At 44.2% G+C, this 288,358-nt stretch overlaps 1 protein-coding gene across 2 annotated transcripts; it reads right to left on the bottom strand.

Annotated features, from left to right (window-relative positions):
- Nucleotides 1-91,520: 91,520 nt before the first annotated feature.
- On the bottom strand, nucleotides 91,521-223,197 carry GLRX3 (glutaredoxin 3). Of its 2 annotated transcripts, none has more exons than XM_069239737.1 (11): nucleotides 223,063-223,197; nucleotides 195,427-195,535; nucleotides 180,895-180,969; nucleotides 159,625-159,826; nucleotides 142,089-142,261; nucleotides 141,922-141,983; nucleotides 123,288-123,345; nucleotides 115,236-115,288; nucleotides 109,601-109,640; nucleotides 109,420-109,512; nucleotides 91,521-91,870 (listed from the first exon to the last, which is right to left on the bottom strand). In XM_069239737.1, exons 1-11 carry the CDS (start codon nucleotides 223,125-223,127, stop codon nucleotides 91,820-91,822), a joined length of 981 nt encoding a protein of 326 aa, XP_069095838.1. In that variant the 5' UTR covers nucleotides 223,128-223,197; the 3' UTR covers nucleotides 91,521-91,819. The 2 variants fall into 2 exon arrangements, with proteins under 2 accessions (XP_069095838.1, XP_069095837.1); XM_069239736.1 differs by having other exon boundaries at nucleotides 195,427-195,538; nucleotides 223,063-223,179.
- Between the last annotated feature and the right edge of the window lie 65,161 nt (nucleotides 223,198-288,358).

Here is a 288,358-nt window from a genome sequence, read left to right as displayed (position 1 = left end):
GAGGGGAAGCCAGGGATGTACAAATGTCATACACATGAAGCATAATACATCACTTACATCTCCAAAGGTACCCCAGCCAATGTCAGTGGAGAGGTGGTACCACGACTATCCAGTCCCCCAACAGAAGATGCCCCCAGTGTTGACAGTAACTCTGGATCTGGATGAACTACCTGGCCATCAGGGACCACTGGACAGCCTGTCACCCAAGCCCACTCACAGACCACCACAGAGCTTCCCCCTTCAGTATCCCACACCACAGCACCCACCCAGCATACCCACACCTCTGTCCCCAGGACACGTCAATCAGCAGTGTGCTCACCTGTACAGGGACCCCAGTCCACACCTCATACCCAAGGCAATCAGGGACCTGGGGTCAGTGGCAGTGGGCACACCATTCAGGGGACAGGGGCACAGGCCAACAAGGACACTGGGAGGACTGCTGTGCACCAGGGGGAGGACAGGACCAGGGAACCGACTCTCCAGGAGGCACTCTCAGAGATCCTGGGAGCCTACCAACATTCCCAGGACACGATGGGCCAGATCTTTGACAACGTGCAGGAGAACAGGTGGCTGCAGGAGGAACAGTATCAGGCGATCAGGAAGGACTTGCAGACCATTAACACAACCCTGATCTCCATAGCATGGGTGCTGGAAGACATGGCCAACATCATGAGGGAGGCAACAGCATACCAGCGGGCCCCTACCACTAGCCACTCCATTGACCAGCTCTCCACTTCTGCTGCTGATAGTGGGCAGGAGGCCCACAGGCCATCAGCATCCCTCCCCCTGCAGAAGGTGAACCACCCTGCAAACGTTCCCTGCGAACCAGACAGAAGCCAGACACACTTGCCAAGACCACCGCCAGGAAATTAGACTCTCCTGATTGTCCCCCTTGTGTCCCACTCAGTTACCTTGTCCATTTTGAACTGCCTTTGCTCCCCTTCCAATGGCCCCATGAACACTGTACCTGTGCTACAAGCAGACTGGAACAATACCCTGGGCTTTCCTCCATCATCACCCCATTCCATTGCACTTTTCCGTCAATTTCTTAGCACTTAAAGAAATACTATTGAACACAACTCGACTACTAGTATTTTATTTGTTGAAAATGTGGATTTATGGAAACAGTCACATCCATTGCAAATGAACTGTACAGTGTGAGAGCATGTAGTCAGCACATCAGTACACAGTTGTTATATCACTAACATCTGTAAAATGACAAAACATAGGTGACAGTAAGTAGGGATAAAAGGAAGTTAATGCCATCATGCTACAGCCACACAGAATACACCAATAGTCATAGAAATGTGCAATAACCTGCGTGTCATTGGAAGTACTGACGGATAACTGATGTTCTGTTGTCCTCATCCTCACTGTCATCAGGGTCTACTGCTGCCACAGGGGCATCTCCAGTCTCCTCCTCCTGCAAAAATTGTACAAGGTGTCTGGGGCCAAGTTGTGCAACATGCAGCATGCTACTACTATGTGGCAGACATTCTCGGGTGAGTAGCACAGAGATCCACCTGTTAGATGGAGGCACCTGAACCTGGCCTTCAGGAGGCTTAAGGTCCTTTTGATGATCCATCTGGTTTGCCCATGTGCCTCATTATAACGTTCCTCTGCCCCTGTCCTGGCATTCCTCACAGGAGTTAGCAGCCACGATAAGTTTGGGTAGCCAGAGTCACCTGCAAGTATTGAGGAGGCACATTTAGCCACACACAATCCTATGGGGTAAACACCAGAGGCATACACTAAGATACAGTGGGTGGGGACCAAGGCTCACCTACTAGCCATACCCTGTACCTCTGTAGTTGGGCCATCACATTTGGGATTCTGCTATCCCTCAGAACAAAGGCATTGTGCACCAACCCAGAATACTTATCATTGACGTGGGAGATGTACTGGTCTGCCAGGCACACCATCTGCACATTCAGTGAGTGGAAACTCTTACGATTCCTGAACACCTGTTCATTCTGCCTGGTGGGGGGGGTGCAAACGCTATATGTGTACCGTCAATTGACCCAATAATATTGGGGCTATGTCCCATTGCATAGAATCCGGCCTTCATAGTGGCCTAATCTTCCACCTGGGGGAAAACAATGTAGCTACACATGTGTTTTACAAGGGCGGACAACACTCTTGCCGGCACGACTGAGAACATTTGCTGTGAAATTCCTGCCGCCAAGCCCCTGTCACTTGGAAAGAACCTGTTGTCAGGAAATGGAGCACTGATAGCACTTGTACAAGAGGGGGGATCCCAGTTGGATGACGGATAGATGAGATCAGGTCAGGCTCCAATTAGGCACACAGCTCTGTGATTGTGGCCCTGTCCAGTGAGGATAATGTGCCTGTCCTCAAGTGTAGCCAAGTCCACCAGGGGTATGTACACGGAGGTACGTCTCCACCTCCTATTCATCTGCAGCGGTAGGTATTGTAGGGACACAAGAGCGAGTAGGCTGTCACAAATGGAACAATGAAACCACAACTCCAGTCCACATAGTGCACTTATGTATTGGGACAGTGTTAATGGCGAAGTATGTGCCAGTGTAATCTGTGACACAGTAACTGTCAATATGACTTTAACCCCCACCCCCACCGAAAGGGTGACCTACTGTCCTGTATGTAGGGACAGGTGGAAGTGAGGTAATTCCGCTGACTTTGGACGTCGTGGCAGAAGGTGGTATTGCACCGCTGTGCAATTACTCATTGGATAATATGGGGCTCTATGGACTACAGTGGCTAATTGGGATTTACGCCAGTGGTGACGGTGTGCACCGCGTGGACGTGACCGGCATTTTCTATCTGATGTCTCACTTGTTTCCTGACCAAAAGAAGGGAATATGGCGTGCGGACCATGGGGGTCTATGGCAGGTGGAGCACCCACTGTCAGAAAAAGTGGGAGGGCCTGAGATGCTGGGCACCGAAGACCACTAAGGCCCAGCTGGGGATGGCCTCCCAATGAGGAGGGGGTGCCTGTCAGACCCTGGCCCCCCTGATGGCCCGCATACTGCCAGTGGCCTACCCTGAGCTGGATGGGTGCTTGAGAGAATCACAGCAGCCACAAGGGGGTGAGTACAGTGGGTATCATTACGTATTTTGGCTGGTGGGGTGGTATCCGGGTGGTGGATGTGTGTTGGTGGATGCCCTTAAGTCCAGGCCAGACATTACAGCTTAGGTCCTCTAAAGGATAATGGGTGTATGACAAGTACAGGTATCCTAGCTTCTTAGCAGTCCATTTCAGCTAGGGCATTGTGGATCCCGGGAGTGCTGCCATTGGCGGTGTGTGGTCCTCATCTTGCCTTAGTGACTAGCCATATCACTGACAGTGCAATGCATAGTGCTTAAACCTGTTCCCTGTGTGTGACGGTGACGGTGATGGTTATGCCAACTGTGGTGTTGGTGCAGTCACTGACCCAGTCTATCCTTTGTGTCTCTCTCCCCCTTTCTTGTTTTGTCATCCTGTCCTTTTATGCATTAGCATCATCTGGCAGAGGAGCAGGTGCACCAGTGACCGAGGGAGCTGCATCCCACAGAACCAAGGAGGCAGAGTCCACTGACACTGAGGGAACTAGTGGGACGGAGGTTGAGGGGAACACCACAGTGGAGGTTGGAGGAGAAAACACAGACTCAGATACCTCCTCCGATGGTAGGTCCCTGGTAGTGGCGGACACCTCATTGAACAACCCAGCTGCAGGTACAACCACCACCCCCCATACCAGCACCGCCCTCCCAGCAGCCCCTCAGTGAGTTGCCCGTGCCTGCTTACCCAGGAGGGTGGGCATCTCCTTTGCCCCAGGCATCTCAGGCCCTGCCCCAGTGAGCCCTGCTGCCCTCAGTGAGGAGGCTATTGACCTCCTGAGATTCATCTCTGTAGGGCAGTCAACCATTGTAAATGACATTCAGGGGCTGGCATCCCCGATGCAGCAATGCAATGCATTCCTAGAGGTCATTGGTGCATTGGCTGCCCAACAGAGATCGATTCAGGCTCTGGCCTCCTCTCTGATGGCAGCCATTGTCTCTGTTTCTACTGTCCCCCCTACAACTACCATTTCCCAGCCCCATTCTCCTCAACTCCAACCCATCCCAGGCACACATACAGACAAGCATACACACAAGACAACACCCAAGAGTGGCACAAGCAAACACAAGCACCACACTTCCTCACACAAGCAAATATCATACAGTTACAGACACAACATTCACTTCTTCCACTGTCTCCCCTTCTTCCTCCTCCTCCACCTCCCTCCCAGTCATGTCCACACTCACACCGGCATGCACTACATCAATATCCATCATCAGCATCACCACAAGCACACACACCTCACTAGCAGACACCTTCACAACAGCCATGCATGCCTTTCTGTCTTCTCCCACCCTGTCTGTCCCCCCTCCTAAAGGACACAAACACAAACACTCACACACCCAACAGCCATCCACCTCACATCAGCATAATGCCCATGCACCTGCAACCAAATCAAACATACACCTCCTACAACCACTCTCTCTACCTCCACTCCTATCACTCCTACCTCCTCCCGCCCCACTATCCCTAAAAAGCTTTTCCTTGCCCAACTTGACCTCTTCCCTCCCCCTCCTATCCCCTGTTCTACCCGTATGAGCAGGGAACCAAAGACCCAGGCCAGCACCTCAGCCAAACAGTCCACAGGGACAGTGGTGGCACCACCTACTCATGGTGGTAAGGATACCACACCTTCAGGCAAGAAGGGGAAGGAGCCCGCACCTCCATCGAAGAAGAGGAAGGAGTCTGCACCTACTTCGAAGAAGGGGAAGGAGTCTGCACCTACTTCGAAGAAGGGGAAGGAGTCTGCACGTCCAAGCAAGAAGAGGAAGGAGCCTTCACCTCCATCCCTGAAGGGGAAGAAGCCATCCATCCCCTACCACGAAGGGTAAGGAATCCACGCCCCATGTAATGGAGGAGGCAAAGCCCACTACTCCAGCGGAGGCTGTCAGGGTGACACCTCCACCACCACCAGCTGTCACAGGGCCCACACCGCCAGCTGAGGATATGCAGCAATCATCAACTTCAGGGACTGCCCAGGAGGTACCTCATCCACCACCACACTACAGCCATCAGCAACTGCAGAGGCTGCCCAGGACGCACCTCCATCCACCTCCACACTGCAGCCATTAGCAACTGCAGAGGCTGCACAGGAGGCATCTCCATCCGCCAACACACTGCGGCCGTCACCGCCAGAGGACGCCATGAAGGCCACCCTCCAGGAGCGGCTGTACGAGGGGCCTCCTCCAGGATCAGTGGGCAAGTCACCCACCTGAGAGACTGTGGCCTTGCACTCCCCAGCACAGAGTAATGGGCATGTGGCACCCTCCAGAACCAGTGGGCAAGTCACCCACCTGAGAGACTGTGGCCTTGCACTCCCCAAAATAGAGAAACGCGCATGTTGCCCCTCCAGAACCAGTTGGAAATTCACCCACCTGTTAGGCTGTAGCCTTGCACTTCCCAGGACAGAGCAATGGGCATGGAGCCCCCTCCAAAACCAGTTGGCATGTTCCTGCATCCGGCTGAGGTGCCCCCCTCCCCCTGAGGTGCCTGCCCATTTGCAAACTGATGCCCCTGCAGTGTTCTATGCAGATGAAGTCAGGATTTGAGCTGGGCCTTAGACTATGCCCTGTGGCCATGTGGGCCCTTTAAATATTGGACTGGGCAGTGTCCCTTTGTGTACATGTGTACATCTCTGTTTCATTGACATATCGATAAATATTTAAAATGTTGATTTGAATATAATCACTTTCATCCATTCCTGTTATCCTTGCATTATTCTGCTGTGTCTCGGGAGAAAATTGTTTTTCATGTGCAGCTGGACGTGTGTATGATGTGTGTTGTACATTTGTATGTCACTCTAATTTTCTTCCCTCCCTCACTCGTATGCTATGCGACTATACTCACCGTAGTCGTCTTCATGGGCGTTGGTGTTCCAGGTGGAGCATAACGTAGAAGATCATCAGGAAAACTTGCAGTTAGGGTTCCATGGCGGCGTTGTTCTTCCCTGTGTCTCCGATGGGGAGTCCTTTCTCTTCTGTAATGTGTTGCCGCTGGGCTTTTGATGGCGTTGGTACCGCCCCGGAAAAAGTGGCAGTTTGCAGTGTCTTATTATGGTGGGCGGTACTTTGTCTTCCGTCTGCCTGCTACCACTGCGGTGAGTGTTGTTTCTGCCCTGGCAGTTAGTGTGGTACATTGGATGTCTATGGGAGTTCTCACCGCCATGGTCATAATTTGGCGGTAATTACCGCCAGCCTGTTGGAATTATTACTGACACTTTATCACTCACCGCCAGGGTCCTAAAGAGGGCCATATTGTCCTTGAGGTGAGTTCTGGGCTATAATAGGTTCGGGGAGTAGGGCCATGCAGCCCCCCTCCTCTTAAAAGAAAAACCCCTGGGGTTAAGGCCCCAAAGGGGCCACTTACTATGGCCATCTCCCTGCAGCATGCAGCATGCAGCTGAAGGCTGTGTGATGTTGGCTGCGTGCAGCTGGATTTATTCTTGGTAATTAAATAAACACTAGAAATTCACTGAAAAAACAAAGGCTAAAGTAAAGTTATAATTAGGTGAAATGGTCAGTAATAACAATGTTTTAAACTCTAAAAATCTCTGAAATTTATCAGGTGTTGTAATTTTTTATAGAAAAACAATGCTGTCACAACATGTGCCTCATGTACTGTCAGGGCACCACACCTAACAGATAGGGGGTGATTCTGATGCTGGCGGGCGGCGGAGGCCGCCCGCCAGAATTCCGCCCCCAAAATACCGCGCCGCGGTCAAAAGACCGCGGCGGGTATTTCAAGTTTTCCCCTGGGCTGGCGGGCGGCCGCCAAAAGGCCGCCCGCCAGCCCAGCGGAAAACGACCTTCCCACGAGGATGCCGGCTCGTAATCGAGCCGGTGGAGTGGGAAGGTGCGACGGGTGCATTTGCACCCGTCGCGTATTTCACTGTCTGCCAAGCAGACAGTGAAATACTTGTAGGGGCCCTCTTACGGGGGCCCCTGCCGTGCCCATGCCACTGGCATGGGCACGGCAGGGGCCCCCAGGGGCCCCGCGGCACCCCCTACCGCCATCCTGTTCATGGCGGGTTTCCCGCCATGAACAGGATGGCGGTAGGGGCTGTCAGTATCCTCATGGCGGCGGAGCGCGCTCCGCCGCCATGAAGGATTCCCCCGAGCAGCGGTAAGTCGGCGGGAGCCCGCCGACTTGCCGCTTCTGACCGCGGCTGAACCGCCGCGGTCAGAATGCTCGTGGGAGCACCGCCAGCCTGTTGGCGGTGCTCCCGTGGTCGGTGGCCCTGGCGGCCACCGGCCGCCAGGGTCAGAATGACCCCCATAGTCTTTAATCACAGTTTCAATGACTTTCTAGGTACTCCCGCCCTTCCACCATCTTGATCACCAGTAACGATCATACTGCATTTTGTGTGGCTCAATTGTTATGTTATATATATTGTGTAACATGTGTAGTGCTTAATCACATGTATACTATCGGGTCAACAGCAACGAAGAAGTGAAGCCACCACCCCCCTTGTTCCTCCAGGCATCCTTTCTTACACTGATGCAAGCTCTTTGCCCTGCTCGTATAAAGCGGCCATCTTCAGGTGCTATAGGAGGCTGGCCTGGTTTGTAGTGGGTACCAAAGGTACTTACACCTTATACCAGGTCCAGTTATCCCTTATTAGAGAAATGTAGTTAGTGTCTAGAAGCCAGGCTGCCTAGAGGTAGCTGTAGGCAAAGCAGCCAACGCTTAACTAGGAGACATGCAAAGCTCTTACAAAACCACTGTAGTCACACAGTACTTACACACAAGAAATAAATTAATCAGTACTAAGAAAAGAAAGGTACTTTATTTCAGTTACACAATGCCAAAATATTTTAGAGACTATACTCCCCTAGGAGGTAAGCATTATACATATAATATACACTAGTAAACAAAATCAGGTAAGGGAACAGTCATAAAATAGTGCAAATAGTGAAAATCACCATAGGTTATAATGGATAGGCCTAGGGAGAACACAAACCATTTACTAAAATAGTGGAATGCGAATGTCGGTTTCCCACCTAGGCAAGAGTAAAGTACAGCAAGTTTCCTCAGAACACACTACACGTTGTGGTAAAGAATTATGCAAACACCAAGCAAGACTGCAAGACACCAACAATGGATTCCTGGACCTGAAGACCGGCGGACAGAGGAGACCAAGTCCAAGAACAGCTTTAGAGTCCAGGAGTAACAGGAGCCCCTGCTAACCCAGATAAAGGTGCAAAAGTGGATTCTCCAGTTTGAAGAAAAAGTCAGAAATGCACCAAAAAAGACAGCTGCGGGTTCCTGCTTGGTGCAAGAGATGTCCCACATCGAGTAGATGGATGCAAGCTGGTTTTCGTCATTGGATTCCACCAACAAGCCTTGGTTCATGCAAGAGACACATTTGGCAGGAAAAGGCGCTGCCTGGGCTCAGGAGGAACCTGGAAGTCTCAACTCAGACTGAGGAGACAGAGGGGGCTCTCAGCACTTCAGAAAGTCCTCAGAAGACCAGTCAGCACCCACAGGAGTCCCAGGACATGGGAACAAAGGAGTTGCAAATCGTGGGCATCGCACCACTACACAAAGGGATCCCATGCCACTGGAGAACAACTCAGGGAGCTGAGTATCAAAGGATAGAGTGCTGGGGACCTGGGCTATGTTGAGCACAAAGGATTCCTTAGAGAAGTGCATAGAAGCCCTAAGAGCTGCAAAATGTGTGGTGCACAGGGGTATTGTCTGGCACAAGAAGGCAAGCTCTTACCTCCACCAAATTTGGACAGTTCGACCTTTGGACAGTCAGGGTGACTTTAGGGTACCACCTGTGTTCCAGGATACACGCTTGTTGTTAGGAGAGGGGACCCACAGTATCAGTCGTCGCTGCAAAGAGGTGCCTGCTGAGGCAGGGAAGTGACTCCGTCACTCCACAGGAGATTCCTTTGGTCCTTCTGGTGCAGGAGCGTGCACAACCTGAAACTGTTGCCGTTGCTGGCAGGAGTTGAAATTGCAGAGTTTCAGTAGCCTTCTTGGATACTTTGTTGCAGTTGTAGAGTTCCTGGAGCAGTTCTGCAGTTGATCCAAAGGTAGAAGGTGAAGCAGAGGTTGCAGAGGTGTCCTGCTGGAGTCTTGCAATCTGAATCCGAGGAAACACCCAGAGGAGAGACCCTAAATAGCCCTGAGAGGGGGATTTGTCACTGTAAGGAAATGCCTCCTTGGCATGGTTACCCCCTTACTTTTTGCCTTTGCTAATGCCAAGTTATGATTTGAAAGTGTGCTGATGCCTGCTAACCAGGCTCCAGCACCAGTGTTCTTTCCCTAAAACTGTACCTTTGTTTCCACAATTGGCACATCCTGGCTTCCAGGTAAGTCCCTGTAACTAGTACCCCTGGTACCAAGGGCCCTGATGCCAGGGAAGGTCTCTAAGGTCTGCAGCATGTCTTATGCCACCCTGGGGACCCCTCACTCAGCACAGACACACTGCTTGCCAGCTTGTGTGTGCTGGTGGGGAGAAAATGACTAAGTCGACATGGCACTCCCCTCAGGGTGCCATGCCAACCTCACACTGCCTATGGCATAGATAAGTCACCCCTCTAGCAGGCCTTACAGCCCTAAGGCAGGGTGCACTATACCATAGGTGAGGGCATAGGTGCATGAGCACTATGCCCCTACAGTGTCTAAGCAAAACCTTAGACATTGTAAGTGCAGGGTAGCCATAAGCATATATGGTCTGGGAGTCTGTCAAACACGAACTCCACAGCACCATAATGGCTACACTGAAAACTGGGAAGTTTGGTATCAAACTTCTCAGCACAATAAATGTACCCTGATGCCAGTGTACATTTTATTGTGAAATACACCCCAGAGGGCATCTTAGAGATGCCCCCTGAAAAGATACCCGACTTCCAGTGTGGGCTAACTAGTTTTGCCAGCCTGCCACACACCAGACATGTTGCTGGCCACATGGGGAGAGTGCCTTTGTCACTCTGTGGCTAGTAACAAATCCTGTACTGGGTGGAGGTGGTTCTCACCTCCCCCTGCAGGAACTGTAACACCTGGCGGTGAGCCTCAAAGGCTCACCCCCTTTGTTACAGCGCTCCAGGGCATTCCAGCTAGTGGAGATGCCCGCCCCCTCTGGCCATGGCCCCACTTTTGGCGGCAAGGCCGGAGGAGATAATGAGAAAAACAAGGAGGAGCCACGGGCCAGTCAGGACAACCCCTAAGGTGTCCTGAGCTGAGGTGACTCTGACTTTTAGAAATCCTCCATCTTGCAGATGGAGGATTCCCCCAATAGGATTAGGGATGTGCCCCCCTCCCCTCAGGGAGGAGGCACAAAGAGGGGGTAGCCACCCTCAGGGCTAGTAGCCATTGGCTACTAACCCCCCAGATCTAAACACACCCCTAAATCGAGTATTTAGGGGCTCCCAGAACCTAGAAAGATAGATTCCTGCAACCTGAAGATGAAGAAGGACAGCTGACCTGAAAGCCCTGCAGAGAAGACGGAGACACCAACTGCTTTGGCCCCAGCCCTACAGGCCTGTCTCCCCACTTCAAGAAAAACTGCAACAGCGACGCGTTCCACAGGGTCCAGAGACCTCTGAAGCCTCGGAGGACTACCCTGCATCTAAAAGGACCAAGAACTCCTGAGGACAGTGGCTCTGCTCCAAAGAAGAAACAACTTTGCAACAAAGAAACAAACTTTAAAGGACTGCACGTTTCCTGCCGGAAGCGTGAGACTTTCCACTCTGTACCCGACGCCCCCGGCTCGACCTGCGAAGAAACAACACTACAGGGAGGACTCCCCGGTGACTGTGACCCTGTGAGTAGTCAGAGTTGACTCCCCTGAGACCCCCCAGCGACGCCTGCAGAGGGAATCCAGAGGCTCCCCCTGACCGCAACTGCCTGCTTCTAAGAACCCGACGCCTGGTAAAGACACTGCACCTGCAGGCCCCAGGACCTGAAGGATCCGACCTCCAGTGCAGAAGTGACCCCCAGGTGGCCCTCTCTCTTGCCCAGGTGGTGGCTACCCCAAGGAGCCCCCCCCCCCCCCCCTTGCCTGCCTGCTTCGCTGAAGAGACCCCTGGGTCTCCCATTGAAACCAATTGCAAACCCGACGCCTGTTTGCACTCTGCACCTGGCCGCCCCCGTGCCGCTGAGGGTGTACTTTTTGTGCTGACTTGTGTCCCCGCCAGTGCCCTACAAACCCCCCCTGGTCTGCCCTTCGAAGACACGGGTACTTACCTGCTGGCAGACTGGAACCGGGGCACCTCCTTCTCCATTGAAGCCTATGCGTTTTGGGCACCATTTTGACCTCTGCACCTGACCGTCCCTGAGCTGCTGGTGTGGTAACTTTGGGGTTGCCCTGAACCCCCAGCGGTGGGCTACTTTGGACCCAACTTTGAACCCTGTAGGTGGTTTACTTACCTACAAAACTAACAAATACTTACCTCCCCCAGGAACTGTTGAAAATTGCAGTGTCTAGTTTTAAAATAGCTATTTGCCATTTGTGCTAAAACTGTACATGATATTGTGTTGATTCAAAGTTCCTATGATACCTAAGTGAAGTACCTTTCATTTGAAGTATTGATTGTAAATCTTGAACCTGTGGTTCTTTACATAAACTAAGAAAATATATTTTTCTATATAAAAACCTATTGGCCTGGAGTAAAGTCTTTGAGTGTGTGTTCCTCATTTATTGCCTGTGAGTACAACAAATGCTTAACACTACCCTCTGATAAGCCTACTGCTCGACCACACTACCACAAAATAGAGCATTAGAATTATCTCTTTTTGCCACTATCTTACCTCTAAGGGGAACCCTTGGACTCTGTGCATGCTATTTCTTACTTTGGAATAGTACATACAGAGCCAACTTCCTACAGTCGCCTAACCAGGTAAGCACCTATCAGGAGGGGTCTCTGATGTCACCTGCTGGCACCGGCCACTCAGATGCTCCAAGAGTTCCCTGACCATCCTAAAACCAAGATGGCAGACCCCAGGGACACTCTGGAGGAGCTCTGCGCACCACCCCTTGGGTGGTGATAGACAGGGGAGCGGTCACTTCCCTTTCCTTCATCCAGTTTTGCACCAGAGCAGGGACTAGGGATTTAGACTGGATTATGCAATGAGAGCACCATCTGTGCCCTTCAAAGCATTTCCAGAGGCTCTGGGAGGATACCCTTCCCATGCCTGTAACACCTATTTCCAAAGTGAGAGGGTGTAACATCCCTCTCCTAAAGGAAATGCATTGTTCTGCCTTCCTGGGATTGAGCTGCTCAAGCCCCAGGAGGGCAGAAGTATGTCTGTGAGGTGGCAGCAGCTGGGGCTGCAGTGGAAACCTTTGAGAGCTGGTTTGGCAGTACTGGGGTCCAGAATCAGTCTGGGGGTACAATTTTCAGTTCTTAGACACCCTACATGGCCATATTCAGGGTTACCATTGTGAAGCTACGTATATGTATTGACCTATATGTAGTACACACTTATAATGGCATCCCTGCACTCACGAAGTCTGGGAAAATGAGCCTGGATGACATATGGGTACCTCTGCTAGTGCAGGGGTGCCCTCACACAGGTACTATAGACTTAGCCTTCAAGGTCTGAAGGTTAAATATATATGTGACTTATAAGTGACCCGGTGCAGGGAAAATGGATGTGAAATAGTGCTTACACTATTTCACTCAGGATGCAATGGCAGTCCTGAAGACGTGTTTGTATGAGTTCCTTATGCGTGGTAAAAGAAATGCTGCAGCCCATAAGGATCTCCTGGAACCGCAATGCCCTGGCCAACTAGGGACTTATAAGGGGGGTCCAGTATACCAATTTGGAGGGGAATACTGGGCTACCATTATGTAAGTACAAATTTGGAACCAGAGAGAGCATAAGCACTGGAGGTCAGATTAGCAGGACTCCAGTGACACAGTCAAGCATACTGACAACAAATTAAAACATACTGAATACAACAGTGTGTAGGAAAGCACCATCTTGCCTGGCATGTTACCCCCATTTTTACATGTATGTCAGTTTGTTTTTGCCTGTCTCACTGGGATCCTGCTAGCCAGGACCCCAGTGCTCATAGTTGTGGCCTGAATGTGTATACCTGTGTAGTGACTAACTGTGTCACTGAGGCTCTGCTAATCAGAACCTCAGTGCTTATGCTCTCTGCCTTTAAATTTGTCACTATAGGCTAGTGACCACTTTTACCAATTTCAATTGGCACACTGAAACAAGCTATAATTTCCTAGTATATGGTACCTAGGTACCCAGGGTATTGGGGTTCCTGGGGATCCCTATGGGCTGCAGCATTTCTTTTGCCACCCATAGGGAGCTCAGACAAACCTTTACACCGGACTGCCACTGCAGCCTGAGTGAAATAACGCACCCGTTATTTCACAGCCATTTTCACTGCAGTTAAGTAACTCAAAAGTCACCTACATGTCTAACCTTCACTTGCTCAAGGTTAGGTGCAAAGTTACTAAGTGTGAGGGCACCTTGTACTAGCAAAGGTGCCCCCACATAGTTCAGGGCCATTTCCCGGGCTTTGTAAGTGCAGGAACACCATTACATGCGTGCACTACATATAGGTAAATACCAATATGTAGCTTCACAATGGTAACTCCGAATATGGCCATGTAACATTTCTAAGATCATGGAATTGTCCCCCCCCATGTCAAATCTGGTATTGGGGAGCCAATTCCATACATCCCTGAGCTCCACCTTGGAACCCAGGTACAGCCAAACCAGCTCTCTGGGGTTTTCTCTGCAGCTACAGCTGCGCCACCCCACAGAGAGGGTTCTGCCCTCCTGGGCAGTGGCGTAGCGTGGGTTGTCAGCACCCGGGGCAAGGCAAGTCATTTGCGCCCCCTAACCCGTGGATTTTAGCACTCGAGTCTATTCCACTAGATTAGTTAAAGAAACCCTTACCCCCTAAGCACATGTATTGTTTGTTATGAAAATACTGATGTAATTAAAGTAAAATGCATCTAAATACAAGTTTATTTTCAAACACTTTATTGAGTGCGAACATGCATTACACATTCTCCACATTTTCAGCAGGTCTATGAATACAAATCTACAAATGTAGTAACCTAGCATGGGCCATGCTATTATATGTCGTCTCACAACCATCGTAAACGACAAAAAATATCAAGAACAAAAACTAAACATCAAAATGGAACCATACCCTGGAGATGATCCAAGACTGGGCTAGATGGAGCCAACTTCCTCAATCCTGTACCTCTAATTGTAATTCTTTAATAGAAGTGCAAGATATCAATCTGTATATACAGATTAATTTAAATTCGCCTGCTTTTAATTAGCGCAAATTTTTCAACAACGGAATTTAAATCTACATTAAAGTCTCTCTCAATGGACAGTATTGCTAGATTACTCAGTCTTTCTTGGCTCATTGTAGATCTCTGATATGTTTTAATTAGTTTAAGTTTTGAGAAACTTCTTTCACAACTCGCTGTAGAAACAGTGATAGTAAGAAAGATTCTTAATGTGACAACAAAGTTAGTTAAACTTTCTTGCAGCTTCCACTTATACACCCAGCGAAGCAAATCTAAAGCTGACCAGTTTGCAACCTGCTCATCAGGATTGACCTCCTTATACAAGATAATGTGGTGCCGAAGTCGAGTTATTTCAGTGAGCATAGATGGAGCATTCAATTCTGTGTACTGAGCACACGTGTGCTGAATTTGTTTCTTAATAAAATCATCTTTTCCAGTATCCAACAATGTTTGGATTTGCAAAAAAGCAAATCGCTGGTGAAGCGTATTTATCTGCGTAGTACGTTTTTTTATTTCTGCCTGAAGCTGATCAATTGCATCCAGTTGTTCTCTGCTTGTTTCCTGTATTAAGGTCAAGCCAGCATCGCAACTGTTCTCACCATCCATCTTCTTGCGTCTTCCAACTCTTCTCTCTGTAGGTATGCAATAGGTTTTGCATACTTGCAGAGCTTTCTCAGTTGCCTTTGACACTAGACTATCACGTTTTTCATGACAAAATAAAGCCAATGCTTTTAACTTTTGCACGCATTGATCAAGCGCAAGTCCTTCTTGCTGCAGGTAGATCTGAGTATCATTTACTTCGGTTAGTACTGGGTTCCAAAAATGCAAGAAAGAGAAAAAAACATATGTCATTATGCAAACTAAAAGACTTCCTGCATCACCCCTGGTTTCAGAGGTTTCTTCCGGCCCATCTCTCAACGCTTCCAAAGCGTCTATTATTTTCTCAGTGTGTTCAGCAAGTACGCATACAGCTTCATGCTTTGAACTCCATCTTGTGTTACACGATCGCTTTACACGAATTGGTACATGTTTCTTAAGGATATCCCACCTGTGGGTGGAGCTTGAGAAAAATGCATACACCTTTTCCACAGTGCCAAAGAAAGTAACAGACTTTGTCCCAACACCAACTGCATGCATCCCAGCAAGATTGAGCGAGTGATTGTTACATGGCACAAACATTGCTTTGGGATTCATATCCAAAATACGTTTTTGTACACCACTAATGTGTCCAGCCATAGTCGCAGCATTGTCGTATCCCTGGCCGTAGCAATGCTCTAGTTTAAGGCCATCAGCTTGCAACTTGTCACAAATTTGTTTTGTAATGACATCAGCTTATTTCCCATATAACTGAATAAAGTCAATGAAAGACTCTGTCACATGGACTCCTGAATCTTCAATATGCCCATATCGAATCACTTGGGACATTTGGTCAGTGTGTGAAATATCAGGAGTGCTATCAAACATTATAGCAAAATACTTGGCCTTTATGATATTTTGAAAGATGACTGTTCGAATGTGATCGCCGAGCAGGCTAACAAACTCATTCTGGCTCTGTGGAGAGAGATAGGACACAATGTAACCATCTGTGTGTTGTACTCTGTGAAGATGTTGTTTGGCAACTGGGTCATATTTGGCGAGTAACTTGAAAGTTTCTAAGAAATTTCCACAGTTACCATCTGTATTTAAATCTTCAGAGTGACCACGTAAGGGTAAGGTTTGCCTGGCTAGATACAGAACACAATCAAGTATTCTGACTAAGATTGCCTTCCATTTTTCAAATGACCTCTGTTGTGCAAGCTGGGCAGCAGCATCAATAGTCTCCTGTTTATGCAGCCGCATTTCTAATTCTTTCCACATTGTAAATGCACTCAAGTGATATGAACTGCGCTCATGCTCTAGTAATCTAGGGCTTAACTTTCTCCATGCATTAAATCCACTTGACTTTCCAAATTAACTTTTCCCTTTAGCCTTCTGAAAAAGCATGCAAGGAAAGCAATATGCAGCATTGTTTACAGGAGAAAACACCAACCATGTCCTTAACATAGTCTCACCATTCTCCAAATGTATGTAGAACCAATCCTTGGAAAATGACCTGCCATTACTGTCTCTTGGAAACCATGCATCCTTATTCTGCAGTTCCTCTGTCCCTCGCCTGACAAGTTCAGTTTTCAAGGTTTCATCCATGGTTTCAGGCCAATAGCCAATATCAGTATAAACATTTTGGTAAATATTTTCTGGCAGATTTGGCTGAGTATAAACATCCTTAGATGAAACTGTCTCTGCTTCTAATGCAGGAACAGGAATGTCCACCGACACAGGATCAGGATTATGAGTCTCCTGTGGTGCTGCTGATGGTCCTGCTGTAATTTCAGCAGTACTCACCAAAAACCGGTGAAGGCTTCCAGCTAACTTAGCTTGTTGCTCCGTCTCTATCTTTCTCCTTTTCCTGCCTTGTGCACCAGATTCTTTTTTGTATGGCATGATATAGGTGTAGTATTCTGCTAAAATTCTAAAAAAAGAAAAAAAAGAAAATCACTTTCTTGCCTTGCTGCACTTTTAGCACCCCTTCATTGTATAACCATTTCTTTACTTTTAACATAATGTTTATTCACCTTCATGCCTATTGCCTTACTCTTTCAGCAAAAAATAAAAATAAATTAAAGGTTGCTAGACCCACTGGCTTACATCAACTTATGTTGAGCTGGAGCAGCTACATATGGATCGAAATCTGTCTCGTAACTGTTGAACCAACCAAACTTCAATCCATCTGGTCAGCTCACTGCCCCCTTTCATTGCAGAATGACCAGTGTGCCCCCTTTCAATGCAGAGAGAAAAACGTGCCCCCTTTCAATGCAGAGAGACTTACCTGCAGCGGCGGCTTCTACTCAGTTCCCCGCGTCTCCTCGAGTCCTCCCGCCTCTTGCTCGGCAGCTCAGCCAATTGCATGCATTCGCCTTTCGGCAAATGAGGAAGTGGATCCCACTTCCTGATTGGCTAGGAGGAGGATCCGTGTGACAATAGCGACATTTTTTGCGAAATCTGTGACAGCGCCAGACTGCTGACTCTGCTCACTCGCTGTTAAACTGACTGAGCGAACTGTTATGTCAGAGTCAGACAGAGTGCATAGGCGTGCGCAGCCTATGGCCTTAGGGTGTGCACCTCAAACACATGTGCGTGTGTACATATATATATATATATATATATATATATATATATATATATATATATGAATATATACACACACACTTTTTAAAAATAAATGTAAACAAACATTTAAGCAGTATTAAAACATTTTTAATTAAATAAACAATTATCAATGTATACCATAGATCCCATTTAGAGCAGGGTCCCCATAGATCCCCCTTTAGAGCAGGCCGATCCTCCTTTACAGCAGGGTCCCCCATAGATCCCCCTATAGAGCAGGCCAGGGTCCCCATAGATCCCCCTTAGAGCAGGCCAGGGCAGGTCCCCCATATAGATCTCCCCCTTACAGCAGGCCAGGTTCCCCATAAAATAGATCCCCTCTCTGAGGATCCTCTATGAGTAGCGCTACATAATCATATGGCTCCATTTAAATACATTCTTCTGTGCCTTTTATGTCCACTCTCCACATATAGTTGCATACTATTCAGTGTTCTTCTTCTCACACATTCAGTCAGTCAGTCTAGTCACTACTACTAGCACTACACAGCCAGCCCACTGAGCCCAGTACTACTCCAGTCAGTCCTGACTCCTGTCACTCGTGACTCCTACCTTTTTTTTCACCGGCTGTCCCGGACCCGATCACAGCAGTCAGCAGGCTAGGTTTTCTCCTCCAGGTCCTCCTAGGTTTTCCTCCTGCAGCGTCTTTCACCACTGGCTCTCTCCTCTCTGGCCTGTGTCACCTGCCGCCGCTGGCAGCTTCTTCTTGCTGCTGCCTGGGCTGGTCTGGTGTGGTTCTCTCCCGCGCTCAGCGCTGCGCTGGGCGGCCGCTGCACTGTCTCTCCCCCAGATAGTCCCTCGCTCTCTCACCACACCGCACCGCACGCCTGGCACCCCCCCCCTCCACAGTGGGCGGCGACCCGGCGGCTCGGATCGGATTCGCACAGCCAGCACTGCAGTGAGAGAGAGTGAGTGAGCCAGGCAGGGGCAGAGAGCTGCGAGTGCGAGCGCGTCCCCCCCCCAGATGTTGCGCCCGGTGCGGCCGGCCCCACCTGCACCCCCCACGCTACGCCACTGCTCCTGGGGTCTGGGCAGCCCAGTCCCAGGAAGGCAGAACAATGAATTTCCTCTGAGAAAGGGTCTTACACCCTCTCCCTTTCGAAATAGGTGTTAAAGGCTCCGAGCCTCTGGAAATGCTTTGAAGGGCACAGATGGTGCCCTCCTTGCATAAGCCAGTCTACACCGGTTTAGGGAACCCCCAGTCCCTGCTCTGGCACGAAACTGGACAAAGGAAAGGGGAGTGACCATTCCCCTGTCCATCACCACCCGAGGGGTGGTGCCCAGAGCTCCTCCAGTGTGTCCCAGACCTCTGCCATCTTGTTTCCAGAGGTGTGAGGGCACTCTGGAGGCCTCGGAGTGGCCAGTACCCGCAGGTGACATCAGAGACCCCTCCTGATAGGTGCTTACCTGACTATGTGGCCAATCCTCCTCTGAGGGCTATTTAGGGTCTCTCCAGTGGGCTTTTCCTCAGATAACGACTTGCAAGAATTCACCAGAGTTCCTCTGCACCTCTCTCTTCGACTTCTGCCAAGTATCCACCGCTGACTGCTCCAGGACGCCTGCAAAACTGCAACAAAGTAGCAAGAAGACTACCAGCGACATTGTAGTGCCTAATCCTGCCAGCTTTCTCAACTGTTTCCTGGTGGTGCATGCTCTCGGGGCTGCCTGCCTTCACCTTTCACTTGAAGCCACGAAGAAATCTCCTGTGGGCCGACTGAATCTTTCCCCTGCTTCAGCAGGCCCCAAACTTCAGCTACTCTGGGACCCCGCTCATCCTGACAAGCGTGGCCCCTGGAACACAGGTGGTGGACCCAAGTGATCCAGACTGTCCTGTAGTGCAACTGTCCAAATTTGGAGGAGGTAAGTCCTTGCCTCTCCTCTCCAGACAGTAATCCTGTGCACTGTGTAAAATGCAGCTACTCGGGCTTCTGTGCACATTTCCCTGAAATCCTGCATGGACAGCTGAGCCTTGGTCCCCAGCACTCTGTCCTGTGATGCTCAGCTCCCTGAGTTGATCTCTGGTGTCGTGGGACCTCCTTTTGCAGTGTTGAGACAACTGCCATATTCAGACTTCATGAACCCGTATTCAAGGACTTCTGAGGGTGCTTCCTGCTTGTGCATGGGCTCTCTATATTGCTGAGGGCCCTTCTGTCTCCTCTCCCAAGAGGCGACATCCTGATCCTTCCTGGCCTTGGCAGCACCCTTTTTCTCTAACCGCGACTCTTGAAACTAGCAAGGCTTGTTTGTGGTATTTTGCCAAGGAAACAACTCTGCATCCTCCAGCACACCGTGGGACATCTGCACAAAGGAGACGTTCCTAGCACCTTTTGTTGTTGCAGACTCTTCAGCTTCTTCCATCAGGAGGCAGCCATTTTGCACCTTCATCCGGAGTTTAGTGGGCTCCTGCACCCCCCCGGACACTTTCGCGACTCTTGGACTTGGTCCCCTTCTTTTGCAGGTCCTCAGGTCCAAGAATCTGTCTTCAGGGCTTTGCAGTCTGTTGTGGTCTTTGCAAAGTCCCTTATCACGACTTTAGTGTGTTTCTGGGGAAATAGTAGTACTTTACTCCTACTTTGCAGGGTCTTGGGGTGGGGTATCTTGGACACCCTTAGTGCTTTCTTACACTCTCAGTGACACTCTACACACTACACTAGCCTAGGGGTCTATTTGTGGCTCACATTCCCCTTTCTTAATATATGGTTTGTGTTGCCCCTAGGCCTATTGCATCCTATTGTATTCTACAGTGTTTGCACTACTTTCTTACTGTTTAACTTACCTGACTTTGGTTTGTGTGCATATTTTGTGTATTTTACTTACCTCCTAAGGGAGTATATCCTCTGAGATATTTTTGGCACATTGTCACTAAAATAAAGTACCTTTATTTTTAGTAACCCTGAGTATTGTCTTTCTTATGATATAGTACCTAAATGATATAAGTGGTATAGTAGGAGCTTTGCATGTCTCCTAGTTCAGCCTTGGCTGCTCTGCTATAGCTACCTCTATCAGCCTAAGCTGCTAGAACACTATTAATCTTCTAATAAGGGATAACTGGACCTGGCACAATGTGTAAGTACCATTGGTACCCACTATAAGCCAGGCCAGCCTCCTACACAGTGACAAAACAATGTGATGGAAAATGTAAACCTTGTAAGTGTATTACACTATTAGCTACATCAAAGTTCCACCATACACTGATTAATACCACCAATGTCTTGTGTCATAAGATTAGTGGCTTTAACAATGACACTGTTCCACCATACACTGGTTAGTAACACCAAATGTCTTTAATCACAAGGTTAGTGCCATTAAAAATCAAATGAAGAAAACAAAGATAAATTCACTTGCATCCAGCACAAACCGCACCAAGGAGCTTTTTTCCATTGTCGGGGAGTTTTTTCAACTGCGTAAAAAAAAATTAATCACCCCATCCGAAGAACTGTGCAACACCCTGGTGTACTTCTTCCATGGCAAGATCCCAGTCATTTATGAAAACTTCGAACCCCAACCCCGGCCATTGACAACATCAGCCTGCTCCCACCCACTGCCCCCCATCACAACCAAAGCCACAATCACCATCATGAACTTCCTGCACTCAGGAGCACCCATGGACCCCTGACCCCATCACGTCTTCAACTTCAGGAGCATGACGATTGTGAAGAGCTCAAGAAAGTCCTGAACACCTCCATCAACTCTGCCTCCTTCCCTGAGGACTGGAAACATGCTGAGGTAAAGCCCATCCTGAACAAACTATCCTATGACTCAGCAGAACCTAAGAACTACTGATCCATCTCCCTAATACCTTTTCTAGCAAAAGTTCTGGAGAAGGCAATCAACCAGCATTTCACCAAACACCTGGAACACAACAATCTCATGGACTCTTCCCATTCTGGATTCTGAGCCAACCGCAACACCAAGGCAGTCCTGATTGCAGCCACTGATGACATCAGAGCCCTCCTGGACCGCACCTAAAGGGCAGCCTTATTCATGCTGGACCTATCAGCCACCTTCAACACCTTCTCCCACCACATCTTGATCAAAAGACTCCATCATATCAAAATCCAGGGGCACATCCTCAAATGGATCTCCTTATTCCTCACCAGCAGAACCCAGACAATCCGTCTTCCACCGTTCACCTCTAAACCCAGCAAGATCATCAGCAGCGTAGCCCAAGGATCATCCCTCAGCCCTATCCTCTTCAATACTTACATGACCCCCCTGGCCAAAGTCATCAGATCACATGGACTCAATATCATTTCATATGCCAATGACACCCAGCTCAACCTCTCTTTGTCAGAAGACCCTTCACTCCACCAGAGCCCACTTCCTATGATAAAAGTTACAGACTGGATGACATGCAACTGCCTCAGGCTGAACACAGGCAAGACAGAAGTCCTCATCTTTGGGAACGACTCTCCACCATGGAATGAGAAATGGTGGCCTACAGAACTCGGGCCACCCCCTGTTACGAAAGACCATCCCCTAAGCCTCAGCATCATTGTGGACAGAAAACTATCTATGGAGCAACAGTTAAACACAATCTCATCCTCCTGCTTCCACACCCTATGCCTGCTCCGCAAGATCTTTGGGTGGCTAGTTGATACCAGAAAGACCATCACCCAGGCCTTTGTCATCAGCAGGTTGGACTATGGGAACACTCTCTATGTAGAAACCATAGCACATCTCCCAAAGAGACTACAGACAATACAAAACTCAGCAACATGACTCATCTTTGACCTCCCCAGCCAGACCCACATCACACCCCACTTTAAGAAGTTACACTGGCTCTCGATCCAGAAGAAATGCCAGTTCAAGATGCTGACCCATGCATACAAAGCACTGCACAACATAGGGCCTGCATACATCAACAAGCGCATGACCTTTATCAGCCAACCAGACACCTACATTTGACCTCCATCTTCTTCGCAGTCACCCTCCAGATCCACTGATCCAACTGCAGAGGACACTCCTTCTCTCATCTGGCAGTCAAAGCTTGGAATAGCCTCCCACTGCACATCAGGACCTCCTCATTGCTTCAGCAATTCAGAAAAGGACTCAAGACCTGGTTGCTTGAATAAACCAAACACCAAGCAGCAGCCAGCAAACTCTAGATCCTTAAGACCATCACAGGTGATTTGTCATGCTTTACAAACAACTGATTAATTGATTGATTGATTGACAAGGCTTAAAATGTATTTGGTGAGTGTCAACTGATCCCTAGTGAACAGACAACAGTTGATATGCATGTTATGAGCCATACGTATACATGGTCTAATTGTATTTCTGTTTTGCCAGTGTACCCGATCTGTACAGAGCCTTAGTTTGTCCAGCCAAGCAGCATAGCAGACCAGTGTCTTCTCTCCTTTTCCTTCCCTCTCCACTTCCCTTGGCCCCTCACCCCTAAGGACTAATCACCCACTTCTTGCATTCATCCAAGAGTGGAGGCTTAGTTCACAGGGGAGAGGGCAGTCAAGCCTGCAGAACCTGTACATTCAGGTGAGTGGTGCATGTCAGAGGCCATGTACATCCAGCAAGGGTATAATAAGTTAAAAAGAGTGAAGTGCAATGCACAGGTACGACAGTCAGTGATAGTACATGGGTTCCTAACAAAGGGACAAACCAATCCAACAGGGAGATAATGACTTGGGTTGGTGAGGAAAAAGTGCAGAAAAGAAATACGTGAGGAGGGTAGGGTGGGAACAGGAGGGTAAGGGGGCAGCAGTAGCTTATGTCTCACATAAAGACCCTACTGGAGGAGACGAAGGGGGGTGCAGAGGGGAGGGTGGCAGTGGGATGAGGAGATGGGACAAGTAGGGGCAAAGGAGAAACACAGGGGGTAGGGAAAGGGAGAGAAAGGGAGAGCGAAGGGTGGAGGCTGGGGAGGGAGAAGAGGGGCAAAAGGGGAGGGCTGTGGGGGGGGAAATAGAGAGTCCATGAGGGTGACAGATTGAAAGGTTGAGGCATGAGACAGACATGGAGCATGCAGCTTTAGTCCTACCAAAAAAAAGGAGACCAGATAAGAAGAAACACATCAGCCTTGTCCAGTATGTTGTATATTATCCTCTCATAGGAGGCAGTTTTATACATAGCCGTGAGCCATTCCTCATGTGTTGGCAGCTTCTGGGATCGCCACTGATGCTAGATGCAAATCTTTGTTGCTGTAATGGCAGTGGTAAGTAATCTACTGGAATGATGAGCCAATTGGGGGAAGTCATGGTAGGACCAGCGGCCTGGCAGCAGGATGGGAACAGTTATGGACCTCCTCAATGTGGTCCCCACCTTGGTCCAGAAGGAGCAGATGTCTTGGCATTTGTACAACAATTGAACAGTGTCACAAGAAGCATGGCCACATCTCCAGTGGGTCAAGAGACCTGTGGACTGGAGCCTCTTCGGCATCCAATGCCACCCCATAGGAGCTTGAAAAGGCTAAATTTTATCTGGGCCTCCTGTGCAACGCACCATTGGTACTTCAGAAGCTGCCTAGCCTGCCTCCTCCTACTCCACCTGAAGGCAAGCCTGCCAGGTTGCCTTCAGATTCGCTGCTTGAAGCTTGGAGTAGAAATGGCTAATCAGGAGGTTTTATACTCTAGATATCACCCGTTAAACTGCCCCCATGTGTTAAGGTAATTGAGCAATGGAGAGGGAGGGACAGGCAAGAGTTGGGGACCCAGCTTGCATCTGAGGCAATGGCACAATTGAGTGTAGCGCCACTGTTGGTTAGGAGGTAAGCTAAACACCTTTTGCAAGTTTGGTTTGCCCCTGGAGATCAGGTGGTTCAAAGTGTTAATGCCAGTGCCATTCCAGTGGCCCCAATCAAGCATAGCCTTTGCTATGTGGATACATTTATTGCACCAGATGGGTGCCTTATCATAGAAGTGAGCATACTCCAAAAAGAGCTTGTGAGCCCGCACCCAGGTTCACGCCATTGGTTGCAACATGAGGTTCGCTGGCCCTGCCCTTGTGCTGTTGGGCAAATATAGGGAGCACACTCCATGCAGGACTGTCCAGGAGTCAATTTTCTATTGTGACCCACAGTAGGGGGACCCGGACCTGGGTGTGCTTATATGCCAGTTATGCCAGGTGAAGGGCCATGCAATAACGCTCAATGGAGGAGAGACTAAGGCCTCCTGAGAACCTACAGGCAATGTGTTTCCCAATGGTCAGGTGGGGTCTCATCAGCCACCAAATGAAGGTCTTGCTGCCCTTTTCAACCTTCTTTAACACCTTAAGGTGAACTGTGGGAGAGTCATAACCTTCACTGCATGTGTCCTCTCCCAGAGTGACATGTTCTTGTGGGAGCACTTCTCGAAATCGAGCTGCATCCATTCCAAGAGCGAGTCCAGGTTGTCTGCCAACATGTGCTCCAACCCCCTGTTATCGTAGATGCCTAGGTATTTAAGATGGGAGGCTCTCCACTGCAATGGAAATCCGTTGACGGAGGCACAGGTGGTCACTCTTGAGAGCGGTAAGCCCTCGTCTCTTCCCCCAGTTAACCCTGTAGCCAGAGAAGGCCGTTTCTCCAACAATACTGTGATGGATAAGGGCAGCCCTGGAGAGTGTAAGCAGAAAATCATCTGCTTATAGGCAGAGCTTCGAGGGACCCGCAACGTGAGCATGTCCACAAACTGTTCTGACTGGTGTATTGCCACCACCAGGGGCTACATGGTAATGAGGAACAGCAAAGGGGAGAGTGGGCACCCCAGTCACGTTCCCCGGCAGACCGTGAAGGATCTGAGAAAAAGCTATCACAGTTGACCCTAGGCAAAGGGAAGTCATAAAACCAGCAAACTCTGGAGATAAAATCTGTGCTGAGGCTGAATTTCCAGAGCACAACAAAGAAGTAATCCCACTCTATCCTGTCAAAGGCCTTTCAGGCGTCCAGTGAAGGGGACAGAGCCTCTTCCAGCAGATCCGCAGCCAGCCAGATTGCGTGGGCCAGCATACTCATATGGTTGCCAGACAAGTGATCCAGGACAAACCCTACCTAAGTGTGATTCACTAGGGAGGGGATAACCTGTCGAAGGCAGGCCACAGGAATATTGGCAGAGATCTTGACATCACTGTTAAGGAGGGAGTTGGGGCGATAACTGCTAAAGAGAAGGGGGTTCTTTCCCAGCTTGGGGAGGACTGTAATAAGGGCCTTGTAGGAGAGGAGGCCCAGGGAGCTCAATAGATCGGCCTCTCTGAAGGCACTGTGGAGAAGTCTACTACCTCCGTCTTAGTTCACTTGTAAAATCCGGCCGGGAAGCTGTCTTCTCCTGGGCTTTACGGTAGGGAAGATTAGAGATGGGCTGCACAATCACCTCTTTAGTGATCTCACCCTGGATCAACTCCCTACCCTTGTCGGTGAGGCAGGCCAGTTGGATGATCTCAAGAAAGGAGGCGACATGCACCACATCGTTTCAGGGGAAGAGAGAACCTGGTAATAGGAGGCAAATTTATTCATGATTTCCTGCTGTCAGGTAATGAGGCCTCCAGAGTTGTTGGTGATGACAGGAATAGCCATCCCTGCTTCCCTTTGCCTCGGCTGCACCAACTGGTGCCTGTCTGCCTTTCCCCAGACAGGGCCCATACAGTATAAGATCACATCCCACACCAGATTCCAGTCACCTCCAATTAACAAATTTGAGACATCTATTTCCATCAGTACTCAGGTAAGCTGAAGGAGAAAGGAGAGTTTTGGCCCTGTAGATTCATAAGCAGAGCCCACGTAGAGCACCTTGCCACCAATCTTCAGTTTGGCAATTGTGTGGTGGCCCTCTGAGTTTATCCTGGATTTGAGCACTGTATGAGGAAATGTCTTGCGAATCAGGATGGCCATGACTCATTTCCAGTACACCGCCATTCCACGACCTGCCGTGGAAGACTGCAACTGTGGATCTCCTTACCCACCCAGTTCATCAGTTCTTTTTAACGTAAAGTAATATTTTATTACCATACGTAAAGCCAGCCTCTCTTACACATGGCCAAAGGGCCTGCCCTATGGCCAACCCCCCACAAGCAGGCAGCCCCATAATGTGCACAGCCTTTGCCCATGCATAGCAGGGGGTTGGCTACAGACAGACAACCCCACACTGTGCAGGGTCTATCGGTGCGCAGCGGGGTACTGGCCACAGCCCCCGTGATGTTGCTAACCCATTGCCACACACAGCTTTTAACAACGCAGCATAGGGTTGGGCTTTGGGCACTTGGACCCCATGTCCCAGGTCCAATAAAAATATATTAAGGGGAGGGGTCGTTCAGCCCCCCTCCACAAGCCTTAATGAACCCCAAGGACCCAATCCTCAGGGGTCAAATTCAACAAAAAATGGAAGGGGGGCCACCGGGCTCACCTCCGTGAGCCTTCATAGGCTCCAGGGACCCAACCCCTCAGGATGGAATTCTAAAGTGAGGGGGCAAGCAGCCTCCCTCCACAAGCCTTAGCAGGCCCCAGGGACCCCATCCCCAGGGTGAAAGACAAAAAAAGCACAGGGGAAAACAGCCTCCCTCTCCCCAAGCCTTATTTGTCTCCAGAGATCCCATTCCCCATGGCTAAATATAATAAAACAAGGGAAAGGGCATGCAGCCCCACTCCCTGAGCTCTGAGTCTTCTTGGGCCCCAGGAATTCTATCCCTGAGGCCAAATATAACAAAAAAGGCAGTAAGGCCACGCAGCCCCCTGCTCGAGCCGTACAAAATAAACCCTTTGGATCCCATTCCCTGTGGCAGCATGTTCTTGTAAAGGGGAGGGACTCCATCCTCCAGGGCATTTCTACTTTATGGGTGGGCGCACCTAGAGCACCCACCAATTACCACTCATGGTGTGGGAGCAGGCATTGCTCTGGCCCAGAGGGAGCAGCTATCTTTGCTTGTTCACTCTGGCCAGGAGCAATATGTGTTCTGTTTCCCTGTGCACACACCTATGGGCAGGGAAACCAAACACAAGTCTGGCCCAGCTGACAAGAGCATTTTTAAAGCTCCCACCAGCTAGGAGTAGACGTGTATGTTTGCTCTCATTTGGCTGGAGTTTTAAAAATGCTCCTGCCAGACGGGAGAAAACATATGATTCCCTGCCTGCTGTAGTGTGGGCAGGAAAACTACTGTGTCCTGGAGGTGGTCTCCCTGGGACATAGTCATTAAGCCAGTCCGAGGAGATGGGGTCCCTGGGGGCCTTTAAACCACCTCCCTTTTTCTAGAATGACAGCCCCGGGGGATGGGGTGTGGCCTGGCTCCCCTCCACTTTTATTTACATTTCAGCCCTGAAGAATGACATTTCCTGGGCCTTATTAGGCTCAGGGAAGAGGGCCACATGTCCCCCTCCCTTTATCAAGTACTCAGGCCTGAATTTTGAAAAGACTGAAAGGAATTCGCTGTGAGTTGCTGAATTTCGATTTTCCTAAATTAACCTGGTGGGAGTGCGCTTTCGCTGAGAGGACGCTTTTGTTTAAAATAAATCACCGGCTGGTCCAGCCGGGAAAGCAGCACCACTGTGTTCTGAGCAGGTCGGTGTGACTAAAATGGATTGTCACACTTCGAGCAGCAGGTTGGAATATATGCAGCTAATTTGAAAATTCACATCGAATTCGCCTACTAAGGAATTGTATTCTTTTCATGATTTTGTCTGGCTCCAGCAACCCACCTTGGGTGCAATTACAAATGCGCAGGACTACCGTAACCAGAATGCACTTGGGCTGGTACTTGAATATATTAATCAGGTGCTTGCAATTGAATTTGCTGAACGAGCCAGGTATGTGGTCTTTAAAAGGAATGAGAGTCTGGAACACATCCAGCAATGGCTGCACCTACAAGGGTGATATATTTTTTAGTTTCTCTGCTGATGAGGGGATCAACCCCGAAACACGTGTCCAGAGATGTTTTTTCGATATAGGCCTGAATTTTGAAAAGACTGAAAGGAATTCGCTGTGAGTTGCTGAATTTCGATTTTCCTAAATTAACCTGGTGGGAGTGCGCTTTCGCTGAGAGGACGCTTTTGTTTAAAATAAATCACCGGCTGGTCCAGCCGGGAAAGCAGCACCACTGTGTTCTGAGCAGGTCGGTGTGACTAAAATGGATTGTCACACTTCGAGCAGCAGGTTGGAATATATGCAGCTAATTTGAAAATTCACGTTGAATTCGCCTACTAAGGAATTGTATTCTTTTCATGATTTTGTCTGGCTCCAGCAACCCACCTTGGGTGCAATTACAAATGCGCAGGACTACCGTAACCAGCATGCACTTGGGCTGGTACTTGAATATATTAATCAGGTGCTTGCAATTGAATTTGCTGAACGAGCCAGGTATGTGGTCTTTAAAAGGAATGAGAGTCTGGAACACATCCAGCAATGGCTGCACCTACGAGGGTGATATATTTTTTAGTTTCTCTGCTGATGAGGGGATCAACCCCGAAACACGTGTCCAGAGATGTTTTTTCGATATAGGCCTGAATTTTGAAAAGACTGAAAGGAATTCGCTGTGAGTTGCTGAATTTCGATTTTCCTAAATTAACCTGGTGGGAGTGCGCTTTCGCTGAGAGGACGCTTTTGTTTAAAATAAATCACCGGCTGGTCCAGCCGGGAAAGCAGCACCACTGTGTTCTGAGCAGGTCGGTGTGACTAAAATGGATTGTCACACTTCGAGCAGCAGGTTGGAATATATGCAGTTAATTTGAAAATTCACGTCGAATTCGCCTACTAAGGAATTGTATTCTTTTCATGATTTTGCCTGGCTCCAGCAACCCACCTTGGGTGCAATTACAAATGTGCAGGACTACCGTAACCAGCATGCACTTGGGCTGGTACTTGAATATATTAATCAGGTGCTTGCAATTGAATTTGCTGAACGAGCCAGGTATGTGGTCTTTAAAAGGAATGAGAGTCTGGAACACATCCAGCAATGGCTGCACCTACGAGGGTGATATATTTTTTAGTTTCTCTGCTGATGAGGGGATCAACCCCGAAACACGTGTCCAGAGATGTTTTTTCGATATAGGCCTGAATTTTGAAAAGACTGAAAGGAATTCGCTGTGAGTTGCTGAATTTCGATTTTCCTAAATTAACCTGGTGGGAGTGCGCTTTCGCTGAGAGGACGCTTTTGTTTAAAATAAATCACCGGCTGGTCCAGCCGGGAAAGCAGCACCACTGTGTTCTGAGCAGGTCGGTGTGACTAAAATGGATTGTCACACTTCGAGCAGCAGGTTGGAATGTATGCAGCTAATTTGAAAATTCACGTCGAATTTGCCTACTAAGGAATTGTATTCTTTTCATGATTTTGTCTGGCTCCAGCAACCCACCTTGGGTGCAATTACAAATGCGCAGGACTACCGTAACCAGCATGCACTTGGGCTGGTACTTGAATATATTAATCAGGTGCTTGCAATTGAATTTGCTGAACTAGCCAGGTATGTGGTCTTTAAAAGGAATGAGAGTCTGGAACACATCCAGCAATGGCTGCACCTACGAGGGTGATATATTTTTTAGTTTCTCTGCTGATGAGGGGATCAACCCCGAAACACGTGTCCAGAGATGTTTTTTCGATATAGGCCTGAATTTTGAAAAGACTGAAAGGAATTCGCTGTGAGTTGCTGAATTTCGATTTTCCTAAATTAACCTGGTGGGAGTGCGCTTTCGCTGAGAGGACGCTTTTGTTTAAAATAAATCACCGGCTGGTCCAGCCGGGAAAGCAGCACCACTGTGTTCTGAGCAGGTCGGTGTGACTAAAATGGATTGTCACACTTCGAGCAGCAGGTTGGAATATATGCAGCTAATTTGAAAATTCACGTCGAATTCGCCTACTAAGGATTTGTATTCTTTTCATGATTTTGTCTGGCTCCAGCAACCCACCTTGGGTGCAATTACAAATGCGCAGGACTACCGTAACCAGCATGCACTTGGGCTGGTACTTGAATATATTAATCAGGTGCTTGCAATTGAATTTGCTGAACGAGCCAGGTATGTGGTCTTTAAAAGGAATGAGAGTCTGGAACACATCCAAACACGTGTCCAGAGATGTTTTTTCGATATAGGCCTGAATTTTGAAAAGACTGAAAGGAATTCGCTGTGAGTTGCTGAATTTCAATTTTCCTAAATTAACCTGGTGGGAGTGCGCTTTCGCTGAGAGGACGCTTTTGTTTAAAATAAATCACCGGCTAGTCCAGCCGGGAAAGCAGCACCACTGTGTTCTGAGCAGGTCGGTGTGACTAAAATGGATTGTCACACTTCGAGCAGCAGGTTGGAATATATGCAGCTAATTTGAAAATTCACGTCGAATTCGCCTACTAAGGAATTGTATTCTTTTCATGATTTTGTCTGGCTCCAGCAACCCACCTTGGGTGCAATTACAAATGAGCAGGACTACCGTAACCAGCATGCACTTGGGCTGGTACTTGAATATATTAATCAGGTGCTTGCAATTGAATTTGCTGAACGAGCCAGGTATGTGGTCTTTAAAAGGAATGAGAGTCTGGAACACATCCAGCAATGGCTGCACCTACGAGGGTGATATATTTTTTAGTTTCTCTGCTGATGAGGGGATCAACCCCGAAACACGTGTCCAGAGATGTTTTTTCGATATAGGCCTGAATTTTGAAAAGACTGAAAGGAATTCGCTGTGAGTTGCTGAATTTCGACTTTCCTAAATTAACCTGGTGAGAGTGCGCTTTCGCTGAGAGGACGCTTTTGTTTAAAATAAATCACCGGCTGGTCCAGCCGGGAAAGCAGCACCACTGTGTTCTGAGCAGGTCGGTGTGACTAAAATGGATTGTCACACTTCGAGCAGCAGGTTGGAATATATGCAGCTAATTTGAAAATTCACGTCGAATTCGCCTACTAAGGAATTGTATTCTTTTCATGATTTTGTCTGGCTCCAGCAACCCACCTTGGGTGCAATTACAAATGCGCAGGACTATCGTAACCAGCATGCACTTGGGCTGGTACTTGAATATATTAATCAGGTGCTTGCAATTGAATTTGCTGAACGAGCCAGGTATGTGGTCTTTAAAAGGAATGAGAGTCTGGAACACATCCAGCAATGGCTGCACCTACGAGGGTGATATATTTTTTAGTTTCTCTGCTGATGAGGGGATCAACCCCGAAACACGTGTCCAGAGATGTTTTTTCGATATAGGCCTGAATTTTGAAAAGACTGAAAGGAATTCGCTGTGAGTTGCTGAATTTCGATTTTCCTAAATTAACCTGGTGGGAGTGCGCTTTCGCTGAGAGGACGCTTTTGTTTAAAATAAATCACCGGCTGGTCCAGCCGGGAAAGCAGCACCACTGTGTTCTGAGCAGGTCGGTGTGACTAAAATGGATTGTCACACTTCGAGCAGCAGGTTGGAATGTATGCAGCTAATTTGAAAATTCACGTCGAATTTGCCTACTAAGGAATTGTATTCTTTTCATGATTTTGTCTGGCTCCAGCAACCCACCTTGGGTGCAATTACAAATGCGCAGGACTACCGTAACCAGCATGCACTTGGGCTGGTACTTGAATATATTAATCAGGTGCTTGCAATTGAATTTGCTGAACTAGCCAGGTATGTGGTCTTTAAAAGGAATGAGAGTCTGGAACACATCCAGCAATGGCTGCACCTACGAGGGTGATATATTTTTTAGTTTCTCTGCTGATGAGGGGATCAACCCCGAAACACGTGTCCAGAGATGTTTTTTCGATATAGGCCTGAATTTTGAAAAGACTGAAAGGAATTCGCTGTGAGTTGCTGAATTTCGATTTTCCTAAATTAACCTGGTGGGAGTGCGCTTTCGCTGAGAGGACGCTTTTGTTTAAAATAAATCACCGGCTGGTCCAGCCGGGAAAGCAGCACCACTGTGTTCTGAGCAGGTCGGTGTGACTAAAATGGATTGTCACACTTCGAGCAGCAGGTTGGAATATATGCAGCTAATTTGAAAATTCACGTCGAATTCGCCTACTAAGGATTTGTATTCTTTTCATGATTTTGTCTGGCTCCAGCAACCCACCTTGGGTGCAATTACAAATGCGCAGGACTACCGTAACCAGCATGCACTTGGGCTGGTACTTGAATATATTAATCAGGTGCTTGCAATTGAATTTGCTGAACGAGCCAGGTATGTGGTCTTTAAAAGGAATGAGAGTCTGGAACACATCCAAACACGTGTCCAGAGATGTTTTTTCGATATAGGCCTGAATTTTGAAAAGACTGAAAGGAATTCGCTGTGAGTTGCTGAATTTCAATTTTCCTAAATTAACCTGGTGGGAGTGCGCTTTCGCTGAGAGGACGCTTTTGTTTAAAATAAATCACCGGCTAGTCCAGCCGGGAAAGCAGCACCACTGTGTTCTGAGCAGGTCGGTGTGACTAAAATGGATTGTCACACTTCGAGCAGCAGGTTGGAATATATGCAGCTAATTTGAAAATTCACGTCGAATTCGCCTACTAAGGAATTGTATTCTTTTCATGATTTTGTCTGGCTCCAGCAACCCACCTTGGGTGCAATTACAAATGAGCAGGACTACCGTAACCAGCATGCACTTGGGCTGGTACTTGAATATATTAATCAGGTGCTTGCAATTGAATTTGCTGAACGAGCCAGGTATGTGGTCTTTAAAAGGAATGAGAGTCTGGAACACATCCAGCAATGGCTGCACCTACGAGGGTGATATATTTTTTAGTTTCTCTGCTGATGAGGGGATCAACCCCGAAACACGTGTCCAGAGATGTTTTTTCGATATAGGCCTGAATTTTGAAAAGACTGAAAGGAATTCGCTGTGAGTTGCTGAATTTCGATTTTCCTAAATTAACCTGGTGAGAGTGCGCTTTCGCTGAGAGGACGCTTTTGTTTAAAATAAATCACCGGCTGGTCCAGCCGGGAAAGCAGCACCACTGTGTTCTGAGCAGGTCGGTGTGACTAAAATGGATTGTCACACTTCGAGCAGCAGGTTGGAATATATGCAGCTAATTTGAAAATTCACGTCGAATTCGCCTACTAAGGAATTGTATTCTTTTCATGATTTTGTCTGGCTCCAGCAACCCACCTTGGGTGCAATTACAAATGCGCAGGACTATCGTAACCAGCATGCACTTGGGCTGGTACTTGAATATATTAATCAGGTGCTTGCAATTGAATTTGCTGAACGAGCCAGGTATGTGGTCTTTAAAAGGAATGAGAGTCTGGAACACATCCAGCAATGGCTGCACCTACGAGGGTGATATATTTTTTAGTTTCTCTGCTGATGAGGGGATCAACCCCGAAACACGTGTCCAGAGATGTTTTTTCGATATAGGCCTGAATTTTGAAAAGACTGAAAGGAATTCGCTGTGAGTTGCTGAATTTCGATTTTCCTAAATTAACCTGGTGGGAGTGCGCTTTCGCTGAGAGGACGCTTTTGTTTAAAATAAATCACCGGCTGGTCCAGCCGGGAAAGCAGCACCACTGTGTTCTGAGCAGGTCGGTGTGACTAAAATGGATTGTCACACTTCGAGCAGCAGGTTGGAATATATGCAGCTAATTTGAAAATTCACGTCGAATTCGCCTACTAAGGATTTGTATTCTTTTCATGATTTTGTCTGGCTCCAGCAACCCACCTTGGGTGCAATTACAAATGCGCAGGACTACCGTAACCAGCATGCACTTGGGCTGGTACTTGAATATATTAATCAGGTGCTTGCAATTGAATTTGCTGAACGAGCCAGGTATGTGGTCTTTAAAAGGAATGAGAGTCTGGAACACATCCAGCAATGGCTGCACCTACGAGGGTGATATATTTTTTAGTTTCTCTGCTGATGAGGGGATCAACCCCGAAACACGTGTCCAGAGATGTTTTTTCGATATAGGCCTGAATTTTGAAAAGACTTAAAGGAATTCGCTGTGAGTTGCTGAATTGCGATTTTCCTAAATTAACCTGGTGGGAGTGCGCTTTCGCTGAGAGGACGCTTTTGTTTAAAATAAATCACCGGCTAGTCCAGCCGGGAAAGCAGCACCACTGTGTTCTGAGCAGGTCGGTGTGACTAAAATGGATTGTCACACTTCGAGCAGCAGGTTGGAATATATGCAGCTAATTTGAAAATTCACGTCGAATTCGCCTACTAAGGAATTGTATTCTTTTCATGATTTTGTCTGGCTCCAGCAACCCACCTTGGGTGCAATTACAAATGCACAGGACTACCGTAACCAGCATGCACTTGGGCTGGTACTTGAATATATTAATCAGGTGCTTGCAAATGAATTTGCTGAACGAGCCAGGTATGTGGTCTTTAAAAGGAATGAGAGTCTGGAACACATCCAGCAATGGCTGCACCTACGAGGGTGATATATTTTTTAGTTTCTCTGCTGATGAGGGGATCAACCCCGAAACATGTGTCCAGAGATGTTTTTTCGATATGGCCCTGAATTTTGAAAAGACTGAAAGGAATTCGCTGTGAGTTGCTGAATTTCGATTTTCCTAAATTAACCTGGTGGGAGTGCGCTTTCGCTGAGAGGACGCTTTTGTTTAAAATAAATCACCGGCTGGTCCAGCCGGGAAAGCAGCACCACTGTGTTCTGAGCAGGTCGGTGTGACTAAAATGGATTGTCACACTTCGAGCAGCAGGTTGGAATATATGCAGCTAATTTGAAAATTCACGTTGAATTCGGCTACTAAGGAATTGTATTCTTTTCATGATTTTGTCTGGCTCCAGCAACCCACCTTGGGTGCAATTACAAATGCGCAGGACTACCGTAACCAGCATGCACTTGGGCTGGTACTTGAATATATTAATCAGGTGCTTGCAATTGAATTTGCTGAACGTGCCAGGTATGTGGTCTTTAAAAGGAATGAGAGTCTGGAACGCATCCAGCAATGGCTGCACCTACGAGGGTGATATATTGTTTAGTTTCTCTGCTGATGAGGGGATCAACCCCGAAACACGTGTCCAGAGATGTTTTTTCGATATAGGCCTGAATTTTGAAAAGACTGAAAGGAATTCGCTGTGAGTTGCTGAATTTCGATTTTCCTAAATTAACCTGGTGGGAGTGCGCTTTCGTTGAGAGGACGCTTTTGTTTAAAATAAATCACCGGCTGGTCCAGCCGGGAAAGCAGCACCACTGTGTTCTGAGCAGGTCGGTGTGACTAAAATGGATTGTCACACTTCGAGCAGCAGGTTGGAATATATGCAGCTAATTTGAAAATTCACGTCGAATTCGCCTACTAAGGAATTGTATTCTTTTCATGATTTTGTCTGGCTCCAGCAACCCACCTTGGGTGCAATTACAAATGCGCAGGACTACCGTAACCAGCATGCACTTGGGCTGGTACTTGAATATATTAATCAGGTGCTTGCAATTGAATTTGCTGAACGTGCCAGGTATGTGGTCTTTAAAAGGAATGAGAGTCTGGAACGCATCCAGCAATGGCTGCACCTACGAGGGTGATATATTGTTTAGTTTCTCTGCTGATGAGGGGATCAACCCCGAAACACGTGTCCAGAGATGTTTTTTCGATATAGGCCTGAATTTTGAAAAGACTGAAAGGAATTCGCTGTGAGTTGCTGAATTTCGATTTTCCTAAATTAACCTGGTGGGAGTGCGCTTTCGCTGAGAGGACGCTTTTGTTTAAAATATATATATATATATATATATATATATATATATATATTTATATATATATATTTTTTTTTCACATAAAACAAACGTTACAGGGAGGTTATAGTTAGGTTCAGATTGTACATGCACCAAACCATAGAAATTCAGCTGTTATAGTTAGATGTATTTCAAGTAACTATAACTCATGCCCTGAGGTAACTATAACTTGTGCTCCCGCCATGCAGTTTTGTAATGAATAATTGTACAACAAATGTTACAGTGATATTATCAATGATGCTATAAGAGATGTCACGAGTGATGTAATGTCTGGGGTAATTAGCATTGCAGGATGAGGTCGAAATTTACCTTAGGGCACGAGTTATAGTTACTTGAAATGACTAACTATAACTGTGGAATTTCTACTTATTCACGCATTAAAATCTGAAACGAACTATAACATCCCTGTAACCTTTGTTTTTTCGTAAATTTCTAGTGTTTTTTTTTATTCTAACTGTAAAGCCCTTGCAACCATTGTTTTTTTCAGTGAATATCTAGATTTTTTGTTTTTTTATGATAAGTATAATACCTTTTGAAATGCACAGTGGTAGGGGTGGGAGTTTGCTGCTCCTGCCCCCCACCTCCTTGCCATCCATTGTCCAAGTCAATGCCCCTGCTCCCTTATTACAACCCTGTGTGGCTGATGTTCGGCTACTGCCCTTCCCTCCTGCCCTGAACAGTAAGCTTGCTGCTCAATCCACCTCCTCCATTCTCTCTGTGTTCATGCACCAGCTCTCTCCCTCCTGCCCTGCATGGTACATTGTGCTGCCACTGCCCTCCACTTAGCTTGAGGTCCCTGTCCACTCCTCCTGCCCTCAGCTGCCCAATTCATTGGCCAATCAATGCCCTTCTGCTTAGTCTTTGTGCTTAGCTTGCTGACCCTACCCTCTTCCCCCTGCCCACTGTTGTCTGTGTGCTTGTCCCTGCTTTTTGTGCTTTGTCTGTCCCTCTTTTTTGTCCACCATGTTCCATGTACCTATTGCTGCTGCTCCTACCTACTCCAAGTGTTCTGTTTAGCTGCCACTGCCCCTCCTACCTGCCTAGCATGGTCAGATGACTGCTGCCTGTCCCTGCCATCTCCACCCTGCCTGTCTGAGTTCCATGTTCCCATCCCCTCCCTCCTATTCTCCATGATCCATTTTGCTGCCACTCCCTTCTGCCCTCCATGCTTTGTTGTGCTGCGACTGCTCCCCCTGACTACCCCATGTACCTCTGTTGTGAAGCCCCTTCCCCTGCCCTCTCTTGTCAGTGTCCAGTCCCTACCCATCCCTACTGTTCTCCATGGTCCCTTGTGCATGCCCCTGCCCCCTCCCTCTTGCCCACCATGGACTTTGTGCTGCCACTAACCCTTCCCCTTGCCATACATGGTCTTCTGTGCTGCTACAGTCCCTCCACCTGCCCTGTGTGGTCAGCTTGCTGCCCAGACCCACTTCCACCTTCCCCCCATCATCTGAGTGTGTGCCATTATAGTCTCACTGTTGCCCTCCATGGTGTATCGTGCTTCCAACGCCCATCTCACCTGCCCTCCATGGTCAGCTTACCCACCACCTCTGCCTCCTTCACTCCATTTTTCATGTGCAGGCCCCTATCCCCTCCCTCCTACCTTGTCTGGTCTATTGTAGTGCCCCTGCGTCTTTCCCCCTGCTCTTCATTGTCCGTTCTGCTGCAACTGCCCCTCTGACTGTCCGGTATGGTCCGCTTGCAGCCCTTCCCTCTTTCCCCTCTGCTCTGTTGTCCATGTGCACAGCCTGTCGGCTCCCTATTGGTTTCATGGTTCAGTGTACTGCACTGCCGTCCCTCTTGCCCTTTGTGGAGTATTGTGCTACTGCAAACCTTGACATCTGTTCGGTAAGGTCAATTTGGTGCCCGTACCCATCTCCCTCCTGTCCTTTGTTATCCGAGTCCATTTCCCTACCCCATTCTTCCTGCCTTCTGTGGTCCAATCTACCATATTTGCCAAGATTAGAACTTGGTAAGAGGGAGATCTTGAAGAAAACCCCCAGGGAATTGATTTTCCACATTGACTTACATTGAAAAAGAAGAGATTTTAGGCAGGAGACAGATAAAATAAAGCCCTTTTGGGCTTAAAAACACCAGGAGTCTCCTGCCTGAATCCAATCTGTTGGCATATATGGTTGTACAGCCACTGCCTCTTCCTTTTGCCCTTAATGGTCTGTTGTGCTGCCACTGCCCCGTCCGTCTGCCCAGCATGGTCAACTTGGTGTCTCTGCACCGTCCTCCCTGCCCTCAGTTATCCAAGGCTGTGCCTCTGACATCTGCTTCCACACAGCATTCTAATGAACAAGATTGCTAACATTGTAAATTTATTACAAAAGTATGTCACACCTGACGTCATCTTGATGTAGCCAAAACTGTAATACCTAAAGCATTTTCTTTAGAAATTATAAAAATGAGAGGGTCTTATTCCCTTAGAAATTATGGTTAGTGCTCTAAAAAAACTAAAATGAAGACATATTTTCTGCGTTCTCAATTGCGACAAAGCTCTTTTAAATTACTTGCTATCTTCATATTGTTTTCTCCAGTTAATCACTTGATTATATCTTACACTTAGGGGAGACAATGTGGTGTTACAGCCAGAGCTGCAGACTTTGCAACTGGGTGTTGGAAAATGGATTATTGGTAAGGGCAGGTAAGTACCTACACTTAGGAATAGGCCACTAACCTCCACTTAGGTCCAGTTAGGTCTCAATGAATTAAACCCAGCTCAACCCTTGGTAGCTTGGCAACGAGCGACAAGGCTTAACTTAGGAGACAAATGTGTAAAGCATTTAAAAATTACAAAATAGTAAATAAGTAAAAACACAAAACACAATAAAAATCCAACACCAATGTATACCAATAGATTATATTTATATCTTTAAAATGACACCAGAATTAATAAAATAGGATATGGGAAACCGGAGAAATGAATTTTCAAAGAATTATTGCTTTCTAGGCATAGAAGCAAACTAGCGCTCAAAGGGTTAAAAAAGGTCACACTGGAAAGGAACAAAGTCCAGAGTTCAGGCACCCACGAGGTAACACTGTCACACTTACTTTCAGAAGCGCTTCTTGATTCTGGAAAGTGGTCCACAGCACCAGCCAAGGGTTCAGAGGCTCTGGTTTGCCTCTTGGGGTCTGGGACTACAACTCCCACAATGCACCTCTTCAACTTATGGAGTTGCTCCAAACATCTCCAAACTTCTGGATCTTTTTCCAGAGGTCCTTTTTGGGTCCTTGAAGTGTACACAACTTGATCCAAGGGTCCAGAAGCTCTAAGTTGTTCCTTGGAAGTTGGGACTACAATTCCCAGAATGCACCTGGTCAGAATCCTCAAATGGCCACTGGACATTGGTCAGCTGGGCTCTGCTTACGGGACTTGATACAGGGGACCCTGGTTAGCAATGTTTCACCTGAGTCCGTCCTTGAACCAGCTGAAGCCAGGCAAAGTACTTCTTGTGGTGAAGCCCAAGTGTGCAGTCCTCCAGAGTGCAGTGTCCAGGTGTAGGTCAGGGGTCCAGCAGGGCAATCCTTCTTCTACTGTAGTTCTTCCTGGTAGGGATCTCAGGTGAGGGTGCAGGTCTGCCCCTTTTATCCTGTGAAAAACAGAGGAGGGGGGTTCTGGCTCTCAGGTGCAGGGTCCTTCCCCTAGTGATGACCACTTCCTGGTAATTGTGGCCAAAATCATTCCCAGGGAGCAACATTTCTCAAAAATCCATCAAGGTTGAAACTGATTTTTGGAGGTTACATATGGCTGAGCCCACCCACTGGTGTGGCTACAAATCTTAAAGGGTGCACCTAATTGTCTGGGTTGGCAGGATGTAAGGAAGGTGCTGGGTTGCTCCAAATGTCCTTCCCTGCCTTTGAAGACCAGTTTGGCAGCCCTCCCCCTTCCTGCTTCTCCATCTGCTGAGGGAAGTTCTCCTCCCAGGCACATCTCTGTGTTCAGCGTAAGCTACTTCACACCTCATCAAGGCAGCCTTGCCAGACTGTCAGAGGCTGGCCAATTAGAGCAGAGCACCACAGGGCTGAAGTCGCAACTTTTTAGGTACAGTTTAAAACTCTTCACCTGAACAAGTTATATTAAATCCAACAATTGTAAATTGTGGGATTTAGTATAACAATTAATTTGATACCAACCTTGAGGTATCTGACACTTAAGGGGACTTTGTAAAGTAAAATAAAGTCTTCCCATTTTAGCCTATGGAGGCCATTCACTACAATGAAGGAAAAACGAATTTGGCTGTTTTACCTCACCAGGACTTATAAAACAATTTTTATAAGGTCCGTGCTTATAGTTACATGCACCCAACCCTAGGGGCACATATGGCACACAATAGGGGCGACCCACATGTGAAAATAAGGTAGTTTAAGACTTTGGAAGTAATTTTATTTCCAAGGTTGAATTTGCATTCAACTTTAATTTAAAAGCAGCCAGCAAGGCAGACCTGTCTTTAAAATGACCATGGGTACCTCAGCAGTGCACCTATGCTGTGGTTCCCTAAACCTACATGCCCTACCATATACTAGGGACTTATAGGTAGGTTGACATAGCCAATTATAATCAGCCTAATTTGCATATTTATTTTACACAGTGCACAGGCCCTGGGACTGATTAGCAGTACCCAGGGCACCATCAGAGTCAGGAAAATACTGGCAAAAAAGTGAAGAATGGGGACAAAATGTTAGGGGGCCTCTGCAATCAGCCCTGTTTTCTCACACTGGGGAACCAGGTTTGTGTATCAGCGTCAACTCGATATACTAATATTATGGCAAAATCACTTAGGGGGTCATTCTGACCTCGGCCGTAAAAGTCGCTTACCGCTGGCCAGAAGGCCGCCATAACACCGCCGCGGCCACGGTAAACCGCCACGGTCATTCTGACCCGCAACTGGCAAACCGCCAAAAACCCGACATCCACAAAAATCCGCCACACCAAAGGTCAGCGGGAAACTGGCGATGACCAAACCTCCACCGTCACGCCAACAGAAATACGCCCATGCCATTCCGACCCACAAATCCCCGCAGCGGTCTTTCAACCGCGATATTCCATTGGCGGTACACACCGCCGCGGTCAAAATACACACACCTTTACAAAACATATCCACATTGGATAATTCAAAATACACACACCTGAGACACATACACACACCACTCCCACACACCCAATCCAGTATAAAACACACACCCACATCACCCACAAACCCCTACGACCACAATTGCGAGTGAAGGACAGAGAGAGAGAGCACAGCATAGAGTACACCATCACACAGAGGCAAATCACAACATCACCCACACACTTTCCACGCACAAAACACCATACACCACCACACTCACCACACTCTACAACACATACACCACCCCTCACCTCATCCACACCACCCCATGGCACCCCAAAGACACCCCAGGTTCTCTGACGCAGAACTCAGGGTCATGGTGGAGGAAATAGTTCGTGTAGAGCCCCAGCTCTTCGGGGCACAGGTGCAGCACACCACCATTGCCAGGAAGATGGAGCTATGGAGCAGAATAGTGGACAGGGTCAACGCTGTGGGACAGCATCCACGCAATCGGGACGACATCAGGAAGCGGTGGAACGACCTACGGGGGAAGGTGCGTTCCATGGTATCAAGGCACAACATTGTGGTGCAGAAGACTGGCGGCGGACCCCCACCTACTCCCCCAGAATTCACAGCATGGAAGGAGGAAGTCTTGCACATCCTGCATCCTGAGAGCCTCGCAGGAGTAGGCGGAGGAATGGACTCTGGTAAGGCAAATCTTCACTACTTCATTCCCCCACCCCACCTGCATGACAAATCATACCCCCAACCTCACCCCCACCCCCACCCCCATCACACCAACTCCTTGCTAATGGCTCACCATCACAACCCCCCCATCCCAAAACCTAGCCCTGCATGCCTCCCCAAAGCATGGACACCCATCCCCAAAGCATGCCCACTGCACACACCCATCACCCCCACAAGCCACCGTCACAAAAGCCCCCACAAGGGAATGCCAGCACTTGGGGACACGGCCACCCACCCATTACACGAAATGCCACACACAGAAGCAATAACCATACTCTTATACCCCTGCAGGACCCGAACGCCACCACACCGCCACGGAGGGTCCAGAGATGTCCATCCCACCCCCAGAAGAGGCCCCCAGTGATAACAGCCATGGACTCTGCCATGGACATTACTCCACCATCACCCATCCCCCGTTTTACAATCATGTTCCTTAAATTTAGCACTTGAATTAAATCACTTTTTGCACTTAAAAAATCTGGAGTCTGCTTGTAATTTGAACAAATGTATTAGACATAACGGTGCCAAAATGTTCAGTTACATTGTGATGACAACATACCACTGTCACACAGCTGTAGTACATGGGTAAACAAAGCAGAGGTCACACAGTGGGGCCCACAGCTCTGAAAACGGAAGGGAAAGTCACAACTCAGTTAACAGGAACTGGGGGGGAACTCAGACAGTAGAGAGGCAGGAGACTTTAAGTAAATGTAAAATGGCGTGGTTGATTCGTACCTGTGTGCTACTGAAAATACTGTTGTATCACTGTGTCCCTGTTGTCTGTGTCGTCCTCCTCCTCTTCACTCTCCACAGGCTCCACAGCTGCTACAACACCACCATCTGGACCATCCTCCTGCAGGAAAGGCACCTGACGTCGCAAAGCCAGGTTGTGAAGCATACAGCAGGCCACGATGATATGGCACACCTTCTTTGGTGAGTACATTAGGGATCCCCCTGTCATATGCAGGCACCTAAACCTGGCCTTCAGGAGGCCGAAGGTTCTTTCTATAATCCTCCTAGTTCGCCCATGGGCCTCATTGTAGCGTTCCTCTGCCCTTGTCCTGGGATTCCTCACTGGGGTAAGTAGCCACGACAGGTTGGGGTAACCAGAGTCACCTATTAGCCACACACGGTGTCTCTGTAGCTGTTCCATCACATAAGGGATGCTGCTATTTCGCATGATGTAAGCGTCATGCACTGACCCAGGGAACTTGGCATTTACATGGGAGATGTACTGGTCAGCCAAACAGACCACCTGGACATTCATAGAATGATAACTTTTTCTGTTCCTGTTCACCTGCTCACTGCCACTGGGGGAACCAAGGCCACATGTGTCCCATCAATGGCCCCAATGATGTTGGGGATATGTCCAAGGGCATGTAAATCACCCTTCACTATAGCCAAATCGGCCACCTCAGGGAAAACAATGTAGCTCCGCATGTGCTTCAGCAGGGCAGACAACACTCTGGACAAAACCTTAGAAAACATAGGCTGAGACATCCCTGATGATATGGCCATTGTTGTTTGGAATGATCCACTTGCCAAAAAATGGAGTACTGACAGAACCTGCACCAGAGGGGGAATCCCTGTGGGTTGGTGAATGGGGGACATCAGGTCTGGCTCCAGCTGGGCACACAGTTCCTGTATAGTGGCTCGGTCAAGTCTGTATGTAAGTATGACATGTCTTTCTTCCATTGTCGACAGGTCCACCAGCGGTCTGTACACGGGAGGATTCCTCCATCTCCTCGCAAGTCCCAGCGGACGGTGCCTAGGAAGGACAACATGGAGCAGAGAGTCAAGCAACCCACAGGTACGTAACCACAGCTTGCACAGTACACGATTCGCTATGCATTGAATGGCTTGTATGAGTGGCAATGCAAGGCCTAGGCCTGTGTGACGCCGTAGAAATTCAGCCATGTCGGCTCTTGAAATGGCGGCTGCCTGACCTGTGAAGTGTGACAATGGGATGTGAGGTCAATGCGCTGGCGTGGCACACCGTGGCGGTAGGCGGTCGAAGACCGCAGCGCAAAGTAGCATTGGTTAATATAGAACCCTATCGGTCTCAGGAGCCAATGACGATGTGCGCCGGCGGTCGCGGTACGCACCCCGCGTGCGTGACCGCCATTTTCTAACTGCTTAATCACTCGAGACCTGATCATCCATAGGAGAGGACCTATACTGCAAGTGCTGCTGTGAACTCGGTCTGGAAGAGACAATGGCTGCTGCGACTGGGGAAAGGGCCCCTGCCTTCACATCTGAGGAATTGGATAAACTCGTTGATGGGGTCCTCCCCCAGTATGCGCTACTCTACGGTCCTCCAGACCAACAGGTAAGTACACTGGGAGCACGTAGTATGGGCTATGCCTGTGTTGAGTGGGGTGGATGTAAGATGGTGGGGAGGGGAGCGTATGAGGATAGCAACGCACGACAGATGAGAGCATGTGCCACATGGCAAGGTTGGGGAGGGGGGGCCACTCACATCGACCATGCAGAAAAGTGATGAGATTTCTTTTTCCATCCTGTCCATGTCACATAGGTCAGCACCCATCAGAAGATCGTCATTTGGCGTGCCATCGCCAAGGACGTCCGGGCCCTGGGGGTCCACAACAGACGGGGCACCCACTGCCGCAAGAGGTGGGAGGACATCCGCCGCGGGAGCAGAAAGACCACCGAGGCTCTGCTGGGGATGGCCTCCCAACGTAGGAGGGGTGCCAGTCGTCAATTGACCCCCCTGATGTCCCGGATCCTGGCGGTGGCCTACCTCGATTTGGATGGGCGCGTGAGGACATCACAGCAGACACAAGGGGGTGAGTATCAGCACATTCTGCTATATTAGCGCACAGTGGAGGCGTCTGGGTGGGGGAGGAGGGCTGTGGCTATCTCTAGGCCAGGGCGGTTTCTGTAGGCTAGGCCCCTCCGTTAGACATGGCCCTGTGCCCCCGCCACCCACCTCTGTAGGGTGCTAAGTACAGCTATCCATGGCCCGGGCTCACCTATGTGTGCATTTGTCGTCCATAGACTTGTAGGCCAAGTCACAATAATTGAGTAGTGTACCCCGAGTGCGCGGCGTAGTGCAGGGGGCTTCTGTGTCTGTCCTCTCCGCCAACGGTGCCGCCAATGCATGCACTCAACATGTCTTTCTTTCTTCTCTCCCCCCCCTTATTTTTTGGTTTTCCTGCTCATGTGTGCATTAGCATCATCAGGCGGAGAAGAAGTGGCATCGGCGCACGAGGGAGCTGCATCTCACATGGGCCCGGAGGGCCCTGCAACCGACTCGGACTTAACCAGTGAGACGGAGGGCGAGGGGGGCTCCACAACGGGGACCCGTGGAGACGTCAGCGACACCGACACGTCCTCGGAAGGGAGCTCCCTTGTGGTGGCGGCACCATCCGTGCCCACCGCAAAAACAGGTACAGCCGCCACCCAGCGCACCAGCTCCGCCCTCCCAGCAGCCCCTCAGCTTTCGCCCCGTGCCCGCTCGGCCAGGAAGCCGGCCATCTCCTTCGCCCCTGGCACCTCAGGTCCTGCCCCAGTTACCCCTGCTGCCCTCAGTGAGGAGGTCATTGACCTCCTCCGGACGCTCATTGTTGGGCAGTCTACCCTTTGAATGCCATCCAGGGGGTGGAAAGGGAGGTGCATCGGAGCAATTTATACCTGGAGGGCATTCATTCGGGTCAGGCTGCCCATCAGCGATCGTTCAACGCTCTGGCCTCAGCACTGACGGCAGCACTTGTCCCTGTGTCTAGCCTCCCCCCTCCAACTTCCTCAACCCAGTCCCACTCCCCTGTTCCTCTGCCTATCCCAGACACACCTACAGACCAGCCTGCACACACATCAACACCCAAGGGCAGCTCATCCAGACATAAGCACCACAGATCACACAAGCATTCACACAAGCAACATCCACATGCAGACACAGCAACACCCACTGCCTCCACTGTGTCTCCCTCCTCCTCGTCTCCCTCCTCCCTCCCTGTGACGTCTCCACTCACACCTGCATGCACACCACCATCAGCCAGTACGTCCATCACCACCACACCCACCAGAACAGTCTGCACATGTGCAGTCACCACCCCCACTACCATTTACACGTCCCCTGTGTCCTCTCCCAGTGTGTCTGTCACCCCCTCTTCCAAACCACACAAACGCAGGCAGCCACCCACCCAACAGCCATCCACCTCACAACAGCCTCTGTCACAAGCACCTGCACCCAAAGACAGCACACTTGACTCTCCTACAACCACATCCTCTTCCTCCACACTCCCATACCCACTACAACTACCCGTCCCTGTCTTTCGAAATTGATTTTCCTTTCCAACCTTGACCTCTTTCCAACAACTGACCCACCCCCTCCATCTCGTAAGAGTCCAACCAGCATCTCAGCCACCACAAGCCCTGCACCTACTAGGACCATCGTTCCGTGCTATTGGAGTCCACCAGCTCCTAGGGCAGGAACATCGGCCAGCAGCAAGGGGACAGCCAGCCCACCCCCTGGGAAAAGAAGCAAAAAAGTGAAGGGCCGGCGCCACAGGCCTGAGACGGCTGCCCCCAAGGACACCAGCCTTGCACCGTCACCTGGCCCATCCACCAAGGGAGGCAAGGGCCCCAGAGATTCTTCCAAGGAGGGCAAGGGCCCCAGAGATACTTCCAAGGGAGGCAAGGGCCCCAGAGATTCGTCCAAGGAGGGCAAGGGCCCCAGAGATACTTCCAAGGGAGGCAAGGGCCCCAGAGATTCGTCCAAGGAGGGCAAGGGCAGCAGGGCGAAGAAGTCCGGCAGCAGGCGAGCTGCCCAGGAGGGCCCCACCAGCCCCATTTGGGGTGTGACGGAGGACACCCACGGGCCCAGGAGTCCAACACAGGAGGGCCCCGCAAGCGATAGGTCGGATGGCGACTGAGCGGGAATGATTGCCCAGATCTGGTTCCCTAGGAACACAAGACAAGCACAGCTGAACAGGGCCCTGCCGTGAGAAGCACCGCTCCGCTGGGCCCCGCTGTGAGAAGAACCGCTGAACAGGACCCGCCGTGAGAAGAACCGCTGAACAGGGCCCCGCCGTGAGAAGAACCGCTGAACAGGGCCCCGCCGTGAGAAGAACCGCTGAACAGGGCCCCGCCGTGAGAAGAACCGCTGAACAGGGCCCCGCCGTGAGAAGAACCGCTGAACAGGGCCCGGCCATCAGAAGAACCGCTGAACAGGGCCCGGCCATCAGAAGAACCGCTGAACAGGGCCCCGCCGTGAGAAGAACCACTGAACAGGGCCCCGCCGTGAGAAGAACCACTGAACAGGGCCCCGCCGTGAGAAGAACCACTGAACAGGGCCCCGCCGTGAGAAGAACCACTGAACAGGGCCCCGCCGTGAGAAGAACCGCTGAACAGGGCCCCGCCGTGAGAAGAACCGCTGAACAGGGCCCCGCCGTGAGAAGAACCGCTGAACAGGGCCCCGCCGTCAGAAGAACCGCTGAACAGGGCCCCGCCGTCAGAAGAACCGCTGAACAGGGCCCCGCCATGAGAAGAACCGCTGAACAGGGCCCCGCCGTGAGAAGAACCGCTGAACAGGGCCCCGCCGTCAGAAGAACCGCTGAACAGGGCCCCGCCGTGAGAAGAACCGCTGAACAGGGCCCCGCCGTCAGAAGAACCGCTGAACAGGGCCCCGCCGTCAGAAGAACCGCTGAACAGGGCCCCGCCATCAGAAGAACCGCTGAACAGGGCCCCGCCGTGAGAAGAACCGCTGAACAGGGCCCCGCCGTGAGAAGCACCGCTCCGCTGGGCCCTTCCTCTCAAGCACCGCACCGCTGGGCCCTTCCTGTCAAGCACCGCTCCGCTGGGCCCGTCCTGTCAAGCACCACTCCGCTGGGCCCTTCCTCTCAAGCACCGCTCCGCTGGGCCCTTCCTGTCAAACACCGCTGCGCTGGGCCCTTCATCTCAAGCAGCGCTCCGCTGGGCCCCGCCGTCTCTTGTCAGGCACCGCTCCACTGGGCCCTTCCTGTCAAGCACCGCTCCGCTGGGCCCTTCCTGTCAAGCACCGCTCCGCTGGGCCCTTCCTCTCAAGCACCACTCCGCTGGGCCCTTCATCTCAAGCACCGCTCCGCTGGGCCCTTCCTCTCAAGCACCGCTCCGCTGGGCCCTTCCTCTCAAGCACCGCTCCGCTGGGCCCTTCCTCTCAAGCACCGCTCCGCTGGGGCCTTCCTCTCAAGCACCGCTCCGCTGGGCCCCGCCGTCTCTGCACCGCTCCGCTGGGCCCCGCCGTCTCTGCACCGCTCCGCTGGGCCCTTCCTGTCAAGCACCGCTCCGCTGGGCCCTTCATCTCAAGCACCGCTCCGCTGGGCCCCACCGTCTCCTATCAGGACCGCTCCGCTGGGCCCTTCCTGTCAAGCACCGCTCCGCTGTGCCCCGCCGTCTCTGCACCGCTCGGCCCTTCCTGTCAAGCACCGCTCCGCTGGGCCCTTCCTCTCAAGCACCGCTCCGCTGGGCCCTTCCTGTCAAGCACAGTTCTGCTGGGGCCTTCCTCTCAAGCACCGCTCCGCTGGGCCCCGCCGTCTCTGCACCGCTCCGCTGGGCCTTCCTGTCAAGCACCGCTCCGCTGGGCCCTTCATCTCAAGCACCGCTCCGCTGGGCCCCGCTGTCTCCTGTCAGGCACCGCTCCGCTGGGCCCTTCCTGTCAAGCACCGCTCCGCTGGGCCCTTCATCTCAAGCACCGCTCCGCTGTGCCCCGCCGTCTCTGCACTGCTCCGCTGGGCCCTTCCTCCCAAGCACCGCTCCTCTGGGGCCTTCATCTCAAGCACCGCTGGCCCATTGGCAGGGCCGGATCTGTGTCGGGCAGGGCTTCACGAAGCACTCTGGGCACCATGCCTCCTCCATAACCAGTGGAGTCTGTAATCCACCAGATGGACTGTGGCTTTGCACTCCCCAGAATGGTACAGTGCGCAATCCACCCACTGTAGAGACTTGTGAGACTGTGGCTTTGCACTCCCCAGGATGGTACAGTGGGCAATCCACCCACTGTAGAGACTTGTGAGACTGTGGCTTTGCACTCCCCAGGATGGTACAGTGGGCAATCCACCCACTGTAGAGACTTGAGAGACTGTGGCTTTGCACTCCCCAGGATGGTACAGTGGGCAATCCACCCACTGTAGAGACTTGAGAGGCTGTGGCTTTGCACTCCCCAGGATGGTACAGTGGGCAATCCACCCACTGAAAAGACTTGTGAGACTGTGGCTTTGCACTCCCCAGGATGGTACAGTGGGCAATCCACCCACTGTAGAGACTTGTGAGACTGTGGCTTTGCACTCCCCAGGATGGTACAGTGGGCAATCCACCCACTGTAGAGACTTGTCAGACTGTGGCTTTGCACTCCCCAGGATGGTACAGTGGGCAATCCACCCACTGAAAAGACTTGTGAGACTGTGGCTTTGCACTCCCCAGGATGGTACAGTGGACATGGAGGCCCCTCGTGGATCTGGCGTCGTGGACTCATGTGGCTGAGGTGCCCCCCTTCCCTTCCCCCTGAGGTGCCTGTGGTTTTATTATCTGATGCCCCAGCAGTGTTCTCTCCAATGGAATCGGGTTTTGTGTGTGGGCTTTGCCCATGTGTTTATGCACATTGGCCCACGGACAATGGCATGTAGCCAATATGTGCCGGACTTTTGGACTATGTTCATATTCTTCATGTTGTGATTTATTTGTTTTAATAATCTAATATTTCACTTAAGTTCAAATATGCTTTAATATACTTCTATTTTAATGATCATTTTATTTTGTCTTTGAATTATTCCGGGGAGTTTGGGGGGTGTAAATCTGACTGTTTGCTCTGCATTGGTGTGTGGGGATTTGGGGGGGGGGTCGCGTATGTGTGTGCCCGTAATCTTTTCTCCTCCCCCCTCCCCTGTGTCGTAGGTGCAGTACTCACCGTTGTCTCCTGCGGCGGCATTCGTGCTCCTGGTAGAGGAGCAGGTAGACAATCGCTGGTAGGATGTTTAATTCGGGTTCCATGCTGTCCAGATTCCTCGTGGAGTGTATAGAGGTGAGCATTTTCCCGTTCGTGATCTGTTTCCGCCGTGTTTTTATCGGCGGGTCTCCCGCCCCGGAAAAGGTGGCGGATTGGTGGGTCGTGATAGGGTGGGCGGTACATTGTCTGCCGCCTGTCTGTTGGCAGTGACCGCCGCGCTGTTTGTTTGCCCCGCCGTGGCGGTCGGAGTGTTAAAGTGGCGGGCTGTGTTGGCGGTTCCAGCCAGGGTCAGAATTCCATTTTTTTGACCGCCTGCCTGTTGGCGGGTTGACCGCCGCTTTAACACCGACTGCCAGGGTCGGAATGACCCCCTTAATCTCCCCATGCCTAAAGCTCACAAGGAATGTGTCTCTGTGCAATGAAACATACTAGGGCTACATTTGGGTGATATGTGTGCTACACTTGGGCTCTTTTTTCCCTGGTGGCCAACCAGGGATACTTATTTGTTATGAAGCTCTGTAATCTCCTCATTCAGTGCAGTATCCTGGGTAGAAAATGGGTTCAGTTTTCCACTTCCATTCCATCAAGATGGCAGTCAGATGTGCCACACTTTTGGCATCAATTCAGAATGTTAGCAGTCTAATTGCTCATAAGAACACTGTAGTAAACTGCAAATCACCAGGGAGTTAACTGGCTGTCTGCCGCTGGTGTTCAAAGTGCATGATTCAGTCTACATGTCAGAATGTTTCAATGAAATTGAAGTGGAAGATATTTGAGAACTCACTGAAAATGTGCCCTTTTTATTTCTACAGCACTACAAATACTTTCTATGACAAAAGGAAACCCCTCATTTTATTCCTTTATAAATTAAATGCTTCACATTTTACCAGTTTGATTCAATCCAAATGGCTTCAGGTGTGCCACAGTTTTGTCATAAGTAAGGCTGTTAGCCCTCTAGTTGTTCTGTAGAACACTCTGGGAGGCTGCAGTAGAACACAAGGGAATCAACTGACAGGCTTCTCCTGTTGGAAGCACAACAGGAACATATTTGAGAAAGGACTTAAAACATGTCCTCTTTTTTCTTTGTACACCCCTAACAGTAGTGAAAATGCACAAAGCAAGTGACAGCAGCTTCACAATAATCACAGAAGTGGCAGTTTCACAGAAGCTGTTAATTCGGTCTAAGAGAGATATCTTTATAAGTAAGATGGAAATATGAATAGGCACCCGTTTATATCCCCTATTCAACATTCTCCCTCACGATCAGTGTCATTTTATAAATCAAATGAAAACCTACAATGTGATGTTGGACTAATGCACGAGCATGCCACACATGGTGTCCTGCTAGCGCACTAGGTCCATACAATTCAAATATCAACATAAACCATAATTTCTATGACAAAACAAACCCCCCATTTTGTTCCTTTCTCGATTGAATGTTTTAAGTTTGACTAATTTGATTCAATCAAGATGGCTTCAGGCATGCCACATTTTTATCATAAATAAGACTGTTAGTGCTTTAATTATTCTATAGAACACTCTAGGAGGCTGCAGTGGAACACAAGTGAATCAACGACTGGCTGAACCTGTTGAAAGTGCATGTTTTACTGAGAATGTCAGATTTCATTTTCATATGGCTGAGAAAGACAGTGTGAATTTACAGAAAATATGCACTCATTTTAGCTTCTGGAGCACCTCCCATCACCTATGTAGGAAATGATGGGAGAACACGAATCATGAAATCCCAAAAGAAGGCTTTTTCACAGGGTGAAATCACCTTAGAACACAACTCAATTCCTAAAATTAGTATGGTACCATCAACAAATGATTTATATTGTAACTAAAATCTGTTACCACTCCTTCTATGTTCTCCTTTTTGTGATCCTCAAAATCTGCAATTCACTGCACTGCATTTCAATGGGGTTGTTAGAAATGGGGTCTTTGGTTGGCAGTCCAAGCAAGGACCCTCACTCTAGTCAGGGCAAGTCACACACAATCCAAATTATCCGGCGTCCACCCTTTAGTAGCTTGGCACTTAGCAGTCATGCTTAACTTGTAAAGTATGTGTGCAACAAATCATGCAATAACACAGTAGAACACCACAAAAATACACCACACAGTGTTTAGAAGAATATATAACATTTATCTGATAAGATGCAGGTCAAAAAGATTAAGATGCCTTAAGTATATGTTGAAATATCACTGTAAAAATGATATAAAGTGTCTTTAGTCACTTAAAAGCAACACATTTCTCTTGCAAGCACAAAGTACCTGGTTTGTGTTCAAAATCTCCACAAGGAACCACAGAGGAGGACATGCGTGGAAAACAGGGAGGGATACATCGATTTCTCGGGCCGCACACGGTGATGCGCCATTTATTTTTTACGCAGGGAAGACTTTGCGTCGATTTCCGGTGCACGGGCTTGGATCCTCTTCGGGTTGCGGGGTTTTCAGACACCCCAGGGATGATGCGTTGAGATCCGGTGCTCGCAGGATGAAGTCACAGGGGCTACGTCGATCCAGTGGGTGTTGAGTGGAAATTTCTACAGCACGGCTGGCGCTGCGTCGATTCCTCTTAGGAAGTCGGGCTGCGTCATTCTGGCTCAGCTTTGCATCATTCCAGTGGGCCATGCATCGAATTTCTGGTTGCTATGCTGGTGCTGCATCGATCTTCTCCTTGCGAAGCTGGGCTGCGTCATTCCAGTTCAGCGTGCAGTGATTTTCTCACTGCGATGCAGGCTGTGCATCATTTCTTGCAGGCTGTATGTAAATTTTCGCTGCACAGGGAGTTCTCTTGCAGGAATGAAGTCTTTTTGGTCCTGAGACTTCAGGGAACAGGATGCAAGCTCTATCCAAGCCCTGGGAGAGCACTTCTCAGCACAGTCAGAGAGCAGCAAGGCAGCAGAGCAATAGCAAGGAAGCAGTCCTTCTCAGAAAAGCACTCCAGGTGAGTCCTTTGGGCAGCCAGGCAGTTCTTCTTGGCAGGTTCCAGGTTTTGGTTCAGGGTTGCTTCTCCAGTGGTATCTTGTCCAGAAGTGTCTGTGAGGTAGAAGTGTCTACCTCAGAAGTGTCTAAGTGGTAGGGTCAGAGACCATGCTTAAATACCCAAATGTCACTCTGAAGTGGGGGAGACTTCAAAGAGTGGCTTAGAAGTGCACAAGGTCCCCTTTCAGTTCCATCCTGTCTGCCAGGGTCCCAGTAGGGGGTGTGGCAGTCCTTTGTGTGAGGGAGGCTACGCTCCTTTGACATTTAAGTGTTAGGCCCTCCACCCTCCCAGTCCAGGAAGACCCATTCAATATGCAGATGTGTGCAAGTGTGACTGAGCATCCTGTGTTTGGGGTTGTCTGAGTGAATGCACAAGGGAGCTGTCAACTAAACCTAGCCAGACGTGGATTGGAAGGCACAGAAAGATTTGAGCGTAGAGAAATGCTCACTTTCTAAAAGTAGCATTTCTAAAATAGTCATGTAAAATCCAACTTCACCATTAAGCAGGATTTTGTATCACCATTCCCGCCATACTAAATATTACCTGGCTACTCCTTTCAGATGAGGATCTACCACTCAAACAGTATATGAGGGTAGCCCTAATGCTATCCAATGAAAAGAGCAGGCCTCACAGGAATGTAAAATGAATTTAGGAGTTTTACACTTCCAGGGCATATAGAATACACATGTTCATGTCCTGCCCTTCACCTACTTAGCACCTTGCCCTATGGGCTACCTATGGCCTACCTCAGGGGTGACGTATGAAAAAAAGGGGAGTTTAAGGCTTGGCAATTACTTTTAAATGCCAAGTCTAAGGGGCAGTTAAACTGCAAATACAGGCACTGCAGAGTCAGGCCTGAGACATGGTTAGGGGGCTACTTATGTGGGTGGCACAAGCAGTGTTGCAGCTCACTGGTAGCATTTAATTTACAGGCCCTGAGCACATGTAGTGCACTTGACTAGGGGCTTACAAGTAAATTAAAGAAGCCAATTTGGTATGAGCCAATGTCACCATGTTTTAAGGAGAGAGCATATGCACTTTAGCACTGATTAGCAGTGGTAAAGTGTGCAGGGTCCTAAAGCCAGCAAAAATTAGGCCAGAAAAAGAGAAGGAGAAAGGCAAAAAGTTTGGGGGTGACCCTGCAGAAAGGCCATTTCAAACAGGGGTGCTATCATGTATGTTGGTCCTAAGATGGCTGCAGCACTTCCTGGTTGATGTGCTGAAAGCCAATCAGATCTCACCATGAGATCTGTGCTTAGGCTCTACCCAGATATACAAATAGTTTTTTCTTTAAATATTTAAAAACCTACTAAACAGATTTACACAAATAACAAGAAGTGTGCTTTCTGGACTACAAGCTACCTTTCTGCCAGATTTGGTGCGATTCCATTGAGCAGTTTGGTCTGTAGTTATGTTCAAAATCCCTATGGGAATTCATACTGAAAATGCACTTTTTTTTGTTCCCTCCTTTTTCTCAGCCCCCACATCACTTGACAAAACCCACTTGGAGGTGAATCTACACACTATCCTCTGAGGGTAGAGGTCTTTGGGGCCACAGGACCTGGATTCCACAGCTGGAACTTTTGCTACCATGCCCGGCAGCTCCAGGTGCAAGGGGTGGTTTTGCAGCTGTCAATCACAGGAGAGTCGCTCCAAAGATGCTGTGCCACTTGTTCGAAGTCACCTTCAACAGGATGCAGGACTCAGCAGTGAGGTCATTGTCAATATTGGTCACTATTATTGGGAGTTGTGCTAGAGTTGGTGATGTCCGGGAAAAGGTTGATTACCGGGCTGGCGACCAACAAGCCCTGGCAGCAGCAAAAGTAATCCACTGGTACTTCGTTGGTTGGAGGTCAACAGGAGTGTGGTAGAGGATCAAAACTTAGTATGAACCTCACTATAACTCCGAGGGTGTAAGTTACTGCTTTTCATTGTGCTCACTCAAGAGAGGCCCGAGAGGTTGCCTTTCTTGTTAAGCAGCATAACGATTCTTCTGCAGGTTGCAGGTGACTGGTTCCACCAGTCAGGGGAGTCTGCTTCAGTTTCTGGCATCCACTGTAGTCCCTCTTGCTGGGAGCAATGAGCTTTTGCCAAGGGCACACAATGAACAAGTTCCAGTATATGGTCTCCTCAAGGCACTTAAGTGGCCTCTCTTTGCGTTGTGGTGGAATCCAAAATCCTGTTGTCAGTGACAGTGTTTTCTCTGTGCCTCTTCTCGGAATCAAAGTCAGACCTGAGGTTCTGCTGCCACGGGAGCTATTTAAATACTAGTTTAGAGGGTGTGAAGGGTTTGGGGGACAGTGGACAATGAGCAACTGGACCCTGAGGCTAGTCCACCTTGAGGCGATGACTTCCTGTAGGAGTACGCCACCTTTCCGCCCAGAACCCACTAATTCAGGGTTTGCCAAGATGGCAGAACCATTCCTTGAATGTACAGGCCTGCTAGCCCACCCTAAAGATGTGGCTAGCCTCTTAGGGGTGTACGCCCCCTGAATACTCAATTTTCCCGCCTGTCATCTTTGACCGAGCGGGAAGTGCTTTGTCCTCAAGTGGGGGAGAAGAGATCACATATCAAGGGTGCTGAAAAGCCTTTGAGGCTCACCGCCTTGATTACTGTAAACACTAGCCTTCCTGGGAGGGAGTAGGTGTGACCTCCTTCCTGTCCAGATCGTTTGTCTCAGTCTTGGGGACATTCTAGTACAACCAGCAGGAGAGCAGACTCTTGTCCTGGCAGCAAACACTTTGGGAAGCCCACCAAGGCAGAATAAAGCTGGCAAACTTGGTGGGCATCCTCTGAGGGTGCCACCTGGGTACATGCTAGGTAAACTTGGGCATACAAATAGTATTCAGGGTTATAAAGCACGGTGTTTGACACCAAAGACAGGGGAATTTGTTAGGGCAATCATGGAGCTGGACATCTGGGGTTTTCCCGGGTGCCAGCCCATGTTATCCTATGGGCTGCAAGTCACTTGGGGTAGCATTACATTTAAAATGCTATTACAAGGTCCATATACACTGGAGCATACATGTCCACACTCATACTACAATGCACCCTGCCTCCTGGGCTCTAGGAGGCCTGCATTAGAGGTGACTGACCTGTGCTATGGGCAGTGAAGGGACTCTGCCTTCACCTGGGGTGGGCAGAGTCGAACCTGAGCAGCTAAACTACTCATGCAGGCTGACATGGCAGCTCTGCTGGCTTTGCTTTTACTCAGGTCAAGCAGGGTGGCACAGTCAGTGCTGAAGCCCTAGTGACTCCTTCACCATCCCTCCCCTGGTTACCATTGGTACCATTTACCAGGTCCTTACAGGGGTGGTAATGTCTTTGCCAACTGTGTTTACCAAATCACAGTAGAATTTAAAGGAATGAGCACTGGCCCTGGGGTCTGATTAGCAGGCATCAGTGCACTTTCATGTCAGAAACAACAGCATCATGCAGCAAAAAGTGGGGGTGACCATCCAAAAAAGGGACTTTATAAATACATATATACAGACATATATGTATTTTTTCAATACAAAAGTAATGTAATATGAAAGGGTAAGCAGTGCATAAAGAAGGCACCAATTATAGTTAATGTACTCTGGCTAGCAAGTTGAGAACAGTGCATAGGGAGGTGTGTAAGTTATAGTAATTTGAAGGAGGTGCGTAAATTATAATTTAAAAATAATATATATTGTAACTTGCACATTACTTTATATTGAGCACAGTGGTACTCGGTGATTTTAAAAAAAAGTAAATATGTAGATAATTAACGATACACTGTGGTACACTACATTCGTGAAATTTAGTGTATTACAGTGTATTTTAAAATTTTGATCAAATGTATTTTTTTTTTTAAGTACCATAGTACTTTCTAGGTGGTATTCCTTGAAATCTTTTTAAGATATATACAATCATATACATAGATTTTCCTCTCCATTACCAATTTAATAAAGTGGTACTAGGTAGGGAAAAACATTAATCCTAGTACTTACCTTTAACTAAGGTCCTAACCTAGAGCACAGCCAAAGTATGGTAAAAACAACATGGCTGACTTTTACTTTGGTAAAGACAGCCATTGGTCATTAATATACTGCCTTGCCATCTTGCAGAACCGCATAGTTACCACAACAGCGGATTCAAATATCTATTTTTTAGTGCCTTATAAATTTGAAAAATGCTTACCCTAGTTGCCTCTACTACTAAAAAGGATTATCTAGACACTATAAACTATATATCTGCCAAAATATTTTAGTTCTAAGCTGACTGTCAATTTCCAGCTACACTAGTTTATGGAAAATGTGCTAGTGGAAAAATGAGTTTTGGGACATTTTTTCTTTGCATCCCCCTTGATGAATCACTGCAAACCTTTCATCGTCCAGCAATGTAGAATAAACAATAGGTCTGCAAAGTTTCATGCAGATTTGTCAAACAGTGACAAAGCTATTAGCAACCAAAACTCTGAGTTCCTAATTATAACTGCAGAATGGCTTGCACCTCAAACTTTAGTGATTAGTAAACAGTGCAGTATATAACTTTCAACATGCATAATTATGCTTGCATGCAGGGCTTAAACTATTTCCATGCTATTGACCCAGATGTAGACTCAGTAACTTTATGCTGCATTGGGTTATTAGTGATGTTGTCAATGATATAATTTAATATGCATCAGTGATGACATTAATGAAGCTCTTTAACCTCTTTGCTGCCAGGCCTTTTCCTCCTCCTGTGCCAGGCCTTTTTTGCCTATTTGGAATAGTTCTCGCCTAGGCCCTCATACATTTTTGTCCACATAAGCTACCCACACCAAATGTGCGTCCTTTTTTTCCAACATCCTAGGGATTCTAGAGGTACCCAGACTTTGTGGGTTCCCCAGAAGGAGGCCAATAAATTAGCCAAAATACAGTGAAAAGTTTTTTTTTTTCAAACAAATGGGAAAAAGGGGCTGCAGAAGAAGGCTTGTGGTTTTCCCCTGAAAATGGCATCAACAAAGGGTTTGAGGTGCTAAAATCACCAGCTTCCCAGCTTTCAGGAACAGGCAGACTTGAACCAGAAAACACAATTTCTCAACACAATTTTGGCATTTTACTGGGACATACCCCATTTTTATTATTTTTTGTGTGCTTTCAGCCTCCTTCCAGTCAGTGTCAGAAATGGGCATGAAACCAATGCTGGATCCCAGACACCTAAACATTTCTGAAAAGTAGACATAATTCTGAATTCAGCAAGGGGTCATTTGTGTAGATCCTACAAGGGTTTCCTACAGAAAATAACAACTGAAAAAATATTTTTTTTAAATTGAGGTAAAAAAACAGCAATTTTTCTCTACGTTTTACTCTGTAACTTTTTCCTGCAATATCAGATTTTTGAAAGCAATATACTTTTACATCTGCTGGACTCTTCTGGTTGCGGGGATATATAGGGCTTGTAGGTTCATCAAGAACCCTAGGTACCCAGAGCCAATAAATGAGCTGCACCCTGCAGTGGGTTTTCATTCTATACCGGGTATACAGCAATTCATTTGCTGAAATATAAAGAGTGAAAAATAGCTATCAAGAAAAGCTTTGTATTTCCAAAATGGGCACAAGATAAGGTGTTGAGGAGCAGTGATAATTTGCACATCTCTGAATTCCGGGGTGCCCATAATAGCATGTAAATTACAGGGCATTTCTCAAATAGACATCTTTTTTACACACTCTCTTATATTTGGAAGAAAAAAATGTAGAGAAAGACAAGGGGCAATAACACTTGTTTTGCTATTCTATGTCCCCCCAAGTCTCCCGATAAAAATGATACTTCATTTGTGTGGGTAGGCCTAGCGCCCGCAACAGGAAATGCCCCAAAACACAACGTGGACACATCCCATTTATTTGACAGAAAACAGAGGTGTTTTTTGCAAAGCGCCTACCTGGAGATTTTGGCCTCTAGCTCAGCCGGCACCTAGGGAAACCTACCAAACCTGTGCATTGTTGAAAACTATAAACCTAAGGGAATCCAAGATGGGGTGACTTGTGGGGCTCTGACCAGGTTCTGTTACCCAGAACCCTTTGCAAACCTCAATATTTGGCTAAAAAAACACGTTTTACTCACATTTCAGTGACAGAAAGTTCTGGAATCTGAGAGGAGCCACAAATTTCCTTCCCCCCAGCATTCCCCCAAGTCTCCCGATAAAAATGATACCTCACTTGTGTGGGTAGGCCTAGCGCCCGCGACAGGAAATGCCCCAAAACACAACGTGGACACATCCCATTTTTTGACAGAAAACAGATGTGTTTTTTGCAAAGTGCCTACCTGGAGATTTTGGCCTCTAGCTCAGCCGGCACCTAGGGAAACCTACCAAACCTGTGCATTTTTGAAAACTAGAAACCTAGGGGAAAAACACATTTTCCTCACATTTCGGTGACAGAAAGTTCTAGAATCTGAGAGGAGCCACAAATTTCCTTCCACCCAGCGTTCCCCCAAGTCTCCCAATAAAAATGATACCTCACTTGTGTGGGTGAGCCAGGTGCCTGCAACAGAATAAGGCGAAAAACTTGTAGAGATAGAGGGGATAGCACAGCGAGTTGATAAGGACATATTCTTTTTTTATAAATCTTTAGGCTGACTCTGCTTTGGGGACCCACACAAGTGAGGTGTCATTTTACTTGGGAGACTGAGGGGAACGCTGGGGAGTAAGAATTTTGTCCTGGAGCGGTGATCGTACAAACGAAAGTCAGGAAAATATGCTTTTTTAAGCAAATTTTGAGGTTTGCAGAGGAGTCTGGGTAAGAAAATGTTGAGGGATCCATGCAAGCCACACCTCCCTGGATTCCTTGGGGTGTCTAATTTTAACAAATGTCTGGGTTTGGTAGGTTTCCCTATATGAAGGCGACACCCAGGACCAAAAACATAGGTGCCCCCTCCCCCCCAAACACAGGTAGTTTTGTAATATATCATTTTGATGTGTCGACATATGTCTGTGATGTGCCAAACACTAAAATTGTGAAAAGAAACACACTTGGGTTATGTGAAAAAGACCCCTCACCCACCAACCAAGTTGGCGGCATGCTTCATCATCGGGGTCCCACCTGAGACACCTTGCGTATCTCAAGTGTGCTGCGACGCCTGATTACAGCGGAGCAGCTTTTGTCATTTGTACCACACATACTGGTTGGATTTGGCACAAGGGTGAGTGATGGTTCAGTAGATCAAATTTTATTAACAAGAGATTTCACACAAGTGAAACGCACTGGTAATAACTGAAAGGCCAAAAAACTGAACCAATGACTCACAGCTCGTGAGCTGTAAAGCCACGGCAAGGCACCAAGCGCTTTACAGTCCATTCACACACCTTTCATACATGACATGCACAAGACCATTCACGCCACCAGCCACGGGCCCAGCACATTACAACACTTGCATCGCCAGACAGCGCCAGTCAAGGGCCCATCACTTTCATACGCCCACATGCCTGATACAGCAATCACACCAGCTGTTGAGTGTGTGGACTGGCGTTTGGCTGGCACCGCTAGCCAAGCACCACCCCACCCATACCGCCAGCCAAGCGCCACCCCAAGCACACAGCCAGCCAAGCGCCACCCCACCCATACCGCCAGCCAAGCGCCACCCCACCCATACCGCCAGCCAGGCGCCACCCCAAGCACAGCGCGAGCCAAGCGCCACCCCACGCACACCGTCATCACTTTTTTTTTGTTTATAAACAAAAAAAAACCACTAACTAATTATAAAATAAGTACAAAACTACAAACACAAAAGCACTAACTAAATACATGACAGTTATGCCAACCATGAAACTGAACATATGAAAATATAAAACAGGCAATTTACACACACGGTATGTCCCCAAAACATTTCTTTGTGTGGTAACTTCTAAAACAGCCGGGCACACACAGCCCAGGCTTTGAAGGGCATTCGGGGCAGTACATCCGGCTCTCCCTCCGGATTGATCTCTGGGCACATACTCTACATTTCTTTGTGGGTAAGTCTTTTTTGGGAGTGGGAGGAATGTGATCTAGAAAGTGGCGATCTTTCAATCTAGCCACTTCCTCCACCACTTCTACTCTAGGAACTGTTCCACCACACTAAGGCTCTCTATCACTGACTCCTGAAATTTAACAAATGTCATCCTTGACTCAGATGAACAATCCTTGAACACAATAAAAGCATTAAAAGTTGCCAAATGAAATAAATGTAGGGCCAACTTTTTATACCACACGTAAGACTTACGAAGAGCAGTGTAAGGTTTCAACCTCTGATCTACTCTATCAACACCGCCCATGTGCCTATTGTAGTCCAAAATGCACGCAGGTTTGCGCACTTCCGCAACCTGGCCCCAAACAGTCACAGGGGAAGTACTCTCATTATGGATGGTAGATAGCATGTACACATCCCTCCTGTCTGAAAATTTTAGAGCTAACAGCTCATTATTCCGCAAGGCGCTGCACTGTCCCCTCTCAAGTTTTTTACACACAAGCTCCCTTGGATAGCCTTTCCGGTTAGAATGGATTGTGCCACAAGCAACAGTGTCCACTCTAAACAACTCCTTGAACAACTGCACTCCAGTGTAGAAATGATCTACGTACAATGGTGACCTTTGTTAAACAGTCGTCTACCAAGTTCACACACAATTTTTTCACTAACTCCAAAAGTGGCCGGACATCCAGGAGGGTCAATACTGGAATCCCTACCAGTGTAGACCCGGAAATTATACACATATCCTGTACTGCTTTCTGACAGCATATACAATTTAATCCCATACTGTGCCCTCTTACTAGGAATGTACTGCTTAAAAACTAAACGCCTCTTGAAAAGGACCAAAGACTCGTCCACACTTATCTCTTTGCCTGGAACATAGACCTCTGAAAACCGATCTACAAAATGATCAAGGACAGGCCTAATCTTAAAAAGACGGTCACAATCAGGGTGATCTCATGGCAAGGCTAAAGCATTGTCTACAAAATGCAGCATACGAAGAAGAAGCAAATAGCGATTACATGTCATAGTTGCAGGAAATATAGCTGTTGCCATCAAGGGACTAGTAGACCAATAAGAAGCCAGTGACGGCTTCCTGATCAAACCCATCAAAAAAGTCAAACTTAAAAACTTTTTCATCTCTTCCTGATATGTGGGAACCCACTGAGTAGCTCTAGACTGAGGCCTAAGTCTGGCAGCGTTGTCCCTCAAATATTGCTCTGCATACAAATTAGTCTGCTCCACAATCTCTTCCAAAAATACATCGTCCATAAACAAGTGAAAGAAATGGACAGGCGAAAAGTTTTCCGTATTGACTCTACACCCTGGGAGACCAGTAAATGCAGGTAACTGTGGCTGCTCCATGTTTGGGGCAATCCAGGTGTCAGGTCTTCTAATGGGAAACCCTTCAGCCCCAAGCTGCTGCACTCTTGGCACATCAATGTCCTCCTCTACAACAGGCCCTTCATCTGCACTGAGAGTAGCTTCTTCATCAAAAGAATACTCTAGGACAGAAAACTCACTGCCAGAATCTCTCACTTCCTCCTCTGCCTCAGATGCAGAGTCAGTCTCGTAATCATGGTCTGAAGACGACTCAAAGAGCATGCCAACAACCTGCTGAGCGGTCACTCTGCGGCTAGCTATGATCCTCACTAACAACAAATGGATTGCCAACAACAACTAGCACTAAAATAAGTAATAAACAAAGTGTAGCTTTATCACAAAGAGTTATGTACTAAAAAACTATACCACTCACTTGCCTGAAAAAGCTACTCACCAGCAACTACTCTGCACAGACACAGCAATCACCAATGATATCCAACTAAAAAGAAAAAAGAAAAAAGCAAATTAGACATATGACAACACAAATATCATTGTGCTCAAATCTAAGGACAATTTCACACATAATACTGCATTTAGTACACCATCTACAAACATGTCATTCCTGCATGTCAACAATACTCCTTTGGAGTAAATTGCTTTCACTTACCTAAAATATGCAACTATTGCCAAAATCGCAAGGATCCACAGCAAAGGAAGCAAAAGCTTTGAACTAGATCAAAAAGAAGAAATAAACTGTTGTAATCACAAATACAAATACTCCGCCAGTTGACAAACACCCCACCACCAAGAACTGAGAAATTGTCCCTGGTGCCTAAGTAGCTTCTACCCCACTAGGAGGCAGATGGGCCTATAACAATATAGGCTGATCTGCCTCCAAGGTGGGCAGAAATGGCCATCACTAACGTGCCCCCTTTGGGGGGGCGACCCTTGCCAAAGGTGCCACCACCCCCCCCACACAAAACACATACACACAGGATCCCTGGTGCCTAAGTGAATTCTGCCTCCCTTGGGGGCAGATGTGCATAAAAAAATTGGCCGATCTGCCCACAAAGAGGGCAGAAATGGCCAACAGCTCTGTGCCCACTTTAGGGGGCAACCCTTGCCAAAGGGGGCACCCCCAGCACTAAACAAAAAAAAGGGGAACAAAAAAAATAATCCCTGCCGTATTGGTGGTTTCTGCCCTCCTTGGGGGCAGAGATGGCAAATACGAAATTTCCCCCCTTTGGGGGGGGGCGACCCTTGCCCAAGGGGTGCCCCCATACACACAAAACACACACATACCTCACAATCCCTGGCACCTAGTGGGTTTCGACCCCCCCCCCCCCGGGGGCCAGATCGCCCAAAAACATGGCCTATCTAGCCCTAGGGGGGGGGCAAAAAAATATAAAAAAATTATTGCCCCCTGGGGCAGCAACCCTTACCTAAGGGGTCGCTGCCCTAAAACAAAGAAAATTATTTCCCTGGTGTCTAGTGGTTTTCGCCACCCCCCCCCCCCCACCCGGGGGCATATCGGCCAAAAAATCGGCTGAAATACTGAAAAAATTAGCCCCCAATGGGAACGAAACTTACCCAAGGGGTCGCTCCCAAAATATATACAAAAAATTATTTCCCTGGTGTTCAGTGGTTTTTCGCCCCCCCCTGGGGGCAGATTGGCTGAGAATTCGGCCGATCTGCCCCCAGGGGGACCGAAAAAGGAAAATAATGCCCCCCAATGGGAGCGACCCTTGCCCAAGGGGTCGCCCCCAAAACTAACACAAAAAGGAAATCCCTGGTGCCTAGAGGGGATTCCTGCTCCACGATCGCGGGCCCCGCCCGCGATCGTGAAGCAGGAATCTACTGAAAACAGGCATAGGGGGAAAGGAAAAACCCTTTCCTTTCCCCCCGTGTCTGTTTTCCCTCCCCCCACCCCCTAAAGAGGGAAGGACTTACCTGTAGGTCCTGTTCCCTCGACGCGCTGGAAGCAAATGGCTTCCAGCGCATCCCTCGGCAATATTTGAGGACGTCTCGGCGCAGTGAGCGCGCTGATGTCATCGGATCGCCGAGCTGGGCGTCGGGGGTGGAAGGGGAAGGGCTTTCTCTTCCATCCACGACCGGGGGGTGTGGGTGGGGGGCCCATGGGGGTAGCGCTAGCGCTCTCCCCAGTTCCCGGGTGCAGGGCGAGGTGATCCCGTCCAAGGCACTTTAACCTTTCTTTTTTTCAGTGAATTTGTTTTTTGGGGTTTTTATTTTTATTTCAAGTTACACATTATTATCATACCTAACTATAATGCCACTTTGACCTTTGTTTTTTTCAGTGAATTAGTAAAGTATTTTTAAATATGAATTAGGATTTTATTACCATACCTATCTATGTCACTTTAATTATTGTTTTTCATTGAGTCTTGTTTTTTTCTCATTCAGCAAACTTGCTCACTGAGCATACCTTTTCACTGTGCATTGTAGAGGGTTGGATGCAGGGACTGGCCTGGTCATGAGTGATGTTAGAAATGGGGTTTCTGGTTGGCTGGGGTATGCACCTCAGCCAGCCAGAACCCAACCACTCCTGTCAGGGCAAGGGAGTTACACATCCAAGATAACCCCTGCTCACCCCCTTGGTAGATTGGCACGAGCAGTCAGGTCTATCCCAGAGGCAATGTGTAAAGCGTTTGCACAACACACACACCACACGTGACGCACTATCCCCACCACAAAGGAAACACAACACCAGGTTATATGAAAATATACTGTATTGTACACAACACAATTATTAGACCAAACATCACATATCAGTAGTATCCTGCTATCTTAGCAGTTGTCAGAACGTTACACATTAGTTACACTGCAAACTAGCAGTAGTCACATATAACACACAGGTTACTCAGTATTCTGCAACATTAGCAGTAGTCAGGAAACACATTACACCAGAGCACTTGTCATAAGAATATCATAAACGACCATAGTAGGAACATTATAAAACATATGGCAAGTCATAGAAACATATTAGTATGGTATGCCCATAATAGGAACATTTGCATACATATGTAAAACATCATAAACAGGTAGGAAATACATGCATCAACAAAGTCTGTAGCAAGAACCTCTGATATATACTGTCCCAGGTTTAATGATGAAGGTACCTCCAGTGCCTGGAAGATGAAAAATGGGGTCCCTGGTGCTCCTCTGTGCTAAACGAGGGCCTCTCATATCCTTTGAGGCAGAGGGGGCGGAAAGCACCTCCTCTGTGCTATGGACGGGTCGCTCCAGGGGCCCACGATCACTGGGGGCCCCCATGGGCCTCATCCGGCCCTCACGAGGGGGGGGGCAAAGTCCTCCGATAGCGTAGGTGGGCCCACGCACCCCCTTCGAGTGGTGACAGGTCTCTCTGGGGCCTGCGATCTTTTGGGGTTCCCCCCCCGGGCCTGTACTGGCCCTCCAAGGCAGGGGGAACCAAAGAACTGGCACTGTCACTGGCCCACTAGGGGCCAACAAGGGACCGACGGCGCAGGCGAGCCTCTGGCGAGGCTGCCGCCCCACCCGCGATCCAACAAAGAGCCCTCCTGGGCTCAACAGGACAAGGAGAGGCGCCCTCCTCTCCTTCCTGCCTCTCAGAGATTTCCAGCCCGAATCAGGAACTTCTGGTGCCCCGGGGGTGCTCTACGGAGCGATCCTCGTCCCGGGGGCACCAATAGGAGCACGCCTGCCCCAGTCCAGGACAAAAGGATTTCCTTTGTGCCCCGGGGGCACTGCGAAGCGCACTCCACTCGCGCTTTAGTGATACAGCCTTCCCGGGCTGCGGCGGTGAACAGCGACGCGCTTCTGCCCAGCATCTAGGACAACATCTTAAGCCCGGGTCGCGGTCCACAGTCCAAGACAGCGCTTTCCAAGCGCTCGCAATACCACAGAAAGCAGGGCTTTCCACAGCACTCATCAGACACATGTTGAGGTACTCTCCGTGCCGGGGGTCAGGGGCCACAGCACCCTGATCCCTGGGGGGACAGGAGTCCGAGAACAAGGCCCACATGGGAAGGGGCCCAAGCAACAGGCCAGCAACGGAGATGAAAGCAGGTGGTAAGTCCTTTACAGTGACCAAGCAGGTCACAGGTCAGCACAGCAGCAGCAGTCCTTGGCGGTTCCTGGAAAGTCCTTCCAGTCCTTTGTTCCCAGATGATTCCAAGAGTCTCCAAATTGTGGGGAAAATTCCCCTGTACTTATACTCAGTCTTTACAGTGTTTTCTAATGCATTTCTAATGCAATCCTATGAGAAGGCAGCACGCACAGCAGTGAGACACCAAGTTAGGCTGTTTGTCACTACCAGGACAGCCACACAACCTGGCACTTGTCCTGCCTTCTACATACATGGGACCCTGTCCAAAGGGCTAGCTAGGGCGTACCTTAGGGGTGACATACATGTAGTAAAAGTGGAGTTCTGCGCCTGGCAAGTAACTTTAGATGCCAGGTCCCTGTGGCAGATAAATGCACACACAGGCCCTGCGCTAGGAGGCCTGAGACACGTTTGAAAGTCTATTTCAGTGGGTGGCGCAAGCAGTGCTACAGGCCCACTAGTAGTATTTAATTTCCAGGACCTGGGTATAGAGATACCGCTGTACAAGGGACTTACAAGTAAGTTAAATATGTCAATTAGGTATGAGCCAATCATACCAACTTCAGATGGGAGAGCACCTGCACTTTAGCACTGTTCAGCAGTGATGAAGTGCTCAGAGTCCTAGAGCCAACAGCGAGAGTTGAGAAAAAAAATAGGAGGCAAAAAGACCGGGGATGACCCTGCATAAGGAAAAAAGTCCAACAAGTGATATGAGGTCATAAACAGTGCATGGCGATTGAGTAAACTATAACTCCTGAATTTCAGTGCGTTTTGTTTTAAAACAACAGCTGTAAAATTATTACAAGGTCGAACTATAACATCATGTACATGTATCAAATTTAAAGACATACATAAGCAGGACTAAAGGAGGATATAGCATAGAATGAAGACATTTGTTCACTCTTTAGCCCGTGCTCCTGCAGCATCAGTTATATAGTTATGTGTTCATTTACTGTGAATTATTACTGTAAAATAGTTAAAATGTAAAAAAAATATTTTTAAAGATTTATTTTTGTTCATTAGTGGAAACTTCTAAGTTGAACAAATGCTATCTCTTATGTTAATCACTGAATGGGCTTAATATGTAAAACCAATTATTAGGAGACCTTGCAAATGCAGGGCTACTTAAAGACGTTCATTTATATGAAATAAAAACATAAAATAATCGATTGTATCGGAGCATGTTAGTGGTGTGCATTTAATAATTTGAGGTACAATTGTAATCTGAATCATAAAATAGGGATAATTTCAAATAGGAGTTTGCGCGCGGACCGTTGTATAAAACTTACATTACTGAAATGTTGGTACTGCAGTGTCACATTGAACAAACAAAACTCCTCTGCTTCCTGAACTGGATGTGAGATACACAGTTAACACCATACGAGGATCAGATCTTTTGTAGCTCTTATTGATTTGAACAATATTTTGGAGGTTTAACATATCCTTGCGTGCCATCTAGTGGAAGTAGAAGAAATTGCTTCCTTGCCCATATGTCAATATTTGAAGTGATAAAAACAAGATGTGTTAAATACTGCATGAATTATATGTTATGGTTAATATTAATAACTTGCAACGCTTCCTCCCGTACGTTTAACACTTCCAAGTGTTATAAATGACATATTTTACGAACGCCCAATGTAATGGTAGTCAACCTACTTAATTGAGAAGGATGTTCGTATTTCCCTGCGCTAGATCGCAACAGATGGGAGCAGAGAGTTAAACTCACTGAGCCTTCTCGGGTCCATTGTTTAATAACAAATGAAATGTGGATAAATTATATGTCTGTAACTATAGCAATGAAGAATAAGTTACTTACCTTTGTTAACTCCTTATCTGGTAGTGACATATTCTAGTTGCAGATTCCTTACCTGTGAAGATTCCCCCAGGCATCAGCTTGATCTGGAGAATTTTCTGAGCAGCACCCCTGCGCCCTGTTAGGTGGTGTCGATCGTCTCTGCATCTGCCATCGTCCACGCTGGAAATTACATTTTGGGTCCTATATATGTGCCACACCGAAATGCTGACGCCAGTTTCTTTTCACAGCTTTCTAAGGCAGAAGCGCAGAACCATGAAGAACACTGACTGCTGGTATATCAACACTAAGGCCCTTAGGGGGAGTGCCTGTCCCTTGAAATCAGTTTGCAGAGCTGGGAGGATGGGTGGGTCAGTAAGGAATCTGCAATTAGAATATGGCTCTACCAGATATAGCATTACCAAAGGTAAGTAATTTGTTCATCTGATAAAGACTTCTAATTGCAGATTCCTTACCTGTGAATAGATACCGAATCAATACCATCCCTGGAGGTGGGCCTGCAGGCCAAGATCACACTAGAAAGTCTAGAAGGACTGAACAAGCCTGTCCAGGCAGTAGTGTTTGGTGAGTGTGTGCAAAGATGCCCACATTCCCACCTGACAGATATCAAGGACTGGAACTCTGCATGCTAATGCAGTGGCCACAGCTGTAGCTCATGCAGAATGAGCATGCAAGCCCCAGGAGGTTGCTTTTTGGACAGTGCATAGCAGATCTTAAAGCAGAGTATGACCAATCTGGAGATAGTCCCTGTTAGAAATGGGGTTTTTGGTTGGCAGTCAGGTTACCCTCTGTCCAAGCAAGAACCCTCACTCTAGTCAGGGTAAGTCACACACAATCCAAATTATCCTGTGCCCACCCTCTGGTAGCTTGGCACGAGCAGTCTGGCTTAACTTAGAAGGCAATGTGTAAAGCATTTGTGCAATAAATCATACAATAACACAATATAGCACCAGAAAAATACACCACACAGTGTTTAGAAAAATATATAATATTTATCTGGGTATTTGCAGGTCAAAACGATCAAAGATGCAATATGAATTTCTAAAGATATCACTAAAAAGTGATAGGAAGTGTCTTAAGTCTTTAAAAAGTAAACAAAGTCTCTTTCAAGCACAAAGTACCTGGTTTGGAGTGGAACATCTCCGCAGAGGGCGGCAGAAGAGGAGATGCGTGGAAAAATGGTGTGTGTGTCGGTTACGCCTCTTCACACACAGACTTACGTCGTTATTTTTCATGCGGGGAGACGTGCGTCGTTCTAAGGGAGGAAAACTGGTGTGTGCGTCGGTTGCGCCCCTTCACACATGGACTTGTGTCGTTAATTTTTCACTCGGGGAAGACGTGTGTCATTTTCCGGCACGGGGACCGTCTCCTTCTATGGATCGCGGGATTACCAGATGTCCCAGGGTCTGTGCGTGGATTCTTCGGCTTGTTTTCCGGCTGCGCGTTGTTCCGGGAGGCTGTGTGTGGAATTTTCTTTCCCACGGCAGGCGTCGCGTCGATTTCCCCTCTGGAAGTCGGGCAGCGTTGTCCATGCGAGGTCGTGCGTCGAAGTTCTGGTCGTCCCATAGGCGTCGCGTCGAGCAGCATCGGCGTGCAGCGATTTTCTCGCCGCGGAGCAAGCTGTGCGTCGAAATGTTCACCGCACGAAGAGTCCAAATGAAAAAGAGAAGTGTTTTTGGGCCTGAGACTTCAGGGAACAGGAGGCAAGCTCTATCCAAGCCCTTGGAGAGCACTTTTACAGCCAGACAAAAGTTCAGCAAGGCAGCAGGCCAAGGGCAAGACAGCAGTCCTTTGTAGAAAGCAGACAGGTGAGTCCTTTGAGCAGCCAGGCAGTTCTTCTTGGCAGGATGTAGTTTCTGGTTTAGGTTTCTTCTCCAGCAAGTGTCTGAGGTGGTGGGGCAGAGGCCCTGTTTTATACTAAAGTGTGCCTTTGAAGTGGGGGTGACTTCAAAGAGTCGCTAAGAAATGCACCAGGTCCCCTTTCAGTTCAATCCTGTCTGCCAGGGTCTCAGTAGGGGGTGTGGCAGTCCTTTGTGTGAGGGCAGGCCCTCCATCCTCCCAGCCCAGGAAGACCCATTCAAAATGCAGATGTATGCAAGTGAGGCTGAGTACCTTTTGTTTGGGGTGTGTCTGAGTGAATGCACAAGGAGCTGTCAACTAGACCTAGCCAGACGTGGATTGAAAGGCACAGAAAGATTTAAGTGCAAAGAAATGCTCACTTTCTAAAAGTGGCATTTCTAGAATAGTAATATTAAATCCGACTTCACCAGTCAGCAGGATTTTGTATTACCATTCTGGCCATACTAAATATGACCTTCCTGCTCCTTTCAGATCAGCAGCTGCCACTTCAAAAATGTATGAGGGCAGCCCCAATGTTTGCCTATGAAGGGAGCAGGCCTCACAGCAGTGTAAACGAATCTAGGAGTTTTACACTACCAGGACATATAAACTACACAGGTACATGTCCTGCCTTTTACCCACACAGCACCCTGCTCTAGGGGTTACCTAGGGCACACATTAGGGGTGACATATGTAGAAAAAGGGGAGTTCTAGGCTTGGCAAGTACTTTTCAATTCCAAGTCGAAGTGGCAGTGAAACTGCACACACAGGCCATGCAATGGCAGTCCTGAGACAAGGTGAAGGGGCTACTTAAGTGGGTGGCACAACCAGTGCTGCAGGCCCACTAGTAGCATTTAATCTACAGGCCCTAGGAACATATAGTGCACTCTACTAGGGTCTTACAAGTTAATCAAATAGCCAATCATGGATAAACCAATCAACAGTACAATTTATACAGAGAGCATATGCACTTTAGCACTGGATAGCAGTGGTAAAGTGCCCAGAGTTCAAAAGCCAACAACAACAGGTCAGAAAAAATAGGAGGAAGAAGGCAAAAAGTTTGGGGATGACCCTGTCAAAAAAGCCAGGTCCAACAGTCCCCTTCTGCATTGCCCAACCTTTCTAAGCACCCACATAACTGACAAAGAGCTGATCTTCCAACCGGAACTCTTTTGTTCATTCAAGGTAGAATGCCATCGCTTTTTTTTGGGTCCAAGGGATGGAGTTTCTCCTCTTCCTCAGAGGAATATGGGTGTGCAAAAAAAATGTAGACAAGGCGATAGATTGCCCTACATAAAAGGGTGTTATCACGGTTCTGACAGAAAAGAGGCCCTAGTGCAAATCACCACAGATGTAATGGTCACAAGGAAGGTTGTTTCCAAAGTGAAAAGCCTGACAATTGTGGAAAGGCTCGAAAGGAGTGCATATCAGAAAGATCAAAACCAAATTCAAATCCCATTGAGGTATAATGAATGAGGAAAGAAGTGTGTAAGACCTTTTAGGAACCTACATCCAAGGGGACTTAAACAAAGGTTGATCAGGCAGTCTCAAAAAAGCAGAAATTGCTGAAAATTAATCTTTGTGAGAGCACAAAATAGAGCCCTGCTTGGCCAGAGAAAGTATAAACAACAGAACTTCAGAGAGTGGGGCACAATGCCACACATTTCTTCCAATGACAGGTGTATAATATTTTGGTCAAGGGACACCTGGCTGCCAAGATAACGTTACAGACTTCGGGCGGAAGGTCAAAAGGTATCCATTGCCACCGCTCAATCTCAATGCAAGAAGGTGTATGAGTAGACAGGTTTGGGTGCTGAACCCTCCCCTGCTGCTGCGACAGAAGATCTTCTTTAAGTGGCATTCTAAGCGGAGGTCGATGGACATGCTTAACAGCTCAGGATACCAGACTCTCCATGCCCAGTCTGGAGCCACAAGGATTACTTGGGCCAGTCGTTCTTGATCTTCTTGAGAACTCTGGGCAGAAGTGGTATGGCTGGAAAAGTGTACAGGAGGCCTGAGTTCCACTCAAGATTAAAAGTGTTCCGAGCTTCTGCCACCTTGGAAACTTCAATGCGCAAACCTGCTGACATTGCGTGTTCTCTGTGGAGGCGAACAGATCTAATCAAGGCTTTCCCTACTGCTGAAAGAGGCCTGGGGCCACCTCTGGATGGAGATGTCATTAGTGATCCTATAGACATTTTTGGCTGAGTTTGTCTGCTCTGGTGTTCAGTGATCCCGGCAGATGTAGAACCATTTGGGACATGCCTTGCTGTTTCAGCCATGTCCAGAGGCGCAGAGCCTCTTGACAAAGGCTCCACAATCCCAGCCCAACCTGCCTGTTGCCGTACGACATGGAGGTGTGTTGTCATTGAATACCTGCACTATCTTCCCCTTGACACAGGGAATAAATGCCTTCAATGCTAACCAGATCGCGTGACGTTCCAACAGGTTGGAGTCCGGACACCAGATACCTTTGATCTAACCCTCTCCCAGATGGCTGCCCCTTTCCAGGAGGACATCTGTCAAAACTGTCAGATCTGTTTAGGGAATGCAGAGGGATCTGCCTCTGATCCAATCGTGGGTCGTTAACCACCACTGGAGATCTTGCGCAGATCCTTCTGAGATCTGGACCTTGTCGGAGAGATTCCCCTGATGCTGTGCCCACAGGAATTACAGGTCCCACTGCAGAGCCCGCATTTGCCATCTGACGTGTGTCACCAGCAGGATGCAGGAGGCCTGGCAGTCTGAGAGTCATTCTCCAGAAATACAGGATAGAGGCTGAAACGTTGGTATCGTAGCCTGGATATCTTGGACTCAGCGCTCTGAAGGATAAGCCCGAAACTGCACTGTGTCCAGAACAGCTCTGATGAAAGGGAGAGTCTGAGAGGGATACAAGTGTAGATTCAGCATGTTTATAGAGAACCCCAGCGAATGAAGGAGGCCCGCCATAGTCTGGAGGTTGGAGACGACAGCCTGGGGTGAGCACGCCTTCAATAGCCAGTCGTCGAAATAGGGGAAGAATGAAACCCCTGATTCGCGCAGAAGAGCTGTGACCACCACCATCACCTTGATGAACACCTGAGGGGAGCTGGTAAGGCCAAAGGGGAGCACGGTGAAATGAAAGTGCTTGTGGCCTACCATGAACAGCAAGTAACAACTGTAGGCAAGCAGGACGGACATATGAAAATAAGCACCCTGCGAGTTCAACACTACCATCCAGTCTTCTGGGTACAGGACATATAAAACCTGAGCCAGAGTGAGCATTTTAAACTCCTTCTTGAGAAAGAACTTGAGGGATCAAAGTTCTAGAATAGGGCAGAGGCTCTTGTTTTTGGGCACCAGAAAGTAGCGGGAATAGCAACCATGACCTACTTTTGGCACTGGAACCCTCTCTATGGCTCGTTTGGCCAAGAGAGACGTAATTTTCTCCTGGAGAAGGGAGAAGTGAGCCTCCATCATCCGATCGTAGAATGGTTGCAAGGATGCAGGGGTAGTCTCAAACGGAACGAGCAGCCCCTTCTGACTATTTGCAATACCCACCTGACTAATGTGATGGATTACCAGCAGAGAAGGTGATGGCAAATCCTGGTGGGGAGTCAGACTAGGAAGGCTTAGAGGCTGCTGGGGGGGGGGGCAGTGAACTGGCAGATCACTAGCTTCACGATCCATGGGATGAGTGCATCCCACACCCTCAGCCACACAGAGGCTGGGCAACATGCAGAGCACAGTGGCTGGCCAGGAACGGACACATTTGGAGGACCCTTCCATAGCTTCGAAAGTGATGAAAGGCAGACTGGGAGGACGAGGGGCCATTACTAAGTCCAAGGACTTGGCTGTAGCTTGAGAATCCTTGAAGAGCTTGAGCACCAAGTATGCCTTGTCTCTGAAGAGACAGGTGCCATCAAAGGGCATATCCATCAAAATAGTCTGGATATCCCATAAAAAGCCAGATTTCCTCCACTCAGCATGACGCCTCGGAGTCGCTGTTGATAAAACCACTCTGCCCAGGGAGTCGGTCATGTCCAGTCCATAATGGATATTTAACTTTGCTGTCCCCATTCCATTGGCAGCTGCCTGATAAAAGTACAGCCCAGGCCTCCTCCAAGACCCGTGGCAGCACTGCGCAACCGAATCTCACAGCATGTAAGAATAACAGCCCAAAAGGCAAGCTGTGTTCAAGGACCCCAACGCTGGGCTGGAGGAAGAAAACATCTTCTTCCCAAGTGTATCCAGCCCTTTGGATTCCTTATTCAGGGGGTGAGGACAGGAACGCGCCCTTGGAAATGGAGGCTTGGATGACAAAGCTCTCTAGGGTGGGGTGTTCCATCAGAAAGCTTGGGTCCCCTGGAACGCAACATTTACGGCAGGTGTTTGTCCTGTTCAAAGGAGCCCCTGTGCTGGATTTGGACCAGGTACCCAGTAGGACATCTGTGAGGGCTTCATTAAAGTGGAGCATGGGTTCTGAGGTAGAAGCTCTAAGTTGAAGCACCTCTGTCAGGAGGTTAGTCCTGACTGCCACCAAAGGCAACTCGAGGTCCAAGACCTCAGCTGTTCTTCTCATCACCATGGAATAGGAAGTTCTCTCCTCCATAGCCACAATAGAGTGGGAAAGCGTGCCAGTATCTGGAGAAGTATCCAGTCCACTGGCCTCAATCAAGCCTGCACGCCAGTCCACAGGGTCTTCAAGCTGGTATTCTCAAGTGTCAATCAACCCCTCTCATTCCTCACCTTAACCTAACCCATAAGAAAGGGGCTCAGGATCTGACACAGGAGGCAAGGCTCCTTCTATCATTCGGCTCTGTCAGCAATCAAAATGGGAATGGTGCAGCCCATGGGTGCTGTGGATTTGGGAGTGATGCTGGTTTAGATCCAGGACTGTATCAATGGGTGCCCCTTGGTGCCAAGGCCAAAGCTGCTGAAGCAGAACCTCAAGAGTCCCCTTCCGACTCGACAGGGTGCAAAGGCACTCCAGCAGAGTTGGGCTGCATAAAAATGAGGCGTATGAGCTCATAGAACTCACGAAGTTGGGCAGGGATCGCTCTGGCTCCCAGAAACTCAGGGAGGTGTGGAGTTGGCCGAGGCCCAGGTTTCTTGGAACGAGGCCTAGAGTGCTAATGCTCCCTTGTCTCAATGGCTTATGGCGAAGGAGAAGTTGAAGAACACTTTGACTTCTTACTCTTCTTCTTGTGCCTCGACTTACCCATCGTGCTTAGGAATTGGAGTGGGATGACGATGAAGGAGGACTCTGCAACTGTTCCTAGGATCTTCCTCTCAATTGGGACCTCAACTTGCACAGAATCGAGCATTGGGCCGCATTCAGCTTCAGGGACTACTCCCTCAAAGCCTTCGGATGCATGGCCCAACAATCGGCGCACAACTTTGGGACATGGTCGCGCTCCAGGCACCAAAGAGACATGAGGTGCGGATCTGTCACAGACATCGCCCTATTGACCCAACCCACAGGGCTTAAAGCTGGCCTTCCTCGAGGACATCCTCGATGCACCAGGAGTAGAAAGCTAAAAAAAAACTTAGACAAAAGTTGAAAAAATGTCAGTCAAAAAGTGACTGAGGGGTAGCTCTCTTCAGATCAGCACTAGCTGGCGTGGAAAGAAAAGAACTGACATTAGGGTGCCGGGGTGGTGCCTACATAGGATCTGTAATGTCATATCCGGTGCAGATAATGTTGCTAAGGACACAGAGCTGATAGACGCCACCTAACGGTGAGCAGGGTCACCGCTCAGAAAATTCTCCAGATCAAGCTGATGCCTGGGGAAAATTCACATGAAAGGAATCTGCAACTAGAAGTCTCTATCAGATAAACATAAGACAAACGATCAGCAAGCAAAGATGTTCATAATTTCCATTTGTTAGGAATAAAAGAGTTTGAAGGAAATATTCTGGGAAATTAACAGACAGTAGGGCGAGCTAGACAAAAGAAGACAGGTAAACAGTTTTGTACTGTCGCATCTATGTAGTGCCACATATCCTAAATGAGGCAACAATTCACTTCTGGGTGGTTGGGTCAGAGGAAACTGTGTCGTTCATAGATGTAAAATATGGGTTTACAGAGAGGCCTACAGGGAAAGTGTAGAGTAAGGGCATGCATGGGATCCAGGTTCACTAAATTATTGGTAAGGCCCATACACGGTTGTATGAAATACACTCAACAGCATCGCTACCATTGGTGCAGCGGGGCCCAGGGTCCGGTGAGGCCCACTGAACCTTGGTAATTGCTACATATTACTACCCTAAAAGAGTCAAAGGGGCCATTTTCCTTAATCTCACCGGGGCCCATTGGATCCTTGTAACACTACTGGCTACAGTGAGACCAGAAGTATTCCGCAGGATGCCTTGACGCTTGAGCACGATTTAAAATTGAAAAGACATTACCTCCTTGAACCATGAATAAAGTACTAGTTTATTACTTTTTTGTAGCACGTACCAATTAGATTTGGGCGCAAAGACGGCAACAAGCCAAAACAAGCATTTTTAATGCAACGGGTCTTGCATTTGCTTGAGTTAGAGCTATTAGCGTTGTGAACTCCTAACCGGACTTTTCTTGCCACACAAATTAAAAGAAAAAAAAACGCAGTGCGATCGCACTATGTAAAATGCAGTGCAATAGTGCTGAAATTTAAAATCGAAAAACAGAGCGCAAGCGCGACCCCAGCGCGATCGCGCTGCGTGGAAAATAAACAGATAAAGTAGTCCGGAAACCATGCTGAAAACATCAAGCCTCGTATGTTTTTAGTAGTTTACCGGTGCTGTGTAGGTGGGCTGAACTCCGGTACTGGCATGACGTATGCATGCCTTTCACAAATGAAAGCAAGCGGATTTTAAAAGGCAAGTCCACGAACCAATGAAAGTGACTGACGTGACCTGGGCGTGGTTGGAAGCCCAAAGCTATACATGGAACAGGACCGCTTTTTATCAGAAACAAAATAACCAAATACATCCAACAAAGAAACCTCTGCTCAAGATTGGCACCCCGCCTTAGAACACCACCATACAAGAAAAAGACTATAGGTGGTACATCCTTCTCAGTTCAAGCAGCCAAACTATGGAATTCATTACCCCCAACTATAAGAGCCACAGAGAACTTTCTTATCTTCAGAAAACTACTCAACAGTTGAATCTTTCCTTCATGACCACCATATTCATACAACTATGGACTGCATATGCCTATGTTGATAAATATTTGTTCTGATTATGTGAATATTTCTAGTTATGTATAGTTCTTTAGAAAATATGTATTGCTACTATGTCATAACAATCAAATACACACACACTCTTTAAACCTGTTTGACTAAGTATATTTACCCATGGTTCTAATTATGTATTGTATGTACATATATGCGTGTGTATTCATGTGTGTGTGTGTATATATATGTGTATATATATATATATATATATATATATATATATATATATATATATATATGTGTATGTTGTTTCTGTGCTTGGCATGTTCGTGGGTCATTGCATGGCTCCTGGGTGGGTTGTTATATACTAGATATCTATGAATCCCTTCTCTCATCTTATAACACTTATCTACCCACCCTCATAGGTCATGACTCTATCAATCTATCCTCAATCCCCAGTCTGACTCATCCCAAATCCATTCTACTACTTTCATCTCCTAAATAACTTTGCCTAAGCTTTTCCCTCCGCTTCCACATCTAACTCACAAAACCTCACTCTACTACCATGACCTCCCAAACAACCCTACTAAATTCGCCCTCATTTATCTCACCCTGCTACTATGATCTCCCTAACCCTTACACAGAATCTTTCGTCCTCCATCCCCCTTTACTCATCCCAAGCCCCTGGGATGAGTAAATGAGGGATATACTCCCAATTAACTCTTCTGGATTTCTTTCCTCCTCCAACCCTCCATTACTCCTGTCAATCTAACAAACTCTCATATCCACGGCTCAAATGAACTCATAATAATACTAAAACTGTACTCATATTTCCCGATACTAATCCATCACTAATTCTTGTTGGGTTCCGGAGTAGCGTGCTACTAGCCAAAAAGCGCTTCAATGCCTCGTCAGGGGTAGTAAGCGCTATATAAATACTATTACAATACAATACAAAGAGACATTACTACAGGGGACAGGGCGCTTTGCGCTCGCCCGTAAATAGGCAGAGGACTAATTTCACCCAGGCAAAGTACAATGACGTTGCTTCCTCAACAGAAGAGATGCCGTAACCCTATCTACTATTCATCTGATTGGTATTGGTCAATTGTCTAGTAAAACAACCTTTTGTCTGTCACAGCACTAATAAAATAATGCATATATTCATAACTATTCAGTCATATGTGTCAGGCAATAAAACGGAGATATAGGAGAGCAAAGATAGGTACAACAACGTATGTACTCGTATGCTATAATTCTGTATAGGTGGAAGTTATCAAACACATGTTTGGATGATGTACCATGTGCCAAGCATGTATTTGTGCTAAAGTAAAAAGAGCGGGACATAGGGCATAAATGCAACTTCCTATCCAGGGATTTCAAACGTATTCAATCGTGTTCTGTTCTTATTAGCCCTCTGAAGCAGAATCTTGATTGTGTAAGCACTAAAAAGAGAACAACTACGCTGAATACACCTTCACTAAGAAATGTGAAAAAAATGCTTGCCTATTGTAAAGTCATATGTATCTTTCCACATGTAAGGGATAGTTCAGCTTTTAAGGAGAAACAACGTGCCAATATTTAAAAATAAAGGGGAGAGATGCCTGGATGTTACATTTAAAAGGGTCTGTTTTCAAAGAGCGAAACAATTGTCTTGGGCATATTTGTTTAAAGCACTAACGCTAACGTCCTAATAAGGGTCGAGATTTCGTCAATTGCATCTATTAATGCGTCTCCCGTGAAGCCTACTGAAAGGTGACGCCTGCAATGGTGGATCTCAGTGGTAAAGGGTTTCCTTATGGCTCCCTGGCCTGCCCACCTCTAATGACAGCTATGTAATTAGCCACCTGTTCATTTTTTCCTTGCACTATACTAAATATATGTTTTTCTTAGGCCGTATTAACTTTTTACCAAAATGTTCATCACATTTCCTAAAGGATAACTGATACTCGTCCCAATGAGCTGCTCCATCATCTATTGTCAGTTTTTCTTCCCTGTGCCTCAGGTTGTGTTAAAAAAAAAAAAAATTATGTAGCCGAGAACATTTTTATCCACCAACTGCAAAAAGCTTCACCCGGTCCTTCCACGATAGCAAAAAAAAATAAACATGAAACATCTTCAAGTGCTTCATATTTACCTACCAGCAGTGTGCTGCATCTGCATTTATAGAAAATACTTTGTCAATAGACAAAGGGCCACACAAACCAAAGTTAAAATGCAAAGTCTGTCGGCACAGCCATCCAAACACAAAGACCTCCCAGTGCCTCCACATCATCCTACAGAAGACACCTTTAAACGAAACAGTGACTACACACACTATTTCTTCTCATGGAACCAACAGAAACAATTGTTTGATGACATTCCCAGGTCAGCTTAAAATATCCCCTAGATTTAATGCGTGCTACAATGCCATAACAATAGAGGCAAACAAAAAAAATGATGGATAGAATTTCGAACCAATCAAACCTTCACCCCCAGTCACAGATCTGGGTTTAATCCATTGTTCTTTTGCTCACCATGACACCCCAATTTGGACCCATCCATATGCAAATCAGTCTTGACCCTGTTCCTCATGGGAACAGTCCAGCCCGAACTGCCAGGCCAGGTCCTCCCTGGAGCAGAAACAAGCATTCTGGGACCGGTTTCAGGGTATCACCCTTCATCAGCCAGGCTAGCTTGAATCCAGCGGCATAGTGATCCCGGGACCCACTGTTGGGCAACAAAAGAAAACAAACACAAATGATGGATGGAATGCAGAACAAATCAAACATTCACCCCAGTCACAGATCTGGGTTTAATCCATCAATTCTTTTGCTCACCATGCCAGCCCAATTTGCAACTGCCATATGCAAATCAGTCTTAACCCTGTTCCCCATGGGAACAGTCCAACCCGAACTGCCAGGCCAGGTCCTCCCTGGACCGGATATAAGCATCCTGGGACCGGTCTCAGGGTATCAGCCTTCATTAGCCTGGTTAGCTTGAATCAAGAGCCAATAAATGCTCTTGAGCGCAGTCGGCTATGATAGAATCTCAGGACCTTCTGGGACATCATCTTACCATGTGGCATATTTAGATAGTGGCTTTGTATTTCCTCCATAGCACTGGAGGGCAGACACTGGTTGTGGAGCATAGCAAGTCATGCATGTCAGACCAAGCATCAGCTGTGCCAACTGATGCAGTTGCAGGTTATTCTGAGCAAGATGAAAGAGTAGATCGCACCTCTATTGCAACGGAGTGGAATTATTTTTCAGTTTCCAGGATTCCTGCAAGGTACAGGTCTGTTTTAGGCATTGTGGAGTAGCATAGGCAAGACAACTAACAGAATCACTGATTTGAATAAATCCCAAAGCCCTCTGAGAAGTGTACCATGGAGCCACCATGCACAGCCAATACCGGAGACACGCAAACAAGAAGAAAATGCAACAGCGAAGAGAATGTAGATGAACTGAGCCCCCAGAAAGCCTGGACAGATTGCTCTCGGTTTCAGACTTGTCTTTTATGCCTTCTTATCATTTGTATTTCAGCCCTTACAGCCCAACGGTGGGTCATTTGTAAACGAAAGGAGTCACTGCCAAAGTGCAGAAAATTTTTACAAGGCATGTTACTTAGCAAAGCAAGTTCCGGGAAATCTGGGTGCCCCAGAGATACTTACTGAAGCCTGTTAACTTGACCTGTGTGGACAATCCCAAAAACAGGAGGAAACTGTAGAAAACACAAGCCGAGGGCCTTTGATGGTCCTGAGTTGACCTGGGTGGCAGTTAATGCCAGATTTACCTTTCATATTGGGTTCCAAAAATAGAACGCCTTTCAGTAGCTGGAGTTGGTCAAACTGTCAGTTTCTTTGCAAATTGAGATGGTTTTGCATTTGCGGTTTGTGTTGCAGTGTTGGCTTTTTTCACCTTAATCTCTTCAAGGACCTCATTCCAATTTTGGAACTAACGAAACTATGATGTCAAAGTTTCACCCAGCGCTTCCGAAGAGGCTGATCATTGTTTTTTTTCTTTCGAATAGACCTATATCTTGTGTTCTGCACCTTCTGTCGGCGTTTAAGGAAGGCCATATGTTGCAACCGTGGTTTCAAGAAATCACTTTCAGATTGATTCTATCATTCCTATGAATACTGCTAGTCCACAGAAAATTAATTTCAAAACAGAAATAGACAAGCTCTGCAATACGTCCACTGGTCTGGGCACGGTTAGAGTAGACCTCCTGCATTGTTTTGTCAATGCCCAGACCGTCTATTAGGAGACGGAATTTAAAGTGGGAACGAGAAGGCAAAGCCTTTGCACCCTGATTAAAACAGAAACAAGTCTCTAATTATTGGAAAGGGCGATTATCTGTGAGGCATATCAATGTTTGTGGGTTCAGTCCTTCCATAAGACATTAATTTTAAGACGGGATAATGTTATTTTCAACAGTCTGAAAGAAGTTAATAGCACAACATGAATAAAATAGTTAATTACATTCTTAACATCGGATTTCAGTCAAACAGTCTATTTGGCTTACGTAGGCTGTTTTCCAAAAAGAACGATGGGAAACATACTGGATCAGTTATCCGAGGTAGCCCTTTAGTTAATTTCTATAATCTGAATGGGTTATTTTGATGGACAACGTTTAGGCACTAACCTTCATTTCATCCCTCCTTAGCTTCTGTTCTATTACAGGCTATGACCTTTCTTCAATGCGAATGGCCAACTGCTGAGAATGTGTGCATTTGAGGTTTTACATCTGCAATTAACAATGGAGGAGTCCAAACGTAATGAATGTACTAGTAGAAAATATTAACCCCTTTGCTGCCAGGCCTTTTCCCCCTCCTGTGCCATGCCTTTTTTTGGCTACTTGGGGCAGTTCGCGCTTAGGCCCTCATAACTTTTTGTCCACATAAGCTAGCCAAGCCAAATTTGCGTCCTTTTTTTCCAACATCCTAGGGATTCTAGAGGTACCCAGACTTTGTGGGTTCCCCTGAAGGAGGCCAAGAAATTAGCCAAAATACAGTGAAAAATTAGTTTTTTTCAAACAATGGGAAAAAGGGGCTGCAGAAGAAGGCTTGTGTTTTTTTTCCCTGAAAATGGCATCAACAAAGGGTTTGCGGTGCTAAAATCACCAGCTTCCCAGCTTTCAGGAACAGGCAGACTTGAATCAGAAAACCCAATTTTTCAACACAAATTTGGCCTTTTACAGGGACATACCCCATTTTTACAATTTTTTGTGCTTTCAGCCTCCTTCCAATCAGTGACAGAAATGGGCGTGAAACCAATGCTGGATCCCAGAAACCTAAACATTTCTGAAAAGTAGACAAAATTTTGAATTCAGCAAGGGGTCATTTGTGTAGATCCTACAAGGGTTTCCTACAGAAAATAACAACAGAAAAATAAAAATATTGAAATTGAGGTGAAAAAATCAGCAATTTTTCTCTACGTTATACTCTGTAAAATTTTCCTGCAATGTCAGATTTTCGAAAGCAATATACCGTTACGTCTGCTGGATTCCTCTGGTTGCAGGGATATATAGGACTTGTAGGTTCATCAAGAACCCTAGGTACCCAGAGCCAATAAATGAGCTGCACCCGGCAGTGCGTTTTCATTCTATAATGGGTATACAGGAATTCATTTGCTGAAATATAAAGAGTGAAAAATAGCTATCAGGAAAACCTTTGTATTTCCAAAATGGGCACAAGATAAGGTGTTGAGGAGCAGTGGTTATTTGCACATCTCTGAATTCCGGGGTGACCATACTAGCATGTGAATTATAGGGCATTTCTAAAATAGACGTCTTTTTTACAACACTCTCTTATATTTGGAAGGAAATAATGTAGGGAAAGACAAGGGGCAATAACACTTGTTTTGCTATTCTATATTCCCCCAAGTCTCCCAATAAAAATGATACCTCACTTGTATGGGTAGGCCTAGCGCTCCCAACAGGAAATGCCCCAAAACACAACGTGGACACATCACAATTTTTGACAGAAAACAGAGGTGTTTTTTGCAAAGTGCCTACCTGTAGATTGTGGCCTCTAGCTCAGCCGGAACCTAGGGAAACCTACCAAACCTGTGCATTTTCGAAAACTAGAGACCTAGGGGAATCCAAGATGGGGTGACTTGTGGGGCTCTGACCAGGTTCTGTTATCCAGAATCCTTTGCAAACCTCAAAATCTGGCTAAAAAAACACGTTGTCCTCAAATTTCGGTGACAGAAAGTTCTGGAATCTGAGAGGAGCCACAAATTTCCTTCCACCCAGCGTTCCCCCAAGTCTTCCGATAAAAATGATACCTCACTTGTGTGGGTAGGCCTAGCGCCCGTGACAGGAAATGCCGCAAAACACAATGTGGACATATCACATTTTTTTAAAGAAATCAGAGGTGTTTTGTGCAAAGTGCCTACCTGTAGCCTTTGGCCTCTAGCTCAGCCGGCACCTAGGGAAACCTACCAAACCTGTGCATTTTTTAATACTAGAGACCTAGGGGAATCCAAGATGGGGTAACTTGTGGGGCTCTGACCAGGTTCTGTTACCCAGAATCCTTTGCAAACCTCAAAATTTGGCAAAAAAAAAACATTTTCCTCACATTTTTGTGACAGAAAGTTCTGGAATCTGAGAGGAGCCACAAATTTCCTTCCACCCAGCGTTCCCCCAAGTCTCCCGATAAAAATGGTACCTCACTTGTGTGGGTAGGCCTAGCGCCCACGAAAGGAAATGGCCCAAAACACAACGTGGCCACATCACATTTTTTCATAGAAAACAGTGCCTACTTGTGGATTTTGGCCTCTAGCTCAGCCGGCACCTGGGGAAACCTAGCAAACCAGCGCATTTTTGAAAACTAGAAGCCCAGGGGAATCCAGGATGGGGTGACTTGTGGGGCTCTGACCAGGTTCTGTTACCCAGAATCCTTTGCAAACATCAAAATTTGGCCAAAAAAAACACTTTTTCCTCTCATTTCGGTGACAGAAAGTTCTGGAATCTGAGAGGAGCCACAAATTTCCTTCCACCCAGCATTCCCCCAAGTCTCCCGATAAAAATGGTACCTCACTTGTGTGGGTAGGCCTAGCGCCCACGAAAGGAAATGGCCCAAAACACAACGTGGACACATCACATTTTTTCACAGAAAACAGAGGTGTTTTTTGCAAAGTGCCTACCTGTGGATTTTGGCCTCTAGCTCAGCCGGTCCTAGGGGGGGCAGAAATGGCCTAAAATAAATTTGCCCCCCCAAAACCCCCACCCCCCGCCCGCCGGGAGCGACCCTTGCCTACGGGGTCGCTCCCCCTGCGTGACATTGGCGCCCAAAAAAAATCCCTGTTGCCTAGTGGTTTCTGCCCCCAAGGAGGGCAGAAGTGGTCTAAATACAATTTGCCCCCCAGGGAAGCGACCCTTGCGTAATGGGTCACTCCCCATCTCAAAAAAAAATAAAAAAAAATTGCCCTGGCGCCTAGAGGTTTCTGCCCCGGCCTAATAATAGGCCTTCCAAAAAAAAATGCCCCCCCTGGGAGCGACCCTTGCCCAAGGGGTCGCTCCGTAATGCCACTTTAAAAAAAAAAAATCCCTGGTGTCTAGTGGGCGTTTCAAAAGCCGGATTGCAAGCAATCCGGCTTTTGAAACGCTCAGAGAGACTTCAAAGGGAAGGAAATACATTTCCTTCCCTTTGAAGCCTCTCCGGGCCTCCCCCACGTGATCGAAAGAGAAATGCAAAGCATTTCTCTTTCGATCACTATGGGGGAGGCCCTGTGACAAATCAGCGCGCTGACGTCACAGGGGGGTGGGGGGAGTGGAAGGGGAAGGGCTTCCCCTTCCATCCCTGCCTTGGGGGGGTGGACGGGGAGCACAGGGGGGGGAGCGCTAGCTCTCCCCCCAGTTCCCAGGTGTAGGACGAGGTGACCTCGTCCAAGGCACCCAGGAACCGGTATCTTGGACGAGGTCACCTCGTCCAAGGCACGGGAGAGGTTAATGTAATGATTGACCACAATATCAAAACAACTTATGCGCTCGGAAATAAAAGTCGGATGCGCAGCAGATTGACCAACACGTGGGACATCACAAGCAGAAGTGCTTTGCTCTGCAAGAAGCTGTCGTCCCATGTCGGTAAAGCATATGCAGAACAGAACCAACTGAGAGAAAGCATCTGTCACAAATCTAGCTGCTAACTTTTCTCGCTTGTTATTTTGCAATTAAAATTGTGGCACAATTTATCTTTAAAGTGTTTTTCTTTTTTTACCAGACAAAACGGCAACAGGCATTAAAGGCGGTGATAACTATCACCTATACACGACAATGTGATTGATGTGTCATTGCCACTTGCAAACAAGAAATGCGTAATTTAACACACCCACTCATTTGGAAATAAGAATTCAATTTGCAGTGTGACCTATCTACTATAAGGTCGCATCGAAAATTGAACATTTGCAGAGCGTTCCAAAACAAGCTGCCTAATGAATATTAATTATGGAGACAGCGATTTGCAACCCTCATGTGATTGGCTGCCAAGCTAGGGATGGAGGTCTTCAAAGACAGCAGACATCCATCTCTGTACTTGCTTTCCATAACGAAAAACATTTATTTTTTACAAGTAGCTTAGTTTTAAGAGACAGATACTACTTTGAGAAAAAGAAAAAATCCGCTTTGGAAGACATCTCGGGGAGCTTTTGACAGCGGTCTCCTCCCTCAAGGCTACTAACACATTCACAAAGGGGAACTGACAAACAAGTTAATTACCTTCGGTAATGCCTTATCTGGTAGAGACTTTATCTAGACACAGATAACTTACCTTAGAATACTCTCCAGGTGTAAGACTGGATCCGGAAATTTTCAAACAATACCCGTGCACGCTGGTAGGTGGCATCGTTTGGCTCTGCTTCGGTGTCGTCTGCACCAGAAGTGATGTGCACAGTGGCTATCTAGGCACCATCCCAGCGCATGGACGTAAGTTTCGCGCGAAGCCATGAAGAATACTGACACACTGGACTGCATTACTAAGGCCCTAAGAAGGGTGACCCAGGGATTGGAGCGGCGGGATAGAACTTGCAGCTACAGTTCCTACGAGATAGGGCATTACCGAAGGTAAGTAACTTGCTCACCTGACGTCTAGCCACAGATTAATTACCTTTGAATAGATAACCAGAAATACCTCCCAGGAGGTAGGTCTGTGAAACAGATTAAACCAATAAGTCCCGCAAGACTGAATCGGCAAAGTGCCTGCCACAACAGACCTGACCATCCAGACAAGGATCAGTGAACGTATGCAAGGACGCACAGGTTGCTGCCTGACAGATGTCCAGGACTAGCATTCCACGAGCTTAAGCAATGCATCCTTGGGTCTGGGAGAATAAGTTCACAGGGTTTTGCTTTTTGGCCAGTGCATAGCAGATCTTTAAGACCTTTATACAGAGAACTATCCATTGTGAGATGTCTTTTTTACTGCACTGCCTTCCCTTTCTTAGCCCTGACATACCCTGCAAGGAGTTGATCGCTCACCCGAAACTCTTTTGTGCTTTCTAGGTAGAACAACAATGCTCTTTTTGGGGTCCAGGCAATGGAGCCTTTCATCTTCTTTAGAAGGGCGAGGAGAAGCAAAGAATGTAGACAGGGTGATGTTTTGACCTGCATGAAAAGGTGTCAGAGCCTTCAGGAGAAAGGAAGCACAGGTCCGCAGAACCAGCTTGTCTGGGTAAAAGGTGGTATTCAGAAGGTGCAGAGAGAGGGCCTGCAGTTCGCTGACCCTCCTGGCTGATGTTATGGCCACTAGAAAGCCATCTTGATGGTAAGCTGGTGAAGTGGGCAGCTGTGCAGTGGCTCGAACGTTGTGCACATAAGAAAGGTCATGACCAGGTTAAGATCCCATTGGGGAATAATGAATGGTCCGGTAGAAAATATGTTGAAATCCATTGAGCAATCTAGTTACAACAGGTTACTTGAGCAAAGAATGTTGGTCCAGCAACCGCAAGAATGCCAAAATAGCAGACAAGTAACCTTAACAGCGCCCAGAGCAGCGTCCTCGTAGGTTAGAAAAAGAAAAAACAATACAACATGAGATAAGGGCACAGAAAGAGGATCAATAACTTTAGATGCAAACCATGCCACAAACTTGACCCCAACAGCTGCTGTTTACTGTCTTGGTGGAGGGATGCCTGGCTGCCAGAATAACATCACAGTCTTCAAGACTAATGTTGAAAGCTGTACTGTCACTGCTCAATCTCCAATCATGGAGGCAGAAACGTGGGCAGGATCAGATGCAGGACCCTTCCCCGTTGCTCTGACAGAAGAGCCTCCAGAAAGGGTAGCCTGAACAGAATACTGATGGTAGTGTTCAGGATACCAGACTCTCCTTGCTCAGTCGGAGCCACAAGAATGACTTCAGTCCAGTCGTTCCTGATCTTCTTGAGAACTCAGAGCAGCAGATGTATCAGTGGAAGGGTGTACAGGAGGCTTGAGCTCCACCCAAGACGAAAAGTGTCTCTGAGTGAGAGCTGCCTTGGAAACTGTGAAAAACTGATGTGCGCACATTCACAATGGTGGCAAACAGGTCTTACCAAAGCTCTCTCCACTCTTGAAAGTGAGGAGGCACCACCTCCAATGGAGACATCACTTATCATCTGCTAGGCATTAAAGGCTGATTTCGTTGGGCCTGGCATTCAGAGATCCCGCCCGGTGCTGAACCATAAGGGAAATACCCTGATGCTCTAGCCATGTTCAGAGGTGCAAAGCCTCTGGACACGGGTTTCATGACCCAAACAGTTTTTTTTGTAGTACCACCTGGCGGTGGTATTGTACGTGAACACCTGAACCAGCTTTCAAAACCAACGTCATCATTCAGAACTCCAACAGGTTGATGTGAAGCCTGGATTACACCAGAGCCCAGAGTCCTCTGATCTACACCTCTACAGGATGACCACCCCAGCCTAGGAGTGGTGCATCTGTCACTACAGTCAGCTCTGGCTGGGGAAAGGAGAGGGATCTGCCACTGACCCAACCGTGGTTTGTCACCACCACTGCATGCCTTTTGCAGTTCCCTTCGAGATCTGGACCAGGTGGGAGAGATTCCCCAGATATGCTGTGCCCACTGGAACTTCAGAGTCCACTACAGACCCATCATATGCCAAAGGCCCTGTGTCACTAAAAGGACCAGGAGGCCATGAGGCTCAACAGCCTCAGAGTCAGCCTCACCAACATTTAGGATAGAGGCTGAAACATTGGTATCATATTCTAAATATGCTAGACTTGCCGTTTGGGAGTATGGGCCCAAAACTGCACTGTGTCCAGAACAGCTCGACAAAAAAGAACGCATGAGAGTCAGAAGTGACTTGGGCACGTTGATAGTGAATCCCAGTGACTGCAGGAGGCCCGCCGTAGTCTGAAGGGGGAGACAGGCGGACAGGATGTGGGTGTGGAAATATGCATCCTGCAGGTCCAACACTACCATTCAGTCTTCAGCATCCAGGGAAGACTGGACCTTTGCTAAGGTGAGCATCTTGAACTTCTCCTTTTCAGGAAGAAGTTGAGAAGGCACAGGTCAAAGATAAGACAGAGACCCCTGTCTGTTTTGGGCACCAGAAAGTAGTGGAAATAGCAACCACACCTACTTCGGATATTACCGGCCTCTCTATGACCCCTTTGCACAAAAGGTCCTAGAACTGGTCCTCCCTCCACTAGTCCTAAGTGGGTGGCAGGAGTAGGAAAGTCTCCAGAAAGGGGATGGAGTAGCCCCTCTGGACTATTTTTAAAGCCCACTTGTCAGATGTTATCGACTGCCAGTGAGACAGCTGATGGTGGATCATGTCTCCCACTGTTTGCCTGTGCTGGTTTAAGGGCAACCTAAAGGGGTTAGGAAACTGTGGCAGCTGGGGGGTGGTGGACTGGCCCAACCGCTGGCTGGTAGTCCCAATGGTTTGTGGGAACTGTTCCACAGCCACTAATAGGCTAGGAAGCCTGTTGGCCGTGGTGGCTAAGTGGGAAGGGACGCTGTTGGTGGCCTCTAACGTAGTCACAGAAGGGGGAGAAAGGTGGACTGGGTTTGGTATGGGACATGGAGAGGCCCAAGTACCTGGCCCAGCTCTGCTGTCCTTAAACGGCCGCTCCAGTGCATTCCAAGGATGTAAGAACATCAAAGGGCAAGTCCATGAGTGAAAATTTGACATTTCCCAAAAAGCCAGGCAATGATGAATTTGCTCTGCCCAGGGAGTCAGTTATGTCAAGTCCACATCTGATTGTGACCTTTGCTGCACCTTGCCTGCCTGAAATAGCTTGGGAGAGTATAGCTTAAGAGAGTATGGCTCATGCCTCCTCTAAGACCATAGGCAGCAAATGCACAACCAAATCCCACAAAGTGTCAATGTATCGGCCCAAAAGGCTTGGGATGTTCACCGGACGCAGTGCTAGGCTGCCAGAAAAGAAAATCCTCTTACCAAAGGTATCCAGTATTTTTGGATTCCCTATCCGGTGGAGCAGTAGGTAACACACCGGGATTGATCCTGGAGGTGGAGGCTTGAACCACCAAGCTCTGCAGGTGGGGTGCTAGGTGAGGAACCTTGAGTCCCCAGGAGCAAGGCAACAGCAGAAGGTGATTATTTTGTGCACAGGAGCAGGGCTTGGACCAGGCCCCAAGGAGGACATCTGTAAAGGATTTGTTGAATGGGAGTAAGGCTTTGGAGGGGGTGACTCCTGGTTGAAGCACCTCTGTTAAGATGTTTGTCTTGAATGCAACTGCAGACAGCTGAAGGTCCAAGACCTCGTCTGCTCTCTGCAAAACAACTGCAAAAGAGGCACCCTCCTCCTTAGCCACAGTAAGGGCAGAAACCAAGTCAAAGTCTGGTAAGCCATCCAAACCAAAGGCCTTTGCCAGTTCTTGGTAAGATCCCCTTGAACTACTAGAGATCGCTAGTGACCATAGGGGTCCTCAGACCCCCTTTCAATTATCACCCTCTCCAAACATGTCAAGGGAAAAAAGCACTGGTTCGGAAGCATGGTACCGGTTAGCGCTGGAGTTTGTTTCAGACGTCACTCACCTACCTCTGTGTCCTTGAACTGAGCCGGGGTCACATTAGCACTGGGAAGCTCTGGGAGGTGCAGAGCAGATCCTAGCAGAGGCTCCACAGTGGAGCAAGGTTTAGAGAGCCGACACTGCCGGACCTTGTCCGATGACATGAACCAGCGCAGCAAAGTCAAAAAGTGCTTCGACTTCTATGGTTTCTTATGCTTCTAGGACTTACCTGACTACTTGGATAGTGATGACCATCATCAGAGCAGCTCCACGAGTGGTCTCAGGACCTTCTGTGTGACTGGGATCGAGAGTGTTGCAGTGTCACCCAGCATCAACAGGCAAGAAGCTTCAGGGACTGTTCCCTCAGCATCTTTACAGTCATACTGTGGCAGTCCTTGCATGTCTTGGAGTCGTGGTCCAAGCATTCAAATGAGGGTCCAGTAGATGAAAATCGAAAATAAATCTTTGACAAAAAGTTGAGGAAAAAAGAATCAGTCAAAAAACGTCTGGGGGTAAGTCTTTCCGGATCTGCACAGACAGAAGCAGAGAGAAAAGAAATGATATTGTTGTGCTGGAGTTGCACCTATATAGGCACTGCATATGTCAATTCTGGTGCAGATTACGCTGACACGGACCAGTGCATAGAGAAACTGCTCACAAATTTCTGGATTTAGTCTGATGCCTGGGTAATACTCTAAGGTAAGGAATCTGCAACTAGAAGGGTCCATCAGATAAACTTCACAAAGAGGAATGTGTCCCAATGTTACCCCTTTCCTGTAGCTAATTAGTTACCACTTGAATTTGGAGGTCAGGAACTCAATGTTAGGGACGACAACTGCAGTCACAACTATTGATACATTCCTTTGCAACTCAGAGGTGATAAGGGTATGCCTCCTCCTATTTGTGATTAGGAAAGGACTGTGAAAGCCCTTTTACAAATCAAAATGAGTTTTCCGATTTGTATAAGGACTGTACTTTCTTAAAAAACACTTTTGCGGATGGAAACCCTGTGATTTTGCAGCTTTGTGACATTTGGTCCAAACATCTAAATCGAATTCTTTATTCAAAAGGTAATAGTGGCAAGACTTAAGGTTTGGACTGGCCTACAGAGCAATCTGACAGTGGCCAGAGGGCTGGTCTCACAGACAAGTGAATGGGCAATTTTTTTTTTTTTTTTTTACCAGTTTGAGGACATGTGTATGGTCTGGTTTTTCCTGTTGGGATCCCTGACATTACCACAGACATTGCCTGCAGCCAGTACAAATGCATGCAGTCTCCCTATATCTTACTAAACACTTATACAGCATGTCATTGCGAGTTTAAAACTACCCACATTTCAAACTTTCAGCTATTTTATTTTAAGCTCTCTGATTTGGTAAGGGGGCCCACTTTTAATTCGGTGTCCAGGCCTATTTTCAGTCCCAGTACGACCCTGCAAGACTGCTGTTGTGAATATATGTAAACATATCATAAATTACAGAGCAACGCAAAAGAACACTGTTTCGCAAGAATGACAGATGCATTTAAAGAGTATTTTTTGAAAGTTACAGTGATTCATTCAAACAATGAGACACTTTTTTATATTTAAATTTAATTAAGTTAAATGATATGAGCAGTTTAATATCTGCAATGGATATGGGTGCACAGTGTGTACTTTACATGACCTTTCAAATAGTGAAACACAAGTCATTTATTATGACAAGCATATTTATCAGATGTACATGACAAGAACAAGTTCAACATTCTTTCGGCAGAAAATCAAAATCCTTTGTATTCCCAATTCAGTTAGAAGGATAATATTGTATTTAGAAAGCAATCATTCCTCAGAAGCGGTCACTTCAAGTTCCTCATAGGCACTCGTCAATGCAGATTAATTTTCACTTTTTAAAACTGACATCAATTCTCCACTTTCTTTCATTTCCTGTGGAGGCAAAGCAGTACATAGAGTTCGTTAAATAAATATGACATGACTCATGGCGATAAAGACGATAACATTACTAACAGTATTTTACATAATACATCGTCAATATTACTTCACTCATCAAGCATCCGTTTGCATAGCTTCACATTCAAGGGATTATTAGAGAAGAAGCATGCTTTTTCCCAAATAGAAATCATTTCTAACCATTCGAGGTGGTAACTACTGTTAGACCACCCTCTACCTTTAGATCTTTATTATTTCCATTATGGTACGTGCTGTTCTCCCGGTCTTATGATGGTGTAGATGGCTTGTAGAGAAAACCGGTATACCACCTCAGAGCAAACGAGCCCCAAAACACTGTCGGAGTTGAACTTAAGCTCTGCAGTTTTTCTACAAGAATAACATTTGTATATAATGGCAGATTTCAGCAGTGTCTCTATTTATTGTTCATTCGCATATTTCTGCAACATTTCACTGTTTTGTAATTCTCTTGCGTAGTCCAAGGTGTTATAAGAATTGCTTTCTAAGCTGTATCATACCAATAAGGTCTAAACAATTCAAGATATGCAATATTGGCATCTTTCGGTGCTTGGATTATGTTCACATTACACAATACCTGGGAAGAACTTAAATTACTTAGATATATTAAACCAAAAGGAACTACAATTATGAAATCACATTTAAAAAAGGTGCTTTAAATGGAAGGAAATACACATTTTGCATAGATCATGTAAATTTAAATGGGGGTATGATGTACCTACATGTTGTGAACAATACAGAAATTCTTAATATTTGATTTGTTTAGCAATTAGAGACAATATACCGCATTTAACTGTAGTAACCCCTAAGTAGTAACTGTAATTCATGTATAAAATAACGATTTTTAATTCTATGCTGTCTCACGTATTTGGTGCCTTACTGAGTAACAAAGATGGAAACAGAAACAATTATCTACCAGTCTATAGCTATATTTTTCGGGTAAACTTTCTTAACGTTTGAAAATATTTACTACCCTAAATGAGATTGGGAATTTGACTACTGCTTAACTGCTAAGTGGCATCACCACAATTGGCAACCCTGAGGGTACATGTGGTGCTAAGTGTCCTGTAAAAGTTAAATTGGCTGTACTCCAGTCAAGGAATACAACTGAAATAGTAAGAAAGACTGTCAATACTCTGGCATAGAATGTGGCCATAAAATATACTATTACAAACATTTGGCATCTTTGTCTTGTGAATACGGCGAAGATCCTGACGAATATAATGGTGCGTGCATTTTTAACAACGAAGTGGCTATAAATTCCACCAGTAAATAATCAGATTTCCACTCAGACATGATACTGTTTAACACGTTGAGCAGTTTTACAAGGGCAGTAGGCACACACGACAGGCTGCTAGCTCTCATTGTTAGTATGAACAAGAGCATAATCGACGACATTGGTTACGGTCAACAGTGCTTTATTTAACCCTAATCCAATGCAATTTGCATCCACTTGCTTCCTGCTGTTTCTTCTTTTGGTCTCAGCAAACAGCAGTCTCAGCCCTCAGTCCTCTACTAGAGGACTGGCATCTGCAGTGGTGTTGCTTTTCGCCAAAGCTTGGCCAGGCAACAGTGTGGATGATTTTCACATACAATCCAAAATCTTTCAATGTTGAGAGTCCTGAATCTGTTCAAAGGAACTTGCAGCTCCAAACTGTCACGTTTGCCATTGCCATTTCTGACAGCTGAGCTTACCATGACAAATGGCACCACTTGTGAGTGGATCTGGGTAACCCTTAGGTACTTGACGGGCAGGAGCCTTCTGCAGGGATAAATCGAAATACCCAGAGCTTACTGCAACACAGGCCATGACAACATTTTCCAATGCTTAGAGGTGCTGGAAAAAAAAAAGGAAGAGAGGCCTTCTACCTTCACATCCACTTTAACAAACTGGTGATTATTAGACCGGACAGCCTTAGGGTGGCCACCCCCAGCTTTTTGCCTGCCTCCCTCCACTTTTTGACAATGTTTTTGTTGGTTTTAGGGCTCTGAACATTTTACCAGTGCTAAAGTGCATGTGCCCTCTCCCTTAAAACATGGGGACATTGGCTCCTACCCAAATGACATATTTAATTTACTTTTAGGTCCCTAGTAAAGTGCACTGCATGTGCCCAGGGACTGTAAATCACATGCTACTAGTGGGCCTGCAGCACTGATTGTGCCACCCACATAAGTAGCCACTTAACCATGTCTCAGGCCTGCCAATGCAAGGTCTGTGTTTGCAGTTTCAACGCCACCTCGACTTGGCATTTTAAAAGTACTTGCCAAGCATTCAACTCTCCTTTTACTACATATGTCACCCCTAAGGTAAGCCCAAGGTAACCCATGGGGCAGGGTGCTGTGTAGATAAACGGCAGGGCATATACCTATGTGTTTTATATGTCCTGGTAGTGGAAAATCCCTAAATTCATTGACTAGACAGCTCATATTTAGTATGGCCAGAATGGTAATACAAAATGCTGCTTACTGGTGAGGTTAAATTTTATATTACTATTTTAGAAATGCCACTTTTAGAAAGTGAGCATTTCTCTGCACTTAGAAACCTTCTGTGCCTTACAGCCTGTCTTCAATCCACGTCTGGGCTGGGCTGGTTGACAACTCCCTTGTGCATTTCACCTAGAAACCACAAACAGAGGATACTCAGCCACACCTGCACACATATGCATACTGAATGGGTCTTCCTGGGCTGGAAGGTTGGAGGGCAATTTACATTTCAAAGGATAGTGGCCTGCCCTCACACAATGGATTGTCAAACCCCCTACTGGGACCCTGGCAGACAGTGTTGTACTGAAAGGGGACCTTGTGCACTTCAAAACCACTCGTTGAAGTCTCCCCCATTTCAAAGGCACTTTTGGTTATATAAACTGGGTCCCTGACCCTACCAAGTTAGACACTTCTTGGGACAGGCACTCTGCACCAGAACCTGTAACCTGCCAAGAGAAGCTGCCTGGCTGCCAAAGGACTCGCCTGGACTGCTCTGTTGTAAAGGACTGCTGATCTGCTGTTGCCCTGCTGCCTTGCTGGCCTCTGGCTTTGCTGAGAAGTGCTCTCCAAGGGCTTGGATTGAGCTTGCCTCCTGTTCCTGAAGTCTCAGGGCCAAAAAGACTTCATCTCTGCAAAGAAACTCCTTGTGCGGCGAAAATTGACGCACAGCTTGCCAGAACTGACACAAAGCCTGACCCACGGTGAGAAAATCACTGGATTGCAGAACCAGAATGATGTAGCCTGGCTCCCTGAGTAGTGATTGACCCAGCGCCAGCGTTGCGACCTGAAGTTCGACGCACAGGCCACCAGATCGACGCATCCCGAGCCGGAACGACGCAGCCCGACTTCCTGCGAGAGGAATCAACGCAGTGCCAGCTGTGTGACAGAAACTCAGCTGCATCGCCCACCGGATCAACCCAACAGCGGTGACTTTGTCCTGCGTGCCCAGGATTTCCACGCGTCATCCCTGGGCATCAAAAGACCTCGCATTGCAAAGAGGATTCAAGCCTGCGAGCCGGAATTCGATGCAAAACCCTTTCCATGTGGGAAAGAATTGACGCATCATCTGTGTGTGCCCAGAAATCTGACACACACCTACCTTTTTCCACGCATCTCCTCCTCTGATGTCTTCGTGCATGTAATTTTGATGCAAACCAGGTACTTTGTGCTTGCAAGAGACAATTGTTGCTTTTAAGAACTAAAGACTCTTCTTATCATTACAAAAGTGATATTTCAAAAAGTGATTGTGTGTCACTTACCCTGACTAGGATTGTGGTCCCTACTTGGACATGGGTGTATACCTCTGCCGACTAGAGACCCAATTTGTAACAGTGATACAATGGGGACGTGACCATTAAGGGGTGCATCACTTAGGTACATTTATGAAATATAATTCCCAATACTGGAACACACATTCATGGGCAATCTGAATGACCATTTAATCTAGGGTGGGATTGGCTTTGAGAATCTCACTGGTTAAGTCTTTTACTTCCACTGTCGAACCTGCGGTAAAGAGGAAGTGACCACATTTTGTAGTCAGCCAGTACATGGATCTCCCCTTATGGTCTGGTATATATCCTTTGTACAAGCAGAACTGAGCAGTCTAAATAACACTGCGGTTTATGACTATACTACCAGTAAACACTTATTTCAAGAACTGGTTATTTCATTAAATCTCAAAATAATGACTTTCCAACTTATTATTTGAATCTTTCACATTGCAAGCAACATCCGTGTGTGTGTAGTAGGTGTAGAAGAAATGAAGCTTCACAATGCATCACAAGTGCGATATGCTCGCTACCCACCACTTCCTGTTCAGTAGTTTACAACTACTACATGCCTACTTTGCCTAGTGACCTATTCCAGTAGCATAACGCTAGGCACATTTGCTTTACTGCTGCAGGATTGAAATTATGCTCAGTATGCTCAACTGTATTTATGACAGCGCCTCGTTTTCCATTATTTGACATGTTTCTGCTTGCCATATATTCTTTAAAGGCAGCCCAAATACATTTAGGGTTTTACTTATGCGGTGACAATCTCCTAAAGTTCTTGTTTTGGTTACTTCATGTACCGTACTACCACTCTCAACAGTCCCATTCCTCATCCATCTCATTACCCTTCCACGCTTGATTAGCAGAATAGATATGCTAGTATGTTCACTACATATGGAAATCTTTGATAGGTGGGCCCAGAGAATAGTTGTTAGATTGAAATGTGATTTCTCACATTGATCTATCCTAGAACTATATCATATGAATAAGTTACTTTTGTTAACGCCTTTTTTGATAAAGACTCTATCCAAATGCAGATTCATCACCTTATGAATTTATCCAGGCACCAGACTAAATCCAAAGATTTGACAGCAGTTCCCTTTCATGGCTCAGTTGGGATCTGTCCCATCCTGGATGTGACACTGGGACAGCTATACCTGTGCCACCTCCATGCATTGACTTTCTATCAGCCGCAGATCCTATAGGAAACAGATTGAGCCACTGTGCAACTCTCGAACTGCATCTAATTAATGGACTGTATGAGTCCATACAATAGAATGTGGGAGACGGGGGTTGGTCAGGAATATATACTGTTAGATAGAGTTTTTAATCACAAAAGGTGCTATTAAAGCTAAATAAACTGTTCTGAGACTTTTAATTGCAGATTCCTCATCTGGTGAATAGATACCAAAGCAGTGCCTCCCCAGGTAGTGGGCTGTGAACTTTATCAGATAAGGAAATCCTGCAGACAGAGTGGGCAAAATACCCATCTAAACTGCCCTCGGCCATGTAAATAGTACTTTGTGAACATTTAAAGGGATGCCCACGTAGAAGCCTGGCATGTGTTCAAGAATGGCATACAACACACCAGTGAAGTGGTAGCAGCCTTCGCGCAGGTGGATTGAGCACATAAGCCTTCTTGGGGATGCTTTTTCACCAGCCCATTGCACAACTTATTACATAGCACATTCCATGGGGAGATGGTTCTCTTTTGCACCATTTTTCCCTTTCTTGCCATCACAGAACCAATTCATCATCCAAATGATGATCTCTAGTCTGCTAAATTTAAAAAACAAAAAAAAACTCAGGGCCTTCTTAGAGTCACGCTGACATTCCACCTTCTTAGAGGGGTGATGTGGAGCACAGAAAGCCAACAAGGTGATGGCCTGCCAAATGTAGAAGGGAATAACTCACTTTAGCAGGAATGTTGCTTTAGTGTGAAGGCCCAATTTTCCCTGGAAGATGGATGTGTATGGCTGCTGGACGAACAGAGCCTGGAGTTCGCTCACTCATCTTGCCAAGGTAATGGCAATGAGGGAGACAGCTTTGATGGTCAAAAGGTGTAGACCATAGCTGTGCACCAGTTCATAAGGAGTGTGCATGAGGTAGGTGAGAACTAAATTAAGGTTCCATTGTGGCATCAAATAAGGTGTTGAGGGGTACATGTGGATTAGCCCTTTAAAAATAACTCATCGCAACAGGTGATTTGTAACCTGATGGCTGCTCTGGCAAACACAAAAAGACTGAACGATAACCCTCAACTATTGCCACAGCAAGAGTTTGCTGGGCTAAAGGCAAAACAAAATAGCAAGATATCAGGCAATTTCGCATTGAAGAGTTGAATGTCATGTGGGAAATACCAGGCAACAAACTTCTGCGAGAGTCTTGCGTAAAACATTTTAGTGACTAGACTCCTAGCTGCCTGGCTGACACTAACCACCTCAGAAGGGAGATCAAAAGCCATCAACTGCTGACAGTCAATTTCCACGCATAGATGTGTATGTTGCGCAGTGCAGGACCCTGCCCTGCGCTGCAGAAGTCGCAGCCTGATCGGAGGACTAATGCTCATGGCCAGAATTTCTGGGTATCATACTTTCCTCGCCCAGTTCGATGTCACTAGGATGTGTTGCAATCGGTCTTATTTGATGTTTTTCAGTACTCTGGGCAGGAGATATAGAGGAGGAAAGGCATACAGGAGACCTACACTCCCACAGAGAAGGAAGGTGTCTATGAGGAAGTATGGATGTTCTCTGTAGTGGCAAACAGATCCAGCCAGGGTTCTCCTCATTGCTGGAAAATACCTAAAAGTGTAACTGCCATTTGTGATCCACTATGGAAGGGACACTATGTTAGTCTGCCCTGGCATTTAAAGAACCTGGCATGTTGTGGGAGATTACAAAGAAGCTCTGAGGTTTCCCCCAATTCCAGAGACGCAGGCACAGGAGCCACAACTCCATGCTTCCCTTTCTGTGCAATACCACATGGCAGCTGAGTTGTCTGCGAGAACCTGCACCCAATTCCCTCTTGATGGCTGGGAGGAGTACTTTCAATGCCAAGTGTATTGCTTGCAACTCCTGCTGGTTGATATGGTGAGCTTCCGTCTGAGACCAGAGTCCTCTGATCTCCACATCTCCCAGCTGGATTCCCCATGGCAGCAACATCGCATCTGTCACATTCGTTAGATCTGGGTGGGGAAGGAGAGGGGTCAGCAGCTGGTCAAATTGCGGTCAAGCAGCAGTCAAGCAGCCACCACTGCAGTTCTTTTGCAATTTCCTCTGACACCTGAAATGACTCTGATAGGTCCCCTTGGTGCCAAGCCCACTGAGAGTTCAGAGCCCACTGCAGAGCCCATGGGTAAGATGCAGGAGGCAAAGAAACCTCAAAGTTGCTATCAACGAGAACCAGGTCAAGGGCTGAAATTTCAAGGTCATATCCCAAATGACCTGGACTCCTTGAGGCAGAGGGAAAGCTCAGAAAAACACTGTTTCCAGGGTGGCTCCAATGAAGGGGAGTCTTTGTGAAGGAGTCAAATGTGACTTTGGCACGTTGATGAAAAACCCAACAATGTCAACAGGTCAAATGTTGTGTGAAGGTGGCCTGAACTACTTGAGGCGAGATCACCTTCAGGAGCCAGTCACTGAGGTATGGGAAGACTGGTATTCCCTACATCTACAGATGGCTGCATCCACCACCATCACTTCTGTGAACACCCGAGGTGTACTGGTAAGGCCAAAGGGGAGTAGGGTGAAATGAAAATGTTCTTGGCCTACTTAAAACTGATCTATTTACCAGATGGTAAGATCCTGGCTTCACCGAGGTGCCAACAAGCACCTCGATAACAGACTCATTAAATGGAAGAAGAGATTCTTAGCTTACTGAGCCTGAAACTGAGCACCTCAGTCAGGACATCTGTCTTTAGCTCTGCAGTGATCACAGCCAGGTCTAAAACGTCTGCCACCCTCCTAACCAATGTGGTTAAGGAGATAGACTCATCTGTTTCCATATCCGGGTTGGGTGAATAAAGGCCAATATCTGGAAAGGTGTCAAGGCCACCGGCATTGTGAATCCAAATAGATGTTATCCTCATCATATGGTTTACCCTTCATTGTTGCCAATTCAATTTAACTTTATTTGGCCAAGTTAAAAAAAAAAAAAAAAAAAAAACATAAAAGCACAGACAACAAATTACAATAAATATACATAAGAATTAAACATGTGCTAAAACACCATAAATTACATATAAAATTTAGAATTCTAAATCTTTAAAAATCCGATACCAGCTCTGATAATATATATATTTCTCAATTTTAAACTGCATATTTTCTTCTGATGCCTACAGCAACTAGCAAATAATTTAGGAGCGCTGAAAAGATTACCTCGGACGACAATCGCTGTAGGCAGAACAACCCTTCTTTATGAGATAAAAGACATTTGTTTAAAAGAATACGGCGCACAAATCTATGGTCTAGGTGAGGAGAATAAGGGACAAAACAACATAAAATGTGTGGTTGATTGCTCTGTTACCCCATCACATGGACACGGTGGGAGAACTGTATGCCATGCCTTCGCCACCGGGAAGGCAAACAAATGAACTAGGTCCAACCTTAAACGGGTAAGATAAAACCTATGTGCAGGCTTCACTGACCATGTTAGATAGGGATCTAGGGTAGATAGATGCATATATCTTATTAACAAATACTTGTCTAACACACTTACAATCCTAAGTTCTTCACTGTATGACAAGTAAGAATCAATCACCCTTGCCTTTCAACTTGATGTAACCAATTCTGTATTTTCAAACAGATGCCCAGAACCAGTTTTGTAGAACACCTTTTTCGTGTATGTGAGCCATGGGACTAATGCCCTATTGTCCAATCTCAGGCAATCTGCCAGGACTTGTGTGGAGAAGGAAGCCTGCGAGGTCCTCCAGATTTTTACCCAAAGGAGCAAGGGGGCCAATGCAACACAATCTTCGATGTGACCTTCTCCTAGTTCCATATGGGTAATAAAGCTACAGATGGTCCAGGGAACGGCTAAAAGCCTACAAAAAAACAATTTTCGACAATCTGAAGATTCCTTACCCAGAATAACCCCATGCCCCGGCGCTGTAGGTATCCACTGCTATACATTTGCTCTTTTACAACTGGACTAAGTCCCATATCGGCTTTTCCCCTAATTTACTTGAAAATCTAACTATGGCTTCACCTGTTATCCTCAATTTTGCGCTCTCAGAACCACTAACTCGTCTCAGTTCCCCTTCAGATCAACTAAAATGCCTAATTAATTCAACATCCGAGTTTTTACAATTCATATCCCCCTCAGGGTAAAAACACTATGCTTGTGCTTCCCAGGACTATATGACATTACAAAGGACTTTTGATCATTCACCTTTAACTTAAGACCAGACATAAAATAAAATAAAACATCCAAGAGTTTTTGCAAACCAACGGCTGTGCATGCCAATAAAACTGTGTCATCCGCATATAACAATACTGGGACCAGCTGATTACCAACCCTAGGGACATTTTCTGTGCAGCCAATTAAAGCTTTATCTAGGGCATTTATATATTAAAAAAAAAATAAAAAAAAGAAAAGGTGCTAATATGCAACCTTGTCTAACGTCCCTAGCTACATTGATCGTGCTGTACAGTCACCATTGCGGGAGTAACGCACTCTAGTGGTAATGTCCTGATGGATCCAGTGGATAAGATCAAGTAATTTATTATCTATACCAGCTCGTTCCATCATGTCCCATAGGGCCTCCCTGTCAACCATATCGAATGCACAGGAAAGGTCCATAAAAGCCAGATGTAAGTCCCCACATTGGGCCGTCACATAATTTCCCAAAATAAGGGTAAGGTTAGGGGCCTGTTCCACCGTGCCCACTCCACGGCGGAAGCCATATTGCAATGGGCTAAAAAACCAATATTCCTCTGCCCAAATTTCTAATTTACTGAGTATTACTCTACCCAGGATCTGCAGTGATAGATCGATTAACGAAACTGAGAGGTAGGACGTGGGCAAGTTTTGATCCCCTTTCTTGAAGATGGGGACTGTAGGAAGCTGTATCTATATATACTATATCAAAATGAGATATAGTGTGCGCAGAGTCCTGGGGTTCCCCAAGCTGCTTGATAGAGGCAATAATAGATAATACTAATGCTCTATTTGAGGTAGTGTAGTCCAGAGTTAGGCTTATCAGAGGATAGTATTAAGCATTTGTTGCACACACACAATACTAAGTGAAAACACACACTAAATGACTTAACTCCAGAACAATAGAGGTTTATATAGAAAAATATTCTTTTGTTAATTTATTTCTAAAACCACAAGATTCATTTAGCAGGTAAGTACATTAAATGAAAGGTACTTTACACAGTAATGCTTAGAACTTTGAATGGAATCAACAATGTACACAGTTTTCTTTAAAATGGCAAAAAGCTATTTTAAAAGAGGACACTACAATTTTCAACAGTACCTGGGGGAGGTAAGTAAAGTATAGTTTTTGAGTAAGTAAGTAAGTAACAAACATACGTGTTCAGTCTCCGGGGCATTGGTAGCCTACCCAGCACCAGCAACACAGGGCTGCTTAGGTGCAGAGGTCAAACAGGAAACAAAATAATGTGGGCCCCTATGGAGACAGGGGGTACTCCGGTTCCGGTCTGCTTGCAGGTAACTACCCGTGTTGTCAGAGGTCAGACCAGGGGGGGTTTGGAGGACTACTAGAGGGGCCCCAAGTAGGCACAAAAACCACACCCTCAGCAGCACAGGGGCGGCTGGGTGCAGTGTGCAAACAGAGCGTCAGGTTCTCAACAGGACTGTATGGAGGGACCAGGGGGTCACTTAGGCGTTGCAGGCAGGACACAGGAGGCCTCTCAGGCAAGCCACCGTCTAGGCAAGGGTGAGGGCCGCCTGCTGGTCGTTGCCGCACTGGTGGTCAGTTTCTCTCGGCCTGGGGGCTGCACTGCTTCTCCAGGTGACGGATATCTTCACCCTGGGCAGTCGCGGTCAGGGGGGTCCGCGGGATCCCCTCTGCAGGCGATGTAGTGGGGGTGTAGAGAGGTCAGCCCAGGGCGGACAAGTCGTCTGGGGATCCTCTCTGGCTAGTTGGGTTTCTCTGGACACGGACCAGGGGCATCAGGTGCACAGTAGTTGGACTAACGCTTCTGGAGTGAGGTGAGAGTTCCTTTAAAGATGGTTTCTTTGTCTTCTTTTTGGACACGACTGATGTCCACGGGAGTTTCTTGGTCCTCAGTGATGCAGGCAGTCACCTGGAGGCTTTGCAGGGGTCGCTGGTCCTGCAGATCATGTTGCTTCTTTTCTTGCAGCTTTTTGAAGCAGGAGACGGGCCGGTAGGGCTGGGGCTGACTCAGTTGTTGTCTCCTCTTCTTCTGCGGGGTTTTCAGCTCAGCAGTCCTTCTTCTTTCTTGAGGTCATCAGGAATCTGAAGAGATGGGTTTAGGGTAGCCTCTAAATACTAAATTTAGGGGTGTGCTTAGGGTAAAGGGGAAGTAGCCAATGGGTACTCTCCCTGAGGGTGGGTACACTCTCCTGGTGCCCACTCCCTCTGGGGAAGGGGGCACATTCCTATCCCTATACCTATTGGTCCTAATCGTCCAAAGCAAGATGGAGGATTTCTCAAGGAGGGGGTCACTTCAGCCCTGGACACCTTAGGGGTGGTCCTGGCTGACGGGGTGACTCCTCCTTTTTCTCATTATCCCTCTGGACTTACTACCAAAAAGTGGGGGCTTGTCCAGGGGGTGGGCAGCTCCACTAGCTGGAGTGCCCTGGGGCACTGTAACACCAGGCTTGAGGCTTTGAGGCTCACCACAAGGTGTAACAGTTCCTGCAGGGGGAGGTGTGAAGCACCTCCACACAGGACAGGCTCTGTTCTGACCACAGAGTGCACAAAGGCACTCACCCCATGTGGTCCGAAAATCATTTGGAAGTGGCAGGCTGGCATAGACTGATCAGCCTTACACTATCAGTTGGGCTAACATAAAGGGGGCATCCTAAGATGCCCTCTGTGTACATTTTTCAATAAATCCCACACTGGCATCAGTGTGGGTTTATTGTGCTGAGATGTTTGATACCAAACTTCCCAGTATACAGTGTAGCCATTATGGTGCTGTGAAGTTCGTAATGACAAACTCACAGACCATATACTCAGTATGGCTACCCTGCACTTACAATGTCTAAGAATTGACTTAGACACTGTAGGGGCATAGTGCTCATGCAGCTATGTCCTCACCTGTGTGTAGGCTATAAGGCCTACTAGAGGGGTGACATCTCCGACCCGGCAGTCCACCTAAGACTGCAGGTGGTATTACGAGTCCCCTTTCCGCCAGGGTTTTTGTGGTGGTAGCACCGCCACAAAAACCCTGGTGAAAATGATACCGGCAACAGGAATTTGCATTCCTGTCACTGGTAGAGAACTTCCCCACCCCGCCCCTACATCCAAAAGTCCCCCACACCCCACTCCCTTACAACATTCTCACCCCTCCTGCTCACCATAGTAACCCCCACCCCCATACTTATACAACCGTACACAAACAAGTCCACACACTGACACACATGCACCCACAAATACACCCTGACACTCCCTCACAACACCCCCCCTATCCACCCACACACACCATTACCCCCCTCCCCTTTTGGGCGGACACCTCACCTAGTCGTCTAGGTGGTTGTCCGGGAGGAACGGGTCCTGGCGCATGCACTGCACCCAGCGCCCCACCAACACAACACTGACACGACGTTTTTCAAACTGAAATATGGCGGATGGTGTTTTGTTGGCGTGGTGGTGTCGGCAATGCAACTGCCACTAGACCACCGGATCTGCCAGCAATAACCCAACTGGAGATCACCAGATCCTTTGGCCCCAACGTGCTAAAGAAGCTACAAAAAATAGAGCATTAGTATTATTGATTATTGCCTCTGTCAAGCCTCTTGAAGGAACCCTTGGACTCTGCACACTATATCTCATTTTGATATAGTACATACAGAGCCAACTTCCTACAGTTAGTCAAAGAGCATTTTCTCAAGCAGGCCATAGAATGCAGAGAGAACTTGGCCCAGGGTAACCCAACCTTGAGACGTCTATTGCTCTTGAGAACTACAGCTGGTCCTGAAGCGTATATCTCCTTTGTTAATAAACCATGGGAGAGATCGCTTCTCACCAGATTCAGGCTGGGCATTATTAGGGTCAATCTCTGCTTCCCCCCAGGGCAATAGGATTCGTCCTCCATTAAATTTTGTTCCTGTGATGTTTGGTTGCTCCAGACTCTTGAGCATTTTGCCCTGTTCTGCAGGCATTATGAACTCCCAAGGAGAAGGATTTTATTGCCAGTCCTTAAAGCAAAGATATTTTTACAATTCAAACCCGTCTTTCTTTACCTGCAGCTGCTAAGCGATTCTACCGTGGCTTTAATAGTTTGTTCTTTTCTAAAATCTGCCCTGTTTTGAACAAAGTGATGAACTATGGTTTTTAGTACATTGATAAGCCGTCCCATTTTTTATGTTTAGACGTGAAGGGTGATATCCTTTTTAGCAGTGTTTATGATGTAATAGATTTTATGAAATGCTTTTAACTGTGTTATGAGTGCTGTCTTTTTATGCGGTCATGCTTTTATGATTATATTTATAATCGAAATAAAGAAATTCAAGGTCGTTAAAAGTTATGCCTATAAGGCATAATTATAAAGGACACATTACTATGGCCACAGCAGATTGAGGATTTGAAAACTAAATGTAATAAAATTGCTAATAAATAAGATATTGCAGTTAAACAATGTGCTTCTAGATATGGAGAGGGAACTGTAGGTTCAACCATTACTGCAAGTAAATCAAAAATGGTATCCATAGTGATGTATAGTTATATTTTCATGAACTCTCTCTCCTTAAGTAAATTAGACATTATTTTGAACAATTGTGTAAGACATTCCAAATTAGACAATCTACTCCTCAAACAAGACAGGCTGGAATTAGGACTACTATCTATTTTGTGTCAGAATAGTATTAACATGCTGAATTACATTTGTGATTGTGCGTCCACTGAACAGAATTCTGTGAAACACTTTATTTGGTTGCAATTATCCTCAAGCAATCTGTTTAAAGATCTGTTCTCAATCTCTAATGTATTCACCTTATCGACAAACTATAATCTGCCTTTGTTAACTGTTCTTGCCGATATGAAGAAGTTACCACTTAAAAGCTTACTAAGCTAGTAATTTCATTACCCCAATTTGAAGGTAATATGGTGGCTTTCTCAGAGTACTAACACAACGGCTATGTTGTTCATTCTTACAAACTTTTAACGGAGGGCTATTTGGAATTTATCAATTTACTCTTTTGCGAATAAAATATTTTTTCAGCTTTAATATTTTTCACTTAATCAATTTGAGGGGGTATAGAACAAAACTATGAACAAGTCTATGTTATGCAGTTTGTGTAATTTAAGAAAAGAAACTATTAAACACATTCTCGGATTCTGTCGTAAACTGTTAGATATTAAGAAACAATATTTACAACTGCTGGTTAGCGAGCAAGGGCATGAACAGCTAACAAAGCTACAAGGTTTTGTTTCATGGGGATTTCAGGAAAAGCAATCGGGTGTGTGATGAAATGTATTATATATGTACGTTTTAAGCATGTAATCTGAAGTTTAAAAATATATATATATAATTTTGTGTGTACTGTAAATTATCTTTTAATAGATTTATTAACATTTTATCTTGTACCCTCTTATTGTATGTGATTTTAAGCAACCAAAAAAATAAAATACTACTACTACCCGAGTTTCTACTATAACAGTAGTCAGATATGGGAATGACAAGACATTACCAATATCAAAAACATCAAATCATACTTTTATTATGATGCATTCTATTGATCATAAAGTGTATCACGCGTTGCAGTTATACAGCCAAGAAAAAGCTGTATAATTCTGCAACACAGTGTGCCCCCCCTTCTACAACTAACCAATTAAAGGCATCAAATTATTCCCTCTGCTTACACAACACCACTATCACCACCTCAAGCCTGGTCAATATGGTCATCCGTTTCATGAAAAATATTACTAAAGTATTACTTGTAAATTCAAAATTGAACAAGCTTTGGTAAAATAGCCATCATAGGCAAATTAATCTATATTGTGTGCTACAATGCCATGTACCACAGCACCGCCCTCAAGTGAACCACAAGATGGTCTATCACTAAAGACAATCATAAGGAAGTAAGTAAACACTCTAATGTGTATCCTATTATAGAATCTTTCTGCGAAGTGATGCCCTTAGTGCACATCACAGCAAACTGGTCTGCAAATATTAGGTTTTGCTGTTAAAAATAAGTCTGCTAACTAAAGTCGCCAAAGTTTCTATCTAAAGAGTCATAAAACTCAACTGCAAGCCTTTTCCTTAGCTATAGTTGCAGCCTACCCACCAAATCAGCTATTACATTGTGAAGTGTGTGCATATGATAACTAATCAACATGCATGTAATGAACTCACCCTGTTTTGGGTGCACCAAATGGTTGAAATCAGAGTATTTCAGCAGGCCACCGTGTCCACCTGTATCTTTTTAGCAATATTAATTAGTTACAAAAGGATATAAGATTTGCATTGTGTAGCATGTCAGTTTTATTTTGGCAAGGCTATTATTTTCGGTCCCCTACTGATTTTTAGTAATGTGTGTTCAATCAAAGCATTATTTACGTCAGCTAATTTAGACACAAATATGGCTACAAAAGGCTTATGAAATTCAAAGGTAAGCCTGATGGGAACGAGGAGTTTCCCTAGTTCTGGCTAAGTTGTCTTCTACATACCGTATTTATCGGCGTATAACACGCACTTTTTCTCCCTGAAAATAGGGGGCAAATGATGTGTGCGTGTTATACGCCGATAAAATGTAATGGGTTTTTTTTCTGAAATTTCCTCTTAAAATGAACTGCGTGTTATACGCCGGTGCGTGTTATACGCCGATAAATACGGTAGGTTCCTGCACCAATATCTGCTTCGCAAGATATGAAATCTCAACAAGCTCTACTTTCTTCAACTTTTGAAAGTGAGTGGCAACTTTAGCTTCACAAATTACTATTTTAAAATGCTATGTTTTTGTAGTACTGCCAGATATTCAAATGGATGCTCTCACTCTCCTAATAATGTTTTCCGATTGTATGGTCAATTTATAGGATCGCCTTATGTCCATTCTCATTTCTACTCTATCACCGCAGGGCTTTATGTACTCTTATGACTTGGGCCTGGTCACGGGACTAGTCATTGTCACGTTCTAATAAAAATACTACAGCATTTTCTACTGTACTGTTTTAAATAAGTATGCAAATATGTTGATAGATCTGAGGACAAATACACCCAAAACCTGCTATCCTAGAGGGCTCCCTCATCTTCCATCTCCACAGCCATGTTCAAGGCAGGGTTGAAGTTTCAAAACACGATTAATGTGGATCGATCTTTTACAGATTCAGATTGGACCACAGACGTTTCTAATCAACATCTTCCTCTCCTCGAACATCTCCTTTCACCAAACGATATTGACTCGTTTAAAAGCAATGTCTTCATTTTGCTGATGACGTAACATTTTAGGGGCTAGAAGAAACTAGTTGCATACATAAAGAAATGTTTTGCTGCTTGAAAGAAGTCTCTTTGGGGCAGCAGTACTGAATGTTGGCAAAAAATATAAAGTATGCTCAGTTTTGTTAGGGCCACTTTACCAATCACGGAGACCAGGAGTTGATGTCAAAACTTAATTGTGGCCTTTAGGACAGTAACAGTTCGATCATGACTGCCCCCCAACAACACGACCCTTATGTCCTGTATATCCTGACTTATAAATAACTGAAAGTGTCTATATGTAAATGGAGTTTTATGAGCAGCTTAAGCAGGAGCTCAGTAATTACTGAGGAAGTTAACTCTGAAAAGCTAAATAAGACACCCTTGTTCTGAACACAAGCAGCGCTATGGCGCTAAGAGGAGAAAGATGACTCTCACTCAAAAACATTCAAGGATGCTGGACACAATACCAGGAATACAGATGCTGAGAGGATAGAGGGGAATAAAGATGGCGCAAATGAGGCATTGGAGTGGGCACTCGGATCTCCTTTCCCCTTTAAAAAACTGCATGAAAAACGAAAAGAAGGCATGTTAAAAAAATGTGAATGCTGTGGAGTAATTCCAAGTCTTGGAGTAAAGGACTGATTTGCTAGAAACTGGCAGGAGGGAGTGAAGTAATGGCTGGAGTGATTGTGGGACACTGAGTGCACCCTGGCTTCAGATCACTGTAAAGACCTGACCTCCAATATGCAAACTTTATATCGTTTTCTCCCAATTTAAAGTATTATTCAAGAATTATTGAAGTTTTATCCAATAACTATGAAGAAGATGGAGCTAGTAAAAAACAACCACTAGGTGGCAACCACAGTACTTACTCACAGTGAACTGAAAATAAGCTCCAGATAATTGCTGAGAAAGATATGGAATAGCATTAAGTACTGTACGGTCAAATCTTTCAGTGTGCAAACTAAATGTTCCATTTTCTGGAACCAGGCAAATCAAAGGGTGGAAGCAAAACCGAGATGCTGATATACGGTCATCTATAAACAAGAATAACTAATAATTAGGAGAATATGGTCTTTGCTACAAGGCAAAATGAATCGCAAAAAAAATGCAAAATGTGCACACAAGTGTGGAAAAAATGTTGTAAACTGTTTAATGATCGTTAACATGCTTTTAGTCTTACCTTAACAATATCCAGTCCTCCAATAAGTTCACCTTTCACGTACAACTGAGGAAATGTGGGCCAATTAGAAAACGTTTTTAATCCTTGCCGTACCTAAAGAGAAAATGTTTTTAACAACAGCTTAGAATAGTGAAATATACAACTGAATGAGAAACATAGTTGATGAGAAAACCTTACTGACCTCTTCATCTTCCAATATGTCAAAGGTTTCAAAGTCAACACTACAAAAAACAAGAATGATTGGCGTTCATCATAAGGTTATTTTCAACTTTTAAAACATGCATGTCCCACCAACGGGCGAGCGCAAAACGAGAGCCTTTAAAGTGATGCTTTAAACAGTGTAAAGTAGAGGTTCCCAACCTTTTGACTTCTGTGGAACCCCACTTTATCATTACTGGAACCCGGGGACCCCCACTGAATCATTACTGGTATCCGGGGACTCCCCACTGAGTCACTACTGGAATCCAGGGATCCCGGTCTAAACATTGTGTATGATTTGAAAACACACAATACACAAAAAAATCTGTTAATAATATTTAATTTTCTAAGCAGTTGTAGATGCCCGGAGAAGGCTTGGAAGACTTCCAAGTGACCCCGGACACACGCTGGGAACCACTAGTGTAAAGAGTAATGCAACCTTCCTGCCTCATCCACCTGTTTAAACCTATTTTTAAACCATTACCAGGTGCTTCATGAGCCTGAGAAAAGGTGAAAGAGAAAAATACTTAACGCATATAGGTGGCTGAAAGTGAGACAAACTAACGAAAACAGTGGAAGAGCATTCATTACGCAAAGGATAGAGCAAAACGGTAAAGGCGGAAGAGTTATGAAAAGGCTAAGGAAATATTAGAAAAAATGGTGACAGAGAAATAAGCACTGGCAAAGCAAAAACATCTGGCTTATGCAAGAGCGATTGGTGTGCACACATCTTATTTATGTTTAGAGGATGCGACTGCTGTGTAACATGGCTAAAAGGTAAAAAAAAAAAAAAACGCGATATGATGTAGCAAGGATTGCCCGCATTATAGTGCTTTTTCTTCTTAAGGTAGGTCGGCTGGGCAACACAGGCAACGCGAGGGTGGTAGCTGCCTCGCAACACAGACAACAGAAGGGGAATAAGAAGCAGGGAGGGAGGGGAATAAGAAGCAGGGCAGGAGGGAGGGGAATAAGAAGCAAGGGAGGGAGGGAAGGGAAGAGAATAAGAAGTAAGGGCAGATGGGAGGGGGAGAAGCGGCACAGGCGGAACAGAAATAAGCTGCAGGGGCAGGAGGGACGTGAAGCAGCAGCAAGGGCCGGCGGGAGGGTGAGAAGCAGCAAGGGTGGGCGGGAGGGAAAGAAGCAGCAAGGGTGGGCGGGAGGGAAAGAAGCAGCAAGGGTGGGCGGGAGGGAAAGAAGCAGCAAGGGCGGGCGGGAGGGAAAGAAGCAGCAAGGGCGGGCGGGAGGGAGGGAAAGAAGCAGCAAGGGCGGGCGGGAGGGAGGGAAAGAAGCAGCAAGGGCGGGTGGGAGGGAAAGAAGTAGCAAGGGAAGGCGGGCGGGAGGGAAAGAAGCAGCAAGGGCAGGCGGGCGGGAGGGAAAGAAGCAGCAAGGGAAGGCGGGCGGGAGGGAAAGAAGCAGCAAGGGCAGGCGGGCGGGAGGGAAAGAAGCAGCAAGGGCGGGCGGGAGGGAAAGAAGCAGCAAGGGCGGGCGGGAGGGAAAGAAGCAGCAAGGGCGGGCGGGAGGGAAAGAAGCAGCAAGGGCGGGCGGGAGGGAAAGAAGCAGCAAGGGCGGGAGGGAAAGAAGCAGCAAGGGCGGGCGGGAGGGAAAGAAGCAGCAAGGGTGGGCGGGAGGGAAAGAAGCAGCAAGGGCGGGTGGGAGGGAAAGAAGTAGCAAGGGCGGGTGGGAGGGAAAGAAGCAGCAAGGGCGGGTGGGAGGGAAAGTGGACCCACTATGTCCACTCCCACTCTCTCAAAGGGGACCCCCACCACTGGAAGTGGAATGAGGGGGGCCTTTGGATGGCCACCTGTCTTGCCACGTGACACAGGAGCTGGAAAACTCTTTTACCTTCTGGGACATAAGTTTTTGTTTGTCCCAAATGCCCAGCAAGGGAAATGTCATGGGCTAAGGTCAGAATGAACTCCCTAAACCCCTGAGGCACTACCACTCTCCTAGTGGTACCAGGTTTGGGATCTCTTGCCTCAGTGTAAAGGAGCCCATCTTCCCAATAGACCCTGTATGTTCCACTGACATTGCCTTTTTCTTGCTCAGCTGCTTGCTGTCTTAACCTTCAAGAGGGGGACAAGTATGTTGTCCCTGACACAGCTGTTCCCTTGAGGGTCCCCCTGGGCCCAAGAGTTCTACCTGATAAGGCTCCAGCTCCATGGACACAGTTCCCTCAGGGGATAGGACATCTTCCTGAGAAGAGAGGTCCTGTTTCTTGTGCTGTGAAGAAGCTGATACCCCAGTCTTCTTTCCTTTCCTCTTGGAAGGTTGGGGCATTATTCCAGACTCCAACACTTCTTTTTCACCCTGTGCTCTGCCTTGTGCTCTAGTCTTGACACACTCCAGTTCAGGGATACCCAGCATGGCTGCATGGGTCTTGAGCTGTACCTCAGCCCATGCTGAGGACTCCAGATCATTCCCGAGCAAACACTGTACTGGGATTGCAGCGGAGACTATCACCTGTTTCAGGCCAGTGACCCCTCCCCATTCTAAAGTTACCATTGCCATGGGATGGACTTTAGATTAATTGTCAGCATTTGTGACTGGATATGTCTGTCCAGCCAGGTACTACCCTTGGGAAACCAGTCCGTCTGTCACCATGGTGACAGAGGCACCTTTATCCATCAGGGCTTCTACTTTATTCCCATGTATCAAGAGCTGCTGCCTGTATTTCTGCATGTTAAGTGGCCAGGCAGCAAGTGTGGCGAAATCCACCCCACCCTCTGAGACTACAGTAGCTTCAGTGTGGACCCTGATTTGCCCTGGGCACACTGTTGATTCCACATGGAGACTGGCTATTCCAGTGCTAACTGGAGTAGTAGTTGTGGGACTTGTCTTGGGACAGGCCTAGTGTGCCAACTTCCTACACCTTGTCTCCAGTATGGTGTCCATGCTGTCCACGGTTGTGACACCAGGCCTTTTTGGGGTCAAGGTTTTTACCCTTATACCCATTTGTGGACTGTGAAGACGATCGGGCCCACCCTTCTGAGCAGGTTTTCGGGGCCCTGTAGAAGACTCTTTGTTTTGTCTCCCTTGGGAAGCTTTGTGACCCCTTTCTTTTGGTCACCCCCTGTGGAAGTCTAGGTCACCCTTGTCTTGACCCAGTGGTCCACCTTCTTTCCCAATTCTTAGGGAAAAATAGGACCTAGGTCTACCAGATATTGATACAGTTTGTCATTGAAGCAATTACTCAACAGATGGTTCTTTCGTAAATACATTATACAGCCCATCATAATCACTTACACCACTTCCAGTTATCCAACCATCTAGTGTTTTGACTGAGAAGTCAACAAAATCAACCCAGGTCAGGGTAGCCTTCATGAGGTCAAACAATTCTGCATCCTTACCAGAGAGTGTGAGGACTCTATCCCTACACTTTCCAGTGAACGTTTCTCAAAGGAGAGCTCACCAGTGAGATCTGCTTAGTTTTCTGGTTGCACAAGCCCTCACAAAATCTGTGAACCACTTGGTGATGTCATCACCTTCTTCATATTTAGTTACAATCCCTTTGGGGATTTTTATGATGGCAGTATTCTCTCTGACCCTATTTAAGTTGCTGCCACCATTTATGGGTGTTAAACCCATTTCTCAGCTTTCCCTTTCTATAGCTAGGAGCTGTTTCTCCAAAGCTAATCTTTTGGCCATCCTTGCTAGAAGGATGTAGTAGGAAAATGCCTCTGTTGGCATGGTTACCCCCTAACGTTTTGCCTTTTGTTGATGCCATGCCCCAGCACCAGTGTTCTTTCCCTAAACTGCACCTTTGTCTCCACAATTGGAACAGCCCTGGCACACAGATAAGTCCCTTGTAAATGGTACCCCTGGTACCAAGGGTCTCTAAAGGCTGCATAATGTGTTATGCCACCCTGGGGACCCCCTCACTCAGCACATGCACACTGCCTCACAACTTGTGCTGGTGGGGAGAAAAAGACTAAGTCGACATGACACTTCCCTCAGGGTGCCATGCCCACAACCCAGTGCCTGTGGCATAGGTAAGTCACCCCTCAAGCAGGCCTTAAAGGCATAAGGCAGGGTGCACTATACCACAGGTGAGGGCACAGCTGCATAAGCACTATGGCCCTACAGTGTCTAAGCCAATTCTTAGACATTGTAAGTGCAGGGTAGCCATACTGAGTATATGGTCTGGGAGTTTGTCAAACACAGTTCCATAATGGCTACACTGAATCCTGAGAAGTTTGGTACCAAACTTCTCAGCACAATCAACCCACACTGATGCCAGTGTGGGATTTATTGAACTTAGAGATGCCACCTGCATGCCAGCCCAACTGCTAGTGCTCGGCTGACCGGTCTCTGCCAGCCTGCCACTTACAGCCCAGTTTCTGGACACCCGGGGCGAGTGCCTTTGTGCACTCTGTGGCCAGGAACAAAGCATATCCTGGGTGGAGGTGTTTTACACCTCCCCCTGCAGGAACTGTAACACCTGGCAGTGAGCCTCATAGGCTCAAGCCTGGTGTTACAGTGCCCCAGGGCACTCCAGCTAGGGGAGATGCCCGCCCCCTTGACACAGCCTCCACTTTTGGGGGCAAGTCCAGGGAGATAATGAGAAAAAACAAAGAGGAGTCACCCCCAGGGAAGGTCTTAGTGGTAAGACAGGTGTCAGTGCAAATCCAGAGGGGACCTCGGTGGCAGGAGCTGAAGCCGCCGGCACGAAACCTAAAGGCTCCTTGTCTGAACCCCTTGGGCCCAAAGGCGTCGTATCGGGGTTGGTCCGCCCAAAAATGACGCGCATGGCCTCATAAAACTCCTTTAATTGGGCAGGGGTCGCTCTGGCTCCCGGAAATTCACAGAAGAGCGGAGCCGACCCAGAAGCAGGCTCCAAAGACGGAGGCCTTGAGCGTCGATGCTCCTCCCGCGTCGCATCAGCCGAGCGACGGGGTGAAGTCAAAGGGTGACGGGACGACTTCGACTTCTTATTCTTACCTGTGCCAGAAGACTTGGAGGAAGAATTGTGGTGGCTCTGCGAACGGTCTCAAGACCTTCATCTCAAACGCCGGGCCGCCATGAGCTTGAGGGGCTGCTTCCTCAAGGCCTTCGGGTGCATGGCCCGCACTCGGAGCATGCCTTCGGGTCGTGGTCGCGCTCCACGCACCACAAACAGACCTGATGCGGATCAGTCACCGACATCATGCAGTGACACTCCTCGCATGACTTGAAACTGGTCTTCGGGAACATTTCGTGGCACCAAAAACTCACAAAAAAACTCAACAGAACGGTCAAACGCGTTCAAAAAGAGACCAGGGTAGCTCTCCTCGGATCAGCACATGGTGCGGAAAGAAAAGAACTGACGTCACTGCGCTGAGGCGGCGTCTATGTACTACTCCCAACGTCATTACGACGCCAGCGGAGTCGACCGGTGCCACCTACTGACGGGCAAGGGTATTGCTCGAAGTAAAAATCTCCGGATCCAGTCTGACGCCTGGAGGGAAATTCTAAAGTAAGGAATCGGCAACTAGAAGTCTATATCAGATACATAATATAGTTTGGATAAGTGTGCTAGAAAATTAACATATTAAACATCAATGATCGCCCCCATTAAAAAAGAAATATTATTTCACTATACAGTACACCTGTAGATACAGCCTGATATGGAAAGTACATACCCAGAATTGTTTAGTATTTCTAAAATTTGCTTGCTGAATCCACATTTTGCCATCTGAAAAGAATAAATACAGAAATTAGTCCTTTGAGCCACAGATGTGTTCATAGGTCTAAAAACGTATATTGTGATCACATCTTACTTTCTATGATCAAGCAAAGACATTCAAATTCGCAGCTTGTGTGTGCACTCAGAACAACATGGCTTAAAAAGAAGTAATCTCAAATAAAGCTGGAAGTCAGCCAAATAGTATTTAAGACAAATCAATAATTATGGGGCAGGAAATTGCAAGACAGACCCAGAGGTTCTTCGTCGGCCCTATTTTTCTCTCTGAGTGCTAAGGGAGCATGGGGTAGCAGCTGGTGGCCAGTGGTATCGCCTGTGACTCTGTGATCTCCCAGCCTCTTGATGGAACTTCTTCCAGGGGCCCTCTCCAAAGCATGAAAAAGAATTACTGCAACACTGAGTTCCACACCCGCAAAGTACCTGCTACATAGGATTTGTTTGACTGCTGTGAGTAGGACAAAGAGCCTTTCACCTTCATTGTAAGGTGGTCATGTTGGTTTGAGAGACTGATAGTACAGCTTGTTAGCTCTTACCCCTCCCTTTAATTAGAATGGTGGGAAAAGATCAAGTTTTAGTTTACTAATATGACTCATTCTTTGCACATTTCATCAGAATTCTGAGGGGTCTTCCATCTCATACACTGATGAGATCTCTAGAGGATGGACCACGTCTCAATCATCCATTCATAACCATTTGGCCATCCCTGATGCACATATTTCAAGCTGCTCGAGCACTGGGACCCAATCATCTGCTCCGTACATGAACGTGGTGGAAGACTTTTGATTGAATCTGCTTCACTGCTCTGTTTGCCATTTGCTATTGCCTACTTTCCTACAAACAAACCAATACAAACCAATACCTATCATGGTACAATTTCTGTTCTCCTCCAGGACCATCTCAAGCAGTGGGCTTCTTGTCTTAGACTTGACAGTTTTATATGTCATGTGTTGCTAGGCTCTGTAGTAGATGATACGGCGCTAACTTTAAACCTCTCTTGCCTTTTTTAATTGCTGCTGGATACACTGGCACTCTTCACTTGAATGTCTCAAACGTGAACTGCATAGGCCATTCATTAAGCTTAAAACATTCTCTCTCTCCCTTCACTCTGTGTCCTTAACGTAGCCCACTCTACTTCCCACATGGCCCTTATCCACTTGGTAGACATGTTGAACATGCTAGAAAAAACACATTAATAAAGTTAGCATACTATAGCTACCTGATTTTTCAAAATCACCCTTAAAAACATTTCTAACAGAGTAGTTTAAGAGAGTTCCCCTAAACACTCACTGTAGACCAATACCACTGCATTTGTTAGAGGAAGCTTAAAACGGGCCTTAACTTCTTCACTCATAACAAACCCCGTGGTTTGTTGCTTTCTTAAGGGAATTTAATGTTCCCTGCACCTCGAACATCCCACATGGGTGCAAACAAAAAATGTTTCTCTCACTCCTTTTAATGTATCAATCACTATTTTTATTTAAAGTAACATGAGAATCCAATAATGTTAGTCTGACATCATTCAAACATTGTTTCCAAACTCTTCTCAAAGCTGTGAAAATGTTACCCTTCATTTCACTGACACCTACACTGCAAACCTTGCATTCCTACATTTCCAGAGATAAATAGGCCCTTCCCTCGGGACAGTCACCCTCACCATACACTACCTTCTCCAGATGCTCAACTTCCACAACTGTCCCGACTTAAAGACAGCAATCTTCAAAACATTATTGTTGCTCATGACTAAATCTCTGTTCTTTAAATCATGGGCCCAAGTGACCTTCCAACGTCCTCTGCTTCTCCCGGATCTTCTTACCAAGTTTTAATCCCGTGCAAGCAAGGCCTAACCCTAATGAGTTTTTTCTGCTACTCGTTAACCAACTTACTGGGAAACTCTTTCCCCTCAATCCTCTCCAAAAGGAATTTGAACATGCTCCCCACTTGGGCCACCACCAATAACTGGGAATCTCAGTTGAAGTAACTCGCCTGCGTGGTGCAGCATTATTTGTCCTGCCGTGCCTTTATGCCTCTCACCATTTTGAAGCCACACGTGGGGAACTATCTTCCTCCTACACCCTGTCTGTCTCTGCAAACATTAATACTCTTTAGCAAACCGGATGCTATACTTACTTGCCAGCGCCCAACTGTTTCAATTTGTTATGCCTTACCTTCCATTTCTGGGATATAGCCCATAATTCAATCCACAGACATGTTTGCCAGTCTCACTCCCTCCCTCCCTGTACTACCTTCTCTCAATGACACTTTTCGGCCTCTCAGCCTCAATTTGACTCATCCCAACTCTTGACCCTTCAACTATTCTCGGACAATCCCAAATATTTTGTTGCCAGCATCTCAATCTCTCCCACTGGGAGCCACTGCTATCTTGTCCTGTCTCTCTTTCTCCCCATTTGCTCTCTTACTGCTCTCCTATTGTCTCCCCCCCCCAGCACATCATGATGTTGTGTGTTACTTGAATCCGAATCTCTTCCTAAGTAGTGAATAATCTCAGCAATAAGATTTGGCAAATAAACTTAGTTTAGAGGAAAAATTAGCTGTACCAAAAACCTCATCACAGATCTGATTCCAAAGCCACTCCTAAGCAAACCTATCTATCATGATTCTAACTTGAATGCAGAGGTTATGAAAGGTGACAGGTGACAGGGCCAACAACAGCGTCTTTGACCAAAACAAGCTGCTTAAAAGCAGAAATATCTGGACAGCCTTTCACACAGGCTTATTCGTCCCTGAGGGACATCTTGACTTGTCTCTAATGGACAACAACCCTAAGTCAAAGGAGCACAACAGAAGTTATCAGCATAGACTCTGCCTTACTTCGCTCAACCTTCTCCAGCACAAAACTGATATCTTCAACTCAAAGATCTCTCACCTGGGATAGCCAATGTCTAACTTCAGTTTTAGGTTTACTGTTCGTGTGAAATCTGTATCCCTCCACCTGCGGAAGGATTAGACATGGTACACAATATTGAAGAGTAACCATGAGCCATGTCCATAGAGGCTCTCTCCCCATCTCTCAAATGATGAAATTCACAAACTGCTTGATAACTATGTCACACATGTGACTTAAGTCCCGCCAATGTGGCCACCAAAGATAACATGTTCGCAGGCATAACACTATCTTAACACACAGAGGTAAACATCAGATTTACTCAGCAAAGAAAGTGGTGAACAGGAACCTTATTCCTATGACAACTGAGCACTGGGCATTCTGAGCATCAACATAAGTGAAATATAGGCTGGAAGATGTTGACACTGCTATCAACCACATTCTTGATTTACCCGTACTTGTGGAGACCTGGTTCAATTACACCTCTGACAATGTCATGGACCTTCTGAATTGCTCAGTCATTATATGTGAACATTAAGGAAGGACGTGGGGTGTGTGGCAATAACTTACAGGAATGCTTTTCAGTGCAAAAAGAACCCCAACAACAAGTTTTGCTCATTTCAGTGTTTGACTCTAGAACTCAACTCTTAGCAAAAACTCTAACAGAGTTAACCCATTCGGGTGCAAAGTATGGGCCCATAAAACAGTCTTTGTAGAGTGCTACCTTAGTATTATCTGTTAACAATAGGTATTTCTGTTACAGTCTTCAGGGCACATACAGGTTATTCAATCACACAGATGTTCCCACTGTGCACTGGTACTTGCATGTACAGTTCTGCTTGGGTTTTACAGTGCAGCTGTTGAGAAAAGTATAAATATATGTCTAAAGACAGTCAATTATATATATTTTAAATGCTACAGCTTTCAAAAAGTCACAATCAGATGAAACACATGTTGACGGCCATCTAGCAACACATGAAATGTCAACCAAAATTTGTGGGGCTGCTTGAAGAATATTCTCAATAAACTACTTTAATTCTGGAACAAACTATGAAAAACTGGCCAGCGTGACTACTTGGGCTATGTTTTGACGTGTGCATGGGTATCAATTTGTCACTATCGAAGGATGCTATCCGGGAGACTGTGAACTTAGAGATGTAATTCAATCTTGTTTTGCTTCTTTCCCTTCTCCCCTTATTTGGTATGATACTTTGTATAGCTCTGTACATGTTTATATTGTGTAACTCAATATAAAATGTGTGTGGTATGTCACATTCTTTTATCAAGTGCTATTTCTATGTAATACGCAGTAACGCCGTCAGGTATTGCTGCATTATATAAAACTGCAGTAGTATTGGAGTTTAACTGAACAGTCAAACCACTCATGATTTGATTTACTGGTGGCACTCTCCAGGACAGATGTCCTGCCTATTCATGATTCAGTTTCTTATGAATAGGAAAATGTGTAGAGACTCTAGTCTAAACTAAGAAACTTTTTCACTTCTGACATCCATTCTTTATCTCTGCAAGTCAAACTTTGCTCGTTCATGTGCAAGAGAAAGCCTTGCTCCGCTCAGGAAACTCAAGGAACAGGAAAGTCTGTTATTTGGAAAAGAATAGTAAACAACCAGTTCAAGTGCAACTTGCAATGAGAACCAGATTGCCATTACATGCAGTAAATGTGGTGCCATTAACACTAGAGAGGACTGGAGGAACAGAGAGTTCAAAAATACTAAGTTCACATTGTCATCAAATATTGTAAATTTATATAGTCTGTTTCACAATTTGCAGAATTTTGGTAAAGTGAACAATCTATGCAATTTGGGGACGGCAAGGTGACTTTTAGATGTTTTTGAAACAACTGCTGTGTTTCCTTTAGTAAGACTTATTCTGCTCTGATGAGATTACTTAAGTTGTTTGCCCTTATGTAACTAAATATTGCGAAGATCTTTGATAATGTCCTTTAAGGAGTTAGCACTGGCCATGCATTATTATCATTGTTCTACTATTATTAGATAAGGCAGAATACCTACTTATAAACGTAATTCCGTAAGTGTTCACTGTGCTTCTTACAAGCTTTTAGTGTTGCTGGTTGTGAGAAGCTATTTGGGTAGTCTCTTGCTAAAAACTATTTGATGAGTTTATTTTGTTGTACTTTGAATTCTTTATCTGATGTGATATATATGACTGTAAGGTAGACTTTCAATCACTTTTCTCAAATGGGAGCCTGTATTAAGTTTTCTGTTTCTGGTAGCTGCAACAAAGATTCTAGTGTAAACTGACGTTAAGGTTGAGATAATCTATGTCACGTCATCTGAGATAAAAGTGAACTGGATTCTTGGGCTGATGCCGTTTCATTCTATATAAAAGGTTTTGAGGCCTTCCTTTGTTTCTCTGCAGATGCCAACTACGTTGATAGTATTTTTTGGTGGGTTTCGCCATGGGCGAGAACACATTTTTTCATTCGCAAATTTTAGTAGCGAGAAATGTCAACCTTCCTGCAATGGAGGCGGCTTCTTAGGGTTCTGAGGTGGAAAAATTATATTTCAATGAAGTAGAGCTGTATACTATAAATGCATTGTAATGTTCCTGGGGTGCCATGTTTTGATTAAACAGAACTGGTTCAAAGACAAAATCCTATCCATTTCCCACACTTATATGGAATTGGAAATGGACCTGCTAAGTGTCATTTAGAATTATTTTTCAACGCACAGTATGGAAGTAGAAGAACTTAGAGAACGTCTAGAAAAATGTGGCAAGGGCAACTGGGAACGTAAAAGTCTACAGTATTGACAGCTGATAGATCTAGCATCTGCAATATCTAATGGTCATCTCTGCTTCTGATTAACTACCATGATAAAACATGTTTCAGAGCTGCCTCTGAAGACGAAGCTTGATTGTTACGAGTAAAGATTATTGTCGCTAAAGGGGTACTGAACTTGTAGCGCTACTGTTTTTCTTAGATTTTAACAAGGGAGTCTACATTGTACCTTGAGCTTTAATACGATGAGATGTTTACTGACATAATGGGAGTGTTAAGTTAATTTTTAGAGAGATGGGGAACGTTCCTGCTGAGAAGAAGGTGCTGATCTTGAGTAAGGACAGAAAGTGTGATTTAATGATGGAAGTGGGCAGAATGTTAACTTCCTCAGATATAGGCTCACCACCTCCCTCTTGGTCATGAAGGGCACTGTGTCAAATCCTGAACGTTTTGTCTACAAATTAAAGATTTCTAGGGTTTTAGTCTACTTAGTTCAAAGAAAGCAAAACAAGACTATAATGCTCAGGCTTCATTAGGCTATCACAGAAATCTCCAGAACTTACTACATTGTCTGTAATGACCTAGAAGGAGCCAGTCACCATACGCAAAAGAGCCACACTGAAGGCACAAGAACAACTTTGGAAAACACTTTGGAAAAAAACAACATAAAAACTATGGGATTTTATTTGCAAATTAAATCAATACTGGGTTCACTGGTGATGATTTTTTATAAGGTGGGCGGGTGCAGGGGATTTCTGGAATATGTAAATGGTGATTTGTTGAAGACAGGGCAAATACAGTGTTTTATAGCACTGAGAAGAGCTTTCCTCTCAGTGTTGCCTTGTGAGGTCATTTACAGTTCAAAATCACACATTTCCTTCTAAGAAGGCTTGTTTGAAGGCACCGTAAAGGTCTTTGATTGAATTGCTGTAGATTGTGAATTTGACCCAAAGGTTTGTAATACTGATCCTATTTTACTGGAATTTGAATTTAGCTTATGGAAGCCAGGGGTTTTGATGCTTTTAGTTCTATTAGGAGGGAATGTAAATGTCGTCAAATAGCATTACATAATGTTGAATGAATCAGAAAGTGTGCCACTGTTCGTGGTGCAATGGTTGCATTAGGATATGTGCAGTGCCTTCATTTAAACACTTTAAAGAAACAAGATAATTTGGAGGGCCTTTATATTAGCCATTTAGGGCTGCATATTTAAAACTACACATCTACCGATTTGTCATGTTCTTTTTATAAAGCTACCAAGTGAGACGTTGTGACCACAGGAAGAGAACCAGAAACAATGCCAAAGAAGCAAAATTAGGGATCATGCGCATCTCTCAAAAATGCCCCTGACGATATCAGAACCATCATAAGAAGAGGGATTAGTGGCATCTGAGCTCTAGCCAGAATCCCTAGCCTTGCATTTATTTCAATATGTGAAGCATGATGGTGAAAGAATCCAAGGCTCTTGCAATGTGGACCTTAAAATGTGGTGGGAAAGAAGAGAAAAGAACTGGGCTGGAGCCAAAAGCTTAGTGGCAGAAGTAGCCAAAGAACAGTGACAGGGGGCAGAAACAGAGTTTCCATTATCATAGCATCATAAGAGGTTGATCTGTTTGAGGTATGCTACCTGGATGGTAGAATATCTACAACAGCTTCAGAACATAATCTGAGGATAAGTAAGATATAGAGAAAGCGTTTCAATGCTGCAAACTGAAATCATACTGCTGACAAGAGAAGAACATTTTCGAGAAAGACTGTTTTCTCTTTGCCTACTTCTAGAGTTCACTTCTGCTCTCCTCTGACCTACAACTTGAAATGGGACCAAGAACACCGGCACCAATACTCGGCCCTGAAAAGTTTGTCTTCCCTTTCTCAAAGCATCTTGGAATGCGTCTGCCTCAGAAGGCATAGGTCTGGTCAAACCACATGCATCACTTGGGTCAACATTTTTTCCAGCACTTGAACACGTGTTTGAAGCTAAACCTTTGTAGTGCAAACAAACATTTTTTGAGAAAAATGAAAACTTTGAAAAAACCCTTCAAAAATAACGTAAATTAAGCTAATTAAGAGTATTATTATTAAAAATCCAGGACGTTATAGGTTGATAAGTTCTGTGTTACTTGAAATAAGGAACTGACTATATGCCATGCACCTTTTGGAGAGGATGTGATCAATTGGAATACCTCAACAGACAAGGAATGTGCTTGAAAAGTATTCAATGTCACCTGAAAATATGGTTTGTTTGCCAAACCTTTGCATTATATACTTAACATCAAAGTAGAATCTACACTTTCCCACTTGTTCCCCATTCATTCTTGTGATTTTGGTGAAACATTTTTTAAAATTCGTAAATTGAATAAGCACTATTTTAGGGATATTAAACATACCTGTTTATTTCCTTTCAAAAACAACATCACATTAGCCTTGTTTATAAGTCCTTTAAGTCTGCAATAGGTAAAAGGAGAAACAATATAAACTGTACACAAGTATTTCACATATTCATAATAACAAAGAAAGCAGGGTTTAACCACCTGAAAAACAAAAGTGACCTTTCTAATAAAAGAAAAACAGTTAAAAAACAAAACAAAACAATCTGTTATAGAATACTGTTACACACGTAGTCTGCGATTTGAACTAGGATTGCATTCCGGCTCCAGAAGCGAAGCACCAAATAAGACATTAGCCAGTTAGTAAATAGGTTTGAGTTGAGATCTGAACTGGTTTTCCTTTGCAGTGCAATGCAGTGATATAGGAAATTAATTCTATGCCTTAGCAGCAAGATAAGTGAACAATCGGCCTCCATCTGAATTTGTGATTTATTATTCCAGTGATATATCATTGGAAAAAAAAAATAGAGCCTGAAAAAGGTCAGAATATATTGTATCAGAATGTGTTTAATGACGAGATTAAGGAACAGTTTACATTTACAAATAAAAACAAAATAGAAGAGCAGGTTTTTATCTTAGAGTGTAATATCACAAGCACTCTTCGTATAACAGTTCAACTGCAACTTGAAGCCACAAATTCCTCATTCTCCTTAAGCTTCTGCACCTGCAAATGATGATGCACCACAGGACACTAAATTCAAGAGTCCAATTCTTTTAATTGAGTCCATAGAAATCTTCTTTTTATTTTATTTTTATTCTTCTTGAACACAGCCCATATTCATAGCATAGCACAGCCTAAGAGCAGTACGTTTTTCTGAGTTCATTGAAACTTTTTCATTATATCCCTGATTTCTGAACCTTTGTTTAGCACTATCCTTATGTGCAACAAATGTATCCTTAGTGCTACAATTGTGTCTTGCCCGTACCATCTCACCAAAGGGAATATTGTTAATGACCGACTTTGGATGGGCACTAGTTGCATGCAGAATACTATTGATCTGCACTTTGTTATCCTCAATATAAAACTGAATATCTAGGAAATCTATTCTTTCCTTACTATGTTGTATGCTCAATTTAACAATGTAAGGATTATCATTGAGGAAAGTGTGATATGCCAATAGTTGTTCCACTGCCCCCTTCCACAGCATAATGATGTCATCTACATCCCTTCCCCAGTAGACAACTGAATCCGTCCATGAGGCAGCATGTCTGCCCCAGGCATGTTCCCTCTCATACCAACCCATAAAAAGGCAGGCAATAGGATGGAGCAAATCTCGAACCCACTGCAGTATCCTGTATTTGACAGTACCACTGGCCATCATGAAAAAAATTGTTTTTAGAAAGTATAATATTAATCATTTCAATAATCATCTCATTATGTTCCAGATGGTCAGCAGTTCTAGTACCTAAGAAGGATTCAATTGCTCTAATACCAAATTGTTCGCGTATACAGGTATATAGGCTAGTCAAATCCATAGTAACAAACATCAGATCTTCCGACCAGGTAAAATCATCAAATTTGTTTAAGGTGTCTTTACTGTCCTGTTTAATATCTTCCCAACCAAATTCACATAGATTGTGATCTACATATGCATGATCCAAAACATTTACACATATTTTGATCAAGTAGAACGCTCTTTTAATGTGTCCATACACAGAATCTCACGTTGGTAGAAGGTCACTTAGCAGGACTGAACTCTTGAACTCAGTGTACAGAAGATCATCAAATGTTTGACAGTCAGAACTTGTTTTCCACACATGCACAAGGTGTTTTTCTACATCTTTAAAGTCACATTGTCTTCTATTTAAGCACATTGTTTCATTTTAGGAACTTCACAGGTTCAGCAGTTAAAGCTCCAAGCTTTGTTTAAATTTTGCTCATAGTGTCATCACCCATAAGAATATGCACCTTGGTAAAACACTGAGCATTTCTGGGTCAAGTTTCTTGTACATAAAATAAAGGGATTTAAGTGTCTTTTCTCGTCTGTTCCATAATGTATCCATAATTCTGACAATCCTTGACTTATGAACACTGCAACAAATCTAAGTAGCACAATAATAACATCTGTGCCATTCAACAGTACAAATCTCAATTGGAACCATTTCGAACAGCCCACTCAACATGTGGCACAACAGGAAGGTCAGGTTCCTCCAGATTGATGTTAGGTTCTTGAACAATATGACCCAGTACCTTTTGAATATATCGCTGCAGGCGCCAACTTATAATTGACACTCATTCCACTTGCAGTAATTGGAAATTCAGTGTTCAGTGAAGCATCAGCAATGTTTTGGTGAGTTAACATCTCCAAATTCATCTTATTCGATGTTGATGACCAGAATTTATCATAATGCACAGGGATAGGTGTCAACGTTTTGATGCAAGCAGGGTCAATGGTTCCACTTGAAGACATCTGCTTCTCAAACATTCTTTGACAGATAGTCGAAGATAACTGTCAAAGACAATGTGAAGTTCTTGCTAGGTGCACACTGACTTTGATATCTGAATAACAGTCTGAAAGACCTCTCTGAAATTTTGCAAGGATGAAATCTTGATCATTCGCAATTGTGACATATAATCCACAACAGCAGTTTTCAATGATGACACCTTTTCAAATTGAAATTCTTCAGGTGAAAGTTTTTTTGAAGCTCTTGTACGAGTTTGTGCTTCACTGTTTTGGTTGCAGCATCTCCATCAAATAATGCGTTTGTTGGAAGAAGATCATGCAACAGAATGTGCTTGATGAATTCACCCCTTTCTTTTGCTTCATCCATCTCCCTATGTGCCTGAGAAAGTTGTTTTTTTGTAACCGGTTTTGTAGTGGCTGGATGGACGAAACTCTTACTATGACAATTAAACTGTAGAGGTTTAGCTTTAGTGATTATGTCAAAGAGCTTTTTCTCTTTCAATACAAATCTCTCCTGCTTTAGTTCTGTGTATGGTTTTCATCCATACTCCAGGACATCTAGTAGACGTGTCCTTATATTGTTATCCACATATTGTTTGGTCACCAAGTTGTGTAGTCACACAGGCTCAGTCATTTCAAAGGGAATTCCTTGCTGCTGCATGAAATGAAGAAGGCAGTCAAAAGGTTTATTAAAACAGTCCCCTCTCTTTCCTACAAGTTCATGATGAGGAACAGTTTCACAATGTTACATTAATTTTGAATTTGTCACCTCTCTGAAAACATTGCAAATAGAAAGGACTTCATGGTAAACTAGCTACCACTGAGCAACATATTCACATTTACGTGTCTGACCAACAATTACCTAGAAGCTTTCTGTGATCTTTGGATCTTCTTTTCTAGTTTCATATCTGGAGCCACAGCATTGAACATTCTCTTTCCGTCTTTCACCACAAAACGTCTTTGGATAAACTTTTTGTAGAGACATGTTTTTTCCACCTCTAGCTTTTTCACTCTTTCCAAATTCCATGACCCATATATTGAGTAATTTATGCAATCGAATTTACAAAACACAGTAATCAGTGACTCCACAGTCTTCACGTGCAGCTCCAAATCACATTCCTAACCAACCACCAAGTTTTTCACTAGTGCCACCATGTATAAAATATTTCCCCAGTATTTGCAAAGTTCTGAATATTCTTCACATTCTTTTACCAACTCTACACACTTGGTTTTCAGTTTTCCTTAACTGAGTGTATTGAACATTGCCTGGCCTTGCATTATGTCTTTTGAATGAAGTGCACCCTATGCCGTGTTCCCTTCTGAGATAAGATATGCAAAACCTAACGTGTCAATGTGTAAGAAAGTGCCACTGTTAGTATGGTTACCTTCGCCCACTTTCTGCCTAGTGTTGATGCTACCTTTGACTGAGAGTGTTGGGATCCTGCCTACTAGGCCCCAGCATCAGTGTTATTTCCTGAAATCTGTACCTTTGTTTCCACAATTAACACAACCCTGGCCCACAGTCAAGTCCCTTGTAAAAGGTACCAGCAAAGCTCCCCAAGGGCTGCAGCATGTATGATGCCACCCTAGGTGACCCCTCACTGAGCACATGTACACTGCCTCAGCAGCCTGTGTGCTGGTGGGGAGACAAAGACAAAGTCGACATGGCGCCCCTCCCAGGGTGCCATGCCCACAAACCATTGCCTGTGGCATAGGTAAGACACCCCTCTAACAGGCCTTACAGCCCTAAAGCAGGGTGTACTATACCACAAGTGGAGGCATAGCTGCATGAGCAATATGCCTCTACAGTGTCAAAGTCCATTCTTAGACACTGTAAGTGCAGTGTAGCCATATTGAGTATATGGTCTGGGAGTCTGTCATTACAAACTCCACAGCTCCGTAATGGCTTCACTGAATACTGGGAAGTTTGCTATTAAACCTCTCAGCACAATAACCCCTCCAAAGATGCCAGTGTGGGATTTATTGAAAAATGCACACAGAGGGCATCTTAGAGATGCCCCCTGTATGTTAGCCAAACAGAGTGTAGAACTGACCAGTCTGTGGCAGCCTGTCACTTTCAGACAAGTTTCTGACCACACGGATTAAGAGTCTTTGTGCTCTTGGTGGTCAGAATCAAAGCATGTCCTGGGTGGAGGTGCTTCACACCTCCCACTGCAGGAACTGTAACACCTGGCGGTGAGCCTCAGAGGCTCAAGCCTTGGGTTACAGTGTCCCAGGGCACTCCAGCTAGTAGAATTTCCCACCTCATGGACAAAGCCCCACGTTTGGTGGTAAGTCCAGCGGGAAAGTTAGAGAAAACAGGGAGGAGTGACAACTCCAGCCAGGACCATCCCTAAGGTGTCCAGAGCTGAGGTGACCCCCCTCCGTGCAAAATCCTCCATCTTGGTTTGGAGGACAGGGACCAACAGGATTAGGTTTGTGCTCCCCTCCCCAAAGGGAGTGGACACAAAGAGGGTGCAGCCACCCAGAGCCTACTGCCCTCTGACCCCTAAAACGACCCTAAATCCAGATTTAAGGGCCTCCCTGAACCCAGCACACCAAATTCCTAGCGACCTGACAAGAAGAAGGACTGCTTAGCTGAAACCCCCAGCAGAGAAGAAGGAAGATGACAACTGATTTGGACCCAGCCCTACCGGCCTGGCTCCTGCTTCAAAGAACCTGCAAAAGAACAGCAACGCATCCAGCTGGACCAGAAATTTCTGCCAAAGCTCCAGAGGACTGCCCTGCACCTGAAAAGACCAAGAACTCCCATGGACAGCAGCCCTTTCCAAGAAGGAAACCAATGACCAAGGACTCCCACCTCACTCCAAATGTGTGAGTCATAACCACTCCGCACCTGACGCCCACGGCCCGTGTCCAGGTGGCCCAACCAGCTGGAGAGGATCCCCAGGCGGTTCTGATCAAGTGCCCACCCTGACTTGAACTCTCCACCCCTCCACCTCGAGGCCTGCAGAGGGAATCCCTAGGACCCTCCTGACCATGAAGCTCCGGACGATGATATCCGACGCCTAAAGACACACTGCACCCGCAGCCCCCAGGCCTTGGAGAACCCGACCTCCGGTGCAGCAACGTTCAGCTGGTGGCCCTCCTCCCTGTCCAGCCTGTGGTCTGCCTGAAACGACCCCCTGAACCTCGCCTGCAGCCTCTGAGTGACCCCTGGGGTCCCCTCATAGACCAGCATTGGGAGCCCAATGTCCTGTTTGCACCCTGCACCCAGCCGCTCCTGTGCCGCTGAGGGTGTGTGTTTGGTGCCTACTTGTGCCCCCCCCCCCCCCCCCCCCCCCTCCACAGTGCTCCTCTAATCCTCCCTGGTCTGCCCTCCGAGCTGTGGGTACTTACCTGCAGGCAGGCCTAATTCCGAGTACCCCATCTCCATAGGAGCCCACGTTAAGTTTGCTCAACTTTGACTTCTGCACCCGGCCGGCCCCCTGTTGCTGATGGTGGGTGTTTGGGGTTAACTTGAACCCCAACTAGTGGATTTCCTAAAACCCAAAGACTGAAACTGTAAGTTGAATACTTATCTGCAAATAGAACTAACTTTTCTTCCTGCCTGCTTCTGAAAATTGCACTGTGTCCATTTTTAAAACAGATTTTTGCCAATATTTCAAAAACTGTATGACTTCTCGATTTCAAACAAAGTACTGTTGATACATGTGTGAAATACAAATCTATTGAAGTACTTACCTGCAGCTTGACTCTTGTGGTTCTAAAAATAAATTAGGAAAATATATTTTTGCTATATAAAAACCACTGGTCTGGAGTTAAGTTATTGGGTGTGTGGTACTTCTATTTTTTATGTGTGTACAATAAATGCTTTGCATTACCCGCTAATAAGCCTAACCGCTCGACCACACTGCCACAAAAGAGAGCATTAGTATTATCAACTTTAATCTCTGTTAAGCCTCTGGGGACCCCCGGACTCTGTGCACACTATATCTCATGTTGATACAGTATATACAGAGCCAGCTTCCTACACAGTGCAAACCTTGTAACGAACAAACATAACGAGTTCCGCTCAATACTGACTGGACAGTTTTGCTTCCAAAGATTTCAGCCGAAATAAGTGCATTGACTATGCGACATCCACTGAGATAACTTCCTGCACACCGCAAAGCTACTTTTGTAATGTGGAAAACACCCATCAGTGGATACAAATCATCAAATTCTACTTGATTGCTCATAAAAATGTCAGCTACAATATGGAAAACACCTTCATCGCAGAAAATTGGCACGGTTTGCTGGTCTTCAAGCTGAGCACGCACATTTTGGGAACTTTGTAGAGCTGTGTATACTGTTGCGTAGTTTGTGAATGAAGATAGTATTACTGGTAAAACCCAACCTTCTTCAGTGAGATGGTATTCTGGGAGATCAGAGCATGAATTCCAGCTCACAGAGGAACTGGCTTTTCTTCATCCTTCAGTCCGCACCGAATATGCAATATGAAAAATTCAGTTAATCAGCTTTGCAGACCGTCACATCAGGTAGGAGAAGATCCATGTCCTCAGCCACTTTGAAACCTTCTGGCAGACTGGGACTTATTGATGGCTTGTAGTGATTTTGCACACATTGGCAAGGCAGTTGCATTATTAGTTTGCAGCTTCGTCTGTTTATGCCTAAAGCTTACACTGTTTGTTTTCCAGCAGCTACTTTATTGGTAGAGTCTTGAAAAAGCACCATGGTGGTATCATGTGTGCTGGATGTTTCAGACAAAGAAGAGCTGTCTTCAAAATCAAAATTATCAAGAGCAGCAACTGTAAATCCTTTGCAGGCAAAGTGACTTGGAAGTGGTGTGCTGTCGGATTCACAAGATTTTCCGGCATGAGCTGCTAACAGTCCTGCTCCATACTATGTCATTATACCTTGTTGATACTCCAATCTTATTAACTTAAGTGATTAGCTCTCTATTTTTACACTTGTCAGAGATTGAGTGGGCAGTCATCATGTGTAGCAGAGTTTTCTTTTTGTTGTGATGTAATTCATAAACCATGATTTGGAAACCCTGATACATTTGCACAGCATAAGCCTGTCACTTCATAGGATTGTATTCCACTTCTTTGCTTATATCTTCAAAGCAATCATCAACGTTTTCGGCTTCTGTTCCAAACCAAGAACTTTAGTTTGTGTCAGTTTTGCTTTGCTTATATTACACAATGATGTAAAAAATGTTAAGACAACATCAGGCATTCTTGTTGACTCCCATGATTTGCAGAACTCTAGGGCAACACAAAATTTGTCATTTAGTCCAAAATCTAAATCTTTCAGGACGTTTCTTAAAATAGTTCCTGCTGATTTTACTGCATCCTGTAATTTAATTTTGGCAGCAAGAACTTCAGGAGTCAAATCAGCTGAGAACACCATAAACGGCTCATTCTTTTTGTTAGACAGACAAAAACAAATTCTGTCATTGTACATTCTCACCAGAAAAGACTTAATTCTATTATTATGGATCAATAAAGTTTTATCAATGTTGACCATTATTTCTCTGAGCTCACTGAGTGTGAACCCGTAGCCAGCACTCAAGAGTGGCTTTAAAACGTAATTCGCTTTTTCAAAGAGTGCAAACTTAAATGAAGGCTAGTGGTTACGTTGCTGCTGGCAGCTCACTGTACATTCATATTTTCAAATATTTCACGCATGCAGTTTGGGTGGGCATACAAATCCGCTGCAAATAAATTCACCTCACTGCTTGGATCAGCTACACGGCTGAAAACTTAATCTTGAAAGAAACTAGCTGCAGATTAAAACATGTTTGCCCTTGAGACTCTAATACTCTGTACTTCGTTCTTTCGTCAATCCCTTTGGCCCATGTTATGGCTAAACAACATATAACACATTGAAGATTGTCTGCTTTCTGATCAGTTGTTGGAGGTGGATGAGGGGTAGACCTCGACCTTGAATTGGCATTGGGTTTGGTAGTCGTCGCTTTCTCAGAAGACTAAGATCCTTGCTGTGATTCATTGGCTTCTGCTATTTTTTGACAACTGTTTTCCAGACTTGTTTCTATTGTATATGACTTGTAGCACATGTTGATACAATGATAAAATATTTGATCCTTTTCTCCCATCAGTTTCAATCTATTGCAAACTTTGTCTTCCCGTATTTCTGCAGCATCTTGAACTCTCTTCTGTCCAGCCGCAGTTGGTGTTAGCTTTTTTCTCGGATTAGCATCACATGACACATTTTTCTTTGTCGAAGGAGTCCGCAGATTTTTAGTAAGCAACACTCTGTGAGGAGGTAAAGATCCTCTGCTACACCTGCTTCGGTCATGTTTACGAATCTGAATCAACAGAAAACTTGAAACAAAAATATAAAAATAAATTACCAATATGATGATATGATGGCTAAAACACAAACATACCCACAATGAAGGGTTACTCTGAGGAGTTATTTTCTGTCTCTATAAGATTACTTGACCCCCAAAACCTATGTTTTGACACCAAATTAGGTACATGGATCTCATGGTTCCTGAAATATTACATCATCACTGCAACACATTTGCCATTTTTAGAAATGACGTCCCAAAAAAAAAGAAGAAAAAAAAACAGCCCGTGGTTGCAATGTCTACTCAAGCTAAATTACTTCTGTAAAGATACCAAAACACAAATGAAAATCTCTGTACAACAATTCTTTTTACCGAGATATATCAAGGGGCCAGCATTATAAGCAATCACTCCAAGGCTGAGTATTGCGCACAAGCCTTTTCTTCGCATTTCAGTTCCATTCACAAGCACCTCCAAGTAGCCCTAACTAGATTTTCAACTCTGATTTGAGTGCCTAATCTAGAAAACTGCTTCAGATCACTTTTAGTAATCATGACAACACCCAACAGTGAACTCTTCGCTAAGCCTTTAAAGAGGGGAAAAACTGAGGTATACCTCCGAGAACTAGAACACAAGCAACACAAGATCAGTTTCTCCCTGATTGAGGCTCATCAATTTGGTGCAGTTTTTCCCAAGGGCACAGTAAGCATGGAGCCCAGCTGGAACATGCCAAATGCACTAAGGGTGTTGCTGTGAAGTATACAAAGAGTACAAGCTACTCATCAGCAGAAATAATCTTACGGGTGGAAACTCAATCTCAGGGGTTCACAGCCTTTTGACTTCTGTGGATCCCACTTTATCATTACTGGAGCTCAGGGAACCCCAGTGAATCGTTATTGGAATCCAAGGACCGCCCACTGAGTCATTACTGGAAGCCAAGGACCCAGGCCTGAGCATTATCGATGATTTAAACTGCAAAACAATACACAAAAAATACAAAAACAAGCATTCCACCAAACACATAAACAATTAACATATTTTATTTCATTTGCACACACACAAAATAAAAAAAATAAAAAATAAATGTTTTAATGTTACTAGGAAGGTTAAAGCTTTTCTAAACTCAACTGAAGCCACAAATCGCCCATACTATATTCTGTTTTATGCACCTGCATTGCTCCTACGAATCAATCTGAGGATACTAATTTAAATTTTAGCCTCCAGCTTCAAATTCATTGACATTTACAGTATGTTTTAAATTTTTCAACTGCACTTCATTACATACACTTTATTAATCTGTTAATATTGGTTACTTTTCTAAGCAGTGACAGACCCCCTGAGAAGGCTTTGCGGACCCCCAGTGGTCCCCGGACCACAGGTTGGGAACCACTGCTCAATCTAACCACAGATTCTTCACCTTGTGAATATTCCCCATGTGTCAGACTGGATAGGAAAACTTTAAAGAAGAAAATAAGTTACTTACCTGTAACTGTGGTTCTCCGTTATTGGTATCTTTCATAGATTCACATGCTTGACTCATTCCCAGTCGTCAAAGTGGGATACATTGAAAAGCAGTAGTTCACAATTTTACATAAAAGTTCATGCAAAATAAATTCACTTGAATAGCTTATCCGTGTTATTAGAAATGACCCAAACTCCAGCCAATCAGGCGACAGCACCCTTTAGGACCCTCACCACAGATGCTCAGATTTTCTAGCACAGTGAGAAAGAACGATAAGACATAAGGCAAGCCTCTATGGGGAGGAGGGTGGGTCGCATGTGAATCTAAGAAAAATACCAATACTGGAGAATCACAGTTACAGGGAAATAACTTATTTTCTTTTTCAGTATTGGATCTTTCATAGATTCACATGCTGGAATCAGAATAGTCAGCAGTAAACATCATAGTATAAAGAATGCCATGCAAACAAAATAGTGGTAGGTAAATAAGTGGCTTACCTTATCCAAATAGATTCTGTAAAATTGCATGTCCGACTGCTGCGTCCTTCTTTCTGCGGCATCGCAGCAGTAGAGTTGAGTGAAAGTGTGCCTGCTAGACCAAGTTGCAGCTCTACTTATCTGCTGTATAGGCACACCTGCGAAAAGAGCTGTGGAGGTGGAGACAGTTCTGATGGAGTGTGCCTTGACTTTGTTCATCAATAGTTTTCCTGCTTGTTGATCACAAAATTGTATGGCGGAAGTAATCCGCCTTCCTATCGTCTGTTTAGTTATCTAGTCTATGCAAAGATCTCTGCTGGAGTTTGAGGATTTGGTAAAAACGTTCTCAATATGACTGGTTCATTTAAGTGAAAGTCGGTGACACTGTCAGTTTTGAACTGGAGATAAGGTTGTTTGATTGTAAACGACTGGATGACACAGACTGCTTTGCTAAAGTAAGCGCTACGGAAAGCGCTGTCTTCCAGGAAACGTATTTCAGTTCCACCTTGCAGATTGGCTGAAATGGGCGTTTCATCATTTGCGATAGCACAACATTGAGGTGCCAAGGAGGAGGAGGAGGGATTTTTAATAGAGGAATTAACTTGAATAGTCCTTTGAGGAATTGGTTTATTATTCTGGAGGACCATAAGAATGGAGAATTACTGGTACAACAAAATCTAGAAATGGCTGCCAGATGCACTTTGAAGGATGAGTGCGATAGACCAGCTCTTGCTAGATGAAGAAGATATGAAAGTATGTGTCTGGTGCAGATGCGAAAGGGTGGACCTTGGAATCCCTACACCAGATACAAAATCTCTTCCATTTAAGTTTGTATGTTTTATTTGTAGTCTGGGCTCTAGCATTAGTGAGTACCTCTTGACAATTAGCAGGAATATTTAGGTCAGCGAATTCATGGAACTCAGGAGCCAGGCCGACAACTGATGAAAAGTAGGGTTCGCATGACAGACCTGGCCTTGGTCCATCGTTAACAGGCTTGGTATTGGTAGCAACTGAATGTGAGGCTGTTCTGAAAGGAGCAGAAACTCCGTAAACCAAAACTGGTGCAGCGACTTAGGAGCTATGTGTAGCAGTCAACAAGGTTCCACTCCTCTTCATCTTGTTTTTTTTTTATTATTTTTTTTAAACTTTTCGGATCAGTGGAATTGAGGGAAAAGCGTAAGCATAAATTCCTGAACTTCTGATAAAAAAGCATTCCGCCGGTTGCCAACTTGGGTATTTGTTATTCTCTTTTGCCACAAAGAGGTCTAAGCTGGGCTTGCCCCAGCGATGGAAAAGATGGGTAAGTCGTCTTGTCGAGCTCCCACTCATGGCAGGTTGTTGTGGTCCTGCTTAGTGAGTTCGCAAGTGTGTTGGAGACTCCTAGTACGTGCTCCACCCTGAGAGTTATGTGGTGTCAAAAGGCCCAGTTCCATATCTCCTGGGCTTGGAGAGACAGCGCTGGTGAGCATGTCCAGACATGTTTGTTGGGGTAGTGCATGCTTGTGGTATTGTTGGTTCGGATGAAAACTGATAAGCCCATGATTTTGGTTAGAAAGGATTTGAGCGCCAGGAAGATGGCCTTTATTCCAGTAAAGATGATACGCAGCGCTGCTTCCTGGGTGGTCCATTTTTCTCTCACTGTCAGGTCTTGGAGATGAGCACCCATGCCCTCTAGGGACGCCTGTGTGGTCATGACATATTCCGGAAAGTGAGTCAGGAAGGAAAGACCCTCGGAGATGCTGGACGTGTGCGACCACCATTTCATGGCTTGCCTATTTGTGGGCGTTATCTGGACGATATCGTCAAAAGATCCATTGAATTGGAGCCACTGACTGTCCAACTCCTCTTCAAGTGATCTAATGAGGAGAAGGCACTTTGGTATGAGGGGAATGTAAGAGGAAAGCATCCCTAGGAAGGACTTGTAGATCCAGATAGAAGTGGACCTTATTTTGGTGAGGCATAGTGCTAGTTTTTTTTTAATCTTTTCCTGTCTCTCTTGGGAGGCTAAGACTTTCGCTTGTTGTGTATCCAGCACAGCTCCCTGAAAAACGATGCTGGTTGAAGGAGTTAGGTGTCACTTTTGGTAGTTGACTGACAGTCCTAAGGTGCAGAAAACAGATCGACATGTTGATGTGTCCTTGGCCGCTTGGCGTGCTGTATTTGCTTTTATGAGCCAATCGTCCAAGTGCGGGAATACCTGAACTCCTTTTTGTCCGAGATATGCAGCTGCTAGAGCTAAGACCTTCGTGAACACTTGCGGTGCTGACCTGATACCGAAGGGTAACACTTTGAATTGGTAGTGAGTGCCAGCTACCTTGAAGAGTAAGCACTTTTTGTGGCTGTGGTGTATTGGGATATGAAAATAGGCGTCTTGGAGAACTAAGGCTGCAATAGGATCCCCTTGATTCAGCAGATGTAACACATCCTGAAGAGTGACCATACTTAATGACTGCTTTTTGAGGAACTTGTTGAGTTGGCCAAGATCCAAGATGGGGTGCCAGTCTCCTGTACTTTTTTGAATAGGGAAGAAGCAAGGCTAGAAGCCGGTTCTCCTCCGAGACTTTGGTACAATTTCTATGGCTCCGTGGTGGATCATTGTGGTAATCTGTAAGAGGAGCTCTTTCAAGTGGGTAGGTGGTGGTCCTCATGGTGGTACATTCAGAGGGGTTTGCTTAAAGTCTACGGGATGTCAACTAGAGTTAATATTGAGGACCCACTGGTGGAGGTAATTGGAAGTTCTGCCCCCTATTTAAATACTAGAGGAGGGGGTGGCAGCCAGCACTTGATGGGGGTCACTGCTTTTTGGAAGCGTCTCTACCTCTATAGAAAGACTTTCCGCTGGTGGGGTGTCTGTAGGCTGTCAATGGAAGTTGCCTATAGGACTGCTGGTGTTGTTGGGCAGTGGTCTGATAGTACTGGCTCTGGTAGGGTTGGTACTGTCTGTACTGGTGGAAACCACCTCTACAAGAGAAAAGTCCTTGACCTCTGGCTCCTCGAAAGGACTATCTTCTATACTGGAGGTTGCCCAAAGATTTGGCTGTCTCAGTGTCCATTTGGTAGACCGTAGCACTTCACTGATGTGCTTACAAAAGAGCAATTCCCCATCGTATAGCATGTCTACAATCCTCATTTAAACTTTTGGGCGGAAGGAAGTGGCTTTTAGCCCTCCTTGACGTCTTAGTGCTGTGGCTACAGCTATTTGTTCAAAGCCTGCGGATTAAACATCTATGACACAGTCTATGATATTCACTGAAATCTTTTCTCCCTCCTTTAGAATCTTCCACACTTCAGACTTCTCATCTTCAGGGAGAAGGTCAATGTACTGTGAGATGTCAGACCACATCTGGCGGTAGTATCGCCAATAAATTTGCTGCTCAGACATTTGTTGCCGCCATTTTAGAGAATGTTTTTCCTTTAGTGTCAAGATGTCCCCCTTACTTATCCAGGGGGGCGGAAAGTGGAAAAGATGGGTTTCTAGCCCTGCGTTGGGCTGCCTGTGTTATCTCTGAGTGAGGTTTTGGTTGACCAACCAGACAAGCAGAGGAGTTCGGAGGCACCTTGTACTTCTTGTCTAATCTTGGGAAGTACAGCTGGTATTGAGGATGGGGTTTGCATTACCTTCAGGCCCTCTTCCCAAATAAAGTTCACTATCGGACTGACTTTCTAGACTCCTCTTTAAAGTCATAAAGAAAACATTCTGATTGCTAAGTGACAATGAGAAGCTGAAATCTTTTGGCAGCTCGCTCCATAACACTATGTAACCTGCCGATGTCCTGCGGTGGAGAATCTACTGGCAGTGGAGTAGAAGGGGATGACGTGTGAATTTGGTAGTCGTCCCACTCGCTGGGAAGTGAGGCAGTGTCCTGAATTTCACCTTCTTCTTGGTCCACATCTAAGGATGGTGGATCTTCTCCTGGAGGTGCAGACAGTGGTGCAGGCAATGGTGTCAACGGTGTTGAGGGTATTTGGAGGTTTGGAGATTGACCTCTGGGAGAAGGCCCAAGAGGCGGTGGTCTCTGTAGCGGTGTTTGTGGCAGTGGAGTTGCAGACCCTGATGATGGGAATCTGCTATAGTAGTCCTGCAGCATATGTTGTAAATTGGTGAACAGTGACGCTTGCATTTGTACTGAAAGTTCCTACTGCTTTTGTGAAAACTATCATACCGTTGGTATCTGAACGGATCATGAACATAAGATTGTACGTGATACTGTTGATCCTCTTCATCCTACTCTTGGCATTTAATCCGCAAATCCGAAGGACTACGAGCCACTCCAAAAAGTCCACCACCTGAATATTTCTCCTCGTAGTCGTCTTCTTCCTCCTCATCATCATCGAGGAGTTTATCTAGAGGGGCAGTTGACACCTTTCTGGTTTAAGTATGGGATGGCAACAGTATATCTTGTGTTGATTTGCGCCTTAATGATATCAGCTTTAAGGTTAGAAAAGAAGGTTGGTTTGACTCCAAATCAGGTCTTGGTGAAGTCAATGATGTTGCTGTCATCGATGGTGCATCTGTAGACTGTGTTTGAGTCGTCAACGGTTCTGTCGTTGACTGTGTGGCCGTCAATGGTGCTGTCGTCGACAGTATGACCGTCGATGTTTTAACTTTCCCTGATGTTGTTGACTTCTTTGTTGGCGTTGACGGGTCTGTCGATGAGGATCGGAACTTCTTCACTGACGGGTCCATTTTAGACATTTTCGTCACCGCTTTCTTTATGAGGAGTGTTGTTGATGGTAAAGGAGGCTTAGACTTTACTTTGATAGAGGTTATCGTCGTCGATGACAACGTTATTATCAAGGGTGAAGATGGTGCAGTAAATGTCGCCGAGTGGTGACAAAGGCCGTCGTCGATGAGGCACTCGACTATGGTCTCGTCGACAAGAATAAACTCTGCTGTCGTCAGCGGTGGCACAGATCTTGACGGTTTTTTAACCTTTATAGTGCTGGCAGCTGGTGTGGAAGGTTCAGAATGCCCTTTTTCAGAGGAAATCTGTTCTTATGAGGTGGATGAACATTCCTATGTTCTTCCCTCCAATAAATGTGTTTTCTTGGCTGTCTTACTGTATTGTGGAAAGTCTCCACAGAGCTTTTTCTCTTTTATGAGAAGACAGATTTTTGTGAAGTGTTGCTGTCGTCATTACAGAGAGGCTACTCCTTGGCCTTAAGCTTTTGTAGATAGGACAGAAGTCTAGTCTCTATCTCTCAGGGATTTTTGAAGAGAAAGTTTGACAAATCTTGCAAACTTTCACCTGGTGGTCTTGGTTAAGGCAATATATGCAGTCTGTGTGGGGATTTTCATAGTGGAGTCTTAGTTTTCCATAGGTGTTGCAGGGGTGAAATAATCCTTCCTTGGCTGTAGACATGATGTTAGAAGTCACAGTCTGCTGGTCCAAGAGGCAAAACAACGGCATTCAGAAGACTTTTTGTCAGAAAATAACTTCAAACTGAGCAGAGTTCTGGGAGACTCCCATCACACGACGAGCGGTAGAAAATCTGAGAGACTGAAGTCTCTCTGGTGAGGGTTCTAATGGGTGCTGTCGCCTGATTGGCTATACTTTGAGTCATTTCTAATAACACTGATAAGCTATTCAAGTGAATTTCTTTGGCATTAACTTCTATGTAAAATGTTGAACTATTGCTTTTCTATATATCCCACTTCGACGACAGGGAATGAGTCAAGCATGTGAATCTATGAAAGATACCAATAATGGAGAACCACAGTTACAGGCAAGTAACTTATTTTTTTCTTTAAAGTGTCCCAATAAAGTCTGACAAATGGGGAATATTCACAAGGTGAAGAATCAGTGGTTAGATAGAGCAGTGCTTCCCAACCTGTGGTCCGGGGACCCCGAGTGGTCCGCAAAGGCTCCTCAAATTTTAAATTACTGCTTTTCTACGTACTGTGGAACTCCTAATTCGATGACAGGTAATGATTTAAGCATGTGATTCTATGAAAGATCCAATACTGAAGAAGTACTCCTATGCACTGGTAGATGGCATCATGTGGCTCTGAAAGTGACGAGCGGAGCTGCATGTAAGTGTCACCCATGTGTGATGACTTCAGTTGCTATGTTAGGCTGTCCGCACCCAAAGACAAAGAGACCAACAGCAGACTGGCATGGCCAGAGTGCAGATCTCTAGGTGGGGACGATTTTAGATGGAAAGATTTCAGTTCACAGAACAGGGAGGCTGGAGGATACAGTAACTCGTACTTCAAAGCACAGACTTCTCACCTTGTGAATAGATGATACAGCAGTAAACTCCCCACGCCCAATTCGTGGGTCTGTGAACTGGCTCAGATCCAAGAGTCGTGCAAGCCTCAGCAGGCAAAAAGCCCTTCTAGATGGACTTGACTGTCAAGGAGGTCGTAATTCATGAACATATGTACAGACACCCACGTAGCCTTCTGACAGATGCCCAGGACTTGTACTCTACATGCCAGTGTAATGGTAGCAGCCATCACTATGGTCTTTCGGTTTTTGCCTTCAGAAACCTTACAACAGAAATTGAAAGACAATAGTAATGGGTACATGAAGTAGTCAGACTAACTATAGTGTTCTTTCAGTTGATGCCCTACTAATGAAAGAGCAAAAATTACACTTCCTCTAAGGCAAAGGAGTTTACTGGAGTGGGCAACCGAGTTTCAATTCCCATTGATTTAAATGGGTTACCCCAGCCCCAGTAATCTTTCCTTTTTTTAGGAAGGGTGAGTTGCTGGGAGGGGGGGGTTAGAAAACTACAGATAACATCCACTTACTAGCATTTTTATGGTCTGGCTTGACAGTGCACATGTTGTTAGAGAATTATGTGAGGAACACTAGAGGTAGGCTTTGGCTCCGCTCACATGTTGGGAGCCACGAGTACATGATTTGATTTGCAGAAGTTGTATTCAAAAAGTGATTGCCCTCCACACAGCTGTGATCATTTTATTGTATCCAGCTGCCTGATCTTGAGCTTTTAGGGGCACTGACATGACACTATAAAGCTATTAAAGTGAAAGATAATTAGATAAAATATGGTGTTTTTGACACATATGGGAGTTGGGCAGTCAACCTGCGTGGATGTTTGGATCTGGCTTGAAAGTTTAACTGCCAACTGACCTTTTAACCGTAATCAATATTATTCTACAGTTTTTTTTTGCTTCCCAACAAATACATATCCATACTCATGCTATTTACTTCGACTGCTTCAAATTACCATACCACATTTTTCAAAGCCAGACCTACTGGCATTGCTAATACATGTTAGGGTTGGGTGTAGACATTTCCAGTTTAAAAAATGCTTCGCAGCTGGAGGAATTTATCACCCAAATAAGATCTGTTTTTTTTGTTATAGCTGGAATCTGCTCACTCTACCCATTATTAATGATATATATAACGCAATGCACCTATAAATTAATTGAAAGTGATTTCATAGTTTCCAGTTGTCACTAACAGACTCCTCCCTTGATACTGCTCAAAATATCTCAATAACAGAAAAAATAGGAGGGAAGAGTCAACCACACAAGTAGTTTCCTTTTGAATAATTGTAAATATGGCCTCTGTATTGTGTAATCTGTTACTGTAAGGCTTAGCAAAAAGCAGGAAGAAAACGTCCATCAAAAGAGCTGATGTGCGATTAATTTGGAGATGTAAATAAACATTGGAATGTACAGGAAGGTTACCTTGAGGTGAAACAGGCAATGCCTATGATGTATGAGGCTATGACAAAAGAACACGATTATCACTAAATTGGAGTTCAAAAACTATATGAATTGAAATGCAAAATGAAGCAAACACAACCGTCTAAAATTATGTATATGCCCCACAAAAAGCAGTTTAAAAAAAAAATGGCATGAATGTCCATGGCGCAATGCAGAAATAGTGTGAAGCAACAAAAAATTACTTCAGTCAAACAAAGCTTAAATATGCACACTAGAATAAGAATTGACTAACACGGCCAAAGCATTAGATAAATGGAGAAAAATCAAAAAGAATATGTGAAAGATTAGTACAGAAATATTCTACGTACTTATCTTCGAGTTTCTGTACTTTCGGGCACATGTCATCCAGTTCTCCAGACACTTCAAGTTCCTGAAAACATAAAGCCATGCCGATATCACTATAATCCATTGGGGATTCGAGTTTGACTAATAGGATTAACTATAAGCACTATTAAATATGTTTTGTCTAGTTTACCTTTACAATGTCCAGGCCTCCAACCAGTTCACCCTTCACATAAAACTGAGGGTAAGTGGGCCAATTTGAATACGTTTTGAGCCCTTGGCGTATTTCTTCGTCAGAAAAAATGTCAAAACTGCTAAACTGAATGTTGTGCTTGTTGAGGATATCCACTATTTGCCTGCTGAATCCTGTGTGCCAAACAAAAAGTAAACATGTAACGTCACGAATGTTGGTGTCTTAGGACAGAATATTATCAGAAAAATTACATCACAAAATTGAGGGACTATAGATCTTGATGCACAGTACAATGCACCTAACAACAAATAATGATATGCTTACATCGTACTTTGTCCGATTAATCCAATAAAGTCGACATGTAAAAAACCTACATTTTAATCACAAACAAATTCTGCTCACTAAGGCGATAAAATAAACAAAACACAAACTTTTACTAATCACAGCTAACAGGAACAAAAATATAATATTTTAAGCAATAAATGTTGATACTCCAACAGTGCCAAATACACAATAAAATCTTACAATCTGGGCAAATGAACAGTCAACGGGCACAAAAGGTATTAACTTGACAGTATCAAAATCGTTTGATGACAAAGGTGGAAACAAAGGACAACTCTATCTATAGTATGTATATGCAGAGTGTAATATGATGTTTATTACTATTACTGTGAGTGGCGAGGGGTCATAATTTACGAGACGCTAAGCCTCGAGTAAGTCATAGAACTCTGCCTCCTCTCTCAACAATAAACAGAATATTACACTTCGCACAGCTGTCTATACCTGCGTTTCTCAACCGTTTGGATGCTGCCGACCCCCCTACCTCCCCCGCTGAATCATTACTGGAATTCAGGGACCCCCACTGAGTCATTATTGGAAGCCAGGGAACACCACCCTAAGCAATTTCTATGAGTAAACCTCAAAACAATGCACAAAAACACAAAACAAGCATACACCAAACAAATGCCTAAATTACGGAATATGTGGTTTAATTCAGAAGCAAATTAGGAAAAGTGTTACCATTTTCAATTTATTTTCTTCTTTATTTGTATTATCTGCATTAATTTTAATTTATTATCTTTAATTAATACTAATACTATTTCACTTTGTTTAACAGTCTTGGACCCCCCTGACTAGACCTCAGGGACCCCCAGGGGTCCCCAGACCAGAGGTTAGGAACCATTGATCTTGTGCAGTGGTTTTATAAAAATAAATACTTAACAATAACTAGGATAGAAGGGGTTAAATGTGTGCAATAAGTTAAACACTAGTGCAAGGCCTGCGCAGCCACACAGACTTGTGGGTCCTTGTTGGTCATCCTGCAGGCTCGCAGACCATTTACTGGGTCTACAGGCCCTGCACGTGGTCCATCAAGGGTCACAAATCTGAGGAATCACACACTTTAATAGGGTATTCCACTTGGCTGCCTAGAGGCTGTGCGCAGGAGTTGGCCACTTGTGGGAGAGTGAGGGCAGTGCCTGGTTAAAGGCGTGAGCAGAGGCAGTTGGCCACGTGCCCAGGCTGGGCACCATGTCCTGAGCCCCACTATTCGATGTTGGAAACGATAAGACAAAAACTAAAAATTTAGTGAAACAACAAGGCTAAAGTAAAGTTTTGGTTAGCTTTGGTTAAAAGAACTTAACATACGTAAAAAATTCAACTACTGAAATTTGAAATCCATCTGTTACATTAGGATTAAGGTCATGCTCATTTCATTTACGGAGTTATTTTTCGCATGGCTGCTCTGCGAGTTTTGGATTGCAGAGCTAGCCATAACTGCTATAATTGTTATGGTTTGATAAGAAACAAGTATGCTAAAGCCAGAGTAGTTTGTAAATGTAACCGGAATCATGAGACGGAAATACAGGACGTACTTGCACCTGTTACCTCTTATGCATTTTTATATTATATGTTTATTTTGGGGAACCATTTGGAGACCATTGCTCATATGCATGCAAGCATTTGGAAATACCATTATGTTAGGACCACTATTTATAATTTTAGAAGAAAGCCTTTAATAAAAAAATGACTTTTGTTCAAAACAGATTGTCGACTGGAACCGATCATATTTTGTGTTGAAAGAATTGCCAGTTTTTGCACAGTACGTGTTATAAGCTCAATACTATACCATTAAGCAAGAGGGTTCATACGGGGTTTACTGAAAAGTAAAGTTACAGTATACATCATTACCTAAGGCCTTGAAGCAACATATCTTCTACAAGGTGAAACTATACTATAAAAAATGCGAAACAAAATTTGCAGTTTGTGGATGTACAGAATGAACCAGGGCGGCCCTGTTTAATATGTAAAAATGTGCTACAGAGTTCTTGTCAACTGTGGATGCAAATAGATTGAAAAAAATAAACACATAAACGAATATAACAAGAATGACCTTATTTCAACTTCCTTACATAAGATCGCTTTCGAAATCTTTGTAATATGGATTTGTAGCCACTTGCTGCAATTTTCATGAAATGCAATTTATTGAGATATTATACGCTGGTATTTATTTGTGTGGCATCCAAGCTGTGTTGCCTTCTCAACAACCGGAGTGTTAAGTTCATGTACAGCCTGGAGTAAAACACAGCTTCTGAAATTTCTCATTCATCTGGGAGTTCATTAGTAAACAGCTAAAGGCCGATTGCTGATGGTTACTCTCTTGCCAATATATTATTTCGTTTCTACAGCAGCATGCCGAAAAGAAGGATTTATTTGCGCTTTAGGCAACTACATGCAGACTAGAAAGACTGATCGATTGCATTTCATTTTTAAGAGTTAAAGTTTCAGAGTACAGGTGGCTGCTCTTTGGCATAAACCAGTAACATTCATTTTTATAACACGTTTTGGATAGTGTAGTGAGAAAGCATAATGTTTAAAATAATAGAAAAACAACTTAAGTACAATAGTCATGCAGGTGATGTGCACAGGTTAATATTCAGGGTGCCTGATGTTTCCAGTGGGTATGCCTGCACCGACTTCATACTACAGAAATGCTCTGAGCTACAAGCTGCAAACCAGGTAAAGGACCATTCGAGAGTATGTCAGATAAACAGCCAAACACTACGTAGATAAAGGTAGTTTACAATCTAATATTACGTTGTTAACAACTAAAAAAAAACAAAAGGTCTGTATGTGCTGTGGCTAATCATTCCACAATGGGCCAAACCTTAAATTAAGGCTCCACACAAATCAATCACAGGGAGTGAAGGAAAGGGACTATATCACTGAAGTCAACATACTGTGGACTAAACTGTCCGGTTAATAGTAAAATACTTTGTGAAACACTTTAAACGAGAAACTGCAGAAAAAAAGAAGACTGCATTCCCAAATAGGTAATCCGGGCCCTGGAAATATTTAGAGAGAATGAGACACAGAGAGATACTTTAATGTTCAGTAATATCAACAAACATTAACTGAGAGCACACATTACACAGGGGGTCTCCTAGCACTAGGAAACAGACAGAAACTAAGGGCCAAGGCTAATATAGGAATATTGGGTACTGCTAATTAATCACATTTCCAGGGATTTATGAAAATTAAGAGTACTGAGGATATGTCTCATCAGAATCACCAAGCGACTCACTAAAAGACTAGAAACTACCCACAACTTGGTAGCGAGATGTATTATCCACCTCCCACACAAAAAGTACATCACACCACACCTCAAGGAGCTCCAATAGCTCCCAATACAGAAATATGCACAGTTCATACTCCTCTCAAACACATTCAAGGCACTACACAATGTAGGCCCCACCTACCTGAACCGTTGTCAAATATGTAATTTTTTTGCACTACTACGGAGCCAATTTAATAAACAAAAAACAAAAAGGGAGTACTCCTGCCTTACAAAAATAGCCTTGGGGCTTCACCTGCAGCCTCCAATGGCTAGGCATGGTGTGAGTGTCTTGGCTAGGCACTGTAGCTCCCACTGTAATAAAAAAAATGCTGGCTCCAGTCGGCAACCATAATTAGTGTCACTAGGGAGCCGTCAGGGGCTGTGGAGAACTTGGGGCTCCCCTAATGGCTCCCAACTTTTGGCATCTGGTATGTGCTAAAGTTGGGCACCCATACAAATAAAATATAAAACAAAATAATAATAAATGAGCGGCAGGAGCAGCTCATTTGTAATTCACTGCTCCAAGCAAGGAGGACCCTATAATGCCCTGCAAGGGCTTTTTATTTATATTTTTGATCCTGGTGATGCCCCAAGAAGGAAGACTATTAAACATGTTGTAATGTTGAGGAGGGCTGCAGGAGTGTAGCAGCCCCAAGCAACATGAAAAAAACAGTATATCTCCCAAGTAACTGAATCCACAACCCAAGGAGAGCTTACCATTCTCTTTTTAAGCGCTCTGAGTCGCAGCAGTAGGCTCCTCAGCCTGGAAAGGAGGAAACGCTTTTGGTTGGTTACATGGCTGCAATTTGTGACCTGAAAAATGTTTTTTTTTTAAACTTTCCAAAAAATGTTTAATGTTTTTTTTCAATGCTTTACTGGAATAATTTGTGCTCATCCTTATTATAAAACATTGCAATATGTTAATTTATAAAATTAATAATATTTGATTAGTTATTGGTGACTTTTCGGCATAGCTAATAAGCTGAATTTCTATATTCTGATGTGCTGACCTCATGATAAAGCCAAGAGGCTTGCCTCTTTTTTATATTTTGGGATTCTGATCCTTTCACAAAGTCAGTAGATCTGTCTTACATAAAATAACACCCTTTACATTGGTATATTAGTACATTACTTAGTAAGCCATGCAGAGTGGCAGGGGGTTAGGCTTCTTACTTTATGTTAAAATTTCCTGAAAAAATACAACGGCTAAAAGGATTTTATAGATGGGGGAAAATGTCAGTTAAAACATGCCATTTAAATCTAACAAAACCACTGAAATTCACCAGTTTTAATTATCTCAAGCAAATATAATTAATGTCCTATAGTAACTACAACTCTCACTCTCACCATGCACTTCAAATTAACTCCCATATTTGATTACTCATGACATATTCTATGACATCATTGATATCAACACTATAACATCTGAAATGTACATATATATATATATATATATATATACACACTTACATTTATTACACAGTGGCAGTTGACACTAGTTATACTCAGAGCAGACATTTCAAAGGAGGAATGGTTTTTTGGGGGTTTGCTAATAACTTTGGTGTTGTTTGATGAATTTTCACAAAACTATCCAAAAAAAGGTTAATCCATGTCAGCTCTTTCCTGGAGCATTTTGGGTTGATCCATCAAACAGAGCTGACTAAAAAGGGGAAGGGGGGTTCCCAAAACATGATTTCCCCATGCACTTTTGCTAGGGAATTTTAGACCGCGCCACAGCTAAAACGTCTGCACAGAATTATACCACATTTGCCAGAAAGCTAGATTGTTATCCAGAAAGTGTGCTTTTTTGTCATTTGATGTACCCCTGTTCTGTAGTTTTGGCGAAGGCTCAAAATTTAAAGATATATTTATTTACATTTTCGCTGGAATTCACAAATTCATGTGTTCTGATTGGCTGAAGGGGCTTTTTGGATTGAGCGCTCAGATTGCCTGGCTGCATGCGGCATATATCGATCGGTGCAGTCACCATTATAGGACTGGGAGACTTCATCATGCTGTCCTGAAAAAGGACAAAAGGGGGTAAGGTAGGGATACACTCACTCCCCTATCCCCTACTTTGGCGAAGCCCCCAGATGGAGCTTTGTGGGCTTAAAATAGATAAAAAAACAATTCTGGTGTTGCCCACGGGAGTCCTGAAGGACTGGTGAAATGAATCACAAAAAGAAATGTGGGATGGGTGTCCTTGGGGGTTTGCCGTTTGCAGGAGGGTGAGTATGGAAACAAGACCTTACTTTAGATTTTTTTTTTTTTAAACAGTAATTCACTCAAAAAACAAAGGCCAAAATCATGCTGCAACTAAGGAAATAACATCTTACTTTACAGTAACAAAAACTTCATTAATTCGCTGAAAAAACAACTGTTAAAGTGACATTATACTTAGGTGAAAATGTCACTTACAACGCAACATTTTAAGCTCAAAAACCACGGAAATTCACTACTTGTAGTTTACTGAGCTCACTAGAACTCGTACCCCGACAATGCTCTGTTGATGACCTCACAGACTGCTCATGACAATGGTTAATGACATTACTGATGACAACAGAGGCCACTGCGTGGGCAAAGATGAAAGTTGGCTCAGCGTAGAGCCAACTCGTGCTCAAAAGAAAAATCTGTGAGAAAGGCCAAAGCTTTTGTTGACAATAGACTATCCACAAGTGGGTATCTAGGCCCATGTTAAATAGCTGCAATACAATGCAGTATACGACTTCCATGTAGCCAGGACGTTTATAAAATGTGAGTATATATATCCAGAACTCTGCTGAATATTTTGAGGCATTGCAGGTTGTTCTATGATGTAGAATGTAAGGTTGTGCCTCTTAGAGGTGATTTATGTCACAATGATGTCGTAAGCATGGCTCAAAGTATGTGTGCGATTCAGTCCTTCTAAGGAATCTGAGTAGTGTATTACACTAAACTACTGGGGGTTTCATAGAATACACAGAAGGTGTCTTTCCAGTGGCAAATGTATACCTGGCAAACTCTTGACATAAAACTGAGGGCCCTTTAAAGCCTTTACAAAGAAATCCCATGAAGCTGAATAAAACATTGGTCAAAGTTGTAGCGTGTTGAAATACTTCAACTCCACAAACCCTAGATAAGGGAGTCGCAATGATTCTGTGATGTTATCAATGATATCAGCAGTGATGTCATCAATGATGTAATACAACATGCCATCAGTGGTGTAATATTTAAGGTCACAAGCAGTGCATGGCGGGTGGCAAGTTGTAGATATCTTATAAAACAAGAACTGGTTTGTTGTTTAAACATTAGGTTTTATCTTATTTCAACACCTAACCATAACGTCACTTTAACTTTTGGTATTTTCAGTGAATCTCTAGGGATTTAAAAAAAAATGTATAGTAAGATTTTATTACCATACCTAACTATGATATCACCTTTCTTTTTTGCAGTGAATTAGTGTTTTCCCCTCTTCACGTGGTCAAAACCCCTGCTAAGCATGGCTTCTGACAGTGTGCAGTTGGGGTGTGGCCTCGGGCGCTGCAGACAGCCAACCCCCAGGCTGCATACAGCCTTTGGGAACAGAGTTTTCCATTGTTGCATTTTTAGGTCTTGTCTATTGGACAGCGCATGCGCTGCTTGCTGCAAGATGTATTGTTAGCTAACAGTGGGCTTAAAGATTGTTCACTGCTAACCATTAGTTGGCTTCATTGTCGCTCAATTTTGCTTGTTTCTTTCTTGACAGTTTGCTTGTCCTCTGCTGCAGAATGGAAGCATTACTGGGTTCTTTTACCACTCGCTTTTCCAGACACTACTTTCCTCTTTATTCTCAAGCACTACATGAGAGTGCATGTGTTTTTCAACTGTCTCCTTAGAGTGGTTCTCTTCCCCTCTCAGCTCGTCTCTCTTTCGCACATGTGGTTCTTCCCTGCCCCCAGCTGTGATACACTTGCCCTCCTGTGGTCCCCAGGACAGGGTTGTTTCTCATCCATAGGCTTCTTCTTCGTGGTGTGGGCATCTACAAAATGAAGCAATAGACTTTTTTTTAAGCCATGCTTCTCAGCCTCAGAGATGCCGTATAGCATGGCAAACAGGTACTGGCAAAGAGAATAGGCCCAAAGGCAATACCTAATGTATTGAACAATGCTTGTTTATAAAAAGCATTATGATAGACTTCACATAGGACTCTGGGATTTGTGACTAACAGAGGAATTAAAAGAGTTTGCCATTAGGCGAACACAGAGAAAGAACAATGCTACTTTTAAAACCACCCACAGGTACCCTGTTTGTAACGGATGCTTCATTCGCTGTGCTAGATATTACATCATAACTAATTTCCTAAAAAGAAAAACAAAAAATTTACAATAGATCAAAAAAGACGTGCCAATACCTATTTCATCGAAGGCACTGTATTACTTGGTAAAATGTTCAACCTGATCATTGCCAGTGATGTTAGACTCAGATGCTTGATCAACACAGACTGGAGGAATTTATTTACAATTCTCAAGCATAAGAGTGTTTCCTTTAGTACACACACTTCAATCATCTCCTTCTAAGCATGTTCCATTAATTGCCTTTTCCTGTCTATTAATTGCCCTTTTTTATTCAAACCCTCAATAAGAAATCACCCTCACATTTTGTGACAACTTCTTCAATTCATTTACAAAGATCTACCAACTCTGCCGCACAGCTCATCAATACACTTTGGGCTTGACATTTCTTTCATTACAATAGGCACACTTAAGACAGGGGTAATACAGTCTGAAGCATCAGCAAAGGAACTGTCAGGGGATCACCAACTGTGGTGATTAGAGTGGGTCATATATAATTCCTAGTAGAGTAAAACAGTAAAGTAACAACCGCTGCAGAGTTTTTATTTGACCATTTAAGTCTTCTTCCTCCCTCATTGGCACAATAAGCTCGACTCAGTGAGTAGAATTTTGAAAATACAAACTGTTAAAAGATAATGATCACTAACGGGACGAGACAAAAAAATTACATAGAAACAAAGATGTTATTGATTGTAGGGAAATACAGTCTACCCTAAAAAGTTGCTAATTGTGAAGAATACCCCCGCCATAACCAACAGCATTTCATGCTTTACTGAACAATCATTTCAAGTTAAACTTTTCCTTGACTGGTAATTCTATTATCAAAGCTTCTTACTAGAGGAACTACTGCATGAATCACTTTTCGTTTTAAGCATGTAGCAGTTTAGCCTAAGGATAGATGTTGAAATTGTCCCTTATTAAAATCATGTCACAAATCTATTTAGTTGATTTAATTCAGTAATCCCAGATATAAAGAAGGTACATGACTACAACAACCACAAGCACGACGACACATATAAGGAAGTTCCAACCATTAATGTAACTGATAATAATTCCGCATTTTATACCGATTTAGCTTTTAGAGGCACATTTGATCTAGCAATGGAAGGCTGTGCTGCTGGTTTTCTCAATAAAAAACTATGCAAGTAGAAAGAAAAACACATTGAAAATGGGAAAAAAACTAAAAACATAGTGGGACAATCAGGAGCCTGGAAACTCCAGGCAGTCCAAAGTGTCCCTGTAGCTCCCTGCTTCTTCATATTCATTGAACATACCAAGCGTGGACACCTGTAGTTATTTTATGTGGGCCTGGTCATTTTCTGAACAACTCATCTTATCTATGCTATAGTGTTCCTGATTATATATGGTTAGAAAAAGACAAACATGGCAGGCAAGCACATAGGATTCTCTTTTACACAATGCCTCAAATGAGGGAAGCTGGAAACAGCGCCAGAACTACTGGACGGAATTACACCAAATTTGGCAGAAAGGTAGCACTTGGTCCAGAAAGCAATCTTTTCTTTTTGTTATTTGGTGTAAATCTGTTCAGTAGTTTTTGAGTAATTAAAAAAATATATATATATTTAGATAGGGATGGAAAGGCTCAGCGAATCATCCCGATCTTGTGATGAGATCTGATTGGCTGCCAACACTTCAACAAGGAAAGGAAATGTTGGCAGCCATTTTGGGACTCAAATCGCAGACAAAACTGTAAAAAATAAGAAAAGGAGCCAGGGTAGGGACACCCTGACACCTTAGCTCTGGTGCTGCCCCCCACCCCCTACCCCACCCTACAAGAGCAGATTAAGATTTTTTTCTAAAAACATTTCAAGGGGAGGCACAGCAGATCCATGGCTCTGAATTCAAAATAAAAATCAAGCGTGGGTTCCCGCTCTTGTTTAAATGCAGCACCCTGGTGGGCCAGGTCTTAGGGGCATTTAAATTTTCAATGCAGGGGGGGGCTGCCCCCCCCCCACAGCTCTGGGGACCGCCACCTTCCAGGGCCGGATATGTGTGAAGAAATGCCGGGAGCCTCCTGGCCTCCCCACAGCCTCGGAGACCACCACACCCTGCCAGCTCCCCAGGCAGATTATGATGAAAGAAATGCAGGGGGGCTCTCCAGCCCCCCACAGTCCCAGGAAACGCCACCTCCCTGTGGTAGAATGTGTTTAAAGAAATGCAGGGGGCCACCCACAGCTCTGGTGACTGCCACCTCCATGTGGATATTTGAAACATTGGCGGGGGCCATGTGCCTTCCCTCATGGAGCCGATAATGATTGTGGGTACCGCCACCCCCAGAGCTGGCTCCTGCTATGTCCCGGGATGCCCAACCCCGAAAAATAGCTGTTTGCTGTGACTTGATGGGCGCTGACAGCTCCCACCAAGTCAGAGCAAACACTCCACTCACAGCTAGTGAGAGCTGCCAAACAACTCTCACTCACTGCGAGCAGAGGTTTCCTCTATTTCCCTGCCTGCAAGGATGGAGGCAGAGAAACAGAGTAAACAATTGCTGTCACAGACAGGGAGCTGCATGTTTAGCAACTCCCTGTCTGTGACAGCAATGCCAGCTCCCACAAGAAGTGGGGAGCCGGCTGGGACAGCGTGGGCATTCAGACTCCGCCTGCGATCCCCAACATTGTGACTGAGTGCCCTGAGAGACACCCAGGTGACATGGCCGGGCCCTGGGGATGGGGTCCCGGTGGCAGAGATCCACCTATAGAGTGGGCCCACGCACCCCCCCCAAATAAAATTAAATGTTTAGGCTGGGCCCTTTGGTCCCCGGGGCTGAGGTCGTCCCAGAGAGGGGTCTGCACGCCCCACCCCACCCAACAAAATATTAAAGAAAATGGTTAGGTTAGGGCCAACCCCCCCCCTCCTCCCCAGCAATAATAAACGTTGTGCCCTGGGGATGGGGGCCCTGGAGCCGATCGGCCAGGGGAGAGGGGCCGTGTGGAAAAAAAAAAAATCAGAAGGCCAGACCCTGGAGGATGGGGTCCCCAGGGTCAAAATCAGCAGGGGAGGGGGGCCACAGGGACCTGTGGCCAACTCTTGCTTCGCTTGGCCAAAGGCTGTTCGCAGTGTGGAGTTAGGGGGGTAGGGGCGTTGGCCGCAGGGATTAGCCGTGCACACCCAAAGGCAGTGCGTGGCACACATTTGGGTGGTTATAGGGGTTGGCAGCCAATCCCTGAAGCGCGTGGCTGGCTGTTTACAGGGGTTGGATGCTGGCCCTGCGGGCTACCGCTGCCGCGCATGGCTGAAGGTGGTTAGATTAACGTTTAGTAATGAAAATTACTTTACATTAAAAATACACAGAAATTCACCGAAAAAAAAAAAAAAGTTACAGAGACGTTATAGTAGGAAATAACATTGTTTTTTAAAACCACAGCAATTCACTTAAAAAAACAAAGGTTACTGGGACGTTATATTTAGCCTCACATTTTAAACACACCAAACCAAACCATAGAAATTCACCTGTTATAGTTATCTGAAGTAACTACAACTCATGCCCTCACCATGCACTGCTAATTACCCCACAAATATGGTACTCTTGACATCTTTGATAACATCTTAGATAATATCAATGTAATATTTGCAGTAGACTTTTTGATGAAAAAACTGTGCATGGCAGGGGCACAAGTTATAGTTATTTTAGGGCTCCAGTTATAGTTACCTGAGCAAACGATCTGTAACAGGTGCATTTCTATGGTCTGAGCCTGACTATAACGTCCCTGTATCTTTTGTGTATATATATATATATATATAGTACTTGTGTGTGCAAAAAGACCCCAATGGACTGTGGTTACCAATGTTCGACAACTGCTATTTTCTGGGTAAAAGAAGTGAGTGAAAAGCAGGCTGAGTAATGCGATCATTAACACAATAGGGAATGCGCGGTGTAGAGACGTTTGAAATGCAGTTTTATAATTAGTAAAAAGTCTTTCCTTTAAAGCAATTGTGAACACAAAGACGGGTGCCTAACGCAACTTACAGCATCATTTTGAAAGATCAAGAAGAAATATAATAACATATATAAAACATATGACACACAAGCACACAACTATAAGCAATGAAAAGGAACACGCTGTGCGAAATGAAATACATAATAAATCAGTACTGATAGAATAAATGTATCTTTTAATAACTGTCTGGCCAGACAATAACAAAGAAACAGGAGCAAGGGAAAGCACCACAGTCAAGCTGAAAAGCAAGATTTAAAGCAACCGAAACAGAAACATAAAAGAAAAGAAAATGTGTAATTCACAAATATACACAAACAAATGACCTTCAAACAGGCGTACGTAGGAGAAGCAGCTTATTAATAATTGGTAAAAGGCAATCAGATAATTTGGAAGAAAGTGGATTTCACTTTTTCTTTAATGTCTAAGCCTTGCTGTTATACTGAACAAATTTGCAGGCAATTTCTGGCTTGTGAAGGCAATTTTAGATTTAGATTGAGAGCAAATCAGAAATTCTGAAGATAGTGAGGGGAGAGATCAGGTGGTGAAGAGGTGCAGGGCGTTTGTCAATGGTGGGTGAGTGCATAGCAGATTAATTATTAAGTCTGTAGGGGGGTTTGTTTCCCACTGCTTTTGTAAGTGTTGCAGTTTCCTTATTTGTTCCTGAACTGGTGCTTATGGTGTGTTTAGTTACAGTATCATGCCGTTTGTAGTTTACTTCAGGCTTGCGCTTTGGTTTCTAATGTGTGCCACAGGTTTTGTTACTTTTGTTACTTGTTACTTACTAAGTGCTAAAAGGTGTTCAAGACGTGGATTTGATTCTTCAGGGTCAGTAGTACAGAACGCACATTGTTGCATTTGGTGTGGTTACAACCAAAATGACAAGACCATTGACAAGGGGATCCAGGAGAAGTTCTCGAATGAGCAAGAGTGCTACCAGCTGGTTTGGGGTTGGTTGATTCCTGTAGGTGTATGTACTGCAGCAGGTGGATTTGTGTGTAATGGTTTTAACACCACCAGACTTGAGTCTGTGGTATAGCATGAAAGGGTACTTATTTAATATTCAATTCCTTTCTAGGTGTTCCAAGCCAATTCAACCAGACGCTCCCCAATAGTTGATTACATTTTTTTTTTAAATGCGCTATGTGCACACCCCCATTTTTCACAAAATACCTCCAGCGAGCTATGTTCGGCATTTTTTAATGCGTGCCAATTAGTCCAAAATTACATTCAATATGCTTGTGTCAGACGTTTGTATTAATGCACTGCATATACTATGAGTGTTCCTTATGTCAAAAATTACCTGTAGTATGTTAGGGCCACCATTTCGTCACAATTTCCCCTTTATGAAAAGAATCACCTAAAATGTGCTATCAATATTTTGCCAGTATGCCAGTATGCCAGCACCAACACATTTTTCCACAGGTGCCCCTAATGTCAAGAAGTACCTCTAGTGTACCAGGACCAGTATTTTGCCACGGTTGTTCATTGTTCCAAAAACTACCTTCAGTATACCAGTGCCAGCAGTCTGTCACAGCAGGTACCTGGCATGTAAAGAACTGCCTCCAGTATGCTAGTGCCAACATTTGACAATGGAAGCCTATAAAAGGCAAGAACTACCCACCAGTGCTAATAGAAGACTTGCAAGCAAAGCACCACATTCTATCAGGCTCACTTACATTCGCTTACTCACTCGCACTCATCATTCACACTCTTGCAATCACACAAGCACTCACTAACTCTCGCGAATTCACACTCAGTCTTGCTGATTCTTACTCTGACTCACACATGTTTACTCTCTGGCACTTACACTTACTCTCCCTCCTACGATCTCACTCTTATTGTAGCAAAGTACTGTCTTTCTGGCATGGTTACCCCCCACTTTTTGCCTGTTGTCAGTATGTCTTGCTAACCAGGACCCCAGTGACTATGCTCTATCCCTTTAAATTTGGTTGCTTGGACCACACATATGCCACATTTGGCATACTGGTGCCCCCTTGCAAGTCCGTAGTATATGGTACCCAGGTATCTAGGGCATTGGGGCACCAGGGGTCCTTCCATGGGCTACAGCATGCATTATGCCACCCATGGGGAGCCCGTGCAAATGGTATCAGCAGGCCTGCCATTGCAGCCTGCGTGAAAGGGTGCATCCACCCTTTTCACTATAGGTCACTTCACTAGGTCACTAAAAGCCAACCCTATAGTAGGCCCTCCTAGCCCAGAGGGCAGGGTGCAGGTACCTGTGTGTGAGGGTACCCCTGCATGAGCAGATGTGCCCTCATGAACTCCAGCTCCATTTTCATGGACTTCGTGAGTGCGGGGACACCATTTTCCGCGTGTACTGGACATAGGTCACTACCTATGCCCAGCTACGTAATGGTAACTCCTAGGCATGTTTGGTATCAAAACATTTCAGAATCCTACCCCAATACTGTTGCCAGTATTGGAAGTATGATGCCATGCACTCTGGGGGCTCCTCAGAGGACCGCCAGCATTGCTCCTACCAGCGTTCTAGGGTTTTCGGGGAAGCCCAAGCTGCTGCCACCCCTCAGAGAGGTTTCTGCCCTGCTGCTGATTGATCTGCTCAAGCCCAGGAATGGAGAACAAAGGATTTCCTTTGGGTGAGGGGGTAACACCCTCTCTCTTTGGAAATAGGTGTTACATGGCTTGAGAGGGGTAGCCTCCCCAAGCCACTGGTATGCTTTGAAGGGCACATTGGGTGCCCTCCTTGCATAAACCAGTCTTCACCGGTTCATGGACCCCCAGTCCCTGAGCTGGCGTGAAACTGGACAATGGAAGGTGCAGTGACCACTCCCCTGTCCATCATCACCCCTGGGGTGGTGCCCAGAGCTCCTCCACAGGGTCCCTTGATTCTGCCATCTTGAATCGAAGGTGGGCCGAGACCTCGGGAACATCTGGGTGGCCAGGTCAGACAGGCGACGTCAGAGCCTCTTCCTGATAGGTGGTCATAAGGCTAGGTGACCAACCCCCTTCCAGGGCTATTTAGGACCTCCTTCTTGGGTGGGTCCTCAGATTTGGCTTGCAAGATTTCAGCAGGACTCCTCTGCAACCTCTACTTCGACTTCTGGCTACTGGACCCTCCAGGAACCGACAATCTGCATCCACAACGAGGACTCTGCTTGCAACATTGTTTCCACAAGTCCTTCCAGCATCTGCTACATTTCCACGGCTGTGCATCCTCTGAGGGTGCAGGGCTTCAGAGAAGGAATCTCCCTTAGAGTGAAGGAGTCACTCCCCTGCATCCGCAGCCACTAACTGCAACGATGAAAGACTGTGTGAATCTCCCCTCATTCTGAGCTGTGTGGGTCCTGCATCATGGGTGGTAGTCTAGAGTGGTCCCATTGGTTCTCTTTGCCAGCTGTCCAACTTTGGTGAAGGTAAGCCCTTGCCTTTCCACGCAAAACAGTACCCACATGCACCACATCTCTTGTAGCTCCCAAGGCTTGTTGGCATCTGCTCCAATGGACCTTCAGGCTCCGTGTAATTCCAGCCACCAGCACTCTTTCCTGCAACGCACAGCCCTCTGCTTGCTTCTCCTGCGGCGTGGGATCCATCTTCAGTTGTGCTGCGTGGGATCCTCTGAGGCTCCTGGATCCTCTTCCAGTGAGTCTCCTGTGGAGGGTCCCCTGAGACTCCTCCCCAACACCCCTATGGATTGAGTCCTCCTGGTCATTGCTGGTCCCCAGCAACTCCACTTTTCCTATACCGCATCTCTTGTCTTTGCCAAGGCTTGTTGGTGGCTTTTCCACATCACAGATAGGCTGCAATCTTCCATCCAGTGTGGGACGTTGGCTGCATCTTCCAGGAAGTCTTCTCTGTATTCAGGGTTGCACTGCTGACAGTCTCTGTCCTACCATCGACCAACTAACTCCTGCAACCACAGATGGGTGGGTAGTGGTTCCTGCCACCACCAGACACTTCTGCGACTTCTCGACTTGGTCCCCTTCTTTATCAGGTCTTCCTCTTCAGGAATCCAACACTAGTTTCTTGCAGTCTAGTCTGGGTGTTGCATTATCTTCATTTTCAGTCCTTTTGGTAGATTGGGGTAAATCCAGTAACTTACTCCTTTCTTCCTGATCACTTGGGGGGGGGGGGGGGGGGGTGAAGAGTACTGTGGTTCTAGCCTTTGGGGTTTCCTAGTTCATCCAGCTCTCCTCTACAGATTCAACTTACCTAGGTGGGGGTCCTGCATTTTCATTCCATTTTGTTTTGCAATATGGTTTGAGCTCCCCCTAGGGTCACTACTGTTTATTGCTATTGCACTGTTTTCTATTGTATTTATGCTTATTCCTAGTGTACATATTTAGTGTTTTTACTTATATCCTGTTGGGGTAACTGCATATCTAATATTTTTGGTAATTGTGTCACTAAAATAAATTACCTTTATTTATTTTTTTAAGACAGAGTATTTTCTTTCATGTGTGTGAGGCTGTGTGACTTCAGTGGTATAATATGAGCTTTGCATGTCTCCTAGATAAGCTTTGGCTGCTCATCCACAGCTACCTCTAGAGAGCCTGGCTTCTAGACATTGCCTACATTTCACTAATAGGGGAACCCTAGAGCTGGTATAAGGTGTAAGTACCATAGGTACCCACCACACACCGGCCCAGCTTCCTACACTTACTGTCACTCGCATGCAGTCACATTCACTCTTACTCACTTATACTTTCTCACTCACTCTTACTTGACTTACTCTTACTGTCTCACTGACTCACTCTTTCTCACAGTTACATTCACTCTCTCTAATACTCCCTCATGTTCATTTTTATCAATTCTCAACCACCCCATCTCGCTAACTTACAGTCACTCTTCCTCTCTTCACTCATACTCATTTATGTCCAATCCTGCTCATTCTTAATCACTATCCGTCATTGACTCTCACTCACTTTCATTCCCACATAATCACTCAAATACACATGGTCACATATATGGACACTACCACTCTCACAAACAGACACTCTGACCAACAAGCAAATACACAATATACACTTGTCAGCATGTGTACTTACTTTAACTCTGCAGGCCTTGTTCCAGATACTGATGTCATGTTTTATTATACTAAGAATTAATGATATACTAGTATTCATTCTAAGTACAGTAAAAAAAAAACATCCACAAAGGCGACCTGCCCCCATGTTCTTGGTGCTAATGTTGCCACCTCTGAAGTCAGGGGCTGCAAACAGTAAGCCAGGGATTGCAGCTAAGACCACTGGGAACCCCTAAATTACATCTATGTCCCCTCCTATTGTTGCTGTCTATTTACTTCTCTGCTCAGGTTTCCCTCCACCTTCTGCTATTTGTCCTTACCTCCTGCACTTTCTTGTACCCCCACCCATCTCTCCTCTCACTCCCTACTTTGCTCTCCCCTTCCTGTCTGACTAACCTGTACCACACCTTACATATTATTAAATACCTCTACAAATAGTCTGTACGGTTTGTTGTACTGTAAAGTGCACTGACACCTCTACAGTAGAATGGTGCTATAGAAGAATTTAAAATAAAACAATTTTGCAAAACATCGGGTTAACAAGCACACAGTTAGCCCTATGCTCCACTGATGATCAGAATTTATTTCAAATTTACAGTTTGAAGAATATCTCCCATTTATATAAGGAAAATATTAAAACCCTTACCACAGCGAGGCTCCTGTGGCGACCCTTTCATAAACAGCATGCAAGGAGCAGCACTGGTTAGTTTCTTTAATCGAACATTGAGGTCCTCTTTCTTGTTAACTATAGATCCAGCTGGAATAGAAGCACTGGATGCATGACGTTGAACTTTTTTGGTCAGTTCTGGGGCGTGGGCACCATCTAGTCGATCAACCTTTTGAGAATTCTTAAAATAACATTACAAAATTATTCAGAAGCAGAGTTCAGTGGAAAACACAGACTTCCACATTTTTGACACATTATGCCAGTTGTAATTTAAAAGGTGCTAAAGCCATTAAATTAACATCATAACAGACAAACAGACTATCAAGGGTGCAATACAGTGCAAGTTTATCCAAAGTCGCTTGAGTACATTCCTCAACCCTGTTCACTAGAAACTTTCCCTGCTTGATGGCATCTGAACGCACTAAACCATGCTTTCGCTTTGTGCAGTAAAAGTGAACAAGAAATCTTTCAATCATATAATAGCGCTTCCCGAATATAACTTAGTCAGGCAAAATGAAAATCTCAAATTTTAAAATAAGAATACCCTAGCATATGTTGGTTCGGGAATGAGGTTCAGGCTTGATATTGTACGTAAACAAAAACCTATCCCAACTTGGATGCACTCACTCGATGCGATGTAGTGTCTGCAATTCATGAAACAGACAGGCCTGAGCTCTGCTAGTATCATATCCGGGACTAGGAATTCTCCCATAGGTCAAATGTGTCAATTTGTGCGTACTGGACACCTGAGAGCTCAAAGATGAACTTCAGGTCACAAAGTTAGATTTCGTATTCGAGAGAACCTTGTGTCCTTCAGATCAATGTACCCGACTCTAGGCTTGTCAGTTCTCACTAGCCAATAAAACCAATGCCAAATGAAAAATGAATCCTTTGAAAAGATCCAGGTCTAACTGGTCTATGTGGACACATACAAAACATAGCAATGTGAATAACAATAATAGCATGCCTTTCTTAAAATGTCTAGACAAAGGTTCAACACGCCAACAAAAAGCCCTGATGCTCAGCCGCACACAGGTTACTTTAGAAAGTTGAAGAGAAAATAAGAGGAGTCCAGCCAGTTGACTTCCTTAGAATGCCGTTATTAAGAGGTAAGTGTGAGAACTCTAAACCGGAAGGCCTGGACTCTATGCCTCCCAATAGTAATAGTACTAAATTAGTTATAGGTGAGTTCCCACTTCAGAAATTACAAATAGTAAGCCCAATGCTTGAATTTAGAAAGTTAACTGATCTCTCACAGGCAAGATGCAAAATAACAAGTCACCAAAACAAGTACTGTGGAGGGCAGAGAGAAAAGTAATGTGACCAGTTAGAAGTATCCCTTCAATAGTGCAGTAGTTTCACTAGCTAGGAAGACATTTGGCTCTTTTTGAAAAGAAGTTGTTATTTTATGTAATCATTTATTTAGAAAGTATTTAAGGACAATAGCAGCGCAGAGCACAATACCTAGATATTGTGGCAAAAAAAAAAAAAAAAAATGGAGAGTTAAGTTTGAGAAAAGATGCTAATTTGCAATACAAATACAGCGAGAAAACATGGTAGTGTTACATGAAGTGCCCTGGTGAGCCATTTCTTGTTGTTTTTAGTTACAATACCAGGAGATGGCATTTCCGGTATCCCTTGTATTCACTAATTGAGGCGCGTTCTCGAAACAAATGGAGGCCTAGGATGTTAGAGATGGGCATTTGGAGACTGCACAAGGTCATATGGGCATGACGAGCTGTTGCTGTTTGGTGCAACGTAAATTTCCACTAGGTGGCTAGCAGGTAAGGCTGTTGTTAAGCAAGGCAGTTCAGGGCGACACCACGGATCATCTTCTGTGCAATTTGTAAACAGCCCAATTTTTAGCTGAGAGTCTCCCAGTTTTAAGAAGAAGTAAAGTGGTGGGGGTGTGATTGGGCATGCTAAAATAGTTTCTGGTGGTAAAGTTAGACCTTTGTACTCAGTGGAGAGGAATGGGAAAAAGTGGTGTATTTTTACATGGTTTAATACGTGATATTATGCTGCAGTGGAAGTAATAAACAATTCCATATGCACGAGTTTCTAGAAAAGAAGAAGAAATTTAGCTACTTTCCTGTAACTTTGTTCTCCAGCATTGGTATTTCTCAGATTCACTGGCTTGAATCCTTTCCTGTTGTCAAAGCGGGATCCTTCAGCAATCAATTTTAGAAACAGAGTGTGCCATTACACTCAATAACACTGCAAAAGGCCAAGGACTACACACTGTGAGTCCACCTCTGTTTGGCCAGAATTTCAGCCCCTCAGAAAGCAGCTTCTTCAGCACTTCCCATGAAAGATACTTCCAACTGCCATATTTTCTCACTTGCGATAACGCAGATAAGAACCGGAAAAGCATCAAGAAAGAAGGGGAGAAAGCACACCAGTGAACTGTTGTGCTGGTTTAAGCACGCTCTGCATGTCACGCTCCAGTAGTCTTAGAATCCTAGGACGAGTGGAGCATTCCAGGAGAAGGAGCGAAAGTGATGGTTGTTGGAAGCTGTCTTGAGCCGTCGGCTGGGGTCCACAAATACCACAACTTATCTAGGGTTGTGTCACCACTACATGAATCTATGAAAGTTGCCAATGTTTAAGAACTGAAGTTACAGCCAAGTGGCTCACTTTATTCCCCAGCATTGGACCTCTCATAGATTCACATGCTGCAATCAAAATTAACAAAGCAGTACCTGAAATACAGAAAAAGGTAGGAATGCGTCACACCTTCGTCAACAATGCATGTGTCAATCTCCACATTGTTAGCCATACCAGCGTCCTCAAGAGACGCTCTTTAAGGAGTTGTTGAGTGCATTCCAAGAGTTCCATATAGTGGTCTAAGCATGGACATGTGGACCAGTATAACACATGAAAAAATCCATCTGGTAAAGGTCCATTTTGTTATTAGTTTGCCTTTATACAAGGGTTCAAAAGCTATAACACTTTGGCTGATACAATGAAAATCCCTGGTCTTTTGTAGTAAAAATTAAAGGCATCTTTTAATGAATGTCTAGAAAGTGAATTTCTCTCTGAGCTGCCTTCGGAGCATTTAGAAACCATGTCAGCAGACATATATTGTGATTCAAATGAAATGACATGGACACCTTCCAAACGAACTTGGGATTTGTGGCTAAAAACACACTGCCCTTGGAAAATCGCAAATAAGGTTCTTTACAAGGAACGGCATGTAATCCATCTACTCTTCTGGCTAATGTTCAAGCTAACAAGAAAGTGGTCTTCCAAGAAAAATGCTGTTTTGGTGGGGGAACATGGCAGCTGGCTACATGCCTGTCCCAAGCTTGGGCTGTGGGGGCATTGAAAATACATCCCTTACCCAATGTTTTTGGTGGAACACAGGCTGTGATGGCCTGGAGGAAAGCGGCATATAGTGGGAACAAATAAGGAAAATGTTACTTACCAAGTACGCATCTGTTTGTGGCATGCAGTGCTGTGGATTAACATGCTTTGCATACCCCTGCCATCTAGTGTTGGGTCTGGAAGTGTGCAAGTTGTTTTTCTGTGAAGAAGTCTGTTGAGTTACGAGGTAGAGGGATCCTCCTCTTGGTGGACTCTATTGTTAAAGTTGTTTTCCCGCAAGTGGGTGAGAATGGAGTGTAAAGTAAGTGTAAATAATGTCCATGAAAATAATAATGTAAAGGAAACTGCAATGGCCATACGTGTCAGGAGAAGAAGGTGGGTGCATGTGAATCAACAGCACTACATGCCACTTACTGGGTAAGTAACATTTTCCGTTTGATAGCATGTGTGGCTTTAGATGCACAATATTTGCACAGACTGTGAAGCAGTGCCCTCCGAAAGCGGTGGCTAACCTGTGGGTGTTGCAGTTATTTGGAAAAGTGTGCACAGCACTGCCTGCCCTACATCACCTTATTGGTGTGCTAGAACATCAACACAATGATTAGTAAAAGTACGTGGTGCAGACCATGTAGCTGCTTTACACATAATATTGTCCAGGAAAGCCACTGAAGCCCCTATTTTGTGAGTAGAGTGTGCTCTAGGAGGCATTGTCCATTTGGCTTTAAGGTAATGTGTCTGTATACATTTATCTTGGCACCAAGCGATGCATGATTTAGAAATGAGCTTTCCTTTGTAAGGGGGAGAAAAAGCAACAAAGAATTGTTTGGTTTTACAAAATTCTTTAGTTCTGTCAATGTAGCACATACGAGCTCCTTTAACATCTAATGTATGAAGAGCCCTTTCTGAAAACTGACTCCTGATGAGGAAAGAACACAGGCAATTTCACTGCCTGATTGTGGTGAAAATGGGGAAACACCAGTGGAAGGAATATTGGGTTTGTGTGAAGTACTACCCTGCCTTTATGCAGCTAGAAGAAAGGTTCTGCTAAGGTTAATGCCTGGAGATCACGGACACATATGAGTGAAGTGATGGCAATGAGAAAAGCAACCTTCCAAATCAGAAACTGGAGGGAGCAATTGTGTAGTGATTCAAACGGTGGACCTATAAGTTTTGTTAGAACAATTATAAGATTCCATGCAGGTGTTGGTGGAACCTTAACTTGAAAAAATCTTTTAAGTCCTTCCATGAAGGCTTTAATGACTGGTATCTTAAACAAAGACAGATGTCTGTTGTGAAGGTAGGCAGCCATTGCTTCGAAACCTAAATAAATGGATGAGAAATCAAGGCCAGAAATCTGTAGCTGTAGCAGGTAGCAAACATGTTTTGTGTTGATGCTTAAAATGGGTTGATACTGTTTTTATGACAGTAATAGGTTTGCATGCTTCTTTAAGAATGGTCATACCATCTGGTGAGAGACTGAGATAGCCGAATTGTATGTCCTTAGGAACCAAAATGCTAAGGTGAGTTCCTTGGGATTTGGGTGTCTGATTTCTCCATGGTTCTAAGTGGGAAGGTCTGGATTGAAGGGAAGCTTCTCGTGAGGAACTATTGATAGTTCTAGTAGTGTTGTGAACCAGGGCTGTCAAACTCAAGTGGAATCCACTAGTATTAGTGTAAGGGATGTATGCCTGAGCTTCCAAACCACAAACAGAAGAACAGGGAGAGGTGGAAAAGCGTAGGCAAACATCCCTGACCAGTTCATCCGTAGAGCATTACACTTGGATCAGGGGTGTGGGAACCTGGAAGCGAAGAATTGGCATTTTGTGTTGTCTACAGTTGTGAAAAGATCTATTTCTGGGAACTCCCAATTGTGGAAGAAGGGGATAAGAACTTGTGGATGGAGTTCCCACTTCTGGACTTGTCACATCCTGCTGAGAAGGTTTGCAAAATTGTTATGTGTTTTGAGAAGATGCTCCGCTGGATGTAGTAATGGAGAGCTCAATGACAAATTGTCTGAGGCAGGTGTGATAACTGCAGAGGATGCCCCAACCACCCAACCCTGTTTTAGTACCTATTACATTGTTGTTATATTGTCCATCCGGACTAAGACAACCTTGCTGATCAGGCGATGTAAGAACGCTTTCAATGCTAGGTGCCGGGGAGCCTTATGTTTGTTAGGAGCCACATGTTTTTTTAGGTGGAAGGACGGTGTGAGAAAGTAGCCTCTTTTTAGCATGGTTACCTCCATTTTTGGCATGTCTGTCAGTGTTTGTCAGTGTGTTTTTACTGTCTCACTGGGATCCTGCTAGCCAGGACCCCAGTGCTCATAGTTTGTGGCCTACATGTAAGTATGTTTTACTGTTTTGTCAGTATGCTTGACTGTGCCACTGTAGTCCTGATAACCAGAATTCCAGTGCTTATGCTCTCTCTGATTCCAAATTTGTACTTACATACTGGTAACCCAGTATTCCACTGCCACCTGAGTGAGCACTATTTCACAGCCATTTTCACTGCACCAGGCAAGTTATAACTTACCTATATTTCTAACCTTTAGAATGAAGGCTAGGTGCAAAGTTACTGTGTGTGAGGGCACCCCTGCACTAGCAGAGGTGCCCCCACATCGTCCAGGACCAATTTCCCGGTCTTCGTGAGTGCATGGACACCATTATAAGTGTGCACTACATATAGGTCAATACATATGTATCTCGGAATATAGCCATGTGAGGTGTCTAGAATTGAGAAATTGTCTGGTATTGGGGCGCCAATTCCATGCACCCTGGGGGCTCCACCAGGGATCCCAGGTACTGCCATACCAGCCTTCTGAGGTTTTCACTGCAGCCCCAACTGCTGCTCCTCACAGACCGGCTTCTGTCCTCCTGGGGCTTGAGCAGCTCAATCCCAGGAAGGCAGAACAATGCTTTTCCTTTAGGAGAGGGGTGTTACACTCTCTCCCTTTGGAAATAGGTGTTCCAGGCATAGGAGAGGTTTCCTCCCAGAGCCTCTGGAAGTGCTTTGAACGGCACAGATGGTGCCCTCCTTGCATAATCCAGTCTACACCGGTTCAGAGACCCCCAGTCTCTGCTCTGGCACGAAACTGGACAAAGGAAAGGGGAGTGACCACTCCCCTGTCCATCACCACCTCAGGGGTTGTGTCCAGAGCTCCTCCAGAGTGTCCCTGGGTTATGCCATCTTGTTTTCAGGATGGTCAGGGAACTCTGGGAGCACCTGAATGGCCAGTGCCACCAGGTGATGTTAGAGACCCCTCCTGATAGGTCCATACCTGGTTAGGTGAGCAATCCCCCTCCTAGGGCTATTTAGGGTCTCTCCTGTAGGCGTTTCCTCAGATTCAAATTGCAAGACTCCAGCAGCGATGCTCTTCATCCTTTACTTCCTCTTCTATCGCCAGATCAACTGCAGAACTGCTCCAGGAACTCTATTACTGCAACAAAGTATCCAAGAAGGATACTGCAACTCTGTTACTTCAGCTCCTGCCAGCAACTGCAACAGTTTCCAGGTTGTGCACGCTCCGAGAAGTGCCTGTCTTCATCCTGCACCAGAAGAACCGAAGGAATCTCCTGTGGAGTGACGGAGTCATTTCCCTGCTTCAGCAGGCACCTCTCTGCAGTGACGACTGGTACTCTGTGTCCCCTCTCCCAACGATGAACGTGGATCCTGGATTACAGGTGGTGGACTAAAGTGACCCTGACTGTCGAAAGGTCCAGCTGTCCAAATTTGGTGGCGGTAAGGGCTTGCCTTCCTGTGCCAGACAGTACCCCCAGTACACTGAGTATTTTGCAGCTCCTAGGGTTTCTGTGCACTTCTCCAAGAAATCCTTTGTGCACAGCATAGCCCAGGTCCCCAGCAGTCTATCCTGTGACGCTCAGCTCCGTGAGTTGTTCTCCGGCGGCGTGGGATCCCTTTGTGTTGTGCTGCGATGACTGCCATTTGCAACCCTTTTGTCCCCATGCTGTGGGTCTCCTGTGCACGCTGCCTGGTCTTCTGAGGGCTCTCCATGTTGCTGAGAGTCCCCTCTGTCTCACCCTCCAGGGTAGAGTCGACCGGGTCCTTCTTGGGCCCGGGTAGCTCCATTTCTCACGGAAAGTGAGTTTTACATTTACCAAGGTTTGTTCACGGAATCCAGCGACCCAAACCAGACTGCATTCATCCATCTGGCATTTGACATCTTCTGCACCAACCAGGAACCTACATCTATCTTCTCTGGTGCAATACTGACTTTGTCTTCTCACCGGTGGTTCTCCTTTTGCACCTTCATCCGGGTTAGCAGGGGCTCCAGTTCTCCCTGGACTCTTCAGTGCTTCTTGGACTTGGTCCCCTTCTTCCACACGTCTTCAGGTCCAGGAATCCATCGCTGGTGTCTTGCAGTCTCTTTTGGTTCTTGCACTGTCTTCTACCACAACTTCTAGTGTGTTTTATGAAACTTGCTGTGTTTTACTCCTGCTTTCCTGGGCTCTGGGGTGGGGTATTTTACTTACCTTTGGTGTTTTCTTACACTCTCAGCGCCCCTCTACACACTACACTTGCCTAGGTGGGAAACCAACTTTCACATTCCACTATTTTAGTATATGGTTTGTGTTCCCTCAGGCCCATTGCAACAAATACTGATTTTCACTAATGACTCTTTTGGTTACTAGTGTATATTTTGTGTATAATACCTCCTAAGGGAGTATAGCCTCTAAGATATTTTTGGCCTTCTGTCACTAAAATAAAGTACCTTTATTTTTGGTAACAATGAGTATTGTCTTTCTTGCGTGTAAGTACTGTGTGACTACAGTGGTATTTTGCAAGAGCTTTGCATGTCTCCTAGTTCAGCCTTGGCTGCTCTGCCTACAACTACCTCTAGACAGCCTGGCTTCTAGACCCTGCCTACATTTTATTAAGAAGGGATAACTGGACCTGGTATAAGGTTTAGGTATCCACTACAAACCAGGCCAGCCTCCTACAAACAGGGATGTCAATACTCGCAGTACGCAGACCCGGTGGGAGATCCTGCATCTTGAGGTAAATTTGTAATCTGGAGTTGGAGCCCTCGACGGAAAAAGTTTCTCCTCCTCTTCTTCAACATCCTGTTGTTTGAAGGTGGTGGGTGTGTCATCAGGCCTCTCTCCGCTGCATCTCCCTGCGACGCTCCCTTCGGTCTCAAAGTGTCTTTTTGTACTGAAACGATTGTCAGGCCTCACAGTCCTCTTCTCTGTGGTCTGGAGAAAAAGAGAGGTTGCAGACCTGCTGAAGGTCGGTACACGGATACTTAGCATGGCACCTCGGGCAGAAAAAGAAAGGCGTCTGTTCCATCAGCATGGCATTCTATGGGTAGGCCGAAAGTGATAGAAAATTAGGCCCAAATGGGCAAAGCCCAAAGGGCATTTGTTTGAGCGCATCGATTCAACAGGCGATAATTTTCCAATTTCAAAACGTAAAGGTGGGAGCGTGTTCAATGGCGATACTGAGGAGGGTAAGAGTGGATCATAAACGGAAAGGAGTACAAAGCGGTCTCGACCCGGAGTGCAATGATACACATCCGAACTTGATGGCAGAAAGAAAACAATCTAACAATAGAGTCAATGCCCATGCACATTAGTACCAAGAGGAGGAGTAACTAACTCGTGACTCGAAAGACTTGGAAGAAAAACAGCTTTTACACATCCAGACCCAAAACTAGATGGCAGGAGTATGCAAAGCATTTTATCTACAGCCACACATGCCATCAAACATTCACTTACCAGTGTAGATGCAGGCAGGATGACACATGGCCCCAGGAACCCTTCCACCACGCTGGGGCTGCAGGTCACAGGAGTTGCGTCAATGTTGGAGTGCACTGTTGTCAGTAACACCCTGTGCTAGAGTTGGAAGAGGCAGCACAAGTTTCCATAGTCAGCTTGCAGGGCTGGCTGGTGCTGTTGAGGTTGTTGGATGGAAGGAGGGAGGGCGATGTGACCCTGGAATTCCACCCCACAGGAAGGATGGGGTAAAGTGACTGGACTCTGGAGAGGTCAGTTGGGCTAGACGGGTAACCACTTTTCAGGTAGGTGAGCTCCCAGAGTGGATGGATGCCATATCTGGAAATGTAGGATGGGATCATGGGGCGAGGGAGTACTTGCTAGGATCTTGCATTACTAGGGGGCTTACTCTGTCTTGTAAGCAAGGTGGCGGTAAGAGATTGCACTCAAAAGGTGCCTACCTACCAGACTAGGCTTACAAAATCAACCACATGGAAGTCAGTAGAAGGGCCTTCTCAAAGGGCACTGTTTTTTGAGGTAGCGAATCAGTGGATAAGAGAGAGTCAGAGGGGGTCTATAAGACCTCATGTTGGTAAACAGCATTGAAAACCACAACAGCAGCCTCTGGTCTTGCCCGAAGATTACCACGTCTGTTCATTCTTTAAGATAATGGCAGGAAATATGAGGGAACAAAAGAGGGCTGGTGGGAGAGCAGACAAGGGGACTAACTCAAGAGATCTCCAGTCAGGCACTGTGTCCAGTACTGATGCTCCCGGATCACACCTTCAGCACCATGGGAACATCAGCAGAGGCGCAAGGTCATGTGCATTCTATTTTCTCTCCTACCACAAACCAACTCTTCCGACCCATACTTCTCCCCTTACACTCTAAAACGTGAATGCTTGGCAGAGTTATTTGACTTTCTAAAATGCCAACATAGAAAATATAGTAAACACCTCTGCCATCTGTGCCTGGTGTGAGACTTCAATTAATCTGAGATCTATGTCTAGCAAGTACAATTGTTTTTTTTTAATAAACACACAGTCCATGTGATTTGCTATTTCTAATATGGAATCTTTGCTTCTATGCCACAGACCAGGGTTGTGTCTGTCATTCAGCAGCACAGGTGGGAAAAGTAAACTTTGAGTTTCTTTTACAAATTTGGGCCTGGGCTTCATACGAACAAATTGCCAGTTAGGTAGTAAGAGAACAAAGCTGTTTGGGCAGCATCCATTAAGTTAATGGGTGGTGGCAGTGGAAAGTGGCAAACTATGAAAGAGTCGTGGACTTACTGTATTGTAATTGTAATAGTATTTATATAGCGCTTACTACCCCTGACGAGGCGTCGAAGCGCTTTTTGGCGAGTAGTACGCTACTCCGGAACCCAACAATAATTAGTGATGGATTAGTATCGGGAAATATGAGTACAGTTTTAGTATTATTATGAGTTAATTTGAGCTGCGGATATGAGAGTTTGTTAGTTAGACTGACTATTCATAAATTGAGGACATTAGTGACGGGAGGAGAAGTGGCAATTAAAGTGATGAGGGTGTCTATGATGGTGGCGATATTGTGGCGATCTAAATGAAATGTACAGTTCAAAATCCATGCCTGACACTGAACGGTGAGTGATAAATATGTGTTGAGGGCAGTTTGAGCAATCTAGAGCTTCTGAGTGTGTGTGTAGAAGTCAACGTTTTCTTGAGTTTTGCGTTTTCTGCAATTGTGGAGGACCTTCTCCTTTGAAGAAAGTAGCCAAGGCAGGATTCAACAGCTTACTACATATCTGCCACTGCTCCAATCCTGGAGTGCCTCTTTTTGTTGTTATTTTTCTTTGTTTTACGTTTCCCAAGGCTCTGAAGCCAAGAGTCACAGGTTAGATCCGTCTGGAAGAGTTAAGGTGAATTTGTGGAGAACTCCAGAGCAGATAGAGGCCCATCATCGTAGAACACAGCAACAATATTGTAAGAGGGGGTGGGTGAGTTGAAAAAAAGAGCAGAAAAAAACCTACAATAACAGAAATAACACACACACTGCTGTATAAATTCTACAAAAGTCTCACAAATAATGAAGGCAATTATATGGGACTAGGAAGGGCCCTTAAATCAGGAAGAGGGAGTAGGCAACCATCACACAGAGGAACATGTATAAACCATGTGCTCTTGGCTTGTAAATGTGCAGCCACTCCGCAACATGTATCCTTCCTACATTATCGAACGGTACTACATCTGGGAGGATTGGCGTGAGCCCCCCCCTTCCTCCCCCTAACTGGTGTGAGGCATCCATAAGGTTACTCCAACAAGGCGGCGTACAACTTTCGTTTCCAATGTGTTGCCTGGGGCAATGGGTTTGACCACCGTTAGGTGCCCGTTGGCACCTAGTTACATGTATGTATCATTGTTTTATTTTCTTACAAAATCAATAAAAATGTCTTTATAAAAAAAAAAAAAAATGTGCTGCCACCACTACTAGTTACTGCAACATCAGAGTGGAGGAAGAAGTAGCCACTTTCTCTCAAAATGGGGGTCCTCTTTGTGTTTAGTAGAGTCCGGCTCTAATGATGAACTATATAACCAGTGAGTTCTGTTTAGGGGAAAAACAAGGCTAACGAAAAAGAAATGGCAAACGCAGAATGGCACAGCTTTTCTAAGCCATGCTAAGTAACTATGTTCCAAAAAACCCTTACACCACAGAATCAGGAAAGCATCGAAATTAAGGAATTCTGCAAGACTACAAAATCCTTGAGCGCTTACAGTATAGTTTTAGGGATGCAGCTTTGGATTCCTGTGTAGGAAACACAGCTAATGACATAGGATCCTGAAATCTTCCATAACTGATCACACTACATAGTCGGTTTCTTCAATATCGGCAAAAACTATTCTCTGTAACAAAAGACCTGCTTTTTCTATAAAGCTGCAGTTCAAGGAGGCAGCTGTTGATCTAGGTTGGCCTCTCAGTATCACGCCAAGAAAAGATGGAAGTTTCCCTCAGAGGTACGCCAAGATAGTGAGGTGTTCACTTAAGTCCTGAAAATGACTATGAGCTGGTAGTCAAAGCAAGAAAGAGGTTTGCCATCATCCCATAATCTCTATTGGGAAATCAAAGGACAGACTGGATTGTCTTGGATCTAGTCAGAAGCGATCCTTATGTCACATCCAGACATCATTTAGAGGGTATGAAAGTGGCCAAATGGGGGCTCTGACTAATGTGACGCATCTTTGCCAAACTGGACTCACTCGTAATTCCCTCCTTGTTTGATAAATAAAGGAAGAGGAAATCAAATAATCTTTCAAAACATTCCATACTACCATGGTGTTTGCAAGTCCTTTGCTGTCCACAGATAATTTTCCTGGGTAGTAAGGAACTTTCCCAAAAACACACTACTATAGAATGTAGACTGGAACAGAATCTATACTGCGGAAGAACGAGTTACTTACCTTCGGTAACGACTTTTCTGGTGGATACATTAGCTACCTGTGGATTCCTCACCTAATGAATACTCCCATGGCGCCAGCATTCGACGGAAATCTTCTTCCTAGTCTCTGCACGTCGACGAGGACGTCACTCTAGCCCACGCAACGCCGTCTGACGTCATACAGGCAATAAGAGGTCCTCGACGACGTGCCGACGTCAGTACCAACATTTTTTACGTGCATGAGAACAACCACCCAATGCAATGAAAGAGCAAGGCAACATCCCATAACCTTGTAAAATACACAATATTGCAATGAATAGCTGTAAATTTAATATAACGAACAAATATATGCAAATCATGTATGTACACAAAGATATATACATATATATATATATATATATATATATATATACAGATAAATATACACAAGTATCCATATATACAACATCTATTGCAACCTTGAAGACCAAGAGGAGCGCACTCAAGGATTACTTGGTAAGACCAGAAAGGCAACGGGGAGGCGGGTGGGACCGTGAGGAATCCACAGGTAGCTAATGTATCCACCAGAAAAGTCGTTACCGAAGGTAAGTAACTCGTTCTTCTGATGGATACAACTACCTGTGGATTCCTCACCTAATGAATAGAGTCCCAAAGCAGTACCACTCCCGGTGGAGGGTGCCTGTATGGTCAAACCAAGAAATCCTGCAGCACTGACCGTGCAAAATGGCCGTCCCTTCTGACCTCAGAGTCCAAACAGTAATGTTTCTCAAAAGTGTGAAGGGACGACCAAGTTGCGGCCTTGCAGATGTCGACCACAGGAACACCTCTGGCCAAGGCCGTAGTGGCCGACTTAGCTCTGGTGGAATGAGCTCTATTGCCATCAGGAGGATCCTTCTTTGCCAAAGAGTAACAGATTTTAATGCAAAGAACAACCCACCTGGAGAGTGTTCTCTTGTGGACTGCCTTTCCTCTCCTCTTGCCCACGTACCCGATGAACAGCTGATCCTCCAGCCTGAAATCCTTTGTTCTATCAATAAAGAAGCTCAACGCCCTCTTTGGGTCCAGACGGTGCAGTCTTTCTTCCTCTTTAGAAGGATGAGGCGGAGGATAGAACGTGGACAAAGTAATTGTCTGAGCCAAATGGAAGGGTGAAACAACCTTCGGGAGGAAAGCAGCCTTGGTCCTCAACACCACCTTATCCCCATAAAAAGTTGTATAAGGGGGCTTTACCGATAAGGCCTGCAACTCACTCACTCTCCTTGCAGATGTTATAGCCACCAGGAAAACTGTTTTTATAACCAAATAACTTAAGGGGCAAGAATGCATAGGCTCAAAAGGGGACCCCATAAGGAAAGTCAGGACCAAGGACAAATACCATTGCGGGATAACGAATGGTTTTGGAGGATATTTATTTAGAAGACCTTTCAAGAATCTGATAACAATAGGGGATTTAAATAACGATGGTTGGTCTGGAAGACAAATGAAGGCTGACAAGGCCGACAAATAACCCTTAATGGTAGCCACTGCACAACCTTTCTGCGCTAGAGACAGAGCAAAAGACAAAACGTCCGATAGATGAGCATGTAAGGGATCAATCTGCCTCTCGCCACACCACGCAACAAATTTAGACCACCTATTAGCGTAGATAGATTTAGTGGAGTGTCGCCTGGCCGCTAATATAACATCCACTACATCAGGCGGGAGAGAGAAGGAACTCAGGTTGCCCCGTTCAATCTCCAGGCATGTAGGTGCAGACTCTGGAGGTTGGGGTGTAAAACCTGCCCCTGCGACTGCAAGAGGAGGTCTGCCCTGAAAGGGAGACGGAGCGGAGGGCACATTGAGAGTTGGAGAAGGTCGGAGTACCACACCCTCCTTGGCCAATCCGGAGCTATTAAGATGACTAGCGCCCCGTCTTGGCGAATCTTCCTCAATACTCGAGGAATCAAGGGTATGGGAGGAAACGCGTAAAGCAACTGGCCGCACCAGGTTATTTGAAACGCGTCCCCCAACGCTCCCTGCATCGGATACTGAAGGCTGCAGAATAACGGACAATGCGCGTTCTCCAGAGTGGCAAACAGATCTACCCGAGGAAACCCCCACCTTTGGAAGATCAAACGGGCTTGATCTGGATGGAGACGCCACTCGTGGTCTGCCGAGAATTGGCGACTGAGACCGTCCGCACGTACATTCAAGACCCCCGACCAGATGATTTGCTACCAAGCAAATCTGATGGTCCTTTGCCCAGGACCATAGTCGAAGAGCTTCTCTGCAGAGAAGGTACGACCCTACTCCTCCCTGTTTGTTTATGTACCACATCGTGGTAGTATTGTCCGTCAGGACCTGTACCGACTGACCACGAAGGGAAGGTAGGAAGGCCTTGAGAGCCAGACGTACAGCCCATAACTCCAACAGATTGATATGAAACATCTGCTCCTCTGGAGACCAAAGGCCTTTGATCTCCAGATCCCCCAGATGAGCTCCCCACCCTAGAGTGGAAGCATCCGTTATGACCGTTGCCACTGGTGGCGACTGCGCGAACGGCTTTCCTTGTGAAAGATTGTTGCTCGCAATCCACCACTTCAAGTCCACAGCAGCATCTCTGGAGATCTTGACAGCTCCTTCTAGATCTCCTTTGTGTTGAGACCACTGCCTTCGGAGGCACCACTGAAGAGCCCTCATGTGCCAGCGAGCATGCGTGACCAACAGAATGCAGGAGGCAAACAGACCGAGCAGACGAAGGACCTTGAGGACTGGAACTACCGCTCCATTTCGAAACATTGGAACCAATTCCTGAATATCTTGAATCCGCTGAGGCGGAGGAAAGGCTCGACTCAATGTTGTATCCAGTACTGCCCCTATGAACAGGAGGCGCTGAGAGGGCTCCAGGTGAGATTTGGGCTCGTTCACCGAAAAACCCAGGTCGAACAACAACTGAGTCGTTGACTGCAGATGATGCGACACAAGCTCCGGCGACTTGGCTTTGATCAACCAGTCGTCCAAGTAAGGGAATACTGCTATCCCCTTCCTTCTGAGCTCTGCCGCAACCACCGACATCACCTTCGTGAAGACTCGAGGTGCTGAAGTAAGACCAAACGGAAGGACCGCAAACTGATAGTGCTGCGATCCCACCATAAACCGGAGATACTTCCTGTGTGACTTGAGTATCGGGATATGAAAGTAAGCATCCTGCAAGTCGACAGACACCATCCAATCTTCCTTGTTCAACGCCAAAAGCACCTGAGCTAGGGTCAGCATCTTGAACTTTTCCTGTTTGAGGAACCAATTCAAGATCCTCAGGTCCGGGATTGGTCTCAACCGACCATCCTTCTTGGGAATCAGGAAATACCTTGAGTAACAACCTCGACCCCTTTCCTGCTCTGGGACCAACTCTACCGCGCCCTTTGAAAGGAGGACTTGTACCTCCTGTTCTAGCAACAGGAGGTGTTCTTCTGAACAATAAGATGGGAGGGGCGGGATGAGGGGCGGGAACTCCCGAAAAGGAAGGGTGTAGCCTTTTCCCACAATACTGAGAACCCAAGTGTCCGTTGTAATAGTCTTCCACTTGCGGAGAAAATGCTGTAATCTTCCCCCTACAGGAGAGGAGTGAGTGGGAAATGGTGGAAGCCTAAGGCTGCTTTCCCTGCTGCACCCCTCCAGAGGACGAGGAAGAAGCAGAGTGCTGCTGAGAGGCTCCTCTGGTGCGGGCCCTCCCTCTCCCTCTGAAAGATCTATAGGGATGGGAAGAGGCAGGTTGCTGGAATCTCCCCCAAAAGGAAGAGGAGGAAGAGCCGCGCCCAAATCCCCGAAACCTCCTGAAAATCCTGGAAGAGGCAGAGGAAGAAGGAGCTTGGAGTCCTAGCGATTTGGCTGTGGCCCTGCTCTCCTTAAAACGTTCCAAGGCCGAATCTGCCTTGGCGCCAAACAGCTTGTCCCCATCAAAAAGGAGATCCAATAGGGTTGACTGCACATCTGCAGAAAACCCCGAATTACGGAGCCAGGCCTGTCTCCTTGCCACCACAATCGTGCCCATTGCTCTGGCCACCGAGTCGGTCGTGTCCAGCCCAGACTGAATAATCTGGGTCGCGGCAGCCTGGGCATCTGAAACAACATCCAAAAGACCCTGGGGAAGCTCCGTAAATGATGAGGAAATGTCATCCATAAGAGCATGAATATATCTCCCCAGGATACAAGTTGCGTTGGTGGCCTTCAACGTCAGACTGCAGGACAAAAAGATTTTCTTGGACTGCGCATCCAGTTTCTTCGAGTCCCTGTCCCCAGGCACCGTCGGGAAAGAACCAGGCGCTGATTTGGATGAACAGGAGGCCTGCACCACCAAGCTCTCTGGTGTAGGGTGCCTAGAAAGAACGCCAGGGTCAGTTGGTGCAGCTCGATACCTCCTGGCTACGGCTCTATGAACCGCTGGGGAAGATACTGGTCTCTTCCACACCTCTAGCACCGGATCCAGCAAAGCGTCATGAAACGGCAATAGAGGCTCTGCCGCAGCTGAGGCCGGATGAAGCACCTCTGTCAGAAGGTTCTGTTTTGTCTCTGCCACCGGCAAAGGCAGGTCCAGAAAACTAGCTGCCTTCCGTACCACTGCGTGAAAGGAAGCAGCCTCCTCCGTGTATTCCCCTGGAGACGAAAGATCCCACTCAGGGGAAGTGTCCAGCCCACTGGCTGTATCTAGACCATGCAGTCCATCACCCGAGTCCTCTAGTTCTCCTTCTTCCAGGACTCGTTGGTACTCCTGCTCCTCTAATAAACGGAGAGCACGTCTCCTCGAATGAAGCCTCTGCTCGATACGCGGAGTCGACAAAGCCTCCGCCGAAGCCGAAGATCGGCGCCGATCTTCAGAAGCAACCGACGCTGCGTCCGGCGCCACAGGTAGCTTCGGCGCCGATGAAAGAGCACTCGGAGCGGATGGACCCACCGGAGTCAGGACGAAATCCGGACGACGGAATGGAAATCTCCGGGACCAATCCCTCCGAAGTCACCGGAGCGGCCACCGGCGCCGACACCGGCGCCGAGGCCACGTTCCCAAGAGGGAGAAAGGGCATAAAGGGTGCCGGCCGTAGAGGCGCAGGATCACCCAATGAAAAGTCCAAAGGGCCAGCCGGAGCACCCCCTGGAGCCATCTGTTGGAAGATGGTATACATCGCATTTAGGAATGCGGTACTATCGGCTCCAGGGGTGGGAAAAGCCGGATACTGGGGTGCCTGTATCGAAGGCGACCCCGACGCCGGCCTCGACGTCTGCGACGCCGGAGACAACACCAGAGGCTGCACCACTTCAATCACCGACGCCTGTCCAGGTGAAGTCGGTGACGCCGGAGAGGGCAACAGCGTCGATGGATGCGGCGTGACCGTGGGACTGACCTCCCAAGTCCTCCGGCGCCGATCCGAAGACCTGGAACGAGTCTCCTTGCTTGAATGGCGCCGTGCTTCTCTACGGCGCCGGGAGTCTCGATGACGCCGATGCCTTGGCGAAGAAGACTTCTTATGATGTTTTTCTTTCTTCGACTTCGCCATAAACAACTTCGCCTCACGTTCCTTGAGGGCCTTTGGATTCATGTGCTGGCATGAATCACAAGTCGAGACGTCGTGGTCGGAGCTTAAACACCAAAGGCAGTCGGAGTGAGGATCCGTAACTGACATCTTGCCCCCACACTCACGACAAGGCTTAAAACCCGACTTTCTCTGCGACATTATTACTGCAGCGAAGGACTACGCAGCAAAAAATACACTGTAACCACGAAAGTAACAGTTGCTCCATCGAAGATAACCGTTTCGAATGCACGGAAAAAAGGGAACTGACGTCGGCACGTCGTCGAGGACCTCTTATTGCCTGTATGACGTCAGACGGCGTCGCGTGGGCTAGAGTGACGTCCTCGTCGACGTGCAGAGACTAGGAAGAAGATTTCCGTTGAATGCTGGCGCCATGGGAGTATTCATTAGGTGAGGAATCCACAGGTAGTTGTATCCATCAGAATGGACTCTTATCTTGGAGATGTTCAGCATTGCGCTGCAATGTGTCTCTAAAACTATTAAGCCTTCACTCCTGTGTTAAAGAGCATAAACTAAGAATGGAAAATATATTTACTGTGCAGGATCTGACAAGAGAATGTAATTTTTGATGGCTAGATTACTTTATCTAATGGTCACAAAACAATGAAGCTAAGGATTACATAGACTAATGATTTTCTATGGTTCTTGGTTAATTAAGAATAGTCCAGGTTTCTCTTCTTTCCCAATACCCTTGAAATAAGTGGTGTCTCAACTAACCTGTGAGCAGCAAAAGGTTTGTTGTACAAAACGCATCCTTAAGGAAGAAAGCCTCTAAACCTTTTAGCTATAATACAGAAAAAGCAACTAAGTGGGGATGGATAACCGCAATAAGGGATACATAAAACTGTAAGTAAAATAAGCAATGCCTCTAGATCATTGTAACAGTTTCAAAGACCAAGCAAGGTAACCTCCACAAGAAAACAAATCTCAGAACAAAATGGGTTCCCATATTCAAGGATCTGCTGAAACACTTATGAATAGCATCTCCCTATGGATCAAACTTCCATCAGCTAATGAGTCTCTAAGCTTATCCACATCCAGCTCTTGGGATAGGCCTACCCACACTTAGCAAATAAAGAAATATCCTTATGATACACTAAAAGGACCATAGAAAATACGAGCTAACACACAACTGAATCCTCTCAGGGCCTAATGAAAATTGCTGGGTTTTACACAGAAACTTCTACTTCGCATCATTACTAAACTAACTGTAATTCAGAATAAATCAGTAATGAAAGTCACCATCCCATCAAGACTGAGATTTGTGGGAACATGAAAAAGCCTCTTTGATTCACTGGGCGATTTTGACTGCTAATAGCAACTGCAAACTACGGGTGAAACTCAAAGGAGGAATGAGGAATTACAGGTTTCCCCAATAATGCCCCATTTCTAAGAGGGCAACTAAGGTCCCACTTGTAAACTCATGATATGTTCACCAGCCCGGTCATCAGTACTTCTGATGTCAGCAACTCTTGTGGGATGGGGGTTAATACTCGGAAAATTACATAGCACTCAGCATGAGATCCTTAGGAGTCTTCATCTGCGCAAGCCAGTAAGATTTCAAAAGATCATTGCAAATTAAAAGACAACCATCAAACAGTAACTTTCACACCTTGAAACTATCCACTCACTTTCTTCAGTCAATGTGTACAAGATATATTCAGCATTATTTTAACACCTTCATGCTTGACCATCTACAAAGTGTGGTAATGGCCTATGCAGAATCCCTTGGTCCTACAGGTCCTTTGGAAATTGAACCCAACCGATGTCTACAGGAGAAACATAAAGAAGCTCCTTGCATGTGGGAGACAACCCAAACTTAAACCTGAAAGCAAAACAAATGGCATTCAACAATAAACACTCACTGCTAACATGGCTGTGAGTGTGAAATTATTACAGCACGTAATAAGTGAATTGGCCCAAAAAGCTTGAAAAAGTTCTAACCAAGGGACTCCGTGGATGCTGAATTTCCAAAATATGTCTTCTGGGAGCTTTCATCTTTAACCTTATGGAAAAAACTACAGGCTAGAGACAGATTCGGTAAATCTGTATATCTACCATCTAGAGATTTAATATACAACATGGATGCATTTCTGGCAGTAGATGAGCAGTTCTGCCAATTTGCAGCATACTGAGCATTTTATTTTCATTTTAAAGTGTTACTTTAAGGGTCTGACTCAGTCATGAATATCACAAATGTTCATCTCTAACAAATAGCAAGAAATTGCAGCAAATACAACTGGAAAGTGCTGAGCTTTTAAAGGTCACACAAACAGAATCACTAAATAATTATGGGAAGATGCAGAACTAAATAAAAGTGTTTACTTCATTAGCACTGATTTCGTCAAGGGACAGCACTATCTTAAGAAGCCAGTAGGGGGGCAGGAGGGACAGGAGACTGCCAGTGGGGGTGTAAAGATCCATGCGTCTTCGGTCACTGCTCAGACATGGGACCCGTGCACAATGTGGTAATGGAACCAAGCTATATCCGACTGGTGAGTTCAGGATAAACTGTTCCTATTGGAGCAGGGTCAAGAATGACATGCAAATGACTTGGTCCAAACTGAGGTTTCATTGTGTGTAAAATAATAATGTTCTGGGATGCGGCTCAAAGTTAACCAGTGGCTGAGATTTCATTCAAGCATTCTATCTATCACCTTTTTTTGTATACTTCTTTTGTTACAGTTATTTTTTTTATCACAAATATGTGGACTGGAGTGGTTAAGGGAAACTGGAACTTCAACTGGTGGAAACTAACAACCAATTATAGTCTAATTATCAAACAGATTCAAAGACACAGAAGACATGCTGGGCATCACCGTTAATACTGTATTTTGTTTACAGAGAATGAGAGAAGAAAAAGCAGATAACGGTGCTTTGTAGATAAAAAAAATCTGAGCTGTTACCAGTTTAAAGTTTGACAAATCAAACACAAGATAAAAAAATGACGTTTCGGACCATCTCTGATTAAAATCGTATATTATGAATAAACACAAATAATGAAGAATCACAGTATAAAGCAAGGAGACAAATGTAAGGAAAAACAGGTGCAAGCACTGTAACAAATAAACAAATATCTGAGGGGCAATGTGCGACGCTGGCGTGTTTTAAACAAGGAGCTAAGAATAAAGCCAATCTATGGCCACCTGCAATGTCATTTTATATACTTCGAAATAACAGTTTTCACATAACCAGTTATGTTTCTTACCTTGAAAAACAAAAATGTTGGAACAGAACTAATGTCATATTTCTCTGATATTTCCGGAACAGCTTCAGCTTCCAGCTTAAGAAATAAACAGAATAAACATGTTATGGGGTGTCATTTGTACACATTTCTATTATACTCGTCAGTTCGGCTTATAACATTCCCAGATGACATCACTGCGGACCGTCTGTATGTTTAAATGGAGTTCAATGCAAAAGTTTGCGGGACATTTGCATTTAAATTAGACTTGCTCGGCTCGCATGTCACCCAAGGAGTCTGCACCGAGTCAAAACAGGTTCAGAGGTTTTTATTTTGTTGCACATTTCAAAAGATGCCTGCAGGCAGCGAATAAAATTTTTGGTGCACTAGTGACCTAGTAAATTTTCAATCATATGCAGCTACAACTATATTGAAATCCATAAATCACTGACCCCAGTTATGTCATGATTACAGTGCTTATTTTCTGCCCACAGCGATTCTTGCTGTTTGCTCTATTGACTAATTTCAAGAGGCAGTACATCATGAGTGACATTTGCAGCCTTCTGCAAATTATGGAGCAAAAAGGGAGTATTTCTTCAATAACCTATTGATGTCTGCTAAATGTTACTTTTAACACCTTCATGGTTACTGAAGCTCAAGCAGGTACACTAGCTTGTTACACCGTTAGACAACGAAACGATACACTAGTTAAATATACATAATATTTTAACAAAAGTGTGCTGCTCTTTTATGACTGTTATACAAATATATTGGGAAAACGCACGTAATAACAAAATTAAAAAGAACAAATAATTATTAACTTGGCACGTTTGTGCCATTTTTGTGGTACAATGATAAAAAATTATTTTGCAGTTACTGCGCTAGAACAACAGCGGTGGTTCTTAAACTTTTCACTTTTTGCAACCCATTCAAACACAACTGAGAGCCAGGGACCCCGAGACATTTACTTGCTTTAAACCTCAACAATAATTACACGCTATATGAACTCAGCAAATTTACTTTCCTTCTAACCACTTCTAGCGTTCCGAAAGTCCCTGGCTGTGGATAATCAACTGGACCCCTACAGCACCCGGATACCCTCACAGTGACAAGAAGTGCTCTACAAATGACTTATTAATTGACTGACTGCAACTGCATGTTTAAATAAGAGAGCAATTACACACCAGTATACAATCCAGGTCGTATTCATAAATCAGAAGGTAATTATGTAAAATCAGAGGACTCAGCAGAAGTCGTGGGATAGAAGTATTAACTGGAGTGACATTGGCCTCTAAAGGCACAGGACAGGAATCAAGCTTGGTATGGACAAAGCCGTAGACCATGCAGGGTCTTAGTGTCAAATGTGCCAAAGATAGTGACTATATAAAAGTGAGAAGACCAGGTGCTCATTATGTCAGAGTACATGCCGCCTACTTTGTTGGTACTCTGCCTGTGGAAGTATTTTACCTCTTCTGAAAAGGGGAAGCTTGCCACTTTTCCAATACCAACAGCATGGGTGCTTGGAGACTGTAAGTGGCTACTCATGTAAAAGAGCAAAAAGTAAAAAGTGCAGCCTGGAAGGTCCTTTGGGCAGACTATCTGTGCAAACCTGCATATACCAAATAATGGTTAGAATACTGGCTTTCTAAGTGTGCAGATGCACATAATTTTCTAGAAAATTATAAGGATTTCAAATGTCTTTAGTCAGAAGCTGATCACTAGTTCAGGTTTGAGCGTGTTTTAATGCATACAGTGACTGTATGCATTCACCCATGCCCAGTCCTGTACTAGCAATCAGCATGTGACTAAAAATATTTTTAAAATCTTATGACTATTTTAAACATAGCTTCATTTATTTCATTAACAGGTATGTAAAAAACAGTATTATTCGTACTCAATGAAACTACTATTCTCCCAGGAGAAAACACCTTTATATAGTTATTCAGCTCAAAATACGTATGATAGACAGAACACAATGGTTAAAGGTCATTTGGGCCATTGGACTCCTCAATAGGCATCACTGACTCCCTGGGGTTCACACATCACTAGCTAAGAACGGCCTATCTACAGAAAATAGGTACGTCTTGATGAAACAATCGAAACATGTGAAGTCAATTCAATAAGAAAATGTTACGCATGTAAACTATAAGTTAAGTCACATGTTAAATACTTCCTTAAACAGTTTTTTTTTTTTTTACAGTAAGGTAATGATTCCAGAAAAAGCTATTTTATCACTTAAAAAGTTTTTAGCCTCCAGTCAGCAGCACAAAAACCAAATAACCAAGGCGTTCTCTGTGTTTTTAGTTTGAAGCAGGACCATTGTGGAAGAACATGCAGTCCAGTCTCCTGTTTACAAGCCCCAGTTCTGCTTTGTCATCAGAGGTTGGAAGTACATGGGTGGTATGAAAAACTTTGAGTTTACTGATCTGATTTTGTTTAAAGCTGCTTTCTGTTTTATATGCCCTCTATAGCCAACCATTCCCACTCCCTGAAGCGCACTCGTCTGTATTCAATATCTCTATCCATACCAACTTCCTGTACCTATATAAACTATATTTTTCCAAAGGGATTCTCCTCACTGAATAATTCCTCTTGCTGTCAAATAAACATAAGACCCTGCGCATGAGTAAACCTAATGATTTACATTCATGGTTTATTTAATAATTAATGATTGTTTGTGAAACCTTGACCTTGTTAAACGTTCCAGGCAATTACTTCCACATAAACTGGTTTACATTTACCATCTTGTTTGTGGACATATCTATCTCCCATGATATTGATGTCTTTACAGTACCAATGACATTGCTAAGGGGTCCATCAATCACTGTTTACATAATAATAAAAAGAATCATAGAGACTTCAGAATCCAGATATTGGGCATTTTTCAGGAACGTAAAGGGCAGAAGTAAGCAAAGTTTGCTGTTATTCAAGAAATTAAGTTAGTTTTTCAGGAAATGTGTATAAATTACAACAGCATCCCGGGCACAAAAAACTATTCTCACATGCCTAGTATATGCCAGAGTAGCTTCAAAAATTACACTGACCCACTGATTTAAACAAATTAAAAAGTAACATCATCTCTTAGATCAAAATAAAACATGTGGCATTTCGTTTAGGAAATTGCCCCAAAAGAGATCAACTGAATTGGTAATCTACTCCTGGATGTAAATAATTGGAACATCTATATGCAGTTCTCATCTGCACAGATTGCACAGATTGTGATTCAGTGCACTTGCCAAGTCATTTTCCAACGTGGTGTGGATCTTCTCAAAAAGAGACACATGCTGCTGAATCATTTGCAGAGATACATTCTGTGAGACTTATCTGGGAAAGTGCCGAAATCGATGAATATGTGACTCCCCCTCAAAAAGGATGATGTAATACATTGGCAGGCATGGTGACTACCAAAGAATGTCTCCTTAAGCAAATTTCTGAACAATATCCAACAATGGTGATATTTTCAGAGCTTTGGCAAATTTGAATGAGAGACGCATGAAAAATCAGAGAATTATTTCACCTAGAAGAAGATCATAAAATATCCTGTGGTAGGTGTTAAGTGTGGAACAGAAACTTCACCAAGTGTTAACATATCAATCAATTTATCGGATTTGCTGCTAATCTACAGACCGTGAAAACACTTACAGTGCTACAAATATCTAGAGTTGTTCCTAATCTAGATGGTCAACATGTGAATGCATCCAAAGGTGAACAAACACCCCAGGACGATTCACAGCACCACCAACTAGAGCACTTATTTAATATTTCTAATCTTGGGGTTTATGACCAACTAAAGAAAATCATTTACTGTGAAGGCATAAACCCGATATCTGAAGTGGCACCCAAAAATAGAAAATGCTGTACTTGCGGACAGTGTGTTTTGGGTAAGTTGGTGTCAAAGCCCAAGGAATGAAGAAGCTCCACAGTCCTACAAGGAGCCTGAAGACCATTATAGTCTTGTAGTGGATCCTATTAAGTTTTAACAGGAATCAGGAGTTTAGCTTAGCCTTCTAGCTTGCAGGTCACCTGGTGACTTTTAACCTACTTAGCTTGCTCTGTCTTAGCCTATTTATTTAACTAATTCTTTAGAAATGGCTGCTATGTTTATAGTCAGTGAAATGTTTTGATTTTACATTATCAGTGCCACTTTGTAAAGGCACCACCATCAGCGTCAAAGTTAAGTAAGATACGTAGGCATTCAGATCATGTCCCTTTCCCACTTGCATGTGACAGGAACGTGATATACTTTAGGAGGGAAATGTTAATTTAATTACCGCCCCAAGCATGCCTCCTTATCTATTGTTTGAGAACATACCTGCATCAGGGGTCCTACAAGATCTATATAAATACATCTCACGCAGACAAGGTTATCAGAGGGGTTCCTACCAAATGCTACTGATGCCATCTATGCTACACGTCGCCTTGATGCAGACGCAGCCTCCGTTTACCACGAGGTCTAATCTAGAGAGCTCATTCCACTGTAACAAGGGTTGGGGGTGCTTCTCATGGCCCTGGTACTGGCAGATTAGGTTTAACACACTTAGCTCTCTTAGGTTAGAGATTAGGTTCCCCATGCTATTGTTTTATGGACATTTTACATTTCATGTTTATTGCAAGATAGTGGTGGCCTTTGTATTTACAACGCTCATCTTTACAATTTAGCACCTTGCATTGTTCATTAGCTTAAACATTGCAGCTCATGTATTTTACAGTAGATTGCAGTCTTGTTAATAAAACCTATTGAAAACTTTACTCCATCTTCTTCATTGCCTGTGTGTTACTGAGACTTATTACTCATGTGAGAAAAGGGTACTCTCCGTTTAACCACGACTTCCCTGAGATGTCGCATTCTTGAGTCCGTACAAAACGGCTGGCCGAAATCACCTTTTACTGCTTGGGTTTTTGGTGAGGTACTGCTTGTGAGCCGGGGGGGTGGTCCAAAAGCTGCAACTTGTTGTAGGATTGGCCTAGTTGCCTACAAACAAAGGTTCTCTCATCCGTAAACCAGCAGTCTTGCCTAGGAGCAAGAGTCCAACTACAACAGTCCGAGGAAGCCCTCTTGAGATGAATTTTCAGACATAAATAAACCTAAGTTCACTTCAAGCACATTACTGCAGCAAGAAGTGACTGAACAATTGGGAACTACTGTAACAGGAAGGCAATGTCTTGGTGTTCAGACACTTTCTATATTAATCTTCATTGGCAGTTCAACTGCTGCTACCACCACACAGTAGGCACACGTTTAAAATTCCCTCCAAAGATCAACTGGGCATCTGCTTGATTATCTTAAATTATTGAAGAAAGTGAAAAGGTCTCTGTATTTATAGTGATTTTGTAAGACGTGTCTACAACAGCATTATTTTACAATGCCACCAGAAGTCCTAGGACAAATGCTGAACTTCAAAATACAAATACAATGGCATATAACACATCACTTTTGCAATCCTAAATCACAGGACAAAGCTGCAGTAAGAATCATAACCAAACAATGAACAAGTATTCAAAAGAAAGAACACATTATTTTTATCTTGATATGGGGAGCTTGGCTGGCTGAAGGATTTGAACTTGGTTACCACATTCTTCATCTAAGACATAAGAAAGACATTTTTCTTTGGTTGATTTGTCTTTTTACTGGTTAAACCCTATGCACAGTGTGGCATTACTATGCTTATGCAAAGTGGCAAATCACCAATTCCATTTTATTAGCGGAAGGGATGTGTGGTATACATTTTGAGGTTTTGCATGGTACTGCTTATTGACACAGTAGGGAAAAAAAGAGATTCATGAATGGTGTGAGGGCAGATGCCCAAAAAACACAATTTCATGGGGAAAGAAAACTGGATGACTTCGGGAAAACACTGACAATACGCATAATGAGCAATGAAATGGTCCGGTGTTAATCTTGTGACAGAGAAGCCAGCATTGATACAGAGAAGGAGAAACTAGTGATCAGTTTGTTAGTGTGTTGAAGGGAATTTGCCACATCAGTCATTTGTAGATGACGGGAGAGTAACTGATACTGGATCAATTCATTGTGCAATGTCATGATAATCCAACTCTTTAATAGGGAGGTACAAGGGAGAAATACAAAGAAATTGGGGTGCAAGAAGAAAATGGCAAAGAGATATGAAAAGAATGTTGCGAGAGGGTGCATGATTAAAATATTAATAGGATTACAGAGTACTGGTGCGTTGGACAAGGAGAGGGGCGCTTTAGCTCACACATGAACAAATATTAGATTTTGGAAGTGGGGTAAACCTGTTACTGGTGTGAAGGTTGAGAGGATTTGGTTTATAGCAAGTTGTAGCATGCTATAGTTAAAGATTGTGCTGCTGTGGAGAAGTGGACAATTTGTTACAGTGTGTCGAAAGAAAAAGCAGGGGATTTTTTTGTTGAGGAGAGACCAGGTGAATGTGCTGAGATGTTCAGGTACGTGGTACTTTTTGTTGAGAGGGATATGAAGTGAGGCAAGGTTGCAAAACACAAAGTAAGGTAGGCGGGGACTGCAAATAAACCACCTGGAGATAAGTGCTCAATGTACACTAACACAATCTGGCATTTATTTTACAGAGCATAAAAATAACTTATTACAGAGAAATTGCGCATGGAACAGAATTATGCAGGAAGAGTCCAGGTCTGTAGATCTCGAATTTAGCTAATGGACGCGTTAAGTTGTATTTATCTGAGCCTGACCAGTCATTTTGGGTTGGACAGAACAGCATGGTGTACCAATGGTATTGCAAAATGGTACAGGGGAACAAGTGTTGGGTGTCAAGAAGCTAAATTACTGAGAATGAATCTGGCAAGACGATAGGGAAAAAAAACAGTGGGTGTTGCCTGCGCTTATATCGATGATATTAAATAGAAGAATATGGTACCTGCAAGGCATCGTTCTAGGACAATCTGCACTGCAGGTGACACCAGTTGTAATTACGTACTATTACAACACAACGTTTTAACTTTTGCACTGACCTCAAGACATCTGTTCAATATAGATATCGGACGGCTGAATCCATGCCAGATACTCACCAACTATATAAAGGGTTTCTGTTTAGAGTAATTGTATTTACATAGATGTTTTATGTATATCCTGAAATGGATCGGACACTTCAGGACCTAAATTGAACACCCTTGGGGTAGATATCCAATCTATTAATAATTGTCCACACTCAGACCATGGTAAGAGCCCATCGCTATCATCCCAACAGGTTGATACTAGTATTGATGAGTGTTAGAAATGGAGTCTTTGATTGGTAGGCAGGTTAACCCCTGTCTAAGCAAGGACCCTCACTCTAGTCAGGGTGAAAGAAAATCACGCTCAGTTAACCCTCGCTCACCGCCTTGGTAGCTTGGCACTAGCCGGCCGGCTTAACTTCAGAAGCAATGTGTAAAGTATTTGTACCAACATACACAGTAATACAGTGAAAACACTACAAAATGGACACCACACCAGTTTAGAAAAATAGGTGATATTTATCTAAATCAAGCAAGACCAAACAGACAAAAATCCAATATACACAAGTCAAAATATGAATTTTCAAAATAAGAGTCTTAATCAATAGAAAACAATGGAAACTATGATTTTGCTCAAAGTACCTCGTTATTGTAAAAAATAAAGCACACGGGGAGTGTGCGTCAGAAAAGGAAGCGATGCGTCGATTCCTTCCTTGTAAGGGAGGCCGTGCATCGTTTCTTCTCCGGTCAGGTCGGCGATGCGTCGTTTTTCTCCCCCGCAAGACAGCGATGTGTCGAATTTCCAGACGGGGCACCTCGGATCCGCACAGAGTCGGGTGACTGACGCACACGGATGATGCGTGGAAAATCCGGCCACACAGTGTTAGAAAACTGCACTGCGTGGGGTTTGCATCGTTATCAGCAGCCGCAAGCAGGATCACACTGTTTCTCCAGCAGCGATGCATCGATCTCCCAGCCGCGATGCAGGTGGAGCGTCTATTTTAACCACGAGGCCAGCGGCGCGTCGTTTATCAGCCGCATTGAAGTGATCTGATTTTCAGGGGTTTTAGGTCCAACACTTATACCCCTTTCTGCCTTTGAAGATGGCATACTTCAAAGGAAAGTCTCTGTTGTTCACAAGATCCTGCCTTGCCTAAGCCACCCAGGCCAGGCTCCACACACACACCAGAGGGTTGGAGACTGCACTGTGAGAGGGCAGGCACATCCCATTCAGGTGTAAGTGACCACTCCTACCTCCACTCCAGCACAGATGGCTCATAAGTATATGAAGGCTACACCCCAGCTCCCTTTGACTCACTGTCTAGAGGGGATTCACAAACGGCCCAATTGTCAAACTGACCCAGGTAGGCAATCCACAAACAGGCAGAGTCACAGAATGGTTTAAGCAAGAAAATGCGTACTTTCTACAAGTGGCATTTTCAAACTAACAATCTAAAAACCAACTTTGCTAAAGGATGTATATTTAAATTGTGAGTTCAGAGACCCCAAACTCCACATTTCTATCTGCTCTCAAAGGGAAATTATACTTTAATAATATTTAAAGGCAGCCCTGAATTCAACGTATGAGAAAGATAGGCCTTGTAACAGTGAAGACTGAATTTAGCAATATTTCACTATTAGGACATGTAACACACATCAGTACATGTCCCACCTTTAACATACACTGCTCCCTGCACATAGGACTACCTATTGCCTACTTTTGGGGTGCCTTCCATGTATAAAAAGGGAAGGTTTAAGCCTGGCAAGTGGGTACACTTGCCAAGTCGAATTGGCAGTTTAAAACTGCACACACAGACACTGTAGTGGCAGGCCTGAGCCAGTTTTACAGGGCTACTAAGGTGGGTGGCACAACCAGTGCTGCAGGCCCACTAGTAGCATTTGATTTACAAGCCCTGGGCACTTCTAGTGCACTTTACTAAGGACTTACAAGGAAATCAAATATGCCAATCATGAATAAGCCAATTACACATACATTTTACATAGATAGAAACACTTGCACTTTAGCACTGGTTAGCAGTGGTAAAGTGCCCAGAGTATCAAAAAACAGCAAATACAGGGTCCAGCACACATCAACAAACTGGGAAGCAGAGGCAAAAAATTATGGGAGACCACGCCAAGGATGCCAAGTCTAACAATCAGTCACAACATTAGACTATCTTGAGCATAGTTCTTCAAGTGATCTATTTAATCTTCAACAGAAAATAATTAAGACTAATAGCCTGGCCTCAGAATGTTCCATTGAAGTGGTATTTGCACTCCATGATTTCTTCTCTGAACATCTAAATATCTTTAGATCAAAAAAGCACCACAGTATGGTAAAAGTGATTACACCCAGTCAGATTAGTTCCTAGAACTTCAGTGCAGAGTCTATTTCCTAAAGTCATCTCTACACAGCAAATAGCCTTTAGGCATTTCAAATTCATTAAATTAATGTTACTTTTTCTTGCAAGACCAGAAGCACCTCTCCCACTAAACTGATAAAAGACAAATGGGTCACTCCCAATCTCCTCAAATACAAGTAACGTTTTCAAAGGTTCTATGGATATTGCAGCAGGTAAGTCAAGTAGGAGTATGACTGATAAAGCATGAGCATCAAAATATAGCCACACAAGAATGATTCTTGCATGTTTACCAGGGGGCCTGCTATCATCATGACTTGGTCAATATAAGTGTGGTAGAGCACTGTAGAGCACAATGCCTTGCGCAGAGAGAAAAGTTGTTGGTGGCTTCACATTTACGATTGATTAGCGCTATTAACATTTATTTATTAAACTTCTGTAAAGCAAGGTTTAGCCAGTTCTTCTACTCATGGACCTCAACAGAGTTTATGACTTGTTGGGAACATTACCCACATTCTTGTATAGTTTTATGAATGACCCTTTGTTCAGATTTCTAAATTGACACTAAATTTGCATTTGCCCAAGCCAATTTGGCATTGCATTCTTTACAGTTGTATCCCTTAGCACAAACACATTTCTAGTTATTTTTTTATATCAAGAATGTGTACTCTTGTGTGTGTTTATATATCAAAAGTTGTGCTTCTCCACACTAATCAATATACTTATATTATTATACTAATTTATCTGATGTGTACGGATGGCGGTTTCTGTGCACTATGGTCTTAATTAACAGCATTATTTCATTGAGAGTAAAGAGAGGTTTCAGAAGCAGGTAATGTGTTTTCTTGTGTCTTTTCCTCAAATTAGAAAAGCTGTGGATTTTGGAGGAAAATGTGGGCCTTGGCTGGAGCATGATAGATACATTTTAATGTATATTTACGGACGGAGGTGGTGTTTTCTGAGAGAATCTGAATGGTGATCCTCCGAGATGTTCAGACTCAGACCAAAGGTCCCACACCATCGTGCCATGCAGATGGGTACCCCCTCTCCCCCAGCCGAGTGCAATGGTGTCTGTGACCATAGAAGGATGGACTTGTGGTTGATAAACAGACTAACTTTGAGATTGGCGATGTCCACCCAACTTATGCAAGTCTAAGTCGACTAACTGGAATAATTCCACCTGAGCCAAGCGGCTCCTTTGGTGCTGTAAACATTACCCTCAAAGGCACCCCTTGGCGGCCCTCATGCACCATCTGGCACACGGAGCCAACACAATGCAAAAGACTATAAGGCCAAGCAAATGTAACACCTTTAGGATCGGAAGATGCATCCAAGTCAGAAACCCCAAAATCATCTTTTTAACATCTATGATCCTCTTATTAGAAGGAAAGGCCTTCACAGAGGATGAGTCCAGCACTGCACCTATGAAGGCCAGACTCTGCTTTGCAGTCAGTTAGGACCTTTATGCTTTGATGGCAAAGTGCAAAACACTGAGAAGAATCATCATCCATCGAAGACTGACCAGCGCAGGGGACTCATCTGCTAGTTGTCCAAGTATGAAAATATTTTGACTTTCAAACTGCTGAAGGCCTCCTGGAATTTCAAAACCAGCAAAACTTAGCTCAGAATGCCTCTGGAAGGGTGTAGACGTCAATGCTCCTCTCTTGCAGAAGTGCAAACTCCATGGCCCCTTTGATTAGTAAGGCAAAGACATGTGACTTTAGAATGAAGGTGTGTGCTGGAGATCACTCCCCGGTGGTAGAAGATCAGTACAGTGTGAGGGACAGGATGGAAGGGCAAAGCCCTTGCAGATCAGCTGGCTGGATGACCCAGCAGCCTTTTGAGGTCGTCTCTCAAATAACAGAAGAGTGAAAAAAGCCTCTTTTCACTGAAAGATGGGGAGCACAGAGAGGTTTTGATACAAGAGAGGAGAGAGGGAACTTGATCAGCTGTTGCTGGTAATGGCAATCTTTAGATCCAACCCAGCCATGAACGGAGTGGTAGATTTGCTGAGGTGTCTCAACCAGCTAAGTGGCTTATATCTGCCAGGACTGGAAGGCTCTGGAACAGTCCTTGAGTGTTCTGCACTGCCAGTGGAAATGCCACATTGGTGATTCCAGATCAAGGGAATTAGCTATAGCTATAGTATTCTTGAAGTGTTCCAGGGAATCGGCTTTTTCTCCAAGCAAGCCACTCGCCATTGAAGGCGATGTCCATCAGAGTGTCCTGGACAGCTCCTGAAATGAAAGCGGAGCATATACAGGCATGGTGCTATAGCAGTGATGAATAACCTGCTCACACTATCTGCGAAATCCAAGCCACACTTCAGGATCAACTTTGAAGCATTCAAGGCATCAGTGACAAAATCAGAAAACAGCTTCTTCATGTGTTCTGGTAGGCTTACAAGTGCTGCCCTGGCTACTCCCCCAAATGGTATGGAGAGTAAGATTGCCTGAATCAAAAATGTTCAACACATGGGGGTCAGCTATTTAGACTCCCTGTCCAGAGAGACCAATGGGTGGCAATGTGCTTCAATTCAGAGGGCGAAGTATGAGTCACCAAGCTTCTCCCTCAACTGTGTAAGGACAAGAAGTTAGGGTCACCCGGGAAGTCATATAGGGTCCAGCAATTTCTTTATTGCCAGAGAAAGGGAATATCCTTGACAGACAAACATGTTCCACAGTACCTTTCTAAATAAAAGTAATAACTCACAAATGACGAAGTAGAGTGCACAAAGTCTGTAAAAATGTTAGACTTTGATTCAGTTGACAGCAAGGTTAGGCTGATATTCTACAGCTTTATGCACCACTGTGGAAAAGGAGAATTCTCCATTTGTTGGGAATCTAGGGTGGCAAAGGTATGTGTCCTTCTGGAGAGTTATGCAGACCGCGTTTTGTAAAGCAAGATAAAGGATAGCATAAAAGTAAGAAAGAAGAAGCAAATTGTTGGAATCTGAATCATTTCTCGCAGGGTTATGGCCTTCAAATCTCATCTGAATAACTCACGCATCTAAATACATTTCTGAACCTAAGGAAGAGGCTGTTCATTCAGGCATGTACGACCTCTTCAGTCACCTGGATTATTTCAACCAACTTTGACTGCAGCAACCATGACAACTCTGAGCCCAGTGCCATGATTGACTCCAGGGCGATAGTGGAGATGGTGCCAGTCAGACAGGGGGTTGGACTGTGGTTGTGGATCACTGTGGTCACTAGCCCAGAGGACCAGCATCTATCACCAAGCTCAAAGGAGCAGCTCAGCTTTTAGGGAGTGGCCCAGATGGTAGCAGAGCCGAACTAAAGATACCGAGCATTGTCAGGCGGAAGGCCTCTACTTTCAGGGTCAACCGACTGAACAGTGAATCCAGGTCGATATTTTCCAGCTTCAGAATCAGCTAAAAGGAGGAAGAGCGCAGTGACAGGGAACTGCACTGTGCTATAAACAGGACTGTTCCTTGAAGAAGAGGATTTTTCCTTGCCAATGCACTATTTGCACTTTTGATGGGGAAGACCTGTTGTGAGGTGACACCCTGACCAAATATAACATGGCCCGCCTCTTCTTTGATGGTCTTTGGGTACATCAGGGAACAACAATTGCATGTCATAAAGTCATGATCAGATACCACATGCATGATTATAATGTGTGGATTAGCTTGCAGTATTTGCAATAGGACTTCTACTCTGAAACTCTTTGCTGTAGATATTGACCCTGATGCTGTTGAAGCTGAGCAATTTTAGTTAGTGAAGTACCGACAGACACATCAAGAACGCCTAAATGAGGCATGGGAAAATAAGAACTGACGTCAGTGTGTATGGTGGTGCCTATTATATTCACACACGGAGAAGCAAACTGGATTAAAGAGACAACGCTCTTGCCTGGAAATTGCTCTGGTATTGGGGGACCGCGTCCCTGACTGGTATAAAGTGTGTATACAGCTTTAAAAAAATGAGGAGAAAAAGTGCCACACATTATAAAAAATTTAAGGACTGGCTTCACACATCCTCGTGGGTGTAATGCTTCATCATTGGCCGTCCTTGCTCGAAAAAGAATGCTCTAATGGCAGACAGGCTTCCTGTGTTTGCATTAAGCACTGGAGGATGACAAAGGAGTAATGCGATCCACAAAAGAAAATAAGTTAAAATACTGGAAGCCTTCTCCTAGAAAAGTACCTTAATTTGGGAAGGGGACAACAAGATCATAAAAAATACGGGAGATACTGGAGAGTGACTATTGCTTCTGCATCAGACAGGTGAACATGTTCCAGCCAGAGGCCCCATCCAGACTCTGTGGCTTTCGTCAGGACCAAGAATTCCTAATAGGCTGTGCTCTAAGCATACATGCAATTTAACACACAGCAGGTACACACATAAAATAACACATCTTCGGTTTCTGCTAAACGCTCGAATGCTTCTTCCCTCCCTCGTCGAAAGGCTGCAGACGCCTTTCAGGTATTTCGTCTGGTTGAGCCCTTTGAAGAATGTGTGACTACAAGGCTTCACTCATCAGATTCCTCCATGAGGCTCCCCAGAGATGTCTCGTATCCCATTTGCTTTTCACTGTGTTAGAGTACCTTGGGAGTATGCAAACACAGATAGCCCACATATTCCTCTTGGTCCCCTTACCCCTTTACCCTAGAGGGCCATAGGTTGTGTATCAGGTGCCTAGTATATGCCAGTGTTGTCAAGTCCAGTGTGTGGAGTTGCGGCTGAAGCTGATGGAGAAATCTTTTCCTGGTCAGTCTGACACCTAAGAAGCTATTTGTAAGATGAGGAATATGCAGGAAGATGTATCAATCAAAATGCATCTTCCTAGCAGTTTCCTTCTTCAGTGATGTAAACTTTATAGAACAAACAGCGCTGTTTGAGAACTCAGTTGATCAGGACGGTAAACTGCATACTACATTTAAGGAAATATTTAAATAAAGAGCTGGCTATCTAAAGGTTATAGCAAGAATATAATTCCAACCACAGAAGATCAGTGAAATCAAGAGCATGCATACAAGAAAGAAACTACATGACAGAAACTGTTGGTGTTGACATTTTATAAAGGTTAAATAGGGTTGCAAATACAATTAAGTACTATAAAAAACAAACAACAACTCAAATGCGAATTCTACTATTCTACTAAAATTGAACAAACAGGTTTAACTATGATTCCAAAGACATGTGCCCTCAGTATGCTAATTAGGTTCATTGGCAAGGCATTTTAAATAAACAATAATATAGTAAACATAATGTAGACTTACCTTCACAAATGTAACATTTGGGTGTTCTTTGGCTAACACAGCCATTACTTCGTTCATCTGAGAGCACTGAGGAGCCCATGGTGCCCAAAAATGGACAACTACAAGTGATCTGCTAAAACAAAAAAACACGCTGCATTATCATGATCTCAACAAATAATGTGCAAGAAAAATATCACCTTCAATCTTAAAAATACAACCTACACTGAAAGTATGTAGAAAGTGCACCCAAATATACTGTTCTGTCTGTCTGCTGGGGACAGTGAGGTTGTTTTTAGATCCCTCACTCACTCTATCCCTCGTTGTTACTTGCATATACAAGATCTTCTGTTTTCCCTCAGTGGAAAAAACGTGTTTCTGACATAAACATAAAAACTACTTAAATGAGGTACTGGGCAAAACATTTCTGTTCATCTATAAGTAGTACCTAAGGGTGCACTTGCATCCTGCTTTATCCGATGGGCACCTGACTGCTTAATAATCTTTTCAGAAGAGCAAAAATAACTCTAAGAAGGGTGTAAACCATTGGCATCGTTTAGGTCACACTCTCATTGATATGCAGAAGTGTTGGTTTTCTTAGGTATGAGACAAGCTAATGACCTTGTAGGCTATGCAAGTAAAGACTTGTTAAACAGTGAGTGCGTGTTTTCCTAGCCTTTCCGCATTGTTTCCGTGCAGCATCTAATTTTCTGATTTACCAGAAAGAAAAACCATGAAAGACTCTAGAGAACACAGTTCCAGTAGTCATGATGAGGTGCATTTTGCACTCTCACGTGTTGCACCTGTCCTCCACTACACCTACCCTAATTCATTGTGATTACGTTTGCTCATATCTGAGGCTTTCTTTCAGTCATGCTGAAAACATCCATACATCTTTCATGGGTTTTGACATTCTTCCGAGAACAATATTCATTCCATACGTGTTAGATCTTGCCTGAGACAGCACTTACACGGTCTCTTGGGAGACACTTTCTTTAGATTTTGTGTACAGCCCACCCTTTACATAACACTGATTGGCTTCGTCATCAATCTCATTTCTTTGCTTCTCTTTGGTCAGTCTGTGCTTGCTTCAGCACTTCTTGTTTTTCCCTACCACTGAGCGCGGCCAAATACTACTTCATTGCTTAGTGTGTGTCCTTCCACTACTCCTCGGAGGTACTTTTTATTTTTATTTTATTGTACCAGTACATGTGCTTGCAGGCCATCTGCCCCCACCGCTCCCCCCAACACCCTTTGTCCCACTCCACTTTGTTGCTGTGCCGTCACTTGTGGCTTGCACTGCCCCCTCCCATTTTGTTGCTTACTCCCCCTCACCTTGTCTCAGTTGTTGTATGCCCCTTTCTGCCAGAAATAAAAGCATGGGCAAAGCCAAATGTTCTTGTCTACTAGAGCTACTGGCTTTGTTAATGTCTTTTTAAGCCAAGTTGTACGTCAATGCAGCTGCTTCTTAACACAGCTGAAATAAAAAATAAAAGAACGAATTTAAAAGGAACTATGCCGCGGCCAGTGCTGGCCGTGTCATAGCATTTTTTTTTTTTTTTTTTTTTTATTGTTTTTTACTTTCAGCCATACTGCAGAGCAGCCGCGTTGCTGTACAACATGGGTAGAAAACACATTAACAAAGCAAATAGCTCTGAGGTAGGCAAGACATAATGGCTTTTGCCAATGCTTGTTATGCTTTCTAAGAGGTTCTCTAAAAGCAGGCATTGTTTGACTAAACAGGGGAAGGTGCCTCCTCTGCCATACAACTCAAGCTGCACTTCTGAGATGATGCCAATTAGTACCAAATCCGATCTAGAGTTGGTTGTGGTTCCATACAGAGGGGGCTTGTGGGGTGATACAATTTGGACTGACCCTTGCGCAGTGGGAACAAAGACTAATTTACCTGTATTTGGTGCTGACCTGCAACACCATCATCCCATTGTTTCAGAACCTGAGTACTTACGAACAGTTTACGAACAGTTCTAACAATGGGACTCAATCCTGGTCTGTAGCACCATTTACCCACTGCTTCAGAGCCAAAGCCTTCATGAGCCCCTTTCAGTATGCGACTCAACGTTGTTCTGTAGCACCACCAACTTACAGTTCCAAAAACAACTCCTACAATTACCTCTTTCAATGCTGCATTCCAGTGACGACCTGTAAACCCTCCCATTGCATGTTAATATTAGACCCTTGCAAACAGCTCTGCCAAAGCACCTCAGTCCTTCCTGGGCAAAGGCCAAGCTTCCTGCTGCCCCTGGGGTCCCGGGTGTTCTCTAGGCCAAGGATTGGCGACCAGTACCCACGAAAATGCACAAAGATGAACATCCAAGGTTCCAAGGAGTTCTGTGGTAAAAGGTCAGGCATCTAAGACCCTGCAAGAGGGGTACCAAAGGATCCCAAGCTGTTTAGTTCAGAAAGCAGTGGCATCTAAGGACCCTATAGATGCCCAGAGAAAGATAACGACAACCAATGGATGTGCAAAGTGAGCATAACATATTTTATCATATCAAAAGCTCTACATCCTAACTTTACCACGCTGCACAGGTTCATTACAACAACTTCTTGCCACCTGTGTCCTAGGTACCATTCATGCCAATTTATTTAACTCAGTAACAATTCTCTTAAAAGAGAAGCAATAGAGGACAATTGACAGCTCAGGGACTACCCTTAACATAGCAGGTAGGAGAGGGGAGCTATAAAAGAATGAGGACCTTGCTTTCCTACACAGTGACACTCTAGCAGAGCTTTTAAGCTTTGCAGGACGCTGCTCGAGTCGCCCATACACTTTTTTTCTCAACTTTGCATTCTTGGATTTGACCATTCCATTCCTTACATAATCAGAACTACAAGTACCAGAATACTAAGAAAAACCTGGGTTAAATTAGATACTCGGGAACTTGAAAATCTTGATAAACCTCTGCATGGAAAGGAAATCTCCTTTATAGAGAGTAAAGGGAATTAAAGAGTCTTTTGAAGTGACCTCTCCTGTTAGGCAAAACACATAAAATGGACACTGCGCCCCAGGTTTGTGCCACAGATTATCATACCACTTTACCATAAAAACCCATAGAAGGAACAGTTTACAAGCTATCAAGCTCTGGAACTCGCAGCCAGACGAAATTCAAAGCATCCAGGTGCATATTCACTTCACAAGACAGTTGAAAACCACCCTTTCCAAGATAACTACATCATTCCACATCCCTGGCATAGCATTTGGAAAGACAATCACACCTTCAAATGTGAACTACAGTTTACAACCCATAGATATGGACCAACCCAGCCACACACTAATTTCTATATCCAGGTGAACTAAGAAGAGATGACATATAGTTACCAGTGTATTATTCAGTAAAATCAGTTCATATATGACCCTCCTGGCTCACATTAATACTAATATCATCACACTCAACTATTGGTGCTAACTGTAGCTTAATCCTCTTACACTCAATTAACACATATATGATATGGGTCTTGGGCACCACCCAGTGCTCTACCACCCAGTAAACTAGCCATCATCAACTGAACAGGCATGGAATACCTGAAGAGATCTGTCACATACTGCTGGCCGGTAGGAAGAGTCTAATCTAGTCCAACATTAAAGGCACCAGCTAGCTACACATTATGACTTTGTCGTTACATCTTTCAATGACATGTATATTTGGGATGACGGTAACAAAGCCTATCCCAGCAGATCTCTCCACCCCTTTTCTCCCTGACCTTGCCTGCTGAGGCAAGTTCTGGTTGTTAAACAAAATACAAAGTTGGACAACCCATTGCAGTAACAAGTAAAGTAGACTTTAATTATAAGAAAGACCATATAGGGACGCACACAGGTGCTCAACGCTGCCAGATTACTAAACACCATAGACTGCATGTCTCTCCTACACCCATTCATCTACCACACTAAGCACTACATTCCATAGCACAATAACCGTACCGCAGTGATCATTGTGCATGATATGAAAACTGAAGGAATGACCATCATTTGTGTGGTGTATACCCAGAGTTTTGCTCTTACTGTTTTTGTTGGCTGTAGAACTCCGTGAACTTTATGCCTGCTAACCAGTGGTAAAGTGCCTGTGCTCCTCCATTCAACATGATTAAATTGCTATACTCTTAACTGGTATAATTAACTTACATACAAGTCCCTAGCATATGGTTCAAAATGTAGCCAGGACCTTCAAGTTAAACGTCACTAGTGGTTTGCAGCACCTATTGTACCATCCACTACAATGACAATGTAAAAAATGGTTCTGGGTTTACAACTGTAGACTCACTGTGGCAGTTTAAACTATGTAATTTGACCTGTCAAAATAAACCCTTTTGATAGGTCAAAACCTCCCTCAAACACTTATCCTATAGGATAAAAAAAGACAACCACACACTATCTGGTGTAGCTTGCTGCCAAGTAGGCAAGTGCTTCAGTGCTGCACACAGCAGTACTAAGTGCTATATAAATGCTGCAATAGATGTATTGAATGATATAAACAAGCTAAATATGTGAGTGGAGTGATTACCAGAAGGTAACCCTAGGAGTAGCATTTTATCCATCAACATTTTCACTGTCTGCATCAAGTCTACTGTCATCTGTCCACTTTGAATTTCTGCTGCTTACTTCTGAAGCCATGGGTTTTACTCTGCTTACCGTAACTTCAATATCTGGCAACGGAACAACTTTCTTTCACCAACAACATGGCTATATTCTATAATTTCTCTGTTAGTTGTAGGCTATTAAGGACATCAAGCCAGACTTTGCAACTGTGTAAAGGATGCTAATGCTTGCACAAAGCAGTGAGTGAACATGTATACAGCTTTTTTTTAAATCTGTGAAACAATCAAATATTTAAGAACCTTGACCAAGAGCCCCTTTATCTATTCTAGTTTGCAGCATTTAACAGAGTTTAAACAAAATTATGCATACTCACCTGAAAGTGAATCCTACTGAGCACCATGGAAATACAAACAGTTTTCTGGCATGAAAGAGGTTAATAGCGACACAACTAGGAAATGCCAAACATATCTTGACTGTGCCAGACCCAAGAAAGGAGGAATAAGGCTTATTACCATAATAACCTAGCTTTTCAAAAAAACTAAAAAAAGCTATGCAGCAGCGAAACAAAAAAGAAATGTAGCACAACATTTCGTTTAAAATCTTCAGGTGCTGTACTAGGCTAGGTTACCATGATAGATGGGGCTAACATGACAAAGAATAATGAGGGGGGACATCACAGGGTCGTTGAGATGACATTGGGATATTGAGTTTCGCACCTCTAGGTCACTTGCTCACGTCCAAAGCAGTTTGGCAATGACAAAGTTATTACAGTTATTCTGTAACATGTCAAATGCGCTGTCAGCAAAGACCAATTAGCACCGGACAGGAGAAGGCTCGCGCAGCTCAAGCATCACAAAGGATAGATAGGCAGATAGGCCAGCACGTGGATGACCCTGGAACTAGTACTACCTTATATATGAAGGTTATCCCAATGGGGCTCAAGAATACTGATGACAATGTTCGAATACTTGCTCTGCCATAGTCTGGGCAGCTTTTAAATGAGTGGAGGAGTATGTAGTCTGCAGTGTCAATAAATCATCCCCAAACACTGCACTGTTAAAAAGAACTATCAATAAACCACTATGCTATCAAAGAAGTCCCAACAGCGCAGAGCACTACAAAATAGCAACAAGTAATAATTATTTAAACAAAGGAAAAGAAAAAAAATCACGTTTTCAGTACCAATTGTTCTGATAAAAGTAATTTCATGCCAAGGAAGGCTAGCACGCTGCATTGCTTTTGTTTCCCTACACCCTCGAAAGCAATTCCCGCAGGTGAATGGGTTCTGTCTCGCAACTTCCTCAACTTATCGTCATATTTGTAATGCATGACCTTATGCCCTATCTTAGCTATGTATTATTTTTCTCATTATGTGACCTTGTGTGAGTTAAACTGACAGCACTAATCATTAGAATAAGGGTTATATAACAAGCTCCGTTTAGAAAATGACAAGAACAATAGGATTTAAAACATGGTCATTAAAAGTGCAAAAAAAAAAATAGAACAAACCACACACTCATAGCATATCAAGATAGTTCAGGGTAGGGGGCAGCCTTAAGGCAAGCTACTGGAATGCATTGATTGATGTAGCAGAAATGTTATTGCTAACCCTGACATCACAGTGATCATCCATACGTGACAATCTATGCATTGTGTTAAAGTACTAATAGATTGGTTGTAAAGTGGTGCACTGAAAGCCTATATTAATGTGCATTTACTGTAGCTTACTAGACTAAACTTTTGCGGTAAAATATTTAAATGTTATGCAAAACAATTATATTCAGAACAATGTTTTTCTTCACAATGTTAATTAATAGACTGCACTAAAATGAGAACAGTTTTCTGGAGAAATATTTTAAATGTTACATATAAAAGTTGAAAAATGTAGTCCTGCACCATAATCAATGCAATATATTAACAGAGTTATCTAGTTTTAAATCTATCATAGCATGAACACTGATAAAGCTTATTAATGTTAAATTCATATTTCTGAATGGGATATGTACTTATTTTGCTTAACTGAATGTGCTGTTAAAAATTAATTTTGCTGAGCCTAAGTAAGGCCTTCAAGGCCTTCTTAGCTGACTGTGCAGAAAAATGTTAAGTCATTCTTGCTAATGTCAACTTTTCTTTCAGACTGTGTTCCCATGAGATGATAGCTTAGTAAATGATGTCCTATTGTTTGACACATAGTGAGCCCTGGAAGCTAACTATGAGCACAGTACATTCAGGAACTGTGGAATGGAGTATATATACAAATGTTTCAACCTGCACGGATGAGCTAAAATTGATGTTGTATACATATTAGTAATGGAACTCTTCACTGATGTTGAAGTTCCATGTCACATGACTGATGATGACTGGCCAGTTACTCCTTTCATGTCATGTGGAGTGAAGGATGGATGAATCCTCTTGCACTATAAACTTTAATATATTGTTCCCCAGTCAGACTTTGGTCACTTCTTCGTCCTCCTGCTTTCCTTCCTGTCCCACTCTATTTTTCATGGACCCTTGGACTCTGAGAGGTATAGACCTTTCTCCACCCCTGCCCTTCTTGAAAATATTATGCTGAGATTTAGCACTTTTTCCCCCAACGACTCTTGACCGAGCTTCTGAAATGCTGACGCCTTCCCTTTTTCTTACCTACTTTGTGTCAACTTTAGTTACGTACCCTTTGCCCCACATGTAATTTTTTTCACATTTTTTTGCACTCTACCTTTTTACCCACGTGTTCAGCCCAGCAAGGTAACTTTTTACTTGCTAATTTGTAGGATTTTCCATTGCACTAGTTAACTAAGCTTAGATGACTTTTGAATTGTCTTAATGCTTAAAGAATTGAGCAGTGCTTATTTTCTGTACAACAGATTATTCTTGTGATGTTCTATATTGCTTTTCTCAAATGTTAAGTCCTTTTGATGTTAGTTGGTTTGAATCTTTTTCTCCACCATGGTCAACCAATGGTGATTCTGTATCTTTATAATAAAAACCCTTAAACTTATTTCAGACTGGAGGATTCCTTGTGTGGCCACATGGGTCACACTGCCACTCTACAAGATTTGTTTGCGAAGTTTAATGCCTATGTAAAACACCCTTATGCTAGGTCAAAGGATTTTTTGACCTTGTTTAAAGCGTAATCCTGAGTGGAGAATGTTTCAGCATAGTGGATGATCTGTTGCATATATGTGCAAGATAAACTACCGCCAAGTACTTTGGCTAGTAGTGAGTACAGAATACGTAAATTTTATATATTTTTTTTTTTTATTCGGCTGCTTGGGGTATTTTGTATTAAAGCATTCTGAAGCAGATGTCCTTTGACTATTTCAGCTGTATCTCCTTTGGAGCTGAAGAACAGTAAAGGGTTCTGTATATAGTTGTCCTCCTGGGGCATGATGTAAAATTTTGCTGCTGAAATTTATTTCTTATTGTTTACTCTGGTTTACAATATCACTGAATGTGTACCTCCCCAGTGTGTTGCAGTGGAAGTAGGCATTCATACTCCTGCCTATTTTACATCAGATATGCATGCACATGCTCTCTGTCTTGCAGTCTCACTGGCCTTCTACCATGCTTGCTGGCATTTAACTAGTAATTTCTCCTCACCTACGGGGGGAAAGGAAACTGCAATGTGCATTCTGAGAATAGAGTGCAGGGGGGGTCCCAGGTGTGCCTTGTGCGCTGACATGATGTTCTTTGGATAGTGCTCAAAAGGGGTGAGAGAAGGTAAGTGTACGGCGTACAGGGGGTGATGAACGGCACTAGATAATCTAAAACAGTGCTTCCAAAACTTTGTATAACTACATCCCACTTTTTAGAAAGACAAACTGTTGCGACCCACCAAGTTTTAATGGCAAAGAGGAGGGCACATTTTTTATGTAACTAAAGCATTGTGTAGCAGCATACTGTTAGTTACAGGGAGCACATTTTCTATTTTAATTGCCACTAAATTTGCACAGACTTACAGTTTTACTGATAAAATTACATTGCAGACAAATGATAATGATCAAATTATAATGTGTGGACATTGGGTTCCACTGAATATTTATCACTTGTGCATCACCAAGTAAAGTGTCTTAATTTGTTTTGATCCTATTAAAATATCTGTTTGCATTACATTTCACAGCTACAAAAATGTGCTTAATTTTTGCTTTCTTCACTGCTGAATGTTTACAATTCATTTACAGGTATTTATATTGTGTTGTGTGTTACAAAAAATGAGGTCTTCAAGCCTTTTTGTTTACAATTTGTACATAAGCAAGTGACTTATAATTCACTTTATTTTTATTTTTCTGACTGCAAAATGAGATGAGTTTGTAAACACTGGTCTGAAACATTGCCGAGGAATCTCATATTTGCACTGTGTTTACTGAGGAAGATGTGATGGCGTAAACTGCTGGCATTAGAAGATATCGGTGCTTTGGAGTTGGTACAATCTCAGACTACACTTCTACCATACTCCCTGCCTCATGGACTCCTTAATTTCACCTCCACATATGCAGCGAGTGGTGCAGAAGCCAACAAAAGTTCGGAAAACATCTTGTATTTGAGCTTAGTTTATTTAAATTATTGGGAGTGTTAGTGCTCAGTCCTCGAAAAGTGGGTGAAAAATGATCTTCATCTATGATAAACACTGCCTTAATCACCAAGGTCCGATTTTCATAGTACTAGGAGTTGAAAGTCTATTCACATTGGATCTTGGGGCCTACAGGTTATTTTTAACATACATGAATAGAATTTCAATTGCAGTAGCAATTTTCAAGAGGTAGCTGCCATCCAAATACTTACTTTGTTTAGGTCCTGTTGAAAGCTCTCTTTTTATGCCTTGCCTGAGACAATGGATGTGCTGTCATTTGCCAGACATGTTTACCAGCAGGCAGCTTAGATTCTGCCCATCGCTTACCAATGTTTGGCTTCATCGTCACTCTGTGGTACACTTTGCTCAGCACATGCCGGATTCAGTTCCTCTTCATGTGTTTGTCCCTCCCTTGGAGCTTGGCCTAAGCACTGCTTTCTTGTCCAGTTCAGTGCCCTACCATTGCGTGCTCTTTAGCGGAGGTACATTTTTCTTTTTTCTTGCAGCACTCTACAAGAGTGCATGTGTTTGCAGGCCGTCTCTTCCCTTCCCCCATTCCTCTCCGTGTCATTGCTTGCCCTGTTATTCTTGCTTGCCCGGTCCTTCCACCCGCTGTAACTTCAAACCTTCCTCCCCTCCCTCTCTAACGTTGTTGCTCGACTCATCACACATGCACCCTTCCCCATTGTTGCTTCCCCCATCGACCCTCCCCCTGTTGCTTGCCCCAACTCTCTCCCCCTTAGTCATTGCCTTCCCAGTCCCCCCTCAATCTGTTGCGTCCCCAGTCCTCTGATCCCCAAAGCCCATTGTGGCTTGCTAACAGAAAAAAAAGCTATGATGCAGCCAGCGCTGGTTGTTTCTCAGCTCTTTTTTCTGTAACTTTTAGACATGCTGCCTAGCAGCTTTGCTGCTGGACAACATGGGAAAAACATACTGACAAAGCCAATAGCTTTTACACCTGTGAGACCTACTGGCTTTGCCAATGCTTGTTAAATCAAAGCCTTGTTGTTGTACTTGGCATGTTATAGCAACCTATTACACTAAAGTCTAATAGCTTAGAGTGGACCAATGTTAGAGAACGATTCCAGGTGAGGGAGTCTATCTCACTTGGAACTTTATTAACTTAAAGTGGTGTTGAAGTCAAAGTTTTCATATTGAAAGTGATCAATCCCTCAAGATGCTCTGCAGATCACTACTGAGTAATTCTTACCACATTACCAATATCCTTGGTTCTCACCCCATAACCTGAAACAAGGAAACTATATCATAGAGGAAGGTAGTAGCAAAGAATACAGGACAGAAGATCACCCACATTAAACTTAATGGAGAGGAAGAAATCAGTGGTTAGTACAATAGCATTGTAGCATGTAGTAGCTCCAATTCCGATGAGATTTGTGTGAGCAAAGAAACCATGTTGGAATGAGACAAGACAAGGCTCCACTCATGCTTCCCGAATTGTAAAAAAGTTAAATATAAAGTGCTAAAGTAGTCAGTGTTGGATGATTTGAAAAAAAAAAAACTGTCCAGATGGTTCTGGCTGATAGGTCCTCAATATTAAACAGCTAGATAAAATTAGATCCAGTGTATTCCCAGAAAGTCAATATATATTGAAGATTCCAACTCTGTGAAACCGTGTGTCATCAAATGGCCTATTCGAAGAACAATACATGATTTGTTTCTAAAGCAGATTGCAACTAACGGAGCTCCTGAGTCGTGTTCACAATCTGAATAAATCAATCCTCAGTATTGTGTAGTTAACTGTAAATTCACAAGCTCCATATAATGTGCTAATGATATTAATAGATCAGAGAAATAACGTTGCAATCTGAACCTTATCCCATAGCAGAAGCAGACTGATTGTGGCCAATCGGTTAACAAGAACTAGCTGTCCGTTGTACTAAAGATATAATAATGGGGAAAAACTTTCATGAAGCAATACTTACTCATACTCCACTGACCCTCAAAGACCTTTCTCACTTGAAAATACCCTTATCAGTAAATTAGAGGACTAGTTCACTAACATTGCTAATCAAGATTTACTGCTAATGCAGTGAAAGGACATTCAACCAATCAACCCAGTTTGGGCTTCTTCAATGTTGGTGGCAAATTGCATTATTATTATTAATGTTTCTTAATAAGCACAAGGGTAACTGTGGACTCCAGAGAAGAAAAAAATGGGTAGACTGTAGACTCTGCACCCTGTGTATGAAAGCTGCTTCAAGTCAAGGGTTTACAAGTTAATCAACAACAAAAATATCTGCGAAGGATGATTTGGAGTTAGGGATCATAAAGGTTAAACCTATAAATCAGACCACCATGCTTTAGCAAATGGGCAGATGCTAACTTCCTGCAAAATCCACAGAGTCCTGGGAATACAGAGATTTTTAACTGTCTAACTCAAGGTGTTGGTGTTTTTCTCCTCGTGTCCGTATTTTGTGAACAATGCCTGGCTGCACGAGGAAGCTTATAAAGAAAACAAGCATCACAGGGAAACTGTTTTTTTATTGTATTTTTTGGCAGCAGGGCGCATTATCCCTGTTGTGCTGTGCCCCATTGGTGGCAATGGTTGTAGACAGCAGCATTCAGTGACTGATACATGTGTGCCATTAACTTACATGATGAAAATTGTAATAAGTGAAAAAATGCTATCTTCTGTATGGCATATCTGGACCTTACTAGTGAGTTATATGTTGTGGACAGTGATGGACATTGGGCCAAAATGCAGGCTTGGGGTATATCGAAATAACTGCTCTCCTTTATTACTGGACTACAGAAAGATTTCTGGATTGAATTCAATTAGGAGAGAAATAACCTCTGGAAGCCAGTGCATGTCTCTAAGGGCATTTGAGGCAGGTGATCTTCATGGTCTATTGAGCGCCAACGTTGCTGCCGCCGACTGGCCTCAGGGGCTCTCAGCAGGATAGCATTACAATAATACAGCCTACTGAGTATAGTGCTTTGAACAATTAATGGTTTGGCAGATGAGGGTAGGAACGAGAACAGTTTTCTTAGGCCCCACAACAGGGCAAAGCAGACACTGGTAGCTTTTTCTTTTTACATGTTTCTTGAGAGTTAAATGAGCATCTAAAGTTACCCCAAGATTAGGAACTGTGTCAGACACACACAATTCTGCTTCAATATGGGTAGGCCAAAAATTCGCCGGTACTGAATGTTAAATCTTAAGCGGGGAGCAGCAAATACATTCTGTTTTGTCCAAATTTAATTTTAAGGAATTCTTTTTCATCTATTTTATTATATTGGTCATACAGTTCTGAAAAGCAGTGTGAGTCCTGCTGATTAAGGGACAAAATCAATTGAGTGTCATCAGCGTAGTTGATCCCAGATATTTTTATGCTTTTTTATTAGTATAATCAATGGCATCAGATACGCATTAACAAAATCGAGCTAAGGGCTGATCCCTGCGGTACCCCATTTTTGATACATCTAAACTCAGAACAAAAAGGGGGAAGGCCACTGCTTGGCAGCAATCTTGTAAATAAGACTGTATTCAATTTAGTGCCATACCACCAACACCCACTGAGGACAGCCTAGTCAAGAGGGGTGTTGTGGTTGATCGTATCAAAAGCTGCCAACAGGTCAAGAAGAATTAAGACCACAGTGGAGTCGTCATCAGGTCTCCGTTGTAGCTCGTCCAGAGTGCACACTAAGAAAGCATGCTCTTCAAGATATTGAGCCCAGATCTTACTACTGTGTTGTTCCAATATCTTTATTTGATGGTGGAGGACTGAGATAGGCCTAAAATTGCTCAACGCCGCTGGGTCAATTTATTTTATTTTTCAAAAGAGGTGTAACAATAGCCTTTTTCCAGGCTTGAGGGTCCATTCCTGAGTTCAGAGATTGATTGCAGAGAGACCTCAGATGCGGCAGAAGCTCATTCGTCCACCTTTTCCAATACCTAGCTAGAAGTGGGTCTAACAGAGATCCAGACATTGTAGTCATTGCTGCCTTGAGGAAATTCTCCTGGGAATAGTTCGAAACTGTCAATTTGACAGTTAAGTGTTACCTTATCTTTAGGGTACTGTGATCTGACCAGGTCACAATGAAAAGTCTCAGCCAGAAAGATATCAATCGCAAATAAGGGACTAAGGGGGAGTACGCAGGAGACGAGGTAGACTACTAAGGAATAAAAGCTGGTCTCAGGAGTATGTAATTCTAACTTCAGAGGGGAACCCAACTATTACCTTAGTTTCCAAGTTGGCCCCAGCAGCACAGCTGGCACTGAGCGCAGACGGGCTTGCCTTTGGAGCACCTTCAGCCTGCTTCCTTTATATCCCGCCCCTTAAAATGGCCCAAAAATGGCAGTCTTGCTCTAATCGGTGTGGAAACCTGCCAGAAACAGTGCAAATATACAATAATAAAAAGATAAAATGTTCTATAAAATTTTAAAAACTTTAAACACCCACAATTTGGTCTTAGCATGTATGTTCTTAAAAAAAAAAATGGCAGCGCTGCACGGTCCCGCCAGCCTGCTTCCATCATATCCCCTCCTCAACAACTAGAACGCTCCCCTCAAAAAGGCAGTCCCGCTCTAACCCATATAGAAACATGCCAGAAACAGTGAAAATATACGATAACAAAAAGATAAAATGTATTATACATTATACATTTTAAAAAGGTGAACTCTAACAATTCGGCCTCAGTGTATATGTTCCTATAAAAAAATGGAAGAGTTGCACGCCATCCTGCTTCCTTTATTTCCCCTCCCAACAACTAAAACGCTCCCCTCAAAATGGCCCAAAAATGCCTACCGAATATAACGGGCCTGGAAACATGCCAGAAACAGTGCAAGTATACGATAATAAAAAGATAAAATGTATTATACATTTTAAAAAGGTGAACTCTCACAATTCGGTCTTAGTCTGTATGTTACTCAAAAAAATGGCAGCACTTGTTTTTATGACAAATTTGCAGTCTGTTCAAAGAATGAGGGCAAATGTCAGTTTCCCATTTTACTAATTGTTGCTTATCCTATCCTGGAAAATGGTGTTTACTTTTCCCTTAATAGAGTTAGAGCTTTTTGTCAAATGAGTTGTCTGACAATCTTTGTGAAAAGAAATGCTACGGGATGCCAGCTTTTTTCTAACACACATTTAAACAGCTTTTAGATGAACAGTACAACTATTTTTAAATATATATAAGGAATTACAAAATAGTTGTTTTTTAATTCAGAAGTGTGAAGCAAGCAGAGCTATAAATAGGAGCAAAACAATTCAAAACACTTTACTTGGTGATGTGCAAATTACACATATTTTCAGAAACTCGATTTTCACGCAATGTACACTATAACTATATAGTTTTATCAGTAAAACCACGTCTGTGGGAAATATTGAGGAAATGTCAATGGAAAACCTGCTGACTGCAAATATGTGTGCTATCACTTTATGCTTCAGGTATATATTTATTAAAAGTAAACATGATTTGAGAAACATTCCTGTCCTCACCCGGAGGACAATGCGGTTAATGAACTAAGAGACAAGTCAGTGGTCATGTGTATTCTAAATGTGGCTAAATGTGTATTTTATATGGAGCAAAATTGAGTCTATTAAATCAAACAAAGGTGTTTGTTGTACAGCAGACATGCTGAACTTGTGTATTTGAACGTTCTCTCATAGGTGAAAAAAAATAGAAAATGGCAGCTCAGTGAACTAAAATATCACATAATTTGAAACCAGTTTATGGGTCAAGAGCTTTATAATTAGGTCGAATTAAGTCACTAGACCTCCAGGTTTAGTAACATTTTTATTATTTTTCGAGGCCTGTAGACTATGCTTCATGCTGTCCAGCTGACACTGTATTTGCTGTGGCCTCTTAAATGTTAAAATTGGCCATAAGGCCATAGTATGAGAAACCAATAAACACCCATGGCATTTAACTTTAAATGGCAACTGTGGACTTTAGTACTTATTGTGCCATGCACTAGTTGGACAGAGTAAACATGGCTTTAGGCCTAGCAGTGTATTCTGTCATCTGCAGTTTATTCTTGCATTCCAACCAATCAAAATTACCTTGTTTGAGAATGAAAAAAAGCCCTTTTAGATATTAGTAAGTAAGTGAACCCCACAAGATAAAGTGCTTGGTATCTTAAGGTGGAAAATGTAGAAGTGTACAGATGTTCTACAGTGACAAGGTCCGAAAGACATTATCACCGCGAAAGGTGCAGGTTATCCTAGATGGAAAACTAGAGTACAGATTCAAATATTAATTCTGTTATCTAGGGTTAGGGACTAGCTGGAAAATTAGCTCAACCACTATTTTGAATATTTGTTAAAACATTCATTTAAAAGTGAAGTTAGATTTTCAATAAATATTAAGGGAAGTTTTTTTTTTTTTTTTTTTTTTTTTTAAAGAAAGTTACCTTTACTCTAACTGAAGCTCCTGGAAGCGACTTTGCACAAGCTCTACAGCCACTGCTTGACCTTGAAGAGGTGTGAAAACTGCACCCAAAGCAAGGACAATGACCTTGCGAGCTGTTTTCTCCCCCTAACAGGAAGACCAGTTAGGATGGACCCAGGAACTTTATTAACAAAGGAAGGGCCTAACCACTCACAATTAAATGTATGGTGAGACCTGGAGAAGACAAACCTTTCTTGCCCCAACCCCAGCCTCTAAACCAAGAATGGGGGGAGCTACCCACAAAACTGGTTTTGAGTGACCAAAGATGAAAGGACTCATTTCCCTGGTCACACCTCTGTGCAGGCACACAGACTCTACACAAGGGAGGAAGGGATGCTCCATCTTGGATTTTAGGAGTAAGGTGCACAGGGGATTGTATGCAGTAGGGTAAACAGGAACTGCTGCAAAAGTGGGTGCAGTTGCCACTGGGAACTTTAACCCCATTGGTTAAGGAGGATTCACAAGTCATCCCTCCATCCCCACCCCCCACCAAGGAGCTCCTGCCAAACATTAATGTGACAATGCAAGGCACTCTCCTTCAGACCACTTTCTGGACCTGTGGAAACACAGAAGGAGAACTGCACCTGCTGCTTGAGACCTGTGAGGAGACCTGAAGGACTGGGTCTGCTCCACATGAACCCATGATAAATAAGTGGACAGCAAGGGTCAGTTGACTGACAACCCTAATAGCGACAAGCTGCAAATGGCCTTTTTCCTCGAGTCCATACTTGACCAGTTTCAAATGGAACTAGACTAGATCATGATGGTGGCCTTTCTTGGAGTGAGTACTGACTCTTAAATGCTCTCCCTGAGACCTTAAGACTCTTGGCTGTGTCTAACTGGACATCTAACAACTCTGAAAAAGGTGGAATTTAAAAACTGTTTGGAATTCCAGCAGCTGAAGGACTGCAACGCCAATCCAACCAACTGAATAAACAGTTTTCTCCTGCTTGCAGCTTCTCAGCAACAGAAAGTCTGTTTCTGTGGGCCTTCAGCAAAAAGGTAACCAGCTTATGGAACCCGCCATCACAAACAGCCTAGTGCCTTACTTTGATGGAAGGTTCTGAGCTCCAAAAAAGAGACTAAGGGTCTGACTTAGAACTCAGACGATAGAATGGGATTTAGATTTGGGCGGATGAGATATCCGTCACTGTTGTGATGGAGTACCCAATCTGAGGAGTTCTAAATCAGGCCATAAGTCCTAATGAAAAAATCTAACCTTGACAAAGTCACCAGACGTATCCGGCCGATGAGAGTACTTCTCGTGCGTAATTCGACTTTTCTCACCAAAATCAATAGCTTCAGCTGGAACTCATGCATTAGCTATCCAACACCACACTCTCAGTGTGAAGTAACTTAATGAAGCCCTCTGCCTGGCCTGCCATGGCCATTTTTGAAGTAGTAGCCCCGTCCTGCGGATCCATTATCAGGAGAATAAGGAAATATGATTATCGGAGCTTTCAAGTAGTTGTGGGAGGAAATTTTGTACCGCACGAATGCAGGCCTTCCCATAGATACACTGGTTTCTTAGCTCTCGGGTCAGGCAAGAGATGACCTGTTTGAGGGGGGTTCCTCACTGATGAGAAATGGATGGAGCCTGGTTAAAAAGGATACATCGAAGGTCAGGCTGAGGGAGCTCAGACAGGTAAGTAGTTGTGAAACTCCTCTCTGCCATGTAGGGATTGTGCTTTCAGGGATGAAGCAAAGGACATGTTGAAAAAAACAGAGGTCACCACCAAACACTAGTAGGTTAATACTATAAAGGGAGCTATCAAGCACCTAGAAATCAGAATGCTTGTTTAACCAGACCCAAAAATGTGAAAGGCTTATTCCTGCTGTATGAGGTAGGACTAAGGAAATCCTGCAGAATAACCAGAGCTCAAAAAAAAATTCTTCAGGGTCAGCAGAGCTGATCAACCTGAGTTTCTCATGGAGATTAAGTCTAGTGCAGTGTTTCCCAAATATTTTAGAACTACAATCCAATTTTTAGAATGGCAAATTTTCATGACCAATCTAGCTTTAATGGAGACGAGGCAGATACGTTTTTTTAATTTAGCTAAAGTAACTAAAAGCATTGTGTGGTAGCTCACTGTCATTTACAGACAGCACATCCATCAAAATGACCACTAAACCTGCACGGAAAATGTTTTTCACTGCTAAAACTATGCTGCACACAAACAATATGTCGATTTAAGGTTTCTGTGAATAGAAATCAATTCTGCATCACCAAGTAATGTGCCTCAATTTCCTGTAATCCTATTAAAATCTTTGTTTCCATCACACTTCAGAATTTAAAAAAGGTGCTTTCCCACCAGCTGAATGCGAACAGTTCATTTAGAGGCATTTACATTTAGTTGTCTGCAACATAAAATAACATCCTACAGCCTTTCCTTTCACCCTCCCTGTACTTCAGCAAGATCGTCACATAATTCATTTTACTTTTCCTCTCTGACAGCAACCTGAAGTGAGTTTGTAAACACCAATCCCAATGTTAAAACATAAGCTATTTGTCTGTATTTGAAAAATGTGACAAGATAAATACTGAATTTAAAGACATCTTTATTCTATGCTTGGACTTTCACGACCCCCAAAAAAATAACTAAATTAAAAATTAAAAAATGTCTGGCAACCAACTGTGTGGGAAACACTAGTCTAGTGGCTTCTGGGAAGAAGAACCACAGAGCCAGATTGTTGCTGAAACCTTTGATTAAGAGAGGGCATGAGAAAGCTGATAATGTATTTTAGTCTGGTATGTGTACTGTAGGATGAATGTGAAGAAGAAACGCAGCTTTTAGGACTGAGATTATCCAACAAAAGGCAATCCTCCAAAGGCATGATTTCCTGATTCGCCCCTCTGGGATAATTTTTGCTGTCAGTCACGGCTCCTGTGAGACTGCCAATCCTGGTATTTGACCTAATGGAGCCCAGCTGAAGAATTCTGAAATTAAAAAAAGTCCCAATATGAAGTGCAAGAGCAGATAAAAAAACGAAAATGGTGCCAGTTGTGATGCAACATCAGCTGCTACAATTTTCAAGCTTATTTCACTTGGAGCTTTTGATACCAAAGCTCAAGGCGTCAGGAGAATCATAGCCTCAACATGCCAAATCATATACAGTCTAAAGGAAAACAGTTGACCAGTGCAAGGCGTTAGGCTATACCAAACCCTCACTATATTAAAATCGGGTAAAAAAAAGGCACCTAAGGCACAGCCATCCAATGCCTATTTCAGCCACTGGCTACCTTAACTGTGAGCAATGGGAAGGGGCTTTCAGCCAGCCCTCTACTGACATGTCATTGACATTTACCTTTGGTGCACTTCAGCATAAAGCTTGGGACAATGGGTCAGGCCACTTCAGCTATTGGCTACCTTCACTGTGAGAGAAATAATTCTTCCCTTTTACAAGAAGCATATCCTCACACATGGTAGTTTCTTTCAGTCACTACTATGGCAATATGTAACCAAACAAGACACTCCAGCTCTTGAAGGTGCAATTCACTTTTTTGTTTTTTACTTTTTACATCAACCTATGTGGTAAGCATCAAATAAATCCAACCCTAACAATCTTTAAGCAACACCATTGAATGAATTAGCATAGTAAGGTGTACTCTAATTAGATTATCAAAAATATATTTATACAATAAGGATGATTCAATACAATATATACAATGAACAAACAGATATATAAAACCTCTCTGGATGGTTGTGAAGGGTCAGAAAAGCACAACTGTCACCTAATGATTACAGTATGTTAATCACAATTCCTTGAACAGCAAGCAGTAGTAATGAACTGGTAATGAATGAATATATATTTTGTATTCAACTGCTAGTGGTTAGATTCATTTCAGAGCTCAAAACTACTGGCCATGACAAGTCATATTTAAATAGGTTAGAACTTACTGGCTCCTTCTGGAGAGTTGACAAAGAAAAGGTGTACTGTTCAGTCAAAGTGGTAGCTTTTAAATCTTGTATGTCACATTTGATCTTTATTCACAGATAAAGTCAGTTTGTCTGACTGTATTTTCTTTCTGACTGCAGAGTTCAGGATTTTGTAAGGTGAACTGCCAGGCCTGCTGTTAAGAGTGTGAAATAAAAGGCTATAGGGTGTGTGTTTTTCCTAACACACAACATTTAAATGACTAAGTCAACTGCACAAACATTTAAAAATATATTTCAGTACCCGTGAAAGCTCATTTTATGTATTTTTTGTGTGATGAACAAAATATTTTAATAGGACGAAAACAAATCAGAATACTTTACGTGTTGATGTGAAAAGGACATGTTTTCTGAAAACCAGTTTTCACAGATTGTTAATACACTATATCACTTTATCAGTAAAGCTGCAAGTTAGTGGAAAGGTTTATGGACATTTCATGGAAATATATTGCATGTAGATGATAGTATGCTATTACATCATGGTTTAGTAATATATTTATTATAAGTGAGTGAGTGTTTAAACAAACTGAGAAATACTCCTGCCCTGATGGCAATGCTATTAGCAAACTAAAAGAAAGTAATGGGTCATGTGTCCCCGTATATGTGGGCTAGATTCTTGTGATACATGCAACAAGCTTTAGTCTACTTAAAGAAAGAAGTTTATTGTACTGGAGAAATGCTGAGTTCACATATTTAAAGGTGCAGTCATACGTGAGAATGAAGAAAGAATGCAACTCTGTAAATGATTTGCCTAGGATCACACAATTTGAAACCTATTTACGAATCAAGTACATTTCAGTAAGTTCGAGTAAGTTATTCAAGTTACTTGACCTTTTGAGTCTGTGCAAAATTACTAACGTGCATGTTTTCAGGGTTTTCACCAGCTTTTCTCTAATCATTTCCCATACAGCGAAAGGTTGGAAATGTACTCCGGTCGAGGACAGAAGTAAAACTTCTCCCAGGGTTGGGAAAAAGTAGTTGGAGGGAAAGTGAACTTGTAAACGCTCAACAGATTTTGGCTTGAGCAAATCTACACATGCAGATTTGCTTGTGCAAAACCCAGTTCACAAATATTTTCTAGCAATATGATTTACTGCCCTATTTCTGTAAGTTCTTGTGAATTCATGGATGCTGTACATCTGAACACTCTTGCAAGGATATATAGCATGGGAGCACTTTTGTGTTTTTTTTCAATTTTATTTTTAAGAATTGGTACCTTTTTGTTTTTATTTCAATTCTATTGCTCTCTCTATTTATCTGCTGGCTTCACTGTTGGTGATGGCATTCTGCTCTTTCCTAAGGAACATATTGGCACATAAAGTAGTTTTGTTCAATGCCCTCAACTATTGTAGCAAGGTGTGCTTTTTGAGACCAAAAATATTTTTGCCTTTTGCCAATGTTTGTTATGATTGTGAGGGCCGGCAGCCCCAACAACAATAAAGTTTTACAAAAACCATATCAAAAGAAGACACGCTTTGAAAAACCAAAATACTGTCCAACAATGTCTGACTTATTGGCTTTGCCATTGCTTGTTTATTTTCATGTTTCCCATAATCTTGTTGGAACTGGTTGCACTGTTTTTAACATTATGAATATTTTTGGGGAAATGCTGGCATTCATCAATCCATTTTACTGAATGATGCTTTAAAGAAATGGTACCTAAATTTTGCAGAAGTTCTGCAAAACGTTTTTTTCCAAGTTGCATTTTTTATGTACATTTTATTTTGAAAGCAAAGATCACCAACTCTGCTTTTAAGCTTCTGCAGATATTTGCATCAAACCATAGAGCATGCTGGGACCATTATACGTAGCTTGTCCTTAACACCAAACAATATGTCCTTGGTACCAGGATATAGGAATTCCACACTCCTGAATTAAGTGCACCTATTAGCATCTTCACATGCAAATAATGTTGCTTCTGTTCAGAGCCTTGCACCCTCAAATAGTGTTCAGTCTCAAAAAACATCCTCTTTATTCAAAAACTCGAACAAGAAAAGCTGACCATTTTTTCTTAAAGTTTCTGACTGTTGCCACTCCTATTTCCTACAAATAACCCTCTGCTTCCTTTCCCATCCTTTGCATGTGTTTTCTCCCTGGGCACAACCTCCTCTAAGTCACTTGCATGTTTGCCTTAATCTCTATTAATATATTTCTGCAATGTGACCAGAACTCATTTCATAAATCACAACTCCTATTCTAAGAATCATATCCATGCAATGTAACAACGCCTAGCGTCGTCTAGTGCTTCTATTAACATCTGCACTACTCGCACCCCTAAATGATAACAGTTAAATCCTATTAATTTAATCTGCCATAAGGAATCTGGAGGGAATGTATGGAATGGTTTGCCAAAACTAATCCTAAAACAACAATAGTAACAAATAACAGAGGTTACTTACTGGACTAACGACTAGTCTTGGGCACCGGAGGAGCCTGCTGCCTGCCATTAAGCCCTTCAACACCTCATCAGCGGTAGTAAATGCTATTTAAATACAACTGCAAAATATATTTTTTCTCATTCCCGACAACAGATAAACTAAACGTATGCCTACTTGAACAGTTAAAAGTCACTTACCACAAAAGCTTGCCTACTTCAAAGAATAAAGTGGCAACCTGGGTTAACTGGATGAAGATTGGCACACAATTAGAGAAGCTAAAATTGCATTCCATTCTCAATGCTAAAATTATTACCTTTCATCCTTTCTAAGCTAGTATTTTTTGTGAAATTGAATTTTCTGACAAGTCTCTACACAATGCAAGCCACATTGTAGCAACAGCCCTGAAGGTGTATCATTTGTTTCTTTAGATAGGGAGGCCTGCTGATGGGAGAGAGTACTTTCACATGGAAGATTCTAACCTAGACTACAACGCTCCAGATAGTACCTGGGGTTATTTTACGTCACATTTTAGTAATACCTTGTACATTTATTTCCATAGACCATTAAGAAATGTTGTCTACTTTCAAAGAGACTAAAAGGAAGACAAATGTAGTTGGACTAGTGGCTGCTTTGCTTTTCTTCAAAACTGCTTTGCTGAGAGCGTCCTTGTATAAGATCTGAGGTTTTGGACAGAACAGTACCTGCAAACGACTGAAGTAAAACGACCTATATAGTTTCCTGTAACTTTTAAAATGTATTTTCTCAACATGTGAAATTTCACTAAACACAAACCATGCCCACTTCATCCCTATCCTTGATCACTATGCAAACACAAAAATACCCCTGAAGGAGTTGTATAGCAATGTTATTAAAAGATTTTAGGTCAGTGATACACTTGGCATCCCACAACTGTAACTGCACAAGACAAAAATCACATACTGTTCCTATAATTCACTTCGGCGTGCTTCATTCACAAATAGTCATTTTAGGTTTCATTTAACTTGTAGGATTCATCAACCAAATATCACAAACAGGATCATAACAACGACGGGAAACTGCTGATCAAGTAGACATCCGGAATCCACTAAAAAAAATCTAGTAATTATAATGTAAGTAGATAAACCCAATCAACCTATCAAAACAAGTCCGTTGGTGATCATCTCGCAAGATTGCGCAATCCATCTCTTTCATTCCGAGAGCGGATGTAGTGGATAATGGCAATGTTTTGGTCTCTTTTGTTAGCATAAAGTACATGACACTTTCCTTCGGACAAAGTGAATATAACCACATTCAACTTTTCTTAAAAATTTGAAAATTACTTTTCTAAGCATGTGCAATTTCACTATATACCAACCATGCCCACTCCATGCCTAATTTGTGATCATAGTCACACTAAAAAGCCCATTACATAGGAACACATGGTTGAATCTTGAAATATATTTTGAATTATATTAAACTACCATATTGCTTGATGCTGGCCTAGATTAAACATGTATTCTAGGACCCTAAACAGAACTGATTGCTTATTTTATCTTGTTATTTGTTTCCTTGACCTTGGGGTGGAAATCAGCTAGACAAATCTTAGTGCTGGCTGCAAGTCTCTTTTATAAGACAGTTTAAAGTAACATATAAAATGCATTTAGTTACAGAATAAGGTACAAAAGAAAGTTTAACCATATAAATGACGTACAATCACAGTCCACTTAAAAATTAAGTGCAACAATTATTTCAAATGAAGTCTAAAAAGGACATTTGCTTTATATGGTTCTCTACCAATAAAATGTAATAAATAATCATTCCTTTTCAAATCTTCTGTGATGTAATTGTAATGGTATATTGTGGAGAAAAGGGCCAAACTATTGCAGTAATCAAATATAAACAGGAGTTAAGCTCATTATTAATGTTACGTTCTCCATTCCTACTAAAATAATTACATAGCCTCACATGTCAAGTCTCCTTGATTTCCATGCAAATATTTTGCATGAACGCCTCATCTAAATCCCTAAATAAAATTGAAGGGAAGAGAAAAGAAATTCCAGCAAGAGACTAGATAATCTGCAAAATCTCTGTACCGATGGAGTACTCAATCATATCCTGGTGAAACGATGAAAAGGGAAAATACCCATTTATAACAATTTGTATTACCTTTTTCATCTGGTTCCAGAGGATTGTAAAATTGCTACAAACATTCAGTACACTCTACAGCATGGTAAACGGGCTATTTTAGATAGTGTATATCAATATGCCATGGCCATTGTCCAGAGTAAACTACTATGTGCATACTAATGGCTATCTCACATTTTCATGAGGCATCTAAAATACCACACAACTATAAGATATGGCAATGTAGAGGCAAACAACCTCTTCCAGTACAGAGGGACCTAGTCTAAGATTCTGTCTTGATCCTCCAGTTTTGAAAGAATTAAAATTCAATGTAATTTCAGGGAGACAAATAGAGACACCATCTGCAGGAATTAAGTAACTGTAATGTTTTAACTCCATGAATATATTAAGGATCATGCTTACAGCAGAAGCATCTAGTGCCATTTATCAAGTTTCCATCAACAACCCCATTTGCTGTGCCTCAATCAATGGACACTATGTGATTCCTTGCCTACAATTATCCCATGGTACCACTATGTTTTAAATATCTCCTTCCACTTACAATCCAAATGCCAAAATAGTTCTAACATTGCTTTTTCGGAAATTAGAACTGTTCAAATTTACCATTAGAAAAATGGACTGCAAATGCTATTTGAACACCACCAGGGTACCAGGAATCTCTACTCAGATGTGGTCTCGAATGACTACCTCGTCAGTAGAGAGCTTTGATAGTGTGATTTGTGAATTTGGAATGTACAGCTAAGTGGCACTCTTATAAGCACTAATAAAGACTGAAAAAAGAACAGGGCTCACAATGCACCCGCAGCAGACACGACTCCATATTTAATCAAATTAAGAGTACTATCCACTCATAGATAGGCACATTATTAGCCAATTTATCTGGTTAAGTTCACACAAGATGTTAAAATATTAGAGTGGTGCTCCCTGTTTGATTTCCTTACTCCTTATCTGAGACTGCTCAATAGTGCAAAAATCTGTGGTAAGGTTGCAAAGGCATGATCAAGTGGCAAATCCCCAGCTACGAGTGTTGCTTTAGCGATAGCAGCCAAAACTGTCCCACAGCACATTATCATAATTTTCCATCCAAATTCTGTATAACTCCGTCAATATCCTTCAGCTACCAACCCATTCATTCATTTAGATATTTTCTAACCAGTATGGCATAACAGAGACACACTACCGAAAAATATTGCTCTTAAACTTCTTTTGGATAAAGTCCTAAAATATGTACCACTGCTCTCTTCAGAGCATTATTATATAGATTAACAGGACCAGTTGCTAAAGAATTATAATTTACCCTCAAAGTTTCACATATTTTTCTGAACTTAAAATATATGTTGTAGGATATCAGAATTTAATTTCACTTGCCATAAATAACATGGCTCACTGCATTCTCACTGACGAGAAAGCTATCTTTCATATCGGAATTCACATCTCCAGCAATTTCATTTTCCACATTATTATCAAAATTTGCCCGCAATGTTTTCAACGAATTACTATAACGCACCTCAAAATTCTTTATGTTATGTACATTTCTGCTTCATTATGTCTTATTGTTAGCGCTAAGCATTTTATTCAAGAACAAAATTGTTACCCAGGCCAACCATACAGTGCTCTCATGCAACTTCATAATGAATTATTAATTGCTGAACTACAATGGCAATTTCCTGTGTTTGTTCAAAATTTCATGTTGGTCTCCCTGAATTAAATTATTCATGAGGAACCGTAATACTCTATAAAAGTATAGGTGAGCGAGTTAACAAATTAACAGGGAAAGCAGAGTCAAGCCAATAGTAAGCTCTGACTATAAGAGCCCATGCATGGGGCGAGCCGTGGAAATACTTGCCGTGTACATAATACAACAAACATCATGTTACAATAAGGCGAGGTGTTTGAAAATTCAAAAAAACACCCTAAAGAGTTTCACCTTAGTACATCTTTTTGTACCTCTGCAGCGAGAAGTATTTATCAAAAGTGATAGTTTTTAAATAGAAACTGAGAAATATTCCTAACGCCCCTGGCATGACAATGAATTAACTAAGAGGCAAGTCAGTTGTCATGTGTGCACAATATGTGGCCTAGACACTCATTGTACAGAGCAACATTATAGTTTATTTAAATAATGTATAGATATTTAAATCAATCACCAGAGATGTCTTTGTGCAGCACACATCCTGCTCTGATATGCGAGAATCCACAAAAAGGATGCTCAGTGACAACGTATTTGCTAGGATCACACAACTGTGTCAAGCAGAGAAGTGGGGACTACTTTATTTTTCTTTTAACAATAAAACAGGGACATTTGCCAGGTTTACAGGATGCCGTGACCAGGATTGGAACCTAGTTCACCTTGTTACATGCTCGGTATCTGTAGACACTAACGGCCTGATTACAAGTGAAGGCGTTACCTTTCACTCATGATAAATGAAGATATCACAGGGTATGTTATGTATCATGTGGGATAGGAAACACCTATCACGAGCTTATAGGGAATGACATGCAGATTCTGGTATTTAGCGCACCAAAATCTAAATACTGTAAAATATCCGCTGTTAAACTTCAGCAGGTTTGACCTACTGAAACTGAACAAGGTTGACTAATTTAATACATCCGATAATTATCAGATGAGTTAAATACCTTAAAACTCCGACCCATGCCTAAATAGTTTAGGCATGGGTCGCAATATTACGCGTCACTAGTAATCAGACCATAAGTCACACGGCCTCCCCTGAATACTTGGCTTATGTGCTCGAGGTTCCAAGTGGGCCTTCGAGCTGAGGCACGCATCATGCTCTAGTTTTTAGTGGCTCGCCCACCTCTGTATAAAAACATCATTTTTCGCAGTTCTTTCTTCTACGTGCGCAGTGGCGATTAACAGTCCACAGTTATGTTAATTTTCATCAGAAAAAGATCGTGTTCAACACTCATGGGTTTTAGCATTTTCTCTGTAAACCATTTTCTCATGAGACCTCCAATGCAACTGTTTGAGTGTCGGAGGAGGGTAGAGGGGTGGGACTATCAAACACAGAACACAGCCCCCTACTACATGTTCACCGCACCGCTGCCAATGGTTCTCCCTCTACTTCATCTAGCATCCCACACATAAAACTGTGACATGCCATTTTTCCACTCCTTTAACGTGCTGTGATCTGTTGTCTGGTCGTCGCCAGCAGAAGTAACGTAAATCTACGCACCACTTTGAGAAACGTGCCATAGGAGTAGAAAGAACTAAAAAATACGTTTATGCAGATCACAAAACTCGGTTGTGTAAAAAATATGGACTACACAGTTAGCCTCTGAACTGAAAAAAACACTAATGCACAAGCTGGGATATTTAATGCAGTGTATTCTTTCCCAACAATTAAGTCTTGTTATGGTCATAAGGTATATTGTTTTGTATTGTACCGTATGTATTTCTTCCCTGACACCCACACGCCCTTTTCTACCTTCCAAAAACTCTGCAGTCGCACGTTCTCCTATCATGCCACATGAAGTATCTCCACCTCACACAAACATCACTTCTACGATCTATATATTCTCAGTTTCTGTCACCAATCCTATCGTTTGTGCCCTGGGAAATCTTATGAATACACGCCTAGCACGTTCATCCCTGACTATGTCTCCTCTCAGTTCTCTCATGGACGCATTCTTGTATCTCCTCACACCTCGGATGACACTCACTTTCCGCTTTGCTTCAACAGCTCCTCATATTGCTCAGCAGACAGAACCTCAACCAAAGTCGCCATGCTGCCTCCGGAGCAAAGCTGCCCTGCCAGACCTGAGTAGAAGAGACTGAAACCTCGAACGGAATAATGGCGGATCCTGGTGGTAAACAACGTAACCGATGTGAATTATAGCAATGAGTGCCTGGGTAGTACAAAGTGAATGAGCTGCTCTGCTACAGCCGCAGGATCGCCAGTCTACTATACGAGGATAGCTTGTCACCGTGTTTATCACATAGATTTCTTACATTGCTTGTCAACGGCAATCGTGTGTGTATAGTTAGGCATTTGGTATTTCGTCATCATCCACCTGACCTGTCCAAGGCGGTTGCACTAAATATGTATGAAAAACCTTTAAAACGTTAAAACTTCGCTCCGAAGCTAACATACCAATATGGCATCCAAGCTTATTGTGGATCTAAACATTCAACTCAATCATGTCCTATACCAGACTCGACTAGAGGAGAACCTATCATCGAAGACTTCACTTTATTCATAAACGTTTCCCTCGTATTGCTGGTTACGCGTGCGGCTTAATTTGGGGCGAACTTCAGCAGCAAGCGCAGTTTACTGCCCGCGGAAAATGATAGCAATTCGCTCCACGGTGACATGCCATACATCTAATTTCGCTCTATTTTGCCTGTATCAAGATTGCTAAACCAATTCTTCCACACTTTTTACCCACTTGTCTTTTTCGAGCGTACCTAAGCGCCGCCGCTAGCAGCAGTGGGAGGTTTGAAAAAAAAACAAGCACTGCCAAGGCCAATAGGTTTCTCTTTTGGCACCTACTTGCTTTGCCAATGGTTTTTAGCAATCTTGCACAACATCTTGATGCTATGCAGCATGGATGAATAAGAAAACAACAACTTTTTTGGCCCTGCACTATTTCAATATAAAACTTAAAAGGGGCTTACTTCCCACCCTCCTGCTTTTCATTGGTTCCTGTGCTTGGCGCTTACTTTTCCTTAGTTTCTACTGGCTGCAGCATACTGTTTCCTGGTATTTCTCACGTTGCAGCTATGCTTTTTTTAATCATTTTTCCGTGGCTGAAGTACTGTTTCCATATGCTTTTGGTGCACTTTCTTTTTTTATATTATTCCTGCACAGCGCTTGTGCTGTGCTTGTTTACCTAATCTCCCCTAAGAAGCGCTTGCACTTTGGTTTCTAACATTCTGGCTGCACACATTTCAACTGTCTTTGTCTGGTCCGTTTTTTTTTTGTCCAACATCTTGACCCTCTTTACAGTGGTCAGGCTCGCTCACTACATGCATATCATATGAGTCGGTGACATAGAATCTCCTTCCTTGTCTTTCACTGTATACACACTGTGTGTGTCTGATGCGACATCTCCCTTCCGAGAACTGGCGGCCGTACCTTTCTTGGTAGAAGAGCTGGCAGGCAGGTTTGAAGAGATTCTGAAATTGCAACTTGTCCCCTCTTGGTTCGGTTGACAGCGTTGAAACATTCTCTTAAGGATATTAGTAAACCGTCTCAATTGATACCTTCATCTCCTTTTCTGCCCACTCAGCCGTTTTAGCCCACGCAGAGTATTCAGTTTACTCAGCCCACTCAGATAGCTCAACTGCAGATTACCCAGTCCTCACAGGTTTCACAGATTGCTAGCAGTAACAACAGCGTTCCCTTACAGATTCCGGGATGAAGCTGGAGATGATAAAGGGCACGATAGGGGGATAAAGTCAATTAGTGGGGAGGGCTTAGCCTCAACCCTTCAATTGGGGGTAATGGGAGGCTACTGTTGCAAGAAACTAGGAACCTCCTTATTATCAATTTGCCCCCCGCATCAGGCCCTTATGTACTAGTGCTGACAGGAGTACCGGGCCAGGGCCCTGAACAGCTAGAATCTCATTACAATCTAGTTAATAAGTGACTGCATTGGTTCACGAACTACAAGAACAATCCCCCCCCGGCCCATAACATACTTCTTACATGCAGAGTACAGTGGATTGGAAGGAGTAGAAAGGATTGCCCTGGGGATTGTGTTATAGTTAATTTTTAAGACCCCGGGCTGGTTCAAAAGCTGCTGGCCATCACCAAGAACCCATGTGAAGGCCATACGAATATTCACCTTTCTCCCTTAGGGCATTTTTATAAACCTCTAAGTGATCCGGGTAGAATTGTGCAGCCTACACCACTAGTACAACTCCCACCACATTCTTGTTTTCCAAATACTAGTGCTCCACAGACAGTTGGGCCATATAATGTCCCGGTGTCTAACCGATTTGACATTCTTCATGTGGTTGATTGACTAATTAATATTGTTGCCCCCCCTGTTGGTGGGTATTCAAATATGGGGGGTATCAGTGGGCTCTCCTGATCAAGGGCGATTGTCCATATGTTGGGAGCCATGGATGGTAGAACCACCTTAGAAGCCAGTAAGTGCCATGGCCCTCTGATAGTGCTACCCTTTCATTCTGATAATTTGAATCTAGGGGGGCCTTTGAACCCTGCCAAAAGTTCCCTCGCCTCTTTCCGGGACCAATGTGACCTGTTACAGGTATCGGGCCACCATGGCAAGTGGGGTGATGCTCTATCCCCTCATGGAGCGGGGAGTATGGACCTGGAGGCAGAGGCAATTAGAGATTCTACATCCCAGCTAAAGGGGGTGACATTAGCAACTTGGAACATTGCAAACGCTCGCAATAAGTTAAAGAACCCAGACTGGTACAAGCTGGTTGTGTTTTTTTGATATTTTCTGTGTTCAAGAAACATGGATGTTAGATGCCTTCTATGTAGATGGTTGTACATCCTTGTTTCAACCTGCTATTGCTTCCTTGTCAGGAAGGGCACGTGGTGGTCTTGCTACTTTTGTTACTCCTAAAATTTCAAACGTATATGTTGCTCATAAACGGTCCTCCCCACAGTTTTTGGTATCATTAATTTCGTGGCCAGATGAATGTGACATTTTGCTGATAAACTTCTATAACAACTTTGCCCGTCATGAAGTAAACAAAGGGCTGAGTGACTTTGATGATTTTATAAATATTTTCCTCGCTCACCATGGGAAAAATATAATTCTAATGTGGGTAGGGGATTTTAATATCACCTTGTGCTCGGTTGGTGATATTTATGGTTGTGGTTTTTTAGGCGGTGAATGCGAGGATAGGACTAATTTGAAACATGCTGAAAGTGGCTGGCCACTTGAAGGGGCCTACATTTGCTTTTCTCAACCAGAGCAAGCCCCAGTACCCCTGAATTTTCCCATAGAAATTAGGGAGGTTCTCTTTGCACTTGGAAAATATACTTCAGGTAAAGCTCCAGGTCCGGAGGGGATCCCTGTTGATACTTTTAAATCAAACAGTGATTTATGGGCTCCAGTTGTGACAAATGTTTTAAGAAGTGCTGTGACGGGGGATATTCCTGAGTCGTGGAAAATGGCTATCCCTGTCCCCATTTTTAAAAAGGAAGATAAATCGTGCCCATCCTTTTATAGGGGAATATCTCTAATAGACTCCAGAGCAAAGTTCCTGGGAAGGGTCATCCTTGCCCTCCTTGAGACATGGGCTAAAGAGAACAAGAGTTTTCTCCCTTCCAGTTTGGCTTCAGGCCTGGTATAGGAACTGTGGAGCAAATATTAAATCTAGCTTTGATTACCAGTAAATATGTAAAGACCAAGGGTGGCGCCATCCATATGGCATTTATTGATCTGTCAAGTGCCTTCGTCTTGGTTAATAGGGATAAATTAAAGGAAATCATGCAGACAATGCGGGTGGATTCAGACTTGCTTATTTTATTGAGACGCTTGCATTTTGATTTTAAAGTAACGGTCAGATACGGCCCATAAGGCGAACTATTGTCTCCAATAAAGTCCATGAGAGGTGTCAGACAGGGTTGTATTTTAGCACCTTTTCTGTTCTTAAATTATATTAATTTTATTACAGATCATTTATCCCTGGCAGGTGTGGACGTCCCAGAGGTGGGGGATCATTCCATGCTAATACATTTGTATGCAGATGATACAGTTCTGATTGCTCGCACACCTATTGCGCTGCAGAAGTTATTAGACCTCTTCACTGAATATATGGAAGGCCTGGACTTAAAAGTAAACTACTCAAAATCATACACCATAAAATGCGGACCATTACACATGAAAATGACGCGCTTTAGAACGGGGGGTACCATTTTAAAATGTACAAATGATTTTAGTTATGTAGGTATACTTTTTTGCTCTTCCCTAGGGTGGAAATCACACATCTTTGCGAAAGTACAACAATTGGAAAGAAATATGGAGGGTATTTTTCGATTTCCTAGGCTATTAGGCCATAAACCTCTGGCAGAGATGATCACCCTGTATAAAGCCAAATGCATCGCTGCAGCTATTTATAGGGCAGGGGTCTGGGGTTACCATAAATCAGATAATCTCTAAAATATTGAGAATGCCTTTACCCATAGGTTGCTTGCAGTCCCAAAAAATACAGCAAATTTTATATGACAAGAGGAGGTGGGCCTCCATTACTTAAACAATCAAATACAATTCTTGACACTCTTATTGTGGATTAAGTGCTGGCAAAATCCAGAAGCAGAATTAGTGAGAGTCTGTATTCTAGATTGTCTAGCTCTACATAATGTGAACAAGATACTGTGAATGATGTAGGTAAAATCGGGCCTTCAAGACCTATGTTTAATTGATTGGTTTAACTCCCCCGAAGTGTTCTAACAGCTTAGGCTGTCTAGAGGTAGCTGTAGCAGAGCAGCTTAGGCTGAACTAGGAGATATGCAAAGCTCCTGCAACACCACTATAGTTACACAGTACTTATGCACAATAAAAGACAATACTCAGTGTTACCAAAAATAAAGGTACTTTATTTAAGTGACACAAGGCCAAAAATATCTTAGAGGCAATACTCCTTCTGGAGGTAAGTATTATACACAATATATACACAAGTAACCAAAATCAGGTAAGTAAACAGTCATAGAATAGTACAAACAGTAGGAAATACAATAGATTGCAATGGGCCTAGTGACAAACCATATACTAAAATAGTGGAATGTGAATAGAAAATTCCACCCTAGGCAAGTGTAGTGTGTGGAGGGGCACTGGGAGTGTAGGAAAACACCAGAGGTAAGTAAAGTACCCCACCCCAGAGCCCAGGCAAACAGGAGTAAAGTACAGCAAGTTTTTGCAAGAACCAAGCAAGACTTCAAGCAACAAACAATAGATTCCTGGACCTGAAGTCCTGTGGAGAGAGGAGGCTAAGTCCAGAAGTCAAAGAAGAGTCCAGGAAGGACAGGAGCCCCTGCCAACCTATAAGATGATGCAGAAGTGGATTCACCGGTAAGAAGAAAAGTACAGAAGAGCACCAAAGAAGATGGCTGCGGGTTCCTGCTTGGTGCAGGTGATGTCCCACATTGAGTTGTTGGATGCAGGCTGTTTGCGTCGCTGGATTCCACCAACAAGCCTTGGTTCAAGCAAGTACGCGGTTTGCGTCAAAAAGGAGCTGCCTGGACCCAGGAGGGACCTGGGGGTCTCAACTCAGACTGAGGAGACAGAGGGGGCTCTCAGCACTTCAGAGAGCAATCAGAAGACCATGCAGCACCCACGGGAGTCACAGAACCCGGGGACAAAGAAAATACAAACTGCGGCCATTGCAGCACTACACTGGAAGGTCCCACGCCGCCGGAGAACAATTCAGGGAGCTGTGCATCGCAGAATGACGTGGTGGGGACCTGGGCTACACTGTGCATGAAGGATTCTTGGAAGAAGTGCACAGAAGCCCAAGGAGCTGCAGAAGACGCGGTGCACAGGGGTACTGCTGCAGCACGGGGAGGCAAGCTCTTACCTCCACCAAAGTTGGACAGCTGGACCTTTGGACAGTCTGGGTCACTTTGGTCTTCCACCTGTGTTCCAGGGAGCACGCTCATCATCAGGAGAAGAGTCCCAGAGTACAGGTCGTCATCGCACAGGAGATTCTTTTGGTTCTTCTGGTGCAGGGTTAAGACAGGCAGTCCTCAGAGCATGCACACCTTGGAAACTGTTGCAAAAGCTAGCTGGCACTGAAGTTGCAGGTCACAGGAGTAGTCCTGGATACCTTGTTGCAATTACAGCGGTTCCTGGAGCAGTCTGTGGTTCATCCGACGGTCAGAAGCTGAAGCAGAGGATGCACAGGAGTCCTGGAGGAATCTTTCAAACTGAATATGAGGAAACACCCAGAGGAGAAATCCTAAATAGCCCTGAGAGGGGGATTGTCTACCACCCATGTATGCACCTATCAGGAGGGGTCTCTGACGTCACCTGCTGGCACTGGCCACTCAGAGGTCTCCTGAGGGTCCCCCCACCTTGGAATCCAAGGTGGCTAACGCCAGGGACACTCTGGAGGAGTTCTGGGCACCACCCCTTGGGTGGTGATGGACAGGGGAGTGGACACTCCCCTTTCCTTTGTCCACTTTCGCACCAGAGCAGGGACTGTGGGTTCCCTGAACCGGTGAAGACCGGCTTATGCACGGAGGGTACCATCTGTGCCCTTCAAAGCATTTCAAGAGGCTCTGGGAGGCTACCCCTCCCAAGCCTGTAACACCTATTTTCAAAGGGAGAGGGTGTATCACCCTCCTCCCAAAGGAAATGCATTGTTCTGTCTTCCTGGGATTGAGCTGGTCAGTCCCCAGGAGGGCAAAAACCTGTCTGTGAGGTGGCAGCAGTTGGGGCTGCAGTGGAAACCTCGGAGAGCTGGTTTGGCAGTACTGGGGGTCCATGGTGAAGCCCCCAGGGTACATGGGATTGGCCCCCCAATACCAGATTTGGAATGGGGAGACAATTCCATGATCTTAGACACCTCGCATGGCCATATTCAGAGTTACCATTGTGAAGCTACATATATGTATTGACATATATGTAGTGTACGCGTATAATGGTATCCCCGCACTCACGAAGTCTGGGTAATTGGCCTTGGACAACGTGGGGCACCTTTGCTAGTGCAAGGGTGTCCTCACACACAGTAACTTTGCACCTAGCCTTCATTAAATGAAGGTTAGACATATAGGTGACATAAGTTGCTTTAGTGCAGTGAAAATGGCTGTGAAATAGTGTGTGCACTATTTCGCTCAGGCTGCAGTGGCAGTCCTAACGAAAGGTTCGGATGAGCTCCTTATGGGTGGCAAAAGAAATGCTGCAGCCCATAAGGAACTCCTGGAACCCCAGTGCCCTGGGTACCGAGGTACCATATACTAGGGACTTATAAGAGGGGTCCAGTGTGCCAATCAGAATTGGAATATGGAGTCCCTAATTAGTGACAAACTTGGTAAGTAGAGAGAGCATAAGCACTGGAGTTCTGGTTAGCAGAACTTGAGTGACACAGTTAAGCATACTGACAACACACACATAGGCCACAAAATATGAGCACCTGGGTCCTGGCTAGCAGGATCCTAGTGAGACAGGCAAAACACACTGACAAACAGGCAGAAATTGGGGGTAACATGCTAAGAAAGATGGGACTTTCCTACAACAGGACCTCGCAATAACAGGAAGGAAGCAAAGAGACCAATCATCAAACAGTACGTACTTCACCTGCACCCGGCTCAGTGTGGAGTAAACAAACAAGTAAGCGATAAGTGTAAGAAAGAAGTGTACGTATATCTGGCTTGTCGTGTCACATAGGACTCTGAACCAAAGATCCTTTACTGCCAAGTGCTAACTACCACAAAGCAGTGATGTTGTGCTACATTCTTTGTCTTCTGCTTTGTTACTACAGCTACATAGGAGGGGATTGTGGGCAAACCACTGAAACTCTCCCTGCATGCATGCGGTTAAAGCATGCTTGTCATCTGCATGTATTTTACAGCTCACGCTCCAGTATGTGACTCCAGTCCCTTTTAGGTGTGTTTGTTTGTAGCCCTACATTTGTCTATTGGCTCTCTCATAGACATCCACTGTTGCACTGCTGCTGGGGGTGCAAGCCGCACCACGCAGTCCTGCTTCAAAGTAAGCTTCAACAGGGTTATAAAAATCATGAAAATGTTACTAGACCTGCAGGTCGAGTAACTTAAATAACCTACTTGACCTAACTGTAATGTACTTGACTCGTAAACGGGTCTCAAATTGTGTGATCCTAGGCAAATAATGTATTGAGTCGCCTTTTTCTTCATTCATGTGAGCTCAGCATTTCTGCAGTACAAAAAAAGCTATTTTGTTTGATTAAGTAGACCAAAGTTTGCTGCATGCATCACAAGAATCTAGCCCCCATACCCATGGCGTATAGCCCACATAACCTAGGACTTCTTTTAGTTTACTAACAACTTTTCCATCAGGACAGGAGTGTTTCTCGGTTTGTTTAAACACTCAGTTTTAATAAATATATGACTATTTCATGATGTGGTAACATATTGTCATCTACACACAGTAACTTTCCAAGAAATGTCTAAAAACCTCTCCACTAACTAGCAGCTTTACTGATAATACTATATAGTGTATCCTTTGCACATCAACACATAAAGTTTTCTGATTTGTTTTCATCCTATTAAAATATTTTTTTCACCACACAGAAATATAAAAAAGGGCTTTCACAACTAATAAAATATATTTTGAAATGTTTGCAAAGTTGGCTTAGTCATTTAAATGTTGTGTGTTAGGAAAACCTGACACCCTATATCCTTTTGTTTTACATTCTAAGCAGCAAATCTCACAGTTCATCTTACAAAGTCCTGGAACTCTGCAGTCAGAAGGAAAATTAATTGTAAGAAAAACTGACTTTTGACCTCTGTCTATGAACACAGAGCAAATGTGACATAAGAACAAGATTTAAAGGCATCTTTTATTGCCCCTCCACATTTCAACTAAACAGAACAACTGTTCAGTGTCAACTTGCCAGAAGGGATGAGTAAGTATTAAAAAAACAGCTCTACCTGATCAGATAAGACTGGCCAATGTGAGTAATTGAGGGGATTATTTGAGCCCTGTTCAAGGGAAATCACTGGTGGCCTTAATAAACAACCCATTTCTTTAATCCATATGTCCATTGGGGGTGATGTTCTGCGACCCAGTATTGATGCTTGTTGGAGTACTGGGCATCTTGGTCTTTTGTTTTGGTTCTGTTTGTATTAATTTACTTGCAGTGTCAAGGTTTAGATCCAGATTTACTTTCACAAGCAGACGTGCTTTACATTCTAACATCCACCAGAGATCGTTGTTACAATCATCCTCTTCCCCCTAACTTGGCCCTTCATTATTCTGCTCTCTCACAAACAGAGCACTCTGTCACCCCTCTGTTAATTTGGACTGTATGTGTGTTTAAAACAATTATGTTTTAATTTACTTATTTGAGACTACAGATCCCAGAATTCCCGGATTGTACAGAAAGGGTCGATTGATTGGCTATTCTGCCTCCACCATAAACTTCTTGCTTTATTTAAATGCTGTTTTTTTTATACACACTCTGTTTGTTTGTACAATTTCCATGGTGGTTTAGTGTGAATTACAGCAAGACAGCTTTGTCTCTGTGATCATTTGTGATTGCGCACTGCCGCTGCAATTATATTTATTGTTTTACAGTTACGGTGTGCACTCCCAGCTGTTGCTTTCCGTTTAATGTTGTAAAGGTAACAAATTAAACGAAACTAGCATCTAATGTTATGCAGACCAGCAGTGAAGGAATTACTGTCATATGATATATTTTTCTTCAATTATGCCAAAGACTTTGCTTCTTCTGCTAATACTTATCTGTTTCATTCTGAACAAAATAGCAAGAAAAAAACAGACCACATTCTGTGTCCTACTATTCATATGAAAAACGTTGGACAGTTGGAGTTAGCACTAGTTTCTTTGTTCAACAGATTGTAAATTCACGCTTTATACAGTTTGTTTTGCGGTTAGTTACAGGAATAAAGTTAAATTGGTAACTTCTATGAACTGATTTCCTACAACCACCCACAGGCAGACAGAAGAAATGCAGCAAATAATTTTCTGCAACTCCTCGATTTATAAAAGTATCTCATTGGATACACAGAGCTACAGAGAACGCTTCTCAACCTGTGTCACGGCCCATTATCGGCAGCGTCAATTGAAGGTTCTGTCGGTTCTTATCCAGCTCGCTCTTTCATTTGTTGAAGCGAGAAAATCCGAGCATCTAACATAGTACACATTGTGACGCTCATTTGTGATACAGTGGAATGGCTTATTTATGATATCACTGCTTTTAATACTTCCATACTCATCCAGGGCATTGCACAAAAATGAAAATGTAGGAAAGAGCAATGTTCTTATTTTAACCACAAAAAACACAAGAACATTTTGTTATTCTAATATAATTTTATATCCAAGTCCCAGAGACACTATTGTCTTTTCATTTTTATAAAATGAGTACATTTCTTTCATGTGTTATTCTTATGTACAGTCCTTGCAGAAATATGATGCAGTGAGAGTGTAAGCATGCACACCTCAACATCTACACATAGGAATCAAAGAGGCATTCAAGCATAAATTAAATGTTGTGGCAAAGAAGACATAGTTTTTTGGATTTTGGTTATTACTTTTGGCTAGTACTGCCACTGAAAACCTCTGTGCTAAATGAGAAATGTGGAAAGCAACGACTATGGTGATATCCCACAAGCAAGCTCACCACCTTTTGTACCCGATGCCCACTGGCTGAAACATGCATGTCTTTTAACGTGCCACGTTCTCTTCCCTGCACTTTGTTTTACCCACCCCCTTTATATTACCACCAGTTACTGCACAATATATTGCCTTTCTCAGTAAAATTGTCAGAACGTTTTTACGAAGTTTCTTTAACTAATATTGCACAACTGCTCACCAAGCTAAAACTTAGAAAACAAAGTTATTATTAATCACATAGGCGAAACCTAATGCATTTACCAGTGCTTGTAAGGTTTCGCCAGCACAGAACTTGCCCTGTGCTAATGAAATATATTGTATTTAATATAAATCTTAAAAGGGACTTACACCCACCCCTTTGCTTTTCATTAGTTCCTGTGCTTGCTACTTACTTTCCCTCCGTTTCTATTGGCTGTAGCATATTTCCTACATTTACCAATGCTTGTTCCTCCTGTGTTTGCTCTTATCAGTGTCCTTAGGCCCAAGTACTGTTTTCATCTGCTTCTGAGGCACTTTTTAGGTCATGCAAAAGTGTTCGACCTGGTGTATACTTAAGTATGCTTATACTGTGGGCTTAAAACAATTTCATTTGTTGGTTGCAGGTCCTTTAACCCCTAGGGTGCCTTGGACGAGGTGATCTCATCCAAGGCACCGGTTCCCGGGTGCCTTGGACGAGATCACCTCGTCCTGCACCCGGGAACTGGGGGGAGCGCCAGCGCTCCCCCATGAGCTCATCACCCACCCCCCCAAGGCAGAGATGGAAGGGGAAGCCCTTCCCCTTCCGCCCCGACCTCCCCACCCCCGAGATGTCAGCGTGCATCGCGTGCTGACAATCACAGAGGGCCTCCTCCCAAGCATTTCTCTTTCGATCACGTGGGGGAGGTCCAGAGAGGCTTCAAAGGGAAGGAAAGGAATTTCCTTCCCTTTGAAGTCTCTCTGAGCGTTTCAAAAGCTGGATTGCAAAGCAATCCGGCTTTTGAAACGCCCACTAGACACCAGGGATTTTGTTTGTTTTTCTGAAATGGCATAAGGGAGCGACCCCTTGGGCAAGGGTCGCTCCCAGGGGGGGCATTTTTTTGGAAGGCCTTTTCTGGCACTAGGGATCATTTTTTTTGTTTTGTTTTTTTGGTGGTGGGGACCGACCCATTAGGCAAGGGTCACTCCCCTAGGGGGCAAATTATATTTAGGCCATTTCTGCCCCCCTTGGGGGCAGATTGGTCTATTTTTATGAGTCCAATCTGCCTCCAACGGGGACAGAAACCACAAGGGTCGCTCCCCTGGGGGGAAAATTTATTTGAGGCCATTTCTGCCCCCTTTTTATTTTGCGCCAATGTCACGCAAGGGGAGCGGCCCCTTAGGCAAGGGTCGCTTCCGGGGGGAGGGTTAAATTATTTTAGGCCATTTCTGCCCCCCCGGGGGCAGATCGGCCTATTGTTATTAGGCCGATCTGCCCCCAGGGGGGGCAGAAACCTCTAGGCGCCAGGGCGAATTTTTTCTTTTTTTTTCTTTTTTGTTTGTTTGTTTTTTTAGAGATTGGGAGCGACCCATTAGGCAAGGGTCGCTCCCCTGGGGGGCAAATTGTATTTAGACCATTTCTGCCCCACTTGGGGGCAGATCGGCCGATTTTAGGTCAATCTGCCCCCAAGGGGGCAGAAACCACTATGCACCGGGGATTTTTTTTTTTGCAGCAATGTCACGCAAGGGTAGACACTTTGCAAAAAACACCCCTGTTTTCTCGAAAAAATTTGATGTGTCCACGTTGTGTTTTGGCCATCTCCTTTCGTGGCCGCTAGGCCTACCCACACAAGTGAGGTACCATTTTTATTGGGAGACTTGGGGGAACGCTGAGTGGAAGGAAATTTGTAGCTCCTCTCAGATTCCAGAACTTTCTGTCACCAAAATGTGAGGAAAACCTTTTTTTTTTAGCCAAATTTTGAGGTTTGCAAAGAATTCTTGGTAACAGAACCTGGTCAGAGCCCCACAAGTCACCCCATCTTGGATTCCCCTAGGTTTCTAGTTTTAAAAAATGCACAGGTTTGGTAGGTTTCCCTAGGTGCCGGCTGAGCTAGAGGCCAAAATCTACAGGTAGGTACTTTGCAAAAAACACCTCTATTTTCTGTCAAAAAATGTGATGTGTCCACGTTGTGTTTTGGGGCATTTCCTGTCGCAGGCGCTAGGCCTACCCACACAAGTGAGGTATCATTTTTATCGGGAGACTTGGGGGAACGCTGGGTAAAGGAAAATTTGTGGCTCCTCTCAGATTCCAGAACTTTCTGTCACCAAAATGTGAGGAAAACCTTTTTTTTTTTTATCCAAATTTTGAGGTTTGCAAAGGATTCTTGGTAACAGAACCTGGTCAGAGCCCCACAAGTCACCCCATCTTGGATTCCCCTAGGTTTCTAGTTTTAAAAAATGCACAGGTTTGGTAGGTTTCCCTAGGTGCCGGCTGAGCTAGAGGCCAAAATCTACAGGTAGGTACTTTGCAAAAAACACCTCTGTTTTCTGTCAAAAAGTGTGATGTGTCCACGTTGTGTTTTGGGGCATTTCCTGTTGGGGGCGCTAGGCCTACCCTCACAAGTGAGGTATCATTTTTATCGGGAGACTTGGGGAACACTGGGTGGAAGGAAATTTGTGGCTCCTCTCAGTTTCTAGAACTTTCTGTCACCAAAATGTGAGGAAAATGTGTTTTTTAGCCAAATTTTGAGGTTTGCAAAGGATTCTGGGTAACAGATCTGGTCAAAGCCCCACAAGTCACCCCATCTTGGATTCCCCTAGGTCTCTAGTTTTCAACAATGCACAGGTTTGGTAGGTTTCCCTAGGTGCCGGCTTAGCTAGAGGCCAAAATCTACAGGTAGGCACTTTGCAAAAAACACCTCTGTTTTCTTTAAAAAAAATTGATGTGGCCACGTTGTGTTTTGGGGCATTTCTTGTCACGGGCGCTAGGCCTACCCACACAAGTGCTGTATCGTTTTTATCGAGAGACTTGGTGGAACGCTGGGTGGAAGAAAATTTGTAACTCCTCTCATATTCCAGAACTTTCTGTCACTGAAATGTGAGGAAAACGTGTTTATTTAGCCAAATTTTTAGGTTTGCAAAGGATTCTGGGTAACAGAACCTGGTCAGAGCCCCACAAGTCACCCCATCTTGGATTCCCCTAGGTCTCTAGTTTTCAAAAATGCACAGGTTTGGTAGGTTTCCCTAGGTACCGGCTGCCTAGAGGCCAAAATCTACAGGTAGGCACTTTGCAAAAAACACCTCTGTTTTCTGTCAAAAAATGTGATGTGTCCACGTTGTGTTTTGGGGCATTTCCTATTGCGGGCGCTAGGCCTACCCACAAAAGTGAGGTATCATTTTTATCGGGAGACTTGGAGGAATGCTGGGTGGAAGGAAATTTGTGGGTCCTCTCAGATTCCAGAACTTTCTGTCACCAAAATGTGAGGAAAATGTGTTTTTTTTAGACAAATTGTGAGGTTTGCAAAGGATTCTGGGTAACAGAACCTGGTCAGAGCCCCACAAGTCACCCCATCTTGGATTCCCCTAGGTCTCTAGTTTTCTAAAATGCACAGGTTTGGTAGGTTTCCCTAGGTGCCAGCTAAGCTGGAGGCCAAAATCTACAGGTAGGCACTTTGCAAAAAACACCTCTGTTTTCTGTCACAAAATGTGATGTGTCCACGTTGTGTTTAGGTGGCATTTACTGTGGCGGGCGCTAGGCCTACCCACACAAGTGAGGTATCATTTTTATCGGGAGACTTGGGGGAACATAGAATAGCAAAACAAGTGTTATTGCCCCTTGTCTTTCTCTACATTTTTTCCTTCCAAATATAAGAGAGTGTGTAAAAACGACGTCTATTTGAGAAATGCCATGTAATTCACATGCTAGTATGGTCACCCCGGAATTCAGAGATGTGCAAATAACCACTGCTCCTCAATACCTTATCTTGTGCCCATTTTGGAAATACAAAGGTTTTCTTGATAGCTATTTTTCACTCTTTATATTTCAGCAAATGAATTGCTGTATACCCGGTATAGAATGAAAACCCACTGCAGGGTGCAGCCCATTTATTGGGTCTGGGTACCTAGGGCTCTTGATGAACCTACAAGTCCTATATATCCCTGCAACCAAAATAGTCCAGCATACGTAATGGTATATTGCTTTCAAATATCTGACACTGCAGGAAAAAGTTACAGAGTAAAACGTAGAGAAAAATTGCTGTTTTTTTACCTCAATTTCTATATGTTTCTTTTTCAGTTGTTATTTTCTGCCGGAAACCCTTGTAGGATCTACACATTTACCCCTAGGAGATTGGAAAAAATCTCTAGGAGATTGGAAAAAAAGGACGCAAATTTGGCTTGACTAGCTTATGTGGACAAAAAGTTATGAGGGCCTAAGCGCGAACTGCCCCAAATAGCCCAAAAAAGGCCTGGCACAGGAGGGGTAAAAAGGCCTGGCAGCGAAGGGGTTAAAAATTCTTGCTTGTTAGTAGTCAGTCCTGCCTTTTTCTCCCTAATTTTTCTGTTTCAGAGCAGTGACCAACTACTGTATTGTTCCACTCTGGTATCTTTATCTGTTGCTGTGATGGACAATTTTTGACATTTTTTAATGCTCCCCTTTCACTGTGGGTGTTTTAGGTTGGTAGGTACCTGTGTTTTATTACAGCATACCGTTCCTCCCACCTCTTCACATTTCGCTGGCATTTGTTTTGGCTTTATTTTAGTGCTGTTCTCGTTTACCTTCTGCTCCTAAAATAAGCTTATTTTACTAAACAAGCACCCCGGCATTTAGCTCACAAAAGCCACAACATGCCCTTTCTGGTAGAATGTAGCTAAACCTAGAAGTAATGATGTGAAACTTGCTTAGCCTCGCATCGCAGAGAGTCTCTCTGTTCAGAGCCCCTCCCTGCAGGCACTCATCGCACACAGGGCATTGCTTATCTCGTTTATTGCCAACATTGTAGACCGACTTGGCCTGCCTTCTATATCCCTTGTTTTTTGTTCATTTCCCGTCTTCGGTTTTGCCAGTGGTGGTTAGTGGTAACCAGGCTCAAACTCAGCTACATGGAGACAAGCTACTTTCAAGACAAACTGATCTGTCTGTGTATTGTGGAACTTCAAGCATAGGGGTCCATCCGAGCCCAGTGCCTTGCCATTTACTAGCCCAGTTTGAAGGGTGGCTAAAACATCAAAATGATCTGTAACTTTTTTAGGAAAATCTCCTTCAGGTAAGTACATATAAAATGAAGCACAGCTTTAAGGTAAAATAAATGCAAGTTAAGTTAATCAGTGGGAAATCTGTACTGTATGAAACCACTATTATATTAATGCATGGCAGAGTCTGTGTCTGTAACCTGAGAACATAGATTTGAATCCTGGTTGGAGCAGTGAAGAATAGTGACTTGTATATGTTTAGTGCTAAGAAGTGCCAGTCTGTGACAGAAAGCACTGAATATTTAAGTCATTACTTTACACTTGTATTACACATAGTATAAAATAGGGGGGTACAAAATGCACCAAAAAAACTTTGAGATAAAAAAAGTCCTTCCAAAATATAGATTTTAGTAATCCCCAGGCTGTACCTAGTGCATTTTTAGGTCAAGAGTGCAACAGCTCTGTGGGCTTTTAACCACACAGCTTTTAACGTCGCTATCACTCGTTCATGGGCTTGCCTTTAAAAATCCTTTGTTATCATTGGTAAATGCTTTACATTTGTCTCTCCTCGGGGCAGTTTTGTTACTGCCTTGACTATCAACCCTGTTACATGGATAATTGCACATTTGCTAATACGTTTGACTGTGGCCAAACTTCTTTTTCCTTTTGTTTCTCTCCTTCGCGCTCATGCTCATGGCGGGGGTGGGGCTTTGAATCGACTTGCTTATGTCAACTGTTTTACTGCTTTACTTTTCATTTTCAATTTATGTGGCAAGAAAAGTCCAGTTAGGAATTTACAATGCTAACAGCTCTAACTCGAGCCAACGCAAGACTCATTGCATCACAAATGCTTGTTTAAATGTTTTGCCTGCTGCTTACATAATCTCCCCGTGGCTACAAGCATTTCAAGCATTCTTGTTTTCATTTCATACCCGCACTCCATACGTTACCCACAACAATCGCTTTTTTGCAGAGTCAGTGGTGTCTAAAAATAGAATATGAAAACTGTACGATAGGGCTGCAAATACTGGAGCCCTGCTGTCATCAATGATGCTCTCATGAAACTAGTTTTATCAAATGGAATTTTTCTTAGCCCTGACACGCAGATAAAAACAATGAACTTCATTCTTCGGCTGTGAAAGAAAAACTGGCCTTTTTGATCCCAGTTGTAAACCACTGTGATCTGCTTCACATGTCTGAAACTATTCAATGTTAAATTAGCCGAATTAGAAGCTTGCTGCAACAAAGGCTTACATTACATGCGCTGTCGTCTCCCGAATGAGAAATAAAGATGCACAAAATAATCTCAAAACTACGCTTCAAATTTGAAAATAATTAAAATAAGAACAACATTAATTCTGCTGGAAAAATTCCACCTTCATGTTTAATCTGTAATTGCATTCCCACTTAAGTGAAGGGGAAAATGCAAGCATCCCTTCCTGCTATTGTTAGCTTGTTGAATAACTTGTCTTCATTAAGATCACTTGGAAAACAATCACGTGTTCTCACACTCCCCAAAAAATCATATTCAGTGCCTGCTTGTACAGGAGAAGTTTCTTCGTTAAATTTCAGCTACATAATTCCATTTGTGTCACATAGCAAAAACAAGCACCAGAACGCATAACTCACGCAGATCAGCCTTGAGTTCTTGAAGTGTCTAATTACCAGAGCCAGTCACAGGTAAACAGTGCGGGAGCAACAAGCTACTTTTATACAGCACTGCTCAGCTGGAGTGACACATTTTGAAACAAGCTACTTCCACCCAGTGCCTCTCAGCTGGGGTGACACATTAAAGAAAGCTCAAACTACACTCTTTTAACAAAATTTCCAGTGGGAAGATTAATCTGTCACACTGTCAGAGGCTGCAGACCAGGGCAATGCTGCCACCTACTGACGCGTACAGGTTGACTTTTTTTCCTTTCACTTCTAGAATTACGATCTTTTTAATGGAAATGTTGAGGCAACTTTATTTTATTTATAATTTAATTTATAAAAAGCCTTTATTTAGCAATGAGCTCTAAAGATGATAGAAGAGAGACGTTTTGCAAGATGCACATCTAGGACAGTGGAGCAAAATAATTACCCTGGTGCAACAAACAGGACAAACATGATTTGAACTTTATTGTTGTAACTGCAATACAGATTAAATCAAATATATTTTCTTTTATCTCCTATCATGAAATGTTTTGTGTACCTGGACAAAAGTGGAGGAACTGATTCGGACTCCAAATGTAGCACATGAACTGCCTACAATTAATTTTAACCCCTTGGGTGCCAACAAGGTAACGGTTACATCCTCAACTACAGTGCTGCTGTGTCGCGGATGTAACCATTATGTCCTGCACCCATCCTATGGGGGGGATTTAGTGCTCCCCGTGGGCCTTCCCTGGGGAGGGATGGCAGGGGAATCGCTTCCCCTGCCACCCCTGATCCCCAAGCGATGTTTGATGATGTCAGCGAGCGATCGCGTGCTGACCTCATCAGAGGTCAGCCCCATCGCACTGAAAGCATGGATTCCAGCACAACCTGAGGAGAAACTGATTTGTTTCTCCTCGGACAGGGAAGGGGGCAGGTCAGAGAGGCATCAGAGGAAAGGAAAGGCTTTTCCTTTCCTCCGATGACTCTTTGCGAATTCCTGCAGCACCAGCATCTAGCAATCGTGCTGCAGGAATGCCCACTAGACACCAGGGAGTTTGTGTTTTTCTTTGTTTATGAATAAGAGTCGCTCCCCAAAGGGGCATTTTTTTTTTTAGGGAATTTGGGCAGATTGGCCTATTTCAATTAGGACTATCTGTCCCCCTTTGGGGCAGAAAATACTAGAGGGCAAGGATACTTTTTTTTGTTTTTTTACAGGAGGGGAGCAGCCCCATAGGCAAGATTCGCTATCCTTTGGGCCAATATTATGTTAGGCCATTTCTGCCCCACTTGGGGGCTGATCGGCCTATTTTTATTAGGCCAATCTGCCCCCAAGAGGGGCAGAAACCACTAGACACCAGGGATTTGAAAACATAATTTCATAAAGGGAGCAAGCCCTTAGGCAAGGGTCACTCCTTATGGGGGCATATTATTTTAGGCTATTTCTGCTCCCCTTGGGGGCAGATCAGCCCATTTCCATAAAGTCCATCTGCCCCCAAAGGGGGCAGAAACCACTTAGGCACCAGGGATTGTTGTGTGTGTGTTTTGTTTGGGGCAGCAGCCCCGTGGCCAAGGGTCGCTCCGCATGGGGACACATTACTGTTGGCCATTTCGGCCCCACTTTGGAAGCAGATCGTCCTATTTTTATTAGGCCTAGAAAGCCCACTAGACACCAGGGAAGAATTTGTTTTTTTTAAAGAAGGTAGGGATATGGCCATATCCCCACCGCAAGTAAATGGGGACAAAGTTGTTCTGCCCACCTGTGGGCAGATGGGGCAATTACCCCTGATCCACTCACGGGGTTGGGGCAGAAAGCCTACTAGATTCCCTGGAATGAAAAAAATATATATAGGTGCGGGGGCTGCCAACCAGTATGGGTATGGTTATGCCCTTAACCCAAACTGATGGGGATAACAGTCTTTCAGCCCCCCCGAAAACTAAAGGATCCTATCCCAACAGCACGCAAGAGGACATTTCATTATTTTGGGTTTTGATTTTACATTTGGGCCAAGAGAGCTTGGCTAACTCTCAATTTTGCCCCACTTGGAATGGTGAGCAGCTGCACTTTTTGAACTTTCGGATGCTGCCACCTCGAAAAATCTACCAGACCAAGACACATCTGAAAACTAAACATCTGGGTGAGTCCAGGGTGGTGTGCTTCACATGCCCCCCACACGATTTTCTTACCCACAATGCCCTGCAAATTTCCAACTTTGCTTGAAATCACACATTTTCCCTACATTTTTGTCATGGAACCTTCCGGAATCTGCAGGAATCCACAAAATTCGTACCACCCAGCATAGTCACACCTATACCGATGAAAATGCTGGCCCACTTGTCATCCTAAAATATTTTTTCCAAAATGCCCTTTTGGACCGGCTTTGGTTCCCTCTCAATTTCGACATGTTTTTGGCTCTTCCCTGTCACAGGCACTTTGCCCACCTATACAAGTGAGGTATCATTTTTATCGGGAGACTGAGGGAACGCTGGGTGGGAGGAAATTTGTGCCGGTGCGGTGATCCCACATAGCAATGTGAGGAAAATTTTATTTTTTAGCTATATTTGAGGTTTGCTGAGGATTCTGGGCAAGAAAACACTAGGGGATCAACACAAGTTACACATCCCTGGACTCACTCAGGTGTCTAGTTTTCAGAAATGTCTGGATTTGGTAGGTTTCTCTAGATGGCAGCTGAACCAGGACCAAAAACGCAGGTGCCCCCTTGCAAAAACGGGCAGCTCTGTAATAGATAATTTTGATGTGTCCATGTTGTGTTTTGGACCCTTCCCTGTCGCGGACACTAGGCCTAGCCACAGAAGTAAGGTACCATTTTTATCAGGAGACTTGGGAGAATGCTAGGTGGAAGGAAATTTGAGGCTCCTCTCAGATTCCAGACCTTTCCATCATCAAAATGTGAGGAGAAGTTTTTTTAAATAGATTATGAGGTTTGCAAAGGATTCTGGGTAACAGAACCAGGTGAGATTGCCGCAAGTTACCCCATTCTGGGTTCTCCTAGGTGTCTAGTTTTAAAAAATGCACAGGTTTGGTAGGTTTTCCTAGGTGCCGGCTGAGCTAGAGGCCAAAATCCACAGCTAGGCACATTCCCAAAAACTTGTCAGTTTTCAATGTAAAAATTTGATGGGTCCATGTTGCGTTTTGGGGCGTTTCCTGTCACGGGCACTAGGCCTACCAATACAAGTGAGGTACCATTTGTATCAGGAGACTTGGGGGAACGCTGGGTGGAAGGAAGTTTGTGGTCCTCTCAGATTCCAGAACTTTGCAGCACCATAATGTGAGGGGAAAGTGTTTTTTTAGACAATCTTTGAGGTTTGCAAAGGATTCTGGGTGCCAGAACCTGGTGAGAGCCCCATAAGTCACCCCATTCTGAATTCCCCTAGGTGTCTAGTTTTAAAAAAAGTATAGGTTTGCTATGTTTCCCTAGGTGCCAGCTGAGCTAGAGGCCAAAATCCACAGCAAGGCACTTTGCAAAAAACAGGTCAGTTTTCATTAGAAAAATATGATGAGTCCATGTTGTGTTTTGGGGCATTTCCTGTCACGAGCACTAGGCCTACCCACACAAGTGAAGTACCATTTTTATCTGGAGACTTGGGGTAATGCTGGGTGGAAGTAAGTTTGTGGCTCCCCTCAGATATCAGAACTTTCCATCACCAAAATGTGAGGGAAAATAGTTTTTTGCCAAATTTTGAGGTTTGCAAGGGATTCTGGGTAACAGAACCGGGTGAGTGCCCCACAAGTCACCCCATACTGGATTCCCCTAGGTGTCTAATTTTCAAAAATGCATAGGTTTGCAATGTTTCGGTAGGTGCTGGCTGAGCTAGAGGCCGAAATCCACAGCTAGGCACTTTCCCCAAAAATACGTCAGATTTCAATGTAAAAATATGATGTGTCCATGTTGTGTTTCCTGTCGCGGGCACTAGACCTACCCACACAAGTGAGGTACCATTTTTATTGGGAGCCTTTGGGAAACACAGAATAGAAGAACAAGTGTTATTGCCCTGTGTCTTTCTCTACAGTTTATCCTTCCAAATGTAAGACAGTGTGTAAGAATGAAGTCTATTTGAGAACTGCCCTGCAGTTCACATGCTAGTAAAGGGACCCCCGAATTTAAAGATGCACAAATACCCACTGCTTTTCAACACTTTTTCTTGTGCCTATTTTGGAAATACAAAGGTTTCCATGATACCTATTTTTCACTCTTTATATTTTACCAAATGAATTGCTGTATACCCGGTATACAATGAAAGCCCATTGCAAGGTGCAGCTTATGTATTGGCTCTGCCTACCTACGGTTCTTGATGAAACTACAATTCCTATAAATGCACGTGACCAGAAGAGTCCAGTAAACATAGCGGTATATTGCTTTAAAAAATCTGCCATAGTTGGAAAAAGTTACAGAAGAAAATGTAGTCCTAAATGGCTCTTTTTACACCTCAATTTCAATATTGTTTTTAAAATTCGCTGTTACTTTCTATAGGAAAACCTTGACGGATCTACACAAATGACCCCTTGCTGAATTCAGAATTTTGTCTACTTTTCAGAAATGTTTAGCTGTCCGAGATCCACCATTGGTTTCACACCCATTTCTGTCACTAATTGGAAGAATGCTGAAAGCACAAAAAATAGTAAAATGGGGTATGTCCTAGTAAAATTCCAAAATTGTGTAGAAAAATGTAGTTTTCTGATTCAAGTCTGCCTTTTCCTGAAAACTGGGAAGATGGTGATTTTTGCACCGCAAACCCTTTGTTGATGCCATTTTCAGGGAAAAACCACATGCTTTCTTCTGCTGCACTTTTTCCCATTTTACCGCCCAAAAACAAATTTTAGCTGTATTTTGGCTAATTTCTTGGTCTCCTCCAGGGGAACCCACAAACTCTGGGTACCTTTAGAATCCCTAGGATGTTGGAAAAAAAGGACACCAATTTGGTGTGCATAGCTTAAGTGGACAAAATGTTATGAGGGCCTAAGCACGGACTACCCCAAATAGCCATTAAAAAGCTCGGCACCCGAGGGGAAAAAAGCCTGGCAGCGAAGGGGTTAAATGAGCGCTAGTGTTTTTAAGAAACGCATTTTTCTGCAATAATTATCCGAAGGAAAAAGGAGAACAAACATAATGTGCGTCATTTTTACTTTCTTGCAGTCCCGCTCTTTCACTTTAAGATGCACTCTAGAAGAGCGCATGTGTCTGCTGTCTGTTTCCCTCCTCTGCGTTGATTGTTCCCCGTTCACTCTCCTTCCACTGTCCATTGTGGTGCTCCCTCTCTTGTGTTGTTTATGTCCCTGCTGTCCCCCATTCAATTGCCCTCTGGTGTTATTTCAGACAGGCGTACACCGTGAAAGCACAGTATGTTGTTTATTTTTGGTATCACACTCCGTCAGAGTGCATGTTTTGCAGGCCCTCTCTACCGCACCCTGTACCTCCCATGCCTCCTTTGTTTCATTTCTTCATAATTTCTAGTGGGTGTCAGTGCTGAAAGGCTTCCCTCAAAGGAAGACTTGTTTTTCTTGCCTCCTCTTGTCAAACTTCAAAAGTCAAGCCCCCACACTTCCTGTTTTCACTCTTCACTGAACCAGCTGCGTTCTTTATCAAGTCCCCTCTTTTCTGCCCCCACCCCCATTATTCGCCTCACACTGTTGCTTCAGAGCAGTATGCAGAAAGGTAAGAAATGGAACCTTTGCATATAACGCAATTAGCACTTTTTGTTTTGAGCATGTTTCATTTACATATGACGCAGATTGCGAGAGAGATGCCACCTTTTCATTTGTCAGTTCAATAGCACTACTGGGCAAAGATGGAACATTGAGCTGAAACTATTTTCAGAATGCGTGTGCCTCACCATAAAGTGCTTCAACGCCTTTTCAGGAGTAGGAAGGGCCGTAAAAAAATCAAATTACAATGCAACATAATGGGATTAGTAAACAACCCAAACGTAACCCCAAAACATAAACCAATCCTAACAGCTCTCAAATTACTGTTTAGAGAAGGTGGGGTGCATTCTTCACCTCTTCACCTCAGGAGATGTTGCTCCTACTCCGCTGCAATATTTGGAATGAAAAACGATGGTGACCTTAAATTGTAAATGGCATTGTGCAACGATTAAAAATGATTTATAAAACTTTCTAAAATAAATTATCCACTGAATTGAGGAGGGAAGAAGATGTGGCGTAACGGCCAGAGTTGCCAACTTTGTTGTTGGGGAGCCACATTCTACAGGTGTGGGGCCACAGCGAGACCAGTCATATCTCAACCAGACATACAATTACTCAAACTTCATATGGCAGATTATAGAAGAAGGACCCCATTCAAGCCGGTTTTCTTGTGTTAGAGAATATAACATTCTCCGACCGTATTTATTACAATTCACAAACACAACAAATGTTTTGCTTTCCACATAAATATGACAATAAGTAAAATACATCATAGTGGCCACATGGACATATCTAATACATAAAATCTCCTATCAAATATTCCAAAATTAATACATGAATACATTAATTTACATCAAATTAAGGAGTCATGCTTGACCACCCTCAGGCCCCTTGTGGTGTTGACTGATTCCATTGACTTGACTTAATTGACTTGGACCCAGGGCAAAACCCTGCGGTCTCTCCATAAGTTGTCTTCTACAAGGCGAACTCACTTGCCCCCTCAAGACAGAGGGAGCTTTGGCCAGCATAACATCTGTACCCCCAAACCACCATGTCAGAGCTACCCAATACAGGGATTCCCCCTGGCACCCATTGAGAGGTGGGCCTTGACCAACTGGGGCCATACCTTGGTCCCGATACCAGCCCACCATCCCCTGTAACCCTAGGGCTGTGTGATGGAGTACCCCAGCTGGATATGGACAAGTGCGGTAGCGGGCATCCCCAGCCTTCCAGTAGTGACCGCAGTACTTCTGCCCCGGATTGAGCTAAATGCTTAAACAATCCAATTCCATACCGAATTCGCCTACACATATTCTTGATGCCACTGTTTTCTACCAGTTTTTAGTGGCCAAACATGACTCCTCCACCACAGGCCTGGATTGTTTCCCAACCAACCAGGCCTCCCCCCCAGATTCTGTTACTGAGGACTGCAGCTGAAAAACCTCATCTCTGTCGAAGGACAACCATTCCACCCCCAGAAAATTGTCATGCCACAGGGGGCCCCAACTAGAAACCACTCCCTGGGACAACCGGAGATATGCAAATTGGTTGAGTGTTGTAGCTCCCTGTCTGGGAACACCTGGGCGAGCCGGCGTACCCCCTTCCAACAAGGACCTCCCTTCACATCCCAGTAGAAGAGAAGGTCCACTTTTTATGGCCTGTCTGTTTCCCTGGTTCTGGGCAGAAGTTGACTTCGACTGCTACTGGCAGCGTGACCGAGGATCAATGCACTGGCGGTAGCCACCTGACCTAAAAATCAGATTTTCACAGAAGATAAAATAAACATCAGAAGACATATAAAAACGGTGCAAGTCAGTTGCAGTTACATCATTTTTGGTAGCATGAGTCCCTTTCTCACTCAGGCTTTCTGGGTGAAGCTCTGTTCTCCCGAGAATAAGGGAATTACCCTCTCCCACACCTAACAGGGGGTGAGCTTAGTGGGTGTCAACAAGGATTGAAAACCAGGTGTCTCTAGGTGGTGGCTCATGGAGAACTAGCAGCCCTCGAGCCACCCAAAAGGAGCTCCCCTGTGTGTTTGGCCAGCCTATCACAACTAAAGTATGTTAACACGACTCCTGTGCCCTTGTCATCCCTTGGTCAGTACCAAGATTCCTACAATATTCCCCAGCTCTGTATGATTGTCAGCAACATGAGTAGTCTCTAATACAAGTGTGGCATGCTAGTATGACAGGTCCCTGAGGCCAACTGGTCGCCCCTCCCAGGTTCCTCAGCTGCACTCTTGCGGTACCTGCAAATTTATAATACTGCAACCACTAAGGAACCCTACTGCATTGCAACTGTATTTGGCCAATATTTAAAAAGATTCCCCAACAGAACCTGATGTTTAAGCACGGGTTCTGCTGCGACACAGTGAAGTTAGAGAAGTGGTGCAATGGTTGACCAACAAACATCTAACCCCGTAGTCACGCTATCCCTTATATATGCCTATGTTATATGTAAAAGCACTTCATTGATCTGAGTCAGAAAGGTCGTCATAATTACTACACTAGGGGTAATATTTTAATGCTGAATCCTCCGTCTATTAGAGGAGGTCCACAGTGAGTTGGTAGAACCGAAACTGATCTATGACATAAGGATTCCTGTCTCAAACATTTTTAGCATTAAATTGTATTAAGGTTGTTCCTTGAGATTAATGCAAGCGTTGTTGAACAATGCAGGAGCGAACATTCTTTAAGAACAGGGGCTCCTGCTACTAAGTGCCGGGGTGAGCACTCTGTTGCTCGAAAAAAACAAAAAACGAGATGGGCGGCGGCAGAGATCGTTGAGGGGTGGGGGCCCAGGCAGCAATGTGTAACCTGGGCCAGCTTGGCCTGGTACTTAACGTGCCCTGCCCCCGACGATCGCCCGGGCGACCCCGCCACTGATGTGAGCAAACAATGGTTGCTCACTGTGAGAAATTCAAAAGTGGCCACTGTTGGCCCCTGCCTCTGACCGGTCCGATCCAGCCCCAACCTGTCTTCGGTGCCTGTGATCTGGCGGCTTGGCCCCTTGTCCAATCTCAGCATCGACTTAACATCCTGTGTCTCTAGGCAAATCATGATAGTGCACTATACAAATCTGCATAACATCACATACGTACACACACAGATTAATACAGCCATTTACACGTAAATGGGCATATACATGCATACCTAGAAATACTGACACGTAGCATACACACAAAGAGAGACGCACTACTTCATATATTGAGAAGCAGCTAACTACAAGATAGACACATTTGTTTGCTTAAATCTTTTTATTATATTTTCTTTAAGTTCAAAAAGACATTAACCAATACGTTAATTAGAGCATATTCAGTAGTCTAAATCGAGCAGGACGTCCGCTGTCCCTGACAAAAATTATATTATTATAAGTACAAATAGGAACAGCAATCAGTAGTTTGTATATAATGTATCAAACTGTAGTGCAACCTACAACAGAATCAGAACCCTTTGCAATTCCTTAGTCAGTGAGAAAACATAAATTAAAAAAATTAAATAAAAAACATGCTACTGCACTGCATATATAACATGTGTTCCTATTTAATTGATTTTTGGGGCACTTTTTTATAGTGCCACAATGACCCGGAGGTACTGGAGATCTTTATTTTACCACCAGTTACTTCAAACCACATAGGCAAAACCTATTGCATGTGCCAATGCTTGTTTTTTATTTGCCGATCTGAGTTGGACTGTCAAATAAAAAGAACAATGCACAAGTTTTTTTAAGTGCATGTGAACATTGAGGACATGGATGGGGCAACATGATTGCTTAGGAAGAGGAAGCAATTCACAGTCCTGCCAAGTTTCCTAGGTTCATGCATGATGTGCTGCTCTAGTCCAGAATTTTTATTGGAACTCTGGGACTTGTAGTCTTGTTTATCCTATTATAAAACATGACTTCAAGTCCCACAATTCAAAGGAAAAAACCTGGACTGGAGCAGCACATCACACATGGAGCTGGGAAACTTGGCAGCTAGGAATGCAGCAATGGGAAGGAGCAACCGGTGACAGAGAAGGTGGGGGGGGCAACACAGCAAGTGCGGGGTACAGAAGCAATACGGAGCACTGGGTGGGGATGAGAAGTAAAAGGTGACAGAAAGGAAGGGGCAGGCTGGAAGAATAACCTGGTGACAGTAGGGAGAAGAAGCAAGGGGCGACAGAGCAAAATGGAGCAGGCTGGGAGAAACACAGCAAGAAAGAAATGGGAGAAGACCTATGAGCGAGTGCAACATGGAGTGGACAAAGAGTAGCACTTGAGTGACAAAGAACATTACAGAATGAAGGGGAGGGAGGGAGAAGTACACATGGATGACAACTGGAAAATACATGCACTCAGCAATGAGGAGCTGCAAGCCTTTCTATGTTCTTAGTAAAGCCACAGTAGGTCTTTCACAACCTGCCTGGTAGCTCTACCTAAAATAAATCTCTAGATTTTTTCCCCTCACTTACTTTTATTGAAGTAGAGTTTTTTTAATTGGTAGGAAGATGACAGCAAGGCTGTTTTTTGTTTAGTATCTGGATAAATGGGAACATTACACATGCCAACATTTCAAAATAGATATAAGGGAAATTTATAAACAAAGATTGGGAGAATGTGATGTCCCCGCTTATTTGTATTTAGGTGAAGGAGGTTTTAAGCATGAGAAAGGTAAAATAAATCCACATAGTGCCTGCCAATGAACTCTCAGACAACTTGTGGTCATACACAACAACTCATTTATAGCTCAGACCCTGAACACTTTCAGTTTCCAGGGAGGTTTACGCTAACTGTCCCACACTGAAATTCTCCCTATCCCACACTCCAGAACAGGATGTTGGTGAAATACTTCACAACCATACAAGGAAAGAATATCTTTAGCACAAAAGGTGGTACAACCCTACTAGTGAATGCCTAACATATTACACACATACTTTACTGAACCATATTCTTGATAGCTTTGAAGGACACAAATGTTTTTGTCGTATGTTGGGGGACGGTGGGGGTAGGTCCCTCGTTTCCTGCACTTCCTGTACATACCCTCAGTTATTAATAATTGTGTAAGTAGCAATTTAAATGTTTACTCCCCCCAAAAAATACTAATAAATTGCGGACTCCACAAATACATGCCAACATCTCTCAATGAGTACAGCATCTACGCCACCTCTCAGATCTGCTTTAATTTTGCTCTACTCTCAGGACAAATCTTTGCAGGGAAGGCACACAGAAAAATGTTTCCATTATATAGTGAAACAGTAGTTATTTTGTTTCCTAAGTAAATTACGTCCTGCTCCCCAAACATACACTTACACTGCAACCATGCAATTAGTAAACTATTGTCTTCTAAAATCGTCATAACTGTTTTCACATGTTAGTGATACACATCCCTTGTTTTCCCCAAGACAATGATGTCATCTTGGAAGTACAAATTACCACTGCCAACTTTAAATATTTCATGTATGAAGCTTTGAAAACATCAGTTGCCTGTGCCAGCCCAAATGGCATAGTAAGAAATTGGAAACAGTTTTCCAGGTTAATGAAAGTTGTCAAAGGTCTGCTCCAATTACGATATTTAGGTCCAGACCTTCTGAGGACAACACATAACCTAAACTTAACATTAGCTCAGTAAGCAACCACCAATTGGCTGATCTGCTCTGCAGATGTTATTGGTTAAATTACTCCAGCATATTTCAACTTCTGTAACTCTTCTTTGACTTCCTCTCATCATAATAGGAATATCGCACACATTGTGAATTTGAGGCACTTAACCATCTTTAAGTGCCATACACTGCTTGAAACCTGCAAGTATTCCATTCCTACCACAAAAAACTTTAGTCAAGGAATTCACTAGCACGTTTCTCAACTGTACCGTCTCTTGAACACTTCTTACTGTTCAGTTGTAACACACCCTAGTACAGGTGGTGCCTTCTTTGCCACATCTAATTTCCCTTTAGTAAATCTATTCCTAAACCACAAGATTAAAGTGCAAAATCCTGTCATGCATGAAACAAAGGTTTTTTTTTTTAGGTTAGTTTGGGAAGACACAGAAACATTCAAAGGGATCCACTGTGAAGATACTCTAATTAAAACTATCTTAGAGATGTCCGTAATGCCTGTTTAATGTTGCCCCCCCCCCAGATAGGATTAAAACAAACCTCCTGTGATGAACTGGGGAGATCAGTGCCTCATCATCTCATCTGTGCTTTTCTTATCAGAATCCTGAGGCCCAATTACTCATTCTCATCCGCTTATGGTTGTTACGTCTTTCATTAAGTTAAGGTTTTGATTCCATTCTTTCCCTGGCTGCCTGTACTGAAATTGTGTTTTTAATGATGTATTGACATGAAGAATGATTTTTAGGGGAACACGTAGGGATGTTTTTTTCTGGCTACAAGCAATGAAACTGTGGTTTTCACAGTGTATCGGAAGGAAAACTACTTTTCTTCCCGTTGGAAGGAAAAATACTTTTCTGCCCTTGGTTGCACGCATTTCAAGATTGCTTTTAACATGCACGCTTGAAATGCATGTAGCCACAGGGAGATTAGGTAAATCAGTACAAAACATGTACATCGATGTGCTTGTTTACCTAATCTTCCCGTGGCTGCACGCATTCCAAACATTAGTGAATTACACAATTAACTTTCAGAAATGAAAACATTCAGTAATAGTCAGAAACATAAGCATTCTCATGTGTGCAAGCCAAATAGTACGAAAGGAAGCTGGAACAAGTCTTGGTAAAGCCATTACCTTTAGGCTTGGCTCTTAATTTATTGTCTTGTAATTACAATATTTTACTTTGAATTTGCTGTCTAAACAGCTTGTTTCTCCTACTGCACGATTGTTATGATGGGGGTTACTTTTTGTATGTTTAGAAGACTAGTGCATAATATAAAAGTAAAACACCGCATTTCCGGTTGAATACCAGACCAGGATGTACTGGTGTCCATGGAGGCAGTGCCATTTGGTGGAAGTGGGCACTGCTTGTGTTAACAGTAGACGGTGTCATTGGTGGAAGTGGGCTGTGGCAATGCTGAAAGTGGGTTGTGCAGGTGGGTCACACCAGTGTGGAAGATGGCCATGCAAGTGATGGAAGCATGCCAAGACCTCCCACAAAAAAGTCTGGACACTAGCACTTATTTGATCACAAATTAGGCACTGATCTGGACTAAACCTAAAATGAGGTTATTTTCTATCAAGCCTACCTGCAGTAGAATCTGAAATGATATGATGTATTAATTTATTCAAGCGTACGTATAAAGTGCACTTAACTTGAGGGTTTTAGTGAGCTGTACCTAAACCAATATGAATTTATGTTTCAAAATTACCTTAAAACAGAAACATATCAGATTAGCAGGATCAAAATCAGGAAATTTCGTTTTGAATGTACAACATAAGCACAGGGAAACATTTGTAAATATGTTTAAATTGATGTTGTGGAAAACATCTGAGATATCAAGTCATATGGTGGAAATCCACCTTTTCTGCGTGGTCACTCCTGAGTTTTCACCTTTAGCAGGGTCCTATTTCTGCTGCTTTTAGAACTATGTGCACTTTGCTCCTGCTACCCAGGAGTAAAGAGTCTATGATGTCCCTTTAAATATAGTTAAATTGGCTTATACCTAATTGGTGCATTTTGCTAGCCTTTAAGCCTCTAGCTTTAGGTGTAAAAAGTGCACCAAGGGCAAGGAAGGACTGCAGCACCTATTGTACCATCCACTTCTGTTGCAGTGCAGACATGGCTAAAGGCCTACCCTGTGTAGCCTAACTGCTGCAGTGTAAGACCTGCAATGCAACCTGTCAAATAACCCTTTTTGACAGGTAAAGATCTCCCTTTAAATATTATTAAGTAATCCCTATGTAGGCCATGTTGCCAACAAGGAAGGGTGTGTGGTATTTAAAAGCGAGACAGCTAGAAAAGTAATGTTATGATATCCCTACTGTTACAAACCTAAAAGCCATTTTCACAGTGGCACAAAGTATAGATTACAATATTAATTCTGTATGCTATGAATGGGACCTTATTGGCTAATAAATATGAAGGAAAAGTAGCTTTTAAAAAAGTTACCTTTTTCCTGCCTCAAGTTTCTGGTGGCTTATTTACTCACCTGCAACTCCCAGTCTGTGCTCAGCCTGGAAAGAGGTATGACATTCCTTCCAGGACCACACAATGGGCTGACCCTAATAGATAGAGATGACTCCTCTGAGCTGTGGTCATTCTGTGGGCACCCTAGTTTCAAATCCTGCTTGACAGGTCTGTTAAGCCACATATAACACTTTTTTGCACTTTTAAGAGAGAGAACAGGATACCAGGAAAGTTCTTGTGTAATCCCGTGTCTGGTTACTGAAGGATCCTGCTTTTTTCCTACCAACGTCTGTCTCTGGATTTGTTGTGGGCACAGTGCCTGCTTCTAACTGGATTTTAGTATTAGGTGTGGTGTGTGAGGACACTAGTGATTAAAATAGTGCACTTCCCGATACACCTACAACCCTCAGAGCCGGTTGGTTGGGCTGGTTTTCAGTAAGGCATACAGGAACTACTGAAAGAATGGATAGGGTTGCTCCTGGGAACTTTTACCCCATTGGTTAGAGAGCGCCCAGTAATATCCTAAGCCATCCCCTCAGAACACTTTCTGGGCCTGTGGAAGGACATATGAGGGCTAGACCTGCTGTCTGTGGTCAGCGAGGGACTCAGAAGGACTGGACCTTCTCCTCTTTGTACCCCATACAAAGAAGTGGACTCCAGAAGTCTGTTGGATGGCCTCTTATATGGCTACAGCAACACAAAAAGCTGAAAGAGATCTTTTCCCTGCAATTCCCAGCTGACCAGTGGCAACTAAAATTTAGACTGAACTTTGCTGGAGGCCTCTGCCTGACATCCCGAGAGTCTTCAGATGCCCCCTTTAGGCCGCGGGTGCCTTAGAAGTGATCCAGAGGATCCAGTCCATAAACCCTGGAAAGGTGAGACTTAACAGGTTAAGTCAGAAGCCAAGATTTTTGATGGAGCCTATCTCATTGGTATATCTAACCTGCGCTCCATTGTGGTCAGCCTGAAATCATGCCTAGGTCCTAGTCTACATCAACCATAGACTATCATTGGAGCTTAGCTCTTTTTGACTTCATTTATACTTAATAATCCACAACTCAGGTTCCCCATATTGTATTTTCGTATTTTGGCTGTCATTTTGTTTATAACATATTTACTCTGTTTTTCTACTTCAGTTAGCGATTTTTATTGTTCAGTGTTTTAACTTTATTACTGTTTTGGTATTGCAGAAATACTTTAAACATTGCCCTAAGTTAAGCCTGCCTGCTCTGTGCTATAGCTACCAGAGGGTTGTTCTCAGATTAATTTTGTGACAGTTCACTCTGACAAGAGAGGAGGTAGCAAGTCACCCATTCCAAACAATAATACTAGTTCTTACATCAGCCCTTTTCAGTAAGGGTGACTCGGGAGGGCGGAGTAGCATTTTACAACACTAATTTTGCATCAGTTATCAACTAGCTAAATAATTAACCCATACACCCTCACCCTTTTCACTTTCTATTTCATTGAAAAACAATTTTATTTTAAAATCCTCTTTTAAAAACAAGTGCCATAAAAAACATCCAAGTAGGTCCATTTAATTATTTCATCTGCAAGTCATATTATGGCCCTTCAATTTATTATGGTTTTAAATTGCACCTTGAATATGCATGAAGTGACTGTCAACCTCCCATTCTAACTTCTTGTAATTAAATGGATATTGCAGTTATTTTGCACTAAAAGATCATCTTAGTAGGACTCAATAATGATAGCAATTCAACGAGGATAAAAGACATATCAACACAATCTATCATGCTTTCACTATGAAACGTACTTGGAAGTGTCTTATTTTTTAAACCCACTAATCACTTTTCCCTTTACTCTACTCACACGAACCCTGAATAAGCAGTTATTGAGACGTGATGCACAAGTTGGCTGTGACTATATGAGAATATTAAGAACTATTCATGGGACTTGCACTTTGTTTTAAAATGTGATTAAAAATGTATCACTGTAAAAATAATTTAGATGTAATGTATCGCTATTACAAACAGAAAGGTTTTTTGAAGGACACTTTGAAAAGAAAATTGTTTTCCAATAAAAAAAGTGAAGGTTCGGGATTTAATTAATATGTCAGTAGTTGATAATGGTTCCCCACTGAGGAGTATATGTGTTTCCTTGCAACAACTTTCACATCAGTTTTCTTTTCTGCATAGCATAAAATAGCAGACAGTGAAAAGCGTGACAGGGCTGTCATGGGGCCCTGGCACTGGCCATGCCATAGTCATGGGCAGCGAAGGGGAACCCTGCACCCTGTCTCCATCTTTTGCATGGCGGTTCAACCGCTGTGTAAAAGCTGGCAGGGAGGGGGCTCGTCATCCCCAGGGCGGCGCTGCATGGAGCACTGCCCTGGCAGATTAGGACCGCCAGTCCGTCCAGTGGAAGGAAACCAGCGGTGCTGGCAGTCCGACCGTGGCAGAACTGGCAATCTGTAGACCTCCTGGGTCGTAATGACAGCCATAGTGTTTAGTGGGTGTGCATATTACATGGTTAAACCTTTTTATTGAATGTTTGTCAATGATTTCAATGTTAGTATTTCAAAGAAAGACGAGTAACTGTAAATTATTTCCCTTAATTTACTGTACTGAATAATGTATGGTATATTCAGCTTCACTAAATAAATAAAAATAGTTAAATACAACTTTCACAAACTCATTTATAATCTGATTGTTGTGCAGAATACATGGCAAATATGAGGAAAAAATGGGGTTTGGAATCACAATTTGTCCTAATATTCTCATTCACTTCACTGCTGAGCTAAATGTGTTTTTTTTTATTCCAAAAGATGAGGCTTGTTGAAGTAAAAAGTGTGTCTAATGTGCGGCTAAATGACGAATATTGTCTGTGCACTTTTTCATCACATTAACTCTTCCCGCCTATTTAAGGAAGTAGTAAAGTATTCCATGGAGATCAGAGAGTGCATTTTTAAATCACCTGCTTTTAGCTGAAAATGAATTAAGATTAAATATTAGAATTAAATTGTTTGAGTCCGCAGGGATCTTTTTTTTAAGATATGGGGTCATCGGCACTCAAACAATGCCTTTTGCAATCTTCATTAATGATAGTACACTTTTTAAATTATTTGTTAATGTCCACTTTGACAGACTCTTTAGTGTTACATGTGTTTCTAGTTTGTAGTTGTGTTGGCCTCGGCTGCTGATTGATATTGATCCTTTAGTTCTGCATTAAGATAATTCTTAAGTCAAAAGGCATTTTCTACTTTTTTTACCTGCTTTTATTTGAGCTATGGATGACCTGACTGGGATATTGCTGCACGAGCATCATTCCTTTCTGAGGTGACAGTAGATGAGGTAAATGAGTAAGAGTATGTTCCTTTAGGTAGTTTGCCAAGAGATCATTTGGTGCAAAGGCAACAGTATACTGCACCAAAGGATGTGGAACTGTTATCGCCCAATTGTTTGGGAGCAAGGGCAACATGCTTATTGTGTCCATGGGACAAGTAGGACCAGCCCTTGGCTGCCAGGTTACAGTGAAGGGAACTGTCTGCAGTTAAGGTAATGTGTCAATAAATTAATGCTGTTGTAACTTGTATTTATGGTTCATTATTGAAAAAACTTCATTATTAGGGTGAGAGCTGTAAATAAACGTTTTAAGGTCACACTGCACTACTGACAGTGGTTCCAAAAAAAACAGTGTTCATACATGTTGAAAAGTTTAACAACATGAGGCTAAGTATAGTGCTCCCAGAATGCTCTCTGATTATTTGCAAATGTTTGTAGAACATTGTAAGCAAGAGTGATGATTCTTTGCTTTAAAAAAAAAAACAGAAAATACACATTTTACTACTATGAAATTTTAAATGCTATTTCTTTAAATACATTCTAGTATTTCCCAAAAATATTCCTAATGGAAAATCAGTATGTTACCATTTTTAGGAAGCATGAAAATAAACAAACACTGGCAAAGCCAACCAATCTGTCATTTTTTGAGTCTTTTGGTTTCATCAATGCGTGTCTTGTTTTGACATGACTTTTGTAACCCTTTATTGTTGTGGGAGCTGCCACGCCCTCACCAATGTAACAAACAATGGCATAAAGAAAAACACGTTTTTGATCTCAAAAAGCACACATTGCCACCAGTGGTGTAACAAAGGCCCCGCATCCCAATGGTATATGTCTTTGAATTAGAAGCTTTCGTGAATTCACAAGAACTTACAGAAGTAGATCAGGAAATCATACTGCTAGAAAATATTTGTGAACTGTATTATAGCATGGGCAAATATGCATGTGTAGATTTGCTCAAGTAAAAATCTATTGAGCGTTTACAAGTTCACTTTCCCTCCAACCACTTTTTTCACAACCCTGGAAAAACTTCTACTTCTGCCATTGCCAGGAGTAAATTTCCAACCTTTCTCATTATGGGAAAAGATTAGAGAAGAGCTGGTGAAAATCCTTAAAAAATGCATGTTAGGTTTGCAGACTCAAAGGCATTCCAACCCTGGAACTATTGCTTATTGCTTCCTCCAGCCCAAGTATGTAGATCTGCGGAAAGGTGGCAAAATAAGGAAATTGCTATAGTAGGGATTGACATTGCAAGTTGTCATGCCCTACTATAGTAGTAGCCCTAGCATAATCAGAGAGGCTATTATCAGAGCTCTTACATAATGAGTTTGCTGCCATAATTTGTCGCCTCAAACATGGCACCAAAGGGACAAGTAGATTGTTTTACATGACAAGTAGATTTAAGAAGCAACCTGTCCCATGGACAACTAATTATTTTATTAAATTCCACACCCCTGTGCAATTGTGTTTAGAAGAAGAATGTAGGAAAATGGCTCCTTGTTGCAGTTACCCCCCACCTCTTGCCTGATATTGATGCTGACTTGACTGAGAAGTGTGCTGGGACCAGGCCCCAGCACCAGTGTTTTTTCACCAAAAATGTACCGTTGTTTCCACAGTTGGCATACCCCTGGTACACAGATAAGTCCTGTGTGAAAGACACCAGTGGTACCAAGGGCCCTGTGACCAGGGAAGGGCACTAAGGGCTGCAGCATGTGTTATGCCACCCCAAGGGACCCCTCACCTAACACATGCATCCTGCCATTGCAAATTGTGTGTGTTGGTGGGGAGAAAAAGGCAAAGTTGACAAGGCATCCCCCTCAGGATGCCATGCACACAAAACACTGCCTGTGGCATAGGTAAGTCACACCTCTAGCAGGCCTTAAAGCCCAAAGGCAGGATGCACTATACCACAGGTGAGGGCATAGCTGCATGAGCAATATGCCCTTACAGTGTCTAAGTCCATTCTCAGACATTGTAAGTACAATGTGGCCATATTAAGTATATAGTCTGGGAGTCTGTCAAAACGAACTCCACAGTTCCATAATGGCTACACTGTATACTGGGAAGTTTGGTATCAAACTTCTCAGAATAATAAACCCACACTGATGCCAGTGTTGGATTTATTAAAAATGCACACAGAGGTCATCTTAGAGATGCCCTCTGTATTTTACCTAATCCTTCAGTGCAGGACTAACTGGTCTGTACCAGCCTGCCACTGAGAGATGAGTTTCTGGCACCATGGGGTGAAAGCCTTTGTGATCTCTGGGGCCAGAAACAAAGCCTGCACTGGGTGGAGGTGCTTCACACCTCCTCCTGCAGGAACTGTAGCACCTGGGGGTGATCCTCATAGGCTCAGGCCTGGTGTTACAATGCCCCAGGGCACTCCAGCCAGTGGAGATGCCTGCCTCCCTGGACGAGCCCACACTTTTGATGGCAAGTCCAGAGGGATAATGAAAAAACAAGATGTCACTCACTCAGCCAGGTCCACCCCTAAGGTGACCAGAACTGAAGTGACCACTTCCTTGAGAAATCCTCCATCTTGCTTTGGAGGATTAGGACCAATAGGGTTAGGGATGGGCTCCCCTCCCCAGAGGGAGTGAGCACAAGGAGGGTGTAGCCACCCTCAAGGACAGAAACCATTGGCTACTGCCCTGTGACCCTAACACACCCCTAAATTCTGTATTTTGGGGTTGATCCCTGAACCCAAGAGTTTAGATTCCTGATGACCTACAAAGAAGAAGGACTGCCTAGCTGAAAAACCCCGCAGAGAAGAAGGAAGACAACAACTGCTTTGGCCCGGCCCTTCCAGCCTGTCTCCAACTTCAGATAACCTGCACCAGTGATACATCCTGCGGGCCCAGTGACCTCTGCTGACTCAGAGGACTGTCCTGCAACTACAAAGGGTCAAGAACTCCCCTGGGCAGAGGACCTGTCCAACTAAAGAAAGAAGAAACCATCTTTAAAGAGACTCTCATCTCACTCCAGAAGCATGAGTCCCCACCACTCTGCACCCGATGCCCCTGACCCGTGACCAGAGAAACCAACGACTGAGAGAAGATCCCCAGGCGACTCCAGCAACGTGTCCACCCTGGACTAACCTCTGGATCCCTACGTCAACGCCTGCAGAGGGAATCCCGAGGACCCCCCTGACCTCGACTTCCCGGGATGAAGATATCAGACGCCTGGAGAAGTACTGCACCCGCAGCCCCCAGGCCCATGAGAAACTGACCACTGGTGCAGCAGTGACCAGTAGGCAGCTCTCACCCTTGCCCAGTTGGTGGCTGGGCCGAGAAGCCCCCCTGTGCCTTGCCTGCAAGGTCTGAGTGACCCCCTGGGACCCTCCATTAAATCCTATGGCAAACCTGACGCCCTGTTTGCCCACTGCACCCAGCCACCCCTGTGCAGCTGAGGGTGTGTTTTGTGTGCTTACTTGGGGCCCCCCAGTGCTCTACTAAACCCCCCTGGTCTGCTCCCCGAGGACACAGGTACTGACCTGCCAGCAGACCGGAACCAGAGCACCCCCTTTTTCCCTAGGCACCCATGTTATTTTGGCTCCTCTTTAACCTCTGCACCTGACCGGCCCTGTCTTACTGGTGCTCGGTGTTTGGGGTTGACTTGAACCCCCTATGGTGGGCTACCTATGCCCCGGAGACTCTACTTGTAAGGACTTTACTAACCGTATTAACCAAACTGTACTTACCTCCCCCAGGAACTGTTGAATTTTTCAGTGTGTCCACTTTTATAAGAACTTATTGCCATTTTATGAGAAACTGTGTAAATTATTCTTTTGGTTCAAAGGTCTGACTATACATAAGCCAAGTACCTTACATTTAATGTACTTACCTGCAATTTGAATCTTGTGGTTCTAAAAGAAATTAAGAAAATAATATTTTTCTATATAAAAACCTATGGCTGGAGTTAAGTCATTGAGTGTTTGTTCTCATTTATTGCTTGAGTGTGTACAACAAATGCTTAACACTACCCTCTGATAAGCCTAACTGCTCGACCACACTACCACAATTAGAGCATTAGTATTATCTAATATTGCCTCTGTCAAGCCTCTTTGGGAACCGCTGGACTCTGTGCACACTATCACTTATTTTGAGATAGTATATACAGAGCCAGCTTCCTACAAAGAAGAAGTGATCTATTTAGGATGAGTAATCATCTTACTCAATTCTTATTTAATATGGAAACTATAAAGGATATTCTATTTAGTTGGAAAAGACATTGAAGGGCAAAATATGCACACCCACAACAATACCATCAAAGGTTAAACTGCTTGCTGTGTTGAACTTATGAACAACTTATTCCATTCAGGTGGGAAAATCTTCTGTAACTGGGATGTCTAAGGTGATATTCTCAATAAAGTTTGATCTTTTCATGAGTGCATTAGTTCAACAATATTTGTTTCAAAAAGCAACGAAGAGGAAAATTCTGTCAAAGCTGGATTTTACACAATTGCTGGGTTTCAAAATGTAATTGCACATTGAACTACGCACATTCTTTTAACCCCTCCTCAAGCACAAGGGCATGTTTCTGGAAGAGGAACTCACTGAATGTGCAAGTAGTTTGTACAGCAGATCTTCTATCCAGTCTGCACATGACTCTATGATCAGTAGGAACTGCACACGTCCTCCGATGATGATTCACTGCAAATTTGAAATTGGAGGATATGTAAATCTTTGAATGAGAATGCAATAGGGGCAAGGGAGGGAGGGAGATTTACTGTGAGTGAATAGAAGTGGGCTTGAATGAACATGTAAAGCTCTTTTTCTCAGCAGTAAGGATAATCTGCTTGCACAGTATTTTTGGAGTATGGGAATTGCTTCCTAAATGCAATTAAATTAATTTCTCTTCAAATACTAGTCTAGTGGGTAGGTGGAGCGATTAAGGCTTACCATCTGAATTTCTCACCTCTCGCCTAGCTAGGTAGCATTGTCAGGGAATCCTTTGCACATTAGAACTTCCTATGACAGCTACATGACCGTCTCCCAGCAATGAAAAACCACAAAGGAGTAGTGTAAATATAAATTGTAAGAAGTCGATAATTATTTTGTGTAAGTAGTCCCTCACCCCAAGGAAACAAGAACACTTAACATGTCAGGGTGAACCCTAAAATCACAAAATTATTTTGAGCTCTATCTCTTGGTAGCTATCTTACAGAGCTGAGAGGTTTAAAAATGGAGAAACAGAAAGCAGAGCATTGGAAAGTTGGAACAGGAGGCTTATGCCAGCCATTATTAGCCCTGAGCCTCTCCATTGCCATCAAGAACTTCCTAAGGTCCAGTGTTCTAATCATATTTATAGAGGCTCACCAATAATATTTATCATTTTATATACATTTTTAAATCAGTACATATATTTACTGTTTCTTGTATTAATTTTGTCACAGGAGATGCTGGATATCCTTTGAAACCCTTGTTACTAACAGTACAGTTGGTCTCAGAAAATATGTCAAGAAAGATACAATCAGGCATACATTTGTACAAGGAACACCAGAGAAAGTGCATTTGGCCTTCGAAAGTCTTGGTTCAGATGTTCACATTTGTCAGGCAATGCTTTATAGTATTCTTCTGAGAAAGTGTGCAGAATAGTTATGATGTGCTGTATATTACACAATACAGCAATAAGGTAGTGGTTCCAATGCTGTTCCAGGCAAGGAACACAATGATTAAGCTGATGATGGGGAAGCATAGGCTTGCCCATCCAATAGTTGTGTCAAACATCTTCAGTTAACTTTCTCTTTAAATGAATACCAGTAAATATATTTTACAATAGGGATACTCAAATACTGGTTTGTGTTAATAATAAGCAGCAGAAGACTTTTTAAAGTAAACCTTTTTTAGATCTTTTGTTTTTATTACTTATGTTTACTGATTTTGTCCTTTTAACTTTTAATAACAGTTTGCAAAATTAATGTGAATAGAGTAGCACTAAAATGATATTAGACATCTACATTTATTCATAAAAGACAAAGCAATACAGTGATTTTAATAAAAATTAGATGTGCAGGTATGTCATTTCATTATTACAAGCAAATAGATGAGTCGCAAGTCACCTGTAATAAGGTAATTCTAGACAGACTGCCACACAAGAATTGTAAGTTTGTGTGTGTGTTTGAATATAAATATATATATATATATATATATATATACTAGGAGTTGAAGTACCACAAGAAAACAACAGTCAGCCAGGGCAACACTCTGGATCCCAAGGGATACAATGAGTTACAAGAAAATGAAATATCCAAGAAAGAAGTGATTCAAACATATGGTCTCACCAAAGAATAAAAATATATTTCCACTGCAACATTTCAGCGCCCACCTTCCCCAGGTAGTACAAGATGGTTTGTTCAGTGGCTGCACCGCTGAGACTGCTGGATTTTCAAAATGCATCATGAGTGAAGATTCCAATTGGGATGTGGAATCAATGCAGTCCTGAGAACTCTTCAGATAAGCAGAAATCAGTGAAATTGTCAGCGATGTTAAGTCCAACTGGTTGCAGTGATTTTAAACAGTACATCCAGAAGTTTTCTCTGATGTCCAGTAGTTTTTCCTTTAAGACATGTTCCACAGGGAAAATCTTCAAATCTGATAGTGAATGGTCCACAAGGTTAAAATGAGTGGCTACAGGCTGGTGAGGTTTCTTGTTAATTATTGCTGATTTGTGGATCCTGAATTGTGTACTTCAGTTTTTGACGGTGGGACTGGTAAAGCAAGTAACCCTGTCAAAATCCAAAGCTTTCATCTTTGTCCCCTGCACGCATGCAGGAAGCAGAGATGAAATGCTTAAGCAAGCAGGGAGCTGCTGTCAAAGCAGTCCCATGCTTGCTGAAGCAAAGGCTTCCCCCGCGGTGCCAGGTAGCCCATATCATAAAAGGCTTTTTATTAAAAAAAAAGAATCTTTAAAAAAAATCAATAAATCAGTAGGGACTGCAGGGGAGCCCTTGAAGGCTCCCTTGTGTTCCCAGATGGCCCATGAAGGCCTAAAATAAAAAAATAACAACAAATCGAAAGCAATAACTCACTATGAAAGTCGCAAAACCTTCACACTGAAAAGTCAGGGTTCAAATCCAGCTGCACTCGCTTCCCTTTTTTAATTACAAATTATTTTAAATTAATTTATTTGTAAAAATGACAGATACATTTTGTATCCTAAATTGTACAGAAATATCTCATTCTATGTCAATCATACATCAAAACCTAAAAACATCTCTGTCTCTTTCTCTCTCTCTCAATCTTTTTCTCTGACTCACATGCACTCAGATCCTTGTGCACCTACTCACAGACCCCCTGACCACTCATGCACCCACTCACAAACCCACTCAGTCCATCATGCACACACACACACAGCCCAAGTCAGACCCTCATGCACCTACTCACAGACCCACTCAGACAGTTACGCACCCACTCACAGACCCACTCAGACTCTCACACACCCACTCAGACCCACTGACAGCCTCATGTACCCACTCTCAGACCTCTGCACACACTCACATACCAACTAAAACACTGATATACATACTCTCACACCCAGACAGATACTCTCACAGCCACTCTCACACCCAGACACACCGATTCTGACACCCATAGAGGCCGTGGCCAACTTCTGCTGTGCATTTTCAAAGGGCTGAGCACAGCATGTGGTTGGGTGGTTAGGGGGCCTGGCCGCAGGGTCTGACTGCAGGCCAAGTCTTTCAGGCTGTATTGAAAATTACTGTATGTTAAAAAAATAGAAATTCACTGAAAAAACAAAGGTTACAGGGATGTTATATTTAGGAAATAGAATTAAAAAAAACATAGAAATCCACTTAAAAAAGCAAACGTTACAGGGACGTTATTGTTAGGCTCACATTTTAAACATACAAAACCATAGCAATTCACCAGTTATAGTTAGAGTTACCTGAAGTAACTATAACTCATGCCCTAAGGTAACTATGGGCCTGATTCTGACCCCGGCGGTAAGGAACCGCCGGGGCCAGGGTCGGCGGGAGCACCGCCAACAGGCTGGTTTTGCCGCGGTCAGAAGTGGAAAACCGGCGGTCTCCCGCCGGTTTTCCGCTGCCCATTAGAATCCTCCATGGCGGCGCAGCTCGCTGCGCCGCCATGGGGATTCTGACAGCCCATGCCGCCATCCTGTTCCTGGTGGTTCTCCCGCCAGGAACAGGATGGCGGTATGGGTTGTCGTGGGGCCCCTGGGGGCCCCTGCAGTGCCCATGCCAATGGCATGGGCACTGCAGGGGCCCCCGTAAGAGGGCCCCACAAAGAATTTCACTGTCTGCATTGCAGACAGTGAAATTCGCAATGGGTGCAACTGCACCCGTCGCACCTTCCCACTCCGCCGGCTCAATTCTGAGCCGGCGTCCTCGTGGGAAGGGAGTTTTACACTGGGCTGGCGGGCGGCCTTTTGGCGGTCGCCCGCCAGCCCAGTGTAAAACAAAGAATAGCCGCAGCGGTCTTCCGACCGCGGTGCGGTATTCTGGAGGGAGGAAGTCTGGCGGGCGGCCTCCGCCGCCCGCCAGACTTAGAATGAGGCCCTATATCTTGTGCCCTCTCCATGTACTTCTAATTACCCCACAAATTACAGCACTCATTCCATCTTTGATAACATCATCGATAATATCATTGTAATAATTTTCAGTAACATTTTTGATGAAAAAACTGCATAGCTAGTGCGCACCTTATAGTTACCTTAGGCCAAAACGGCTCTGTATTTATAGGACCATTCCCAAAGATAGGAATTCCTCAAATATTACCTTCCTAATAACTTTCTACCCGTTTGATGAATCACCACAAAACTTTCCAGGTTAATAGCATTTTTCACATTTTGAGATAATGTACATTTTTGTAGTGAATCTTTAAGGGGTTGCAAAGATAAAAATGGCTACCAAAACACGTTTTTCCACCAATGCATTTTCCATACACTATTGTATTTGATTTAACATGTGAAAATGGCTGAATGGATTTACATGAAATTTGGCAGAATTATGCATTATATATTTATGCTTAGTGACATTTGTCATCGCTGTACTTTAGCGGAATTTCATTGAATTTTGTGAAACTACTTTGGTACGTGTCCGTAAACGTACTCAGAAAAAAAAACACACACACACATAAATATATGTATATATATATATATATATATATATATATATATATATATATAAATACATTTCCCATTTCCCTACCTACTATGTCTAAGACCGTAACACTTAACACAGCCAAAGTGTAGTAAAACAATATTGCCGCCGTCTTAAAAAACAGCCATTACTAATTTATATACCGGCTTGTCATCGCCATGTACCACGGTATACTGCAAATTTATCATGGTATACCATGGCCCAAAATATAACTAAGGTCTAGTTGTATTATTGGATTGTGGTACCCTTGCGTCACTCATGATGCAATACTTAGGTCACATGTACAAAAGAATACAAGGCCACCATGCTCGGTCCTGGGTTGATTGGTAAATCTGGAGAAATGCACAACAGCACAATTTGCTGTTTTGTGTTACTCTGCACACCATACATTGCTGCTAAATTTCTCATACATCTGTTTTTCACACCACTTTAGCCACTCCACTATATGCTAAACCACTCTATGTCACTCAACTCTGTACAAGACTCCACTATACGCATCCACTTCTCCTTCAAGAAACCCACAACACACCACCACCCACAATGGATCCCCCACCACAGTTGGAACAAGGTCACCGAAGACCAACTTATCGCAAGCCTCTCCCAGAACCCACCCATCGACACCACCGGCACTGATGCAGCTACCAGCAACTTCAGGCGATGGGTCAACACCTGTGCCAATACTCACGCACCAATCACGAATCCCTCCAATAAACGCACCGACAGAAAGGCCTTCTGGTTCACCTCCGACCACCACGAAACTAAGCAAAACTGCCGAAGACTCGAAAGAAAGTGGCACCAAGATCAGACTCTGGACAACCACACAGCCTTTGAAAACGCCATCCGCAGACACCACCAACTCATCCAAGCTGCCAAAAGAACTGCCTTCAAAGACCAAAACCACAACAACGCACACAGCCACAAGGAGCTCTTCAACGTCGTGAAGGAACTCTCCAACCCCAGCTCCAACATCAATGAAATCACACCATCCCAAGACCTCTGTTACTCATTAGCCTCCTACTTCCGCCGCAAAATTGCAGACATCCACGACAGCTTCAGCATCCGCACCCCCTGGCAACTACCAACACCAAAGAGTCACCTCTGACCAACCTCCTGCTCTCCTGGACCTCCGTCAACAACAACAACACCATCCAAATCATGAACACCATGCACTCTGACTCTCCATCTGACCCCTGCCCTCACCACATCCTCAACAAAGCAAGCTCCGTCATCGCACCCCAACTACGGAAGATCATCAACAGCTCCTTCGAGTCCGCCACCTTCCCGGAGAGCTGTAAACTGGCCGAGATCAACGCCCTCCTCAAAATACCCAAGGCGGACCCAAAGGACCTCAAGAACTTCCGGCCTATCTCCCTGGTCCCCTTTTCGGCAAAAGTCATTGAGAAGGCCATCAACAGACAGCTAACAGAGGAGAACCGCACCCTGGACCCTTCCCAATCCGGATTCCCCAGTTACCACAGCACCGAAACTACCCTCATCGCCGCCACTGACGACATCGGACCCATACTGGACAGCAGCGAAACCGCAGCCCTCATCCTCCTGGACCTCTCGGCTGCGTTCAACACCTCCTTTCTCACCGGCAGAACCCAGAGAGTCTGCCTCCCCCATTCCACTTGGAGGCCATCGAAATCATCTGCGGCGTACCCCAGGATTCGTCCCTCAGACCGACCCTCTTCAACAGCTACATAGCCCCGCTCGCTAACATCGCCTGATCCCACAACCTCAACATCATCTCATAAGCCAACAACACCCAGCTGATCCTCTCCCTCACCAACGACTCCGCCAAGACCTACGTCAACGAAGGAATGAAGGCCGTCGCCAAATGGATGAAGAGCATCTGCCTCAAACTCAATTCGGACAAGACTGAAGTCCTTATCTTCGGCTCCAGCCCCTCCGCATGGGATGACTCCTGGTGGCCTGCCAATCTCGGAACCACTCCTACTCCCACCGTCCACGCACATAACCTAGGATTCATCTTGGACCCATCACTATCCATGACTCAGCAAGTCAACTCCATCTCCTCCTCCTGCTTCAACACCCTCTGCATGCTCTGAAAGGTCTACAAATGGATACCCACTGAAACCAGAATAACAGTCACCCAAGCCCTTGTAAGCAGCAAACTGGACTACTGCAATGCCCTCTACGCAGGAACCAAAGCCAAACTCCAGAAGAGGCTGCAATGCATCCAGAACGCCTCTGCACGCCTCATTCTGGACATCCTCTGCCACTGCCACATCACAGACCACCTGAAAAACCCACACTGGCTCCCAGTCAACAAGAGAATCACCTTCAAACTCCTCACCCATGCTTACAAAGCACTGCACAACACCGGACCAGAATACCTCAACAAACGACTCTCCTTCTACACCCAGACCCAGCATCTCCGCTTCGCTGACCTCGCCCTCGCAACCGTCCCACGTGTCCGCAGAACTACAACTGGCGATAGATCATTTTCACACCTCGCCCCAAAACGTGGAACACTCTTCCTACCCACCTGCACCATACCAAAGACCTCCTTACCTTCAGGAAACCTCTCAAGACCTGGCTGTTCGACCAGTAGCCGCATCCCCCCTCCTCAGTGTCTTGAGACCCTCACAGGTGAGTAGCGACTTTACAAATCCCTGAGTGATTGATTATAGGGTGTTCCACTCTACAATACTTCACTGAACCTTACTCCACTGTATGCCACTCCATTGTAGGCTACTCCACTCTATGCCTCTCCACTCTATGCCACTTCATTCTACGCTATTGGATTGAACTCCACTTCAGTGTATGCTACTTCCCTGTATGTTATTACACTCTAACCCATGCCACTGTACTCCACTCCAGTCGACCCCACTCCACCGTATGTTACTCCTTTGTACACTAATACTCTCAAAGCCACTCCACTGTACAACACTCTGCTCTATGCAACTCCACTTTAATCTATGACACACTCTATGCCAATCCTCTTGATGCTATTGCACTGTGCAACTTCACTCTGTGCCTCTTCAGTGTATACCAATTCAATGTATGCCACTCCGCTACACACTCCTCCAGCATTTGCTATTCCACTGTACGCCACTCCACTCTATTTTACTGGATGCGCTCTACTGCATGCTACTGCACTCTTTGCCACTCCACTGTACCCCACTCCATTCTACGATCATTGGACATCACTCCACTGTACGCCGCTGCACTTTATGCTTTTACACTCTGCTGCAATCCACTGTACACCACTCCAGTTTACACCACTTCACTTGTTGTCACTGCACTGCATGTTACTCCACTATATCCTATTTAGGTATACACCCCTCCACTGTACACCACTCCACTCTATACTATTCTACTGTATATCACTCCACTATATCCTGCTCCACTCTACACCACTCCAGTGAGTGCCACTCCACTCTTCACCACTCCACTATATGCTATTTCACTCAACGCCACTTCACTGTACACTGCTCCAGTCTACACCATTCCACTGCACTCCAGTCCACTCTACACTACTCTATGCTGTTCCACTCCACTGTACTCCACTCTGGCATTCCACTGTTTGCCACTCCATTCTATGCTATTACACTGTACTGAACTTCAATCTTTGCCTCTCTACTGTATGCTATTCCATTCCACCTCACTCCACTGTACGCCACTCCACTGTGTGTTTTTACACTCTATCACATCCCATAATACACCACTCAAGTCTAACCCACTACACTGAATGCGACTCCACTGTATGTTACTACACTATTAAGCAGAAATGGGTCATTAGTGTGGCCTGCACAACTAATGGGACCACATTCATCCTCGACTGGGAACCAAACCCCCTATTGTAGCGCTTTACTCTCCCATGGTAGCTAACCAGATCAGTCCATGCTTACTCAAGGGTGGTAGTGTAGGCTAGTAATCCCCATTCACAGATACGCAATAATAATGCTCCTCAAATGATTAGCTAGTCTGCGCTTTTTCTTTTGAAAAAGGAAAAATACATTTATCGGCCACACTTTTCAATACTATGCAGCAATATCTTGGAACCCTTGCAAGGTTATCTGTGCAGAGTCTCATCCAACTTAGGAGGGGGACTTTTTACATCCTTTTGGGGGAGGCTGCGCTGCTCCAGTAGCTCCCCCATTACTTGTGCTACATTTTGGTGGTGACTCTAACTTTCTGCGTCCACCACAAGCCAAAAAAGAAAGGTTGTGAATCATCAAATGCAGCCAGGCTCCTCAGGACATTGTGGGTTGCTCCTCGCACTTTTCTTTAATATTACAGCAGCAGCAGCTCTACCGCCGCGTTGGGGTGAGCCACATATTCCTTTTTTCTTCATTTGCCTTTTTTTTTTTTTGCAAGCAGCCCCTCTCCGCATGCTCCTTGTCCTCGGGTGCCTGGTCCCACCCAGGCAGTTCACGTGTATCTATCTTGTGTAGACTATCTTGTGCTGTCGCGGGAGCCACCAGCAGTTTTCTGATCTGCCTGCTCCTGCGGGCAGACGAGCTGTTGGTGGCTGGCTTTCCTACACCCCCAGATTTGGGTGCTGGGAAGGGCGGGCATGCATGGGGTGCAGAGACACTCCCCCTGCCTCTTCTCACATTTAGGCTCAGGCATGGCATCCTGAGTGGGAGTGAGCTGGGAGCGCGACATCGCTACTTTGCCCTTCATGCTTCTCAGGCCCAATGATGGGGTCCGGGCCCCCTCCTTGAAACCAAGGGTGTGTGACGGCACTCCCTCATACCAGTTTTCTTGCCCATTCCAGGGATGTCACCCTTGGCCCCTAATACTCCCACGGGGCAAGCGTGATGGTTGTTTCCACACAACTTCTTCTGGAAGCACCAACCAGGCCCTGGCCCATCCCATGGCTGAAATTAACCTTGCAACAGAGCCCTACTCAAATTCACAGTAAAGGTCACCCAAAACTTGGAAATGGAATATCTTGGTCCCCTTTGGGGTGATTTTGATGCTCTAGTTCTCGGTTTGCTCTTGGTGGTGAGCCTAGCCACCTGGAGCACGTTTGTCAGGCATCCTGGCCTCACAAGGCAACAAATTCTGCAGGGAACTGATTTTACTGGCTCCCTCCCCCAGCCTTTCACTTTACTTTTCCTCTGGGCCTCTCCTTCTCCTTGCACAGAAGCCTAGTCTTTCTCCCAACTTATCCTCAGGGAATGAAGGGGGCCAGCTTTCCTGTTCCTGGGGAGTGCCCCATTGGTCCTGGGGTCAATCAGAGTCAGAGTGCTTGGACCAGATGACTGCCAGGGGGTTACTCCTTTCAAACATCCATGATGGCAGTCTCCAGTTCCAATATCCAGCAGAAAATAACAACCAAAAGAGCTTTCTTCCCTGTGCAGGACCTCTTATGTGGGGGCAAGATTGTACAACAGGTTTGCACCTCTGGCCTATTCTGAGGTGCCACATCACCTCTCCGCCCTTTTCCCAGACTTCCTGCACAGTTTTCTGGGATAGCTCAAAAGGTTTCACCCAGGAGTCACTCGCTACATGTGTTCTGGGGGTCTCAGCTCCACCCCTCACTGACATCACTGCCAGGGCCTTTCTCTAGCTAAATGCCAAAGGAGCCCCCACCTCCTGGTTTGGCTCCAGAGGTCTGGGCTCCCTCCTTTGTTTAGTGGGCTTGCCCTCTTCCTGGCATACGGTGACAGCCAGCTGATTGATGCAGAGAAGTTCACCTCACCCCTTTCCTTCTCAGGAGCTAACTTAAGCACTGTTACTTGCTCCTTTTCTGGGGGGAGGCCTTTGTTTTTGCAGCTAGAGAGAAAATTAATTAACCCAGCCCAGCAGGGCGACCTGATCCTGAGCTGAGCCAGAGAAGTAGGACATTCCTGGATGACCTATATGCTGTACAGATATGTCTTTGGACTTTGCAGAATTGTTCTTTTTAGTCAGGTTACACTATACATCAATACAGTTCTGGAGTCTTTGGACCAAAGGGGAGCAGAACTGCGCCCTAAGGCAGCCTTTCCCATAAGTGTATAAAGAAGTGTCTCTGCAGACAAGACAGTAAACCACACTGACGTTCTCTATTTTTGTACACCCACCTTATAAGGCCAATCCCAGGGCAATACCCAACCCTGCATAGTCCCTTCTGTGCCAGGTTACCTGTGTGCATTTCCTGGGCTGTGCACGGTAGCCTTCCCCCTCTCACAGCCCTCACACATGTACACACATGTTCACTTGTAATAAGTCAAATGCCTCTTACCCTTTGCTGCAGCACAGCAGCCTCATCCTAGAAGGTGGACACTGGTGGTAGACATGGGCAGTCCATGTGTCATGAGTTTACGGTGGGTGAGTCCCAGGTTATGAGGCTCCAGTACAATGAAAGCGCTAAAACCAGGTGACTAAAAAGCAAAAAATTCCAGGCAGATTAGATGGTCAGAACCAACTTCTCACCAATTTGCATTATTACACTTTATACCATTCCACTGTACGCTACTATACTTTATGCTATTACACTCTATGCCACTTCACGATATGTCACTCTCGTATATGCTCCTCCACTCTACGACACTTTGATGTACTCTCCTCCATTCTATATAACTCCACCCTACAAAACTCTACTACACTCTATACCACTCTACTAGTGCTCAACTCTATCTTTGTATACTCCACTGGCCAAATTTGCACTCAACTCGGTTGTATTGTATGCCACCCACTGAATGCTAACCCACTGTACCCTACTCTACTCTACACCACTCCACTATACACCACTCCACTCTATGCCACGCCACTCTTCTACACTCCACTGTACAGTGTTCCACTATACACTGTTCCACTGTATGCTACTCCACTTCACAGTAATCTACTCTACACCACTACAGTGTACACCACTCAATGCTGTTCCATTGTATGACACTTGTCCGTTCTATGTAACTCCACTCTATAAACATCTACAACACCTCATGGCACTCTGCAGCATTCTACTTGACTCTATTCCTGCACTTTCCACTGTCCAACAGTTTACTCTTCTCTATGCCTGTACACTTAAATGTACAACACTCTATTCCACTTTACAACACATTTCTATAAGACACAGCACTCCACTCTACTGTATAAGACCACATTCCAGTTTGAAACAGTTTACTACCTACTCTATGCCAGTGCATTTAACTCGATGCCACTCTACTCTATGACACACAAATACATTGTACTTTATTTTATACTATGTTACATCCCTCCACTCGACTCTGCTCAACTGTATGAGACTTTACCTCACTCTATGCTACTATACAACAATCCACTCAGCTTAACTGTTTCAGACACTACTGTAATTTATGCAACTCCACTCATTTCTCCTGTCTATACTCCTTCACCCCACTGTACAACACTGTACTATACTGTATGCCACTGTACAACACTTTACTCCACTTTACAATACTCTCTTCCACTAAACAACACTGTATGCAACTCTTCGTATGCCACTGCACCCCACTTTACTCTACTATACTCTTACACAGAACTTCATTCTGCTCCACTACATGCCACTCTACCCTATGCTACTCAATTACATTGTACTCTATAAAACTTTATGCCAATCAACTATACCACACTTCACAACACTGTACTGTACGCTACTCCAGTCTACAAAAATAATCTACACTGTATACCACTATACTCTACTATAGTCTACATCACTTTCCAGTACTGTATGACACCCCACTACACTCTGCTGTACAAGACAATACTCCAGTTTATAACACTTTACTCAACTGTAGGCTACCTCACTCCACGCTACTGCACTCCACGTCACTATAGTCTATGACACACCACTCCACTCTATGACAATTTACTCCACTCTACACTACCCCATTCCAGTGTACACCACTCCATTATAATCTACTATACTATACTTTATCCCTCTCAACACCACTGTACTATACTGTGCTCTACACTGCTCCACTACCCAACACTCTACTCCACTGTATGCAACTCTACTCTATAACACTATACAACACTCAATGCCACTCGTTGACCCTACGCCACTGTTCTACACTGTATGACACTCAACTGCACACTAGTCAATTTCTCTCTACAATATGCCAGCCGATTATATGCCACGGCACTCCACTGTACAACACTCTCCTCCACTGTACACTACTACACTCCATTTGACAGTACTCCACTCTGATACTTTACTTCACCCTACTCCACTATAACATGCTCCACTCCACTCTATGACAGTTTATGCCACCTACTCTACTGTTCAACATGCCATTCTTCTGTACAGCTCGCTGCTCGAGTCTATGATACGTAAGTCCGCTAGGCGACACCATGCCATTACACCATATAACACAATACTACACTGTACGATGCACTACTACACTATACTCACTTCCAATCTACAATACTCCAGTCTATAACAATAGACTTTACGAAACTCTGCTCCACTGCACTGTAAACACTCCACATAACAACTCTTTAGTTGCAACACTGGACTCCAGGATTTGAAACACAAGTTTAACAAAAACATTGAAATTTGATTAAATAGGCTAAGGTTAAAGCTTAGCTATAGTTAAGAAAACTTATTTTCCATATACAAACCAAGTTTAAACTACACAAACTTTAAAAATTCTAAAGTTATAGTTATAACTTTAATTTACAATTTATCCACCACCTTCAAATTATTATAAGTAGCGGACCTTGTTACATACTCTCTTCCGTTTTTTAACTAAACAATACTAACTATAACTCATCTCTCTACCATGCATTGTGTTCTCACAAATACTGACACTCCACTATACAACAATATACTGTATGAGACTCCACAGTACTATACAGGACTACGCTCGACAAACACTGAACTATATGTCACTCTACTTCACTGAACGTCACACTATGTCACTACACTCCACAACTATCTGGTACACTCTATGCCACTCTTCCACTCTCAATGACACTCCACTACACCACACTCCATTTCATGACACTACAGACGATGACACACCACTGTACAACTCAGTTCTTCTGTTCAACACACCACTAAACTGTACAGCACATCGTTCTACTCCATGATACAACACACCATGCCACTGTATAACACTTTACTTCACTACACGCTACATCACTCCACTGTACTTGACTCCACTGTATTCCACTCTACAATACTCCACTCTACGGCACTAGACTCTATGACACACTCCTTTACTTGACTGTACCACACTCCATTTTATAACACACTCAATGACACTCCACACTGCGATTTGAGAGATATATATTGAAAAAAATGAATAAAACATTAACATACAATGAAAAAACAAATTATATAATATAAATCTGAGTAATGTGTATATTAATTATATAATAATTATAGAATTCATAATATAATTTATAGTTATATGTTATTTATTCTTTCTACTTAAAATACACAAACATTAAACATTGTAAAGTTATAATTATAACTTCAATGTATAATTTACACACCACTTTCAGATTGTTATAATTCGCGCACCTCCAAACAAAGTCTTGTCTTCTCATTCACCACACTACATTAACTATAACACCTACCTTCCATGCACTGTTTATACCCGTGCATACTATGGGGTTATTCTAACTTTGGAGGAGTGTTAATCCATCCCAAAAGTGACGGTAAAGTGACGGATATACCACCAGCCGTATTACGAGTTCCATAGGATATAATGGACTCGTAATACGGCTGGTGGTAAATCCGTCACTTTTCCGTCACTTTTGGGACGGATTAACACCTCCTCCAAAGTTAGAATAACCCCCTATATCTCCTATATCATGTGAAATCATTATTTGTCACAACACAGTGCATGGTAGAGTCGCAAGTTATAGTCGGCGTTGTCTGGTTAGCAAGCTGAAAAGAATGTGTAAGAAGGCCCACTACTTAAAATAATTTGAAGATGGTGGATAAATTGTAAATGAAATTTAGAGCGATAACTGTAGAAGTTTTAAATTGTGTAGTTTATTGAAAATAAGTTTTCCTAACTATGACTAAGCTTTAACCTTAGTTTTTTTCATTGAAAATATATATAAACACATATAAACAAAAGCTGTAATGGAATACATTCGGGAGAGGGGCTAGCAGGATTTATGCTGCATGGACAGGATTATCACCAATTGATTTTGTGCTGTTGTGGTGGCTGGTTGGAACAGTGGATGAAAGTGTCATACTTTGAACAGTGTATTGATTCAGTGCTGTTGCAGAAGTAACAGTTTGAGTATTTATTATGGAGTAACATTATGGAGTAACATGCTGCCTTTCTATGTACTTCAGACTTTGATGGCGTATGGATAGGCTTAAGAGGGAACATCTAGTGATGGGCACCCTGGCGAATTTTCAACACTTCTGTGGGGACCACTAAAAAGTGGGATTTAGAGAATCTTGACACTGTGTTAAGAGATTAGGACATTTTGACAATATATTTTATTAAACAAGTTTTCATTTAATTGTTTAAGGCAGCACCTGGAAATTACAGTGGGTTTTCCCAGTTGCTATCTAATTCTAACTAGAAGCTGTGGTTATTTTCCATGAATCAAAAGCTTATATAAAAGTGTCTTCAAAGTTTGTGTAGATGTGCTCACAACTACCCCTAGTGGGTTGCTGTGTTATGTCTTACAAGGTCATGTTTTAAACAAGCATTGCATAAGTTGAAGTGTCCTATTGTTTGAGACTTTTTCTAATATCTGGTCTTTCCTCGAGAATGGAAGTGAGTTGAAACTGCAAAAGTTTCTTCCTGAGACAAGATATTCGAGAGGCGATGAAACAATGGAGCTACAGACGAGACGGAAGAAGCAATGTTAGATTGGAAGAAAATGTTATAGTTAGCGTAGGTCATCAATTTAGTAGTTTATTGGCTGAAATGAAACCACCCCATAGATTGGCCAATCATGAGTTTATTAGGATTTAGTATAACAACTGAGGTAGATTTCTTTAGAGGAGAGTTAGTTGGAAGAAGTTGGAGTTAGCGGTGTTAGAGCAGACTAGAGATCGCAGACTTAAGTGGGTGTAGCTGTCCTTAAGCCAAGATCTTCTGATGACATAACTGATGATATCCCCAGGCTGAAGCAAGCTATTTGCTGTTTCTACTTTTATCCTTGGTAACGTATGCCATTGAAATGTAAATTGTGTCTCTTTTGCTTTCCAGGTACCAGTTGCAACTTACAATTTTATCGCTGCACATTAATAATATTTTCCTATTATTTATTGAGTTAAGGAGTTTTTCTAAATTTGTGTTGCTAAATTCTTTTCACATCAAGCCCAACATGTTGATGCTAATTTGTGGTTAATGAGGGAATTCATTTTGAAATTCTCATCACTTATCTTGAAATCATTTGATGGTGAACTAATGTATACTTTGCCATTATTACCAGTTTTTGTATTATTAATAAGTGTGATTCTTTTGGCGATAACTTGTTTAATGGTCTTGATCAAATTGAGATACATGCAACGCTTTGATCAACTGCTGTTGATCTTATATGCCTATCATTTGTGTTTGAGAGTTATTTTCGTGACCTTAGCATTGTTAATATAGGGAAATTAATCTATGAATTCTTCCTAATAAACTGGTGTGGTTATTGATTGAAGTTGAATATCATTGATTGTCATTGACCTTTGTTGATGCTCAAGTCGCTCATTGCTGACCCTCCTCAAACCGATGTTGCTTCGATACATCGTCCTCTAACGCAGAAACCACCTTTCAGTGTAAATAATAACTAGGATTCCGTGGCGCGTTAGCAGTTTTTGTTAGCAGACGATGGTTATGTCATTGTTTTGATGATGTCATAATGAGGTTGTGAGGTTTGGGTGTGCTAAAATTGTTTGGGTCGTTCTTTCTTTTCTTTTCTTTTCTTTTTCAAAATTGTTAGACGGACTTAACATGATGAGTGGCTAGTTGCCTTAAGTGACTTTCCCTGGTTTTTGGAGACCCCCTAGGTTGAAGGGTATGTTCCTGGCAGTGTTTGGTTGTATTTGAATAAAGTGAACAAAGAGTTTTGCGCTTGCACAGCGTTAGCTAATTTTGCAAATGATTGTGTTGGATATGAGTATAGAGGAGTAGAAATACTAAAATTAGTTGATTAGATGGAGTGGGCGTACTCCCATAGGTATGAGAGTAGGGAAGCGGAGTTCTTCATTTGAGTTTGGCGCTTGATGCGAGAAAAACTATCCACATGGTTGTTGATGACAGACCTAAGGATAGAGGTCTGGGACTCAGGAGTATATTGATAAGTGTAGAGAGACACTTGGTATATGTTGTAATTCGTTCATTTAGTAGACCGATCCGTTGTGACTGGTAAGTCGAGTTTGTGAGAAATTGGTGTGAATGAAATCTTACTGAAGACTTGGTGAGTACTAAGTGCACTAGACAATAATCCAAGGAACAGTGGAGAAGTGAAGTTCGCAGGTCAAATTTTGCTCATGATTGTGGGAACTGTGAAAAACGAGTAGAACAAAAGCTGAAGGTTTCTTTGGAAGGTTCTGAAGTGTTAGTTTTACCCCACCTGTAGTAAATGTAACGGTTTCGGGTGGGTCTGCTCATGACTCTGGTTGGGGCACTCCTTGAGGTCACAGAATATCCTAAAGAGGTAGTGTACTAGGGCAGAGGAGCAGCTAAAAGCATACACAGGAAGGGCAGCTATGGACAGGCACAGGAAACAGGAAAGTAAAAGCAGAGCAACCCTTGTGTGAACAAACAGGAAACAGATTACTAATGGACAAACACACTGGGGTTGTACACAGGGTAGGGGGCAGAACCTCCCACAGCGGCAGGAAATGTCAATGCCTCTGTGCAGTTTGCTCTTACAGATAGTCACCCCACAAGCCCCATAGAAAGGAGGCAGCAGAAGTGATTCTGTCTCTGGACCCTAGAGCACAAGCAAGGATAGTACTTACATACACAAGACAAGCTCTTTTGGGTCCAGCTGGAAACAGTGGCGATTCCTAGAAAAACAGCAAATAGCACACTATCACTGTTAGGTACGAAAGACAACATATAACACTAGACAAGTATGGGGGCTGGAATTGCCTCCTGGAGACCAGGAGCCAACCCCAGTACAAAGGAGGAAAGCCTGGATTCTGTTTTACATTGTTTTCTATGGGAGAAATCCAGTTGCTCCTTTTCACCGTATCCTCTCCTCCAGGACTTGCGAGTGTCTGAATCTACACACACCTGAGACCTCTCCTGTGCAGCCCAGTCATGTGATTCCACCTGGGGTTTTCTGCAGCTTGGAACTGCTTATAAGCAGCCATTTCCTCAAGATCCTTCATCGTGCATTGGAGTTTGATTCCTTTGTGTTATATACCCCTTATTGGATGGTGTTCCAGTCTTGTTCCTGTTCTGTTCCAGCTTGAACCTGTTTCCTGTTTTTCTGTGCTGCTCCTGATTGTTCAGGCCAGAGTCTGCTCCCTATCTCTTAGCCTTGTACCTGTTTGTTTCTTCCAGAGCCTGCTCCCTGTTTCTCTGCCCTGCTCCTGCCTTGTTTCAGCCTGAACCTACTCTCTGTTTCTCAGTCCTGTTTACTGCTTATCCCTGCTCCCTGTATTCCAGCCCTGTCCTTGCTTGTTCCAGCCAGAGCCTGTTCTCTGTTTCCCATTCCTGTCTCTGTTTGTTCCAGCCAGATGTTTGCACCCTGTTATCCAGTTCTAGTCCTGTCTTTGCTTAAGCCTGAGCCTGTTCCCAGTTCTTGCCTCTGCCTCTTAGTTTTGTTCCTTCTGTTTCCGTTTCCTCTCGGTATTTGTGTTTGGTAAGTTTTCTATCAGTCTTCACCAATTCGGGATAAAGGCCTGTAAAAAAAAGTGCCTCTTTTGACATGCTCACTCCCCCACACACCTTTTGCCTGATTTCTGGTGCATTTCGAATGAAAGTGCACTGGGTACCTGCTAAATAGATTTCCAGTGCCAGATCTCTTTCCTGCAAAACTGCACAGTCGTTTTATCCTATTGTCAAACCTTTATCTACTACTGTAAGTCCCTAGTAAATGATATCCTTGGTACCTAGGGCATGGGGTGCTAGAGGAAGGCTCCTGAAGGCTGCAGCACAAAGTGTGCCACCCTCAAGGACCATCTCACTAATTGCACACAGTGCTGCTTCCTCAGGCTGCAAGTCTTGGCGCAGAACTACATTGAAAACACAATGGCACACAGCCTGTGTGCCCTGTCAACTTTATTCTGCATGCAGTATATGCAAGTCACCCCTCTAGCAGGCCTTCCAGCCCTAAAGGCAGGGTGCATTATATTACATGTGAGGGCATACCTGCATGAATCCGGTATGCCCCTGCTATGTCTTTGTCAATTCTCAGGCAGAGCAAGTGAACATGCAACTATTTTAAGTACATGTGCTGGACTTTGGCCCTTAGCTACATGATGCCTTCACTGAAAATAGGGATGTTTGGTATCAACCAACACATAGTAATAGCCCCTCACTGAATCCAGTAATAGATTTAATAATACATATGCATTCAGAGGGCATATTAGATGCGCCCCCTGAAAACCTACCAAGTCCTAGCACAGACACTGATTGTTCAAAACCACTGCAGCCACCTTAGACAGAGTTCTGTCCCCTTGAGGTGAGATCCAGTGCTCTCGAGGCTCAGAAACAAAAGCCTCCTCTCCCAGACAGGAAGAAGATTACAGGAAGGGGAGCAACAAAGGCCTTGCTGCCTTTGTGATGTGACCCAGGTTTAGCCACATGGTGAAGATGGCCAGTCCCCCGTCCTGACCCCACTTGTGGTGACAGCACAGGTGGAAAAATAGTTGAATTAGAAGAGGTGCCCACTTCATGCCAGTCCCACCCTTAAAGTGGGCGAGCTGAAGTGGACACTACTATTTAAATTCCTTCATCTTGTGTGGATGGAATTAGGACACTAGGGTTAGAGCTATGTCCACTTCCCAGCGGAAGAGATCATAAGACGATGTAGCCGCCCTGAAGGTGGGCAGCCCATTGGCTACAGCCTGGCACTCCCTGTAACACCCCTAAATTGAGTAGTTAGGTTGCACCCCTGAACCCTAGAACTGAGATTCCTGACAACGTAAGAAGAGCTGGACACTACAGAGTGGCATCAGCAGAGAAGAGTACAGACACCAACTGCCTTGGCCCCAGCCCTCCTTGCCTTTCTGCAGCCCTCAATGATCCTGCTCCAAAAGACGACCTGTCCTGCAGCCCAGCAACCTCCAAAGCTTTGGAAGGACTGCCTGCGTCTCGACAAAGGACTGGTTCAAGAAGAAAACTACTTTAAAAGAAAAGAACTCTGCCCTAAGGAACCACAATACCGCCTCCGGACCCTCCTCTGCACCCAAGACCCACGGCCCAAGTACAAGTGACATATCCATCCTGTAAAGGTTCTCCAGTGATTCTGAGTCTACTGTGGGCTGACCCCTGCTGTACTCTGCCTCAAAGCCTGCAGCCTTAAACCTAAAACTCCCCCTAACCGCAACTTCCCTGGTAAGCTGTTTCTGACTCCAATGGACACCTCTGTTCCTGGAACCCCTGTGCCTTGGGGATCTAGACCGTCAGTGTCCCTACGTCCCCAAGCATAAGAACTTACCTGAGCAGCTGTGGGTTTTCTTCATTCAGCCTCCTGGCCCGAACCTGCAGTCTTTTTCCAAACCTGAGCTCCACCATTAACTTGCATTTGGCGCCCAACGCTGTGTTGGCACTCTGCACCTGGCTGGACATGTGCCACCGAAGGTGTACATTTGGTACTACCTTATGTCCCCCATACCTGCCTCAACCCCAGGGGATCCACTCCCGACACCGCTTTACTCACCTGTGAGCAGTGCATCTTTGGTTACCCCCAGTCTCCAAAGGTTAACATTGGGCGCCCGGTTCGTTGGCTCTTCGCACCCGGCTGCCCCTCTGCCACTAAGGGTGTAAGTTTGGTGCTGCCTTGTGGCCCTCCTTGTACTTACCTCAACCCCAGGAGATCGACCCCTGACACTGCTTTACTCACCGGTGAGCAGTGCATCTTCATTCACCCCCAGTCTCCATCGGTTAACATTGGGCATCCAACTCTGAATTTGACCTCTGCACCCGGCCACCCCTGTGCCACTGTGGGTGCACTCTTGGTACTGATTTGAACCTTGCCTGGTGTTGATCTAAAACCCCAAAGACTGGATTTGTAAGTCATGTACTTACCTAAAACCTGCATTCTTATTTGCGCTGTGTTGATTTATGAAACTGCAAAGTGTTTATGCTTGAAAATCTGATTACGAAGTTCTTGAGTTTAAAACATATATAAAAAGTAATGTTAATTTTCTAAATTGGTCTTTGATTTATCCTTTGAGTGTGTGTTTCATTTATTGTCTCTGTGACAAATGCTTAGCACTATCCTCTGATAAGCCTAACTGTTTGCCCACACTACCACAAATTAGAGCATTGGTCCTATCTACATTTGCCTCAGCAATACCATTTGGGGATCCACTGGACTGTCTGCACAGTGTACTTCACTTTAGTGCACTATACAGAGAGCCAGCTTCCTGTTATGGAATTCAAAGAGTATACCATGCACATTGCAACCTTTTTAAAAATTGTAAGAGCAATTTAAGAGTCCATACCATAGGTCAGATGTCACAGAAAAACAAACAGTTCACAAATAGAGACTGCCCACAATAAAATGGCAACAGAAGAAAGTCAGTGAGGTCCAAAAAAGTCAAACGTCCACAGACCTTAGGATATGCAGTGTCTGTCCATGAACCCCAAAAGGAACAGCCAGGGGGACCCCACAGCAGAACCAAGGGGGTTGGCCCTGCCCTGCCTCTTCCTGGCTCTGATGTGCCCCAGACAGACCCACCCCCCCCTTGGTCCTGGCTTTGCCCAGGCACAGCCCATGCACATTCCACGCTGTGGGGAAAGTCACAGTTCTATATAGCATGGAGGTCAAGAGTCCTCCCCCTTCCTCCTAGTGGCACCTCCTGGCACTGGGAACGGTGGGACCTGGAGTCCCCTGTTGATGGCCACAAATGGGTTGTCTGATTTCCAGCAAAGCTGGAGAAGGCACAGCGCTATATACCGCAGGGGGCAAGGCTCCTACCTCTTCCTCTGGGTAGTGCCTCCTGGTGCTCAGAAGTGTGGGACCTGGAGTCTCCTGCTGATGGTCAAAAATGGGTTTTATTTTTTGTTACTCCAATGTCTATGTGGTAAATTAAATTAATAAGTGTGATATTTCGTAAGAGGGGAATCCCCATGCTGATGGCCTCTGCTGAGTCCCCTGCTGATGGCCAAAAATGGGTTTTATTTTAAGTTACTCCAATGTCTATGTGGTAAATTAAATTAATAAGTGTGATATTTCGTAAGAGGGGCATATGTGAATCCATGCTTTGGTTGGCTGCATTAAAAGAAATGCTACATAAGATTAGGTACTGTTACGTGCAGGGATATGACTTAAAAGCAGAAGGTTGTGATGTTTGAAATGAGATTTGGCCAATGTGCAGATATACAATAGAAGGGATTAAGGCATATGTTATTTAGAGTAGTGGTCAGAGAGAGGTGCTTGCAGAGGATGGAAGGGAAGGAGAGATTATTTTGAAAGAAAAAATTGAGTCGGAAGTTTTAAGTCAAGATCAGTTTTCGTGCAGGGTTTTTAGAATATTGTGGAAGCTTTATGAGAAAGCAGCGCAAATTGTAGAAGGAAACAATGTTATTTGAACATGAACCACTGAACATCATGAGAACCCCAGCGCACACACATCATCACCACCCACAGGTAAATACAATTAAACAAATATGGTTTCATTGGTCCATCAAATCTGACCAAAAGAAAAGCCGAAACAAGTAATGTTGTATTTTAAATGTTCGGGCTAGAGATGCTTTTCCCCTTTCCCTCAATGATTAGGGCAGGATAATGGAGAATAGAGTCTTTTTAAGTGAGTATGTTTAAAAGAAATGCTTCTCAGGGCAGCTAGCACTAGGGCTGTCTCCAGTCTGGAGCACACACAATATAAGACACAGAAAGTGGGAGATCTGACTGTCTTTTAGCTTTCCTGTAGCAATAATTAGGGACACTAAAGTAAAGGACCCGACCCGCCTTAGAAACTCCCTCACCTGTGAAATAGAAACTGCAGTCCCACCCATCACACTTATCATCTACTTGATCTGCAGTGCTCAGGAAGACAAGCGGAGCAGAAAACTGCATCCTGTAGTACAGTTTTCTTTAAATGTGATGGAAATCTATTGGTAACTCATGCAGATTCTTTAACTGCACATGAACTTACAATGGGCAGAAAAATACACTCTGTGTGTGGTCAAGTATAAATAATGGTGCCGGTCTTTCTTTCTGAATTGGTAATAAAAACACTTTCACAATGACAGCTCTGCTTTTAAACCAGCACACCTGACAAGGTCACCCTTGCAGGCCCAACCTTGATGCAAGTGTCTGCCAATGAATCATCCTATGTGAAAATAAACACTGTAAGCACATAACACATTGCACTTTATTTTCTTTGTGTATGGCTAGTTAAACTACTCTCTAGTGGCAACCTACTACAAAAGAAAAACAATTTTAGAAAGCATGATTTTAATTTCCATATAATGAACTTTGCAGTTAAGGTTTATAATAATGCAAATTGTTGCATAAACACATTTTAAATATTAGCACACTATCAGCAACAAACACACACAGTTCTCAAAATATTGGCAGACTTAAGTGTAGTCTCAGAAAAACAATGCACAGTAAGTGGATAACTCTCAAATATCCTAAATCTTTTTAAAGAGTACTAACATCAGTTAATAAGTTACATAATATAAAAAATAGATACCAAAAAACATGTAATATGCTCATGCATTGCAATCTCCGGTTTCAAGCGACATTTATAAACTACTCAGCCTTTGGCCTCACAGATTGTAGCTGTCACCAGAACCCCTCAATGGCAATTGAGGCACATATTTCACAGCTCTCTCTCTCTCTCTCTCTCTCTCTCTCTCTCTCTCTATTTATATATATATATATATATATATATATATATATATATATATATATTTTCACACCACAACTTGCCCAAATCGCACATCAAAAGATTAGGTACGGACCCATCTTATAAAAATATAATTCCAGTTTATTGCATAGTCCATCATAACACATTTCGGCCTCAAACAGGCCTTCATCACATAATATGTATATATATATATGTATATATATATATATTTATATATACCCAGGGTGGTAGTGGTAGCCGCTCTGTAGTTAGAGTTACCAGAGATAATTAACAAATCTCTGCAAACGTTTCCAGCCCTATTGCCCCCATTACATTAGCGGAAGATGGAAAGTTTTGCAGCATTTGGTCAAGAGGGTGCAAAGAAAAAAGGGTGGGTCCCAAAATAGATTTGGACCCCAATATATTTTACATAGACATTTTGTATTGGAAGTAGCGCAAAAACGGTCAGTCAGATTTCCATGAAATTTTAATTAATGTAGACTGCACTATCTAGATGATCCTTTTTCACATGGCACTTAAATTGTATAAAGGTTGTTAAGTTAAGTAACAACTTAGTGATATCTGTTGTTCCACAGTACCTAGCAATGACAAGTTATTATAGGATCGGCTAATCATTGCTTTTACAAAAGTAGAAGGAAGTCATTTTGTTTTTAGGTGCAGTTATGCTGTATTCTGTTTTACGCCATCAGATGTAGGTAAGTATTAGATTTGTTATTTTTCCCCCTACTATCACCACTTTAGTAAAGGGCTAATAGGTAGGGAAAAAATATAAGTTTCTATGCATTTTTTAAAAATTTAGGGAGTACTGCAGTACTACCTAGGTACTGCCTAGAAAGTATCACTGTACCTTAAAACGCTGTTTTTTTAAAACAGCCCACACATATTTGGACATCTTTCACATAAATTAAAGGTTGGCTTTCAAAACTGATTTTGATTTGAAGTCTTCAATTTGAAATTACATATGTGTAGTAAGCCATTCTCAAATGTTACTCAAGAACAAAGTATTTCCATGGAAGGTTGAATGGACACCATCTCCACGATATTTATGTGGCTTTCAAAAAAGAATATTTAAGTGGCAAATAGCAGACATGCCATGATCTCTAAGGAATGCAGACACAGTCTTGGTGATACATCTGTGGCTTTTTTCAAACTTTCCAACATTCGTTGTTCAGTATTTCCATTTCTGTCCTTGACAATAATACAAGGGGCCACGCAGATCCCCAAGGCACCTCCACCTCCTAGAGGCTACATAAATTTAATTAAATTGCTGTGGGGTGCCGCACAGACCTCTCCGGGTACCGGGGACTGCCACCTCCCCAGGGCTTTGAAAACACAAAATGTGTGTTTGGAAATAAACTCATTAAAAACTGAAAAGTAACTTTCATCTCTATTTCCATTTGAATACCTGTTAGGTGACCTTTATCATTTCCTCCACAATGAATGATCATAAACTGTGGGTGTTCAAAACCAGTAAGAGATAAAAGCAGAGAGGGGACATTATTGCACCTCAGACCTCTTTCAGCAACTTATGTCAATATCTATGACTTCTAAACCTAAATTCCTTTCAAAACCACATATTTTGCCATTCTCCCTGGCCATAAAATTGAAACTGTGTCCAACTATCCCCACAAACCATCTTCATTACACCTTGCCAACCAAATTTCTCAAACACTCATACACTTGAAAAAATAAATAAATAAATAAATAAATAAATAATATATATATTTAGTTGTGTGTGTGTGTGTATATATATATGTATATATATATATATATTTATATATATAAAATGTGCCTACTGGCGCTTGGCAGTAGGTAGTTATAGTTAGGACCTAGCTTCCTTAGGAACAGTGATTTTTGTTTTGCCAATAACTTTCGTGCTGCTTGACAAATCTTCACGATATGTTCTGAACTAATACGACAGTTGGTTCAGCTGCTGTCTTGAAAGTTTCGAGGTGATCCTTCAAGCAGGGCCAAGAAAAAGGGGGGTCCCAAAATGCATTTTCCCCATTCATTTTCCCTTAGGGTCTTTAGACACGCGTACAGCCCGAACACCTGGACGGAATTACACCAACTTTGTCAGGAATCTAGATCTTGGTACACAGATTGTGCTTTTTCTAATTTGGTGTAAATACGTTTAGTAGTTTCTGAGGTATTAAAAGTAAAAAAATATAAATACCTAGGGACGCAGAGGATCCTCGGATCCAACTGTCCTGTGCTGATATCTGATTGGCTGCCAACACTTTAACCAAGAAGTGTTGGCAGTCGCTTTGGGACTCAGCTTCAGCGAGTCTCAAAAAGAAAGCCAAAAAATAAATAAAAGGGGGCAGGGTAGCAATAGCCTTGCCCTCTAGCATTAGTCTTGCAGACGCCCTGTGGCACCGCCAGGGCAAAAATTTATTATTTTAAAAAAAATCTCAAAATTTGCAGATGGATCCAGCTATTTTGCCAAGTAAAAAATAAAATAAAATGCAGTCTCCCACACCTTTTATTTATATTGACCCTGGGTGGGCCAGGTCCGTGGGGAATCACCAGTTTAATTAATGAGAAAGGGGGTGCACAGGGTCCCCCCTTCAGCTTTCAAAAACCCAGGGGACTACATTTAAGAATAATACAAGGGGCCACGCAGATGCCCAAGGCACCTCCACCTCCTAGAGGCTACATAAATTTAATTAAATTGCTGTGGGGTGCCGCACAGACCTCTCCGGGTCCCGGGGACTGCCACCTCCCCAGGGCTACATTTAGTAAAAACACAGGGGCCGCGTGGACTTTCCCCATACCCCAGGAACCTGCACCTCCCTAAGCTACATAAATAAAATGGTTGGGGGGGCCCCACAGACCTCCCTCAGCCTCAGGA

This window comes from Pleurodeles waltl, chromosome 6, assembly GCF_031143425.1.
Source record: "Pleurodeles waltl isolate 20211129_DDA chromosome 6, aPleWal1.hap1.20221129, whole genome shotgun sequence".
NCBI lineage: Eukaryota > Metazoa > Chordata > Amphibia > Caudata > Salamandridae > Pleurodeles > Pleurodeles waltl.
This window is presented reverse-complemented; position numbering and strand designations above follow the sequence as displayed.

What these genes read in the sequence shown, in the direction of transcription:
- GLRX3 (XM_069239736.1), bottom strand. Translation starts at nt 223,127, where the DNA reads ATGGCGACTTTGGTTGAGGTTCTGTCTGCTGAGCAATATGAGGAGCTG. An exon ending in GAAATACTAAACAATTCTGG is followed by an intron (nt 109,641 to 115,235) that starts GTATGTACTTTC and finishes TGTTTTTTGTAG; the next exon opens with TGTTGACTTTGAAACCTTTG. An exon ending in ACATATTGGAAGATGAAGAG is followed by an intron (nt 109,513 to 109,600) that starts GTCAGTAAGGTT and finishes TTTTCTCTTTAG; the next exon opens with GTACGGCAAGGATTAAAAAC.